At 42.0% G+C, this 283,680-nt stretch overlaps 3 protein-coding genes across 8 annotated transcripts; all 3 read left to right on the top strand.

The window, feature by feature from the left end:
* Positions 1-535: 535 nt before the first annotated feature.
* On the top strand, positions 536-28,881 carry TNFRSF11A (TNF receptor superfamily member 11a). Of its 3 annotated transcripts, none has more exons than XM_071453462.1 (10): positions 536-955; positions 13,331-13,412; positions 13,838-13,963; positions 14,497-14,640; positions 15,737-15,830; positions 16,177-16,271; positions 17,150-17,257; positions 19,095-19,144; positions 20,767-21,619; positions 25,694-28,881. In XM_071453462.1, exons 1-10 carry the CDS (start codon positions 896-898, stop codon positions 26,074-26,076), a joined length of 1,995 nt encoding a protein of 664 aa, XP_071309563.1. In that variant the 5' UTR covers positions 536-895; the 3' UTR covers positions 26,077-28,881. The 3 variants fall into 3 exon arrangements, with proteins under 3 accessions (XP_071309563.1, XP_071309564.1, XP_071309558.1); XM_071453457.1 differs by having other exon boundaries at positions 540-955; positions 19,092-19,144; XM_071453463.1 differs by lacking the exon at positions 17,150-17,257 and having other exon boundaries at positions 537-955; positions 19,092-19,144.
* Positions 28,882-63,665: 34,784 nt separating this feature from the next.
* On the top strand, positions 63,666-108,547 carry ZCCHC2 (zinc finger CCHC-type containing 2). 4 transcript variants are annotated; one of them, XM_071453429.1, is made up of 14 exons: positions 63,671-65,010; positions 78,590-78,701; positions 81,994-82,070; positions 84,285-84,356; positions 87,570-87,682; positions 89,591-89,685; positions 93,045-93,128; positions 95,008-95,065; positions 97,744-97,879; positions 99,362-99,426; positions 100,270-100,364; positions 103,222-103,350; positions 104,052-105,560; positions 106,544-108,547. In XM_071453429.1, exons 1-14 carry the CDS (start codon positions 64,081-64,083, stop codon positions 106,609-106,611), a joined length of 3,543 nt encoding a protein of 1,180 aa, XP_071309530.1. In that variant the 5' UTR covers positions 63,671-64,080; the 3' UTR covers positions 106,612-108,547. The 4 variants fall into 4 exon arrangements, with proteins under 4 accessions (XP_071309543.1, XP_071309535.1, XP_071309530.1 ...); XM_071453421.1 differs by having other exon boundaries at positions 97,741-97,879; XM_071453442.1 differs by lacking the exon at positions 93,045-93,128 and having other exon boundaries at positions 63,666-65,010.
* Positions 108,548-146,225: 37,678 nt separating this feature from the next.
* On the top strand, positions 146,226-283,135 carry PHLPP1 (PH domain and leucine rich repeat protein phosphatase 1). The gene is made up of 17 exons (XM_071453407.1): positions 146,226-147,886; positions 219,340-219,536; positions 221,574-221,699; positions 236,894-237,060; positions 247,026-247,172; positions 247,700-247,930; positions 249,884-250,086; positions 251,709-251,769; positions 253,663-253,758; positions 257,574-257,729; positions 266,113-266,313; positions 267,327-267,489; positions 271,791-271,921; positions 275,531-275,635; positions 276,921-277,115; positions 278,925-279,153; positions 281,062-283,135. Exons 1-17 carry the CDS (start codon positions 146,536-146,538, stop codon positions 282,181-282,183), a joined length of 4,881 nt encoding a protein of 1,626 aa, XP_071309508.1. The 5' UTR covers positions 146,226-146,535; the 3' UTR covers positions 282,184-283,135.
* Positions 283,136-283,680: the final 545 nt, after the last annotated feature.

The raw sequence follows: 283,680 nt of genomic DNA, 5'->3' as shown, positions 1-283,680 counted from the left end.
GCTGCCGCAGGCAGGGCGGTGCAGGCCCTTTCGGGGGTCAGGAGGCCACCGAGCAGCGTTCCGAGTCAGGTCGCAGGGACTGGCCCCGTGCAGGGCCTGGAGTGGTTTGGGAGAGCTCCCAAAGCACATCTTCCGCTTTTCTTCCCCTCTTGGCAGCAATCCCGTCCGCCAGCTCCCGACATCAGCTAAAGTTCGTGGAGGGGGAAGGGAGGGGGACCTCGAGCTGTGCCAGAAGGCCGAGGCTGGCACCCACATGTTGCACGGGCACCGAGAAGGAACAGGGCACGGGAAGGGACGGGACAGGGGCTCTCCTCAGGCCTGGGGGCAGACCCAGGGCGCATGGGGGGCGAGGTGGGAGGCAGGCTGAAGCCCAAGATGTCTTCTGACAGTGACGGGTGATACCCGGGGGCGTGAGGAGAAGGCAGCAATTCCCGGGGAGATGACAGCGGGGAAAGGGGCTGGGGGCTGGAACGGGAGGACTCAGAGGCGGGGGCAGGTGGACGCACGGCCCTGCCAAGAAGGACTGACCGGGAATGCAATCCCCACCGGCCGGAGGAGGGACGTGGGCATGGTGACTAAATTTCTTGTAAAAAGGGGTGGAGAAAGGAAAGGGAGGGACAAGAAGCGAGGGGAAAAAAAAAAAAAAAAAAAAAAAAGGCCCTGCATGTCAAGGCTGAGGAAATGCTGTGGGAACTACAGCCAGGCACTTTTTTTTTTTTTTCTTCTCTCTTCTCCCCTCGTGTAGCTGAGAGGAAGGAAAGGAAGAAAGAGAAGTAGTCAGCTCAAATGCGCCTCGCTGCGCTGCCGGGGCGCGGGGGCTTGGCTGGAAGGATCTAGTTTCCCTTCGGTGGCAGGAAAAGGAGCCACGGGAGGAGGCAGAGACGCGCACCCAGACATGCCCGTCCCGTCAGGCTGCTGGCTCCTTCTCCTGTGCCTCGCTGCCGCTGGCAAGCAGGTAAGGCTGGGAGCCGGCGGAGGGGGAGGTGGGTGTCGCATCCCGCCCTCGGGGTTGGTTTGCTTGTCCCGCTGCTCGGGGCGATCGGCGATGTCGGAGCCCGCGGCATCCCGCAGAACAGTTTCGCCTGCCTTGCCCCCCGCTCTGCTGGTTTGGGTTTTGGTTTTGTTTTTATCCCAGCAACTCATAAGTTTCTCTCGCTTCTGTAAAATCAAAGTAGTCCAAACCCAAAGTTGCAAAGGGAAGCCAGGGGAAAACAGCCTGCTTCTGCCCAGGGCAGGGTGTGAGAAACCAGAAAATATTTGCAGTGAGGTTGTTGAGGGATATAATTTGCATGTAGAGTAAAAATAAGGCAGACTCCACCCTACCGAACAGATTTATTCGAGCGAGCGTGGGCACACTTGTCCCTCAGGCATGGGACGCGGGGTTTTGGCAGCCCAGGTTCAGCTTTCCAGCTTCCCCAGCGGGATGAGTCCCCTCAGGCTCTGGCCATCCCTCCATCCCAATGCTGGCAGCCCCCGCGCGGCCCCGGGACGTGGGACGGCCCTGTGACCCCCGGTCCGCGAGTGGGCGGCCGCCTGACTCGCCCGGGGGTTGCTGTGTGCTCATGGCAGAGCCGGGAACCAAGCCCGGAGCCGGGTCAGCTGCCCCAAAGGGCAGCCCTTTCCTCCGACGGGGGAAGATCTGAGCGAGCTTTGGCCCTGCGGTTGTTTGCAAACACAGCGTGCTCCGGTCGCAGCTCTGTGCGGTGCCAGGTGGCTGCCGGTCAGCGTGGTTCACTTGGGATCGCGGCTGGTCTTCCCCTGCTGTCGGAAAGACCATTTTCTACAGCCAGCTCCTCTCAGCCTTTTCAGTGGCGTACATGGCGTTTCCTCCAGCAGTTTACATCGGCAGAAGCTTGTTTTGCTCTTTCTAATTATACAGCTTAAAAATTATCCTTCTCCCTTGTGGTTGTTTAGACCCTTCTAGACGGGCAGGATTTACAAATACCATGCTACCCTTTATTTAGACTTTATTTCCTCCATTAATCCATGTTTGGCAGCCTCGCTACCATTTGTATTTATTTCATCAGAACTTCTGGTATTTTTCTGTGTGTCATTATTCTTGATAAGTTATGTAACTTAGAGTGCTTCCCTCAACATGGGGATGTAACCAGGCCATGGCTGGGTTCCCTGAAAGCAAGGTGCAGCTTCAAGAAAAAAGAGATAAAAACCCAAACCAAAACAGAAAACCCTCTGTTGTCTACAGCTTACAATTTCATGTCTGACCGCACCGTCCTGAGAGCCATTCCTTTGGATTCCTGGTCCTAAATATGTTGCTTAAAACCACACAGGCCTTTTTTTCCCCTCTAAAACATACGTTTCATTTTGTCCACCCTCACTCTCAGGCTTCTCTCAAATCACTGCTTTCCAGGTGTCCTCCATATGTATGTGAATTAGCCTGCAAATTTCAAAAGTGACTTTTACATCGCAGCTTTCAGAGGGTTTTCCCCGTCCCTCAGTATCCTCTGTGTCTCTCTTTTTTCCTGCCCTGGTGCTCAGGACTCATCGGTGCAGCAGGAAGAGCAGACCTCAATGCTCTTCGTGCATTTCAGGTCACTAACCATTACATGACCTTCAGGTCACTAACCATTACATGCCTGCTTCCTTCTGGAGCCATTTGGGTTTAGTGCAGTTTTTCCCTTTGGAATATCCTCATTGCCTGGAACTGGCTCAGCTTTTGACCGAACCTTGGAAATTCAGATTTCCATGGTATAGGTCCCGGCATGTTTCAGGTACCGTGATGTAGGAGCCAGAGCTCCTCATCATTTCTCACCTCTTGATTCATAGCCTTTCACAGGACACAGAACAAGGAACTTGTATTTATTTTGGGCTGATGTGTAAAGTCTTTCCACTGCCTCCAACACGTGCTTAATTCTGAGTCTGTGTTTGTACAGGGTGCAACTTTGCATTGCCATTGCTTTGGACAAGTAGCAGCACAAAACTGTAGGAAGCTCTGGGAAAGCTGCAGCGTAAAGATAAGGATAAAACATAATTTGTCAAAGAGCCCATTAATTTAATAATTCTGCCTTCAAGAGTGAGCAGAATCTACAAGAATGTGAAAGGCAAGCTTAGAGAGGTGCTGCTCTGGAAGAGCCTTTCAGTTTCTCCTTTGACTGATTTGAGCAATGGTTTCTTAGAAGAGAGTTGCTTTCTGATGGAACAAATGTGAGAATACGAGTGGGAGGGTTGAGGTTTTTCTAGTGCATTTGTGTTAATTTAGACCAGTTAATAGGGTGGAATAGTGCTCAAATAGTTATATTTGCAATGTATTTCCTGCAAAGAATGAGAAGCATTCAGAAATATAAGTTATTGCATACTCACTCCTAATTCTGCTGAGATTAGACATGATCATTGTCATCATTTTCACCAAAGAGGAAATGGGAACAGAGAATTCGTGACTTGCTCTAGGTCACACACCAAGCATGGAGCAGAGCTTCTGGGAACAGAGCTCAGCCCTACTTATCTTGTGCTTCAGCCACAGATGATCTTTCCAAGTGATTTGTTTTGGGCACTTGTCAGAGGTATTTTGCTCTCTGTGGCATGATCTGCTCAGCTTCTTTGCACAGAGTAGTCACATCCCTTTCCTTGATTAACACCAGCAAAGAGTATCAGTGCTGCTATCAGATGGGAGTCAAAGTCTCTGAGAATGTGCATTTGCAAATGTGCAGTAAATCAGTTGCACCACAGATTCATCTCCCCTTGTGTGGCACGGAATGTGTCCTTCCACTACTCTGTAACATCTACTTCATAGATAGCATTTGCTCATTGCAAGCATTTGGAATTCTTCGCAGTGTAGAAAAATTTTGGCCAAAATATAGATTTTTCTCTAACTTCCTAAAATGCACAGTCTGTATGATGAGAGAGGGGAAAAAAGAGCATAGCAGTGACTGTACTGTGTTACCATGGGCTCTCCTGGTCCATTATTCCTGCTCTGATCAGGGCCAAAGAAATCATTCAGTAGAGCAAAACTTCTACAATATCTAAACTCCTGGATATGTTCTACCATTAACAGCATGGGCTTCAAAGCTACTGTAATTCAATTAATGCATTTGTAAAAATTCCCTTGCAGCAATGGTTCCCATGAGGAACACTGGCAAGCCTTCCATTGTTTTGCAGTTTCCCCCAGAACATGTGAAAAATCTTACAGCACCTCATATCAACGGAATATAATGTATGTAAAACTACATCAAACCACAATTTAAGAGATCTGTCCCACTTCTCTTTTCATGTTAAGCATCATCTGCCTGATGTAATTTCTTCTTTCCCACCAACAGGACCAAAACAAACCTTTGCCACATTTCACAAATTGGTAGAATTCAAAGCTTATCAGACATCTCAAGGGTACTGACCGATGTCATCTAGGTCACAGGGCTTTCTTCATACTGTGCCAGAAGGAGGAAAAACCCGAAAGAAACAGGTCAAGCAGAGAGATTAACTGCATCCCTAAGGATCTTTTTTTGTTTCTACTGCCCATTACTGTCTATAACTCTCAAGCTCAGAAAAGTGGGATGTAACTTGACAGCTGGGCAAGAACCATTTTACAGATGGTAAAAGGGATGAGTGTGTAACTACTACACAGTAAATCATGGAAACCTCAAAGTGATGCCCTCCAGCATCACTTAACACTATTTAACACATCCTTGACACTATTTAGAGGAATCATACTTGAGTCACTTTGCTAAGCTTATCCATCTGTCCTTGGAGTTCAAGTGGTGAGAGGCTCTCCTGTAGTAGGTACATGCACAGATGCAAGGAAAAGGAAAAGGCAATGCTTGCTTCAAGGCAATGCCTCCTGCTTCTCCCTGCCCACTTCCTCTCTGTATGACCTGGTCTGCAGGAAGTCTTTGTGGTGACCAGAGCCAGGAGGGTTCCTGCCAGCACATGCTGTTACCACAGAATTCACATCTCCCTCCATCTGTGCCCCGTGCTGCAAGGGGCTGCTCTGCAGCCAAGGCTGTGGGACACTTGGAGGAGATGGTTGCTTTGGAAGCTGGTTGAGCTTACACAGGAGGGAAGAGGGAAATAGAGATAACTGGTTCATCATGTCGTCAGCTGCAGCTCTGCTCCTTGCATAGACTGTCCCCTTCCTTTCCATAGGAAACTGGAAACTCAGCTTGCTGGAAACTTGCTGGAAACTCAGCTTGCGAGGCAGCACTGGCTTCTGCAGTCACACACCCCTGTTTTTAAGGATGCCTTGGCTGGCGTTGCTTGCATGGAGAAGCAGCTGCTCTGAGAATGGCTCATTATTGCTGATGGAGAACGCAAAGGCAAATATTTGTGTGTTATAAATGCAAGATAAAAATTAAGTGATGTTTAACCAGGTTGCACTCTGGACTTGAGTAGGCCTTGGTCTGTGCGACACAATAGCCTGCCTGCAAGAACTTGCCCCTTTTTATGACTTACTCTTTGAAAATGGTCCAAAGTTCATGTAGTAGAAGAAAAACTCCACAATCAGCAATGGCTGGAAGTCACAGTGTGGCTGCAGGTGGGAATCCAGCTGTGCTGGCACTCAGGGCAGCCTGCTGTTTTGCCTGCCCTGTGGGAGCAGGACTTGGTGTGATGCTTTGGCACTAGGGAAGGCAGGTTTTCTCATTTGTCCCTGTCTGTGTGTCACTGCACTGTGCTATCATATTTGTGATGGGGTGCCTTCTGGAGGGCTCAGCACTGCACAGCAGGAGCAATGCTGACATCACCCTGGCACTCCAGGACATCCTGGTTTGTGTCTCATACCTGTATAGCCGCCTCAGCTGCTTTGTGCAGGGCTTCTGATGGTTGCCTCTTTTGTTTGCCTTCTCAGGGTGTGAGCTCTCTGGGCATGGCTTTCTTTGGTGTTTGTGCAGTGCCCAGGATGTCATGGCTGCAAACGAAGCCAGAGTCATTAATCACCTTGGGATAGCACCCCATCTGTTTCTCACCAAAGTCACACGGAGGTCTGCCCACGCAGGCCCAGGAAGGGAGTGGATACATTGCCCTGGCTGAATGCCACGGTGTAGGCTGCAGCATCCAGCCTTCACCCTTGTTCTCTGGATCTTCTTCTGCCCAGGACCCCTGCAGCATCCCCACAGCAGAGGCACATTCCCCACACCACTTGGCCAGATGTGTTTGTGCTGACTCCCTGCAGCATTCCCAAAGGAGTGGCTGGAGGAGGGGCTCTGGCAGGGAATGGCAGCATAGTGGGCAGGCAGAGAGAGCCTGAGAGAGAGCTGAGACCCAGGGTTGCTTCTCGGCCTCTGCAGAACCCTCTGGCTGCCTCCCTTCTTAAAATCTAGATAAAAGAGACCAGAAAAGGCTGTGTTTTGGTAAAAGAGCCAAGCTGTCCGGTTTAATCCACCCTGCAAAAGCCAATTAGCCAAGGAGGGGGGGAAAAAATGAGGTCATTCACCCTCACCACTTTGTGGCTACTCCAAAAGAAAAAGAAGTATATAGGGTCTGTTCAAGAATGGCAAAGAACAACATTTGTGACTGCAGATGGACACAGAATATATTTAGTCAGTGGTCAAAGGGGAGGGAAAAGAAAAGAATCTTGTATGGAAATAAAAATACTGTGAAGTTTTGTTAGGCAACCCATTAATCTGGAATGCAGAAATACAGATAGGGAAAAATGCGCAGCTAGGTTCATATGAAGTCCTAAAATTGCTTATGTAGCACACAAGAAAATCTATTTTGAGTGCATTATTTTGCCACAGCAAAGAGTTTTGCCTTAGGAGCAACATATGCTCCAGTAACTTTGCATTGTTTGGTAGCAAGGATGAGATGGTTCCTTGAATCTGATCTCACAGGAAGAAAAGCTCTCCCCTGCAATACCACATGTTGTAAAACAGCCTGCTTATGGAAAGCAGCCAGGGCCTCTTCCAATCAGGGAGGAATATTTCCATAGACATTACTGGCCGCAGCCACCGGCAGAGCTGGTTCCTTGTGACTGACACCTAAAGAGTGAATTAATCAATCCTCAGCCCAGTCCTGAGCTCTTTAATAAAGGCAGCAATTCCTTCACAACAGAGAAGGTGCAGATACAGTTATGCAGTCCCCCCTCTAACTCGCACGGAAGCAGAATAGTCTGTGGGTGTTACATGCATCCCCCCAGACAGCCATCATCCCCAGCAAGGGCTGCAGCCCCACCCCTGCCCTTCATGTTCCTGCCTGCAGAGTACTCAGCAGTTGTTCCATGGACAATGCTAAAATCCAGGAGAAGGAAGCCAGAACAGAGCATCAGGTGGTGAAAGCTCTCTTCTACTACAGGCTTTCTCATTCTGCCCAGCAGCTCAGCTAGGATTTTGGGATTTTGCCGCACATAGTAATAATACCATGTTATGTTCCACTCTGAGGGTGTGCTGGAAGGAAAGGGTACATAAATATACAGATTTTTAAGCACAGAAAGTCCACATTGGACACCTAATCTGGCATCCAGCCCAAGAAATCTGTCATGGTCATTTCTTCATTAAAATTCATCTTCAGCTGATGAAGCATAGAAAAATGATCTGCTGAACAAAAATGCAAGAGGAGCGTGCTCCCCCTAAATCATTGTAGCTTAACTGTTTTGGGTTTTCTAAATTTTTTTTAAATTAAGCATGAATGGGTGTAGGGTGTAGAGTTACTCATGATGAGTCATTGAGACAGTACCTGGAGTGGGAAGGCTACTAAACTTTCCTTTGGAGCACTGCTCTTGCACCTGTTCAATCTAGAAGAGATTTGCCTCTGCAGGCCTTACCACAAGCACACCTAGGTATTAGCTTTGATAATGCCATTATTCTGCAGCCTTTATTTCTGCTTGTTATGGACTGTTGGTTTTGCTGTCAAGCCTTTTTGTTAAATATTTTTGTTTGGTTAGTGTTGGGGTTCTCAGTCTCTGATTCACCTTCAGAGTATTCTACCTAGTAGCTGTTAGTCTTTGAATTGCTGCCGCTGTGGGTGCACGCAGGTTAAAGCATGAGGTTTTGCAGCAAAGTGCAGGCAATGTGCAGGCACTGCTGACTGCCCAGGCAGTGAAAATGTAAGTGTGCCCCTCTGGCTGCGGTGTGGAGATGACTTTGTCTCTGAATGACAAATGTTGTGCACATGATGGCAATTCCGTGGAAGCAGGCTGGCTGATTCACAGCTTCAGTCAGTCCCTGTTTCAGCCCTGCTGTCTCTCACCCCCATTGTCTCCCCTCTGATCTATCTGATATACCTGAGGTTCCTGTCTGCCTGCCCCCACCCCGCCGTGAGAGCCGTCAGTGTGGCACTTCTCCTTTGCGTAGCTGCTGGCCAGAAATAGCTCTGGTGGGTTTGAGATTGAGGAATGCTCCTTCCCACTGGTGGAGCAGCACCAGTTGCTCAGGTGTTTGCTTTTGGCTGCACGCTGGAACAGAGGGACAAGGGGAATAGGCAGGACAGAACTTCTGCCACCATTTGCCTAAGTCCTGGCCGCACGTTACGGTTTTCTCTTCACCTCTTTATTATTGATTTTATCCCTTACGCTCTTTCTGGCCTCTTGAGGCATTCAGGCTGTAGCAGGGTTTTAAGGACCTATTTTTAAAAGTGAAATAATATTTAGTTTAGCTGTTGCCATTTCCCGGCTCTATTTTACCGGTGGTGGTAGTTCTGTGATGTGGTTTACTGGTCACTGGAAAGTTGACATCACCAAAAGCATTTCATTCACAATCTAAGATTTTTGTGATGAATTACAGGCCTGCAAGCAAATAACTGGAATTGCAAAGCTGTGACTTGGGTACTGCTTTGATTTAATTTTTATCAACAATGAAGGCTGTCCATGAAGGAACTGTTGCATGCAACGTGATTATGATTAAGTTTTTAACACAGGACTCCTCTTTCCCCTTGTACACCCACAGCTGTAAAATTTTCCAGAGTTGTTACTATTATGTGCCTCAACAGAGTGCCTGGGAGCACCAGCCACAGCAGCACCCATTGAGAACCAGATTCTGTTTTCACTCTTAGATAATTTTTTAGGCAAGCCTCTGAAACTGACAATGGGCTGAAGAAATCTGGGTTCTGGTTAACTGTACTGCTGACCCAAAACAAGTAGGAGGCTGGAAGGCTGTGGGCACAGCTGGTACCTCTGAGGGGAGAGGCAGTGGCTCATATTTGAAGAAGCAGCAGCAGATGACTGCAGAGGCCCTCTTAACTGTGCTTGCACGGGCTACTTCAGTTCAGGAAAATGCTCAGATCTCACTCCTGTTGACAAAGGCTAATAAGCCCCAAATCCACAGATTTTTTTCAGTTTTGTAGCAGGCAAGTCTAAGGACCTCAAAAGCAAGTGGCTTAAATAAACCTGGGCTCCAAAGTATAAAGAAGAAGTGGTGTGGTCCTGGCAAGGCAGGACAGACCAAAGTTGTCTTTCCCATAGGTACTTTGATACTGTAATAATAAATGGAGAAAAAAATGTGCTTTGCTCAGTGAAATGATGACAGATGACTTGAATACTCTCCAGAAACAACTACACTGGTCAAGAAGGTGTCATCTTAAAAGACAGTTATCCCTTGACGTGTCTCTTTACATCTCAATTTTTGCAAAACTGAGATTATTGCAAATGAGCAATCCTCATTGAGGCCTCAGGTTCCTGTTCAAAAGTGTCACGGGAAAAAGATTGTGGAAACCCCCGACCTTGTTCTTCCAGATTTTTTCTTTTCAAGGAAAGAGGCCCATGCAACTCTATCTTTTCTGAAATGTGAAGAGCAAGAAGAATAGTTTTAGCATCCATGACACACAGCTTCTGCTGCCCTCTGATTGCTCAAGGGCACAAAGAATAAATATTTCGTTAAGCCTGAGGACAGGAGTCTGAATGCTGCTGGTTCTCCCCTTCAGAAGCACCTGTGTGTGTGTTTTTTTAAGGTGTGAGTAACACAGTGTTGCTTTGTAGTGCTGTCGTTGATGTTCTCCAACCCTAAAAGCACAAGCACACTCTCGCTTAGTATCCTTTTCAACAAATAAGCAAGAAAAAACTCAAAGCTGAAAAGTCTCCCTGCAGCTCAACACCAAAACACAGTCTTTTGCAAACCTTGATGTAAGCATGCCTGTTTTTCCACAGAAGTCTATTGTGGTAATCATGTGCTTAAAGGTAAGCATGTGTTGGTGTGCTTTACCAAACTGGATCTACCAAGCCTGGAGGAGGTTTGTCTTTTTCTCCCTGGCTTCTTCCCCTGTCAGGTACACTTGTTCTGAAGTAATATTGATCAAATGGGAAAGCTTCCTGGTTTTTTAGGAGCTGGTGCAAATCTGGGTGCTTTGCACACTTTCAAAATGACAAATTAAACTTATACAGGATACCTAGAGCTCTCTGAAGCACTTATTTACACAGGGTGGTGGGATTCAATAGCAGCTTCATCAATAGCGAGACCATTAAAGGAATGAGCAGGCTGGGTGTAATCTCATTTAAGCACTTCAGAGGAAGTTGGCACTTTCTCTCTCTAGATAAGAGCTTGGTGGTGTCCAAATCACTCTGACCCACAGGCCAGCATCCGAGGAGAGGAAGGATGTTCCAGGGGTAACGGAGCAGACTTGGGCCTTGGGAGACTTGGTTTGGTTTCCTGTCACCTCTGTAAAGCCAGATGGCCTCCTGGTACAAGTTCCTCATCTGCAAATGAATTGCACTTCCCTGTCTCAGAAGGACACATTGGCAGGAATGTGCTGGTGATGGTGAAGCATCAGGTCATCACTTGCTGCACAAGTACTTCTCATCCTCCAAAGGAAGTTAATGTACAGTTTGAGACAGACACTGCGTGGCAGTGAGAGACCCTCTGCCTGGCAGAGGGATTAACATGGGATAGCTTCATGTCTAACAGAGCTGTGTTAGCAAAAAGTTTGGATCCCATCATAAGAAAATTCCAGGTTGCTTTGATTTCCCTTCCTGTCCACTCTTGCCCCAGCTTTCATGCTTGGCAGGTCCAACCAGTACGTACCAGGGTAGAATCCCTCACCTTCACCTGGGGGTTAGCCCCATGAGAGCCTTGTCTTTGCACCATTGGGCATAAATCAAAAGAGGGAGTATTGCAGCTTTATGAATGCCTTGGCTTGTGTGAAAAGGGGAAGGACACAGACACAGAAGAGGCTGCTTATTGACACAGAGCACAGGTTAATGCAGCTGTGACTTATTCCATAACAGTAGCCCTCACTGTGTTGTAAAACCTGGTGGTATAAAATGATGCCCAACGGGTGGCTGAGCAATTACCCTGCTCCCTTCACCTTGGTTCCAGGGCCCTGCTGCTTTTCCTCAGGCTGAGTTGTGATTCTCAGAAATTACTCCAGACCCTTTAGCTGAATGCTCCTTAGCAGATTTGCATATTCTTCCGCAAAAAGGATGACTTTGCCCTTGTTTGACACTTCAGTAAATTTTTTAGTCTTTTTGTCTAAAGAGGAACTATTAAACAGGGGCAAACGAGGAAGAAGAGGATATTCTGTAACAAAAAGCGAGTGACTGAGACTGCTTTTGGTCTCACCACGATTGTTACCTTTGTGGATGGCTGGGTAGAGAAACAATTGCTCAAGACACTCTTTGTGCTTGGTTCCACATCATCACCTCAGCCCTTTGCTGGCCATCTCGGTGTTTTAGCCTGAAGTGTGTTACAGAAAACGAGCTCTTTCAAGTATAGGGGTCACTGAGCTGTGTCGCTGTTCAGCTGCCAGGCTGGCCCAACTTTCCTTTTCCTAGATTGCCTCTTCCCTCACCAGTGCTGCCTGTTATCCTGTGCCCCTCCTTGGAGGTGCTGTGTAAACAGGGAATGCAGTGTTTGTTCCAAAAAGGCATTATCTAATCGCAGGAAAGGTACTGCTAATGAGTGCAAAGAGACAGACAAGGAAACAATGAGACAACACAAGACTAGACTCTTAATTTGACCCGGGCTTGTTGTAATGATAAAAAAAAAGGCTGTAAGTTGTTTATACCCTGCAAAAATACAAGAACTCAAGACCTCTGACTTGTGCTACTTTTTCTGTTCCAGACACAGCTAGTGCAGTTTTGATAAACACAAGTCATGCACCAACCCATGGCTCAAACTGCAAGCCAGAGGGTAGTGTTCTAAAAAAAAATTCAGTCTTTTTTGGTCATCTTAAATATACAAGACCTTTCCCAGCATTAGAAGAGGGCAAGGTGCTTAGGGAAAACTATATTTTAAGGGGTTGCTATTGCTTAAACTAGAAAAGGAGAGAGGAGAAGATGTGAAGACTTGGAGGAAACAAGGGGAGAATGCTAAGTAGAGGAATGGGAAGCAGCACCAGCAGGCATAGGGTTGTCATGTGCTATTAGATGGCAAAAGCTCCCTTTAACCAGCAGAAGAAGCTTTATTGCAGCTTTGTCCAAGTTAATGCAGTTTTCAGGGCCGTATCCAAGAGTGAAGAATTCCTTGCTATGGGCTTGATTTTGAATCACCTTATCTAATTTCAAGATCAACGACTGTGAGGTGTTGGGTTTGCCTTGAGGACTCTGAGATGCCAAAGCAGGGTCAGTGAAGGGCTGGGCACAATGCTCAGCTGGCCAGGATCCCCAGCACAAGCCATGCCATCAAGCCTGGGCTCTGGGTGGGACCACTGTGTCCACAGGCTGCTGAGAGCTGGCAGGGAATGCAAAGGCCCATGAGGGCCAGAGGCAACTCTGCTGCCCACTTTGCAGATGCCCTGTCATGTACCCATTTTAGGTGGGAGAGGGGGTGCTTTGTGTAGATTTGTGTTGGTTTTGGTTTGGGTTTTTTGAGACACAAAAAGCTGTTGGATAATTGCATCACCTTTCTGGATGGCTGCCTCAGTTCCATGAGACCACCTCGGCAGGACACAGTGGGAGCCATAAAAAGCTGCAAAATTTAAGCCCAGTATTTTATGAGACTAGCCAAGAGCATTTTGTATCCCAATGGGAAGCTGGGAACTTCTTCTTTTTCAGGAATATAAATCATTCACTTTGCTTGTTTGCTTAATGCTCTGCATTAAAACTGGCAGTTTCCCAGGTCTTGATCTGAGGTAATTTCTGTGGAAGAGACTACAGAGGTATCTCTATGCCTTTTTTTGCCTTTACAATTGTTTTAAAGTCGTAGATTTTAAATAAAGGAGTACTGTAAGAAGAGGTTATGTAGCAGGCCAAAAGTTCATGACAAATTGCAAGATGGATTATTTATTTGTCACCTGGCTCTATTAAAAGTCCCTGTGTGTACATCATCAAGTACATACTCTTAGCATGTCTACAAAGCACCTTTGAAATCACAAGTGTTGGGTAAGTTTTATTACCTGGCTGTCCACAAGAGATAGAGACAGAACATCTTCGTTCTCTCTGCCAGCGCTGGGACTGGGTAGGTCTGGAGCTCTCCAAGTGTATTGGTTCTCATCATGTCCTCTCTTTCCTTCCCTGCTCCAGCTGTCACTACAAATCACTCCGCCGTGTGAGAGCGAGCAACACTATGAGTACTTGGGACGGTGCTGCAGGAAGTGTGAGCCAGGTATGTGAGCACTGCCAGGCTGTGAGGCTGAGAGGCTCCTTAGCAGCTGCTCTGAGGATGAGGCAGCCAGCTCTCCTGGCTGCTGGTGGATTGGCACGTGCCCTGCAGGTGCCTGGTCTCAAGTGCCTTCCTAGGGCAGGAGTGGTCCTGCTGGCCTCAGCAAAGGCCACAGCAGCTGTTTTGTTGGGATAGCACTTAACCATTGCGGGAGACAGACAGGAGCTCGATTCTTGTGATCCCAGGCTGCCCACTTCACAGATGTTTCAGTGCCACACTGGATGGGGACCAGATTGACAAACTAAAAAGGTGCAGGAAGAAATGATTGTCCACAACAGTGTTAGCACCCAGTCTCTTATTTTTCTAACCTCCTTAGACAGCTGCTCTACAGCTTCCAGGTGACCTACTTGTTCTTTTCTCAATCACAGGGAAGTATTTGTCTGCTAGATGCACTGCTACTTCTGATAGCGTGTGCCAGCCGTGTGGCCCAAACGAGTATATGGATGTCTGGAATGAAGAAGATAAATGCTTCCTACATAAAATATGTGATCAAGGTGAGCTGTTCATACTGCAGAACCCTTTAATCCAAATTAGTGAAGCACGGAGATGGGAAAGTGGATCTAGGGAAGTTGCTGTGTTCAGGTGGCCAGCACCAAAGGCTGAGCTTGCAGAAGAGCCTGGCAGAGAGGGAGGTCCCCAGACAGCAGAGCACCATGACTGCAGTCTCAGTGCTGCTGATAGTGATTATCTTCACCGGGGCCATTCACCCCTGTGAGCTGATTTTAGAAGTTGTCCTTTTGCCCAGCACACTCTGCATTCACTTCCCCTAATGTGTTTGTCTCACCCTTGCAAATGCTGTGTTTATTTTCTACAAAAGCCACAAGGAAATGTATTGTTTAGAAGTGCAGTGGGTGAGGAGCCCCGCGCTGATCAAGGGTCTCCCCTGCTTCCGGAAAGACACCATTTCCTCTAACATGAATGGTTTTCCATCTGCCATTCAAGCAAAGCAAGTAGGTAGAACGGGAGGTTCAGAAACTTGAAGCTTGTTATCAGAGAGATTTTTACTCTCATCTGCTTTCTCTTTTAGGGAAGGCCTTGAGAGAAGTGAACCCAGGGAACAGCACGTTCCAGCGGCAGTGTGCTTGTACGATGGGCTACCACTGGAACGAGGGCTGCGACTGCTGCCAGAGAAATACCATGTGTGCTCCCGGACTCGGAGTCAAGCCTCCTGGTAAGATACAGAAAGGGGATGTACAAAGTGAAATGTCCAGCTCAGGCCTGATGGATGAGGCCAGCATCGTGTGGGTTGTGACATTAGAGAGGGTCCTTTAGACTCTCAGATGACAACAGAAGATGCATGTCTGAGTTGTCATTACTACTGCATGTAATCCCCCTGGACTATTCACATTTTGAAGGCTCCTGCTTCCGTAGTTTAAATAGTGTCTTGGATCAAGTGACTTCTGCAAGATATCACATGGACATGGCAGTAATTGCAAGGTGTCCAGTACATTTCTGATGTTTGCTGAGGTGTCTGACCGTGAGTCACTAGGTCATGCGTTGCTCCTGTATTCAGAGAAGCACTCTTTTGGGGGTTGTTCCTGAGGTCAGATTTGCAATCTGGTTTTGTGCAATGACTTTGCTTTGCCACTTTTTAATGTTACAAACAAGTTGAAACTGATTAGCACTTTTCAGGTAGCTCATGTATTCTGTTTTGCATGGCTAGTAGTGCAAAGGTTTATTACAGACATTTAATTTAAATCTAAAACCAGATGCAGATGTTTTGTGGGTGGAAAACAGAGAGTTAAGTTCAGAGTGAACACTAGGAACAGCTGCACCAGGCATAAGGAACCCCAGAAAAGCAGCAAATAATAGAGAAATGGAGGAAGAAATGCTTCATGTGTCTGGAGGAGAGTTGCTGTTTTTTCTCCAGCCTAACAAATCCTGATACAGCATTTTGTTTACTGTGGCTTCATAGAAGTGACAATACCAGTCAGTGTCACTGTCTGTGGCACAGCATCATCATGAGGGAATAAATAGAAGGGGAAGGATGTAACAGCTGTGTATTATTTTTCAATAAATAACACAAATGGCTCCTGATCATTTCTCATTTTGATCACGTAGAGAAATGCTCAGGTGAGACTTTCTGGGGCTTACATGAGGCTGTGATTGCTGCCCTAATACAACCTAAGACCCCACTCTTTATGAAAGCTTTTAGGGGAATTGAGGGAGGAGAGTGGAGCGGGAGGATGGGAAGCATAGTCACCTTCCTCTCACTTGGAAGGAGCCCACAGAAACTCATCTATGACATTTTTCCTTCCTACACACAGTGCAACAAGACAGGGACACAATGTGCATACCATGTCCCAGAGGCTACTTTTCAAAGGTCTCTTCATCCACTGACGAGTGTAAATCCTGGACCAAGTAAGTCCTTGGGTATTGTAAATGGAGCACACCAGCCAGAAAGCAGGGAGAAGCTTGGGCAAAAGCATTTCTCAGTGGGGTGGTCCAGACTGCCTGTAGAGCACATGGAGCATCAGCATTGGCTGTGCAGTGATGAAGGCGTTGTCAGGCTGAAGCTTGAATTCTCCTTAGAGGAGAACAAGAGAGAGCAGTGACAACAGGACTGCTGAGCCAAAAATAAAGTATCTGAGATTCTTAGGGGTGGAGAAATGTCATGTTTTACAACAGAAAGTACTGCTCTGCATAAGTGTAGGAGGCACAAAAAGCTTCCTTGGGAGAACCTAGCCTCTTTGTCTTTCTTTTTTAGTTGTACAGCTCTAGGAATGGAAGAAATTGTGCCTGGGACTGACAAGTCTGATGCAGTTTGTAAACAACGGAAGATGCCTGAGCCATCAGAAGATGGTTTGTGTCCTCATAGGGGTTGTTGATTGGAAAGTAGCAGGGAGGAGGAGGGAAGTGATTATTAGAGGTTTGGGCTGACTTAAATCCATTCTCATTGTGGGTGACTCTAGGGAAAGCAGCTGTAGACCAAGACAGTGTTCTTGGATGGAAAATCTCATCTTTAAAAATTGTTTCAGGCTTGGTGAATCTAGGCCCTGTGTCCACTATTAAGCTGAGTTTGACACCTCCCACTTAAACTGCGTGGCAGCATTGCTGTTAGAGCCATGTTATACCCATGACTCCATCACATTTACAGCTTGTTCATTTTTATGTGCTTTCCATACACACATTACATGTATAAAGACTAGCAGCTCCTCTCCTTGCTTATTTTATAGCAATGGATACAGTCTCAGCCTGATCCCTCTCAGGTATCCCTTCTTGCCCACTGTCCATTTCCTTCTTCAGTGTGGATATGGTGCCAAGGAGGTTGCTTGCCTGACACGCAGTGATCCATCATAACTTGAGATAAAGGACAAATTTCTCCACCTGTATCTCCATGAAATGTGTGTCCTCTGTCCCCTGAGTGAGATCAAGCTTACCCCAGTGGCCTGCTGGCAGCTTGCAAGGGAACATTGAGAGAAGCCTGACCAGACAACATTGCTCTGTAACACCAAGATTCTGGTTTTTATGGAAATGTCTTGGTACCAGGTACCATCAGTGTGGCTGCTTGTCACAGAACTGCATGAGTGCTAGAGTTACTGTTCTTATTATAGAAACTAAAGATCAAATAGAAAGGAAAAACAACCCTCTCCTGTAGAAGAGCAGGTAAAATGAGCAAGGATTGTCTCTCTGCTGAGTGCAGGCTGTGTTGATGGCGCTATCTCTTTTACACCCTGCAGGAACAAACAGGATCTTGTACGTGTTGATTGTCGTCTTGTTTTTTGTGACACTAATTGGCATTGTCGTCTTCATCGTATACTACAAGAAGAAGGGGAAAAAGCTGACAGGTACATCATAACTAATGGTATTCATGGGTGTGACAACTGTGGCTCTCTGTGTGCTCTGATTTCATGGGTAACCAACAGATTAAGAAGCTCAGGAATTACACTGGAAGTTCTGTGCCATCCCTATGTCTGTCCATATACATATGCTTTATCTAGCACAAAGCCAGGCCAAAAATTCCTTTCCTCTAGGCAGGCAGTAATTTACAGTGCACTACACTTGACCCTGAGGAGTGACCATCCTCAGGGCAGACATGAGTGTGGTTGGAAGGAGGAGGGCTGGTTCTGGGGGCTTTCATAGCAGCCTGGCTGCTCTGCAGCACCTGGAACAGCTAACCCCTTGGCTGAAGGGAAGCAGAGACAGACAGAAGTCCTGTCTTCTTCACCTTACTTTCCCTCCCACCCAAAATCCTGCATCTGGACAGGTTAAAATATGGACTTCAAGACTGATGTGTATTTGAGAACATGATGGAGATGATGTTTTTAGCTGAAGACTGAAGTTCTGATGAGGTATTGAAGAAATACTAGAAGGTAATAATATGAATAGTTAAAGTAGAAAAATAGAAAAATTCTAGCCAAAGGCATACTGGATAATAGTGGGATACTGAGTTTATTATTTATAGAATATAAATACCTTCATATTCCTCCATTCTATGTTAAGCCCTGGGTGTCTTTAGTGAAGGACATACAGAGGTATTGTTCTGTTGGTTCTTAATTTTTTTCCCCTAAACATGGAAAACTTTTTCCATCATTTCCTTTTCCAAGTGCTAGCAATTTATGAAAAGTTTTGGGAGCAGTGGAAAGGAAGACAGAACTCACTTCTTGTAAAGTATATTTCAGCCCATGTTTTAGAAATAGACTGCCTCTGCCACACTAAACATGGGTTGTGCTAAATCTGGAATTTCTGGCATGGGCTGGAGGAAATGGTGACTCTCTTGCAAACCAAATACTTGCGATGCAGAGCAGGTTAGGGGGGGAATGCAATTTCTTTGGCTTTTTTATTGCCCTGCTGCTCTGCAGTGACAGAGCAGCATTTGCCCCTCATTGCCTTTGCATGGGGAATCCTGCTCACCCGGCCTTGGAGAATTGCAGGCTCAGGAAGAAGCCCTTCCTGCTTGTTGTGGGTACTGGTGGTAAATCAACATCAGAGCAACAGAGTCATTGCTGGGAACTGGCTGCACAGCTCATCTCTCTTCAGCCATGCAAAACCATCGTAAACTTCAAATGTACATGGGGCTTGAGCCCTTCAAAATCTCCTGAATTTATAAACAGGAACCAAGAATTGCTCATTGCTTCAGTTGTTGCTCTAAAGCATGTTGGACTTAAAGGTTTTCTTTGGGAGATACTCCAAAGAAATTGGAATTAATTTCCCCATTAAGCATACCCTGATTAAGTAGAGTATGCTATATTTGAGGCTGCCATCCTGTGGTTTCAGTGGTTTACCCTCTTCTCTCCAGGCTTCTCACTCCTGTCTGGGAAGAGCCTTTGGGCCATCCATGTGACTTCTCTTGAAATAGAGCATTTCTGCTGTGAGCAGGTCGCTGTTGGGCCAGTCATAGCTTGGTGTGACATATGACCAGGAAAGAAACCCCATTTGATGTGGAACACAGTTTAACCATGGTCTATTTTGGGAGTTTGGAAACATTTGTTCCACAGAAATATATCCCTGTTCCAGTTACAATGAATCCTCAGCTAGACCGATGCTGGGACACTTGAGCAGGCAGTAAAAACAGGCTTGCTGGTTTTATTTAATATGATATTGTGGGTTGTGGGTGTTTAGGTCTGTGGTTAACTTAAGTGCCTGCTATATGTTACAGCTACTCTTTTGTTTTCCCTACAGCAGATCTACAGAACTGGGCTAATGAAGTGTGCAGCCAAATAAAAGGAACAAAGGTAAAGTCAAAGATAGTAGCATTTTCTCTTTGTTTTTTGTTTTCCTCCTGGCATTCCTGACACCCCTTCTGAAGCAGACTCCATGGTGATCTTTGGCTAGAAAACCAATTTTGAGTTCCTCAAAAATTGCTCATGACTTTGGCTTTTTCAGTCTGGTTTTCTGTAAATGTGAGGCATGTGAAATCACCATTCACAAATAGCTTCTGAACCTGCTCTCTGGTTTTAGCCAGTTTTAACAGAGATAAAGGTCTTGTGATTATTTAATATTTATGGTGAGAAGGTTAATCATGAACCCACTGGTCGCTGAACACCTGAGACTGCCTGGGAGAGAGCCTTTCTAAATCCTAAGTGCAGGAAAAACTTCAGCTGAGTTTGCCCCTTGTTACATACCAGAGTACTCACAGGGAAGAAACTTGGATTTGGGTCATGCCAAAAATGCCAGGCATGCAAGAGATTAAACACAGAGCCATCAGCTAAAGAAACTGTTTGACTTCTTAATTCTAGGGAGGAAGAAATCCTACTTGTGCATTCCAATATGAAAAAAATAAGAGCTTTTGCTCTGGAAGAACACCAGCTCCATGCTTGAAACAGATGGTAGCACTGCTTCAAGTTCATGTGCACAGCCTGCTTAACACTGTGGATGTGGACTGAGGTGTCCCAGATGTCCCTCCACCACTTCTAGGAGCTGTGATGAGTTTAGCTGTTGAAAGACTCCAATTTCATAGCTTAAAAGAAAAACCAAACATAGAAAAAAACCCACCTTTCTAAGCAGGCAGTTCCTCTTTTGTCTAATAAGTCTTCATGAAACCTCCTGTCTTGGCAGCTGCTCAGGTCCTCTGGGACAGAGGAGTGAATCAACAGCAATTAGTGGCTGGCAGCACTTACACTCTTTTCTATCCTGGAAGATCTGAACAGATGCTAGAAATTAAAGGTATCAGTTCCCAAACACCCTTAAAGCACAACTTGTACAAACTGAAGAAAACCCCTGAAGTATTTCCCACCCTTTTTTTTTGGAGCTGCTACCAAAAATGTAGCTTTACTTTGTCAGTTATTGTGACAACAGGATGTTATGGGCCTTTGCATTTTCTTGTCCTAACCTTTCAGGTTTATACAACCTTGCTTGCCTTTTCTTCTAGCTTGTCTCAGAACTTCTGAATCAACCCAGGTTCTTTCTTCAGTCATTGCTGACATTAAAAATTCAGCCTCCAGTAAGGCCTTCACAGACCAATAGCCCTTCAGACACATGGAAGTGTTTCCAAAACCTAATAAGCAGTGGGTCTTACTAATTGTCCCTAAGGAACAGCAGAATCCAGCAACTCTTCTAGGTTTACTAACTTTTCTAGAGTGGCCTTGAAGAAAAAGCTAGGAATAGTTGTCTCACGAGATGGAATGTTATTGCTCCCCAGGCCACCAGATTCCATTCTCAGCACCTGCTGAGCCCAGCATCACCAGTCATGGTTTCACAGCAGAGTAGAATTGCACATCAAGACTCAAATATAGCAGCACTGCTCAACCTCAGCAGCTACACACAGAGGAAGGATCTGCCTTTTCCTTCTTTGTCTAAAAAATAATTCCATATCGATCTATTTGTTAAAGACATTTTTACTTTTAATTTCTTTCAGGAACTCCCCAGAGATGCACTTGTTACTGTGAACATCACAAATGCTCCTGTCCCCCAGACTGCTGAAGGCACATGTCTCCTGGTCCCCTCGGGCTCTCCTGTCCCTGGAAAATCATGCTGCACCTCTGGTCACACTCCTTGCAGGAATGGGGGCCCCAGCACAGAGCCTTGTGAGGCAGGAGAGTTTTCCGTAGTGACCGAGACTGATGATTACCAATTCCCACCAGTTCCCACGGAAGACGAGTACATGGATAAGGACCTCAATAACACTGATTATTTATCTTTACTAAGTCAGACTGCAAGTAAAACTGTGTCATCATTTTCAGAACCAATGGAGGCAGGGGAGAATGACAGCTTGAACCAGTACTTTTCAGGTATTGGGAGCACAGAGGACGTATCAGTCTCTCCAGGCTTTTACCCTCCCTCCAACACAGATGGCACACACATTGCCACAGACCAGCTTCTACAGAAATCTTGCCAACATGCCCACAGTTGCCCGAAGGAAACAGGCAACAAAGACACAGATCATTTTGCAACAAACTGTGACTCAGAGAAGATCTGTGTGAGGTGTGGCATTTTGTACAGAGAATCTCCCCAAAAGTGTTACAAACCCTGTTGTGCTGCGGCTGACAGCATCTCCACCTCCCCAGAAACTGGTTCCTGTGCCCAGTGCACCTGCGGTTTGAATTTTTTCTCTGCTGGTCAGAGCACTCTAGCAAACAATCTTGGTATGGAAGATGCACCTTCAGATAGTACCAATGTGAAGTACCAGAACACAAACAGAAGCACTTCAGGGACACAGAGCAGCACTTCAGGGATAAACAGCAGCACTTCAGACCTCCCTCCAGCATCTGGTAAGCCCATTAGGCTTCACCCATACACAGCTGTATAGGATTGTCCTCTTTGCTAGCTCAGTAGTATTCAGAGGATCTGATTTAGGAGAAGAAAATTATTCTTTTTCACTAAATTGCCCTGAAGGTAGTACGAAAAAAATTCTGAAACTGTAAGGCTGTTTGGTTTGTATTGAATTCTGCAAGAAGAATGAGCCCTGCAGGGGACCATTGTCCCACCCTGATCTAACCAGCAATGCAGACAGAACCCACCTTCTGGCTGTCACTGCAGAGGCCAGGCAGTTCTGTTAGCAGAACACAATGTAGGGATCTATCGGTTGAGCTAAGGAAGGATGCATAGTGCTCAGGCAGATGCTTTTCATTCACCAGTGTGCACACATATTTTTGCCATTAGATTTAAGTCCAGTTACATTTATACAGTGATCAGTGAAACTCCAGCTGGAGTTGTAAGCTGGTGGCTGTGACTGGGTCTAAGAGATTATCTACAATTTTCTGCTTATGGCTCTTTCTCTTTGTTTTTATTTGCTGGGATATAAGAGTTCACATAAAATGGTTTCATACAGACACTGTTTCTCCATATACATATGCTTTGTTTCCTAAACAACTCTGAAACACTGATTACTTTACTAATTGTCTGCCAATTTATTAATTGAGTTAATATAGTAAAATTGTCAAATGAAAGGGAAGAAAAGCACTGAAGCAAAACCAGCAGAAGGGAAGTTACACGTCTTCTCTGAATGCAACCTTCCTTCCCCGGACGTTTTTTCAGCACAAAAGTCTGCAATCTGCCTGTCATATGTTATTAGTCATTTTAGATTATAATCTCATAAAGTTGGATGGTCTATTTTTATTTATATCAGTGCACTGCCAAGCATAATGAGACCTTAGTGTTGAGTGGGACATCCAAGTATTACTGTAATACCCACAGCAGTTGTAAGCTGTTGGCCTTCCTTAAAACCATGTCGTGCCTTAAAATTTCTTTCAGAGACATTCTTGTCAGTCTGCCAAAGCCCCAAAACAACACACTTGAAGGCCCTTCCTCTCTCAACATGCATTCCATATGGGAATCTGAAAGTGTGTAGCATTCATCTTCTGAAGAGCAGAGACTTTCTGGGCTTCAGTTTCCTGAAATCTTGACGCAGTTTCACTCTCTGGTCTATACAAAATGCAGCAGGAGTAAAGAGAACACAGATTATCTTTTTTGTTATTGTTGGATTCTTGAGGTGCAACTGAAAGACAAGTTATATTTGGTACTTTTCTTTCTAAATATGATGCAAAGAGAAAGAGAAAATATTAAGGAACAATAGGGCAAATGGGAGAGCTTGGATATAAGCGCTGTGCTAGCAAGTGCCATCTTAGATCTGCAGCACAACTCTTTACATGGGATTTTAATTGTGTCTGTGCCTTTGGATATGTACATGCTATAGTGCCATCTGGTGAAACCTGAGCACAGATACCGGGTTCCTAATTTGCCAGCTTTTTGCATGATTACAGGAAGATACTGACAGAGCTGTGGGCAGTATCAGAGCGTGGGTTAGTTATCTGTGGGTAACCTGGCTTGTTGGCAGAGTAATTTTTCTGCCCACAGAATGGCCATGCTCTCCTGGCAGGGCCTGGTTGCATGAGGACCGAGACAGGGCTTAGCCACAGGTTCCGCACTGAAGCAGCCCAGGCATGCCAGGGCTGCACGTGTGGGTGATCAGCATCTGTCATTTTGCTAGGCATTGTGAAATGCCCAGATGGAATAAGTGTGCATGTAAAATAAGTTTCTGTAAAGCTTTTCAAAGCAACTGGAGCCACCAGGCTTTGCACACAGTTATGCTAAAACAGAATGGTACAAAAAAGGGTGGGTGAAAAATGGGAAGAAAAAGACCATGGTAAATTCCATGAAGTTTTGGTCTTAGTTCACTAACACTCAAAGTGACAACAGAACTGGTAAACTCTGTGCCTCCTTTGAAACAATCCTAGAGGACCAAAGTGGACCTCTGGACAGGTGCCCCTTCCAAGGCTCACCACAGGAGATGGAGGTAAGCCTTCAAGCAGTCCTTCAAAGCTGCTCACAAGTTCTTCTCACAAGCCCGGAGGCAGTCAGAACATGAAGGATCAGTTCAGGCCCACCTCAAATCTTGTGCAGGGCTACAGCGTAACATGAGTGCAGGAAAACTTAGCTGACTCATAATTGGGACTGGTTTTGCAAAGCCTTTCACTTCCAGATCCCAAACCAGCCTGGTTTGGCAGTGACAAACAGTTCTCACCATCTAGAGGCCATTAAATGTCTCAGAGAAAATTATTTGCCTGCCTTGTTCCAGTTCTTAGTGGACAATTACCACAGAAATTAATCTGTCTTTGTTATTAATATCAAATAGTCTGAAGAGATCAAAAGGCTGAAACATTGCAGAGAACAATGCCTTCATTCTGAATGTGTCCTTTATAATTTTCAGGTTGGAAGCACTTCTCTTGCACAGTGTAGGAAGCTCTTGTGTCCATTTTCTGTGTTTTCAGGCCTTAAATATCCTTTTGTTTCAGCATGTTTGCCAGCCACATTCAGCTAAACATTAAAAATGTGTTTATCTGCCTTTTTTTTTCCCTTCCCACTGTCACATATATTTCTAAATTTTTGATCTCGTGCTGAGCACTGGTAACTTTATTCACAGCACCTTTTGCAAGTGACAGGGAATCTGTTTAAAGACAAACAGTTATTTTTGTACTGCCATTATGCCCAAGACTTTTATTCATGGCAAACAGCCACACTGAATCAAACACAGGGAAAACACAATTTTTCCCAGCAGGGAAAAACTCCTGCAGAGAAAACCCTTATGGACATCTCATGTTAATCAACAGCACGTGGGGAGAAAGCAAAGAGCTAGCCATGCAGTGGTTTAGGTGAAATAAATAAGATTGCTTAGGGGGAGCCTATTGGAGAGACACTTGAGTGCTGCCCAGACTCAACTCTGAGCAGGCACAGATCCTGACTCCACACAGCTGGAGACCAGTGCCCAGTGCTGGTGTACAAACAGCACCTGTGGCCACTGGAAAAACAGCATTTCTCTGGGCTGGGCTGTGTTTATCTGCAAGGAAAATGGGAATGTCTCGGGTGCAAGTAATGATGAAGTGAAGCACAGCAGGAAAAACATTTCTTAGAAAGGGTGTTGACAGGCTAGGAAATTTTTGTTGGTTTCTTCAGTTTATTTCATTTTCAAACTTCAGCAAGCTTGTTAGTTTGATGTTGGAAGTTTGTTCTCAGTTACTTTCTTTCTGTTCTGAGGAAAGTTTATTAATTCCCAGAACCTGGTCCTGCTGTCACTTAGGTCAGCAGCCCAGTCCTTGAATAGCAGAAAGATTGCATTTGTACTGAAAAATCTCTAACCTCAGGCAGACTGACTGAAACCATAAGTTAAGTTGCTATAATATAGAGTCTGTCTCTTCAATGGCATCAGTCTATATCCAGCTAAATCCATGCAGAGGCTAGATGGGTGCCAGAGTGTACATACCTGGAGGATCTGGACTATATAACATAATTGTATAAGCTCTGTGGTTTTTGGACACTATGTGACTGTGTGATCTGATGTTAAGTCTTTCAGTATTTATTCAGTAAGCCTGCTACCTAACCCAAATGGTAGGATTGATTGGGGGTTTATTGCCTCTTTGGTTAACAGTGTGATTTCTGGGACTTTAGGAAAAAAATAAATCTCATAATCAGAAATAATTAGCATTTCCTCACAAATGCAGGCAGAGGCAGATTGGACACAGCTTTGTGCATCACACAGCACAGGGGACACGAGATCATCACCTTCTCTCTGGCTTCCCAGATCACAGCTCAGAGGGAAAATGTTTCCAACCCTTCCAGACATGCTCCTTGCGTATGACAGACTTTGTCCTGAGGAGATGAAAATGGAAATAATGAAAAGGTCCAGTGGAAGGCATTGATTATAGGAGCATCCTCATGTCACGGGGGAAAAAATAATGGAACAAGAACAAAGCCACCACAGCAGATTAAGTTCACTACACTAAGCATCCACCTTGTGAGGGGAAGATATTAATCATGTGTGTCTTCTTTTCTCTCCTGTCCTTCCTCAGGAAATGTGACTGGAAACAGTAACTCCACCTTTATTTCAAGTGGACAAGTAATGAATTTCAAGGGCGACATCATTGTTGTCTACCTTAGCCAGAACTCTCAGGAGGGGGTGGCAGCCTCCTCGGGGCTGAGCGAGGAGAACGTGGGCAGCCCCGTGCAGGAGGAGAACCTCAGCCGCTGCGAGACCTTCGCCGGCAATGCCCAGCACTACAAGGAGAAGTGTGCGGAGCTGCAGGGCGCCTGCCCGGCCCCGGGGAGCGGGGGGCCACGGTGGCCTGGTGGAGCCCTGGCCCAGGAGTGGGGCCCCTCCTGCGGCGGACAAGCCTCCCAGCCTGTGCAGGAGGAGGGGAAGCTGGGACACTTCTCGGAGAAGGTGTTGAACTGAGGGGACACGGTGTCCTTGCTGCGGGCCAGGGCGCCGGCACACAGCCCCCGACGGGGTGTGGGGCTGCTGCCGTGCTGCCAAAATCCTGGGTGTCACAACACACTGGGAGACTGTTGCTGCCCCTGGTGTCTCCTGGGAAATTTTACAGCTGGAAGGACCCTCATGGCACACATGTTGGTGGTGGTGGTGGTGCTCTGGGTGGAGGCCGATGAGGATGGGCATGCGCGTGAAGCCAGGCACGCTGCCCCTGCTGCAGAAGCAGCAGCAGGGCTTTCTCCTCTCCCCTACAGGGAGATGGGCTTCCTGCCTGCCCCCTGTTCCCTGCCACCTCTCCCTGGCAAGTGGCAGAAGGGAGCTGAGATCCATCGACCTGGGGACTCTGTGAGGAGGAGAACACTGCTGGCCAGGTGGGCAGGATGCTCCTGGAGAGGGGACAGTGTGGCCAAGGACCGGACTCATGGGGCCCCTGAGCTGTGCCTCAGGGTTTCTTTTTTGCAAGTAAGCTGTACCCATTTTGCTGGGTCTTGGAGGTGGAAGGAAGCCATGGTGCTGCTGCAGCCTTTGCCTCCCTGTGGTGATGTGGCAGGTGGCATCATCCCTTTCCATCTTTCCCCAAGGAAGCAGACACTCCAGTCCCAAATCAGCACCAGAGCCAAAGTCCTGGGCTGCCCCTTATTGACTTGTGGGTATAAATAGGTGTGTGTAGTGCTGCCACAAGAGGATGATAACATGCAAAATACAGCTGATAAGCCTTAAAAGCATATCAGATTAATCTCGAGCAAAGAGCATTTATAGTGACCCTGATTCACCTCTGCCTTGTTGCACCTCTCCAGAGGAGTTCAAACCTCTGGAGATGAGAGTGATGTGTGCCTGGTACATGGCTGCAGGAATAACACCACTATAATTTAAGACAAAGAGCTGCTAGCAGAAAGAGATAAAGGAAAAAGGGTCTGTGACAACCAGCTGTGGATGTTTCCAGGAGTTACAAAGATGGAGAATTCGGTCAGGGTCAAACACCTGTTCTTTTACCTGCCCAAACAATTTTGTCATTCCCTTTGCTATTTTCATTAATAGGCAAAGATTTACTTAGGTAGCATGAAGCTATTTCCAGAACTTGGCCTGTGTGAGCTGAAGTCAGAGTGTAGCCTCTGTCGAACTGACAGCTGATGAGCAATGGGACCAAAGGTTTGGCATTTAAGAATAATAGTAGTTGTATTTAGAAGAGAATCTTGGCTACTCAGCTGGCTTTGGTTCATGTCCAGTATCCTGCAGCCTTCTCCAGCAGCCACTGTGGAGAGAAAGATGAAGGGAGTAGAGTCTCAAGGAACTCCCAAAAGAAAAAGAAACATTTTTAATGATTTCCTGACAAGGGAAAATTTTCTGACATTCTCCTGCAGGTGTAAGTGCTGCAGGCATCTATCTGCAGCTGGGGCCCTCAGGAGGGCAAGTGCTCTGTTTCCTGCCAGACAGCAAAGGGGTCTCTTACCTAGTGTATCTTTGGCTTCCCTGTTGGAAAAGGTCTCTGCGTGGGAGGGCTTCTTCCCAGGAAGGTTTTAAAGTTGAGGGGTTCACTGCATAGCTGCTGTTTGCAGTAGTACTGCTCTGTGGGGAAAGAGTACCTACAAAGCTGATGAGGTGATCACTGCGTCACAAAGAGCTTCTCATGCATAAAACAAAAGGATGGCCTTAGCCACCTTCACCTCTCAGGAGAATACTTCTGCATTGTTTATATATCTGGGATGTAAAGTTCAGTACAAATGTGCAAGACTCTCTCTTGAGTGACTGGCAAAAAGGGCAAATGAGCAGCCAGTCTCACTTCCACCTCTCTGTGGCCTTCAAAAAACTAGATCACCCTAGCCTAGACTCAGACAGGCAGGTAGAGTGTCCCATTCAGTGATGGCCAAAGCTACCTCTGCCTCTCTGAAGGTGCGTGACTGAGGCTCTCTTGTCTGTGGGATTCTTTTGTCTTTCCTGCTGGATCTTTTACAACCTCTTTCTAGTGTCTTCTGGAATAGTTCTGTATCCCCTTGGCACCGGTACAATAGGGACAAGGAAGCAGAACCACCATCACCTTCAGGAAAGGTGGTATAAATATTTTCCTGCTTCATCTTAATTTTTTCAGTTGCTTTTTTCTGGAAAGCATTCTGCAAGACATCAGTCCTGCTGGAAAACATGCAACCAGCCCCATTTACAGGGCAGGCAGGACTGAATTCTTGCCCTCATCTCTGGGTAAATTACCCAGGTCTGTCTTTTTCTGCAGCTTCTTTCTTCCCTTGGTTTGTAAATGCCACCAGAGAGCAGGCTCAAAATCCTGTTTTGAAGGGAGGTAATGAGAATTTATTGTGTGTCCTCAATGAGGACACATTTTTCACTTGCAGAATTTCAGGTTCCTACTGAGCAAGGACTGAAACTAGGATCATCAGCAAGCATGAAGAAATGAGTCCCATATGGGAAACATGATGCACCAACAGACCCAGTTCTTTTTCTTCCTCCAGAGTCTATTCCAAAGTGAAAAAACAGTATCACAGCCATTAGCATGCTGCATGTTCCCTGGGTCTCTGCCTGACTCCTTAGACAAGGATCCCAAAGGGACTTCTTTATCCTCATGATTTCATTTGTCATCAGCTTGGAGCTGGGAGTGGTTTTTAGCATCTGTTTGTACAACAGGGACCTGTGCATTGGGCACTAATTTGGAGGCTTCTGGCTGCTATTGTAATACACATAATTAATGATAATAAAAATCTGAAATATCTATTTGAGAAAAGGTGAAGGTTTTATTTGAATAAAGAGGGAAAATGAAATACATTATTATATGCCTCTGCCTGTTTAAAGAAAAAGAAAAAAGAGCAAAATGTGAGCATAATCACGTTCCTAGTTAGGCTTTTGTAACATTTTCTGTATGTTGACAAGAAGTGCTTACCTTCCACAGTGCATTCTGCAATGCATATTCTGCACCTGCACTGAGCCTGATAGGAGCTCTCATAGACCTGGTGTGATAATGCTTTACTGCTGAGAACTAGGCACTGATTCCAACTCATTCCTGAAGTTTCCTCCTGCTCAGCATGCATTTTTACAAGTCTTTTAGTTTGAGGCATCGCATGAATTATCCTTGGTGAATATACTAGGTGTTCTAGAAAGTCAGCCACTTTCAAACCTAGCAGGACAGGAGTAATTCTGCATATAGCCATGGGAAAATAAGGACACTGGAGCAGCCCTTCTTATTCCCATGGAACACAATATGGAATCGAAGATCAATGTAGACAGTAATGGCTGTTAATCTATGTACTTTGCTACATGTTCACACAGAGACTGGAAGTTACTCTGCAAGGCTTACAGCATACCTGGGAGTAGCACCACTACAATGCCATTTCTACTTGTCCATTCAGGTTTCCTCCTTTTTATCATTGACGGTATCTGAGCAATTACACCCCTGTGTCTGTCATAAAACAGAACCCCGCTGAAAGATGTCTTTGTGCTGATCAGGTATTTAATAGTGCTCTCATTTTATCAGATACCTACATGCACATTAGGCAGCAGTGCTCCTGTAAAAATAATCTACCGTGACTGAAGAATTCACTTCTGCAGCACCTGGGCAGACCCCAGCATATATCCCTGTTTCCCATTGTTTTCTCTTTGATCGTGTGGTTGCTTGGTTTTTCCTTCTGCCAGGCATCCAATTTGGTTGTGGCCTCCAAGATGATTGTGTTGTCTCTGCATCGAGTGTTGCTCCAGTCTTGCCTTCAGGCCCTCCAGCTGACTGTCACATCTGTTGTGTTGTAAAATGTGAGCATTTGTAAGCATGAACTTTGTGAAAAAATGCTTTATTACAATTCTCTTTGGCTTTTGAACAAGGCAATGACCGCATAACATTAAGGAACCCTGTTGCGGTAGGTGAGGATGCCAGAGTGTCCAGTCGATGTTTTAACACTGCTTTTTTATTTCTTCTTCTTCTTCTGGCTAGTTGGTTTATGGTTTCTTTGTTTTGGCTGAGGATTACCACAGCTCTTCTGGTTAATTTCTCAGCCTGCCTTACCACTTGGCCGATCCCTGGCATTGCACCAGTTTTTACATGCATCAAAGTTGGCAGGTCTGTTCCATCATGTTTCTATTGGTGGTCTCACATTTCTGTACAATATATGCAGATGGCCATACATGAAATTGCTCCTATTAAGCTTCACAGGAAACTGTTGGAAAGGTTTCCAAGGAGAGCAAAGGAGCTCAGGAGTGTCTGAGACCAGCTGTACAAATGGGACATACACAAGTCAATGGGACTTGGCAGAATGCATCCAAAGCTGCTGGGAGGGCTTGACAGCATCATTGCAGAGGCACACTGCAACATCTTTGACAGGTCGTGGAGTCTGGGGGAAGTCACAGCTGACTGGAAAAGGGCAAATATTACACCCATCTACAAAAGCAGAAAAAAAAAGAGATTTGGGAAATTACAGATGAGTCACCCTCACTTGAGTACCTTGAAAAATTATGGAGTGTGCTCTCCTAGAAGCTATTTCTGGGCATGAAGAAGAAGAAGGCAACTGGGAGAAGCCAACACATACCTTAGCTAACTCAGCCTTTTCCCACTGTCAGCAGTTTGTTACTTGCTTCCTCATTGATTCCATAGAGACTTGGAAGCATGACCTTCCTCATGAAGATCTAGGCAAAGAAGGCATAAAGAAAACCTTCAGTTCTCCCTCTGGCATTTGTAATTAACTGGCCAACCTCACTCAACAGTGGACCTACTTGTTCCTTGTCCTGCTTGCTAACACACAATACAGCGTGTATTTTCTTGCTATTCTTGACATCTTTTGCCAGCTCAGGCTAGGGCTGGGCTTTAACCTTTCCCTCTGCGTCTCTGCATGCCTGAGTGATATTTCTATATTCTGCTTTGGAAGCCTGTTCCTTTTTTTCATCACTTTCATGTTCCTTGTTTTTGCATCTGAGCTCTTTCAGTATCTCACTGTTTAACCAGGCTGGGTTCTTGCTGTGCCTGCTTAGGTGGATGGGCTGCTCTTGTGCATGGAGAATATTGTCTGAGTGTCTCCCAATGCTCCTGAACACCTTTGGCTTCCAAGGCAGACTTCAGAGATAGCTCCTGACAGCTCCCTGAGCAAGATGAACTCTGCTCTTATGAAGGTCTGGGGTTTTACTCTGCTACTCACCTTCTTCACATTCCTTAGGATAATCTCACCAGTGCAGCCAAGGCTGCCACTGCCAGTCTTCAATTGTTTGAAGAAGATTTTATCTGTTTCCACATCAGGTCTTCCATAGCAAACACCTACCACAAGCACTTCCTTGATGGTGACTCCTCTGATTTTGACCCAAAGACACCCAGCTGATCTGTCCTCTTGCCCACGTCGTCAGATCACTCTTTTATGTAGAGTATAATCCCTCCTCCTCTTCCACCTTTTCTATTTTCCATCAAAAGCTTGGAAACTGTTGCTTTTTTTTTTTCTAATAGAGCTGTTTCCTTAGCTGATGAGAAAAACCTCTCACCAAGTTCCCCACTGTTGTGCTTTTGTCTGGTTATAGGTCAATAAACTTCATCTCATGCCTGGGAATGGGCCTTCAAATCTCCCACCTGTAAGAAGGGGAGGATGAGAGGCAGGAGCTGGAGCTGGTGTGAGGAGCAGAGACTGAAAGATCCCTCTCCCCACTGCCCTGTAGAGATGTGGGGAGAAGAACTTGCTGCTGCTGGAAATGGCAGCGTGGCCAGCAGCATCCTGGAGGCTTTGTCATTCCTGGTGTCCAGTACCAGGTGTTATCCCATGAGACCTCAGTCTCCTCTGTCCTGCAGGAGAAGAAGCAGCTGGCAACTCATGCAGAGTTTCCATTGGATGAAATCAGGCCTATGTGTGTCTCTCTCAAATAAAATCAGTGAATACAAAATGAACTGAAATTTGCCATAAGCAGCACATGAGGACAAACCATTTCAAATGCAGAAACCACTGCATCAATAGGCTGTTCCTATTGATCATCTCTGGATTATAATGGAAGGCTATTTATACAACGTCTCAATTATTTGAAGCACCTCAAATGAGTATCTGGAAGGTGGTTTTTAGCATGCAGGCCTGCCACTATGGTTCTCAATTACATATCCTTAGGAAGCAGCTTACTTTCTTTATTCTCTCTGGTTTTGTTCAGCTCTAACATTCATTTATCTCCTTTTTAGTGTTGTAGGCAACACTCAAGCACAAAAGTTCTTGCTCCCTGTGGGAAATACAAAACAGTTTCCCCAGGGGACATTTGCCTTTTGCATCATTTCAGTTCCTTGTTGGGTTTTTTGCAAGCTTAGCTGGTCATAAATGAACTAGACAACAGATGGTAGAGCTCATGCTATAACACAGAAAATTTTAATTTAACAGAGGTTTCCACTTAAAAATGCAGCTGCCCACTGGTGCACGGCCAAATTTTCTTTTGAGAACACACTTTGAATGTATTGGAGAATGAGATGGATGCAATGATTGTCTCAGCAGGCTGCTCATAAGTATTTCTTGCAACCCCTATTCTTTTCATCCACACCCCATAGATCCAACCTGTCTGCTGGATGAGCCACACTTCAGGGATACATTAGAAACCTGTCCAGTTCATTGTCTTATACTTACACAAAACAGTCCTTGCCAGGATTTTGTCCCCTTTGTCTGAAGAGATGCTCCAAGTATGACAGAGGCATAAATAATAAATCCACTTAAATGCTTGGGTTTTCTCAGTCAGGCTGGCCTACTGTATTTAAATACTGATACCCTTTGGATCTGTTCTCTTCAAAGTCATGTTCTTTGACAGGTCCCATTCAGGTCCACCACACTACACTTCTGTCTGCTCTGTAGGAAGTGCTACAGCTGCTGGTGGTTTGTTGATGTAAAATAATAGAAATCAGTTTAGTATTTGTTCTTACTTGTGTGGAAAAACACATTCAAGAATTCTGTCCCATTAGTAATTTTTAAAAGTCTTATAAGATTTGTTTCCTTTTGGATTTTCATGTTTTGGTTACTTTGACAGTAACAACTCTTCCCTGCCAGCATTTTTCCCTTGCAGGATAATTGTGTGGCTGAGGATGGCTGAGGGGCATGATTGTTCTAAATTAAACATGGACTCTATTTCTAAGTTAAATATCTCATATGGTTCCTTTATTGGCTGAATGGACACAAAAAGCTTTGCTCTGCTTTACTGTGACCAGAATATGCCTGCTGCAGGGATTGCAGAGCTGTTGACATGATTCCCTTGGAGTTCATGCAGATACATTAAACAAACCCAACCACAGCCACACCTTCTTTAGCTTGCCTGTGAATAACATCAGCTGACTGTGTTTCAAAGAGCAAAGATATGCCTGTGTTTGGGTGTTTTATGTTTTGGGGTTTTTTTCCCCCCTTCCCTCTAGTTTTCTTTCCCTATCCTAAGCTTATCATTCCTTTTTCGGTGTAAATACAAAGGTCGTGGTTTCAGTACGGTGGATGACTCATCCTCATGTTTGAGCAATGTGATCAAAATGGAAACTTAAAATTCCCGGTGTGGTGTGTGTCCTACGCCACCAGCCTGCACGAAGAATGCCTTTGTGCATGCTGGCTCTCCTGCAGGGAGCCCCTGTCATGTGTGCGATAACCTGAGCGCCAGATCGGAGCAAATGCTTTTAACCTGACAGCGCTGCATGTGGAAAAATAGGGCAGATCGCTTTTTGCACATGACACCTTTAGCAGCCGTAGGCTTCTGTGTCCGTGTGTGTGTTTATATGTCTGTGTGTGTGTATCTGTGCGTCTGTGTGTGTATCTGTGAGTGTCTCTGTGTGTTCTGTGTGTGTTCCGTGTCTGTCTGTCTGTGTGTCAGCCTGCGCCCAGCGCTGTGTGCCAGGCCGGGCCGGGCCGGGCCGGGCTCACCCGGGCGGTCCCTCGGGAGCCGTGCCAGCCCCGTCCCGCCGTGTCCCGCGGGGCCGCGCGGTGGCGCCGCAGGGCAGCCGTGCCCTCAGGAGGCGGCGGCGGCGGCCGGAGCGGGGCCGAGGGGGAGGCGCGGCTCGCAGCCAGCCCCTCTCTCCAGAGGCTGCTGTTTCCCCCGGCACGGCTTCTCCCAGCAGCCAGGAAGGAGGAGTTGTTTGCTGTCCGACCAGCGAAGCGAGGCGCAGCCAGCGGAGCCCGGCCGACAACCCTGGGCTCCTGGCCGGCCATCCCTGCCCTCGGTGCCCTCAGCAGCCCTCGCCTGGCCTGGCCTGGCCTCACCCCCTGTATGCCTGCGGGCTGTATGAAACTGCAGAGCCACAAGAATACCATATAACCTACCCTTAAAGTCATAGAACCAAAGAACAGCCTGGGTTGGAAGGGCCCTTAGAGGTCATTTGGTGTCAGCGCCCCCACCCCCGCCATGGACAGGAACCCCCCTGCCTTCCACTAGACCAGAGTGCTCAGGGGCCTGTACAACCTGGCCTGACACTTCCAGAGATAGGGCATCCACAGTTTATCTAAGACCTGTTCCAGTGTCTCACCACCCTCACAGGGAAGAATTCTTTCCTAATTCTACTCTCTGTTTAAATCTGTTCTCCCTTGTCCCGGCACAACGTGATCTTGTAAAAGTACCTCTCCATCTTTCTTGTAAGCTCCCTTAGATACTGGAAGGCCACAACCCCGAAGCCTTCTTTACTCCAGGCCAAATAACCCCAACTCTCTCAGCCTTTCCTCATAGGAAAGGTTCTCCAGCCCTCTGATCATCTTGATGGCCTTCTCTAGACCCACTCCAACATGTCAGTGTCCTTCCTCCTTTTGGAGACCTGAGAGATGGATGCCCCACTCCAGGAGGGGTCTCACCAGGGTGGAGTAGAGGGACAGAATCACCTCCCTTGACCTGCTGGCCACACTGCTTTGGAAGGTGGAAACACGGCAACATCCTGTGGCAACATAGTCCTATGTGCCACTTCCTCTATAGCTAAATAATTCTTCCTGCTGTCTAAATTAGATTACTGCTGCCATGGTTCAAGACTGTATTCTTGTTTTCAGGCCATTATATAGAAAGAAAATATACTATTCCTGTATATCCAAATACATATTTTAGCCTGTGTCACCCATTGACCAATCTTTAAGTGAAATGTATAAATGTTGTGCCCAAAGCCCATGGAACTGCGGTCACGGAGCTTTACAAAGGTCTATAAATAGGGTGACCGGGGTTCTTCAAGGAAATGTAAATATGGACTCAAAATGGAAAATGTATCTAAATCCCTGAAGCTGCTTTGAAATCCTTAGCCAACGAGGATAAACAGCCACAACAAATAATATAACTGAAATCTGAATGGGAGGAATAATAACTTATGAACAGATGCTGATGGTCTTAAAATGAGATCTTAGCAGCTGACAAAGTCAGTGGGACCTTGGGCTCCATGCACACAATGCACATAATTATGTATTTTACCAAATGCATAAACTCAGGAGCTCAGCAAACTGGGCTGCAGCCAGCACTGTGTGCTACTCACTAACATGCTTTACAAGAACAGACATTCAATTAGTAGAAAACATAATCTAAAGAGGAAATTATTGGTTTTATTGGTCCTGTGCCAGCTAGAAATTAAACCTTTGAAGTCAAAGACTGTTCTGTACTAGAATTAAAGCTTTCTTATCTGACTCTTGTTGTACTGGGACAAGAGTTGCCTCCATTTGAAATAATTTCCTAGAAGTCTTCTCATTTCTGAGCTGCCTTTGAGGGTAGAAATTCTGAAAGAAAAAAAAGTCCCTTTCTTAGTAGAGAAGAAGATCCCTTAAAATTTGCTCTATTGAAAACTACTATATAGAAGTATTTTTTTTCCTGCTGAGTCTAACCCAGGCCTACTTTCCTGAAATAAGAACTGCATTCTGCTTAATAAACTCAGCACAAAGAAAATTATTCCTTTTGTAATGACTATAACCTCTGCACTTTTGAGTTTGAATGATGACACTTTGGGTTTTAAAGATGAAATACATCTGTGTGGTTTTTAACCCATTGCCATTTCTGTAAAACATGATGTATGGCTGAAATCTGGCTTACATGTGAAGAGCATATATATATATATATATATATATATATACTAAAAAGAAAAATATTAATATAAGACTGTAAATTTATGAACAAGGAATACATATTGCAGCCAAAAAAAAAAAAAGAAAAAAAGCATGGAAATGTAACACAGCTACTCCAAAAGGTTACATTTTTAAAGCAAATATTGGTAGCCTATAATTTTTCATTGCACTAATAGCAATCACATACTGTTAAAAAATAGTAGAATATTTGTGAACAGATTCAGATTTTATCAAAAACAATACAAAGAGATTTGGGTTTGCTTTTAACAAAGCAGAGGCATTGCATGGTAGGTTAAAGAGTGAATGTTGTATTGCAATGCTGATAAGTAATATTAATAGCATATAGGAAATACATGGTATACAACTCTAAAGAAAAAGCATAATTCTGAAAGAACTTTTTTTCTCTGTTTTCCCCAAAGTTAAATACATACAGATTTAAAGACAAAAGTGCCAGAAAGATTTTCTGGCTGAACATCTTTTCCTACTATCTGACTCACCTGAGGTGAAGCATTTGGTGTCTCACAGGAGGCTGGTGAGCCTCAGAATCTTAGTGGCCATGGAAGAGTCTGCTTGGTTTGTTTGTGTTCAAACCAGTCTCAGTAATCCACTCCTATAAAATGCAGGTCCCATCACACAAAGCCCAGGCTGCTCTTCTGCCTGCGTAGACTAAAGCAGGGATTAATGTCTGGAATATCAGGGAATGACCAAAGGTGGGTAGAGTTCAAACAACTCTGTATGGCACTATAAAGAGCCTAATCTTGGGGTTATAGCCTTACTTCACCCTGCTCCTTGAGAGGGCTTAAGCCCTCATCCCATTAGGATGAGTAGGCCTTGTTCACTCCATTTTGAGTAGACTTAGGTCTTCTTCTGCCTGTGCTCATTCTAGTTTTCAAGTCAGCTGTGAAAATCTTGGCTTTTTTTCTCAAAAGTTTTTGCCATAGGCTCCAGTGGCTACAAATTAAGTAATTGTGATTCTGCTACAGAGAAAAGAATCAATGCTACAGAATCAAAGAATCTCAGTTTTCAGACTAGCAGTGAGAAAGATGTGTGTCTGCAAAGAGCAAGACTTGAAGGGTCTCTTTTCTCTCCTGAAAGGGATGTCTGGTTAGAGCAGCTTATATCCTCTAAGCTGTCACAGCAAGATGTTATGTGCAACACAGGACTCCTGGACTCTGCAAGCAGCCCAAATATGACTTTCCCATTGGAATCATTAGGGGTCCTGCACCTAGAAGCACTGCTTGTGTAACTGGCCCACACGTAAGTAATGGCACATGTGGAGAGAAATGCTCTCGGAAAGGCCTCACAAAATTGAAGCCTGTATTTTGCTTTCTGAGTAGAAGTCATAAAGTTTCCTCACCTGACATTTTTGCTCCTCCCCCAAGCACCTGCTTTGCTAGCAGCCCTTCTACTCCTCCTGCCCACAGCAGAAAACCTGCCCTTGCCAGTCCTCTGCAGCTGCCTCAGTGGCTGTAACATTAGCAGGCAATTTGGTGACAGTGAGGCAATGACCTCCAACAGTTTCACAGGGAATAAAGCTTTAAAGATGGGTTTGACTTACCAAAAATGAACTTCTTCACAGGTAAAAAGCTATTTGACTTTTGAGTAATTTCTGTCTGACTTTAGATTGCTTCTCTGTTTTCTATTTAACACACACTGATGCTCACTGTTTAACATACACATACCCCTTTTTAGCACACAGTGATGCACCAGTATTCTGGTGGATTGTGTCCCCCAAAACAATTACTTGCTCCTCTATGCCGAGCTGTGGTGCTGTGACCCCATTCCTCTACTTGTCCTCCCATTTCCAACACCCCCCAGCTAACAGTGACTGAACAGCAGACTACAGAGGTGAGCTTGCAATGCCGCTGTTGAAAGGTCCTGGAACTATGTTGCCTGCTGGGTGGAAAAAGTTTGCAATTTTTCTAAAGTTTCAGAAAAGGTCACTGTGTTTTCTGAAGGTCTTGCTGCTTAGTCCCATTTGCATCTACATGGAAAGAGATAAATTCTCTATCAGTTAATTTGGGTGAACTCCTAGGGCTCTGGTTACCCACACAACTTGTAATCCTGCTTGAATCTGATTATGTTTTTGACATTCACGCTTCCTCCGTAGATTAAGGTTTTGTAGCTCTGACCTATATTTGCTGAGCTAGCAGCTGCAGCTCTGTTTCATCACAGACTTGTTACTGCCTCTCTGTTGTTGGCTTACAGTCCCATAATGAAGTGGAGTGGAGCGTGTGCCCCAACTCCCAGCTGCCAGACCTCACACATCTTGCTACGTGGCCACTTTCATTCAGGTTTCTTTCAGGCTAAGGTTTCAGCCACTGATGAGTCGTGACAAGAGAGCCCACACATGGTCCTTCCAGTGTCTGCCTGCAGGTACAAAATAGCAAAGAGTATCCAGGCAGTAACCTCCTAGACTGCTTTCACAGCAATTTCCACTGCATTTTAAAATGTATGGACTGTGTAAAAGTGTTTCTTTCTTGATACTGTGAACTTCTCATCTTCTAATTTGCTGAATATCCCATTTTTTTTATTACAGAGAAAGGAAAGGAGAGGCTCTTGGTATCTCCAAATCATTTCTCTTTCCCCATGCTTGGTCTCAGGCCCCCTCCTAGTTTTCTGCTTCCCTGAGGACACAGTCTCACTCCTTCAGATTGCTCTTTAATGGGAAAGGTATCTTACTTCCTATTCTTTATGAACACTTGTGATACTTTTTCTGAAATATTTTAATCAGTAAATGCACAATATTATACCACAGTCTGCCCAGTGCTCAGTCATTTGAGACAGTCTTAAAACTTTTTTTATTTTTTTTTATACTTGCAGCCTATTCTTTAAGCCTTCTCATATATTGTCAACATTTCTGATTGCATGGTAAGTAATGACTTCCACTGAGCTGTGCATTGCCACCTGGGTCACTTTATGAAATTGAGGTAGTTAGTTTAGAGCCCTTACAGTGCTTGAAAATCCTCTCGCTACTCCTCCGGCGTGTATTACTTTACATTTACCGAGACTGAATCTCATTTCTGTTCATCTATCCAGTTCTCATCTCTGAAGATAGATAGCAAAGAATTCCAAGAGGGCAATCTGCTGGGAAAAATACAAACTTACGTTAGTTACCAACTAGACTGTTTAATGAGGAAAACATCCTAAGGGAAGCAAAACTCTCTGCAGACTTCCCTGGAGCAGCCTGCTGAGGTGAAAAGGTGGAGACTTTCTGGTTTAGACACTCAGATTTCATATGTAAACAATACTAGAAGGCAGCGCCCTTTGTGGTCTGGAATATAGTGTTGCCAGGATTAGTGAATGATGCTTTTCATTTGCAGAACCAGGGCTGGTTGGCTATTGTAACACCCTGATCTTGCAGATATTTTTAATGAAATGCATCAGATGAAACAGTGGTGCTGGTTTCTTTCTGTAAATGTCTGTAGTTTTGAGTCAAATATAAAATGAAGGCTTTGTCCTAGGTATGTAGGGAAAATTTCTGTGCAGGAATAATCCTGGTGAAGGATATTCAGACAGCACATGGATCCAGCTTTTCAGACAATCCTTTATTCAGGATTTATTAACACAGCTTTTCCTGCAAGCCAGGAAAAAAAAAAAAAGTCAGACAGATATTTCGGGCACAAACATGTCTTTCTGGCAGTCTCAGATGGTTCACTTTCAAATCTGGGAACACCCACTCCTCCCTACTGTCTGGAGCAAGGAGGTCACTGGGGTGTTTCAGTGCACTTTAATGATTTTCTGCAGGAGAGACAGCCCAGCCTCAAAGCTTCTCACCTTCCAACAGATTGACTAATTATTCTGAAAAGCACTAAAATGATCAGTTAATGAAAACTGTGCATCATTTTATGATCTGTTTTGTGCACTACAGTACATTACATCAGCCGGGCATGGTGTCAGTTGTGCCATTAAAGTGTTGATATTAGGACGTGTGTTCAGGCTCACAGGGATTCTGGTCACTACAGCTTTTCACCTCATATATCCTCCTTTAGTAGAAATCCATGGAGGACAACTAGTACTTCCCAACACCTTCCTTGTTTTTGAGGGGGAGATATTTGGGGAGGGTATGGTGGTGGGGATGGGATGACTTAAAGTGAAGATAGCTCCAATACAAATACTGGGCAACCCCCTTGAGCATCCCTAGTGTTTTGGCCAGTAATCCTGCTGCAAGGAGATCTAAAGAGAATGCATCCAGATGCTTAAGCACCTTAGTGCCAGGGTGTTGTCCTGCTGTGGCCACTTTTGCCTTTCATTGCCCCACGGTGCTGTTGTACCTTCTGCACCTGCCTCTGCTTTACAGAAAAGCTATTTTAGAGCCTGCCAAATTCAGTAATGTTGATCTATTTCTTATGCCTCTCCCTGTAATAACTAGTTGCCGTAGTTACCTCATGTATCTAAGGCAACCAGATGTTACAGACAGAGGCACTGAAATAGCATCAACAAGTACAAAAATTAAATGGTTCAACTATTTTGCCTGAGTTAAGCCACTCAGGGCCCTTTCCTTTTGGCTCTGGAATTTGCCACTTCATCTGATCAAACCTGCTGGCCTGTTCCCACCTTCCTACTGCAGCTGTTTGGAGCTGTAGACATCCCAGTGTCTGGCATGGAAGGGAGTGATTCCCCACTCCCCTTCCCCCAGGACTGATGGCCATTGGACTGTTTGCCTTTTCTATCAAGGACATGTTTCTGGGCTTACAACATATTGAAAATGTGGCAGTGGGGGAGCAAGGGGTATTTACAGTTAGTGCAGACCTGGAAGCAATGACCTGATTTTATTCAGTTTGGGAAAAAACTACTCACAGAATGCGGAGGATTTATCTCACTATTGGTTGGGGATTTTTTTATTAAGAATTTGCAAGACTGTCAAGTGGTTTCTATTTTCTAAGTACTGCCCCAGGGAGAACCAGTAGCTTCTAAGACATCAACAGTGGTGCTGTGTTCACACCAAGTTGGTCAAACTCAAAATACTAAATGTCTGATCCCTGTTCCCACCTTACTAAGGAGCTCTCTGAGCTAGCAAAGAGAAAAGTAAATTGTTTCTTATGTAAAATTATTTTCCTTAATAAAGGTGCAGCTGTTCCAAGTTGCCCAGAGAGTTGGATGTCTAGAATGAGTCTTCCTTCAGGTGGAGTACAACACATGGGGAATTGGAAATACAGCATTGAAAATGCAAGCACAAGGTGCTGCAAGAAATAAAAACGGCAGTGCATGCACATGTTGAAAATCCCTGTTCTAGGTTAACTGCTCTGGGTGAGTAATATTTACAAGCTGTGAGCCAGTCCCAACAGTTGATTTCCCTATGGCTGTGCACAAGTTACAGAACTTTTAAAGTTTTGTGAGCAGGAATGGTTATGTCTCCCCTCCATGCCCTTCCAAAAAGGCCATGAGGTAGATGGAGAGGGACCTGCATGTGAGGCCAGGTAGGAGAGGAAGGAGCATGCACTTTGCCACGTGATGCAAGCAAAGGAAGTGTATCACCAGACTGCAGTCAAAGGTAAGGTGTTCCCAGAAACACTTTTGGAGCATGTGGTCCCCTAAAGAATTTTTTGCCAGCTGCAATGCTGTATGGATGGCTTTGCTTGTGTTCCCAAGCTGCATGCACAGGCAGGGCTGCTGCTTAGCTGGTGACTGCCATGCTTGGAGGAGGAGGATGGCCACACAGGTACCCCAGAAAAGAGAGAGACAGACTCCCTTGGAGAGTGCGAGATGGGGGAAGGCTGGGTGAGGTTCGTCAGTCCTGAGCTTGTACAGATTTTTGTGTATCTTAACTAGTTTTGTTTAAACATGAAAAAAACAAATCCAAACTGGAATAGTTTTGAGGTCTTTGAAAAATAAATTGCAATGGAAAAGGAAGGGTTAAGCAGGGATGCCAACCAGGGATGTATTACAGGGAAAAGTAAAATTAATTCAGTAAGGTGCTGCCTTTATTCTATCATAGGGTTTCATCTTACAGCTGTTGTCTTTTCACTCCCTCATTTTTTCAAAAGCTCAGATTTCCATGTGAGAGCCCAGGGAGGGCACCTCAGCAATTAATTTCACATGGTAAAAGCACCTTCCTCTCAAGGTTGTAAAAGCAGAAATTAGACATAACACCCTTCTAAGACATCTTTCTCAGGCCAGAAGGAAGCAGGTGTTTAGTGTTACATTAATTTTAAACCCATAATTAGTGTAACTTGAGTCCTGGACCTCATCCAATTTAATTCATGGTATTCCTGCAAACGAGACTCCCCTGCTGATTTTATGTGAATGCAGCAGGCCAGGTCTTCAGCTACCCAAGCCTTTCCTTAGGATGTTTGGGGTGCAGGAAATGAGGTGCCAGGGAGGTGCCATATGGGTTTCTATATGGCCTCTGCAGCAGAGGTGTGGTTGACACGGGCTGTGCTCCGGCTGCTCACTGGCCATGAAAAGGATGTTGGTGGCCCAGAGGTGATGGTATAAGAGAGCTGCCTTTGGCTTCTCTCACTGCTCAATGATATAAGATCGTCAGAAGCTCTTTAATGAGGGTTTTGCTGCATACCTTCTTTGTTCTCAATCCAGTGGATCCCCTTTGGAGTGCTTACGTTTGATGGAGGCTCTTTCATTTCCCACTCTATCTTGTGCAGCTGTGCTGGTGCGGTTGTTCCTGCTGGAATGGGAGCTATAGCTGTTGGCAGGGAGGAGGCATTGCAAGCACCTTTTATTTTATCTAGTTTGGAGAAATAAAACACCAGGATTAGCACTGAATAAAGCAAGTTGGACTGCTTTAACAAATGGCATAAGGGATTGCTTTTGTTTGCCCTCTCGGAAGCAAATTGATATCACTGGAAAGTACTTCATGTTGGAAGATACAAAGCACACTGGCTCAGTCTGGGGTGAGGTAGGGAAGAGGATGCAACCAGGCCGTACCTTGACTAGCTGTTGATAACCACAGAGCTTTGAAGTAACTGATATTACTTATGTGTGTGTTTCCTCTGTGGAAAGCTGAGAGGAATTCCAAGGGGTACTCTGTAGGAGCGGTACCCGCCCAGGCACTGGCTGTGGCACTGTGGCTCAGGCACTGTGGCACAAGATCACAGCCTAGTTGTGAAGCCAGTCAGTGTGGGTCAAACCTGCCTCTGGCTTTGCTAGGCTGAGGCTAAATATGAGCTACCCGATTTAACTCTTGCTTTGTACAGCTGCTGCTTGGCAGAAAATATCTGGGACAGGAGCAGAACTAGGGGAGAATGAGAGGACATGTGAGGGGGAAAGAATTTGTGTGTTTCAGGCAGGATTTTAATTTATCTGAGCACTCAATTGACCAGAAAGAGACAGAAATGCCATTGTGCCAAAACCGCTTGGGAGCTCGCCCTCCTTCCGGGAGAAAGCCGTAAGGTCAAAGCGAGGGGAAATGGAGGCCTGGAGGAGAGCTTCGAAGGGAGACCGAGGTGCTGGAATCTGCCGGGTCATCTGCAGCCAGACACAGCATAGAAAATGGGAAGTGCCATGACTTACTGGGGTTTTACTGAGCTTGGTAGGATATCTGTTAGCCCTGTGTGAGCAATTAGTGCTGATTAGCAGTTCCCTCTGCTGGCTGAGCTAAGGAAGTTATCCCTTCGGCTCTGCAGGAGTGCTTCTGCTGCTGCAAGGATGCGTTAGGTTGAGCTGTGTGGTATCTCCACTCGTGAATTAACGACATAAGGCGGGACTACAGGGCAACTATGCAGCAAATAAAACCGTGGTCACTCTACTGCCACTGAAGTCTTCTCTGGTAATAAAAAGAGCAGAGCAGCCACATACTCTTTTTCTAGGAGTGATTTTGACAAGCATTTCCCTCAGAGCCATTGCTGATGTTACTTTGCATTCGTTTGGCCGCTGCATTATTTTGTGGAGTTTTTTGCTCTGTGTGTGTGATGTATGCTGTGTGTTACGGAGCTTTAAGCAAGGACATAAGTCTACTCATTATTTTTTATTAAAATAGTGGTTTTGATACTCCATTTTTGAATCAGACCAAAATATTCTTGTTTTTCTTCAAGGAACAATAAAGCAGAGCACTAATTTGACTTCTACATCTCTTAAAAAAAACGGAGATGTGGTGACTTACCACATCATTAACAAGTTGTGATCTAACTGATACAGACCTCTGAAGGTTTATGTCACCCTGAAATAAGAAATGAAGTCAGGTTCTCAGCATCTAAGCCATCTTCCCTTCTGCCCAAATGAATCTTTTTGATGTGGTTCCTCAGGGCAGGAGAGCTCATGGCAAAGCCAGTGTCTGCTCACAGACTTAAACAACATCAGCTGCAGTCACAGCTCAGTGATCCTATGAAAACAATTGTACAGACAGATGTACTTTTGTTACCTTTCATGTATTTAATATTATTTTTTTTTCCTTTTATTTCTTTTTTGCCCAAACATGGCCTGTGAATGAGAGGCCTCTGCTTCTCTTTACATTTTTGTCATTATTTGCCAGGTGCTTTTATACACATCTGCCACTTCTGCTCTGTGTGGAGGGGGGTTAATGTTAACTCAGCTCTCACAAAATGCTTTACAAATGAACATAAAGAAGGCTATGAAACTGTTAAGTAGCTGTTTTCACTTCCAGGGTACCTGGCCCAAGCCCAGTGTCTTAGACAGTGGAAGGCTTTCCACGAGGAAATTCCTGTGGGTTTCTGTGAAGAACCCACCTCCCCTTGCCACCAGCCCCCACCACCTAGTCAGGACCCAGGCCGGAGGCAAAACCACTGCCTTGTTGCCTCTGCCAGAGAAATCCTGCTTCACCCCTGCCCCAGCTGAAAGCTGAAATATGTGCTTCCCGTGCCGTGGCTCGAGCTCCTCGGGAAAACTTCAGCTACATCCAAATTAATAACTGAACGCAAGCATCCCAGCCTAAGACCAGGCTTACTGTGGGAACGACTGGATGCTGGCAGCAAGATTGGCTGCCGCGGGAGGTGAGCACGGCCAAACTAAACAACTGCCGTCTGGTCCCATGTCCTCCTCCTCCTCCTCCTCCTCCTCCTCCTTGTGAGCCGCAGCCGTTCCACTTCTCACCATGAGGCCGGGATTGGGGAATCCTGGTCATTGGCCCCGCTAGCCAAGAGGTGAGGGAGGCCTTTCCACACCTGACTGCGCCAGGACTTTGGGATCTAATGTGCCCCAGAGACACGGGATATTCAATGCACCTGGCTGCGTCTACTATAAACCACTTTCACCTTCTTACTCGAGCTGTGGGAATTTGCATACAAAAAGCCCCATTAGGCCCCATCAAAGGATATTTAGGTTGCTGGTGTTAAATTACCAGAAGCAGGCAGTTTAGTTCTGAGTAGAAAGTGTTTCCCACTTAAAAGTTAAATGGTGTCATAAGAAGGTTTCCTTCACCTGTTAATAACAGTTGTACTGCTTTGCTTGCTGGGTCTTCACCACAATGTTAAAATTGAATTTCTCTAATGACAGGAGATTAAGTTTCAGGAAAAGTAAAATTTCATGCTTTTTTTTCAGTGTTAAATATTTTTACATAAGGTGTTGAACATTATTTATAGATGTATTATTTCACCATTACCAAGTGAAATAAATTTGGGTTTTGCTACAAATAATATTAACCAACCAGACAATAATGGCAACAAAGCTTCAAACAGAATCACTCCTCTACAAGCCCTTATCCCCTTTGTAGTTCAAGATACTGGCTCCAATGAGGTAAAGACTAGGTCACAGTAAGTTATTTTCAACTAACTCCTGATTCACCAAAGCTCAATCCAGGTTCAAGTCACCCCTTGTTTTATAAGTTGGGCTGTCTGAACCATGAATGTGTAACCCTCTCGGTTTAAATGGGCTAGGAGGCTTCACTGCAGGTGAGAAAAGCACCCAAATGGAGCAGGCACAGGTACAAATATGTTCTTGACATGCATTTCCTCTGGTGTGTACCTGTGCTTTTCGTGCCTTAGTCACAAGGGAAATTCAGAAGTCCTTGTGTGAAAACTCGTAAGTACTGGTATGCAAATAGAGAAGTGTGACTAAGTAGTCTCACTGCTCCCACTCTTTCACATGAGAAGTGCAGTATTGACAGTGCAAATGTGGCATGCTCTGTGTGCCCTATCAAGGCATTTCAACCCCTGACTGTGTGTTTGGGTATATGGATGCATCAAATCTAAGATAAGAGAAGCACTTTTCCTTAATTAAACAACGTTTAAATTGGTTGCTCCTTGGCATTTCCTACTGAATTAGTTCTCGTGCTGTAAAAATGATTTTTCAGCTCCTCAGGTTGAATGAGAACTCCCTCTGAGATGCTTTCTGTCAGAAAAAAATACACAAATGTACACAGGGAGGCTCAAGAGGAAATAGGCTGGGAAAAGCATCCTAGGAAAAGGGAGTCAGCAGCAGCAAACCAGAGGTGGCCTAGGAGCCCCCAAAGTCCAGCTGAAAACCACTATGGGGTTTCTGGTACACTGGTAAGGTCCTCTCAGGTGTGTTCAGTGTGGTTCTGTCCCATGCTGGGGACATGTAAATTTGAGCACGTGAGGATGACCATGCCAACAGGGTGATGGAGGAAGGTTTTGAAACAGGAAGGTCTGGAAACAGGAGACAAAGGAGAGACCAGGCAGGTGGGGAGATGCTTGGCCAAGAAAGATGAGAGAAGGGATTCATAATAAGGTTCGGTAAGAAACGTGTTGGATTTCAGACAACGACACATGCTGTAAATAAACCCGTGTGTTTTAGAGAAAAAAGGAATGAAAATTCATTTTGAAGACCCTAAAAAAGAATAAATCTTTTGTAGCAAAGCTGTATTTAATTTGGTTATAATCCACTGAATTGAGATATATTTCAACTTGACTGAAGACTCCCAAGCATGGCTCATAGGAAACCAGATCACTTCTGGCAGAGGGAAGAAAAACTGTTAGAACTAAGTTCTCTCAGCTGGCATGTTTATCGCCAGAGATCAATGAAAACCAGAGCATAAATAAAAGCAGATTTTGAAAGTGAACTGATAGACATTCAGGCACCAAAAAGCATTTCTTTTTCTGTGTGTCTTATTTTTCTTCACTGGAGGAAATCAGATTGAAACATATTTTAGAGACAAGCATGTATCTTATTTGCACATTTGCAAGACCCATAAACAAGTGGCCCAGTGTCATGTAGGTCTCAGATTTGCTGCCCTTTCAGACCTATTAGTTTGTGGAGACTTGGATGTGGTATGGCTTTCAAGGTGGGACACAGTGTTCTGCTTTAACAGGAAGCACGTGGCCCAGCTTTAACCACATAGCAGGACTTAGATGGAAATAAAATTACCAAGCAGCATGCTCATGATTTTATAAAAGCTTAACTGTATTTCCCCAGGGTGCCTTGGTATTTCTAAGGGAAAGAGAGAGTAAACAGTATGTTTGTATTTGATAACAGAGATACAGGGGCGAGAGCGTCCCACATAGGCATAGCTATATTGCTCCCAGGATCTTATGCAATGTAGAAGCATCTGTGATTAGTGTCCTTGCACACATCTTCTTGTGTGCCTTTCTTTGCTTTAGAATCAAATGTACTGGAGGAGTTGAGCTTCTATTCAGTGTCTGCCCCACCTGACCTCTCTCTGTGCTCTTTGCCCTCTATTAAACAACACAGCATTTTGTTTCCATGCCCTGCAATATTACTGCCATATGTTGTCTGTCTTCCATGTCTCCAACTGCTCCCACTTGGCCTTCCTCCCTGAATTTGATTCTGGGCTCCTTTTTCCCTTCTTTCTGCCTTTTTCTGTGCCCATGCTCTGAGGAACACCATCCCTGTCTCTGCCAAAATGGACAACCCCTTGAGGTGATCTTCCTATGATCCTGCACTGTCTCCACTTTCTGAACAGCTAAGGAAATTAACAACGCCAGGTTTTCTCTGACACCACTTTTCCTGCTTTAAGGGAGTTTACTGAAGACGTGCACAAGGCTTTTATAAACTGGTTTCACCAGCTACCTTAAAGAACCCTGCTTTTTTGTGGTGCTGATAAAAGAAAAGAAAAGGACTAAGCCACCAGGGTGCTCAGACCAGGACATTGTACACAGATCAGTATGATTTCATTGGTTCCATATATTTGCCCATTTATTGTCCACTCCATCTGGCCTTATATCTGTGCTGTGAACTCTCCATCCTTTTGTTCTGGATTTGTGCTGAGTACAACGGGATCCACACCCTTAATTAAGATCCCAAAGGCTTTCTATTACAAAGTATTTAAGAAGAGGAAGAGTAGTTGAAATTTATCTGTTACCAACAGTTGTTATGGCTGGAGTGAGACTTTAATATAGAATTCAAACAGGGAAGTCTTTTATTTACAGACTATTCCTGTGCTTTTTGTATATAAATATGTGCTTTACAGTGAATTGTTTATAATCTAAGTAGCTTTGAATCCATATTTCCTTTAGAGAAGCAACAAATCAAGAAAAAAATATGACCAATACAGAAAGGTGGAAAGGTGTTTTTGTTATATACTGTATTTGAACTAAAGCCTGTATGATAGCTGCTATGCAGTACTGAAACATTCTGGCTGCAAGACAGAGAGGTCAGCATGCCTGTCCATCTATTGATCTTACTTTATTTTTTTCTTTCTTTCTGGAGAACCACTAAAGTCCTTAGATATTAGTAGAAAGGTGTAATGCAGGAGAAAAATGAGGTTGGATAAAACAAAGGCTTGATTCAGTGAAGTGTCATGAGAGAAGTTATATTTTTTCTGGTTAAAAGAAAGAATCTTATCAAGACTGTCTCTTTGATTTGCCCATACTATTTGAAGCAGATTCCTGGTATTTAATGAGCTGCAAACACAATGACAGCTATAATTTGGCTAATTGAAAGTGACAGGCAAGGATTCTTCCTCAACGGCAGGAAAAACCCTACTCATTTCTCTTAATAGTTGGTTGGCCAGTCTGGATCTTCTCATCAGCACAATCTGGTGAAATACCCACAAGCTGGGTCAGTGCCTGGGCCTTTTTCTGAGAGCACATCCTGGCCTTGTGACAAATTGTCATGCAGAGGCCTGCAAGGCAGCGATGCCCTGACTGACACTGCAACCCAGAGCTGTCTGGTGGAATTCCCTAAGGAGCAAGTGGTGTTAGATGCCTTGGGAGGCAACGAGTCCCCACTAGTTTGTCAATTCTGTACATCTGCACTGCTGAGTTTTTGTTACTCTCATTACTTAGGGCAGCAGGATTAGAAATGGCCCATGTGTGTATCTATTCCAGTCACACCATTATGTGCTTCCTTTATGCTTTTGTTGGGCAGTTTATTGTCACAGCTAGTAGAAAATCATCTCATCAGTTTAATCCCACCACCTCTTCCTAGCCTACCTTGTTTCACTGCTTCCCCTCCATACACATATTCATTAAAAATATTTTATGTTCCCATTATCTACTCACTCTAATTTAAAACTAAGATTAAAATATGGTCAAAGCAGCTTTCTTTTCTTGCTTCTTCTTTCAAGCCATTGTCAGCGAAGGAGGGTTCTCATTTTGCTGAGCTAAATCAGAGTTGGGAGTTACTGGTCTGAGTTGTGCTCAAGCCTCTGCAGCTTAAACCAGGTACTTAACATCTCTCAGCACCTCAGCCTTCTACCTGCAATGTGAAATGGCAAAAAAGCCCACCTGTTCTGAGCTTTACCATATTGCTCTTGGGAACTTGCAGAAGGATCTTATGATGGAAGTTTTGCAGGGACATGAAATACTTTTTTTCTGGATGGTGCTAACGGATTAGCACTGCATTTTTTGTAACCACTTATGTTTACACTAGTCAGTAAACAGTGTAACAATCAGCAAAGGGGAGTGGTGGGAGCCATTTTGTGTTCACACTGCATGCTTGAAATGTGAGTGAAAACTACTGATTGGGACCCTACCACCTTGTGATAGCATCCCACCCCTCAGTCCTGTGTAATTTTTCACCTTTCATCTCTGTGGGATATATCCATTACTTGTACCCAATTGTTCAGTTAATTTATGCTTTACTCTGATGCCTATCCATGTCACCATGTCCTACCAGCCCCCCATGTAAGTGAGCATTCCTCTCAGTCCCACTGCAGCACTACTGTGTCAAAGCAGCCCCTTCCCTGTCTGCTGGCAGATGCAAATGGTCAGTCAATATGTAATAAGTGGAACTGTGCTAGTCCAAAGGAATTGGATGGCCCTAGGAATTCATAAGCATTCATAACTTATCCAATTCAAGTAAATCTGTGTCTTACAACTCTCACAGAGCAGGGTAACTTACCTGTAATTAGCACATCCATTCTTAAGTGAATGTCTCTGAAAAGGGAGCCCAAATAAAATGCACTCTGCATGTAACCTGGCTGCCATCAATCAAGTATTGATTTTCAAGAAAACCCACACCTACACACCATGCTATTATAAAGCTGTGTAGTTACAAATTCAGGAGGTCATCCCACAGTGTCAGTGAGACCTTACCAAATTTGTGGTTTGATACCAATCAAATTATCTTCAAAGAATTAGCATAGGAAGTTCTCCCCTCTCCCCAGCAAAAGTGAGGAATAAATAAGCTCCCCCCTTCCTTCACTTGAGACTGGGAAGATAAGCTTATTTCCTCTCTCTCAACAGCTTTAGAGACTAAAGAACCCCATCAAGTTAAATAGAAAGAAGAGCAGCAGAAAGCACCACTACAGAGAATAACTCAGGGGTTTCTTATATTACTCCACCCAGCAGTGCATAAAGAAAACCTGCCTGAAACAGTAGAAATTACCTAACCAAAAAAGTGTATCGATTGCCTTTCCTTCAGCCTTCAGGTAATATTTAACATACAAACAAACACACACACCCTGCCTTGCCCCCTCTTCTCCTTCCTGGAATAAGAAGCCCTGCCAGGTCCCTTCAGTCTCCCCAAACTGTGTGAAGAATGGCCATGAGCTGTCATGCTGAGCAGTCACACTCCTCCCAGATCTGTGCATGCACCAGACATCACAGATCTGGCAGTGCTCTGCCCCATCAGACAGGAATGATACAGTGTCATGCAATGCCACCTGCTCCTGCTCCTCCCAGCACTCCAGGAGAACCCTTGATGGGGGAAAACTCAAAGTGCCTTGGGCTCTGCTCCTGAGGCCACTGCTCATCTCTTCTGCTGGAATCCTGGATTGGCACCAGGGCTGTGCATTTCAGCTCAGCATCACCACCACACATGGCCAGGTGCCCAAAGTGCTGACCAAAACTAGACATGCAAATTATTAAAACCACCACTGCTGCCACCAGAGTGCTGTACAAAAATTCTTGTTTTCAATATGACAACTGACTGAAGTACCACCTCCCTTCAAAATAAAGAGGATATTGAAAATACAGATTGAACAGTTCAAGGCATGTGTAATAGGGGATGAGGCCTCTGCCAAATCAATTGTGAGTTTAAGTAAGCTCAGACTTGATAACTAATTAATATTATGTCTGGGATGTCTGTTTCGTGGTCTCTGCCAAATATCAAGTTTTGACCTTGAAGAGACTCCCAGTGTAGAGCAAGCAACAGCTCTAAAGCAACTACCACTGAACCAAGCCAGCAGATTTCATTCTAGGCTTAGGAAACATCTTGGGTGTATTTTCATAACAGCTTAAGCTGGTCTAACTCAGAGCTGGAACAAGCACAGGTCCAACCAGGCACTTGCTTTGCCCTGACACAATGTTTGTCTCATGATGAGAACAATTGAAAGAGCGAACCAGAAAAGCAACAGACACAAAACTGAAATTACCAAGTTGGAAAAAAAAAATCCTGTAACTTTTTCCTCACTCAACTGCCTGAACTAATTTGCAGCAGAGAGAGAAAAATGCCAGCAGCAGACACTTGTGTCCAGCAGCCTTACAGAGCTGAGGTACATGAACAGGTCAGACACAGGAGCAGAGCTCAGGCTTCTCTCCTGAGCACTGGAAATCACTGGCACCTTTTTTTGTCCTATGCTTTCTTCTTGACCTTCCTTTCCTTCACAGCCTTTCCACTTTGTCTCCCTCAGTGTGGCTAGCACCTGGCTGTTTTGCATTTTTCTTTTTCCAGCTGTTCTCTGTAACTGCCTCCTGTAAGTGATGCGACCTGCTTTCCTGTCAGCTACTTTTCCCTTTGGTGAGGTCTGGAATTTGGAAGTTGGAAAGACTTTTCTGTGTGCTAAAGACAGCATGAGCCTAAAAGGCAGCATTTCCCACCAAAAAGATACGTGCCCATTATACCTGTACAATAAACAGTATCTGGAATTGGCTTGTTTCATGGACTTTGGAGGGGGACAGGGGTTCTGACACACAGAATGATGATACAAAGATTGGTGCAGGGTCTATTTATTTCAACTGTTCTTATTTGATTAGCTGTTCCTTGATGACACCTATGCTGGTCATCTTTGTAGGATTCTTGGCACAGAAAGCTACATCCATAAAAGCAAACAGTGCCCAATACATATTCTGTGGGTGTATATGCAAGCTCTGCTTGAGATTATACTCCCCATGTTCCAAGTCTTACTTATACAACAGCAATTCTGCACCCTTATAGGCACATAAATGGGCTCTTAAGAAGACACAAGTATAATTTGTAGCCAGCCTCAAGACATGAATTCCCTCCCATCATTTGGAAATGTGTTATCAAGCTGCATTAGGTTTAAAAACAATTTTTATGCAGCAGAACAAAATTGTGTTGAGGCTTCTACTGCAAGATCAAAAAAATTTCCAAAGTTTGTTTCTGTTTGTGCCCTGGTCAGCAGTAAGAAGGTAATGCTGTAGTTTTCAGAAACCATCAAGAGTTTCATCACAACCAATGCATCCCTACAAATCATTTCGGCTTTGACAAGACAACATTTTTCAATGCAAATTCATTTTGTTGGATGTTCTTGTTGGTTCCAATCATCTCACTTCCACTTTACCATCCTTTTTAAATGGCTACAGCGCAGTAAAATGGATCTTCACATTGAGTGTCAACAGGCTTGGGCAATAGGTGTTAGGAATAATTCCTCACAAATTGTCCTGCTTCTGCTGTGTCCCTAATGAGACAGTTTGAAAGAGGATTTATTGCAAATAATATAGTTTATGAAAAACAATACTTTTCAAGTCTGACACCATTCACTAATTCACACAATGAAATGCAGGATAATTTTCAAAAGCTTTGCTTTTTTCTTCCTTTCTTCCTTTTTTTTTTTTTTTTTTTTTTTTGGTTTGGATTTTTGTTTGTTTGTTTGTTTTGGTTTGGTTTGGTGGTGGATTTTTTGTTGTTTGGTTTGTTTGTTTGGGTTTTTTTTTTTGTTAACGTCAAAGGTTCTGACTGTTCTGATGATATTTAAAAGGGCAGATACTGCTTAGGGATAGATCTGTCTACTTGGGTGCCTAAATTTGTTGTATCACATTATCTCATTGGCAAAGTTCCTGATCTGCAGGAGTTTAAATCTGCAACTAACTGCACACTGTGGACCAATTCTGCCAACCTTCTCAGGCTAAAGCTTTGAGGTGGCCACAGGAGAGACAAGGCTGTGGGAAGCAAGCAATTAGATGTTGCCTTCTGGGTCTTACAGCCAACAAGTTAACCACTGCTATTCTGGTGATGTTGCATGGCAGGGTAAGCATGTGTTCCTCAGATATGCTATCAAGGTTTTTCAACCTGCAGGTCTTTTTATTGCAAGGCAATGTTTTTGGCCAGGAGAAAACAAGAGGACTGACAGTGCTAAAACATGTACTGGGTATACTCACCCTGGCAGTGGCGATGGTGCGTGGTGGTGGGTCAGAGTTTGGCTAACCAGAGACAATGAGGTGAGATTCATTTCTCACTTCTGTCATAATGCCCTCCTGCTTTCCTGCCTGAGGAGAGCTGCCCAAGCATTAGGTCCATTTCACAGTCAGGACACAGGAAGATGAGACAAGGGAGGGTTGGTGCCACAGCCCGAGGCAGGCTGTGCAACTCACTCTGTGCTTCCCTGAGAGCACGCAGGCTCCTCTGAGGCTTCACCTCCCACTGCCCCACCAGGCCTTTGCATTTTAGTTTAACTCTCAAACATTTTACAGGACTTCCAAGTAACTGTTCCTACTCCTCAGCACAATTCCAGTTCACATGCTCTTCTTTAATCTCTGTTCATCATTAAAGATCCCTTCCTCCAGAAACTTCCTAATTTCCTCATTCTTGTCCTCTCCAATTGCTCCCTCCAGCCATCACTTCTGAAGACAGAATTGCTGAAGAGATTGCATCCACTGGGACTGAATTCCTAAATGATGAGGCTTAACCATGTTTGTTTCAATTTCTATACCTTTAAAAAGGAACGCACCAATTTCCCACTGGTCTCCCAGGAGAAGGTTAAGATCAAGTAAACAATGTTTGAAAAGCTTTTTGCAGATGGCAAAAGGAGTCCAAGCATTTCCAGAGATCTAGTGAGAGGAAACATCTTGTTAAGCTGTGCGTCTCAAATCTCAAATAACATTTTTTTTTTCTCTTATGGTTACAAGCTTATTTAAAGGCAAAAATAATGTCCAGGTTCTTTGGCACTTGCTGTTTGAAATTCATGTCTCTGTAATATTCTTTCGGCTTCTCTCTTGTGCTCATTACAATGCTCTCTAAATGCTTAAAAAACATGAGCTCCTAGGACAGTAGAATTTTTAAATTACTCAGAATGTGATGTTCAGAGGAATTGAGGGATCTGGGAACTCCTTTGAATTTATTAGATGCCAGATTTAAATGACACATCCAAGCTAGATTTTCACATTTTGAAGATTATTTTTTAACATATTTAAACAGAGCATTCAGGAATGAGGAAGGGCAATCCCCAGAGACTCTTTAAAACAGGAAATGTAGAAAAGGAAAGAATTGGGCAGAATTATGTTGCAAATGGCTTCTGACACTGATTAGTAATTAAAATGGTAGAAAATTAAACTCTTGAAATTATTTAAAATGCATGCACAAAGCATCCTTTCCCAAGGAGCTGGAGTGCCTTTTTAAGGATCCTGCAAAAGGCTGCAATGCTAATTCATTTGATTTAACTGATTTTGCCACTTTTCTCTGGGAGGTGATAAAGCAGGTTTGTCAAGACAGATAAGGGTGCTGTATTGTGGACTGTGTGCTCACAACGTTTTCCAATTTGAGCTTTCTATCATCAGGGCTTTCTCATCTTCAGGCAAACTCAAAGCATTACAGATTGCAATTCTTTCAGTGTCTCAGAGTGCATCAGGCACATTAAAGATAGAGAAAGCAACGTGTCCCGAAGAGAGGATTTCTTAATTACTATTTTATTATGTACCTTATTATTTCCTAGAGGCTTTGCTCAATGCTTTGGCCACTGCACAAATACAGAGGAAGTCTCTGTCATGGCCAGGTGAGTTTATCACCAAAATTGAATGCAGAAGTACAGCACAGAAGAAAAGGAAGTTCTTGAATGGGGACTATAGGCAAACACAGGAGTCCACATTGTGCTGGAGGCAGTCTCATGTCTACGTGTGATGTCTTCCCTTGCATTGGGCAATACTGGGGCTTCTGCAGGAAAGACACTGAGCAACCTCATTTGGTCAGTGTTGCAAGAGCAGAAGGGATGGCAGGAACAGGAGGCACCAAGAGATTTGGCACAAGTCACAGCAAGAAAGCATCATTTGGGCCAAGAACAGATTTATTAAGGGAATGGATTTCAAAACCCATCAAAAGACTTTTGAAGCTCACTGATATCCAATGGCAAATATTTCAGAAAGAAGAGCAGTTGTGCATAAAATGGCCCAGAGAGAAGAAAACATGGGATAAATGCAGAAAAATCTTGAAATTGCTCAATTGAGAAGAAGATGCTAAGAAGTTTTTTGACTGAAAAGTTTTTAAATTTAATAATTAAAAACAAGCCTATTGTCAATGATTCTTCAAGTAGGCTTTTTCTTCTTCAGAGCTTGCAATACTTCACAGTTGTCTGGGAAAGTAAGGGTATTTCTCTTTTAAACTCTGATTGCTCTTTCAATACATGCTAGAGAAAGCTAGGCATGACTAAACTATGATTTGAAGAGTTTGTAGATTATTGTGGATCATAATTATATCCTGTTTAAAACATCCCTTGAGGTAGGGATGGAATAGGGTAATTTGTGACCCTTCTCTTGTCTTCAATTACCAATGACAGCCTGAACAAAAAAAAAAAAAGAGGAGAAGGCTTTGGGTTTCAGCCACATGAAATACCTCTCTGCTAAAAAAATCACAAGCATCACCCACTTTTACATTCAAGTTCAAGGTAAGCATGTGCTGGAGTGCCCTTACTGAACCAGAGTGGGAACGAGGTGAGCACCCACTCACCTCATGGGTACAGGAGATACCCTGTATTCTTCACTTAGAAATCACTCTTCTTCCTTATGGAGAAGAAACACAGCTGCTCCTGAGCCTAAGCACCACTGCCAAAACAGCCAAACCACCCAGCTAGGGGAGGGCCTTGTGGTGGCAGTCTGTGATGCCCCAGGGGTGAGGCTGAAGCCTGGCTGAGCTGAGGGCACTGCACTGGTAACTGCAGGCACCCAAGCTGCTCTTCAGTGCCCAGACATGCTTTAGATATTTTCTGTACTGCAGTCCCCTACTTCAACTTTACTTGGGATTTGAGATGTTGACACTAAATAGCAAACCTGATGCCTTGGACCATTAAAAACCACCAAAGTGGGGCTATTAATTTCAGTAGCAACCAGACCTTATGTAGGTTCCTTTTTTTCTTCTGTAGGAGGTATCCACTCAGCTATTCATTGAATTATTTATTTTTTCCAGAGTAAATTTTATGATTTTTTTTTTTCAGATTGTAAGACATCCTGCTTATATGCTATAGTCCTAATAAATACAGATCAGACTTAAAGAGCTTCCATAAATGTCATTATTTTGAGGCAACCTACTCTTTCTTCAGAAGTGGAAAGCCAGAAACACCTCCAGAATGAAACACCCACACATGGAGAGATTTCCAATTCCTTCTTTTATTCCTAAGATGTTGCCAAATGGAGAACTCCTGCTTTACAAGCAGGGATTTGCAGCTGAACTGAATACTGGACATCCCCAAACAGCAAACAGGAAAACTCTCAAGGACAATTGAACTATGGGCACCTCAAAATAAATATGTGTATTGTGGGAGAGAGCATGAGGAAAGTGAAGGTTGCTTCTTTGTTTTTTCTTACTTTCACAACCTACTGTATCATAACTGAATGTCAGTGTGTAACACCTCCTCTGGTGAGCACTCCTGCACCATTTTCAGGTTAATGCATGCAGTGGGTGCATTAACAAACAAACACCAACAGTATACCGAGTTGTGCTGAGGCTTGAAGACTTTTTAAACAGTGATGATGTGTGTCCTGAGGAAAAAAAAGTGGTGTGGAGCTGAAAACAAACAAGAAGCAGCAGACAACCACTTCACACCTCCAGTAGCACTGGGCTGTGCAGCTGGGGTGGTCATTTTTCCACCAGACCCAGTCTCATCCATAGGCTCATGATAGCAATTCCCATCCCAGAGGAAGATCTCTCCTTTTGCCCTTCAGCTGAGCTTCCTGGCAAAGACTTACAGGATCCCAGCTTTGTCTATTTGTCTCTTGCAGCTACAATTCCTCTTCTGAGGGCTTCAGTGGGGCAGAAGCCATTCTTGGCATAAGGGGGTTCCCTGTCTGCAGGTGAGATGCTAAGCAAGGTTTGAGCTACGTAGAGCACACACTCTGAGCACTGTCGGCGATGGCTTTGCTCAGTGGCGGCGAGAGCTGTGTGTCTAATTTGGGCAGCAGCAGATGGATCATTTAAGACAGAAAGAGACTGGCACTACCAGCAGAGCAAAGGGATAACGTGTTCCTTCTGCAGCACAAATCGCACAAGTGACTCATGACTTTTCCACAGCTCACGCTGGCATCCCTTGGTCTCTGTGACTGTAATTGCACATTTTAAAGGTCAGGACATAGTGCTTTCTCCCTGGTACCTTGGAATCCATACAGGTGAGGGTTTTGCTCTGAAGAACCTCCAGTGTACATGGTGGTTTCCATATGGTTTGATCAGCAGGTTGCTCTTCTCCTTCTGGCCCAAGTGTAGAGATTATGAAATAATCTAGCCAATAAACCTCTCAGTTTGATTCCCGGGTGCTCGTTGCATACATAATTATCACATACATGACTAATATCAGGCAGGCCTGGTGCCTGAGCCACACCCACATTCCTTCTGCCAGCCCTCATTTCAGAACAGATTTCAATTAACTTTCATCAGATGTTTAAGGTGGCCTAAGTCTTTTCTTCTTTGTGTAGGTGTTTATATTTCAGTGCTTTATACTTAAGGATGTACTTCACTGCTAACTAGAACAGAGACTGATTTGGGCATGCGCTTAAATGGTCTTTGGACTCCTGGTCTTATTTAGGTGGTATTTCCTCTGACAGCAAAGGCCTGGCATTAACTGAGTTTTGTGTGTGCAGGCTGCTCATGTTCATGAGTTAGTGTGCTATAGCTTGTGAAAGCACACACTGATGGTTCATCTGTACCAACCTGGAATCACAGGCATTTCACCACTGTCCTTGCTGAAACATTAGGAAGCCTGGAAGCCTGAAGCTGAATGGTGTTGAAAAAGCCCATCGCTTTCTTGCCCGAAATGGAATTGTCATCTAGATTGGGTAGTAGCTTTCTGTGCAAATTTCAGTTCTGGGTACAAGGTACCATCCTGGTACTGCACAATTTATACCAGCCTTAACTCAGGCAGACTCAAATCAGTGCAGGCTGGGCTCAGTGATGGTAAAATCCCACGGAGAATTACAGTCAGTGCAAGGAAACCACTGGCCAGAAAGAAGACCCAAAATATATGAAAATACCAGTGCTTCTGCACATTTAACTTTACTCAAATTCTCTTGATAACTTTACAAGGAAAAAACAAACCAGTACAGACGGCCATGTGTTTCACAGGCTGGAACACTGCACTGAAGTTGAAATAGACCCCCCTATTTTAGCAGCTTGGTAATGCTTCCATCTTTCATAGGTTTCTGAGCTGGATCCAGCTGAAAAGAGCAATAACTCACCTTTGACAGTTATGTAAAAGATAGACTGCGGTCTCAGTTCAGCTTCCCTTGAACGGGGAGCTGAAGCTTGCAAGCATGTTTCATAACAGTACCTTTATTTGCAAGCTTGCCAAACAGGCCTGGGATAGGTGACCTTTGCAAATGAATAACCAACAACTTTGACTTTAGAAATAGTCTTTCATAATGAAGCTGATCCTGGGAAAACACCCTCTGCCTACACTGAACTTTTTTAAAAGTAACTTTAAATCCAAAATTATGTTTAAATAATTTAAAATGTGCTTAAAATTGTATGTTTATTCTTACACTGAATGCTAACATAATTAGGACTATGGGTCATCTTCTTCATTTAACTATTCATATTGAATATAAAGTCCTAAATGTCTTTAACATGCAATTTTCACTGCAGACATGCATATTAAAAAAAGCACTCTTTTAAACCTATCTTCAGTTTTCAAACAAAAGCTTGCTCAACTCCTGCTGAAAAAGTTTGAAAGAATAAACCAGCTTGAATATTCAAAATCCACCACAGCAATAAGAATTAAAAATCAAGTAATAACAACCTATCAATTTGACAGGTTTTATTCTTAGTGAATTTCGAGTTGTCACATTCTCAAGGGTTTTTCTTCCAGATCCCAGGGCTAAAAGGTAACTACCTCCTATTTAACGAAAGGTAAGTTACACAAAAAATCCCAGCTGTCATGAGATAAAGGACAAATCATGAGTCAGCAAAATCATTCCAGAGCTTTAGCAAGGAACTTATCTTTTCTTCCAGGTTGTTTTCTTTTGTGTGACATTTGTCTGACATTGCCTGAAATGATTTTCTTACACCTTGGGAGTTTGGCTGGGAGACCTGACAATATTACTGACAGACAGTGGATTAAACACATCTGCAAACTTGGTATAAAGAAGTAATAGATCATCCTACAGTCTGGGAAAGGAAAAGAAAGGGAATTAAGGGGGGGGGAAAGGGAAGAAAGGAAATAAAGGAGGAAAGGAGGATAGGAAGATTTGTTTCCTTATTTATCTATCTTCTACCCCCTAGTATGGGCATCCGTGCAAAGATCCTCACTGGGGATTTGTTACAGCCTTTGTTAAAAGTGAAAATACTAAGTAGCAGAGACAGTACCTGGGGAACAGTATCAACATGAAAAGAATATCCTATATATATGAAATATATATATATATATATACTACTCGACATGAAATATATATCTACATGTCCGACAATGTCCCTATCTGATTTTTAAATGGGCCACAGATCTACTTCATTCCTGTTCTTACAAAACAATTTTAGCAGATCCTTAGTAGCAGTAAAGGAACAAACACACAGAGACTGTGAAACTGATTTTATATTTTGCTGAAAAAGAAGTCAATATTTTTTTAAAAAAGGATTAAAAACAAAAATGCAGAAAGAAATGTATGTTGATAGAGCTGAAGGTTGCTTTCTTGGTTCCTCCCTTGGCTGCAGCACTCAGTCCAGTCTCCCAGTGTTTTAGTTTTAATTTTTCTTAATGGTTTTTCCTCCATCTAAAAGTATTGCTGGGGCAGTTTTACGCCTGCTCAACTAAATCCTAAAATGTCAATGACCTCTTTGGAAAAATTTAGTGAGGAAGGAGGTGTCACTCAAAAGACACATTGTGGCTTCCTCTACTCAGTGTGGTGGCACACAAAGTACAGGAGGCAGCCTCTCCAGGGTTTGTGTGTCTCCTGGTGCTCTGCACAGCTCATGCATCCCAGCAGTGGTGGTCACAGCCAGGTGGAAGGGCTGAGCCAGCAGGCTCACGGAAGGACCTGTCTGTAAGGACATTTCTAGACTGGCAATGAAGCCTCTGTGCACTCAGGAAGCTCCGAGACTCTGGTAAACAGAGGTTATGATGTACAGATGAAAAGAGAGCAGGTGGGGAAGATTCAGAAAAGTCACTGTTCCTTTTGCTGCAAATCCAGTAGTGGCAACCACGGCTCACTTGAACACGGCTTCTTGCCCTTTGTCCTGGGGTGTCAGACCATATCCCTGCTGTACTCTAAAGAAAATCATTTCCCAGAGAAGTGGCTGCTCCTGAACCAGCAGCACTGTCCTGCTGTTTCTCTGCCTGCTCTGTGTTTCATCAGAGTTCATCTGGCTTTCAGCTCCGACAGATTACACACATATTTTTCCCTCTAAGGCTCTGTGCAGTTGCTCACCCTAAGTCAGCATGACTGTGGGCCCAAGTCATTAAAGACCTATGCAAGCTATTCATTTTTTTAAAGAAAACCAGGTTAGAAAACCTCCAGGGCACTTTCACTTGGCAAGATAATTTTATAGTAGCTTTTCCCATTGTACTAGCTTGTCAGTGTTTGAGCACTTCCCCTCCGTGTTCCCATTCCATTCAAAGTCTGGAGTTTCACTTTCATTTCTCTTGGGCACTTAAGTTTCAGTTCTCTTTCAGCACTGCCCTCTCCCTTGCTGACACCTCCCTCAGCTACTGAATTACTTGTAAACCCACTTGGAACATCTTTGTCTTCTTTTTGCTTTCTCATAACATTCCTTATCCTTTTTTTTTCTTCTTTTCTGACTTTGCATCTTTCTCATCTGTTTTCCTCAAGTATCATAGTATAAGCCATTAAGAAGGGAAAATTAAGAAGAGCTGAGTTAATTAGTTCTTAAGCTTATTTGTGAAAGTAAGAATCAGCTTGGGAACTGTCACAAATAGGGATGGGCTTCAAGCATTTTCTGGATGAGGAGAGTGTACATTTAACCACTACCCTCGTGATTTACCTTACCTTTGTGGATTTTTGAATGGACCAGCACACCCTCTCTTTCTGTCCTCCCCTTCCACTCATTCCCACAAAAATAAATTCCTTTTTCACTCTCCATGGTGTGATCTGTTTGGAACTATGTCACGTTTTATTTGAATCACAGATTGTTAAAGTAGAAAATGCTATTTCTAACATTTGGATCATTGCAATTCTGATCTTGTAAATTCTATTCAGAAAAAATATCTATTCAAATTACTAAGCAGAAACCTCAAGCCTTATTTCTGTGCTTCCACAATTCCAGCTTGGCATATCCCCCAAGACAGTCCCAGTAATTTTTCTTTGGAAAAAAAAAAAAAAGACAAGAATTGCTGTAATTCTAGAATTACTGTTTCACAATGACGACATAAGAAAATATTCTACTGTGGCATTATAATAGCTGCTTTGATGAATGACTGCAGGGATCTGGAGTGGTTCACAGGTCCAGCCCAGCCATACCCAGCAAACAGAATCAGATAAAAGAGGATAAAACAAGTTTATGAGACTTCACAACACTTTTCTTCACCTCCCTAGTCCTGGGACCAGCAAAGAACTGTTGGCAGTCTGCGATGGAAGGGTAAGGTCCGACCCACTTCCCACTCTCCTCTCCGTTCCTGAAGATTCGGTGAGGACAGTGCCAGTGCTCCTGTGATGCCAGTGAATGAGGAGAGCTGCTCTGAGTCAGGGTCAAGTCCATTTGTGTCACCAGAAGAGGACTGAGCAGCCACCAGGAACTTACAAACCCAACATGAGCTACCTTCAAATTAGTCATTTAATGTTTAAAAATAGAATACATATGTATGCAGTACATACATAAAAATGCAAGAAATTATATAGTCTGTAAGTCAAGACCACTCTGTGGCAAATCTGAGTGATGCAAACAAGACTGTTATAATCTGCATGACACTTTCTTAGTTGTTGGATAAAGCTCTTCATCATAGCACCATTGGCTTCTGGACAAACAGGTAAGGGGCAGTCAGCTCTGGCAGTTCATACTCTGTAAGCAGCTCAGAGATGCTGCTCTGCATAATTGTAATTAAAATTAATTTTATTCTTCACTGTGCTGTTAAGCAAGTCACAGGCTTGGTTCTCTTTTTAAATACACTTCTTTTATGTAACTGTGGGGGAATCAAAGTGAGGAGCATTGCAACTTTCTGACTACTCAGAGCACGGCTTAATCTTGTAATTGTAAGCTTTTCATCATGGATCTACAACAGCTGGGGGAATGAGAGCATAGCAAGCCTGCTATTTCCTAACAGAGTATCCCTAAGCCATTTCACTATATTTTTCTGCAAATTTTCCTTTATTTCTCTATTGTAAAACCAACCCTGGATAGAAAGACACGATACTAGAGCAATCGTAGTTTTAAAAAAGGAGACATCTTACAACAGCAGAAGTTTCAACGGCATTAGAATTTGGAAAATAGGAAATAAATTTAGAAAGGCCTGTAGCAGCCATGTTTCCACACTCAGCATTGTTCCAGCACCGGCACGGCACAGCTCTGGGCCCGCTCCCGCCGGCTTTGGGCAAACCCACGTGGCTCCGCACACCGGAGCCACCAGCGAGCGCACGGCCTCATCTCGGGGAAATCTTTCATTCGGGAGACAGGGAGGCTCGCTCCCAGGCGAACTATTGACCCGTCCCCATCGGCGTGTCCAACGGGACTCACCGGGCAAACCCGGGGTCCCCGCCCGTTCCCAAAGCGGGCGCCGGTCCCTGCGCCGCGCGCGGGGCGGGGCCGTGGCGGCCGCGCGTGCCCGGGGCGCGCCGCGGGCGCAGCCCCGCGCGCAACGCGCCGCCCCGCCTCGCGCCCCCCGGCCCCCGGCCGCGGGCGGGCGCGCGCGCTGACGCGGGCGGCGCCCATAGGCGGAGAGGCGCGCGCGCGCTCCGCCCGCCACCTCCCCCCTTCCCCTGCCCCCAGCCCCGCCGCTCCCCCACCGGGAGCTCGGGCCTCAGCCGGTCCCGCCGCCCCGGCCCAGAGCCGCGAGCGCTCCACCGCCGGCGCCTACCGGCTCTGCGCGGGAGCCGGGCACAGGCGGGGACAGGGGGAACCGCCGAGGGAGCGCGCCGGGGGGAGGCGGAGACGGGGAACCGCCGCCGCGAGCGAGTCGAGCCCCGCCCCGCCCGCCCACTCCCCACTCCCCGCCCGCCGGGACCGTTTCGGCCGCCTTTCCCCCCGCTCCGCGTGCGCGCGCGCCGCTCCCGCGCCAGCCGGGCCGCATGAGCGGCATGAGCGGCTCCGCCTGAGCGCCGCGCGCGCCGCCACCTCACCGCTGCCGCCGGGTCCCGGCGGGCGTCGCGTCCCCCCCGCGCCGCCGCCGAGGATGCTGAAGATGAAGCTGCCCCTGAAGCAGACGAGCCACAAGGCAGCGGCGGCGGAAGATGCGACGGCGGCGGGGTTGAAGGAGCCCGGCGGTGCCCTGGACTGTCACATCCCGCTGCAGCAGCAGGTGCCCCGGGCCCGCGGGGGCGCCTCCGTGGCGGCGGGGAGGGGATGTGGGCTGGAGAGGCCGAGCCGGCTGCACGGCCTGGGGCCGGGGCCTGGGCCCGGCCCGCCGCCCCCCCCCGCCTCACTGGGCGCTCCGGGCGGCGGCGGTCCCGGCTCGGCGGCCGCTCGCACCGACAAGGAGACGGTGTACGAGTGGTTCGGGCTGGTGCTGGGCTCGGCGCAGCGCCTGGAGTTCATGGTGGGGCTGCTGGACCTGTGCAACCCGCTGGAGCTGCGATTCCTGGGCTCTTGCCTGGAGGACCTGGCCCGCAAGGACTACCACTGCCTCCGCGACTCGGAGGCCAAGGCCAACGGGCTCAGCGACCCCGGGCAGCTCGGAGACTTCCGCGACCCCGCCGTGCGCTCCAAGCTCATCGTCTACCTGGCCCTGCTGGGCTCCGAGAACCGCGAGGCCGCCGGCCGCCTGCACCGCCTCCTGCCCCAGGTGGACTCCATCCTGCAGAGCTGCCCGGCGGCTCGGCGGGCCCCGGCCGAGGAGGATGAAGAGGAGGAGGAGGAGGAGGGGGACGTGGTGGTGGTGATGGACGGAGCCGCCGAGAACGGGCAGGCCGGGCTCCCCGCCGCCCAGGGCCTGGGCTGCGGCGCGCAGGAGGAGCTGCTCCTGCTCTTCACCATGGCCTCTCTGCACCCGGCCTTCTCCTTCCACCAGCGGGTCACCCTGCGGGAGCACCTGGAGCGGCTGCGGAGGGCCCTGTGCGGGGACCAGGAGGAGGAGGAGGAGGGCTTCGGCCGCCACCCAGCCCAGGTAACGGCGCGTCCTGCGCCCATCCTGCTGCGCCATCTCAGCGGGTGGTTTCGTCCTTCTTCCATCGCTCCCCCCTGTTATTGTAGGAGCGGCTGCTTGCGTTCCCCGAATCCCCCCCATTGGGATGTGGTCCCTTCCGTCCTCCCCCTACCACGGCAGTGTCAGCCCCGGCCGCCCCCACAACCTCCTGCGGAGTGTCTACTACAAATTTCTTGGCGGGGGGAAGGGCTGATTTTCCTAGCCTGCCATGCTTTCTGGAACGCTGTTGTTTTTTTCTGGAACTCTGCCGTGCTGGAGTACAGGGTGCATAGTACTGAACTGGCTGTCTTGTACGCTGTAGGTCACTGTACGAAGCAGGAGTACAAGCAACAGCAACTAGCAGCTTGATGAGATTTGTAAAAATAGAAATAATAATAATAATGCTAGATAGAGACCAGATTGCCTAAGAGCGCATTCTTTAGGGGCTTCAAACCAATAGAACAAGTTGAAATTTTTTTTTGTATGGAGTCTGCTCCCTTGCCCCTTCACAGAATGAGACACAGGCTTGAACTTGGCAAGAATCAGGGCAGCAGTCGGGTCACCAGCTCTAGGGCTGGTTCTCTGAAACACCAGGTTCAGTGAGATGGCTGACAGCATTAGGAAAGGGGTGGTAATGATTTCACTAAAGAAACATTGTCACAACTGGAGCTTCTGTCCAGAGAAAAACTGATTTTTTTGGGTGGCTGTCAGGAAACAGCAAAGCTCATCCTGAAAGCAGATGTTCCACTTGTTGCTAGGATGTGGCTGTCACCAGGGATGAGGACTTGAAGTGAGTGACAACGGAAGCATTCTCCTGTGCAGTAGCTCTGTTTAAGCAGAGGTTTTCCTGCAGTGCCATTCACTGCTGCCCTCTTGATGAGCATTGGCTTTAAAAATTGCCCCATATTTATGCAGCCAAGCTGTCCTCATGGAGCTCTGCAGATTTAGGTCTATAGATGGCCTCTCCTGCAAAAGGGGAAGGAAGGGCTGGAAGATGGGTGTTTATAGTGCTGTTCTACTGAACCCATCAGGTTTTCATGAGTTAGTTGACAGAAAAGGGTACAGAGCAGTAAGGGTTGGGGTTTTGGGATTTTATTTCTAAGTTTGCTTGCAGTGCAGTCCATTTCAGCCACTTGTAAAAAACTTCTGCATTGCCTGCCGTGTGAAAGGAATGGCTCCTTCTGTTTGCTAAAGATGGGGTATGCTCTTGAGGAGTACCCAGAGGAGACAGAGATCAATTTCTAAGCCTTCTGATATTATATTTATTAACTGAATGCTTATATCATTTAAAGGCCAAAACGCATTTGGCAGGTCATAAACTAATGGGCAGATTTTACAGAACTGAAATCACAATGAATTTGGAGCATCAGTCCAAAAAGTGTTTATTTTGGCTCATTGGTCTGCATCAAGTCTAGTTCTATCCCAGAATTAATCCTGAAAGTCCATCTTTCCGGGGAAGAGATTGAATTGCAGGAAGTGGTAAGACTGGACACTGTCCCTTCTGGGTTTAAAGTGCTAGGAACCGGAAACATACTTCCTGCCTGGAACTGGCACAGCAATTGTAGCTGCTCAGTGTGTCCCACCAACTGCAGTTGGGAGGGAGAGCAGGCTCCCGTGAGCTACTGGAATTGAAGTCAGTTTTGTGCAGTGTTCTGGCTTCAGCATAAAAGCAGCTGTCCAAGTTGTGGTGGTTTTGTTTACTCGGGGAACACTGAGAGACCCAAGTCAGCTTGGCTGAACATGTACATCACATACTCCGTACTCGACATAGCAGTGAAATGGCAGTGCTTCCATAGGCTTTCCTTCTCCTTCCCTCTCTTTAATGGCTAATTTTAAATACAGCACAGCCTTTCTGGGAAATAATGGCTGACAGAGAACCCACTGAGGGATCAGTGGGTTTCTGCTGAGTATTTTCAGTCAGCGTCCCACGGGGACGGTGGGACCCTCGCAGATAAAAGGCTGGAGGAGATGGAGCCAGTAGCAGAGTTAAAGGCTTCTCTGGCAAAATGCTGCCGTAGCATTACACTGAACTTGATTTAAAGTCCTGTCGGGTGTCCACAGGCCTTTTCTCCTCCTTTAACCTCTGAAATTTGAGTGCCTTCAGGGCTCTGCGTTTGTGAACTGGAACGGTTCATAAAGACCTCTCTGAAATTTTATTCAGCTGGGCTCGTGTCAGAAGGGCTGGGCTTCATCTCCGGGAATAACCCGCGCCGTGCCGGGCAGCCCAAGCAGCTCCACTCGGGAGCCCTCGCGGTGGTCCCGCGGCCGGACGGGAAGCGCTCTGGCAGGCGGTGCCTGGGAGGAGGACGGGACGGCTCCATTTGAGGGGCACAGCCGGGCACGGCGAGGGTAGAAGGACCGGCGGGAGGGGGAGCGGGGTGGACACGGCGCCCCAGAGCACCGAGCACCGTCATGGCCCGGGAAAAGGGGGTGACCCCTCTCTTTGTTTGCGGGGAGGACGGGTGGGTCAGAGATCGCCGGCGCCCCGTGAGGGCACAGCCCCGCTGCCCCTCCGTGACGGCGGGGGCGGAGGGCCGCCCGGCAGCGCCCTGCGCAGACAGGGACGCGGGGCCTGATGGGGGCCGCCGCTTCCCGCCCCGTCCAACATGGCCGCGCTGGCTCCCGGTCACGTGCCCCTGGGGCGGCGCCCGGCCCGGCCCGGCGGGAAGGGGCGGTGCCGCCGTTGCATAACGGGGGGGCTCGGCCCGGGCCCGCCCCGCTCCCCGGGCGGCGGGCGGGATGCGTGTGTGCCGGGACTGCGGCGGGCCCGGCTGTCGGGAGGAGAAAGCGCAGCAGCGGTTCTGTGCACAGAGGCTGCCAGCTCTGCTCTGGTCTTGCCGTGCTTAGCGCTCCCGGGCGTTCTCAGCTCCCGGCTTCTGACCCGTCAGAAGGCGGTCACTGAGCTGTTGTGCATCGGGTGGGCCGTGAAATACCAATGCATTCCTATGGCTGGCAGCAGCCAGGCATAGGAAAGCAGCCTGCAAACTGGAGGAGTTCAGAGCTGGAGTAGAATCAGGCCGTTTGTCAGTTCTGAATTCTTTAGGGCAAAGGATTGTGCTATTGCATGTGGCGGATCTAACTAAATGGCTCGGTTTGAGGTTTTGAGGAGCTGTAACACCTGGCTTCAGTGAACACCAAGGCTTGAGAGGTTCACCTGCAAAGAATTTGTGGGTGATTTACTAGAACATAAAGCAATTTGCTTTTGCCCATTGTTGGGGTTCTGTTTTCTGGTTAGGGTCTGTGTTGTCTGATAAAATTGAGCTCACTATAAAGTTGCTTCATGACAAAGGATTAATAAAACTGTTTCTGTTTTTAGTGTCTTATTTCAATGATTTTGAAAAATGTAACTTTTTTAGTGATATATTTTAACAAATTCAGCTCAAAACACGAAGTTGAAAGTTGGGAGGTAGGACTGTTGCAGTGGGAGGGGCAGAGCTAGGATTACCTTACAGTTGATAAATTTGGTTTCTTTATGAAGTGTTTTCAATTAAGGTTAGGGAGTTTTTATGCATAAAGTAGAAACACTTGATACTATTTTCAAATTCTTAATTTAAGGTGTAGTTTATAAGAACATCTTTTGGAAAAAAGTCATTGGTGTGTTAAACTGCAGAATATCAACTTTGAATCTGAAGTTGAAGTATAAGAATAAATCAGCAGTATTGGCTGCTGAATAAAAGAAGCGTTAAAGTGCAAAGATCCTGTTGATACCTCTGTATATTGGTTTAAGTAACAGAACACATAGCTTAACTCTTGCGTTGATTATTTTTGTTTAATAAGTGCACCGTTATCAAAGCAGTTTGACTTTATTGTTTATCTTTCTCCATCCCATCGGATGTCTGGGATCAAAATGCTGAAATATCAAAGAAGCTCTGTATATCCACGAACATAATAAATGTGGCTTTCATTAGGCACTGGAATATTTAATCAGGCATACTTGACAGAAATAGAACCAAGGTTCTGTTGAAATAAGCAATCTCCTGGAGATAATAGTTGTTGAATAGTAATATAATTAGTTGGCTGCAGGATTCTTCACAGAAAAAATTCTTTACTTACAAACAAAGGGGAAGTTTCTATTTACAGGGTACTTTTCTTAGTGCTACTTCTATTTATAGGATATTTTGTGTGCAAATTAGAAGAGTGCTTTTATAATTGATCTTCAGTCACTTGCAGCAGAATAAGGTAATAGAATTTAATTTTAGAATCTAAGAGCTCTGTCTGCAATGCACTGTTTTTAGTGTCATAGAGTTGAGTATAAGGAAAAGTGTCTCTTCAGAGCCTGGTTTAAATAAGAGACATAAAGATTAAAAATGTCATTTCACTCTTGGCAAAGATCTTTTAAATAGTGGTGCACTCCAGGGAAATACAAATGTTTTAGAAGTTCTACATACTGAGATGAAAAGTATTCCAGCTGCCTCAAAGAACCTAACAGCCTTGTCTCTGAACAGGAATTTCTCTGTCTCCAAACAGGAGTTAAGAATTTCCAGAAACATTACTGGAAGTCTTCTGGAAAGGAAGTCATAGCTAGATAAAAAACAATGCCTAAAATGAATGAGTTCTATCTAGATGTGCATGCTGATGTTCCAGGAAATTGCAGAGTAAAAGCTTTCACTGCTTTGAGCTGTTTTAGCTGTTTAATTCTAAATATGAGGTGTTAGTACAAGTTTGTAGCCGTTCCCAGACCCATTATACCGAGTTAATCAGCCTTTTTGTTGTCCCTGACAATTTGTTGTCCAGCAGAGTAAATGAATACTGAGGGTGTTGAAAATAGACCCCTGACTTCCTGATGCTTGTACTTCGATTGCTGTAGTTGAGCTGTGGTACAGTTTTCAGGGTTGCCCAATGCTGACTTATTTATAGGTAGCAGGATCTCACTGGGCTTGGAGTGCAGAGGACTCTGAGCTTTTTCTAAAGAGCTGCAGAAAACGGTGCAGACAGCAGCAGTAAGATGGTTGTGTCTGTGAACCCTCTGAAGTGTGTAGGATTCTGCCTGCCTAAATCTGTCACCTTGTTAGTTTGTCATTATCAGTCTCTAGCCATAGCTGTCCTAAGCAGCACTAAGAAAGCACTACAGCTGATTCTTCATTACTGTAATTAAAACAAAATACCTTCAAGAGTTGGTGAATTTCTGTAGTATCCTCCAAGTCTAAGGGTTTATACTTCTGGAGACCAAAACTGTAAGAGATCTGGCTAGAAACTGCATTCCTTTGTGAGTTTATTGCCTTTCCTCAACCTCTTTCCTCAACCTCCTCAATCTTGTCTTTTTGGGAGAAGAAAGTAAAAATATTTTGAACAGCTAAAGAAAATTTAGTGTCTTGTGAAGTGTCTTAGGAGCAAGATAACCACAAGACAGAGATTTTCTGTTATTTGAAAATGCTGTACATAAAAGAATACTTTCAAACTATGCTGGAGTTCAAGGATTGGACGAAATGATATATTGCCCATTGATGGTAATTAAATGTAGTAATGAAGGCATCGTCCCTTCTCAGTACTGACTGTACTTCAGTGAACTACTCTTCAGGGGCAAATGTTTTTTAAATCTTCCCATCACTCTAGACTGTTATGAGAATAATTTTTTGTATTAGTCTGAACTGCTACATTCAAGTAATTTTATTTTTATTCACTCAGCTTACAATAGCACAAGTATGATGTTGCAGAGTTGTTAAAAGAGCAACCACCTGGGGATAGAGTAATGCTTGAACTGATACTTGGCTGGCTCTAGCTTCAACTTCCCTACTGTGTCATGGACTAGCTAGGTTGGACTGAAACTGGTTTAGGTCCTGTTAGAAGCTCAGGTGGAGGTGAGACTTAGAAGACACTTGTGTTTCTAGCAAACATGAGGTGCAGTATTCCCCCAGCACTGTAAATCATAGGTGTAGCTGCCATGTCTAGTACTTCAAATGTAATTGCCACAGGCTGAATTTGTTCATGTGATGTAAGAGGGTTGGTTGCCCTTTGTCTCAAAATTGTTAGGATTTAGTAGTGCTATAAGTTAGTTATTGTGTGATTGCTGAAGCTGTCATGTGGTGTCATTTTTTTCTCAGAATCAGCTGATGTTTTGTCAGGTGTTTGTCTCCACTGTAGCGTTTTGTTGCTGCCTCTTACAGGCAGACTCTTAACATAGTTTAGCGAAACAAATATGCTTCAAAGTACTTTTAGGCACCTGTGCATACTCTCTATGCAGTCCAGCTTACTAGATATCAGTTAAAAGGGCAGTTGCACATAATCCATTTGAACTGTATGTTCAGCTATTCAGGCTTTTACTGCATATTATGGGATTTTATGAGTGGTCACAGTACCATGAAGGGACTGAGATTGGCTGTGTCGTCTGGAGGTCATCTTGCTTAAGCAGGGCTACCTACAGCTCATTCCCTAGGACCATGTCCAGATGGCTTTTGAGTGTTTTCAAGGATGTAGACTACACAGCTTGTCTGGGCAACCTGTGCTCAGTCACCCTGACAATGAAAAAGTGTTTCCAGATGTCCAGAGGGAACCTCCTATGTTTCAGCTTCTGCCTGTTGCTTCTGTCACTGGTCACTGCTAAAAAGAGCCTGGCTCCATCCTCGTTGCACCCTCCCTTCTGATGTGTGCATACACACACACATTTTTATAAATATAGATCTTTTTCTGCAAAGCTACTTTACAGTCTCTTAGGTCCCCAAATGTGTGGTGCCTGTAGTTCTTCCTGCCCAGGTGTAGGATTTTGCACTTTTCTCCAGCTGAGGTTCTGTGTGGAATAAGCATTATTGTTCTGGAGCATTATTGATTCTATTTAAAAGTTGACATGTAAACATCTAAGTTGTATGTTGGTTTGGCCAAAAGAGAGATAATTTGGTGGGTTTTTGTGGTCCTAGATCTTGAGGCTCATTCTGCTTTAGTCTTGTAGAACAGAACAGCATCTCTCCATCTTAGAACAATTGGATGGTGGCTTTGCATAGTTCAAAGTTTGCAGATTGGGGCATGGCTTAGCAGCAATGTCTGTTGGGCATTTGTCTGCAGTCTTGGTCTTGCATTTGCCTAGCAGCTTGTCTGAGACAGTACTGGATATTTTTGATTAGGGGACAATCTGTTGTATCAATGTGTAAGCATTAAATAGGTTTTGAACATTGATGCTCTATATGTTTGCATTTGTGAGTATTAAATGCATATGCTGGATTTCCATTTTAAAATGGCAAGAATGTTCTATCCCTGTATCCAAGCCACACCCCACAGTGGTGGGGTGCAGGTACAGTTGCTCAGAGTGTTGAGTAAGGCTGCATCTCTGCTGCTGTAGTCATCAGGAGAGGGTTCAGCAGCACACAAATACACAGGTAGTTTCACCTGGTTGTTGCTTCTGGAGAGGAAATGTTGAACCTTTATGCTACCACAGCTATGTAGCGATACAGCTGTGAGGCAATGAGAGCCTGCAAGTTTTGTTATAAACAAATCATGGCTTTGGTCTTGTAATTGGCACCACATCTGTTAATGATTATTCTGACATCACTCAATTTTGTTGAAGGTGCAGATGCTGTAGTTGATGGCTCACAATCATGAGTTAGACCTTGATTTTTTCCAAAATGCCTTCTTTCATCTGGCTTTGTTTGTCAGTTCCCACTTGTAGATGAATGAACAAGCTGTGCCAGTTTACATCTGCACAGCTTGCAAGGCTGAGTAGTGCTGTCCCTCATAGCACATTTACTGTAGTTCTTGCAGAAAAATAATATTTCATATTTGGGCATGTAGAACTAATCAAGCTGTCCAGCTGCTGGAAGTGTGTTTCCCTTGTTAGTGCTCATCAGAGCTGATGAATGAATAGTTCTTTTATGAAAGTGCAGTGCAAGCATCAGAAGACTTACGTGCATCAATCGCTTGCTCGTGATGATTAGTAAGCTATCCAGTAACAGATTTCACTGCATATTGCCAAAGCAATGCCAGCATCACATTGTTTGATCAGTCATCTGCATTGATAGAAGGCAGAGTTTGGACATCTATCATGTGTAGGTGAGCTGAGATCTCAGCTCACATGGCATCAGACAGAGCAACATCCTTCTCAGCAGGATGGCTCACCACTTTAGGTATTTGGTGCTTGTGTTACAGACCAGCACCCCTGGACCTTGGGGCGTAAACACTTCTGGACTGCTCTTCAGGAGGCTGATTGGTAGAGTAGCATGAAATAAGCCTCAGAGGGAAGAGGGGCCCCAGAAGATTGATTGGTATTACAGAATCACTTCTTCTGAGCTCATTAGTGATGCATCTCAATGACGAGGAAGTCAGGCAGAAATACTAGGAGGCCTGTGTGGATAAGTAAGTTGCTTCTTGACAAACTCAAACATGAAAAGGAAGGCTATGAAGGGTGGAAGGCAGTGACAGATACCCTGGGAGAAATACAGACAAACTGTTTTAGCAGCCAGGTTAGGAAAGCTAAAGCCATGACAGAACTAAATCTAGCCAGGGATGTCAATGGCAACAACAAAATCTTCTGTAGATACATGGGTGGTAAGGGAAAGACTCAACGTAAACGGCATATTTGGTCACTTGGAATATGGAGAAGGCCGAGGTACTCAATAAATTTTTTGCCTCAGTCTTCACCAAGTGCTTCAGCCCACACCATTGAAGTCATGGCAGCAAAGGCAGGATCTGGGAGAATGAGGAACCACCAGCTGTAGGAGAACATGTTGAAAACCATCTGAGGAATGTAAGGGTGCTCAAAACAATGGGACCTGATGAGATGCATCCATGGGTCCTGGAGGAATTGACAGCTGAAGTATCTCAGCCTCTATCCATCATATTTCAGAAGTCATGGGAGTCTATTGAAGTTTCCACTGACTGGAAAAGGGGAAACATAAGCCCCATTTTAAAAAAGGGAGATAAGGAAGACCTAGGGAACTAGAAATTGGTCAGTTTCCATTGGCAAATGGAAAGTAAGGAGGCATTTGATGGCAAAGATGGCTTTGCTGAGAACAGATAAATGCCTGACAAATTTGGTGGCCTTCTACATCGGGGTTGTAGTGTTGATAGGAGGAGTGACTGGCATTATCTCCCTAGACTTGTGCAAAGCATTTGGCACTGTCCCACATGATGGCCTTGTCTCTAAACTGGAGAGACATGGATTTGACAGATGGACCAGTTGGTGGATAAGGAAATTGGCTGGATGGTCACACTCAAGGAGTTATTTTCAAGGGCTCACTGGTCCAAGCAGAGACCTGTGACAGCTGGAGTTCCTTGGGGTTGGTCCAGGCACTGGTGCTGTTCAACGCCTTTGTCAGTGACACGGACAGTGGGATCAAGGGTACCCTCGGTGAGTTTGCCAATGACAGCAAGCAGTGTTTTGCAGTTGTCACACTGGAGGGAAGGATGCACAGGGACCTTGACAGGCCTGGGAGAAGAATCTCTGTGAACCTCATGAAGTTCAGCTAGGCCAAGTACAAGGTTCTGCTGGTGGCTTGGTGTGGAGGCCCTGGGGGGGCTTCTCCTAAGTTACACCCCATTGGCTCCTTCCCCTGTGCCTATGCCTGAACATAGGTGCTCCTAAGGCTCTCCCTCCATTTTCCCTGATTGGGCCTCACCTTGATACTGCCTGGAGACCAAGGTCAGCCAGGAGGCCCCTGGGGGAGAGAGCGAGACCTTGGGTAGGAGTGTGTGTCAGAGAGGAGAACATCTCGCCCTGTGGCTGAATTAAACATCTATGGATAGTATGCAAAAGCCTTTTTCCCTCTTTGCCCTGGACTTTACTAGCAGCAATTCAAACTGCAACAGCTTGGGACAATCCTAAGTACAAATACAGGCTTGGCAGAGAATGGATTGAGAGCAGCTCTGAGGAGAACTTGAGAGTGTGGTTTGATGAGAAGCTGAATGTGACCTGGCAATGTGTGCTTGCAGGCTAGAAATCCAACCACATTCTAGATATTAGGAAGAAATTCTTCACTGTGAGAGAGGTGAAGCACTGGAAGAGGTTGCCTGGAGAAACTTTGAATGCCTCATCCCAGGAGGTGTTCAAGGCCCGGTTGGATGGGGCTCTGAGCAGCTGTTGCTAGTGGAAGGTGTCCCTGCCCATGGGAGAGGGATTGGAACTAGGTGATCTTTAAGGTCACTTCCAACCCAAAACATTCTATGATGATATGATAGAGTCCTGGGAAGTGTCTCAAGTGATAAGGTTTTTTTTAACATAGTACTTGCTTTCAACCATATGAGGATAGATCTGTTTAATACAAAACTCTGGTGTAGATTGTAAGAGGAGATAATTTTTAGGGTACTCTCTTAGCTTGTTTCACTTTCAAGGAGAAATGTAGTTAATCCTTCAGCCCATCACTGAGATCTGTGTGATTATCAAATTAATTATCTGGCAGCTGGTTTGGGGCCACCCACATTTCCCGCTTCACTATATTTTAATCATTAGCAGCAGCACTGTGAGTTGCAGTCAAGTCTTACAGTGACAGAGGCTTATGTGAGAGTTAACCTTACACTTGTGTGTGTTGTGTGAACATGGGATATGTTGTATTCATTGACAGGAAAGGATGAGCACACATGCTGGTTCTGTACAGCATGCCCTTCCTCAGCAGTGTATCAGGCTTTAAAGGGCTTGTGTTCCTGGTGTGACTGGCGCCACATAGCAACACATGATGCCACTCTTAATATTCTTTGGCCCTTCAGACTTTGCAGTCACTTGCCCTAGAGTTGTCGGCTCTGACAGTGGCACCTGTGTTTCAGTTACTTGTGAGTTTGACGTAGAACTGTCACAGCAGGTAACACCAAAAATGAAGAGTAGTTATGCAGCTTAAGACAGGATCTGGAGCTTTGCAGGCTGTAAGATAAAGCTGTGACTGCTCTGGATTTCCCACTGTCTACCTCCTGTGTTGTAAAAGCCAGCAGTCACAGAATAAATATTACTGGTTAACTTTGGACATGAAGAATTCTGCAAGTGAATAAATTATGAATTTATTACAGTTATTTTATAATAATCGATATATATTATTTAAATATGTAATTATTTAAATAAGGTTTGAAACCTTAATGTAATATTTTGCAGTTTAGAGGGGGCCTTCAACTGCGGTTGTAGTTTCCCTGTTACAGACTGCTGCCATGGATAGAAAAATAACCATTCTAGAATAATTCACTGCAAAAGTATTTGAATGCTGTTACAGAGATGATATATGTGCTTGGTAAGAAGCAATTTTCTAGTATTAGAAGGTGTAGCAGCAGTATTTAATGCTTCTTTGACATGAGCTGAACAGAATACTTTTTTGAAGTAAATCGTATTTCTATACATCTCCTAAAAACTGCTCACAGTTTATTTGACTTTTAAACTAGCAATTATTTTTTAGAATAGTCTGTGATTTGTTTTCCATTAATCAAAACAAATATCCTGGCTTTGAATGCAAGAGAACGTCTGACCTCAAATTTGATTGTTTTTACATCAGGAGTTAACACTTAACCAAACCAAAGTACTTCCACTTTTTCTGCCCACAGTTATGAAATGTCTGCTGAAACAGTATCAGTGGGTTTTTTGAAGTGTTCTGGAAGTAGTTCTCTCCAGAGCATGCTTGTGTGGTGGCTTGTTTGAGGGGTTATTTTAGTAAACTAAACTTGAAAATGTGCTAAAGCTGTTAAAAATTGCAGTCTCATTGACATACAGCTGTTTGCCTTTCTTACCCTATATCTGACATTGAGCTCATAATTTATTAGATGTTTGCTGCGATTATTTACTGAGTGACTGGGGACTGGTGTGAGTTTTATCTTGAAGAAACAAAGCAGGCTTTATATTTTAAATCTGATGGCTTTGAAACCTGAAATTACCAATGCTCAGCTCAGAGCACAAACCATACACTGGTTTGATGAAACAGCTGAAACAGCTTTGGACTGCTGTGCACTTGCTAACTATGCTGGTATTGGTATCACTGACCAAAGTTAGGTTATCAGCATGCCCAGGGCAGCCTTGATGCCTGGACACTGCCTGGGTCTGCATGTGTTGGATATGCTGTTAGGAGTTGCCACAGCTCGTACCCGCGCTGTAGATGAAGTAAAGCTGGTTTTGTAAGATGAAGCCAGCTTTAGCTGGTATATCTGTCATATCTGAAGGAGTTTGTTGAAGAATTGGCAGGGAATTCATATGTCTTTTGCCACCTTTGTGCTTTCTCATTCTGGTCTTTCTGTTGTGATAGTCTTGGGGTCCTCTTCAACAAATACAGCAACTAATCTTGGTTGATGATTTGTCTCATCACATTGCACAAATGTGATAATAACCCAACCAACCACATATATTCTGGCGCTTATTATGCTTCCTGCATTTAAAAATAAAGAATGTTTTCTGGAGATTTATATTTCTTCTCTACCCATCTTTTGTGAAGGTCTTTGAGTGTTCTTCATCCTGTATGAATAAATTTAATTTTCATGCAGACCAGTTCCTAAATGTTCGTGGTGCATTCAGTTTTCCCGAACTTGCTATTTCATCAGCTCATGTTATACTACTTGTTACCGATAGACAAAGGTTTTTTACTTAAAAAAGATTAATCCAAACACTTGCTAGTAACTTCCTGTATTTCCTAGTTCTTTCTGCATGTACCTTTTGATGGCAATGTGTTGTTTCCTTGAACATGGAATTAAATAGCTGCATTTAATGTCACTGGATGTTTCAAAATATTTCTGAGTTTTAACTTGGTTGTAGGTCAGTTTGTTTGCTTGCTTTTGTTTTAGCAAGACCAGGTCATTAAAGAATGTGTAAATTGATACAATAATGTTTCATCCTAATTTGGAAAAAATTATATAGGCTCTTGTTATCTTAGGGAAACCACTTGTAGTCCATGCTATTCTAGTACTTTTTTCTTATTTATCATTGTTAGCCTAGATTATTCTTTATTCTCTTACTTAGCTGTCTATGTTATCTATCTCCTAGGATTTCTTGTTGTGTCCCTTCTTGTGCACTGTATTAATATGTGTTGGTATATAATTTTGAAGTCTGCATGTAAATGTAGGGGGAGATGAACTTTCAGTCTGTCCTTTTCTCTATCCAAGTGAGGGTGTTGGTGGCGACTGCTTGTGTTCTGAACTTGAGCTTTAGTAAGAGATGCATGGATTTAGTTGATTAGAGATGCATGGACTGCATGTCCTCATAGACTGTCCAAGCAGTTACTCGTGATTCCCTACACAGAAGAGGTGGTAGGCTGAAGGTACACGGCATGAATATAATTGAGGAGAATATATTTAGAATGTAGTGAGTGAGTAACATGACTTGACATGTTAGTAGTTGAAAGAGTTCATGCTAATTGTAAATTATCACTGAAGTTCTGAGCTAATGGTCTTGAATTGTCCAGTTTGAGATACCCCGTTCCTTACCCTATTCTGTTTTTAAAATAAGGTCAGTGAAACATTGGAGGTTATAGATGACATTTGATAAACCATAAATAAAGTAAGAACTGAAATGGTTAATGAGCACCTTTTTGCCACTGTCAAGAGCTTCATGTTTTTGTCGTGTGGAATAACAGATAAAGGGTTTGTGGGTTTTTCTGTAATACCTGCTGAGTAAGAGGGCAAGCTTAGGTAGCAGTCCTTCTACTAAGATGTGTCTTTTTTTTTCTCTTTCTTGATTTAGAACGACTTTTCCCATGGTGACTGCATGTCAAGTAATGAGACCAGTTTGCTAGAACGAACCACAGCACCTCATGATGGACTCCCAATGGCTTCCCACAGACCTCAGAGAGAAGGTATGTTGTCTGGGCTTCCTTTTGAGGAAGGCTCTTAAAGGTTTCTTTGAACATGAAACTCTGCTTGGAGTTGTAGACATCTTGTATCTTTCTTGCTGTTACAAGAAGCTGCAGTGATTGGTAAGTAAAATAGTTTCTCTGCCACCTACTTGGTCTTTTCTTTGTTATAACAAGTTGTCATTTGTGTTAACTGCTAACTGCTAGTGAATGCCTGCATGAAAATTAGCTGCAAATGGGCTTCCCACTGAAAAAAGGGGCAGGATTTGGGGGAGAACAAGAACATATAATGCAATTGTATTAAGAGCATTTGAATTTTTTAAGGAAAGCTAAACACAAAAATATTGGGAAGCAGTCCATAGATTTTGCTGCTTGATTCAGTTGTATTTGATGACATTAAAAAAATTAGCAAAGAAAACCCACATATTAGCAGGTGTTATAGAAATGGCAGTTTGGAGAAGTGAAAGGCTTAATAGAAGTCACTGTTTTGGCTCTGTTTGAGAGAATAAGAACAAGGCTTCTGAGCATAAACAAAACTCTGATATGCCATTGCCAGCACAATATTTTCTCTTTGAAGAAATGAGCATTATTGAAAACAGATTTATTCTCACCCTTTATTCTTCAAGAGGATTAGCAAGTTACTTGCCTACTCAAAATTAGTCAACAGATAGTGTGCAGATAGGAAGGAGCTAACAATATGGAAAAACGATTGCTGTTCATTTTGTCCTCATAAATGTCCTTTTGTCTCTAATGTGGAGATTTAACTGCACTTTGAAGGCAGGCAATTTGAGAGATTTGATTCCTGGAAAAAAAAATACAAGAGGAAGATAATGGCAGATTACAGACAACAAACCTGTTTCAAATCCTTTTATGGAGTTCAAAGTGTTCGTATTCATGAATTAGAAACCTAAAAGGGGGAATCTCTTTAGTAACACTCAAATTGAGTAACAGAAGCACAAAAAATTTGAATAATTTAATCTAGCAAAGAGCTTAAATATTTTTCCGCATTTGTATTATCATAGTGAGAAACCGCAGTGAAGGATCAGAGTACCTTTGTGATATTTGCTACACAGTTATGTGGTAGAGATTCCCTGCTGCAGAAATCTCCTTACTGGTTAGAAATACCACCGATAGTAAAACTCAGGTTTTATTCTCAGCTGTGATGACTATGAATTTTTAAAGCTTGACTTAGAATGGAAGCAGTGTCATGTATACATGCTTTACTTAATCATCCTGGATGCATGTTCTGTGTCCAGAATAGAGGTAGAGATGTGACATGCCTCATTGGCTTGTGTATTCAAACTTTTCTTCCAGCCATTTAGAATATTTAAAATGTCATTATGGAGACAGAATTACAAAGGAGTCTGTTGAAACTGTAGAACTAAAGCTGTGCAGCAACAACAGTGTAATTACCTCTTGTATCATGCATTATGATGAAGCGTGCAGCAGAAAGAAGTTAAGGAAGTTGAAGGTACTGCATTGTGTAATAAATTTTTTTATACCTGAGGACAAATTTTTAGCATTGAGAATACTCAATAGTTTAAAATAAGCACAGTCTCATTAGGGAAAAAAGCTTGTCTGTGAATGCTAATGGTCTTAGTTTCCTAATTGTGTATGCTAAATATATGCATGTAGTGGAATGCAATTTACACCACTATTCTCAGTTCCAGTCATGGGAATCAACTTCTTAATTAACTTATGAATATGAATTCCAGTATCAATTTGAATGTTAGCCATTAAGAAATTTTACTGCAACAAAACTTTTGTTGTGCCGTAGTCCTCCTTCTAACAGCACTTGAATCTATACCAGACAGGTAAAAATTAAGGTCACTAAATATTCATCTTTTCACAAAATATTGTTATTGTCTGGCATCTTTAGCTCATCTCAGATTTCTTTCCATTGTAATAATAAATCTTCATTAACTGGTAAAAATGAACTGCTTGTCTGTCTTCCTAACTCCCAGCTAGAGGATTATAACCATTGTATACCAGCACATTCAGTATTTGTCTCTCTACTAAGAAAATTGGAAGCTGTAGCACTATCACTAGACTTATTTGCTGGCTTGTTGTTCCTTTATGGAAATTGCCAATGCTTAATTCTCTTAAAAATGGCATGTTTGATGGGGATGAGACTTGATTTGTAACTATAACAAAATTAATTTTAAAATGTTTACATTATATCAGATGATAATTAGCTAATTTCCGTTAATAAATTTTGCAACATACAATTGCAGGAGGTTTAATTCTTTTTTTTTTAGGAAAAGACACTGTTGTTATGAGTAGTTCCCAATATATCCCATGTAAACATGCATTTAAAAATTGAAAGGAAAACATTAACTGTTAACACCACCCACCTCCCTCCAAAAAAAAGTAGCTTCTAAAGCATTGAAAGGAAGCATTGATGAGGTCGAGCTGCTTTTAAATAATTTTTTTCTTTACATGTAAAGATGTGTTCAAGCTTGCACTAGAATAAAATTCTCTTGCATTCTTAGGCCAGCATAGCAGCAAAACTGGAAAGCCCATCTCGGCTACATAAGCGTTGTTATATGGAGTATTACCTGAGCAATGCTGTGTGCCCTCAAGAAAGTCTCCAGGCCCTGAAAGCCATATGGTGCTGCAGTTTGCCAGGTCACAGCCAGAACTCGCCTATTGTTGTGTACAGTAGGCTCTGGGGAAGGAATGTGAAATTAGCAAGTACTTATAGTACCTTTGTTCCCTCTCGGTTCAATTCAATGACACTCTTTACAGTACAACTGTCAAAGCTTTCTGCTTCTTCTTTGTTTTCTGTTTGCTGACACTCATTTCTGTCTCCTTCAGTCCTTCCCTAACTAATTCTTTTTGCCTAAGTACCCTCAGAAATGTGGGTATTTGGCCTTAGCTTGTCCTCATTTACTATTTTGATGTTTCTGATGCCTAGGTGTAGAAGGTACTGGCTGTTTTTTTATCAACACTTGTTATTTCTTGGAGTAAAGATACAATTTGACTTCCTTTTATTGTTTTTCACTTATAGTGGTTATATTGTTGTAGTTATGTGACATTTGGTGTAAATAAGCTCTTGGGTAATGCATAGATTTTCATGATGTGTGCCAAAGAGATTATCATTAGGCCAGAGAAATACTTAGAGCAAGGTTCTGCCTGCTCCCGGCAGCTTGTCGCAACACAACAGCTCCTAAGGAAGAGTTGCACTGTGTGCATCAGGATTTAGCCTACAGGCATGCTCAGAGAGTCTGGGAAAGTAAGGAATGGTTTGCAAACTGTCAGTTTTGGAGTGCACAATAAGGTGTTTTTCTTTCAGCTGTACACATTGAGAAGATAACCCTGAAAGACGTATCAAGAAAAAGGGCTGACAAACATTTGGAGTACACATTCAAAGTAAGCAAATAATCTCCAGGATGTTAAAATTATTGTCTATGTACTGCAGATACATACAGCTTGTTTCAAAAACCTTCACAGGAGGCAATTTTGAGATTCTTTGGATTATCTTGTGATTCTTTTGAATTCTGTGTACAAATCAGGTGTCATACGTAACTGTTGGCAAAAAGTGTGACGGCATAAGGTGGGAACGTATAAAACATCAGCCATAGCTGGGTGTGTGACATCAGTTCAGGAAACTTGGCTTTTTCTAACTCATAAGAATTCTAAAGCTAGAAGTTTTAGAATGCTCAAGTGGCACAGGAGCGCAGTTGTGTCTGCAGCTGTAGATTGCTTGGAGTCATATGGTCATCTTGGGTCTTGTTTCTTGCTGTTTATCATATGAGGGTGGAGCCTGTGCTTTTTGAGAAAACTTTTTTGAGATTGGTGCCTTTGTTTTGGACTTTGTTTCTTAAGGCAAAACCAAACAAGCTGGAAAACGGCCAAAAACTGGACAGCCTGTCTGGTGTAGTCTTCATCTATGGTAGTAGCTAAGGGCAGCATGTATTAAATGATAGTGGCTGGTGGTGGTGATGTTCTAGTTGAATCAAGGTAGTAATTTTCTTAGCAAGGGCTGACTAACACTATGAGTCATTGTGCCAATAGATGTGAATCTGGTATTATACCAGATTTGAAGTTAAAGTTAAATGGTCCCCTTTTTCACCCAAAAAAGAATGGTTCACATCAAACATTCTAGCTGATATTTGACATGGGGGATGTCTTTGAAGAAGCAAACTTAAAAAAAGCCATTTTGAGCTGAAAGTTGATGTGTTGATTGCAGAATTTGATATTGTATTCTGTGATGTTGTATTCTCTAAATGGTCTGTGATGTTGTATTCTCTAAATGGATGCACTCTTCTTTTGTTGAGGACAGTAATGTGTGGAAGGTAGCCTTCAAAGTCTTAAGGATTAACCTGGCCAAATATTTCAACCACATCATAGATTTTTTTTCCAAATAGTCTGTGAAGTTAGTATGAAGTAAACTACAGTAGGAGATGGAGAAAGTGTGTACAGAATGTCTATAGGGATTATAAAAATTTAAAATAAAAAAACTATTTTAAAGATTCAGCATGTAGACAGATTTGACAGTGGTTTTGAATTTCTTTGTTAAAGGGGGAATGTGGAGATATTCTGGCGATTATTTCAATAATCTTGAAACTCCACCTCAGTTCTTTTAGGAAAGAGTTTCCTTTCCTCATCTGTGCAGGTATATTCTGTGCTCTTCACTGTAGATAATTTTGTACTTGCCCAGACACTGCTTTTTTTTAAGGTTGGAACAGCAATTGTAGTCATGGCTTCCCAGCTGAGGACACTGAGGGTAGTTGGCATTTCTGGGGACTAAGTTGAAGGCAGTTGGTGGGTGACATTACTCTATCAACTCCTGAGAGTAAATGAATGTTTATAATTGTTGTGTCCACTCCTGTTGCCCTGAATCTTCCCATGTAACTAATTGGAATCTTTGGCTCAGAAGTGGGCTTAAAGCCAGGCAGCACTCATCTAACCAAGCTTACTTATTTTTTACTCAAAACATGCATGTGAAGGTGCTGTTTTACTACTTGCATGTCGTGTCAGAACAGTAAGTTACTGAAATTTTATACAGGCATATGCCAGAATGTCATCTGATTCTTGAGTGCCTTCTTCAGTAACTTGCAGTACTTTTTATGACTTGTAGCCTAAAATAACTTCTATATGATTGTGTAAGATTTGAGTCTGAGGCAGATAAAATTATTTTATAGGTAATATAAACAGATTTTTTGTTTTGTTTTGACTCCTGGTAATGACAGTGAGAGCTCAATGCAATATATCTGACCTACAGTCATTTTCTCTGGTACCTATTTTTTGTGGTTAATTATTTCTGTTTGATACAAGTCCCATAATCACAGAGCCTTCTGCCTGGCTTCTTTGTGAGTCAGTAATCTTCAGGGACTTCATTGTATTTCCTTGAGTTTGCCCATGCTCCCTTTAGCCACAAATTACATGAAGGTGATCCTAAAATACACACTCAAAATTAGTATGTCTTTGAAAAAGTACAGCCTTATCCCTGTTTTCCCTGGTGTTTGCTTAATTGCGAATGTTAACTCTGAGACTGCCAAATTTATGGAATTGTTCTGACAAGCTAATTGCTATGAAATTTGGAAAAAGTCACTTTCCTCATTCTTTTTTCCTTCATTCTAGGTAACCTGGTCTGATTTTTCTGTAACATGTGTAACAAAAACACATCAGGAGCTTCAGGAATTCCTGCTAAAAGTATGTATTCAAATATGAAAGTAGTGTTTATACATCAGGTTTATAACTTCAGAAGTATTCTAGGAGAGCTGTGATTTCTGAGGTGTAATTATAGAAACAAAAGCATGCCAGCAGATTTTTGTACTTCACAATTGTATTAACCATTTAATTATATATATTGGAATTAAGGATCTTGACAGAAGAAGCAGCCCTGGAGAATGTTTGGGGAGTTTCCCGGAGGTGATTGTTTGTCTCATCTGAAATGGCACTTAAAGTTTTTAATTGAACTACCATAAAACTACCAGATGAGGTTTTAATATTCCCCACAGACCTCATATATAGGTACAACCACTGGTTGTTTGCTTGTGTTCCTGCTGGAAGGACCTTAAAGAGTATCATTTGTTATGTTTAATTAGTGGGACACAGCCATAAGCATAATAGTTTTTAATTTAGCTGTTGTATTCTTCAGTAGAACAAAGGCTGGCCTATTCATCATCACAAGAATTTCAACTTGAGGAAAATCTAGCAACTATATGTGTGTGTGTGTATGCATGTTTAAAAAAACCAAGTTCTCTCAGTTGTTTTCCCCTCTGCTCTGATCAGAGAATACATTTCTGTGCATAGACCATGTGCAGACCCCATCCGTGTGATGACCTCGAACTGTGTGTTCATTGTCAGTGTCTAATATTTCGCATTCCACCTATTCTGGGAAATTATTCTATATTTAATCTCTTCCCTACTCAGGGCAGTAATGAGAGATCTGTTTTGGACATGTTTTGATGTTATCTGGGGTTCTTAACTGCAGTGTTAATTGCAAGTGGAAAGCCAGTCACTGTACAAAGGTCATTGTCTTGTTCACTGTTTAAATTATCAACATTGTTTTCCGGTATTCTAGAAACTAAGCAGTGATTATTAATCTAGTTGAATATCTGGTTCTAAGAGTTCCCCGAGCTTGGTTTTGGGGGATTTAAATTCTGGATGGCATGTCTGGTTGCACGTGGGTTATCCCACAGCTTAGGGTACGTGCATCTGCACCTGAAGAGAACCCTAAAAACAGTGTTTCATACAGGGTCCTGTGCAGCTCTTGGATGAACATTCACATGCATGCCCCCATTCTCCCACATGTGTAACATCAGTGTCTGAAATGGACCTCCTAGAACCTACTTCCCTCCTGGAGGAGCCAGGAAAACAGACATGGTCCAGAGTGTTGAAGAGTTGTGCTGTTTGGCTGATATAGGGTGTTTGATGTGCTGGCTTGTGTGTTCCAGCAGTGTCTAGGACATGGCAGGACAAGAAGAAGACAACCAGAAGTTGCTATGAGCTTCCTGAGGTCTTCTGTGGAAAATATGCTAAGCTAAAAAGTATATTTGGTTTGATAGCTGTAGGTATAGAAGTAAGAGAGAATTGTTAAGTAAAGCAGGACAGAACTTAATTGCTTTAAAAAGCATAAAGCGCAAGCATCCACTTCATATGCCCTTGTATTTTGGCTTTTTGTTGTTCTTGTTCCAATCTACATGGCATTGTTAAATAGTATGCTCAGGTTCCTAGGGACAGAAAAGAATGGTCAAAATACTTGATGGAAAATTCCAATGCTGCATATGATAGAAATAAGATAATGGTAAAAATTGTTTCAGAATAGAGGCATTGTTGGGAAAACTAAGGTAGTAAATGGCACAACTTGGATGCTTAAATTAAAGGCTGGCTTCTCTTAGGTGATAAGCGTAAAAAATTTTTGCAAGTAGGAAATTACCCACATATGTGGAAGGACTAATAAGCTTGTAAGTCAAGGCTGTCCCATTACCTTAAGCACCTAATCTTGGGTTGGTATAACTGAATCTTTAACTACAGAAGGAATTGCATTCCTTTTAATGGAAGTTTTAAAGACAAGAAGGTAACTGTTTCCAGAGACAAATCTACATACAAAATACTAGGATAGGAGATTTGATCATTCCTACACTTCTGCAGTAACTTCCTGGTACCTTTTGGCTAGCACTGACCAATTCTTCAGTCAGAGTTCCTCAGTAATGCATATTAAAGCCAAAGGGTCCATTAAGAACAGCTGCTTTCAGCCCTTTGTGGTTTTAGATCTAAGACATTTCAGGTGTTGTAGTACTGTACTAACATAATACTAACAGCACTTGTCTGTCTGGATTCCAGGAGTTCCTCTTATGTAAGTTACCAAGCAATTATCTGTATCAAACACAGCATCCCTTGGTTTGTACCACTTGATTCAGTGAAAGAATTACTGAGTGCTGGGCTGTTATTCCAGTAGCTGGATGCAGTATCCAGCTGGCACTCTGGGTCAGGTGTATTCCAGATATGCAAGATGAAGATGCTACTTTAGTGTAAATTGCTGAGTGCTGTTGATCATAACTGGTGGCAGATGTTAACCACATTAGCAATAGCTTTGAACTTCAGTTAAAAAAAAGCCTTTTTCGGTGGCAGTTTACTCTTAATTGCACCATATTAAAATATTTTTTTAAAACGTAGATTAACAAATTTGATCAGCTTTGATGTACTTAAGTACAATATTTGAAAGTTCTAAAGGTGAAAAAACTTTGTTCTGGGGAATAGTCTTCATTTAAAATAGACGTGCTCTTAAGTAGCAAGCGTTTTGCCTTCTCAACTAGAACATCAGAAGACCTCACTTTGTAGTATTGGCATTGGAAAGTTATAATGAATTTTGATAAGGTATTTCAGTGTTTATAGCAACTGGGGAGGGACTCGCTATTGATTAATCTCAGTGTTGCCTGCTGAAGTCTAGTGTATTAAATACTGAAATGGTTTCCTTTCTACTCCCATTTATTTAAAATAGTTTAGTCTAGCTAAGTGATGATAGTGAGTACAGTGCATTCAGTCACACCTGGTTTTTTTTTTTTTGTGTCGTTTTCAGAACTAATTTCTATATGTGAAAGATTTAAGGAAATAAATTATAAAAAAGGCTATAAACTATCCTGAAAAGACCATAGTATTTGGTAGATTTCCAAATATAATTCTTTCAAATAGAGCTTTAAACAGTTTTATGCCTGAATTTTCTGTGAGTATTTACAGCAAAGTGTTTCTCTTGCCAAACTAGATGATGTTGGTTTGTTGTACCTTTGGTTTGTAAAATACATCACTCAAACTGAAACAATTGAGTTTCTTGTTGATACCAAAAGGTATAAAGACTCATAGTGAAAAAATATAGTCTTTAAAATGTCAACTACTCATTTTTCATGTTGACCTTTTTCTCAGCTCCCAAAGGAACTGTCTTCTGAAGCATTTGACAAGGCTATTTTAAGAGCACTAAATCAGGGTTTTCAGAAGAGGGAAGAACGAAGGCATGCTGATCTTGAGCCCATAATCAGGTAAATGTTTTAGCAAATAGCCTGAAGTGCATCACCAGAAAAGTGATTGAAGTCAAGCTAGAAGACTTCTATGGACAGTGGAAATTCTGCTACCTAAACCAAATTTGCAAAGAAACTGGGAAGGCAGTGATGAAATAGATACTCTTGACTCTTAGATTTTCTTTAAATTAAGACTTTTAGTAAACTTCATAGAATTACTTCTTTGGAAGTAATTGCACAATAATGAAAATATTTGTCCTAAGCAGCATTATATATAGTAATGACTGGCATTTGTGGAAGGATACTACCTCCTTTACACAAGGGTATATTTAGAAATACTAGAAACAGTAACTCAGAGCACATATGTTCTACTTTTTATTACAGGATAGAGTGAGAGACAGAATGGAGATTAAAAGGTATAAACTGCAATAGTGAAGTTTGTATATAAAATTAAAAGTAGCTCATGTATTTGTAAGAAAATGGCCCATATCTCATGACCTGCTATTTATTGATGAGAAAGCTTGGTGGTCAAATTCTATAACTCAGAACAGTAATATGAATTCAGGTTTGCCTACTTAGTTTTGGTTTTTTTTCCTGGTTTGGTACAGATACCTTGTTATGTTTATCCTTTTCAGTCAGGATTGTTCAACCTTGTTGAAAGCAAATTGTTCATCATGTTAGGCAGTGTCTCTTGAGTTGGGGTAATTGAGGAATCAGGTACTGCTTTTCAAACTCCTACTCATAATGTTCTGTTGGTTCTAGCATTTTGTCCTAATATTTTAGTTAAAGAAGTTTGCAGCCACTCTGACCCTTAACTACCCCCTTGCCAATTTTTTAATAAATCTTGGTCTGTAATATTTGTCTGTCTTTATTGACTTGATTGTCAAGCCAAAAATTAATCTCTGTGAACAGTTTTGGCTAATAAACATAGTGATTTTAAATCAATAAACCTGTTAAACAGAGGTTGAAGGGAATGTATTGTAATACAGAAAGGTTGTGAAGCCTCACTGCACAGTAATTGCAAACCCAAGATACTCACTTGGAAGATAACCTTTGAACATATACAACTGTGATAGAGTAAGCAAATGTAATTACAATTTGTAGGTTGTGTTGTGACTATACAGGAATGCTACATGAATAATCTCAAGAGAATAGCATTACTGTATTCAAATTTCTTTTTCTTTCAGTATCAGTTTTAACATAAATATATACTTATTTGGGGGTTTCAATATGTGCCATTTGCCAAAAATTGCTCTCCCCTGCCCCTCCTCCAAAGAAATAGAGCTGGGTAGTGCCTCTTGGCAAGTAATATCTGAAACCTTTGTGTGTGGGCAATGAAAACCATTAATTGTTGTCCTATTTTCTTATTTGAAACTAATAAAATTTGTCATTGACATCTTGGTAACTGACTCAGACCAGTACAGAGCAGTGTTGAGCATCCCACCCTTTGCTCTTGGAGATAATTGCAAAATTCAAATACTGACCTTATAGGTGAACTCAACTTTGTATTTACCCTTCAAATGTATTTAAGAAAGAGATGAATTATTTTGGGAAAATAAATGTGTTCTCAGTTAAAAAAAAAAAAAGTAAAATATAGAGTCCAGTGCTTTTGGACTCAATCCAAACTCCTCTTTAATAAAATGTTACAAGTGGCTAAAATGTTGGAATTAGGATGACTCAAAAGCACCTATCTTTTTAAATTCAAAAAAAATCATCATACCAATTGCTTATATTGACTGTACTCCAAGCTTACACTAGCATTTAACAGCAAAGCTCAAAAGTAGCTTTTAGCATTGTTGAATGTGCAATTTGAAGGGTTTGGACTTCTTAAGAACTGCCTATTTTGCTTTTAAATGGTACTGTAGTACATTTTCGTGTTCTTCCTATGATTCTGTTACTTAGTTTAACAAACTCTCACTTAAATTTCAGGCAGCTATTTTCAAATACATCACAAGCTTTTCTGCAGAATCAGAGAGTATACAACTTCTTCCAATCAATTTCATCAGAATCTTTGCACACTCACAGTAAGAAATATCCTAATACTGTTTTATATAATGAAAAGTCTATAAAAAGCTAATCTTGCTGCTGTGCCTAAGTACAGTTTTACAATTTTTTGTTTGTGTGTTATATTCCACTGGTTGTATTTGAACTCCTGGTAAATGAATAGTTTCTCGAGCAGATACTCATACTTCTGACAGTGGGAACATGCTATGTAGCATCAGCTTGTGTTCTTTTTGTTCTTTCTTTCATTCTTTCTTTCATTCTTCTCTGTACCATCATGCTCTTCAAATAGGCTGTTATGAATTGAATATGTTTGAGTATGAGTATGTTTGACATTTCTTCATTTCACAAAATTTAAAATTTAGAGCAAAAAGTTTGAACTGACTCGAAAAATCACATCTGCTTTTTGTTTGTTTTCTTTTGTAGATAAGCATCTCTCTTGATATTTAAACTGAGATTTGTTTTGAGTACATAAATGATGGGATGTCCCTAATTTCAGAACATACAGAATTGTGTACCATCATTTATATTGCAGAGATTTCTTTGGTGGCCCTCTTAACCTACTTGTGTATTACAGTTTGTGTAACCAAAACTTGGCTTCCCTGTATGAATGCCTTAGGATGATGTGATCTTTATTTCCATTTAATCTTTCCTTATTTCAGTGCATGTTACACACCATGACAGTTGAGGCAGCGACTGGGAGGCCACTGCCTCAGAAATTGCGAAAGATCTTAGTAGGGAATTGAATAGATTGGAGGTTCCAAACAGACAGCTCATATTTGTTTGGGAAAAAATAGAGGAATGACAGCTGACTTCAGTTTGAGATGATGTGTATGATCTGTGAGGGATGTATTCTTTCCATGATGAGATAGAAGCACTTTGGTTACAATAGGAGCTGTAGGTCACTTTGTAACACTTTTTAGTAGCACTTAGTACATTCTTACATGACAGTTTTGTGAAAATGTTAAACTAATAACAATCAGGGTAATTGTGGAACTGGCTGGAATTTACTGCTGTAAGAATTGACACCTTTGTTGTACTGGAAGGCTGCATGGGGGAGGAAGGAGTTTCCAAAGTCCAGAAAGATTCATGTTAATGATGGGCACACTGGACAGGGTGTGCATATTTTAGACTGTAGACTACATCTGGTTGGGAAGTGCTTGCAGATGCATTGCTATACATGGTAGTAGTTTGAAATGGTTTCAAAAAAGAACCAGTGCCAAGTTCCATCAAGACAGAGTTGACTGGGCAGAAATTATCTGCAAGGTGGGTAAATCAGAAAGAGAATAGACAAATGTCAGTTCTGTTGAAGTCTTATAAATTACAAAGTGATCTTAAATGTGAGATAATTTTTATAGTAATAAATAATTTAGCACATGAAAGTTAATGAGGATTTGTCAGATGTAGCATGTATGACAGACAGGATGAGGAACTTAATTGTTTAGCGGAGTAGAGGAAAGACTCAAATGGAAAATTATTTAAGTTATCAAATACCAATCCTAATGTAAAGAGGATGATCTGTTCTCTCTGATGGATCAGACAGAAAGCACTAGGCTTAACTTCTTATGAGGAAGATTAGGACCAGGGGCAGGCAAGAACCTTGTAATTGCCAGACAAGTCCAGAGTAGTGAGGCAGGTCTGAGGTCAAGGCAGAAAAGCAAGTCAGTAGGTCAGGGTTAAGAACAGGATCAGCAAGATTCATGTCCAGGCACAGGTGTGCTGGCAGTGCACCCTAGGCAAGGGCCTGAGCTCAAATGCAGCTCCTGAGCCAAAGGATGGAGGCTCTGGCTGAGGCATCTTCCAGTTCTTTTCCCAGCAGTCACACCCCAGATTGCAAAACTGCAGTGTACCAGATTGGATCTTCACTGTGGGCAGGTGAAGCCCTTGGGAGAGCAGGGAAGAGTTGCAAAGCCCATTGGCATGATTCAGGCCCTGACATTGAGTTAGATATTAAGAAAACATTTGATGAGGAGAATTACTGTATTAGCAGTAATTAGCATAGGTGTTTTTCTTTTGGGAAGGGGGACTAGATGACTTGTCCATGGTAGTTCACAGTCATATTTCCTGTGGTGCAGGCTAATAGAAACTGTACTAAGACAAAAGTACTTACCCCACCTGTTGCCAGAATTGCCTCAGTTAAGTGACCCTTGAGGGTTTTTTTTTTTTTTATTGTTGGTTTCTGTGTTTATCTAGGTTTCCTGCTTGGGATTCCTGTAATCCTGCACCTTGTTAGTGCAAGTTAGTCGTAGTTGCACGTTTTGCATGTACTGACAGTGTTGGAAAAGGAAGCATATATTTAAGAAAAAATCTTATCTAGTTCTCGAATAGAACATGCAGAATTAATTGACAGACAAAGCATTTGTGGCTTAAATTGGTCTTCAGTTGCTATACAGAGTCAGCAATAAAAATACCTTTTCACAAAAATAGGAAGTTATTTAACAAAACCTATGTGGAAGTAAATTCTCTGTGTGTGAAAGGTCTTCATACCTTAAATAATAGTGGGGCTCTCACACTGAATATTCAGTAAGCTTAATTATGCTGCTATGGTTCCATTAAGGAAGAAATTGATTAGCTCCCTCCTGATTCATAAATTCAGTTGTTGGGACAATTTTTCAGGTTGGAGTAGACTTTTGATTCCAACACGATCTCTGGGGATGTAGTATCTTCAATGCAGATGATGTTCAGAAAGATCTTCTTATTAATACTTCAAGCTCCTAAGCAGCAGCTTTCAGATGTTTTTACCTGCATTAACTTGGAACTTTTTGAGGGGAAGAGTAGACTCTTAGAGTTAGATTACGAAAGAAATTAATCCTTTCTTAGAGCATGGAAGTGGTGTTTTTGCAACAAAACTGTTAATATTATTCTTACTTATTTTATTTTTCATCCTGTCTGGCATAAAAAGACAAAAATGATGTGTGAAGACTGTGCTAAGGGCACTTGAAGACTTCATCCCAAATTAGGTCGCTTTTGGCAGATGAATGATTTGACAGTGGAGGAGTGTAATTTGTTGCAGAAGAATGCTAGTAACTATCATTGCTCTCCTCCCATTTCCTGTTGTAACACAAAATGATTATAAAGAAAAATCTGAAGTGCAGCATAGTAGGAATATCTCTAATAATTATCACAATCACAGCCTTTTGAAATTGTACCATAGCATTACAATTATTTTCAACACTATTTTCTTCAAAATAAAAGTATCTCTTAAGAGCCTTTACTCTTGGAGATGGCCTGCTTTGACAAAGGCAATATTTAAATTGCTGCCACATGCCAACCAGTAAGTTCAGTCTTCCATTTCCCTAGCTTCCAGTTTAGTGCAAACATTCAGGAACTGTCCAGTTGTTCAAGATCTATAAAGTTACTACATGAACTTTATTCTCTGCAGGTAACTTACAACCCTCTTTGAAGACGGTTAAGACAGCAGAACACTTCAAGGAGGACAGTTCAGAAGCTTCAAGTCAGGAGGAAGGTAGTTGTGTACTCAAAGGTGGTTCATGGAGATATTTTACCACACTCAGTTCTGGAAATCATACACTTGACTGATTTCTCCATTGGTATAAAGTGTTACAAAAATTGAATTAAATCTGCTATGCAAATGAAGAATTTTTGTGTACTTTCAGCAGTTTCCTTAAGAAGTTGTTCTATAACTCAAGAAGTGGCAGCATTCATAGACTGCTTAAAGGCAGAAGTTCACAGCTGTGTTGAACAACCAGGAATATATACCTCACAATTTACATGAGCCAAGATTATTTATAGACTTTCATGTTTTTATCTATTTGTTCTTCAATTACCAGGGTTCAGAGTTAAGTACAGTATTTCAAGGGTATTTCAAGAGTATTTCAAGACTGTTTTACATTAAATATGCCAAATTTGTCTAGCTTCTAATTTTACACAGAAAGGAAGCTCAAGTTTTCCTCTTCTTGTTCTTAACCTATGCTGCTTTGATACTCTGGACGGTTAGTAAGGTTGGGACTGTAGTGAATACTGATTACAGTCTGAAAGCTTGTGTTTTTCAAATGCCTCAAAAACAGTTCACACATGGAAGCAGCAGCCTGGTGACTGGTCCATAATTTCATTCTGAAAGGAACAGCAAGCCAGTTTTGCATTGTTTTTAGAAGGAAACAAGTATAAGCTCCTGGTCGGTGGAAAGAATAGGAAAGGGAACTGATTGGTGAACACAGACCACTGAACACACTCTGGCTTTCAAGTAATGACAGCACTCTTATCCTCTTTCACATTAATAATTCATTAGAAGTTTGCTGTTGAATTTCTGTGGATTCAGTAATCTACATATGCAGTTTGAACAGCTTTTTCTTGTGTTGATAATCATTGCCATATTCTTAAGAGTGCAGAGCACACCAAATTTACAATCTATTACCCAAATAGTCTTTTATATACTGCTCTTAAAATACATAAATCTCTTCATCTTCTGAAACTACAAATGCATTTCAGAACACCTTTTGTGCCATTTTAGTGGTTACCAGAAGTTTAAAAAATAATTTTTTTTTTTCTCAAATTTTTAAACTAGAATTTGAACTTAGGTGTAGCATTGACAGGAGTTCAGACAAAATCCTAAGTACCAAGAATACTAAGATCATCAATAGTTGGAATTAAGGAAAGTTGCTTTTGTTAAAATGTAACAGTTGCCTTAAAAAAAGGGTAGACTATATCTCTGAAGTTCGCAGTTTTTCTTTGTAGACTCTTAAAATGGTTTGGGTTGGGTTGGAAATCTTTAAGTTCCAAACCATCTGCCACAGGCAGGTAATCTTCCACCATACTGGATTACTTGGAGCCCCACCCAGCTGAGCCTTGAGGCTGTATCTCTTTTTGCCAGGTGTAATTTGCAAAGCTTTACTTGCCTAGTGAATTTTCAGGTTCAGAATGCAGTACTTTAGTGTAGGACTTGTCTTTGTTTGCTAGTCAGAATGTGTGACATAGTTTTGAGATTAATTTCAGTATTCAGAAGAAATAACAAAATGTTGTATTTTTTTCTGACTCATTCCTTTCTTCTCTTTCTGATCTTTCATACTGGGTGATACTCAGTCATGCATTCAGTGCTTAGAATTAAATATAGAGGTGAGCAAACATTGGCATTGTCATAGTTCCTCTCTTTCTGTTTCATTCTTCCATGAAATGGAAGGTAAAGAGTCTTGTTTATATAATCTATGCAAATTGATTTGTCTTCTATGCAACACCTGCTAGTTTCAGCACTGTAAATTAAGCCTGACCTGTTTAATGGAGATGTCTTCTGCTATGTGCCTGGTAGTGATGGAAAGATGAATTTGCTAGATTGATTTAAAAGATTAAATGGAATTTCTGTTGAAATTATGCTTTGTTTTTTTTTTCAGATGTAATGCAGCACACAGCAGTTCACAAGAAACATAATGGAAAAAGTCCTGTTGCCAAGTAAGTACTAGGGTGTAATGTGACCATGTTACATGTCTGAACTTCCATTTGTTGGTGCTTTGAGAGTATGTGTCCTTCTAGATTAAGCTTCTTTGTGGAGTTTTTGTTTGTTTGTGGTGGGCTGTTCTGGTCTTATTTTTATAATTTAGGAGGTTGTTATTAACTTTTGAACTATTAGAAAAATAGTTCAGAAGACCCTATTTCTAAATCTGTAGGTCTAGGTCATTTGGATAGCTCTTCTTTCCCAAATTTTGTGGATCTTCACAATTTGAATTGATGTTTTGATTTGTGTTTATAAGATATGCCATAATTTGTATGGCGTGTATCTTTCCTATGTGTACATACCCCCCTGCTTGTACTGAAAATTTCCAGTGCTATTGATTTGAAGGCTAGGAAACCTCAAAGAGGAGCTTACAGGAGAAGGCAGTCCATTCTTGCCCTTGCTTACTGGCAGATGCACGCACACCTCTCTGGTTTGTGTCCATTGGAAGTGGAAGCAGTTCCTAACCATATTAAAGTAGTTTATATATGCCTTCAGATTCCTGAAGTACCTAATGTGAATTCACTCGTTAATGTATTTTGATTAAAGACTTCAGGTATGTTTGGACATAGTTGTGCATAATTCAACTAAATCAAGGGAAAGGAATGGATACAGATTTTATTGTGATTTACAATTTTGTTCAGTGTTGATTTGCCTGTAAAAGGTATTTATCTTGTAGTGAAAGTTTACCTGGAATTCCAATAATTGGATATAAACATAGCGCAGAACAGTGTTGGTTAAGGTCCAGAGATCTTTACCAGACAAAATTCTTGTGAACTCACCACAAGACAACTTAGTGCTTTTTGTCTGTTTTGGTTTTAAACTGTCCTACTTTCAGCTTATATTTCCTCAAGAAGAAAGTGTAAATTTGACAAAATCTGTGATTATAACGGTGGATATACAGTCTACTACAAATCTATCAGATCAGGATCCAAATTTACTAGCTTATGGTTATTAATAAAGAAATTGTCTTTTTTTTTTAGTCATTGTATAATGAATTACACTAAGGCTGACTGTAGTTTAGGATCTGTCTTTCAGGTAGGAAGAGAGGGACAGACATTTCCACAAAGTTCTGAGAAAGAAGCTTCTTTAGCTAACTATTATTTTCTGTTTATCTAAGAGGGGGAAATATATTTACTCCTTGACTGCTAGCGGTCTGTTAGTCCTTTCCTGTTTGGTTTATGTGTCTGTCTCCTTAAAATCTATGCCTTTTATTTATGGGTTTGTAAAGAAATGGCACTGAATGGAACTTTTCTGTTATAAATATGCATAAAGCTGTTTAGAGTCACAAGCAGTTCATCTCAAATAGCATTGGTACATTGTGCATCTGTTTACCTCTTGTTTTCATTCAGTATTGCAGCCTTACTCTTGAAAAGTTGAAAAATTTACTGGTAGCAATGAGATCACACATAGAAAACAAAAACTTTAGTAACGTTACAGTTCCCATGAAATTACTGCAAATTTGGCAGTGAAATAATTTACCTCCACTTGGCAGAAGTTTCTAAAGTGACCTTACTTCTGTCTTTGCAATTCGGGGTTTATGTCTGTCTTTTGGGACCTTGGGTTCTTGCCATTTTCTTAAATTTTTTAAAATATTCTGTTGTGTATCTTTTAAGTAGTTTGAGCCCTTACTCACAGAGATATTTGGTAGGTAGCTACTGGAACTTGAGCATGTCTTGTGCTTTCCAGTGAGCTGAATTTCTGCCATCATGGAACTGAGTAACATTTCATATTGCAGTAACTTTTGTGAAGCAGCTTGCCAGCAGCCCTGAATTCAAAGGCACTTTCAATTATCAGCATAAGTATTTAGATAAGAATTTAAAAATGTTAACTCCTTTTTTTTCTTTTTTTCTTTTGCATCCAACCTGCAGTAAGGCATAATTTTGTATGAGATATGAAAAGGTTGTAGGTCCTTGTGCCTTACTGACTCTGTCAGGACCCTGACTATTTTCCAGCAGCTTTAGTTGACCAGTGGTCTCAGACCTAGTTCAATATTTCTTCTGACCGGCTGCTGTAGAGCAGAGCTTCAGTGGAAATCACTATAAAGTCCAAAGTAAATGCCAAGTGTAACTCCCCTCTCCCAGCACTGCTCAAAACTAGCTTTCCTGGAGGTAAAAATGCAAAGCAAGATGACCATTTCGAAATTGAAACAAACACAGCTGCAGTATGATCTGTAGTAACTGTGTGCTCCATTCTTTAAATATCTCGTGAATTCTGAAACAGGGTTTAAAAAGTAATTCCAGCTTTGTCATTAATGATAAGGAAGAAAGAAGATGAATTCAGACTACATTTCTGTCTGGAAAATTGCCACATGTCTGGTATGAAAATAGCAAAGTTTTTGTGTTATAGAAATATCCAAGGAAACTCTGCCCTCAGTTATTGTTTTCTACAAATTCTGTTGTTCTGAATTTTACATCAAATTATAGTAGACAAATGAAAAAAGAGCTCCAGGTATGATCAGATCATAACCTTAAAGCACAAGAACTGCTGTAATTTACATCTTTTAAACCTCTTGAAAATTCCTAGGGTTTTCTGAAAGCAAAATTTCCAACATGATGCAATGTATGTTGGTAAGACAAGCCTGCAAGTTTGTTCACATCAGCATAACTTTTGGGGCTTTTTTTTTTCTTTTCAGCAGCACTAGCAGTGCAAAATGTTCTTCACTGGATAGCCTTAACATTCAGCACTCGGAGCAGAATGGGGTAATGGACTGGAGGAGGAAAAGCTGTATTGTCCAGCAGCACCCAGAGCACTGTACTAACCTACTTGACCAGGTGTGTTGCTGTTTATTCTTTAAAACCATATTCCGAGAAACTTGAGAAGATTGTCCACTACACACGATGAGATTTAGCCTTAAAAGATGACAAGTGCTCCTAATATTGTACAAAATAAGTGTTGAAGTTGCTACTGACTTACCTTGATTAGAAAACCCTTCATAATTCCTTACCACACTCTCAGAAAGATTAATGTTTTGTTTATGAATTGGTAAATAAAATTCCCCAGGAGAATGTAAATAATCAGAAAAGTCTAATGTTAATTTCTGATCAGGCACTTTGCTATTACTGTAGCATTGTCATCAGAGAAGATTCCAGAACGCCTGGGCAATTTCTGTTATTGCAAGGAATAAACTAGAAACTGTATTAGTAGCTAAACTGTATTAATGCTACAGTAGGTACAATAGGTTAAACATATTCTTTCTGTCTTACCTGCATTATTTAAGTAATAATTTTGAAGAAAGTTAATAGATAGATGCATATACACTTTTTCTGGGATTTGTGTCTCTTCAATGCTCAATCTCATTATGACTATAGGTAAGCAGAATAATTATTTATAAATAAAATTATCTACTACTGAATTTGGGGGAAGGAAGCTTGCTTACTGCTTATATATGAAAAACACTGAATGTTAGAATTGTTTGATATTGCTCTCATTTATGTTTGGAATTTGGCTATTGGTTGTTATGTGTGGAACAGCAAGCCAACAAAATTAGTTTCCTTTTTTCATAAAGCAGGGTAGTGAATTGAGGTTGGCTTCTAAACAAATGGTAGGCTGCATCAAAGCTTGAAATACTGCAAATTTGAAGGAAGAAAAAGGTTAATTTACTAAAGCAAAGGAAAAGCTATTTAAAGGAAGTCCAAATACAGGGATCTGGACAGAGATTATTTCAGAATTCTCATAAATTTTACTTTCTTGCCAAATATGAGTTGTTAATAACAGTTATTGATAGCATACTTTAAAAATTGTGTAGGTCCTATGTTGTTTCTTATACGCTTGTATGCTGTATTCTAGAGTTCAGTTTAGCAGCTTAAACCTCCAGTTTAAGGCTAGGTACCTGCTTGTCACTATGTAGAAATAATTTATCACATGTAATTCCCTCCCCCAACTATCAAATAATTCAATTTATATCAACAAATTTTATAGCTCCTTAAGCTTGGCAATCGGCCTTTTTAGCAGGTATGTGATGAAACACATTTGTTTTTATCCTCTGGAGGAAGAACAGCATGCAAACAATAATTTGATTGATATCTCTGGCATACTTGCAAGTAGTAATTTGCTGGATGTTTTGCTGATTGTCGTGTAAACACAAGACATGATACATTATTTCATAGGCTCAGATGCACTGAACAAGTGGTTCTTTGAGTGATTATAGCACCCGTGAACCCACTACTCTTGGACTTGTGGACCTGTCAGTCTAGAAGAGGTGTTGTCTTGGCTTTCATAATTGTTTGACTGGTGTCTTTCTATTTTCTGTCTAGCACACAGTGGAAAAACGAAGTCTGTCTACAGTAAGCAAGAAGAAAGGAAAGCCACAGCTGGAAAAGTAGGTTTCTAATGTAACTGGTAATCCAGAAATGAAGTGTAATGCATTCACTCTGATTAACAGCGTCTGCAGTCAATTAGGTGCTTTCATTTGCTGTGCTGGCACAAGAGCTGGCATGGTGTGAGGCAAGGCTACATAAAAATCCTTATTTTATATTCTGTAAAGAAGTAACTTGAAAAATAGAATTTTAAGTGGATGCATTAATTTCTCAAAATAGCGCTTGGCATTTAATAAAAAGATGAAGGAGTGGAAGTATATTCTTAACCATATTGCCTTTTCCCCTTTATATTTATTTGAAACTCAAAAGATGTAAAGCTGTCCAGAATATACTGAAAATCAAATGAGGGTTGACAGCAACCTTTAACATTATGAAGTGGGTGGTAACTGGCTGAAATGTCTTAATGAACATAATTTGCACATCAGAGGGCTTCAGAACTTGCTGCAGGCTACGCAGCTCTTCACTGTGAGAAGTGAAAGCACTTCCACCCTTACCTACTACTCTGCCTACTTCCAAGTTTCCAGATGCTATTATGCTAGACTGGTGTAGGGCTGCATTACACACATCAGCTTTCAAAAATGACTTTACTGTTTGCTGCACCTATTCCTTTTTGGTATCTTTTCTTATATAGATCTTCATTCATAGTGTTGCTGCTTGTAGCTTAATTCCTGGTATATTGCACCAGCAGCCTCCATTTAATTGTTTATTATTTGTTGTTATATCTATTAAATACGCATTTCTGGCCTGGAGTCACTGCCTTTGTTTCCAGTGTCATTCCATGTTCATTCATGGTTGGTTATTTGTACTCATGCATTTGCAAAAAAGCCATGAAATTATTTACACAGGGAGAAAGCAAAGAAAACTGACTGCAGGTTGACTAACAGGAGCAATGGAGTTCGAGTTGCAGCATCGCAGCACATCCGTACTGGGACAGCAAAAGGTAAGGTGCTTTTTCCAAAGCTGTTAGTAAGAAACAGAACTTGCAGCTGATTTATTCGAGGCCTTCTGTAAAGGGGAAAGCACAAGTCTGAAAAATGTTCTGGTGCAAGTTGGTATACTGGCAGCCTAATTTGTGCTCTGACTTGCTGTACAGAACGCACTAGACTCAGTCTTCTGTATCCAGTTGCTTGGAGTGTGTCTCTTCGTGCATAGGTGGCAAAATACTTGTCAAGTCTGCATAAGTCAGCTGATGGGCTGGAGTAATTGCAGAAGCAGCTACTGTTGGGCTACTTCCATATGAAATTCAGCAGTCTGAGTGTGTGGACATGGAGCATCTTGCCATTAGTGTGCTCTTTGTAGCCTACTAGTTTGTTCATCTGTTGTGCAATGGCCCACAAGAAACCTGTCTAAAACCTGTGGTGTGAACCATTGATGAACTGTAGTGTTTGTATCAGGTGACCACTGAGCTACCACACAGAACTGTGTATGCTGCCCTAGCGGGGTCATCAGTTTAGGGTAATCCTAAATGGAGTGTCTAAGCCAAGACGTGTGTACATCAGTCAGTTGTAAGAAAAACTTATATTTGTGTTCCTTTAGTAAATGACTCTTCAAGCTTTATTACAAATTTCTGTAGTCAATGTGCTACCCATTGACTTTGCCATCTTGATGTTTTCTAAATTCCTGCTATCAGTTGTGACCGTGCCTGTCTTACATGTAGTTCTTGTGACGGAAGGTTGACAAAGAGTTTGCCTTTTTTTACACCACCTAATTGGCCTAAGTGTTGAAAGGACTCCTAAAAATGCCTTGTCTTTCTGTTGCTTCCATTTGTGATACAATCTTGATTAAGCTTTCATTCTTTCTTCTCACTGCTTCTCACCTTGGAGAGTTCCAGCTCGATACAGTTTGGAATTATTACTGTGTTTTATGGGCAGGTGTTTTTACCTTCTACAAACAGCATTTGAGTAAAACTTTTAAGAACTCACTGTTCACAAACTTAGCAAAACTAGAACCATTTTGGAAAGCTATAGTTAAGGGCCGTTAAGCAGAAAACATACTCTACAGCAGAGCTCTCTGCTGCATGCATTCTGATAGATTACTGGTTTTGTTGTCAGGCAAAACGCACTGAGTTTTATGAACTGACAATGACTTTAGGAGGTGATGCAATGGTGTGTAAGGGGAGACCTTATTACTGTCTACAGCCACATCAAAGGAGGCTGTAGTCAGGTGGGGGTCGGTCTCTTCTCCCAGGCAAACAGCAACAGGACAAGAGGACACAGACCTAAGCTGTGCCAGGGTAGTTTAGGCTAGACATCAGAAAAAAATTAATCACAGAAAGAATGACAGGGCATTGGAATGGGCTGCCCAGGGAAGTGGTGGAGTCACCATCCCTGGATGTGTTTTGAAAAAGACTGGATATGTGGCATTTGGTATCATGGTTTAGGTGGTGTTAGGCATAGGTTACACTTGATGATCTCAGAAGTCTTTTCCAACCTAGCTGATTTTCTGATTCTGCAAAATTAGTAGGGAATGCTTTTCCATAGGAGTTCTGTTTGCTCACTACCCACCACTCTACAGATGTGAAACTGCCTCTTGTGAAATGGTCGGCTGGTTCAAAAAGAAGCTGTAACCTACAGAGGGTGGAAGCCATTAAATCCTGCTCAAAGATGAGCTTTCAACCCACGTATAAACATCAAACCGTCTTTTGAGATACTTACTGGAGAAATAGTCTATGGGGAAAAATAACAATCTGAATCTCTGCCTAGGTTTATATATCCAGGCTTGGTTTGAAATGCCCTATTTTGAGTCTGTAATTCTTAACTGCATCATGTTTTCTTTCATTTTTTCCTCCCTATTTTGAGCTTGTCTAAAGCATTAGTTAGTTACAATGGTAACTTTTAAGACTGGGTACTTTGTGATTAGTACTTGACACTCTGGCTCTTAGTGATCCCAGGTTCACACTGAGGTTCCAGTTTATATTAGATGTTCAAAGTACTTCTTAAAATAATTTAATCAATTATGGGTTTAATACAGGAAATTATTTCAAGAATTGAAGCATTAAGGCAACTTTTTGGTGAGCCATCCCAACCTGTTAAACTTCCAGTAGCAATAAAAAATGGGGGAAAATTATTTTATTTATAAATTAGTATAATAATTAGTGGTCTAATTTTTGTCCTGAGGTTTTGCTGACCAAGGTTTTGTGGGCTGAGGTTTCCAGCTTGTGTCTGTCATAGATTCTGAGAGAGGGTGCATTTGTCATTTTTCTTCCCCTCTGAGGCTGTACTTGAAAGCCAAACCATAGTAGCTACCCACCCTGAAAGGTGGTTTCCAGCAAAAGTGTCCCATGATCCATTCAGAATTTAGAAAACAGTTAACCACTTTTTCAGTTCACCTCTTTTTCTTTAAACAGGATTTGTTGGTTAAAGCCTGTTCTAGAAGAGTGAGTTGTGAAGTGGTGCGTTGTTTTGCCGTGTCCTGCTGAGTTAGCTTCCTGCCTGTGGTGGTGCTCTTGAGGACACTGCAGCTCTGCCAGTGGAAATGCTGGATCGCTACTGTTCAGGGGAAATCAGTGTTGTCCCACAGTCCAGCATAAACATCACAGGAATCATTCAGGATCATCATTCTTTTCACTGCTTTGCATAAATACCAATTTTCAGTATCACCTTCTTTAACACCAAGGATTCACTCATCACAAATTTAGGGAAGAGACCAGTCCTGAGTGCCGGGAACAGAAGTGATAGGAATACAGGGGACAGATGCAATTAAGTAGAAACAGGCAAAAATCTCAACTAGTGTGAAATGTGAGAAAACCAAAATAACCTCACTTCCATACACTAAGATCTGACAACTTTTATTTGTAGATCTGAATTTGGATGCTGGATCTGGTCATGATACGTGTGGAGAAACATCTTCTGAAAGTTACAGCTCTCCTTCTAGTCCACGACATGATGGGCGTGAAAGCTTTGATAGTGAAGAAGAAAAAGACAGAGGTTGTATTTATGGAGAGTGTGCATGAATGCCTTTATTCCTAGACTAATCTCTTTATTGCATTTATTTTAGTTCATTTTTCAGTTTGATTAGGTACTTTGTTTTCTGAACTAGCCACAGAATACATTTTTCTTTGTGGATTTCATGACTGGGCATTTTGAGGCCTTCTAGCACTGTTTTAATACGACTGAGTTCTAGGTTACTAAACATATGTGATAATTTTTTGGCCTCAGTGATATAGCTCTCTTGAGAAATAATGTGGAAAACGGTACAATAATGTGGAAAACTTTGGCCTGAAAGGGGCTGAGTTTATATGAAATTATGGGTGGCATGTCCGGGAGCTCCATCTTTTTGTACTGACAATTTGCTACTCCTTCCAAATTTAAATAATCTCTGTTAACATCTCTCTAGACAGATGCAAATTCCTAATTCACTCTGTGTCCTACTCTTTACATTTGCAGATGTGCACAAGTCAAAGACACAGTAGCTAGTTGGGCAGGGAGATAAAGACAAGTCATGAAGATGGACCTAGCTTAATTTGGATGAATGAAAAGAATCTCGAAGTTGTCACAGTGTGGGAAGACATAACTATCATTCATGTCATCAAACTCAATAGGTTTTATATGGGTAAATGGGTCCAGGGCATGATTCTCTGTTGCTTGAGGTTCATTCTTGTGACTGATAAATGCTTTTGTCCCCACAGATACAGACAGCAATTCTGAGGACTCTGGGAATCAAAATACAACCAGGTTTACAGGCTACAGTGCTGTCAGTTCATCAAATACAAACAAATCATCTGCTCAGATCTCTTCAGTGAATAATGAAAATGGGAGCCTTTCAGAAGATCCTTTGAATGCAAAGTTTCAGCATATTTCCTTCATGCCTGCCTTACACTGTGTGATGCACAGCGCTGCCCAAAAGCCTGAAGCAGTTGTCCCACCACCCATATCTGCAGATGGTAAAACCATGGGAATGCTGGTTACCACGCCTGTCGCTGTCTCGCCGGTGAGAGAGGCTGCGAATTCCCCTCCTGCAGGAATGGTCCCGGTGACCTCTGGTGAACCTGAGAAACGCCTTGAGCTCATGGCTTCCCCTTTGCCAGTCCCATCCTCTTTCCTTCCACATTCTGTCCAGCCTGGTAGCCCTGCTTTGCATTTGGCAATACATAGGTTGAAAATCCCCTCTCCACAGGGATCATCAGAAAGTTGCACAGTTAACGGACCACAGCAGCCGACAGGAAACTTAAGTATTGGATCACCAAATACTGCCTTTATCCCAGTCCACAATCCAGGTAGTTTCCCAGGATCCCCAGTTCCTACTACAGATCCCATCACAAAACCTGCATCCCAGGTGGTAGGACTGAATCAAATGGTGCCTCACATTGAGGGAAACCCAGGAGCAATCCCTCAGCCTACCAATCTCAAGGTAGTTCTTCCAGCAGCTGGTCTCTCCACAGCAGCACCGCCACCTCCACCAGCTTCGTACGCTTTGCCAGGCAGCCCTCACGCTACCAGCGTGTTGCCCAACCAGAATACAAACGTGCTGAGCACTGGAGCAACTTCCTCACCTCCTCAGTCCGCTGGCCTCGGTGTTGGTCAGGTCCAGTCCACTGTTCCTCCTGCAATCCCGACACACACGCCAGGCCCTGCCCCCAGCCCAAGCCCCGCTCTAACACACAGCACTGCACAGAGTGACAGCACATCCTACATAAACGCTGTTGGGAATAATAACACTAACGGGACAATGTTACCTCCGCAGCAGTTGGGATCTGGCCCTTGTGGTTCTTGTGGACGTAGGTGTAGCTGTGGGACCAATGGCAGCCTTCAGATTAATAGCTATTTTTATCATAACCCACTTCATGGACAAGTCTACAGAGTTCCATCTTTCTTCACTCTGCCATCACTTTGCAATGGCAGCTACCTCAATCAAGCACATCAAAGCAATGGAACACAACTTCCGTTCTTCCTGCCTCAGTCTCCGTATGCAAACGGGCTTATGCATGACCCAGTGATGGGAAGCCAAGCCAACTATGGTATGCAGCAGATGGCAGGATTTGGGAGGTTCTATCCTGTATATCCAGCACCTAACGTAGTTGCCAACACAAATGGGTCGGGACCCAAGAAGAATGGGAACGTTTCATGTTACAATTGTGGTGTAAGTGGACACTATGCGCAGGACTGTAAGCAGTCATCCATGGAGGCCAGTCAACAAGGTAATCATGATAACTCCCAGAGGACTTGCTTTTGAGTTTGGTAGTTTCTCTTTACCTTTCTGAATGTGCTGTTTCTGGTCTTGCAGAAAGGTGTGCGTGCGTGTGTATGTTTCGTGTAAATGGTTGTGCACTAGTGACCTGCTCTAAAACTGCAAAGTATCCTATCTCTGCCTGAAAATCTTGTAGAACAGTGCGAGGGAACGGGGCTCACAGTGTGAAGTTAAAAATGGGTTCAGAGCTGGAAAGTAAAATGATACCAGTCCTAAATTGTCATTGTTTTTTCACTGTTTTGGTTTTGGCATTATGTTGAGACTTGCATGTTGTTTCAATTTTCCCATTCCCATTCAGTGGAGTGCTTTTTGAGAGAATTCATTGGCAAAAAAAATCAGTTGTTGTTTATAATATGACCTTGGATTCCTTAAACTTCTAAGAATTGAAAGAAAAACCAGTAGACTGGCCATTTGATATTTAGCATTTTCTAGTGCTTACCTTTGCACAATCAGCCATCCTTCTATGCCCCATCATGCAATACATTTAACTTTTCAGACAAGTTGCAGCAAAAAGGCAGAAACTGATTGGAGCTAAATATAAAGGAATAGCTCCCATTTCTCTCTCCGTCCAGAAGAATGGGGAAAACGCAGGGTTTGCATCGAGCACAATCTATTTTTGATTCTTGCCCTTGTTCCCATTCTGACTTCAGTAGTTTGATTGGACCGGAACAGGAAAGATGAACCTTGAGGGGACCATCTTTTCATTTTTCCAGTAGAGCTCAAGTCCTATATCTACACTCTATATCTTTTTTTTAAACTTACAGTTCTAGCAAGAGGATGAAAGAAAATAGGATTAGGTCTGAGGACCTACTTTAAAAGGACTGGAGGATGATAGTGCCTTTTGAAGAGCATGTCCATTTTGATACCTTGTAGTGGTTTTGTAATCCATTTTAATTGTGAGCAGTGACTTAGTAGTTCTCTTTCCTGTTTTAGGCACTTACAGACTGAGATACGCACCTCCCCCTCCCCCTTCCAATGATACCTTGGATTCTGCAGACTGAAACAAGTAAACATTGCCTACTTAAAGTGAAGCTTGGGAAATTGGGGGAAGGTGTGTGTGGGAGGGGGAGGTTGGTCTTGTGTTTTGGGACATTCCCGGTTTTATATTCTTTTGGAGTTTTTCATTGCTTTTGCACCTCTGTTCCGTACAAAAGAAGAAGGCTGAGTCCCTGGTCTCCTCCTGGTTCTACAAGAGGCTTGCGTAATGCATGTAATTCACACACACAGCCAAACAATCAGACAGAGCATTCGATCCATGCTTTTGCACTGAAGACTTGAGACATGTGCAATGTTTACTGCAGTTTTAAAAATATTCCTCTGACCTCTGACATCACTGGTGGAGCAGTCACATGGTGAAAGAAGAAACTTGGTCATGTTCCCCACCACAATCTTCTTCCCTCCCTCCCTGTTCTCCTTATGCTGCTGTTTTCTTTACTTTCCTTGGTTGTCCACATGGATTCATTGGACTTGCATGAGTGTTTAGCAGTTCATACAGACCCTGCCCATACTCTAAATTTAATGCTCATGAATTGAGAGGAGATGTTCAAACATCCTATTAGCAGAGTCCAAAGGAAAACATGACAGTGTATGTGTACTATACCTGATAATAATACAGATACGCAGCTCTCAAGGGGCCCAAACAAATGAAAATACATAGAGCAGGAAGGGGCTGAAACTGTGTGGACTGGAACAGATTTAGAACAATGAACGAGCTTAAATTGACAGATTTTTCTTCCCTTGTAGCTTTTTAGCCTGTATGTTCAGCAACAAAGGTGAAAAAATGGTATGAATGTTGTACTCAGTGTGTTTGCATTTGTAATGAAAGTTGACAGCATTTTTTCCTTTTTTAAAGCTATTCTACATCGTGTCAACACAGAATGAACATTACTTGATTGAATATTTTTTTCCTAAACTATTACAGTGTTGCATTGTACTTAGAATGTAAATGTTTTATTTCAAACTGAACAAAAGCTATGGTTTTCTACAAAATAGTCAGGTATTAGTATTAGAACCTGTCTACCAAATAGGAAAGTCACTATTTTATAACAATTTACCACTATGCGTAATTACGGTATAATGTGAAAGACTGAAATGAGTGTTAAGATGGTATTAAACATGTCAGTATCATGAGTAAGTAAGTTTAATGCTGCTGTATTTTTTATTTTATTTTTAAAAGCCAATATATGTACTAAATTGCTTCCAGGTAATATTTGATTTCCTAAAGTGCACTGAGGTTATCTGGAAGACGAGTGTGTTTTTTGACTGCTGCATTCAACACCGATGAACAACTACCACTGTATATCCATAAGGTTTGGCATTCCTCACAGTTCATGGCAGAAATGTTTTTTTCTTAAAATCAGACCCAGTGTCCGGTAGAGGGATGAAATAAAAATCAGTCTTTGGTTCAGCTGTCTAATAAATTGCTAAACAAACAAAAAACTTGAAGAAAAAAAAAAGCTTGATTACTACATTTCTTCATAGATAGCATTTATATTTATAGCACCAGTGTACATTTTGAAACTTTTTTCTTGGGGGGGGGGGGGGGGAAGGGGAGGGAGGTAGATGAAAGCTTTAATTTAAAAAAAAAAAGTTTAAGTAGTAAATGAAAATTATTTTGATTAAAATTTTTATTTGATCTGGGTATTTTTGGACCACTTGAAATGACTGAACTGCGTTTGAGTTGAAGTGAGGGTGTTAAACCACCAATGGACTTGTATTGTGAATTACCTGCCAGTTGTACTTTATGGAACTTATTTTATGATTTAAAATACTGTACTGTAAATAGGAGGTATGTTACCTTCTCTTTATTTGTATGTTTACCATATACTTTGATATTTGAAATGTACTGGAAAGGTCACTTATATTTCTAGAAGAGATTGGATTTTATGCAACCTTTTTCCTTGAATTAACAGCAATAAAAAAAAAAGAAAAAAAGTACCTTTGTGCATGTACTGTCCTTTATCACTGAGAATGATGAATCACTGCTGCTGGGTGTAGGGATGGGATGATGGAGGTTTTGGCAAGCTACCATTTTGGGTGGAATTTGTCACTTTTGAGACAAAGCCAAGAGTATTTGACTTAAACCGAGGTCAGTCTTGTGTCTGAAGTCAAGATATTATATCTTGATTTAAGCTTCTTTAAGATATAGGAGATCTCCTGGTTAGAAACAAGGTTGCCCTTGTGTGATAGGCCCAGGACTTGGACCTCATCCCTTTCAGATCAGGTAAGCCTATCCTAACCTGATGGCTCCTGGATTTGGGCTAAAATCCAGGTTAAATGTGCTTTTTTTTTTTTGTTTGTTTTACTGCATGCAAATAATGTGTGTCCTAGTCCTATAGTGAAAAAAAAAGTGAGACCTTCAGTGAAAAGTGAGATCTGTAGTGAAAAGAAAGTGAGATCTTCTATTTCTAAAATAAATGGAAGGGCGCCAGGAGTTGCCGGGAGTAGGAAAGAAGCTTAGAAAAATTTGCCTGATCAGGGCAGTGGAAGGGTCTGCTAGGAATGCGGTGTCTGGATGTGCTTGGGTTGTGCTTAGGAAGAGAAGAGTACTGAGGACTCTGATCTCACTCTGCTGTAAGGAGAACTTCTAATTCCTACTACTTGGCTGCAGTTTATCCATGGAGCCAAGTGCCACAGACTACCTTGGATTTTTATCCTAGATTTTTTTATCCCCTTGGATTTTTTTATCCCAGAACAACCTACTTCTGGAGAAACCAGTGCAGGTGATGAGGAAACTGAAAGTTGCCCATGACCCCAACCTTTCTGGCAATTCCTATAATCATGGTGGGGTATTGAGCCCAGGAGTCACACAGACACCATCACACAGTTTCCATTACTGCAAGTGGCCCGTGTCCCTTCCTGGACTCCAGGGAGTGCAAATACCTGTCCAAGGAGTTCGTAAATGGTGATACTACTCTGAAAATGCCATCTGCTACTTTCAGTGCCATCTTGAGTTGCTGGTACACCTCTTTGTCTCCATACTGCAAGCAGCCTTGCCTTTGACAGATCCTGGCTGGACTCAAATCAGAAGTGTGAAAATACATTCCCTGTGGCACAGCAAACAGCAGAAACACCTCATACTTGTGGTGCTTGATTTGCTGGAGAGCTGCCAGCACTTGTACCTGGCTGTCCTCTCTTCTCTGGCTGCACCACTGCTGTCTGTGCAATCAGGTTTCACTCCAGCTGCAGCTCCAGAGATTCTCCCTCCCGCGGAGTAGCTTGGAAGCTGCTGAATGCCTGAAAGATAAATGAGAAAATCCCACTAGTTTGTTGGCTTGAGCAGCTATCCAGGCTGTCCAGGAGTCACTCCTGAGTACTGTGCTGCTCCTGGTTTGCAGTGCTCCTCTGGATTGGGACCATTTGGTTCCTAAAGCTGGAAGAAAAAATGAATAATGAGGGAGGCCTGGGGAGGATGGGAAGGAGGGAGCACAAGGGAGTGTGATGATGCCACTTGCTGTGGCTGAACAGATGGCCTCATTTTCCCAGCTGAGTGACCTTTGGATGGCAGGGATGGCCTAGTGCCTGGGTCTTGGCTTAGCTGATACTACTGGAGAGGTGAAGGAACAGAGCATCTCTGTGTTCTGCCAAGGCAGAGGGGGAAGTAAAAAGGTGGGGAAAGGTACATTGAGAACTGCAGAACTTGGCTGGTGCCAAGCTACTTCAGTTTTAGAGAGATGGAAGTACTATTGTATTTGTTTCAGCTTTGCTCATGGTATGAGCCTCTGGAGGTGTGCTGGCCTGGGCCTCCTGAGGCTGCTCTCCTGAAATAACTTTGCCTAAATTCTGCACACAGGAAAAACAGAGTTTCCTGCTCAGGGGTGGTGACTGCAGCTGCTGGAATCAGGCACAATATATACAATGGCCACATGGACTGCCCTTGCGCTTGGGGGAAAGAAGAGGGGTCCTAAAGGTGCAGTCAAGTGTTTGTACTACAGCTCAAGTGCTGTCTCAGTTTTGTGGAACCAATCTATAGCCCTGTGCTCCTCGCATAAGGGAGGAAGGAAAAGCACATCTCAGAGCATTATGCTGGAGGAGCACTTTGCCTCTCTGCCCATGGCTGCATTCCTCGACCATTGATCCGAGTACAGAAGCAGGGTTCTCAATTTGGACCAGCTTTTGAGCTGACAGCAGCAGACAGAGCCAAATTAAACTGTACATTTGGTAGATTAGAGATCAGAATGTATGATCCAGCTGAAAGGCCACCTATGCCTACAGCCTCTCACCAGCACTGATCAGTAGCAGATATTTCAGAATAAAGTACTTCTAATACAAAGAAGAGAAAGACTAGTTGTGATTATTGCAAACGTTGCCTGGCAAAATAACGTGTGTCAGGTTCATCCTCACAATAGGTGGCAGCATAACTCCACCAGTGGAATATATGGGAACTTCTGAGGTACCACTTAAGATCACAGAAATCACAGAATTTTCTGCATTGGAAGGCCCTCACAAGGATCGAGTCCAGCTCTTCAGTAATCAAACCCATAACCTTGGTATTATTGGCACCATGTTTTAGCAACTGAGGTAATCTCAGATGCTTCAGTTTAACTTGGTTTCAGCATCTTCATGCCATCTAAGTAAGCTTTGACTTGCGATCCTGTAATGCTTGTTTGTGCTGAGTTTTCTCATGTTTATATATTTTCTCACATGATGAGCATACTATTGTTACCTCTCAAAAAAATAAGAATGGTAACTGTGTGGCCAGCAGGTTGAGGGAGGTGATTTTCCCCCTCTACTCCTCTATGGTGAGATCCCAGCTGGAGTACTGTCCAGCTCTGGGGCAGCTTCCTAACTTAAAAAGGATGTGGACCTTGAGTCTAGAGAAGGTTCATGAAAGATGATTAGAGGGCTGGAGCACCTCTCCTATGAGGAAAAGCTGGAAAAGCTGAGAGTATTCAGCCTGGAGAAAAGAAGGCTCTGGGGAGACATTATTGTGGCCTCTGATACTTCAAGGATGCCTAACCAGGAAGGTGGTTTTAAACTAAAAGGAGGATGGTTTAGAATAGATACTAGGAAGAAATTCTTTACTCTCTGGGTGGTAAAACACTGGCATGGGATGCCCAGAGAGGAGGTAGGTGCCCCATCCCAGGAAACAGTCCGAGTAAGGTTGGGTAGGACTCTGAGCAATCTGATCTAGTGGAAGGTGTCCCTACTCATTGCAGAGAAGTTGGAATAGATGGCCTTGAAAGGTCCCTGCCAACCCAAACCAGAGCTAGAATGGCCCAGGTGTTATAAGGAATATTGAAGACCCAGAGAATTGCAGCTGGATGTGGAAGCTGTGTCTTAAGAACTATTCAGGATTTAAATGATTCTAGAATCTTGCATTCATACAATAAAAATTGCTTTCTGAGCACTCTGAAGAGGTTTTTTTTTTTTTTTTTGTTTTGTTTTGTTTTGTTTTGTTTGTTTGTTGGTTTGGTTTTTGTTTTTCTTGTTTTGTTTTTGGGTTGGGTTTTTTTGTTTTTTTGGTTGGTTGGTTGGTTGGTTGGTTGGTTTGGGTTTTTTGGGTTTTTTTGGGGGTTTTTTTGGTTTTTGTTGTTGTTGTTGTTGTTGTTGTTTGTTTTTTGGGTTTTTTTCTGGGAGTAATTCCTGAGGCAGTCTGGTTATCTTTGAGGGTAATGTCTTACCTCTCTCTACTTAGCCTGAAGGTCCACAGATCAGACATTATCTGGAATATCTCATGCTCAGGAACATTTTGCCCTTGAGACAGAACATAATAAAACTATTATTTTTAATATTGATATGTGTTCCCTGACTGGTGTACAGGGTCACTGTTACGTGAATGAGCCAATAGCACAAGGTACAAAGGCAGAGGCTGAAAAAAGTGCTGAACTTGGAAAGCTGTATCTTAACTACTTGTGCATTTATCTTAGAACTTTCCTCTGATCTAAAATGTCCATTTTTACTAACTTTTAAAGTATGCTTTTTTCCTGAGGCAGAGGATGTTGAAGATGAATACAAAGATAAGAATTAACTCCTACCAATGCTCATTGGTGTGCCTATGGAAAGATGGGGATTGTTGCATTAAAAACTTACTTGCCACTTAGCTTTTGTGTTAAAATACTGCTTAGGAACTTCTTTTTAAAAATTACGGGACACATAATAAAATATAATTTATATAATCAAACATTACATTAAAATAGTCTTTTACATCATTTGTAGTTTGATGCCATTTCAACATCTCAGATTTTTTCTTGTTTTTACCAAAAATAAGATTTGAAACTGATGGCATGTCTAGGCTGAGTAAATATAATGTTATAAAAATAATTGTGTTGCTATCAGAATGCTCCTTTCCTTTCTTTAAAATGTTTTTTACAGGATATGCACATGCCTCAGCAAAAGAGCAGACAGCTTAGCAGTCTCAAGATTTCTGGATGAAAGCATCATGGGACTTATTTTAATTGCTCCTTTAAGACCAGATTGGCTCTGAGGTACATCTTGCCAAGGCCTCCTGGGTATTTCAAACCAGGCATGTAAATCCTGGCCTCTGACAGTGTACAAAATAAAGATCACAGATGAAAAGAGCAGTAACATGAGGAGAGGAGAGCAGGGGAAAGCAACAGCAGCACCAAGAAAATAGGAACAGGCATTGGGGAGAGACATTTTCCACACATCACTTGATTTCTTACCACAGCTCAGATCAATTTCATAGCACAGAACTTCAAAGAGCAACTGCATCAATTTGGTACAAAACCAGCTGAATTCTGCATGTCACCACAGTGCAGTTGGCCAGATGAGACACATGACAGAGGAGATGAGCCCTTCCAGCAGTCTGCACAGGGCTTGAGCTATGTGGGCATGGGACAGACTAGAACAATACATTCAAAACCTTATGATGTGTTCATAATTGCTTTGGCTACACAGAGCTAGCTAGCTAAGACACTCAGAAGAGTGTTGTCTCCCTTTGATTTTTTTTTTTCCATTTCTCATTTATGTTTGCTGGGGTTTTTTTCATCTCACTTTTGCTCTGGTTAGCCTTTCTAAGACTCTTACCCATTTGTGCTAAAGCCATGCATATGATGAAGGTGACAGGGACTGTAATGTTAGGGTTCATGGCTTAAACATTGTTATGAAGGACATGGATGGCCGTTTGAAATGCTTTAATCTGTGATAGGGAATCTCCCAAATAATAGTACAACTTGCTAATTCAAAATAAAAATAACCAGTGCAAGAGAGTAGCTATCAGAGTCTGAGCCTGTGCCAGTGCCTGCCGTTGCAAATGCAGCTAAATGGGAGCTGGGACTTTGCACTGCACACTGAAAACACATTTTTCTTCCTTGCTGAGGAAGGATATCTCATTTCTAGCATGTTCTTAGTTGGAGGAGGCAAAGAACAGGATGTTAATTCAGAGTTAGACAGGAAAGCAAATGTGCTTGGATACTCTACAGCTAAAGCTTGATTCCCAAAGGCTGTCATGCCTCCAGCACCACTGGGGAGAGCAGCTGCCCTGAGGTGACAAAGCTGTCACTTTGTCCAAGCCAGAGATGTCTAGCCAAGCTGCTGGAGACTACAGCAGCATTTTCCTAAGTTTAGTTCTTGACTGTGGAATATGATAATGCTTTTATTGCCATCTATTGCTAGCAGGTACCTAATGCTGGTACCAGTGTGGGACAGCTGGTGGGAGGTGCTGTGCTTCACTGCAGGAGCAGGGCACTCATGCCCTGACCAGCACTCTGCCCTTGGGCTGAGCGTGCAGGGACTGCTGCCCAAAACCTGGCAGGGAGCTTGAAGGAAGAGAATGCTGATGTGCCGTTTCTGTAGCTTTGTCAGGCATCTGTGTGAGTGGTGTTTTCATTTGCACCAACAGCCCCATCAGCAAAGACAAGAGGAGCAGGAGGTGTTGAGTTCACTTCAGCAGCGACCGCCCTGTGGCTTGCAGGATACATCTCAACCTCCATTTAGCTGGTGATCTGCCCTCACTTTCGGGCTCTTTCCAGAGCACCTGGGACGCCCTCGGGCAGGAGGATGCCACCTCCTGGCCAGTGGCAGGTGACATGCACTTCAGAGCAGGTTTTGACTTGCACATGAGTGGGGGTGAGCATCCTGCTGGCAGAGGGGTGGATGCTGTGATCAGAAGCCACCGGGGGACCACGACTGCTTGCTGGTGGTCCGTGCTACAGAAGCTTCATTTACAAACTTCATTTGTTTCTGGTTTTGGATCTATGTTAAAAGTACCTAGCCAGTGGACTTCTTGCAAACAAGTAGAGCCTGGGCTGGGATGCAGTAGGGTCAAGCCAGCCTAACATTTCAAATGGTGTGTATAGGCAGAGTGTGGGCTCCTAGAAAGTTTAACAATTTATTTGGGCCCTTACTTTCTTAATTGCCAAAAAATGCCTTCTTGATTAATGCCCTAAAGTTTCGTCTTTCAATGCACATCTTTAACCAGTTTTAGACAACTTCCATATTCAAAAGACTTTAGTGCTTCAGGCTTTCTCACTCAGAAGGAAGGCGATGGGAGCCCTCTTCCTCCCCACTGGGTGTTGTCACTCACCCTGTATTTTTCAGCCTTTTTTTTGTTTGGAAATGTATCTAGTTTCCTTCTGAACACTTTAAAGCTCCTTACTTCAATGACAGACATGTGTAACACATTCCATATGCTCTCTTCCCTTTGGTCCACGAGCTCTTCCCGTCTGTCTCTGATGGAGGGACATGCCAGGCTCCTCCTGTTGCCACTTAAAAGCTGGGAAGCTCCCTTGGTTCTTTAATAAAATTAAACAAAATTAATTTTGCTTTAAACGTTCGCGCCGCACACAGCCTCGCTTTGCTCAGCTTAGGTGTCTGCATATTGTGCCGTACTGCTCCATCCATGCCAGGATATTATTTTTACAGCTGGCCGTGCCTTTGATAGAGGGAAACGTGAGAGTTGAAAGGCGGCAGAGGGAGGGAGAGAAGGAGGGAGAAGGAGGGAGGGAGGGATGGCGGGGAGCCACCGCAGCTGCCTGTGCTGTCCCCGAGCGGGAGCTGCGCTGCACAGGCCGCTGTGCAAGCAGAGCTCCAGCGGGGTGGCTGCTCGGCAAAGCAGAGGGGAAAACAAGTCAGAGCTGATGCAGGATGCACAGCTGGGCCCTGGGGGCACCGATGGGCCTTAATGGCCCTGCCCAGCCTCCCCCGGGCCCAGCAGCCCCAGTTCAGCTCAGCCAGGGGTGCTGGGGCTGCCCGTGTGCCTCAGCCCAGCTCGGTGCTGGCCAGGCCATCCCAGGTGGCTCTCAGGGCCATGGTTTGGGTGCTTCCCTCTCCTGCTGCTCCTGCCGAGACCCCAGGGTGGTCCTTGGGCCTGCCCCGTTGCTGCTCTTGGCCTGGGGCTGTTCATGGACCTGTGTCCATCTGGGGGACTGTGGGAAGGCTGGGGGCCCTCTCCCTCACGGGGCAGCCTCACTGTCCTGCATCTCCCTGGAAAGCATCTCCTCATCTTGGGTGAGGTCCCTTCTGAGAGTTGCTGTGCCAAAAACCCTCCCAGGTAAGTCATGGTTTCCTTCTTACTGGTTCTGTCTTGGCTGTGGACTGAAAAACAGAGGGTGGCAAATAAAGATGGAGGTCACCCAGATTGCAGAGGGCAGAACACAGATGGGGAGAGGGAAGAAAAGATGGGAAGACTCGGACTAAAATATAGCTAATAGAGTCACTCAGTATTGTTTATTTAAGGCTGGTTCAGGTTCAAATCCAGTCCTGGGTACTCTGGAACTGATTTTGGCCACACAACAAATGGAGAGCCAAAGGAACCTGGTGCTGGTTGAGCCGGCTGGGGCCCTCCAGCAAAGCACACAGAGCTCTGCAGCCACACTCCCACACGGGTGTTTGTGCAGCAGAGAGGAAGCCATCGAACTGTGTGGTGATGGATTTCATTGCTCACCTGAGACCTATTAAAATAAGGTGTTACATCGTATGCCTGAGGCAGCAGGGACAGCTGAAAGAGGGCAGATTTGGCACCAGACTGCAGTTGCCTTATCAAAGAAAGCAAACTAGATTTCTCTAATTTACAGATACTGTAGTCTCAGCTGAAACCTCACTTGCCTGTGCTCGTTTGCACTCAGTGTCTAAAATGTCACTTTTCCCTCCTTGAGAAAAGGAGCAGCAATAATCCTGTGGAGCTGCCTCACAAATGTGAATGCAAATGCACTGAGTGGTGGTTTGTTTATTTCCAGAGACGTTCTAATCCTACAGGCTCCTTGTTGCCAGTCTAGGGCTTTGCCTGCCCTTTTGTTTTATCTGTGGAGAGCAGAGTGGCTCTGGCTGGGCTCTCACCAGTGGGGTGTGCAATAGCACCTGTGAGGAACAACCTGGGCTCAGCTGGGCACACTTATCCAAATGAAAAAAAGGTCATTTTCTGCTTCATCTCCACTTCCGTTGTGCTGCCTCTGCTGGGTCTCATCTAAGTTTTGGCCACAAGCCATACTGTGCTACCACTTCCCATGTTCTTGCTTCACTTCTCTCACAGTGAGGCAATGGGATCGGCCACAAAATCCCTGCTTCCAGGCCTGCTGCTGGGTGAGTTGGACAATACTTTCTCTTCCCTGCTTATGCCATTTTCCTGGTTTTTTCCCTCCATTTCATCTCCCTGTGAGTCTCATATGCTGCTGTTTGTCTGCCTTGGTGTGTCCACAATGACCTTGCTCCATCCTTCTGTTTTGGGTTTCACTGGCTGTAAGTTATTTCACTTTTAATTAGTTTATGTATTTTTGTTCTGTATTGTTTATTGTAGCATCGTGTTCTGTTTGGATAATGTCATGTTTTGGCTCAAAGGGCTTTAAAAGCTCAGAAAATGTACTTGGAGACAAACTCTCTCTCCAGATTCATTTTTTTCTGAGCATGCAGCAAATTGCCCTTGTCCTCACACCCGTGGGGAGCATCAGCTGCAGTGGGGAGCCAGGGCCTGCCTGTGTCCAGGACATGGGGCACTGAGCAGGAACATTGCTGTGGTTTCTGTCCCTTGTGGAATTGAAGTAGAAACTCGGGCATAGGCAACGTGGTCACTTCAGTGGTCACTGGAGCTAAGTAGGTGGCAGGAGGGTGGCTGAGCTCTAGACTGGAGTGGCACATGGTGGAAGTGCACCTGTGTGTTCTGGGTCCTTCTGCTGCCCAAGGGCCAAAGCAGGGCTAAACTTGGCTGCCCAGGAGAAGCATGAGGCTTGGACATGAGCACTGGTGGAAATCTTATCCAGCACAACAGGTGAACCTCAGTGGCTCAGCAGTGCTTCCTTTGCCTGGAAACTGCCTTCTTGTCCTCTCTGAGGTGCCTGGGGCATCTTCTTGGGCCAAAGGACCTCTGAAGCCACCACCAGCATTAGGGGTTGATGATGTCCTTCCCTGACAGGCTTTTCTCTTTTTTCCATTTTAAACAAAATTACAACATGTGGTTTGAAGGTAAGCCAAGAGTGCTTCTCCTTCCCTCTAAAATTTTACATCTTCATGCTGAAGTGACAGCTGAAAAAGGAACAGCAGCAAAAAGCTTCCAGATAAATGTACACAGACAAATCACAAGCCAAGCAACTTTCACTCCTTCCCCGTCTCTGCCTTCAAGGTTTTTGTTTGTGTTTCTTGATGGTTCTTGTTCCCCTCCGACTCAGAATATTCTGTGCTTCTGTATCTCCAGCAGCTCCCAGTGAATGCTGGTGAGATGGGAATATTTCTTCTTCTCCTGCCCCAACCCAGCCAGGGCTGCCAGGTCTTAGAGGTCTCACAGACTGTGCTCCAGCTGGTGGCCTGTCATTCCCACTGCTGATAGAAATGTCCTCTTTAAGCAGGCAAAGCAAGAACTATGGGACATGCCCCTTTGGTATTTATCATTGCAATTCTTTGATAAGTTGCTGTCTCCTCCTGTCCTACTTAATACTGTTTTTTGGTGTAGACAGGAGGCTGGATTAAAGTAGTCCAGGTATAGACATTTAGCATCATTTGAGGAATCTTGGTACACCCCAACAGGCCTTCAGCTGTCTCTCCAGGCATGTGGATGTCTCCTGTATGCCTTGAAGCTTTATTTTCTCTCTCTGCATCGCTGCCACAAGTGGCTATGGCTGGCTCTGGTGGCAGTGAGAGAACATGGGGTGAAGGAGGCCCTTGCTGCACACCCTTTACCAAGGTGCAAAATGATCAACTCTCCACTGATTGCCAATTTTATCTATTTTTATCAAATTTTCCCTCAGTTGTACTACCTGCAAATGGTATTGCATCCAAATGGAGGCACACCTGCTGGAGTCTGAAAGCCAAGCTTAACTTCACTGCTTCTGATGGGGCTCCTCTCTGCCTCTGGTGCTGTGCACTCCCCTTCTCTTTCTAGTGCTTTTTCCTTTGCTCTAAACATGTTCCTGGAGAAAGGGTGAATGCAGCCATGTGCATCATTCCCTGTCCTGCTCAGAGGGAAAGCTGTCCTGTTCTCCCAGTATCCAGCTGTCTGTGGCATGGGGGCTTTTTTCTTTCTCTCTCTGAGTTTACAGACCATGACTCAAGGAGGTAGCTACACTATGTAGACAGGTCTCAGGATTCAGGTTATCTGAGCACTGAAGAGTTCTCTCTATAATTAGCTCCATGGGACACAGAGATGCTTTTGTCCCCCATGGCACTGATTGTAAACAGCAGTGTGAAGCTGGAATGAATCCTCTCATCTCCAACTGGCATTTGCTATGGGAGAAATGTGTCCAGCTGGTGTCAGGAGCCCAGGGTTACATCCCTGCTCCTGAATCCTGATGGCTGTGGGATGGGGCTCACAACAAAGCTTGGCTGCACACAGCTGATCCCTCTGCCCCAAGGTGGGTGAGAGAGACTCGTGGGGGACGCCACACTGGGCCACAGTGGTCATGAAATGGTTGACTGTTTCTCAGTGCAATGAGAAAACAGGAGAACAGAGTTGCTACCCTGGACTTGAGGAGAGCTAACTTTAAGCTACCTGGGAGCTATTTAGCAGGGAACTCTGGGAATCTGCTTCTGAGGGCCTTGGAGTTCACAAGTGCAGGTCAATTTTTAAGAATTACTTTTCAGATGCACAGGATCAGGGAATTCCACTGTACCTCACCCCTGCAGAGAGTGGTGGGTCTAAGTGGGAGGGCCACCTGTGCTGAAACTTGCAGGTATTTTCCACTGTGAGCTGTTCTTGCTCATCTTGGTGAGGTTTCTGCTCAGAAATCTGTGTAACAGATCAGCTGCCCTTGTCCCTTAAGCTTAGTCTCCTCTTGCCCTCTCTGAAACTTGGATAAATAAAAGCTCCTTTAAGGGTCAAAATAAAAAATGAGAAAATAGCTGTTTTGTAAGCAAAACTGATGGCTCTCTCTTACCATAAACTGGTGGTGGCTTCTGCAAAGGCTTCCAAAGTCTTTTCCTAAGAGATGTTGGGTTGTGCCTATAGGACTTAGGGACAGCTTTGCCTTGTGCCTTGTCTGAGGTGCAGCCTTGGCTGTGCAGGCTCAGCTGGCCAGAAACAGAGAGCAGAGTTAGCCCTGACTTCCTGGATGGGAAATGAGTACAACAGCAATTGGCTTTATTCCCTACTGCCTCCAGCCTGCCTTGCAGAGGGGTTTTAATGCTCCTACTCATGGCAATTGCTGCTGCAAACCCTGGATTGGTGATTTTGTGAGTGGGAGCCTCAGCATTCATTTGCTGCCCACTCAGGGTCTCTTTGCCAGTGTAACCCCCCCACTGCCAGTGCTGCTTCCTTGGCTGTGTGTGGTCCTTTTGCCGAGTCCTGACATTTTTTATTTTTGGTTTACATCAGAATGGAGCTGCAGAATAATTGCTCTTTCACTCTGCTCTTAAATAGGCCACGCTGCTCATCTGCATAAATGTTCTCCTCATGCATGCTGCCATTCTGCCTTGCAGGCTTCTTGGAACGGAAAAAAAAAACCCCAAACCAACTTATTTTTCAAAAAGATGCCTTTTCTTCCTCATGAATTGCCCCTGCTCTGTATGATAGCCAGCAATTGGCCCCAAAGGATGAATAATAAGCTGTTTTGCCAAGGTGCAATTCAGCCATAAGGCATCCCATATATCCTAGGCTGCCCTGCGAGACCTTTCAAGCAGGGGATTGAAGCTGGGGCAAGGCCACCTTGGCAGATCCACCCCACTCAAGCACTCGACCTTAAAGCCAAAGCCAGGTTTTAGCCACTGGTGTGCAAATCCCAGGAAGAGGGATGGACGAGCCGCAGATGCAAGTCAGTCTTCTCCAGGATGAAAGCTTTTGCTGTCAAGCTGTTCAAAGGGAAATATCCTGAGGCTGAAAACTGCTGGTGAGCACTGGCTCCTGCTCCAGAGGCTGGCCACGTGCCTCGGCTTGCCTCAGACCTGCAGGGATGGATGGATGGATGGATGGATGGATGGATGGATGGATGAGGCAGAGAGTCCTGGGGGAAGGGTACAGAGGAGCAAGCCAGGCTTTGCAAAGCTGGCTGCAGAGCCCCTGCCCTGCTCACCCTGGCCAGAGGCAAACGTTCCTGCCTCAAATGCGACAGGACTTGGCCAAGGAATGCACAAAGCTCTGGCTCTGCCATCAAGCACAGCACCGAAGGGTTTGCTCCTCTTGCTGAAGAACTTGCCGGCAGAGTTCATGCAGCTGATCATGTCTGATAGCATTTCTGCGATCCGATTGCTTATCAGAATAAAAGCCAGCTCAGCCTTCAGTGCCGGTCAGCTCTCACTGCGATGTTTTCCCAGCGCACCGAGGCCGCCCTGAAGGGAAGGAGCAGAGGAAAAGCACCACGCACCCAGCCGGGCTGGAGCCCATGTCACTCTCGCAGAGCCAAGGTGGAGCTTGCTACAAAAGGAAAAGCAAAAAAAAGGAGGTGTAAGTCAGACCATGTAGGGAAATGAAGCACGTGGAAGAGAGGATGCATGTGGGAGCATCTCCCGCGCCCGGAGGGGGAGCAAAGCGGGATGCGAGGAGCTGCTGGCTCCCCTGGCGTGACTCCACGGATCTGCAGGAAAATAGGAGCGGCACCAGAGCGGAGCGGGCCGAGATCGCTGCCGCAGGCTGTGCTCGGCTTTGCAGGCTCGCAGGTAAGGGCAAGCACAGGTTTTGCTTTTTAAAACGGCGAAGAGGAACGTAGGGGCTTAAAGACATCATGAGGCTCCTGTGCACGGCTTGCAACCTCTTCCATCGCCCACAGCTCGCTGTGGGCTTCTGTTTCAGACTGCCTTAGCTCTGCTAGAGTGGTAATTAGGCTGAATTTTGTCCTACTTCTCTCAATAAAAGATTGTTCTGGAGTCTCCCTGCTCTGGCAATTTAGAAACCAGCCAGGAAGAAGGGAGCAGCCACGTGGGGTCAGCTGGAGGACCTTTCTGAGTGTCATTTGCCCAGCATTAGTTATTAGGGTATTTTAGCTGGAAAAGCAAGACCTCTTAAATTTAGAAAACCTAGATTATAAACAAACCAAACAAATCTTCACCCTCTCTGGAGTAAAAGACGAAGCATTTGGGAGGCCACATCTAAGTGTGCTGTGTCCAGTTGCAGGGTCCTTGGTACCAGAGCAGGTCCAACAGAAGGATGTGGCATACAAGGAGAGGACAAGGGCCTGGGTTTGTCCAGCCTGAAGAAGAGAAGGCTGAAAGGAGACCTCAGTGCTGTCTGACACTACCTTGCAGGAAATACAGAGCCAGACTCACCTTGGAAGTGCACAGTGAAAGGATGAGAGGTACCAAACAGAAGTTACATACAAGGAAATCCCAATTAAGCATTAGCAAAAAAATTTCACAGGGTTGGTGGTCAAACTGTCTCCTGCAGGGATGTGCAAAACTCTCCCAACAAAGGCTTACTTTGACTTTAAAGCTGGCTGTGCTTTGGGTGGGGATTGGGCCAGACAGTCTCTTCTAACCTTATTTATTGTGTGATTCTATGTATTGTTTATAGGTATACCTGATTCTTTTATTTCATTTGTATGTGTACCTGTAGCCCAGGCAACTGTAAGTGTAATCACCCTTGTAATAAGACCTCATTTTCACTTCTTTGTGGTACTAGCAGATACCACCCATTTATGCTGAAATTGCCAATGAAGCCCTTTGTGCAGCATCTTGTCTTTCAGTATGTTCATCTCTTTCCCTTTGCTGTTCCAGTTTCCACACTGCATTTCAAAGAATGAGATTTCTGACAAAGCCATGACCAAGAGCCAGGGGATGGCTTGGGAGCCAGGCAGCACCTCCAGAAGATGTGGCTATCAGAGCTGATGCTCCAGCTGTGTGGATGATCAAGGTTCACACTTGAGCTCAGCTCCTGGGTCTCCTTTCTGTGGTGGTCCTTTTTCCCAGACAGTGACACAGCCAGCCCCATGTGGGTGTCTCTGAGCACAGCTGGGGTTGGTGGGAGCCCTGCTCTCACATCTCCAAAACACGGCCCCAGCCCCCAGGGGGTTAATGCCCAGAGGGTGCCTGTGGCTCTGTGCCCACACCCTGGGGACAGAGTCTGATCTCTTGGTGTCAAGGTCAACCAGGCAATTACAAACCAAGGTGGGGCAGCAGGTCCAAAAGGAAGTAGGTCCTTCCCCTCTGCCACCCACAGAAGGCCAACTGCTCTGGATTCATCGCTCTCTCAGGCCAACAGCACCATGCTTGGTTAAAATGGCTGTGACCTCCACACCACCCTCTGTGATGCTTTAACTATATCAGGTGAAAAACATATCTCAAATGAAGCTGCTGGGGCTCTGGGCCATGCGCAAGCCCTTCAGCATTACTGTCCATATTGCCCTTTTTGCAGCCTGTCCTTTAATGCAGAAAGTGGCACATAAAATGGACAGTCATACTCGGAGAACCAACACTCTCACTTGTGAACCCTATGTGAACCCAGGAAAAAATCAATAAGGGGTTTAAAAAGACCAGCAAAACAGCATTTAATCTCCTCTGTGTCAGCAGATCTGCAGAGCAGGTTTAGGGTTGTTTTGCATCTGGGACTGAAAAAAAAATGCCATGTAGGATTGCCTGCAGGTGATTAGGTTTTGTTTTAAAACTTTAAACAAACATGAAAATCTTAGCATAAGCTTCTCAAAGATTAAGCACTCATGAACTTGGGAAGAAAGAGCACAAGGCTGGGATTCAGGAGATTTAGGATTGCTGTCTTCTCTGCCACTGTGCAACTTGGAGTGTGACTGTGTCCTGCTTCACTCAAGCCAGATCTTCCACTGAAATCAGAAGGCATAAGTTAGCCTGGGTGCTGACAACTTTAACACTGTCAGGAGACATTTTTTGGTGTTTCTCTCCTCTCCTGTGAGGCATTGCAGGAGCTCTGGGATGAGGACTGGTCCCTACATGTTTGTAAAATTATGAGCTCTGATCTTTATTGCTCTCCTTTGAGGGTCCATATAGGGAGTTGTGTTGCCACATGCTGGTGGTGTCCACACTTGGTTTGTGTCTGGAGATACTGATCACAGCTTGAGGTCTGTGGCTGTAAAGAGAGACAGCAATGTCAGTGACCCAGGGTGGGCTCTGGTGATGTGCAGCCAAGGGCTCCAACAAAGCTGAAATGCCTTGTCAGGCTCTGGGACTGGTGCCAGTCCTGAGCTGCTGGGAGCCTCTGGCAGCAGGGTACACACAGCCATGCATGGCTCTTCATCCTTGTGTGCACATCCACAGCACATGCAGGAGAAGGTACACATATTAGGTGTTTCCTCATTTTTTTATTTTTTCCCCCCAAAAAAGAAAAAGTGTTGAGCTTGCTGAGAATAAAACCCCCTCATTTTATCAGACTGCACATTCCTACTCCTAGGGAAGGCTGCAGCAGAGCTGGCACTCGCTCTGTCGCACAGCCCCGGGCAGCACCAATGACCCTGTCCTCGTGGACAGTGGCACCTGACTCGCTTCCTTCTCTGGGTGGAGCAAAACCTCTTGCATGGCGACACCCCTGCTGCCCCCGGGTACAAAGGTTGGCCAGTGCTCACGTGTGGCCAGCAGGAGCAGGATTTCCCCTCCTCTTTTCATGTGACATAAATGGGAATGACCCAGGGTTTATGAATCCCAGATGGAAAATGTCAGGAGTGGAAAGCAGAGCTGGTCCAGAAGCCATGTTTCCATTTGCAAGACTCATTTTGAGCAGGGCATGTGTGGCCATTTTGAATTTGAGGCAAGGGCTGGTAGGTTTTCCTGTGAGTAAAACAGCATCCACCTGTGCAGTTCAAACCAAAATCATTGTCACGAAGCTGCTTCAGCTTCTGACCTCAGTTCCCTCCCAGTCTGTGGGAAAAAGAGGATTGTTCCCTGTTTGCCCAAACAAGCAGGCGGTGTTTGGTGTGTGCCTGCACACAGTGGGGCAGGAAGAGGGATGTGCGGTGTACAAACGCACCCGGGCTCGCAACACGGCTTTGATTGCACAGCTGTATCATAGATGGGGTGATACCAACCATGTTGTGTAACAACAGAACGTTTTTCCAGACTTACACAACAGCTGGATGCCGTACTGTAGATCAAGAAACTGTAACTAATTTATTCCAGGTAACAAAGCACACCCTAAACAGTGGAAGCTTGGTACATTACACAGACAACACCCTCCGCCCCGCAACTGTCCCCGTATGGATGACAACATTTTAATTTGTTTTGGATCAAGATTAATGGGCTTGGCAAAAGTGAGGGAACTAGCTTTCCATAGCAACCCCATTTGTGAGCACAGGGAGAAAGTCAAACTGGAAGCAAAATCCAAGTACATTGGATGATGGTGACAACTCCAAAAAGGACACTTCTACATGTGGTCACAGTAAAACCTAAATTTCCCACTTTGAAAAGCCAGGGAAAGCAATCCTTATCAAACCTGGCTTCCTCAAGATATACCAGATGTATCCAGTGCCACTCATGCTGCCACAGGAGCACCTCCTAGGGGGAAAAGAAAACAAAACAGGAAGATATGTTAATCTGGTTTATAGAGAGAGAGATGATCTGAAAGAGCCCTGGTGAGCTCTGTCCTAGATTTTTTTTCCAGTTGCTTCTGGAAAAATCCTGCAGTTGCAGCAACTTGGGTAGTTCTGGAAGACAGATGAAGTTGCCATCTTCTGCCATGTGCCCATAGACTCTTCTAGAGGACAACCACCTCCAGGCAGAGACACCTAAGTTCAGCTAAGAGCCTCACAAGACCAGACTTGGAGGGCTGAAGACTTTTCTCTGCATAAAACACATTGCAGGGCTTTTGGCAAATGTGCTGTGGCTGACACAGTCAGTGTCAGTGCCTCTCCCTTTGCTGCAGAAACCCCCTGCCACAGACACAGATCTGGTAATGGCTCCAGTGAAAACAGAAATGGATTTCTCCTCTACATGGGAAGCCAAAAAGAGCCTGGTACTGGAGTCAGGTTGGGAAAAATGACCAAGAAAGAGGCCACACTCATGACTGAAGCATTCAGCCACTAAATGCCCTGCTAAGGAGCTGATGTCATGAGGATGGGAAATCCATCATATCCTGCTGTGATATGATGTTTACTGTCTCTGGAGCTGTAGCATGAAACTTGTGCAGATGCTATGAATTGAAAGTGTTTGTCGGGACTTGCACATCACTGTAGTGAAAACCAAAGTCAGGAGTTCTCCTCCACCACAAGAGTGGGTTCACACAAAGTCGTGAGATTTCATCTCTTGCTTTCAGTGTCTGCATTTTATATCAGCTCCATGTGATTAAATGAAGAATACAGCATGATAGCACAGCCTGTGCTTCTCATAAAATCTCTTGGCAAGAAAGAATTTTTCTCAAGATACACAGTGAAAACAGCAAGGCTTTTTCTGTAACCACAAAATAATTGTTCTAGATCTACTACTGAACCAAGCAGAACCTCTTCTCTTTATATCCGGTATTTCTTGGCAAACAGTGATCACTGCAATGAAAAATGTTTGAAAGGCAAAATCTTGTGATGGAGTTTATCCAAGATATTTTTGTGTTCATTGGGCGCATTGCTGACAACTGCTCTGTTCTTCATGACAAGTTCAGAGAATAGTAAACTACTAGGAAAAATGTTTCCATTCCAAAAAAGAGCATTTATACCCCTCAGTCAGAACCTGGCTATGCTTACTAAAGCTGGTGAAAAGAAATAGTTGTCTGTATATTTTGTAAAAGCTTTGAATCCTTTTTACTTACCCGCAGTTTTTAAACTCTTCTTTCGATAAAATAAGTGCAAAGCCCCTTTCCAAATTCTGAGATCTGGGTTGGTTGTTTTCCAGAAGAAGCACCAAATGCCAGCAGAGGACATTACCAGGATTCATGGCATCCCAGTCAAAATCTGCATCCTGCATCAGGCAAGCCAAATTCCCATTAGCACCTGAGGTTGAGCCAGCAATACAATTCCTGTTCTCCTTTCTGTCCCTTTTCTTTTTTTGAGCTGATTCACCACCTTTGTCACCCCCGCACACGGGGTCAGCCTAAGGATGTAGCCAAAGGAAAGCAGTAACCTCTGAGCTGGTACCCAGGCTTAGGATCATCTGCTGGAAGCAGGAGGCATTGTTCCTGCTACAAAAGAAGTTCTACAATTGCATGTGTTACAACTGGGATGGAAGAAGTTAGAGAACCATCCTCATGTTATAATTCCTTGGCTTCCTTATTAGCTCCTTTTTAAACCCTAAATGACCTAAATGGAAAGAACAGTGCCTGTGCTTTGCTCACCGACAATTAGGAAGGAAACAAGTTTGAACTGTGTGTGTTCTGTCTGTGGCAAAGGGAAGACTCGTGCTCCCCAATCTGCCCCCAAAATTACTCCTAATAGGACTAAATGGTGTTTTGCAACCGGGCTCTGGGCAAGCAATGAGCTGCCTTCGGGAGGCTCTGCTGCATGCTGCCACCAAAACGCCAGAGTGCTTTCGCATGTATCATGCTATTGTTATTATAATGGCAATTAACGAGCTGTAAACAAATTATATGTCTCGATACAGCCCTTTAAATAAGCTGGGTGCATACCTAGTGGTAGGTAAAAGGTAAAACAACAGCACTAGACAAGTCGTTTCTGGAGCCATTACAAGTAATTTGCAAGTGCAGGCATCTCAGTTTTGCAATCTCACTCATCTTCATTTCCTTGGAACCCTGCATCTTGCCAGCGACAGCAGGCTCTGGCTTCTCTTTTGGAAAGATTTGCCTTTACTCAGCTTTCTTGCTCTGGCTGTGCTTGTGCAAGCATCGACAAATGTTTAACTCCATTGATATTTCTAGCCTGGAGTAAAAGAGGAAAGCAAGTCTTCTATGGACAGGGATTAATATTTTCTCCTAAATTTGCCCTTTTAATTATTATGTGAAGAAATTAGGGTTATATTTGCCTAAGGGCGCTACTTTTGTTACATGCTTTGCAAGTGCCTCAAGTTGCTGCTCTAAGCTTCATTAGGCAATTTTGGCAAATCGTGGCACGTTCCTGAGCCCTGGCTGCTTATCCCACAGCCTCTTGTTTCTGTGAGCTGCCTAGCAGGGAGCTGCGGTATGGAGGGACCCTGAGGAACAAAAGCGAAAGCAAAGGGATGCACTCAGCAGGTGCCTGCCAAGCAGGACCCCTGGAGTCTGGGCTGTGGCAGCCAAAAAGGTGTGTGGGTTCCTGGCAGGCAGCTGGGTGAGGGGGGATAGGGGCACGCAGACAAACTGCAGGAGCTGTCAGGAGCCCCAGCCTTGCTGTAAAGAGAGAGAAATCCACGTGCCAGCAAAGAGTTGTTGAGTAAAGCAGCACACCTGCACCAGGATGCTGGGGGAAAAGAGCCTGGCAGTGGGAAAGCACACTGGGGGATTTAAGGGATGAGGCAAGGCAGTTTGTCCCCGTCTGTCTTTGAGTTTAGGGGTTCTGCACAAGCACAGGCCCCTGCATTTTAACACAGCCCAGCACAAGGAGCCACCTGGCCCCACAGGCCATGGGCACTGTGTGGACCCAGAGGCACAGCAAACCCCTGGCACGCTGGGGATGCCATGACAAAGCCTCATGTGGCACAGTGGCTTCATCTCCCTGGGAATCTTAAAGCCCTTTTGAATTGATAAACCATTCCCATGACATTACAGGACAATATCTTTAATCCTTAGTGTTTTGGGGGAAAAAAAAATCCTCAGCACAAGACAAGCCAAACCTTCCAGTGCTGTGTCTTAGAGAAATTATGTGAGCTCAGCTGATCTTACCAGTGGGAAATGCTGGCTTCTCCCAGAGCAGTGTTTGCTATAAGAAGGAAAAAACTTGGATGAAAAAAGGGTTGAATAAGAAAAAGGGAAACACAGAGAGCATTTACAATAAGGGCTTAGGAATGTTTACCTACGAGAGCAGCTCATGTCACGGCCAGGGTGAGCAGGGGCCAGATGCTGGGTTTCTGCTCGTGCGTGGCTGCAGGTGCCTTGGAATGGGAGCAAAACCCTCTTCCAAGGCAGGCTTTGCCATTTGGGGAAAGAGGGGCACACACGCCGTGCAAAATGTAGGTCAGGGCCATGGGCAAGTGCTGTGGTGCTCTGCAGGGACCCGTGTGATGGACTAAGCAAGTTGTACAAAGAGAAAACATATCAAGATCCCGTACAGCTGGCCTCAGCTTGTATCACTCACTAAATATTTGATGAATGCTAACTGCCTAACCTACTTTACTCCTCTCGCCTACTGCAGCGTTGACGGTCTCCTCCATTTTTTCTCTATTATTGATGCATTTTTGAGGAAGACCCCGTCTCATGACAAAACAATGATCTTAGATGTGAGATAAAAAAGGAAACACAAAAAGGGAAGGTACAACAGACAACCCCAGGAAGACGAAAGCAATACACAGGCAAAGGAAAATATAAATTGAGAGGCAGGGCACTATCATCATTTTACAGTGGAATGGAAACCAGCAAAGTCTGGTGATGAAAGTGTGTGGAGAATCACATTAATCTTCTATCCCTCCCTAAAAAAAAGTAAAAAGTAAAATTGATTTCACTCTGGGAATTGCACAGGCACAAATCTTACTGATATAACTATATGGAAGAATTGCCAAGGAACTTCATTCTATATGAAATTGCTCATTGCGTAAGTTTAAAGTTCCATGTAATTCATGCTATATCTAGTTTTGCCATCATAAATATTCATGAAGGAGAGGGAAAAGTGGGTGCAGGCAGGACTCCAGGTGGCAGAAAGGTTTTTACGTGACAGGCACCTCAGTAAGGTCATTCAGTGCATGATTCTCCTCCTCCTGCTGAGAGCAGAGATTGCTGAGCCAAGGTGCTCTCTGGCCTTATCAAAATCAGGGAAAACAGATGAGGAGCAATAAAAATAAAACACAGTTATATTGGATGAAGTCCCACAACAGCCCTTGCTCCAGTATTTCGGAAGCCAGGGTTCAGTTTAATCAAGCATAGCTTTCCTGAGCAGAGCTGCTCATAGGACTTCTGGGGATGCGCAGTGGCAGCTCTGTCAACAAAGAGCCATTTTTCTTCATTATTAACAAAACATGGTTGGCTTGTGCTTTTTGGTCAGCCAAAGTAGAGGAAGAAATAGTAGGTAGAGTGGTAGAGAGCAGCCACTGGCCTTTTACAAAGATTGTCAAATACCTGCACCCTGGTATTTCTGTTACCCTCTCCTTGTCTCTCCCTGGGCTGCCTTGGGGATGTTTCCCTGCTCCCCAGTTCAAAACAGCACAACAGCTCTGGCATTAATGGTATGGCTGAGCACTGAGTTTCTGCAGGGCTGATTTATGCTGCAGGAAAGTGTTTTTCACTCTGAACCAACTCTCCTTTCAATGGCACTGTGAGAAACTGGCCTCATCAGTCCCACAAACTGGGGTGGGACATGGTGTGCCAGGGATGGCTACGTCCATGTGGATCTGTGAATGCACAGATCTCTTGTGCTGCCTCCATGAGCAAAGCCTGGACCATGCTGTTTCCATGAAATGTGCTGATTTACTGTTTTATTTTACTTACGGTGACATGTACCAGGGCATGACTCACTTATTTACTCTCTAAAACCTTTTATTCTTTAATTGTCGCATCTTCCATTCTCAGCACAGGAGGGAAATGCCCAGGAAGAGGACACCTGGCAAGCCAAGCACGTACAAAGCATTGCCCCAACATGCAGGGGCAAGTGAAGGCCAAGGTGTAAGCCGAGAGGGGATTACCAAGGGACACCGGGAACCACATTCTAATGTGAATCACATCAGGAATCCCATTCTATGATTCTATAGTCTCTAATTCCTGAAACTGGAATGCTTCCATCATGCTCCTTTCTGTAGTAGAGGTGTTTGGTTCCTTTAGTTTCTACTTTTCTTCCCCAAAGCACCAGTTGCATGTGGGTAGGTAACACAAACACCAGCAGCACCACTGGGAAAGATGGGTGGCTCTAACAAGGAAGGAGTTCATGTAGAAGTTAATTATTTGCAAATTGGCAGCAATACTTTGACCTCAGATACTTGAAGACCTGGCTAATGGCACCTCTGGACCATGAGTAGTTAGTTGTCTGTATGATGGAGGATGAGTCAAACTGTGACTTTGTACAGAGATGGACAAATAAAAAAATGCTCTCCCTTAAAATTGAGAGCAAAGGAGAAAACTGGCCAACTTCATGTCAATGACCTGGAAATACTGGAGCAAGTAATCAAATGTGGGCTAATTCACACTTGGTGATAAAAGGAATGAGCACTAAATGAACTAAAGCAAATTTATTTCCTTTTATGGCAGCCATCAGTCTTACAGAAAGGAGACGCCATGTCACGTATCGTGTTTTCCAAGTGCTTTTGACTGTGCCTCTGATGCCATTCTCATCATAAGTAAGCTCAAAAGAGAAATTTACAAGAGTCTGACACAAAGCTTGTCAAATTGTAGCAAGAGGGTGAGTGACAGCAGGCGCAGTGGCTGTACCAGGAACAGCAGGGCACGCTGGTGCTGGGACTGGCATTTTCACTGGTGTCGCTGAGGGGACACTGTGCTGGTGTGGGGGGAAACACAGGATGCAATTCAGAATGGGGACAAGCTCATATGAGATGGTGCTATCAGGCAGGACAAATCCAATCAGGCAATAGCTCAGATTGCTGGGCAAGAACCTGGCTTGTGAGCTAAAGTCTGGGAGCACCGTGTTTCTGAGACAAACACCACACTGGGATGGACCAACGAGGGTATGGCTCACAAGGTGCAGGCACAAGCCCTTTTCCTCTACCCTGCTGCAAGTCAGGCTGGTTTTGGGCTATGGCTCTCCCAGAACAAGGGCACCCCAGCTGGACACAGGGGCAGCCATGTGGCTGGCAGGAGGCCCGGAGAACAACACCTATGAGGAAAGTCCAAAGGCAATGCCCTTGTTCTGCCTGAGGAAGGAAAGAAGGGCATTTCAACACGTGGGGCTACAAAGAGGAAGGCAATTATTCTGCTCTGCCTGTGGGGCAGCAAGGCGGTTTCGGGTTAGTCACTGGGAAATAATTAGAGCTGGTAAGGGCAGCGGGGCAGAGGACAGACAGCAGCCAGGCAGGGAGGTGATGGAGCCTCTGTCACTGCATATCTAAAAGACAACCCATTGGAACATCATGGGTGCAGTTTATATATTATTGTTGACAGTATACTATAAGTAATATTTCTGTATGGTATCTATAATACTCTACTCAGTAAGAGACAGTAAATATCCCACTGGGATCCCTTCCAGCCTTCATTCTTCACTGAGCACAGCTCAGACTGAAATTCTACATGTTCCACATCACTTGTAGGAGAAAATCACCCATGCAGAGCTCAGCATGAATGCCAAGTAGGAAATGTCCCTCACCACAGTGCACTACTCTATGTTCTTCAGGCCACAGGACACATCCAACTTTGGGGTGTCTGCCAGAGGCTCCAGAGAGTGAAGATCTGCAGAGAGTTAACAGCACCAGGGCAAAATCTGAACCACCACAAAGTACTAAAGCAGCACAGGCCAGGGACCGTGAAGAAAGATTTGCCTACAGATCAGGGAAGTAGCAAAACCAGTGTCCTTTTGAGTTGGGGGCTCTTAGAGCAAGCTTTGCACATACTTTCAACTGCACCCACCTTTCTGAACAAGCCAACACAGAGTTTAAGCCCTTAGCTAAGCTGGAGCTTTAAGAGAAACAAAATAATTTGTGACATGCTCTAGGATGTCTGTGTCTTCTCCTGGCCCTGTGCCTGAGGCTGACCAAATCTGAAACTTGATGTGCAGGGCAGCACCAGATGTTCCAGTTTGCTCCAAAGGGACTGATGGCAAGAAGAAATACATTGAAGATCTTTTTAGTTGTGGGTGCATAGCTGGCCTGTGCAGAGCTGACTTGTATGTCTCTGTGAACAGCAACCCACACTCCAGGAATTACTCTTTCAGCCTTAACATTCTCACCAACTATTGGAAGGCATTTTGATAATTACGTCAAGCATAAGGAAAACATCTCTATAGTTACTCAGTAACTAAGATACTTTGTCAACACAGAACTGACAGGGTTCTTATTGTCTAGTTACTTGAAAAAATGGAATTATTTACTACAGAGGCATTCAATATATTGTATTTGCTAATGCTGCATTTCAGTGCTATGGTCATGGAAATCAAGATGATTTAATAGCCTAGAGCTTGTCATGTTTGCATCATGGAGGAGCTTCTTCAGAAAAAAAAATAATGTTTGCAGGGAATACTTTATATACATAAAGTATATTTTATTTGATGACAAATTAAATTGAAACTCAATCAGAAGATACCAATACTGTTACTTCCTATCATCTCCCAATTAATTTTCAAATACATGCCTCACTGTGCAGGAACTTGCATTACTACGGACATTTGAAGGCCCTTGATTTTATTCAAGTCAGGTTAAGAAAAGAAAATTCTGGTAAATATGGCAGAAGGAAAAGTAAAGGATATTCACAAACGCTGCCTTCTGCCTGTGGGTCAGTGAAGTTGCCTCCTCCCAAGCATCAAGAAAATGAAAGCTCTGCTGTGAGAAAACAGCTGTTTAGGAAGATCCTTTTAAACATAGATGCCGGCATGCTGCTGGGAGCTTGGCTCTTTTTAATGTTTTGCTACTGCCTTTTGATTTATTATGTGTTCTGCTCTCCCCTGGCCCCCTGCCCACCATTTCAAAATGAATGAAAGAGATTAGCTGTGACAACAGCATGGGGAATGTGTGCACGAAAGAGGTGAGCCTAGAAGAATGAAACAAACCACAGTATTCGATATTCTGCAGTTGACTTTAATTAGGGTAATTAATTGTTGCTCTTTCATGAGTGGAATGAAGTGCACAAAGCCAAAGCTGAGTGGCTGCTGGAGCTGCAGGGAGGCAGCAGAAGCCACCAGCTCTGCTGCCAGCTGTCCCTTCGGGAAGCAGCACTGTGCTCCCTCGCTGCCCTCGCACACCTTGCCACAAGCACACCCTTGTCGCAAGCACACCCTCCCGGGGTCATCCTACTGGCCCGGGCCTGGCCTGCAGCTCCATGGGCTCACCCACACCTCCTTCCACCCCAGGGATTCATTCCCCAGGTGCCGGTGCTGCCTCGGTGCCAGCAGCAGCTTGGCCTTTTGGAGGGGCCTCCGTGAAAACTCCCTTTAATTGTCAGCGAGCATGAAGCATTATGCAAACAAATTTCACTGGAAACCAGGAAAAGAGGAAACCATAGGAAAAGAAATTACAAGATCCCCTGCTGCTCAGAAGCAACTCCCTTGCTTTCTAAAGTAGGCTGCATAAATATTGATCTAGCCGGGATATGCCCTACATTCATTTGCACAGACATTATAAATGTGCTTGAGAATGAGAAATCAATCTTGTTTTCCTGACTGGTAACCATGTACAGCCAAAAATGTGTACTGATAATGCAAATCACAGTTCTCAGGCTCACCACTTAAACAGGGAGTCAGAAAAGGTGTTCTTGGGAAGCACAGGAGGAAAATATCTTCTTCCCTATTTGCTCATTTTCAGGTATTTCCATTAATCCCTTTACAGACCACCTAAAACACATGCCCCCTCCAATTCTAACCATACTCTGTCATCTAACTAGTTTTCTGTATTTTGCCTGCTGAATTTGTTTAGGTTGCTGTTTCATAACCTCCTCCAAGCAAGGTGAGGTACAACCTTAGGCATCCCCATAACTTTATGTCTCCCTCTGTCATCAACCTTCTGTCTGGCTGAGCACTGCAACACCACAGCTGGGAAAATCATATCATTAGGTTGCAAAAACAGTAGAGTTCCTGCACTAGAGAGCCACAGGGTGGCTTCTGAAGCACTGGGTGATTAATAATTAATATGTAATTGTTGGATAATCTGTTCATACAGTCCGACTGTAGGAAATATATGAGTATTTCTTCTGGAGAATGCTGCTACTAAAATATTACGAAATTTTAACAAGCCCCTTCTTGTTACAACACTACTTAATAACAGAAATAGTGTAGAACTGGCATATCTTGCTATACATTGTAGTGAAAGATTCTGCCTTTTTACCAAGCAAAGTGTATGTGTTCATAAAGTAGAAGATGTGGCAAATGTTAGGTGACAGAGATAAGGAATTGCATGTCTAGCTGGATTTTTAAAAGAAAATTATTCAACTGTTTTTAATATGTGATCTGCCTTCTTTGAGCTACCATTTGGCTGACTCCTCTGCTAGTTTTATTGGCTTGACTTATTATTTTCAGTTATTTTAATCTCAATTTATGTGTTCTAAAAAACATCACCTTTACAGAAAGCATTAGAAATGGTTTTATTGCTTCAAAGACAAAAAACTTAAAATTAAAAATGTAGAGTCCCTTTTCATAAACATAACTCCAGAACAACATGATGCAGTAAATGAATGGCATAATGGAATGGAATAAGCTTTAGATGGTGAAAATGGTATCTTTAATGACCTGGCAAAGGCAGGAAGAAAAGATGAGTCAAGTGATCCCTATTTCTTCTAATTACTCGCTGTGCTGACAGAGCTCATCGCCATTGGCCTCAAAATGAAATAATTGTCATGTGCATTTCAAAGCTGTGATTCAGGAGCTGCGGGAGGTGTCTTTCTGTTTCACAACATTGTTATATATGGAGATACTCAACTATACTCTGAGGTTGCTGAACTTAGAATATTCCTGCATTACACAAGTAGGGTTTTTTTGAATGCTGACTGAAATATGCAGAACTTGATAACCTATCAATTTACTCTCAGTGACTAATGATCCTGCATTAAAATGCTGGGTATTCTTATAATGGGCAGATGCTCCTCTTTATAAAACGTGTTTTGTTCAGCAGTACATTCAATGCGGTTTGTAGCTACAGTGCAGAAGCAATCCAAAATGATAAATTTGCTTACTGAAGGTAGCTGTCAGGCTATACTAAGTGGGGGAGCACCAGCTTTCAGAAAGCAGTGTCTTCCAACAAAACAATTTCTGCCAAAGATACGGAGCTTAGAGAATAATGCAATGTTACAGCTGAAGTACCAGGATAATTGAGCCTATAACATCTGCTCTAAATGTAGTGACACCAAAAATAAGCCCTTCTCTCTGTGTTGTTGTTCCTTGTTAAAGCAGAGTGCAAATATGCAACATGACCCCAGCACATCAGGGAATTTGGGAACAGAAGCAGCTTGCTATCACAATTACCCTTCCCCTGCCAAAGAAGGAACTTTCTCAGCAAAAATATAACAAAGATATTGCTTGGTTTGGTTCCCAATAACCTTTACAAGAAAGAAAAAGGGATCATACTTAATTAGTCCCTTTAATAAGGGATGTTCTGGTGACTATTTTAAAACTGGAAGAAAGCATTAGGGTTAAGGTTGATTTTTGCCTTGATTTTTAGTCATAGAAGCACAGAATGGTTTGGGTTGGAAGGGACCTTAAAGATCATCTATTTTCAATCACCCTGCAATGAGCAGGGATACCTTCCACTAGCTTGCTCAATTAGAAATTGCTAAGTTTCTCATAAGATACTGTATTGAATAATTCCTGAAATAAAAAGGGGGAAGGGAGGCAGTGAAAAAAATATGGGTGTGTTGTAAGGACTAACTCTCCTAAGACTTTCTCTTTGTTCCAAATTACTATTGAGTTAGATTAACCAGAACCCTTAATTTGTGTATTCCACTGTGTTGTGATTTCCCCTGGTTTGAAGCAGTGGGAAACCAATCCCAGCCCCTGTCCAGCAAATCCACACACAAATACATGCTGCTGGTTTCCCTTCCACAGTATAAACACAAAGGAATATTCACTTAAATTGAAAAAGTACACATTTAAAACTGATAAAAATGAAATAAATTTTTTGCACAGTGTGCAGTTACTCAGCCAAATCCTTTCCTACCTAGTATCATCACAACCAAAATCTTAGCAGGACTCAAAAGAGGACTGCTAATACATGCATAAAAATAAACAAGAGCTTTGGAAGGGGTTTATACTCATGCTTCTGGAGTAAAGCCAGCATCCAATCACTGCAGTTTTGGGAATAGGTTTCTAAGACTGGTTATCCCCCACCATCTACCACAACTGTCCTTTCATCTTTCCTTGAAGTGTGGGGTAACAGCCCCTTTGCAGCAGAATGCTATCTAGAAGGACCAGTAGTCTAATCCACTTATGCTGCTGAAAAGATGTAGGTAGGAAATCCTGCAAGTGATTTACAAATCATTTCAATATCTTGGCTCTTGCCAAAAAGCAGCCCTTGTTTAGGTATTTGACAATCTGTCGTTACACTCGTTCAACAGCGACCACATTGACAACTGATTCCTGGCTGAGTGACTCAGCCTGCTAATTCCAGCCTGCCAGAACTTCTCTGAGGTTTTGTGCACTGCCAGGCCCTGGGTGATGTGATCTCACTTTGACGTTGGCCCTGCTCCTGGCAGGATGACGTGAGCAGGCCCAGAGGTCATCCACCATAACACACATTACTGACCAACACTTCTTCTCTGTAGTGAGACGTATTCATTGGACATCTCATACAGAGGCTTTCCAAATTTCTTGGCTTTCTTCAGTCAGTGCATCCCTTCCAGGATGGTAGTGGAGCAGCCTGCTTTTTTGCCTGCCTGACCTCTGTCACTCCATGGTGACTCCAGAGCAGTGTCACCACTCGTCTGACAGCTGGTCTGCACCACTGATGACAGAAGGAGAGTCACTAGAGCCTTTCTAGTAGCTGCTTTCTGCATGTTCCTACACAGCTTTCCTGAGAGATCTTTAGCGGGGTTGCTGGTCTCGGAGAGCTCCGTGGTCCATCTGAACTGGAAGAGCATTCATTCTCAGAGTAAGTGAAGAGGAGCAGAAGTGCCTGGTGGCAAATTCTCCCTCCTGGCAGCAGAACTCTGACTAAAGCACCTGAGAACAAAACATCACACACTGGGAATCAGCAGATACTTTTTGCAAGCAATGCCACCAAGTGGGGGAATGATGTGATAAATGGGTTTCCAGAAGTCACCTAAAAATCCACTGCAAGTTCCTTGTATGCTGGGATCTGAAATGAAGAAAACATAAAAGGGCAGCCAAGAATGGTAGGACACCAAATACTTGGCTATCACCCAGAAAGGCCTGCAGCCCAGCTGTGCTAAGCCGAGGCGGATGTGAGCCCTGGCCAGCAGCCTGGCTGCAATCATGTGGAGAAGAACTCCCTGGCTGGCTCTTGTGTGCTGGACTGTAGACCAGCCTCATGGAAAACCCCACCACCTGGGCTTCTTTCAAAAGCCTTACTGCTCACAGTCACAGGTACCAAGGGAGCTCTATCCCTTTGTCTCTTCAACTCTGCAGGAAAACTCTTCATTGTGTGAGCCACCATTTTTTTTTTTTTTTTTTGGTCAGAAAGTGGATGCTGGAAAGCTTTTGTTCCTGGCAGTATGGCTTTCCAGATCCACTACTGGTGCAGGACAGATCTGTTTGGCGAGGCAAAGAAGTGTGTCAGGTTGCTGGAGGGTGAAGTTTGTGCTATTACTATGAAAGCAGGTTATCAGTACCTGTTGGCAGAAACAATGTTCCTAAAAATCCGGCTGACTTTCAAACACAGCATTTCCCAACTGCGTGGGGGCCACCAATGGGTTTTCACAACGGCTTCACTGCCTGTCTTATGAAGAGGCTGATGAAAATTCAACTCCAAGGCATGTCTTGATCTGCAGGGTGCTTAGGTCACAGGCACTGAATACCTTGGAAAACATGCTACCAGTGACAGTGCCTGGGCATGTATCCTTTTGGGAAAACCAAGAGCTCGTTCTACTCTAGCAATGAGAATTCAATCAGTTTGGAGAACCTGGTTTTTACACCTGCTCTGACCAGAACAGGTGGAGTCTCACAGAGCATTCAGATCTGTTCTTGGCACTTAGAATGCAACAAAGGACACCTTTAGAAAGCCAAAAGCAGGATGATGCTGCCTCTGAAAGAGTTTGGGTGCCAATTACATACATATGACTGTAGTTTAGTGTATCCTGACCAACATCTGCAAAGCTAACAATGCACGCTTTCACCTCAGTCAAACCTGGATCCTAAAATATTAGCTGTTCTCCCTTTCCTATGGTTTCCCTCCCTGACTGTGCCAGGCCAGCTTCTGCACAGACCGACAGCACGGAGCAGGGCACCGCAGTGACCCCCACTGTGGGATACTGCACAGGGAGCCACATGATCTGTCGGTGAAATGACAGACTCATTTTCCTGGAAGTTTAGTTTAGCCTCGCCCATGAATACCGAGCCCATTCCCATCGTTCCAGTGTATTGCAAAGAGCTCTCTTAATCTCACACAACAGCGTGTCACAGCCCTGTGACTGCGCAGTCATCGCTGGGGCGGCTGAGCCCGGGCACAAGGGAGGGCGGAGCTCTGAAGCCAGGGCACCTTTGGTAGCCACATCCATGTGCTGCTGGCAGGGCACATGAAAGCCATTCTGCACACAAGTTCATGGCTGTTCAATGGGCATTTTGTCATGAGAATAGCTAAGGAAGGAAAAAAACCCCTACTCTCCCACATTTATATTATTTTCATCAAAGCTCAGATATGTTCCCTACAGCTTTCCTGAAAGCCCCTCTGAGAGGGTGCCTGGGGAGCCACAGAAGTGACAGTGAGCTATTTTAGTATTAACTTCTAAGTTGATCCTGCCAATATTTTAATTGTATAAGGCTTTATTTTGTAAATTTCCTTGGAGGATTTCTGTGTTTACTCTTAACAAGAGACACCTTTGGTGTTGAAGAAATAAATTCAAAAAGGCTGCTTCAAAGGACATAATGTGCATCTATGTTTATACTTCGAGTAAAGTACTGTAGATGCAGCTGTTGATAGCACTCTGTACTAGGATAAATCATGACTAACACATATTTTGAGCGTTTAGCTTCCCCTGGGCTAGTCTCACTTCAGTGCTTATGACATTCACAAATAAATAACTTGCATTTATGTAATAGATTCTTACTGTATTAAAGGGATACCTGAGATTCTTCAGGCACAATTTGTTTTAATGCAGAATATTCCCATTATCCTGCTGGCAGTGCTGCTCCCATCATCCTGGCACACCGGAGTGGCAGCACACCACGCAGAAGAGGCAAAGACAAGTGAGTAGGGGCATGACCTTTCCAAGCCAACTTTGTTGCCAAACCTGCTGTATGGCGGAAACATATCCCCAGTCTCACATGAAAGGCCTTTATGCACAGCCTTTAAACAACAGACAGTAACCTTCCTGCAAGATATTTACAAGGGAATTAATGGGAGATGACTAACCTCGTGAAGAGCTGATACCAAAAATGTTGGAATCTCTTGGGTCACTTCAAATGCGCCAGTCATGCTATTTAGGGCATTATGTAAAATCATCACATTCAAGTCACTGTGTTGGCTGCAGCTTAATGAATCCCCATTAATCCATCTCTATCAGTAGTGATGAATACTGTACCTTGAGGAGTTGCGGAGCTCTGAAACAAAAAGGGCTTAAGACGCCATATGAGGAAGAAAGATAAAAAGAAATAATTACAAGGAAGGATTTATAAAGTTCTGGAAGAGAATCTTTTAGAGCATTAATATCTAACAGGCAGCAAAGCTCCTTTTCTTTAAAAAAGCAACAAACAAAACAAATAGCTTAAAATGGAAGAGTTGAAGACACAGTAAGAGGATTAGTGTATGGTGTTGCTGAGTCTACTGGCAATTACAAAGTCTGGCTTTGCAAATAGTATCAACACAAATTAAATGCAAAATTTGTAAAATAGTGGTTTAATTTTAACATAGTATTTAACATAACACTAGAATGTATAACATAGACCTGTAATCAATCCAGGTATAACAAAGCTGAAGTTCTTTTTCCTCATGTTTGTCCCTCTGCATGTGGCTTTCAGCTGTACAGTTAACTCATGATCAGCTGCTCATTGCCTTGAACTGCAGCAGAGGTGCTGCTGTTTCCTTTCTTTCTTCATGTGACGGAAGCAAGAGGTTTGTGCTGCAGAAGAGATTCCAAAATTTGCTAAGGAGGCTGCACCTCCCGACTGTTTAACTGCAATGCTAACAGAGCCCAGCCTGTGCATGTCACGACGGGAAACATTTGTGTAATCAAAGGATCTCCACACCACACTGCTGCTGCGGGCTTAGGAAAACCCTGCCTTGCTGAAAGCAATACAGGTTACCTCTACAAGAAATGAAATTCAAGCAGCCAAGTACTGCACGTGAGAATCACCGTCACTTGAACAACATCACAGCTGGATTCTGCACCCGCCTCCAACCCCTCTGCCCAGAGGGAGATGGGACAGACTCCAGCTTACCAAGAAGGAAGTTTCAAAGCCTGGCACCTCACTGTCAGAACATGGGGACCTGATTTGTCCTATCACCTTTAGAGGAGTCTAATGTACAGCCAAGAAGGTCCTTGCCTCTTTTCTCCTCTCTCCGTATTATGAAAATATTTACACTTGCTCTCATTTGTGACGTGCTTTGAAGTGCACTGCTGAAGAACATGTAGTAGTGTTGATATTACTTGTATGGAAGTGGTTTTGGAATCAGAAACACAGATCAAACCTTGCTGAAAACTATTTAGGGAGCTGTAGGTACAAATAACTTCCTGGGTCATAAGAATCCAGTGTTACTGAATGTTTAAACAAAAGTGCAACTGTAAGATCACTTACAGCCTCCAAATTATATTTCAGGCATTGAGTAATGGAAACTCCCTGTTCAAGAATAGTTCTTAATTATATCCTCAATATAAGAACACTTTTAAAAGTAAACATTTCCCTGAATTAGCACCATCTTAAATACCTTACTACCCTGAAGGCCCTACATGCCAAGATGAGCACAACTGCATGGAACATACACACACTACTATGCTCAAGTTCACAGCTGGAGCAGCAATCAGCATAAAATTTCAGTTCTTTGTTATCTGTATATCCAATTGGTTCCTATTGCTGTGGCAATTGCAAATATGAATGAGGAGCACAGGTGCATACCTAGCATTTTGAAAAATGACATTAATCCCTACTGATAAAATATTATTTTGAGAACAGTTTCCATATGACAACATTCAATTTCTCTTTAGAAAGAAGGTTATTCTTACTACATTGTTTAATTTGAAATGGTCCCTTTGCTGATCCATCTCCTGGTCTCTGAATTACACATACAGTGGCAAATGTCTTTTGTTTCAGCATTTTGTCATTGAAATAAGTCTCTTGCTTTGTCATCTGTAGAAAAATTCTCCCTTACTACAAAAACAGACTACTAAAGAAGAGAGCTGAGTAAGATCCCTAACACTCTGCAGGGTTGAAGGACAGTAAATTCTTTTTTCCTAAGCTCCCTCTCCACCTTCACATGTTAACTGGAATCACTAAAGTGATTCATACCTTTTTGAAACACAGATGAACATTTAGCAGCATCACTGAAGATGACTTATAGCAGAGAAAGTATAAATATAATCTTTCCCACACTAGCATTTCTCAGCACTCAGCTTTTGATCCAGAACTGACTTGTCAGTCAATTTTTCTGTAGTCAAGGACTGGGGATTAAGCAATTTCTATTTAATGATGACATATTATTTTGCAATGATATCTTTGAAAACAAAACTGAAACTTGGTATTCACTGTGTATTTGATATAACTAAAACAAATCCCTTTGAGTATAGTTCATGGTAAAACTGAGCCTACAAAAGCTGTTTACTATCCCACTGCAGCAGACATTTCTGAAAAATTAGACAGAACAAATAAGCCATCATTGAATTGTCTATTCACTATAATTATTAACTATAGCTAAACCAAGATGTTACAGAAATGAAGGGGTATAATGCTAACAAAGAAGAGAAAGGAACAGAACCAGCAGCAATATGAATCAAAGCTGGACCTGGTCCTTTCTTCTACATTCATAATGAAAGAGTAAGGAAAACCACAGACATCAGCTGATGTCCATAATCTGTCCCTTCCCTTGCAGAAACATCTAATAACAGCACAGTGTATCCCTGAGGGTTTTAAAGGAATCTGTGAGAACGGGGGGAGGCAGATTTCAGAAGAGGCTGAGCAGGAATTTACACAGTCCAAGCACCACTGCAGTTAGTCAGCTCCAGGGCTGTGTGTGCAGCCTGATGTCTCCTGCTGTAGCAGCAGCAGAAACATAGGGAAGATCACAACAGTTCCAGCCTCTGTGAGAATTTCAGATAAAGTCTGGTAACTCTGGACACAAAACTGTCCTCAAAAGTCTTCCTGTGGCTTCAAGACCTTCTGGCATTTTCCTGCACTTATGTGTGAGAGTGTATAATTTGTTCATTCAGTATAAAAAGTTTTGGTTTGGAGTAATTTATAGTAATCTCAGATAAATTACTTCTTATTCCCTCATTTTTTGTTGCCAACTCCTGTAATCAGAAAACTCCTCCTCAAGATCGCCTGAGTCTGGTCAGAAAACTGCAGATTGCAAACCACCCTGTTTCATTTTACCTGTCTCCCAAACAGCTGCCATCAATCCAACTTTAGAAAAGGGAATGTGTATTTCACCCTTCCACTTCCTCCTGCCAAACATCAATTTCACAAACTCCATTCCCATGTCTGACAACACCAGTTAATCCCTATCAAAATTCACAATTTCAGGAGAGTTTAAGAGTATATATGAGATACCAGGAAATGGAAAATAGCAGAGCTTTCTCATAAGCTGGAGAATTCAATTTAAATACACATATACTTAGAGATTTCAAGCACACTTCCCCGCACAATGCAAAAATAATCAGGCTGGGTACTGCTAGCATTTGGAGGTGCTAGGCCACTACAGAAACTGTCTCCTTCATATTCAGCAAAGTATGAAAATCAACCCCATGCTCTCTTTTCTTCTCACAGCTCAGCTCAGGGCTCATAGGATGCCAGGAGCCTCACTGCAGCCTTCTGCTCCTGAACAAATGTCATGGGGCAGAGATAAATCCAACAACTTCCCCACTCCCTCTGGACTTTAGTACAGCTACTTTGTGCTTTAATTGCACAAAGCCATTCATGAGTAGGGCTGCTGGCAGCGGTGAGTTAGCCTGGCAGGAGGGAGAGCAGGGTCAGTTCAGTCCCCGGCCACTTCTCCGAGCTGTATCACAGACGGCGGCTGCCCCGTGCAGACTCGTGGGGAAAATCCAGAGCTGTGGCTATGCCAGTCCACCCCATGGAGGATCTGGCCCAAGGCTGTCCAAATGACCTTAACTGCGTGTTCCTACACTGTGGGATTTTTTATCTCCTCAGAGGACACAACAAGACTGTGTTTAAGTCTACCCAAGAGAGAAAACAAAGCCTGCCAGGGAATACTGTTGCTGCTCCTAAGCACCTTGGGGTACTGGCTCTGGAGCAAAAAAAAAAACCCCACAGCTATTTGAGTCAAAGGGCAATGCAATGCTGGCATGTGAGCAAGTGCACATAGACTACCCAAGTGTAAAATTCAGGCTGCAAACTGGGAGGAATGTCCCAACACGGAGGACAGGGTGGCCCTGGGACAGTCTTTCAGTTAGGGCAGAGGACAAATCAGCTGAGCTCAGTTCAAACTGATGCTCAGCTTGTTTATCTGCTGTGTTAGGGGGACCTCACTAATATGTAGGATGTGGCATCTCCAGCCACAAGGGAGAAAACTGGAAGCCCCAGGAGATGTCTCTTTGGTTCTGTGTTCTGGACTTTTCCTATGTGGATGAACATTCAGATATTTGAACAGTTGAGAAAGGTAGATCTTATCTCTTGTCACTCCCACTAAAGAAGAGAAGGGCTGGAAACTGTTTGCTAGAAACATTTCAAGTATCATCATTAACAATAATGTCCCTAGAGCTTGCTGTCTCCTTCTGAGTGTGTGTGTCTTGTGTGTGTGTGCTTTTGCATGTAGAACATTTCTCTCACGCATTTAAATCAGGGGGACCTGCTGTAACCTCTGTGAAGTAGGTGGCACGAGGGTGGTGCAAAGCAGTGGAAATAAATCAGAATATATCAAACAGCCAAAACCAGAGCTCATCTACTCAGTTCTGACTTCTGCTGAGTGTTGCCACTGCCAGAGGAGGTTTTGGGCACCAGTTTAAGTCTTTAATGGCCAAGTGCTGCCATCATCTTCTGTCAGTTTGTGCTCTTGAATTCCAAAGAAGCTCCTGCTGGTGATTGCAGCTCTAGATACAGCTCTGCATGAACTTCACAATCAGAACAGTTAATTTTTAGATTGTTCTGTTCAGAAAGTGGGTGGTTTTCACACACAGTAAACATCAGCTTTGTTGTTAAAAAAACATTAAAAAGGCAGCTACATGATTCCATTGTAAGTTCTTTACTGTGCCCTGTTTCGTCTGCTTCTCTGTGGTATGAACACATTAATGTGGAAGTGTAGAGAAATGTTTTATTAGGAGAGGTAAACCTTAATTTTCTTATGGTTCTGGTTTATTTCGGGGTTCATATATTACACATGCACGCTAAAAAGACCGACCAGCTAAAAATAATGTTTCGCTAAGAGTTTATCTCAGGATGCTTAGTGATGATTTATCTCCCCTGATATTGACATAACTGGTCAATTGCCCAGAACTCCGAACTTATTGCAGCCTATTGTGTTTTTCATGAGTATCTGGCAAGATGCTTCGCTGTGATTTTACAAAACGTATTAAAAAGGAGAGATCTCAGGCAGTTACAGCCCCATCCAGCCGGCATTACTCAGCTAAAACATCTCCACGAGCGTAAGAGATTTCTCTGAATTCCATAGTATGGTGTCCCTGCAGTATAAAAACTCACATGTTTACACTGCTAATTGAATGTGTCTGATTTTCCTTTTCAGCGATTTGTTTTAAATCATGGGACATGTTTTTTTTTTTTTTTTTTTTTAATGTTTCTATCTAATGGCTACTTCTCAGCGACCTTCTACAAGTAGGCATCTTAGGTAAGTTTAGTCCCTGAAATACAATGACAGACTAATGGCACTGAAACCTTCTCTGTGCCTACTCTCAAAGCAGCTCTTCTTACGGTATGTGCGTGCATATAAACGTATATGTTTCCACCCACATTTCCATGTCTCTCTCCATCTTGGATCTGGAAAAATCATCTCCCTTTTCAGAGGGGAAGACTGCCTGGGTTCAGTGCTCCGGCTCTGCGCCGAGGCAGCCAACGGGGAGAACACGTCGGGCTGGGCAGAACGGGACGAACGCGCTCACTGGACCTGCCAGAGCCGCCGACCAGACCCAAGGAACACAAACACGGAGCGCGGGACAAAGTCCTGGAATAATTTTAAGACGGATTCAGCCCCGCGCCGTGAAGGAGCGCCGACACCGACGGTGAGCTGCAACCTCCCGCCAGCGCTCCCGCCCGGAGCCTGCGCGGCCCCGAGAAGCCGCGGGACTGCCGGGACTTGCGGCCATCGCGGGACTACAGCTCCCAGCGGCCCCGGCCGGTGCGCGGGGGCCGCTGGGAGTCACGCTGTGTTTATCGGCGAGGCTCCGCCCCGCCGCGCGAGCGGTGGCGTCACCCTCGCGAGCCTCCCTCGCTCCCCGTGGGCTGGTTAATATTCATGAGCCGCGCGCGCGCGGGAGCGGCGGACGGCGGCGGGATCGCTCGCTCCTCGCCCGCCTGCCTCCCTCCCTAATGGCGCTGGCGACAGCCGGGCAGCGGGACTGAGCCAGGCACCGGCGGAATGCTTCCCGCGGCTGCTACGTAATCGCCCCCCACCCCCGGGACGCGGCGCCGCGTTCCGCTCGCCCCCCCCCGCGCCGCGCCGAGCGGCGCTCCCAGCAGGGCGGCGGCGGCGGCATCCCCGGCCCCGCGGCGATGGAGCCCGCGCAGCAGCGAGCGGCAGAAGCCCCGGCGGCGGGAAGCGGGCGGGGAGAGCCGGAGAGCGGCTCCCCGGGCAGGAGGAGTCAGGCGGAGAGCGGCACGGAGCCGTCGGGCGGCGGCGGGCAGCTGGACGGCAAAGCAGCCGGCGGCCAGCGGCGGAGGCGAGGGGGAGCCGGCGGCTTCGCTCCTCCCGCGGCACTGGCGGCCAGCGGGACTCCGGCGGCCCCCGGCGGGGCCGGCAGCGCTAACTCCCTGCTCCTGCGGCGGGGGAGGTTGAAGAGGAACCTCTCCGCCGCCTCCCCCTCTGCCGGAGGCGCCCCGGCCCCCTCGCTGGGCACCCGCAGCTTGGACAGGAAGGCGCTGCTGCTGCTGAAGCCGCCCCGGCAGCTACAGCCCCTGCAGCCCCCGGAGCGGGACTGGGTGCGGCGGGACCTGCAGCGGGGCTGCGTCCACGTCTACGAGCGGCACATGAACTGCTACCTGCGCCCGGTGCTCTGCACCCTGGAGACCACGGCGGCCGAGGTAGCCGCCCGGCTGCAGCAGCTCGGCCACCGGGGCGGCAGCAGCGTGGTGCGAGTGCTGGGCAAGGCGGGCGCGCCGCCGCCGCAACCCCCGCCCGAGCCGCCGGCGGGCCCCGCCGAGGCGCCGCCCGAGCCCGCGGCCGAGGGGCTGCGGCCGCAGCTGGACGAGAAGCCCCGGAGCCGGCGGGGGATGCGGAGCGGGCTGTCCGGAGGAGGCTGCGGGGAAGCGGCGCGGCCCGACCGCCTGCCGCTGTGCAGCGGCGCCGAGGAGAGCGACTTGGCCGGCGGCCGGCCGAGCCCGGCGCCCTCCGACTTGAGCCCCGGGGCGCCGCCGGCCGAACTGTACCTTGCCGGGCCGCCGCTTTCCTGCCCCTCCCTGCTGGGGGAGCTGGGGCCGGCCGGCTCCGACACCGAGAGCTTCAGCCCCAGCGCCGAGAGCGTCTCCGACCGGCTGGACCCCTACAGCAGCGGCGGCGGCGGTGGCTCGTCCTCTTCGGACGAGCTGGAGGTGGAGCCGGCGCCCCCCGACGGGGTGGAAGAAGCAGGTGCGGGGCCGGGCCAGGGCCCCCCCTGCCCGGGGGAGCTGCCCCCGGGGCGGGCAGTGGGGGTGCCGGCGGGCGCGGCCGGCGGGCGGGAGCAGCCAGCGGGGCCGCCCGCCCTGTATGTACAGCTGCACGGGGAGACCAGCCGGCGGCTGGAGGCCCACGAGAAGCCGCTGCAGATCCAGAACGACTACCTCTCCCAGCTGGGCTTCCGGGACCTGTGGCGGGTGCAGGAGGAGGGCATGGACTCGGAGACCGGCTGCCTCATCCGCTTCTACGCCGGTGAGTGGGGCTGGGGGGCGATCGTGGGGAAGGGCAGGGAGCCGCGCCCACCGCCCCGGCTGTTGGCGCGGCGGGCGCCGGGGTGAGCGGAGGGCGAGCGGGCGGCTGGGCGCTGCTCCTCTGCCGGGCCGTCCCCTGTCACGGGGAAGGTGGCCCGGGGCCGTCCCCTGTCACGGGGAGGGCGGCCCGCGGGTGTCTCCGCGCCGCGCCTGGGAGGGGCCGTGCCGGGAGGTCCCCGGCGGCGGCGGGAAGCGCTCCCCGAGCCGGCTGGCGGGAGAAGCCGCGGTGTCAGCGGCGCTCAGGCTGCTCCATCCAGCCCTGTGCCCGGGGCTACCTCCCCTTCTTTCAGCGCCTCGGCAATGGAGGTCGCGCTTGTGTTGTTTTCCCGTTCCCAGCAGCGGTGCTGAGCGTTCGAGGTTAAATCAGCCTTAATCTACTACTGCTTTCCCTAGTGACGGGGAATTGCATCGGTGCCGCTGCCGGGCACGGGAGGTCGAAGGTTCGTTCCACATGTTTGCGGGATGCCGGCAGCTGGCTCACGGTTTAGTGGAGCTGTGTGCTCGCTCCGGGGAGCACCGAGCCCGCCCCATGGCGGAGCCGAGGGCACGGCCGGCTCGCTCCCAAAGGGGGAATGCCCGCAGTTCTTGCTCCTGAAATAGGTTACCACAGTACGGTGGCTGCCTGAGCTGAGAGCGGTGCATGCCTGCAAACAAGATCCTGGGATTGGCTTTCTGCGTTGTTGGCATCAGTTTTTCCCGTTAGAGTGGTGGGAGTTCACTGAGAGACTGAGGGCAGCAAGCGAGAGAAGTAGGGAAGCACAGGTCATGGTCTTTGGAAGCGGAGTGGTCAAAACCTTTATAATGAAAAGGGAGAAGCTTTGTAATGCAGCTTTGCTGTTACAACATACAGTACAGAATTTGGAGAGTGTTGGGTGGAAAAGTTAGCTCCCACGTTGTAATTATGCAACCTTCTGCAGTTTTAGGGAGGTTTAAAAATACCTTGTGTGTCAGTTGAGTTGGTTTGTGTAAAAGACTTACTGTGATCTCGGAACTTCTTGGGTTTTAACTATCCTGTACAACTCTTCAAAAAGAAGACATTGTTTAATGTCCAAGTATGCATTCAGACACCTTGTCAGTTTTCCCGTGAAACAGGTAAATGTGATATCCCAAGATGAGGTCATGCTAGCAAAGTAGCACATGCCATCCATCCCCTTGCTGGGTTGGTTGAGCAGAATGGTCCTTCAATGAACCGTGAGAATTCAGTGCTTTAACTTTGAAAAATAGAGAGCTTCTTTTCTCGAGTGAATTCCACTGAATGTCAAACGGAGTCGGTAATGGTGGGGTGGGAAGGAGAACAGTACGCTGGATAAGTGCCCTTTTTTATTCAGAAGAGAATGTGGGAGTGGTGGAAAGTGGTCAATTCAGCTTTTCTTCAGATTTTTCTGATTGTACAATGACCGTGGGATAACGAGTGCAAAAGTAGCATTTGTTAAAGGAATTGACAGAAATAGGTTAGATGCATTGGGGTTAGAAAGTAGCTTAAAATACTTTTTTTTTCAGATCATGATTGTGGTCTTTTGTGTTTCTTTGCCTGCTCTTGAGGATGGAAGTCAGCAGGTGATACTGGGAGGGATGTTGCTTCCTTTATTTCCACTCCCACCCCACCATTAAATGGGGATGCACATACGTGTTTTAAATTGGGACAGCTGTGTGCCTCCTTTTCTAACAGGATGTGTTCTAAAGAAAACACAATCAGGAAACACAGCAAAGTCTTACACACAGTTAAGCCTGTTTGCATGTAGTTTTAATGCATTAAATGATTAATTATACATGCTAAATGAGGATGTTCCAGCTTTGTTTTATTTCAGTGTCTCAACTTGACTGCTAATGTAGCTCGTACATTTTAGACTTCCTTGTACAAAACTACTGGATAGAAGGATATTTCTGTGAGCATACATAGGATTAAATTAATGCAAATTTCTTACGCAAGTTCATATGCTAACAAGTATGCCTCTGTACTTCAAAAGTGCAGCGTTTTTTGAAATCCTTATCTCTTTGAGGAGATCTGTGATCAACATCTAAAACACCTGTGATCAGGTGCTTGTAACAGAAAGGTTGCAGCATTTAAGGTACCAGGCCAGCCAAAAAACAGCTAAAAAAATATTACTGACACATAATTATACTGATTTTATGTAACTGTCTTGGCAAGTTATAGCTGCTTCCTTATTTTATACAAACAAGATGAAAGGGAGGGAAGGAGAGACACTTAAAAAGAATACACACCAAATTAACGCTGGAAAAGGGAGTGATTTTTTTGGCCCCAAAGTTAAGTGTTTTGCTTAGGAGAAATACCTTTTTAATAAATGATCCTCCAGGATCATACCCTAAGGAAAGTTCTAAAACAGTGATTTCCTGTTTGCCTAGGACTTCGTTGATTTAAGTGGCCTGGCTTGTCCCAGTGGATAGAGAACCACTAGCATCTCTATCCCTGTAATTTCCTGCAAGCTATCTCAGTAGGATTTGGTGATACTTGTCTTTTACTGATGTGAAATGATCTAAACCTAGGTTGGATTTATTGCATTGCTTCTAAAAGGAATTCTTTCACCTAATCCCCCTGGAGTAGGGAGAGAAGAAGAGAGCAAAGTGATGACTTTGGTTTTTTTATTTTATTTCTGAGGCGAGACAGTTTTAAGACTGGAAGATGATTGTACTGAAACTTACCATTACAAATTCCACACAAGACAATACAGCAAATAGTTGTAGTGATTGCTGTAGGCTGGTAATTTCTCCTGTTGTGGAATCTGGAAAACACAGATTAAAAAATTATTGCTAGGGGAACTGCAGAGAATTAGATTTTTCTGCTATGACAAAACAGTTTTCTTAATAAATAGCAGTCCACAAATATTCTGTAAATGAAATATCTGGTCTTTTAAAAACCCTCAAAACCAAAATGGGACACTAAGAACGTAAAAGTGCTTCCTGTACATTGCCTTGGTTTGTTTCAGAATGTAGTTAGTGCATGTTTATTCTGGTGTCTCCTCTCATTTTCTTCCTTAAGAGTGTGAATGTGCTTGATTTCATCGGTGTCTTGACTCCTAAGCATTAAATGGATAATACCTCTGCTAAAACAAAATCCCTTACAGCTTTAAGGGGCTGATCCTACTTGTAACATCAATTTGAGCAAAACTGAGTACTAGGGATTGGTCAGGCATGTCAGTTTTTCTCTCTGTTGAAATCTACCTTAACAAAAGATAATGTCCTCAAAGTTTGAAATACTTAATCTCTATTTAAAAGGCCATGGTTAAATAGCTCTCTGCTGAGATACTGTGTGACGGAATTATGGAACTGTGTAAGAATCCATAGTGCAATTACAGTTGTGATATTGTCTCTGGGAGACCGATTAGGTCAGACTTCCTAAACTATTCCTAAAACCTCAAGAGTGGCTGTGATCCAGAAGGCTTCTTGCAAACAAGTTCTAATATTCCTTATTGCTTTGTAAAAATAATTGTTGTTGCAGTAGCCTTGACGTTCCAGTAATTTGCATGTGGAATGAAAACCAGACTAATACAACAGTCTCATTAAAAGCTGCAAAACTGCTTATTTGTTTTAGATCAAAAATAAGCATGGAATTATATGCAGTGCTGTGTTCTGGAGCTTCTGCATGGCAAGAAGCGTGAGTAATATGATCCTGGTCTTGGAGACTGGTTCAGTACAATGGGTGTTTGAGGCTTTTTTGTTTCAGTGCTGAAAGGTAATGTTTCTGATTCTGGCACTTGGCCACCATTAAATTCTCTGCCCCCTGATGTGACATAGGGCTTCTGCACCTGCCGGTGTCATCAAATATATCAATTTTTCAGTAGGTGATTGCCTATAGGCAGAATACTAAGAAATGCCAGATGTAATTAAGGGTGTTAATTTTGCATCTGGCTGTCAGATGTTATTTGAGAAGAGATCCTTTTGGCTCACGTGGCCTTTTAGAAAGCTGTGAAGAAAAATGAATCTAGCTTGGTCTTGAAGTATAAGTGATGCTGTTCTGTCCAGTGAAGAAAAAGGGGGAAGATCTTGTGTCAGGATCGGTTGCAGTGCTCTGAGCAATTGCATTTGCTTGCCTTCTTTAAAAAATGTACACCTTGTAGTTGGGGTCATACTGAGACTTCCAGTTAGATGGATGGAAACACGGTTTTAGATGCTTAGTTTAGAAGGTGCCAGACGCCTGGCAGTGCAGAGCTTTGTGGAATGTGTTGAATTGCTGACTGCTGTTTATGCTACTTGGTGAATAACTCAGTTCAGCTATTTAATACGTTGATAAACTTGATTTAAGGTGACTAAGTGCCGTTATGGGGGGGAAGCATGCCAGAGACACTCTTTTTATTATTGAGTGTGGGAGAGCAGTTGTGCCCTAAAGAGTTGCTTTTGGAGCACTTGACATAGTTCTGACATCTCGTATCTTTAACGTGAAAGGAATTAATTCGCATTAATGTGAATGGATGTCTTTTTGCAGGTGTGATTGGACAGGAGAGGTCTCCGTGAACTTGTCTGAAACTGAAAGGAAAAACAACCTCTGCCTAGGACTGCTATGATCCTAATTTTTTTTTTCTTCCTAACGTGACTCAGATGAACATTCTTTACCTTGTAATCATTTATGTGTTGGCATGTCCTGCAGAGAGAAGTAATACCTAAAATTTTCCTCTTTGGGAAACTCACTTTTCAGCTACATAGCAGTTTATATCTGGGCTTGGTCCATGTTGGTCCCAAGATAATGACATTTCTAGTCCTGTTCTGTAGGAGAGTTTAAAATGGTTGCATTGCCTTTGGCTGGCTCCGCCTGTGCATAGCCGTTTGCTTATCTTCTGTTGGAATGGGGTCTTTCTGAGGTAGGCAGCTTTCAGGGGGCTCTGGGCTCCTACAAAGGAGGAGCCATGCAGATAATGCTGGAATGCTGGTGCAGCCACAGCTGAGCTTTGGTATGTGACAGCTGTTAAGTACAATGGTCTTTGCAACTTTTAAATTCTGTTGTACTCCTGGCTGGCATCCATAACTTAAGTACGTGTTAAGTACCGACACGGGAGATTTTAGTGTGATGTACATAGCAGTTACTATGTATACTGAATATGTAGTACCTAATTTGGTACATCCAGGAGCTGAATTTCTTCACTGCTGCAGCACAGAACATGGCATTCTTTCTCCTTTCTTTTCTCTTAATGTATTTTGATACTGTCACTGTATTGTCACAATTTTTACCAGTTATTCCTCCCCCCCCTTTTTTTAATGGTATGAACATCCTCTTGATGATGGAATAGCTGATATACCTAAGAGCCCTTCTCTAATTAAAGCATCCATCTGTTCTATTAGTACACTGACAGATTGCTATGCATCTAAAGCACTACATGGTTCTTGGGAAGGTACTACTTAATAGTACGAAAAAAAGGATTAATTCGATCCAGTGTTAGCAACTGGTGTGTGCTTCTTAACTATCAAAACCTACTTTGATAGTTAAAAAAATCTCTTTATAAAACAATATAAAGAGATATTTATTTGTTATTTAAGTGGTCCTGTAGAAGACAGGCATGTATAAGATAACCTGCCTGAGCAGGTCAATTTGAAAAATATATGCATACAGAATTCCACAGAACTTTAGAGATGGAAATCCTGGAGACTGCTGCTTCTTATACTCAGCTTTCTAATTTGGAGGGAGCCTGTGCCTCACATACTTACAGCTTCATTTTCCTCTGTGTTTAAGGGGTAATCATTTTGAATAACTATTTAAGCTATTAGTTTGTTAATTTAGGGGGGGAAAAGAAATAGAAACCAAAGACTGACCGACTGTGCAAAGGAAGGATAGTTTGACTTAGTCTGCAGTGTTTCATTATTTCACTGCTTGTGGAATGAGGTGCACTGGCATTTTAGTTCAGATCAAAGTGCTCGTGTACTTGTTTTCAGCTTCCCTTGAGTCAGTTTCATTGCTGTATTTTAGAGCTTTTGCTCAAATGAGGATTTGCACTCTGAGAAGCCGCTTGTCTGGAGTAGCTCTGTAATAACTGTATTTTTAACCCAGAAAACTGAATGCTGTAGCTACCTTTGAGGGTATGTTGGTAAAATATTTTGTGTGTGTATTCAAATGGAATAGATTTTGATGCTTCAAGTCAGTTGCAGTTTGTGTGGGGAAACTTAACCCAAGTAAAAACGGTAGGGTGTGGTGTACCAAAACATCTTCAGGTTTGTAAACTTCACTGTCTTGGCGATACGTTTCCAGCTTAGTTTTTACTTCTCCGAGATGTTTAAGAGAAATGCAACCGACCTTCATAAACACCTAAAATGTTTTAAACTCACTGAGAAATGAATGTGTTTTAACTTTTTCTATATTTGTCTTTAAGACAGGAATTCTGAAACACTGAGATATTCACAGAATATTTAAAAAACATCGCAGGAGTTTTAAAAAAAACAAACAATGATATCTTTTTTATGAAAATCATCAGAGAGTTTGGAAACCTGTTAAAATTACAACTGCATGGTAGTGTTGGAATAGTGTATAGATTTGAGGTAGTTAAGGTCTATAAAGTTTGGCAGAAAATTTTTGTGCTTCATTCCAAAATGCCAACTCTTATTCTTTCCGTAACTTTTGTCCTTAAATAGCTTTTCTGAACAGTTGAATTAGCTGTAGCATTGCCTTTTTTGTGAGAATAATCTATACATTTTTCACTAGAAAATAACCTGTATTCATTGTAGATATTTTTTTCAATTAGTCTGGCATTTATCCACCATGGTATCCTAACATAGATACCACCTTCTAAAAATAACTCGTGGCAGATTTGAATTGAACATTTTCCCACTGATTGCTGTTACATACTGACGTCACCTTAGGTATCTGAGAATTTTAAACTTAAGTATTGTTATTTATGATATATTTTATTTAACTCTTTGTCTACTTTTTATCATATGTGTGCTGCATGGTAAACTGTGAATGTAAAGGAAAAGCATTACTTGCTGCTTGGAATATTGCAGCTGTTGTACCATCATGGAGGGATGTATGTGGGTTTTGCTCAAGTTCCATTCAGGATTTCAGATTGGCAAAATGAATGGTAGAACTGGTTTTCTGTGGTGTTTGTGCTGTCACAGCCACTGTGGTGTTTGGTTTTTTTTTTAAAGAAGGCACTGTCAGTAATCACCCTTTGGGGTCTTGTCTGTTATCCAGCATGGATATGGTCACCAGGGCCCTCTGTAGTCCCTGCCACTGTCACATAAAATCATTTAGTTACGTAAGGGGATAGTCCAAGTTCTTTATGGCAGTTGTCCCAACCAGGATTCCTTTTGCTTCCCTGGTTAGCTAGTCCTGACCTTGGGGTCTGATGGTTGGGACTTTCTGCTCCCATGGATGGGGTAAGATGTGGAAGAATGGGAATGGTACATAATCTCTTGGGGGTTTTGTACCCCCCTTCCTGCTCCATCCCCCCATTATTTAGGGGGCAAAAATTGTTCTTTGGAGGACATTGCATTTAAAAATCACAACTTTAAAATCAGGAAGAAAGACCTCCTGGAGTGAAGTCATTTTATTTCACAACATAGCATACTCTTCTTTGAAGCTTTTTCTGTCGATAGGGAAGTAAAATTTCTTCCAGCTGGCTTTGACTTATTTGGAGGGATGCTGAAAATACTCATTGCTCAACTAACTGTGTGTTCCTCGATTTGACAGCTAAGAATAACTATTTACATATTGATGCAAAATACTGAGTTTCAGGGAATTTTTGTCTCCAGCTTTATCTAGTTTAGTTTTTGGTAGAAGGAAAATTAAAATTGTGCAAGTGGGCAAGATTTTTAGAGTTTAAGTCGAGGTGTTTTTGTGGGCCAGAGGTAAATTTGTTCCTCTGCAGGGTATTAATTGTTCTTGGTCTTGTTCAGTGGCAACTGGAATCTTCAGCTTTACTAGGCTCTGGATTGTAGTCATAATTCTCAAAAGCCCATAATAGCTACTTGAACCGGTTCTTCTCATCTTCAAGCACTCCAAATGCTGTGCCAACTTATTTAAATAAAGACAAAACAATGGGTCTTGGTCCAGGGGGTAATGAGGAGCTGGAATGCCTTTGAAGTTCAGGACCCTGGGCTGTAGGTGTAATTTACATAAACCTCATTATGTAATCTGAATGCAATTTCTCTTCCTGTTTGTTTGATTTATGAAGCTTTGTGTCCGAAGAGAAAGAGATAGTAAGACCTGTAATTAAGATAAGTGGCAGGCCACTCCTTTTCTGAATGTGTGCTCTGGGGAGGAGAAAATGTAGATGCAGCATTAAGGGTAGAACAGAACCTGTGATTCAGGCACCTTCAGTTGATTAGTATAATTCTGACTCTTTTCCTTTGAAAAAGCTACATGCTTCTTTAAACAATAACTATGCCTAGTTCAAACTGTTATTGGCTCTAATATAAATGGTACAGAAAAGTTTGGAAGTCCTTACCAGCAGCAATTTTGCTTTTATATACACCATGGAGGAGCTCTATCTAAGCAGCTCTCCTGAGTTTTAGAGCTGCCTTGAAAGTTTTAAGTATCTAAGTGGACAGTGAGTTTTCTGATCAGAATTGTGCGCAGTGACATTTTGTTGCTCTCATTCAAGCACTTGCTTTGTCTCACTGCCCGATCCTCTCTAACCTTTTTATTACAGCAGATAGTAAGTAGGAGCACTGCATTTGTGCTTAGAGTCCTACAAGCAGCAAAGCTAACTATGTGTGCAACCTACTTGCTTATTAGATGATTGATCAGCTGAACCAGTGACTCCTTATCATGAGTTCCTTATGATTATCGACTCAAATTCATACAATTGTGGAGGTTGTAAAAGACCTCCAAGGTCATTGAATCCAACCTTTGATTGAACACCTCCATGCCAACTAAACACTAAGTGCCATGTCCTGTTGTTTATTGGATGCTTCCAGGGATGGTGACTTCACCACCTTCCTGGATGGGCTATTCCAATGCCTGACCATCCTTTCAGTGAATAAATTCTTCCTGATTCCAACTTGAGTCTCACCTGGTGTAGCTTGAGGCCATTTTCTCTTGTCCTGTCACTTGTTGCCTGGAAAAAGAGACCACCATCCACCTGGCTACACCCTCCTTTCAGGCAGTTTTAGAGGGTGATAAGGTCCCCACTGAACTTTCTTTTCTTCCAGGCTAAACAGCCCCAGCTCCCACAGGTACTTCTCACTGGACTTGTGCTGCAGACCTTTCACCAGCTCCAGTGTCCTTCTCTGGACGTGCTCCAGCCCCTCAATGTCCTTCTTGCTGTGAGGGGCCCAGAACTGGACACAGGATTCACAGTGCAGCTTCAGCAGTGCTGGGTACAGGGGACAATCCCTGCCCTGCTCCTGCTGTCCACACAAGTGCTGATACAGGCCAAGATGCACTTGGCCTTTCTGGCCACCTGGGCATACGCTGGCTCATGTTCAGCTGCTGTCAAACAGCACCTGCAGGTCCTTTTCCACCTGGCAGCTTTCCAGCCTGTACCCACAGCCTGTAGCTCTGCATGTTGTGACTGAAGTGCAGGACTAGTAAGTGATGGAGGAAAGTATTTTAGCTTGTTGTGTGTTACTTAGTGGGACAGACAGACCTCTAGGGGGCATCAGTGAGCAATCATTTTATTTGTGAAACTTTTTAGGTTGGCTCAGGCATAATTACTGTGTGTCAGTGTTGACTTTCTGCATCTACGTCTGTTTGCTTTCATGCTATGAAGCTTGTCTGATGAAATAAAGATGTTAATGACAAAGTGTTAAGAATGAAGTGGTGGAACATCTGGAAGATGGCTAGCATGTCTAATGAACTGAAGTTAACAATCTAGGAGCTCTTGGTTTCTTCTGGTACCAGTATTTCGTGGTCACAAACAATAAAGCATGATCGTTTGCAGGTTGCAAACAGGATGTGTCTCAAAGAGAAGTTAATCATATATGTGTGGGAGATGCAATTTAACATTTCAGAAATACAAACAGGAGTTTGTTGAAAGCTTTGCAGTATGTATGTAATTATACAAAATTGTTCCTGAGTTGAGGACTTCTAAATGGTAGATGCATGGTTGTCTGGATTAAAAATGGATTATTTAGAAGTAGACCTGAGTTTATGTCCTTTCAGAGCAAGCAGTTAACATTTTTGTCTTGGGTGTCCTAGCTAATAAAAGAAAATACCGACTAAAAAAATTTGAAGTCTCCAAGCTCTAGGAAGTTGGTGGAATGTGTTTTATCTTTTTTTATTTTTTTAAATTTTTTTCCTTCCTTTTTGTTTGTTTGTTCTGTTTTTGTTTTATGGGTGAAGTAGGTGGGTTTGTTTGATGGCATGAAAAACACGTTTCTTCTCTGTATAAATTAAAGTACCTATAGTCTGTACATTCCCTGTGAATAAACAGAAGGTTAATGTGGTACATTTCAGACTATCAAATACAGAAAGTGTTTCCATTTCATGACTTCAAGAACAATGGTATCATCTGTATAAGCATATTCATCCCTACTAAGATTAGACTGTAACACTGAGAACTGCTTGGTGTGTGTGTGTCTTTAATCTCCTTAATCAAATGACAATGTTAATTCCTGCTAATACAAGAAGAGTACATTAAATTATTTTACTTTATGGTTATGTATTCAATGTGTCTCTTTTAAGAAAAATGCTTCAGAATGCTTCTTTTCTGAATCTTTGTGATAAAAGATCCTAGTTTATTTTGAAACTTGCAGCTTCTTGTAATTGAAATCTAAAATGAAATAATATTGATCAGTATCACTAGATACTGTAGTACAGAGATTAAGACAGCTTGTAGCCTGCAGTAGACTAGGCCATACTCTTCTGTGAGTGTCTGAGTAGATGTTTCTCTGCTGGAACCCGAGGTATATTTCATGTTTAATTTGCAGCACGGGGTGGATATGATCCTTTGTGCAGTGCTCCACTGGAATGTGAGCAGTTTCAGCACCTCTTGCTGCTTCAGTTCTATGTTAATAGGAGATAGATTCTGAGTTCCTGGCAAATAACTGATACTACTTTCTTACACTGTGGAAATGGGGAATGCAGATTTGTCACCTTAGTTGTGAACAGCACTGTCTTGAGAGTGTCAGCAGATTGCAAAGCAGAGATCAACTGTAGATCCTTTCAGCCCAGAACAGGCAGCTAGATGCTTCTCCCTGCTTTGCCTTATTTTTATTTTTTCTGTCTTTTTTCCTACTTGTCTTTTTTTGTAGTGCTTTTATTTTTCTTCTTTTTCTGTTTTTCCTTTTTGTTTTTTTCCTTCCCGCCTTCTTTTCCTCTTTCCTTCCCCCCCCCCCCCACCCCCCTCCCACTTTCCTTTTCCTACTGGAGGTTTTTGGACATTCTTGGCTGCATTTACCAACTCAGCCTTTTTGTACATTTTTAGTCTTCTTATTGAAGATTTTGAAGGGTTTCTTTTCAATATGCATGTATCAGCAGGCCTCTTTGTGTATTCCTCATTCTCCTGTGCTTGTATCTGTAAGGCTGTGTATCCAACAGTTCCACTGCATTACTTGTGGAGAAGAGCATTTGTTCTGGCATAGCTAACACAGAGCTGCAAAAATAAGTAAGTAAAATTCTCTCCAGAAAGTGACAGCACATGGCTGTAACAAATTGCTGTCTATATATGTCAACAGTGTAGGATCAGGCAATAGTGTAGTCAAAAGAGATAAAAAGAAAGAGCCTTAAAGCAGTTTAAGGTGACTATACCTTTATATTACAGGAATATAAATTTGAAAAGATTTTAGGGGTTTTTTTTTGTTTTAATAAAATCTCCTCTGTCACGTATCCTGTTCTTCATCCAGCAGAGGATCTCTAGCAAATGTAGAGTTTTAAAAGGGAAGGTTTGTGGCCTGGGTTGTCTGTTATAAGAATTTGTAAACTGATTATGACATAAAGGAAAAAAAGGCTGATTTTGCATAGTAAGAACTCTGGCTGATGGTAGAAGAGTTCATGCTCTTATAGCCTTTGAACCTAGAATTGGATGTACTGATTCTTTAGTATTAGACTGACTTGTAAACAGTGGTATTACATGCAGCACATCCTTAAAGCTTCTGCTTTTTAGGAATGCATACAGCAGACATGGAGGAGAATCAGCATTTGGCACTGCTCTCACGTTTGCTGTCACCAGCTAAGCTAGACATGATCAACTGGACAAGTTGAATAAAACGTGCAGTTAACCATCATTGTCCTTTCTGAATTGTGAACAAAGGTGCTGCTAGGGAGTATTGTACAGGGAAAGTCTAGTCTCCTCTTGTAGCCCTGAAAAAGGTAGGATTCCTGGTAAGCAGGTCCTTGGACCTCAGTGTTCAGACTTCTGTCCAGAAGAGGATTGCATGCTAACCATATGAATTTCAATGGAGCAAGTGCCAGATTCTACATCTGGAATGTTGGAGCTCTAGATGGCACACAACCTGGGAAATGAGGGGCTGGAGAGAAGCCTCACAGAAAGAGATCTGGGGATCCTGGTCAATGGCAAGTAGAATATGAGTCTGCAGTGTGCCTTTACAGCCATAAGGGCTTGGCAGCATCCTGAGGTGCATCAGGCACAGCACCACCAGCCAGCTGAGAGAGGGGATTGTCCTGCTCTGCTCTGCACTGGTGCAGCCTCGCCTTGAACACTGTGTGCAGTTTTGGGCACCACAGTATAAGAAAGATTTCAAGCCATTGAAAAGAGTTCAAAGGAGGGCTGCAGAGATGGTGAAGACCTAGAGTGGGAAGCCTTTTGAGGAGCAGCTGAGGTCAACTTGGTTTGTTCAGCCTGGAGAAGAGGAGACTGAGGGGGAAATCTCATTGTAGCCTACAGCTTCCCACTAAGGAGAAGCTGAGGGGCAGGCACTGATCTCCTCTCATCTGTGACCAGTGACAGGACCCAAGGGAATGGAATGAAGCTGTGTCAGGGGAGGTTTAGGCTGGATGTTAGGAAACCACCAGAATGTGGTTGGACATTGGAAAAGGCTCTCCAGGGAAGTGGTCGTGGCACCAGGCCTGCAAGAGTTCAGGAAGTGTTTGGACAACGTTTTCAGATACATGGCGTGATTCTTGTGGCTGTTGTGTGCTGGGTCAGGAGCTGGACTTCAATGACCTTGTGGGTCCCTTACAACTCAGAATATTCTATGATTCTATATGTCCTTGTTCCTGGTGAAACAAGAACAACTGTAATTTTAGTAGAGGTGAACTGTTCCTGCATCTATGTGTTCTTTATTTTGTGAGTTTCTTAACCATGTTGCAGTTGAAGCTGGGGAATTGCCTTTCCAGGTGTGGTACTGTTAGTTCAAGTTTGTTCCATTACTGTGTGTGTAGGTAATCCTTAATTAGAGATGGTATTTAACATGCCCTTCAGTAGGTTCTTTGGCAATTGTACCTTGGCACTATGGATTTCTGGTTGCACTGGCCTTTTTCTTCACATTTTTCACATTCAGGTTTTACTTTAGCTCATATCCACTAATTTTCATATACAGCATCTTCTCAGTTGAAAATCCTTTGGACTGGTCTCTGCAGACATGATTTTTGCTTTGCAGCAAAAGACATGGTTGTCTGAAGATGGTTGGAGACTAATGTCTAACTTTCCTTCCTAATGTAGATGCTGTCCATACCAAAACAAATGCTGTGGCCTAAAGTCTTTTATGCCCACTTTTTATTTTTATAAACCCACCAACCTTTTTGTAGCAGACATGTCTGAATATAATGATGTCTTCATCCATAGCCAGGAAATACTGCAATACCCTTACTTTCCTAATGAAATATTAGACAAACCTTGTCTTATCATTCATGCATAAACATCCTGTTCTGTCTTTTTGGATTTTCTTGTGCATTTGCTTTTCCACACTGGAGTTACAGTTGTCCTTTGGCAGCTGATGCTGAGGAGAATACAGCCCTGTGGGACTGTGCAGGCAGGCACACCTGGCAGTTTTGCTCTGGATGAGAATATTTGCTTCCCTTCTTGGTAGTGAAAAGCGTGATGGTAGCTAGTTGCAGGTCTCATTAGCTCATGCCAGCATGGCCATTACCCTGAGCATTTCACTGTGGTTGATGAGATGTAGGGCTGTCACCTTTCTGGCAAGGCACAAGGGTGAGGTGCTGCTGTCTCACGTGTGCCAGCCTGGGTCCCCAGATTGCAAGCATGGCTAGCTGAAGTGTAAAAATGAGTGCACAGTGCTCTGGGTCATTTTGATCTTTCCCTGTGTGTGCTATTCTTGCCCTATCCATTTTCTTGTGTGTATGTGAGGCTGTTGAGAGATTTGATGAGCAACAGAGTCCTCAGTTAGAGGAAGCTGCTCTGACTTGGTTTCCTAATGACCTGCAAGGCAGATTGCTGAGTGCATTTGTTCCTTGGTAGTTATAAAGGGGGGGAAGGTCGCACATGATGGGGGAAAAAAGAGTTTTTGCATCTCTCTGGTTGTTGGTAGTTGTTACTCTTATTAATGTGTGTGCTTTGGTTTTTACTGAAGGCACTTGAAGTGAAAAGAGGGTTTGAATGCTGATATATGAGTTCATCCAGTTAACAGAGATAAATACAGCTGTAGACTGCTTGCAAGTGTCATGAGTCTCGTGGTGAGGGAAGAGCAAAGGTAAAAATGTGGGAGAGAAGCTCGGCTTGTCTCAGGCTAGCTGATGAGGACTCTTGCCTGCAGGTAGAGCAGTGCTGTGCCACCATCGGCAGCTCTGCTGGATCTGGCAGCAGAGTGCTGGTGACATCACCCTGAGGAGAGGGAGAAGGTTAGGCAGAGTCACTGGGGCTGCTTGTTCTGCGCAGGCACTCGGGGAAAGGGTTTCTTTCGTATGCTGTCTAATAGATTCAGCCTTTTATTTTATAATATAATTAAATAACCAAGCCTTTGTGAGGCTCCTGAATTCCTTTAATTTAGCGGCAGCACAGAAGCTGAATTCAGAGTATTCATGGGCCTGTACTATCTCCCTGACTACTTGCCAGGTCTATTCATGCTGTTCTGAGTGCAGGAAGTTCTCACATTCATTCAGGGTTGGGGGTTGGGGGTGGAAGGCGTTGTGTGGTTGGCTTTTTTTTTTTTTGTAAGCAAGGGAAATGGTTATAAGGAAAATTCTTCAGCAATTCCCTGGGACCAATTTACCAACTGTTAATCTGTGAGTAAATAATGGGAACAGTTTATACACTTGGCAGCTCTTGAGAAAGAGCAAAGAATCATGAGAAGTTCACAGTCCACAGCCCCAAGATAGCTGAATCCTTTGGTATGTTCGGATTTGTCTGAACAGGGATAGATTAGCACTTTTTTTGCTATCACATGTAATCTTAGATATTCTGAAGGGCTGAGTTTGATGAGGAAAACTTTATGCTGGCATGTGGTGGCTGGCTGCTTACATTTAACTTGCTCAAGTTAAATAGTCCTTTTTCTATTTGAGTTTTAAGGCTCTAGCCAATATGTTTGTTGTCCATAGACTGTTACTAATGGTCTCTCAAGGAGGGGATGAGGAAGTGAACTTGCTGCCTGGTGAGAAGAAAGCTGGTACAGTGGCTTTCCTTTGGGTCAGGGAAGGGGAGAGAGAGAGGGGACAAGAAGGTGAAAGAAAACTCAGAAAGCAATTACTAAATCAAAACTAGTAATCAAAGCTACAAATTGCTCTGCAAACTTAAGCATTCATTTCACTTCTCAGGAGCTGTGTCACATCTCTGATCTGTGGTCTCTAATCTTTATAGCTAGATACCACAGTGATAGACATTACTGACATGTGCAAAGGGCATTGGAAAAGGGAAAGTGGCATATTGGTGTGGGTTTTCTGCTGTTATGGCTGAGGCATTGAGGAAAGCACACAGCTATCTAGGATGAGTATAGCAGGATTTGGGCAAGTTGCCATTTTCACCAAAACAAACAGATTTGGGGTGGTACAGACCCTTCTGGTATTTGCTTGTTAACAAGTCTTTGGATTGTCTGTTGGAAAATGGAGAGAGAAGTGCTTGATGGAACAGTGGATATACATGATTTGGTACCTGAATAGCAAGAAAGTCCATAGATAAAAAGCTTTTTATGTAGACAGGGTGGGCTACATCTAGCATATTTCATCTGGAAACTGAATTGGAGGTGGGAACCCAAAGTTTGTGTGTCTGGCTCATAGCATGTGGTGAAGTATGTGTTTTTATGCTGGTGTATAAAGCCTGCAAGCCACTGTACCCTTAAAAATAATGTTTTAAACTTGGATTACCTTAAAGCTAAGTAATCACCTTTATAAGGTTCCACCTTTATTGGGATCCTGGCGTGTGTAGGACTTAAGCATTGCCCTGCTGTGAGACTTAATTTGAAACTCTGATGCTTTTGTAGGACAGCTTCCTCCTGAAAACTGCATTGTGTTTTTGAGTTTCATTCTGTTCCTTTCTAGTTTCTATATGGGAAAGGATTGAGCTTATTACTCCATCAATGAGTATTTTGGCTGTTTTTGTTCTTTTCCTTTTCCATGCTCTAGCTTGCAAGTTTTAGAGATCAGTCTGACTTACTTTTCACGAGATAACAAGTCTTGTGAATGAAGTAGCTTTCCCAAGGTGTCATTGGTTCTGGATTGTGGTCTGTTGAGAATCCATTTACATATGGATTATGGCACCTGTTACCACACGTGCAGCTGAGAAAGTAGTGCCAAGTGTCTGGATTGTTCTAGCAAAAACAAGGAAGCAAGAAGTGAAAAATTGTTCCTAATAAATAGCCTCTTCATACTGCTTTTTGCTCTCCAACTTTCAAACAAGGAGTTTTGAATTCTGTTTTCTATCATAAATACTGGTGCTGAATATCCATGGCAGCTTTCCTTTTAGAACAGCTTACCATTTTAAGCTCTGAAAGTACTGTGGCAGCTTTACTTTTTACAGATTTATATTAAAAACCTTCTGCTTGCCTGTATGTATTAAATTACACATTATGTGTAAGGTTTTAATCTCTTCAAAGTTAGAAGGTCACTACTTAAACTTACTTTGTGAACCCAATTTCATAACAAGACTAAAAAGTGCATGCAAGTACAGATTTGCTTCAAGGTTGGTTTTCTGGTATTTTTTCAACACCTTATGAAAGTCTTCAGCAAAATGAAGTTAAATAGCTTCAGCTATTCCACACATTCTTGAGTACTGGAGGAGGGGAGTGTGTCAGTGGAGGGGAGATTTACAAGTAAAACTCCTGTTGCCAGGCAGCCATAGAAGTGCGTTGGCATCACTTGGAAATGAGTGCAAATTATGGGTTACTGTTGAAGCAGAGTGGACAATGGAGATAAAAAGAGTGTTAAGAGAAACTTGACTGTTTTGAAATTAGCTTGTTTCACCTTCCAGAATAGGGGACATTAAAGTTAAGGTAACTACCTTTGAAAGTCTGAAAGTACTGTGAGTAAGAGGAGAGCTGGGCTACACAGAAAGTGTAATTCCTATCCTTTTTTAATTATTATAGCATGTTCTGGTGAGCTGATGATTGCTGCTACAAAAAGGGGTGTTGGAATGTGTGCTTATGCTATTGCTCCTCCTAGCTGTTAGCGTTGTCAGTAGATGAATGCTCAAGAGCTGCCTGTTCTGTTGTAATGCCAAGTCTTTTTGTTTAGCTTCTGGCTTATATAAGCAAATCGAGCACTTGCCACAAGATGCTTTGTGCAAGACAGTATCACCTGAAAGTACCAGTCTCCATAGGATTGTCTTGTTCCCTCTGCCTTTATAATCTGGTATTGGGGAGCTATCACACAGGTAAACTAAGAGTCAAAGGCTTATTACAGTGTGGATGAGTTTTACATATGAAAACCATCTTGGTTTTTATTGAAAGCCACTTCTCGTGTGTCTCATTTCCCCACCATCAGTGGTGTAGGATTTACTCTGTTGAAACATATGTCTTGTGTGTGTGTGTGTTTAGCAGAATGTTGTAAGATAGTAATTAATACTGTAGCCATCATGTGAATGGAAAATATTTCTGCAAACATGTCTATATATCTAGATACTTAAGAGGATAAGATTAGGCTTTGGAATTTCCCTCTGGTCCTGTTCAACTTAGCCAGCTCTTAGACATTTTATTATGGTGATAATAGTTATCTGTCATTGTTTCACTTTTAATGTCAGCATTGTACTGTCTTTTGCAAGAGCATAACATGCAAACTAGTAGCAAAGCTGGGGCAAATCAGGACAGTCAGATGGAGGTTGTTATGTTCTGTCACCTGGCAAGCTTCTGTCCTTTTTTTCAGTTTCCTTGTGAGTTTTAAAACTGTTGTAGTCACTGTGTAGCACCTTTCTTGAAAATATTTTAATATTTCTACTTTAAACCCTTGAAGTTGGAAAGTACAGGTATATATAGTCATTCACAGGTCTTCAGTGTTTGCATTTTATGATGACTGTGAAAGACACTGATTTACCTGAGACTCAAAATTCCTCTGGGATTCTTATGTCCGTACAAGATAAAACTGTATAATCTTAGTGATGCAACACTACCATGTTCTTCTTTTGGCTCACATATTTTTGTGATTAAAAAAAACCTGAAGGCAACTCTAATGGATACACTATGTTGTCAGCTTTTATTATTTTTAAAATTATGTTTAACTTTTTCTTAAGTTTTTCTTAAGTATTTCTTAAGTATTTTGAGATGAAAAATTGTTTAGGTGGGCTTTGGGCAAGATGATAAACTTTGTTGCACCTGGTCCTTTCCCCTCCATATTCCTGATAATGGTGAGAAACATTTTAGCATACACATTTCTTCCATAGTTTTGATCTTAAAACTACAGGGAGAAATGCTGAACTACTTTTTTCCTCTTCCCTTTCATTTCTGTAGCACACCTAGAAACCCCTGGATTTTTGTCCTTCTATTGGGAATTCTCTCTTGGAAGCTGGATGCTTGCAAGGTGGAGATCTTTCTTCTGTGGTATGACTCTAACATTATGGAAAGTCACAAGAGCAGCAGCCTTTTGGTTTCTGCAGTGTGCAGGTGGGCACTTTCTTCCCAGGAAACCTTCAAACAAATTGGCTGGCCATGATGCTGGGCTGTCATACCATTATCTAAAGTAATCAAGCAATCTTCCATTTTAAGTCACTGGACAATCCCAGAGCTGCGTGCGGTTGTGAGTACCAAAACAGATGTTTCATGTGGCTCTGATGTTGGAACATACAATAGCTTGCATTAGCAAATTGCTGGGCTAAATAATCCAAAAGTTCAGTAGCCACAAATCCCTTGTTTTCCTGTTAATTTATAATCCAGTTGCAAGAAATCATTGGAGCGCTTTTCCAGAAACCTAATTTGCAGCTCTTCCTTTTTTTTCCACTTCCTCATGAAAAAAAAAAAAAAAAATCAGAACTTGAAGATTCTAAATGTAAATTCTAGAAGAAAAAATGGAGGGGCTGGGAGGGGTTTGAAAGGCAGAAGTTATTTTTGGTCTTTATTAAAATGTAAAGAAAACAAGTTGTCTTTTAACATCTTTAGCTTTTAAACTTTATTTCTACCTGGCTTCATAACAGGGTAGGTAAACACTACCAATCAAGTGTGTTGCTCTAATTTTTGTACACTTTAAACCTTAATCAGACCTTATAGTGTTGCTTTCAACCTCAGATGCAGTTATCTAGATGACTGAGATTAAATATTTGTGATTTTTGGAATTTTACCTCAGCTTTTTTTTGGCTGTGTATACTTTCTACTGCAGAAAAAAATGTGGTCATGGGCAAGGGCGTTGTTGTTGTGGTTTTAGGGACAGGTGATTTTAGGGCATGCAGAGAGCAAATACAGAATTTCCCAAGGGGGGAGGTAGTACAGAGTGCTCTGCCAACTCCATTGCCCTATTGCCTGTTAAAAAATTCTAATTACTCATTAGTGTGGATAATGGATATTCCTTTTTTTTTAATAAAGCAGATTTGTTTGCAGCAAGGGAAGGGTTCTCGATTGGTGGTTTATAATGTGCTGTCCTGAACCACTGCTCTTGGAGGCTCTGGGGAGTCAGTCACTGCTTGCACAGCTTCAGGCAGCTCTGACCCTTGAGTGCCAAAGGGCTGGTCTGGGCTGAATGAAAATGAAATCTGTTTCCTTTCAAGGGATTGCTGTACTGAAGAGAGCGCTCTATTACATTTCTTCTAGAAACCTTCCTGAAGCAGCCACTGTTGGAAATTCTGGGTTTAGGTGGGGCTTTGTGCTCAACTTTTCTGAACCTGTATTAAAAGAACACCCTGTCTGTTCTTACTGGGCTGCTGGGCATGGTTAAGTGAAATGTATGTTGTCTGTGCCTTGAAAGGGTAGTTACTGTTTGCTGTGTCTTCCAGCCCATAGAAATGAGTGGGAATGGGATAAAACTTTTGAAAGGCAGAATCTTGCTTTGGCTGAGTGAGTGGGTGTATTTAGCCATGCTGGCTTGGTTTTTTACTGTGGTGTGTGTAACACTTTTGTGCCCTGTTAGCATAGTCTCTTTTACTCCTCCCTGTGGAGTAATATGCAGTACTTTTTTCCAAGATTGGCTAATCTTTATAATGGATTAATTTTATTTTGATGAGGGTTTTATTGTTTCTTTTTTTTGGCGAGTTTTTTGTTTGTTAGTTTTTTGGGTTTTTGTTTATTAGTTTTTAATTTCCTACGTTCAGTTGCAGTGACAAGGCCTTGCTTTCACATCACCCAGAAGTGATGCCTTTTGAACTTGGTGCAGTTTGCATGGGCCTAATGCTGCTCACCAGGACGTGCCACTTTCAGGGTTGCCTTCCATAGGCAAGTTCTTCCATCCTAATGTCTGTAAGACACTGACTCTGAAAAACATGGTTTTGGGGGTCAGATCTGTAGCTTTCAGGAGGCAGTGCTTCTTGCCATCTCTTTTTTGCCTTATTGGCACTTGGGGGCTACAGAAAATTCTTAAGATAAATGAATGTGTCAGTACCATTTACTTGTGTCTCTGGGCATCTTTTGTACATCTGAACAAGGAGTAGTGCTGTCTAGCTGTGCACTCTTGTGTATGGGCATTTTGTTTTTAAAATGGTTTGGTATAATGGCCACTGCAAAATCAGAAGGTACTGATGTGACATTGTTTTATAACATCTTAAAAACCTGTTTTTGAAGTATCTAAAATAAGGAGTTTTCCTGTATCTCTAAACATTTGTTGAATTCTCACAGACTTCTAACTTAAGCCTTCTTAAAAATAAATGTGCAAATATTTACATGATACCTTTTTCAGTGAGTGTCCTCCCAGGACTCTTGCTGCATACCATCCAATCCACCTATTACAGGATAAAATTAGTAATATGTTGAACCTCTGCTATTATTCTATATTAAGTATGATAATAATGTAATTTTAGCACTAATAAATCAAAGACTTGAAAGTCTAGTCTCTTTCACCTTTGTTTATTTTAATGTCTGGATGCAGGAAAAAAGACAAGTTGTGTGGAGTTCACTGACCAACTTCTGTTGGGATACAAAGGTACAAAGCTAGAACACAAAATCCACAGTGTCTTGGTATTTGAAGTCTGAGACCTTTCTGTCAATTAGGCTTTTTTGTATAGGGATCATAAAATGTGAATAAAAACTGCACATATAAAACTTCTTGTTCAAAACAAAGGGAACTGCATCAGTATGATAGGTAAAAGAAACTTGTCTTATTTTTAAGAAACTTACAAGGGGAAAGTTGATCTTCTCTTTCATTTTCCCTACCTGGTGCTGGACTGTCAGCTTGCAGAGATTTGCTAATTGTGTAATTGGTATTTTGAATTATGCTTAATTCTGCAGAAAGCTTTCTTACTACAGAGTACTATATGATGTGTTATAGCTAAAGAAAACATTTTCAAAACTTACAAATGACTAGTAAAAATGGTTCACCAGTGATGTGGAAGAATTTGAGATCAAGAAGATTGCACTTTTGAACACAAAAATTGAAGGTTAAGCCTGGATGCCCTAACTTGCATAACTTTTAAAGACTTAAGCTCCAGGCATAAACAAAACAATCCGTCCAAAGTAGCACTTGGTGCAGATTAGAGAATCGCTCAAGGGTAACTTGCACAGTAGTGGGAGTATCATGTTGACATGTCACTGGCATCCCCTAGATCCAGAGGTCAGTAGGAAGTATTCAAAAGTCATATAAATTAGTGGCATGACACCATGAAAATGGTACCATGAACATTTTCATAGTACAATATTAGGATTAAAACTGAGCTTTTTGCACCAGTACTTGCTTTTTCCCCCCACTCAGTTCCTCCACTGTGCAGGTGGCCAAAATGTTTGGAGGGAAATCCTTTTGCTTTGTGAAGTGTTTGTTTTTTTTCTGGGAGACCCTTTGAGAGAAAAGGTTCTTGTGGCCTGCCTTGCTAACAAAGCAAGTAGACCACCAGATAGAAAACTGCAGTGGGAAGGAGTCTCTTAGATCTTTTGGAGTTCCATATTTCTTCTAGGCATCTGGGTGGTATTTGTGGCATGGGGACTTTTTGGGCAGGGATTAAAAGAGCATTATTTTGGGCAGTATTGCCTTGCTGAGGTTTGTCTAAAATTAATCAGCTTGTGTAAGCTGTCCGGTTACTGAGTAAGCTGTGCAGTTGCTAACTAGTGTTGCTGTATGAAATAGATATGTAACCCCTTTTGCAGCAATTCTGTTGACATGCGTGTAAAATGCTCACAGAGAGTTGACTTCCCGAGTAGAACATGTTGGCTGTAAAATATGTATTTAAAAACACAAATTATAAAAGGGTGGTAGTTGTACTAATCAGACGTGCTTACTAATATTTAAGACAAATACATGATGAGAGATTCAAGGAGGTCTTTTCTCTGTCTGCATGATAGTGGTACTTACACAAGCAGTGCTGGTATGTTCTGTGCTTATGTTTTCTCTCAGAATCATGGCTAGAGAACAGCCTACTTGGCTAACAGGGTAGCTTGGGCAGCTGTTTTTTAATAGGAGGATTGTGTGTGTTCAGACACTGTTTTGGAAGAAGCTGGGTTTGTTTTGTTTGTTTGAATTTCTAGAACAATGCTTTATTGCCTTCCTTGAAATTCACCTTCAGACTATAGCCAAAACAAATTGGTGGCTGTTGCCTGTCTTACGCTAAGATTCTAATGCTAAGAGAGAAACATATTTAAGCATAAAGATGAGGAGGGGGACGGGGAAAGAAAAAGGAATGTATGTGTTACCTTGTTCCTTTTTCCTCACTGATCTCCTTGACGAGCTCTCTTTCTAGAAGGAAGTGCTCTCCTAAGGCTATAATAAGGTGTTCATGTATAATGGGAAAAGAAACATGTGTTGTACTGATCCCCTCAAAAGAACAGCATTTACTGGAGTTCCATGTTCTTCTTGAATGTAGGTGCCTATCATAGACAAGGACTGCTACAAGTAATTGAGAACGGAATTTACGAAGCTGGAGTTGAGGTGACTTTAGATCTGGCAAAATGGAGTTTGGGGAGGATTTAATCTACACCTAAATGCTTAGGATTGAATACAATCCAAAACTCAGTGCTTTCATCCTATCTAATACAAGGTTGTTTCAGCCATCTCTGAACTAAGAACTGCAATGTAAGGAAAATAAATGTGATTTGACTCTGTAAATGAGCATTTTTTAGGGGTAGGTCTATCTCAAAGTTTCTCAGCTACTTCTTGTAATGAGATTTTCAGAATTTGCCTTGGAGACAAATGAGCTGTGTAGGGAGAAAAGGAGACATTAGTTTGTGCATATTATACCCTTTCATAGATGCTTAGCATCGTCTTTCAGTGCTGCACCACTTCTTAGCAGTTAAGATCTTTCCTATTTAAAACTGTGGTTTTGAAGTTTTTCCTCCTAGAGAAGAAATGAATGTGACGTTTTTCTGCTGTCAGTGGGATGAGTTCTACCCCATTAAATATAGCTTCAGAGGTGTCTGCCAGGGTGTTCCTCCTACAGCCTTCTTGAATAAGCCAGAGTCTGCTTTCATGTGTTTGAGTATCTACCCTGCTGCTCTGCTTCCTCACTCCCATCAGGCTCTTAAGCTCCAGTGTCTCATGGTCACCAGAAGCACAGTTGCTTTTGACTGCTGTAAGCCCAGTCAGCTGCTCTTTAGTCAGTAAGAGATTGAGCTGCAAAGGATAGGAAAATGTGTATTAAAACTTCCCTGAAGTGAGTGAACCTGGAAAGTCAGATTTTATATTTGAGTTCTTTTGAGGGTATTTCTGATATCCCTGCTTGAAGAAACAGCTCTAAAAGCATTTAAATATCAGATTTGTTTCCAGATTTGCTCTCTTTAACTTATAGCTACTGTCACAGATTTACACCTGCACTTAATAGTTTACTTCTGCTGTTTCAGTTTGACATAATTATAGGAAGTAATTGGTGACTAGTTTTGTGTTTTACTTACTCTTTCCCTTGTCCCCCAGTGGAGTATTGGTTTCTTGTACAGTGTCTAAGGCCATTGAAGTGTACCAGAACAGTGCTAGGAGGAAAAACTGAAAATACTTCCTGAAATGTAGTAATGGAGAGGGAAAATGTGTAGCACCCTGCCACTGTATCTATCTTAGAATGGTTAAAATAATGTGTGTATATATTTGTATTTATGGAGGAGCAAAAATACAGGTGTAAAACTGCAATGTTAAAATCAGGTAACTTTGGTTCCTTACTAATGCTTAGGTCTCTGACCTTTTTGAGTCACCCGGGAACACATAATTCTTCTGTTGTTGCAGAGACAGCTTTTTATGATAAGTAAGTTATGTAGATAATAGGGAGCTTGGAATACTTTGGATGTTAGACTTCAGGGAGGGTACCTAGAGTCCTCTTCTATAGGAAAAGAGGGAGAAGGTTCAGTTTCATAAATACTGCTGTAGGTATTAATAAGACTTAATGTGTTTCAGGATTTTGCTTTAATTCATGGTTTGTCTAGTTTGGTTTATCCTTTTTATATAGGTATCTTCTGTCTATGGAGGGTAATGGCAGGTATCTCACAATAAACCCTATGGAGGGTAATGGCAAGTATCTCACAATAAACCTGTCTTTAATGAGGCTCTTGAATTTTTGTTCAAAGGTCCAATAAAGTGAAATACATTTTACTGTCTTTTTTTTTCCTGCTGGACTCACTTGGAGCTTAAAATGTTATCCTTTGTTACCCATGTGACAGAGCAGGTGCCTCTTTGAGGCTATTGGCTCAGGAGGAGACTCAAACTCTTCCAACTGGGTTCCAAATTTCTGTTACATTCGTGAAACATTGTTTTAAGTGGGACGAAACTAATTGGTGGGTGAGTGATGACTTTGGCCGGCTGAAGGGATGAGTCCACTCCTGAGGCTGTGTGAAAAACTCAGGAGTTGGAAAGAAGTAAATTGTTCTAATCAAAGGTTGCAGAGGAGGTGGAGGCGCTGCACAGCAGAAGCCAATGGGTATGGTACTTGGGTTTTTGAAGATAGACCTCTCACAGATGAGCTGTGTTTGTATGGAAGTTGGCTGAATATAGTGCAGGAAGAATTGGAGGCAGAATTAGACCAGACTGTTGAGGCTTTTCCAAGAATAGAGAGCAAGTGGAGTACCATTTGTATGTGGGGAGCTGGGGGAAAATGGGATACTGGATTAAAGAGATCTAGCTCAGAGGTGTTGTTAGAGTTCGAAGAACTTGTCAGTGGTGGGTCTTTTACCCAGATTTATGTATGTAAAGGCTATCTAATAATAAACAGCAAGCTTATAACTTAGATTGTGAAAGCTGCATATTAGTGAGAAAAATATATTTCCAGGTTTCTAATGTTTATGTTGCTGAATTGGAAATTAGGTCTCTTGTGAATTGGAAGTTAAGATTCATTAGCAACTCTGCGTGGAAATATATTTTCTTGTCCAAATTAGTACATTTGTGTGCAAAATTGCTTTCAAGCTGTTTTATTTAAAGCTTTCTATGTCAGTGGATTAATTTCTTGGTATTTTTAGAATATGATATTTTGCCTTGAAAAGATATTAACTATTTCATATTGAAGAACAAGTATCCCAGGGAGATTTGAACTAACTTTGTGGAACATTGGCAAACCTTGTAAAACAATTCTGCTGCTTTTGCAGCAATAATTTGAACTGCAAGGCTTATTCTCCTGCTCATGGCTGTTGTAGGTCCTCTCTTATTCTGCAGCTGTTTCATTGAAGTGAGGGAGTTGAGAGGTGTGCTGTGAGTCATTCCTGTTAAAGTCCACTTGATCTGTAGCAGCATCTCCTGTAGAGTTATTTTTCTTCATTTTTACTGATTAAAAATATAAACAGGAGATTGAGTTTAATAGCAGAATCTTCAATTGTATGATCTAGAATAAAGTAAGTTTGCATTCCTGCAAAAAGCACTACATATTATATGACTTCTCTACAGGACCCTGTCCAGGTAGTTTTTAATTTTAATATGATTAGTAGGGAATTGCCTTTTATTTTCATTTTCAATTATGTAAATAATATCATTGTCAGAAATGGAGGCTAAATCCATGTGGTTTGGAATTTGCTTCCAAGTAGTTACTCTTTGTTTTATCTTACAAATGTTATGCATATTCTTTAAAACAGTTTACACAACTTTTATTAAGGGTTTCTTTAATCTTTCTAAGGATATGTTTAAGATTTATCTTACCTTGGATAGCACGAGTAAGCACAATGTCTTCAGTAAGCTGTGGTAAATAGATAAAGCAGTTGTGTTCATTATTTTGCAGAACTGGGCATTCACTGTGATAGAAATGACACTGGCTTTATTTGATAGTTTTGATAGTAATGATATTTAATCTACAGGTGAAATCAGTCTTTATTTATGAAAAAGCTCAAAGCTTACCAAACACTTGAATATGCATAGGTTGAAGTACTTGTGTGCCTGCTTTTTCTAGCTAGAAAGTTGTCCAAAAATATGCCTGTTTGTGGTATGTGAGGCTTAATTCATATCTGTGGGATGGTTCCAGAAAACACTCTAAGTCACTGACTTCCGTGACTAAACAAAAATAGATTTTAATTGTGATGTATAACTGAGTGCAGAAATCTGTCTTCAGTTTGACTTTTTTATTTTCTGAGTAAGGCAACCTGTGTATCCTATTTGAACAAGTACAGAAGACTGGCACCTTATCAGTGCCCTATTGCAGTGGTTTTGTTCAATTTTTATCTGTAGTCCAAAGTCATGAGCCAATATTACAGCCAACATAGAGGATTAACCTCTAAAATACTATAAATCCATTGACCTTACAGAATTAATACTTTTCTTCATACACGTGATTAAAGTCTTCCTTTTCAATGTGACTCTAATGTCTAAGATGATGATTGTTCCCTGCTAAATTCCTTAATGCCTTAACAAAGGCTTAAATGGCAGTTTTATCTGATTCTGCCCTTAACATAAATTACTCCATCAGGAACTTAAGTGTAAACATAAAAATAGGGAGTCCTGGCTGCCAGGCCCTGCTGGATTAAAACCTGAGTGCATTTCATGGGTTTGTAAGCTGAGAAGTTTTCAGGAAGAGCAGAAATTGAATAGAAGTGGTGTTAATTATTTAAAAGAGAAGAATAAACAGTATTTTGAAGGTGCCATTGCGCAAAGTTTTAAGCTCTTGAGAGAATACTTAAGCTTTTCTGTTTAGTGTTGAACATAATTGATTCACCTTCTCATTGCACAGAACATAACTCAATTATGGTAGGAACAAACATTGTCTCCAGAGGTGCAAGCTTGAGTGAATATGTGAGATCCTGGCCTCCATCCAGCAAATGATGCCATTACTTCTCTTTCTTCCGGTGCTTAAAATCTTATAGCAGAGTCTCTCTGTGGGAATTAATGCAAGCAGAGCAGAGGGTTGTCTCTTCAGTTTTAGATACCTTGATAAGGCATTGCGGTCAGTTTAAAAAGCAAGATGGAAACTTGTTTTTATTTGTGCTCTTTCAGGATGCTTGCTTACTTCTGTTGGGTAAGCAGAGACTTAAGGGTATTTATTTTGTGTGTGGTGACTTTTTTGTATTTGGTTTCTGTTTTGTTTTTCTATTTGAACTCTGTTTGGGACCTTTTTTCTATGCTATTCCTGATCTAAATGTATTTGACATATTTACCAGAATGGGTTTGTTGCAAGAGTCCAGTAACAAATGTGGTATTCTCTCTTTGCTTAGCACTTCAGCTGCAGGTCTATGAGGGTTTTGAGTGTTTTGTTGATGTTAATTCCCAGTAGGAACCAAGTTTGAGATTCTTGACTTGAGAACACAAGTCAAGTGTTGAGGCTTGTTTCAGAAAGACTTGTGAATCTTTTAAGCAGAACAGTTACTGTCCTTTTCCATAGTACCTCTATTGTGGCTCTTAGTCCATTTTATCTGCTGAAACCAGCAGGGTGGCAGAAGCATAACATAAACAAAGGCTGCAACAGACATTTTGGGTTTTCTTTAATTAAAAACACAAAGCAGAGATCATGGTATAACTTAGGTCAGAAGGCATCTCTGGGTCTTAGCTGGTGTCACTTCCAACTCAGAGCAGGTCAGGTCTGGTTAGATTAGGTTATTCAAGGTTTTACTTGGTGAAGTTTGGAATTATTTCCATGGAAATGGGACAGCTGGCATTTGAGTTTCATACCACTGATTTCAAGCCTTGAACCTGGGGGTATTGTCTACTTAGTTAATATCACTAGCTGAGGATGCTACGGAAGACCAAGCAAGAGGTGTTGCAAAAATGGCAATGAGAAATATCCACTGCTTTTCCTTTGCCTGTATATGTGCCTACTTGTGTCCCTTGAATACAGTTAGGTTGGCTGAGTGCAGTCTAAGCTCATCCCAGTCACATCCTTGTTGTTCAGGTGCCCAGAAATGGCTTCCTGCAGGACCAGCTCTGTTGTGACTTTGGTTGTGCTGACAGCCCCCAGATCTTGTTTCTTTACTGAGGGATGTGCTGTTTGCCACCCAAAGAGGATGGTGGGGCTAATGACCTCCAGACCTTTGCTCCAACCACTGTGTCTGTGATCTTAGTCCAGTGCGATTGCCAGTGAACCTGGGACTGGCTACTGCGGTTTATGCTGCTGGCACCTGCAACTTCCTAAAATCTGCACTTTCTAGCCTTCAGATCTGAGCTTTATTTCACATGTGTGGTTCCTTACTCAGACTCTTTTTTGGCTCGGTTTTTTCTCTGAGAAATGACTTCAGAGCAGCAGCAGTCTTGTCTTGAGCATTTCATTTCAATGGTGTTTTGGTTCACTGAGGAGATAAACCTTGTATGGATTTAGTAGGGAGCCATAGTTCTCTTGTAAAACTTCGGGATTTGAATTATTGTTAAGTTTTTGAACTTAACTACTTCTGTACTTAATTACTGAATTAAGTACAGAAGTAGTTTGTTTTGGACCTGCAATAATAGATAGGGAGTGCACTTGATTAAAGATCTTATGTATCTATATACTGCTGCAAGTGCTAGCTTCTATTAGAAATACAAAATGGAAATTTTACCTGTTTATAGGAAGTTTTAGTAAGAGCTGTAGCTTCAGGTCATTTGACTCTAAGTGTATTTCTTCATAGGAAGAGCCAAAATACAGACAATTGTCTCCTGAAGCTATGAGTGTTCTCTGGCAGGAAGTTGCTAAGCAAGAGAATTCTTAGATCTTGGAATTTTTGGTGGATGGAAGAGTTTGGCTGGGGAAGTCTGACTTCTACATAAAATATGATTTTAGTATTAAAGTGAAATAATTATCTGTTATTGGTGCAATTGTTATGATTATCTGTTGAAAAGTATAAGCACTGGAAATGGAAATAGAATTCCATTTCCAGTGCTCCTTCTGTGCCTGAGCTGAAGCTTTTGAGATGGAGAAATTAGCCTTGATTAAGGGGGTGCTGTGATTATTCAGGATTTGTAAGCTTGCTTAAACTTGTGTTTGTGTTTCTGGCAGTTTGGAAAAATTGGTTTGCCTCCGTGAATGTACTTCTGGCTTCAGGGGTCAAACTTGCGAAACTGAGCATGAGTAACTTGAACAGTGCTTGTTTAGTCTATTTGTGCTGCTAGGGTTGAGATTGTAATTACATGTTCAATCCAGTGTGCCCTTCTGGAAAGGTATGTGTTGCTGTTCTGCACGAGCCCAAACAAGTATTTGTATTCAGCTATCTGCATTCCTTCAGCCAATGTGCAGTCTTTAAAAATTAGAGACTTAAATATACTTACCACAGTAAATTAAGTAGCACAGTTAGTCTCCTCATTTGTATATTTAGGAATAATGTCTATAAATGTTTTAGGCATGTTTCTGTAATAGAGGAAAGCGTGAAGTATGTACTGATGTTATTTGACTTTGTTATTTGAATTTCTTACTATCTCTCAGTGGGAGGTTACTCAGGGATGTGGTAGAGTAGTTTCTGAAATCCTGTTATTTCTGTTGTCTTCTGAAGATGGGACAGAAATCTTCCAAGCATGGGATAGATGCTGCTTTTTTCTATTTCCCATGCAGTATATGAGTGTTGCTGTCCTGATCTCCTCTGCAGAAGCTAAGGGCATGCAAGTAAGGAGGGAGCTGGAAGCTCACACCAGTCTAACTTTGGTTTTTTCAGTGTTGTTCTTAATGTAAACAAGGTAGCTCTTAAGATGCTACATGTTGTTTAAGAAGATGGAGTTTGATTTTTCTAAAATCTGCCTGGTAGTGTGCGATAACAGTTTTCTCAATCTGAGTCCATACGTGGGTAAATTTGGTAGTGGTTGTAAAATAAAGTGGACATTGAGGCACAATTTGTTTGAGTGTTTTAAAACTTCTGATTTATGAAAGTCTAAATCAGCACTGTTATAGGATGTGTGGGGAGGAAAGGAATTTGAAGATGGAGCTTCAGTGTGGAGAAACTTGTGAAACCCCTCCGAGCAGAAAAAATGTAAATGTAGGCATAGGCACCTTAATTATGTTGGTTATGGACTTTGTGAGTTCAGAACATTGTTTCTGATGTTAAACACATGGGTGCTCTTCCTCTTCACAAAGCCTGTGCCTCTGCTGTATAAGATGCAACTTTCCTTACTGTAGCAGTAGACTACAATGATTTAAATATTTTTTCTGCTGTGTATTCGCTGACCAGCTACACCTAATGCTTCTTAGATGAAGCTTGGATAAAAATGTGTTAAATTAATAGATTACTGGGTGGTTACATTGTGAGTTGTGAGCTAAGCCTTAGTCCTAGTCCTTGCTTGGATTTTCACCTGTAATTTCTTATGGTTAGTACTTTCAAGTTCTGTCTTGAGCATTTTTGAGCTGTCTGTTCTGTGTGTGATAGGCTTAGATAAATCCTAAATTGTAGTGCTGATGGTAACAAACAGCTATTGTACTCTCCAGAATGAATGTCTGCTGTGTTCTGTAATTACTCCGGGGTAAAAGAGGACACTTGAGTTCTTAAAGTAAGCTATTTTCTGCTGCTTTCCTGGGTAGTAGTCATCTAGGCTGTAGAGAGTGTTTGTGCTGTCACTTCATGCAGAAGAGTATGATACTGGTTTATTCCAGTCTGCTCTTCCCCCTTTGTCTAGCAGAGTCCTTCAAGTAATGGGGGAGCTCATGCAAGTTTGTTTTATTGCTGGTTTTGAGAAGGTCTGTGAGGTGAAAAATGGTGCGCAGCACTGCCAATAAGAAAGCTGTATTTTAACTCCTTCTGTGACTGGGACTGACTGAATATGTGTTTCTGTCTGAATGATTCTGTCCCTGTGTCACTGATGTGTGGTTTCATGTGGGAAAGTTCTATATTGGGACAGTCGAGCATCCAGACTTTGGGCTCCCAATCATCAGTGGATATTGCTAGTCACTTTTTTGCTCAGTAACTGGGCAACATTGTGATGGATCTGTCTTCCCAGACACAGTTGGGATGTTCAATCCATATATTCCTTTACTACCTTAAATCTTGGCCGTTCATTTGTGTTGTACTTGGAGCTGCAAGAGAGCATGTGGTATGGGGAAAGGGGAGAACAGTTCTTGATGGCATTGGCAACAGCAATGTAATAGGTAGGCTTTTGGGTTTCTCTGCTTTGCTTCTGTGGCTTTCTTCCTGAGTTGTTACTCTGTGCAAGAACTAATGAGCATGCATATGGTATGATGGATGCCTTACACAGACCAAAATGAATATTTCATCACACCTCCCAAAAGATAATGTGTAGTCTGCTAAGCAGCTTTTTTTACTGCAAGCAGCTCAGCTTCCTGAAAATATCACAGCTTCCAAGTATTTGTCTCTTTGAAGAAGAGAGGGCTTGGGCTTCAGACTGAAGTGGAGAAAGTGCTGTAATCTAGTTCTTGCTCACCAACCTGGGTGGTCAAAGGTAAGTTGTAGATCTGATTTTATAATGATGCTTAGTTACTGGGGTTATCTAACTGTACTTTTTAGGTTTTTGATGGTAGTTATTTGCAGGCTTTGGCAACCTAGCAGCTAGCTTAGAGGTAAAAGATGTCTTGTGATAGAGTGCTGAATGGGATTTTTTTTTTGTTAGTTTGCTTGGTTGTTAGGAGGTGTGGGGTTCTTTTGGTTTTGTTTGTTTCTTTTTCTCCTCATCCTGGAATGTTCCTGGAAATAACATCTTTCTCGTCAGACTGCTTTGTGACTGAGAGTGCACTCCCTGGCTGTGGTCTCTAATCGCAGCAGCGCTGAAGTGCTGATTAGTTATCCTGAGAAGTTACTGACCATGTGGCCGGAATTCCGGCTCCTTAAGAAATGGATGCAATTTCAGCAAAGGATTGAAAGAACTTTTGGTGTTCACTAGTGTATTTTCTTCTGCCTTCCTTCTCCAAGAGGGGATATATGAGATTTGACAGGAGCAGTAGCTGATTTTTCATACATGGGTCCCTGCTTTTTCCAGACATCCAAGTGCAGGGAAGCATCGTTGCTCTCATGATGGTGCTGACAGGAGCAGGCACTGTAGAGTGTTCTCCATGTTGCTGAGAACTGTGAAAGAGCTGTGATGGAGGTGTTGTCCTGGACAAGGTCTATTCCCTTTCCATGGGCTGGCACTGTAGAGTTGTTAGAAGTCCCTCCTGAGAGGAGGCTTGGGTATTATATTAGGGCAGTTCTGATGCCTCCTGTAGAGACTATGCTACACAGTTTTTTGTGATCGGTGTTAGAGGCAGCTGAGGTATATATGAGCTGCAGTTGCTGTCTCTAAAGATGCTTCTGCTTTTTTTTTAGGTAGTCAAAGGCTGACCCTCTCTTTTAAGGTGTATGATTCATACCTACTTTTTTTCTGTTTTGATGATTTTGTCCTGTAAGTTAAAAAAAGAAATGGAGAAGGTTTTGTAATAAAACACAGACCATGATATCTGGATTTACGTCCTCTGCATCAAATAGCTAAGATGGCCAAGAAGGAAGGTGGGGTCTTTGAAGCAATTAAAGGACTAAAATTTTTCCATTTTATGGCTTGCACAGTAAAGTCAAAACTGGTAGTGATCCTGCATTTGTTTGGTTTGTCAGGCAGCTTTCCTCTTTAAGAGATAGCAATGCAGTTACTGCTAAGATGGCCAAACTGTATGGGCTTATATTTTCCATACAGAATATCTGCTTTATTCTGGATTATTTTCATAAAATCTCAAGAAAAAATATTTAAACTACTTTCAGGAAAGATTAAAGCTATTAAATTGTCTTCCTGTGAAAGACGTAGGGCTGTGTGTTTTTGGTGAGGGGAGGGGTGGTAACAGGTTTAGCACTTTGGTATTCTGGTGAAATAAAAGTTTGTGAGACAAACTTTTCACTCTTTTAGTGAAAATCTAAACTTCTGTATCACTTTGCAGGCAACTGAAAATCTTACTGTATATGTAATTGGTGGAAATGTAGTTTGGAAACTGTATTCTTGGAAGATAGCAGCTGTGTCAAACATTGAGCTCCTGGACCCCTGAGCTGCAATGTGGATTTAGACTGCATATAGGATACAAAAATGCTATTTTTACATAACATGCCAGTGAAAACAAGGATATCCTTTTCCTTTACCTTTTTTTTTTTTTTTTTTTTTTTTTTTTTTTTAGATTTTCAAAGACAATATCTAGAGTTTCAAGTCTTGAGCTGCTGGCAGAAGGGAATGAGAAACCATCTTGGTATTTCCCCTAAATTTGAGGCTTTTTAGATATCCATTTTATTCCTGTGATGGTGTTCCATTGGCAGGTTGTAGATCTTCATTTCTCAAAAGTGCATGTGTTATCCCTGTATTTCCATCTTTACTTGAGCATTCAGCAAACGATTTGAGGTGTAGCCAGCTTCCTTGCATGATATGTCTCCAGTGCTCTATTTTGCCCATATTGGAATCTCATTAACTTTCATGCAGGTTTAGGAAATGACTTACGCTTCATGAAGGCTTCAGGTGCCACTGATAAACTCTTTCTCATGCTCCAGCTGTTGGACTTTGCGTATACTAAGGGATATTTCATCCTAAAACAAGAGGAGGAGTTGCTGCATGATTTCTGTCTGAATACTTAATCCAGTCTTACAAAATGAGTGAGCTTGATGTGTGTTTATTGTGGAAGAGGGTGCCTTGGTGTTTATTATTAAAGACAGGAATTTAAGTCTAGTTTTCTTTGCTGCAAAAAAAGAAAGTCACTTGCCGGCTTCAGATGAATGATTTTTTCGAACAAGACTTTTTTCTAAGCTAGGCTGTTTCAGGCTATTCTTGGGTTTTTTATTGCTTCTGGTGTTTCAAATTGAGACCTTTCATTTGTAGCTGAAGAATCTGTTGTAGGGATTTTCAGACTGTGAAAGGGTTTGAGATTTGGAAGAAGAGGAATTGTCTCGCTGTCTCAAATCTTCCAGGCAAATTGAAAAATTCAGGCAGGGAGCAGTTGATTCCAGCTCTCTATAAGACAAAGGGGCCTGATAAACATACAGTGTAGGGTTTTTTGTGTTATGTATAGTGTAGTACTCAGCAGAACTTCCAGAAGTAATTTTCTTTGCACACAAACCTGGGAAAGCACTAATGTCTTAACCAGAGTGAGAGTGGATTACACTTCAGAATGTAACTGCATTTGCTCTGACACACAAAATGAATAGATTGTATGGTTTTGGCCTTGTTAAATAATTGTGTGGTTTCTCTCCAAATATAACTGCTTAAATTAAAAAACAGAATAGGATTGCTTTGAGAAATTTAGTAATGAAATCATGAAAGAGAGAAAGAATGCAGGGAAAAATCACTCCTTTCAGCTTCTTTGCAGCTCTTCAGTGAGAAAGAATGGTATTCTGTGTCCCTGGGAAATCTTACTAGTGTGTGCTCTTGCTAAGTTAGCAGTCAAAGAAAAATGGGGAATTCTTGTAATTGGTACCTTTTGTATTTAGGCTTACAAAGACTGGTGACAGGTTTTTAAATTAAATGGCAAACCCACGTCTGAATGTTCTTAAAGAACTTGTTAGTACCACGAGGTGCTGGAATACTGGTTTCTCTGGTAAAGAAGTTGTTTTGCCAACAATGACGTCTTGACTGCTATGCAGAGTCCTTAAGATTTTGTTTTATGAGGAGGGTGAGAGAAACTTGGATAGATCTCAGCAAAATCTTTAGCAGGGAGTGGAGAAAATCTGAGAGAATTCCTCCTAATTTGCTCCCCATTGTTAGATTTAAGATCAGTTTTCCTTCCATACCAAATAGTTGCTTCAGCTTTTGTTATGACCCAATATGAAGAGCAGATCTTGCTGAACTTGCCTACATAGCTAAGCCAATATTGGTCAAATTCTTAAGCTGCTTCTTATTTCATTTTCTGTTACTTACTGGGAGATCGGTGTGATACTGAGAAGGACGAAACTTGAGCTGACCAGGATTGGAAAGTTGAAAGAATAACTTTTTTCAGGCCTGAAAACGTTGGGACTTAAAAAGATATGTACTTGATATTCCTTTTTCACTTTGGAATTATATTTCACTTACAGACTATGAAAATATGTTAGAACTTGCTTGTTGTTCTAGTCAAACTATGCTTTTGTCCAAAAAAGTACATTAATGTGTTTTAATTTCTGAAACTTTGAACTACTTTGGTAAGGCAGAGGAGCATTGTAAAATTAGAAGATTATGGTTGCTAGTCCTCTTTCAGTTGTACATGGAATTTTTCAGACATGTCTATAGATGGTTTCTTCTCATTCAAGCCATAGAGTTCAAACATAAGCTTTGTGCAGGTGAGATTCTCTCTTCTTATTTCACAGGGTTTTGTTTTTCCTATGTGCCTCTTCATTATGTGTTCAGCCCAGCTGCCTTTTGCTGAAACTAATTGTTACATGTTTCCAAAGAATAGCTCAAAGCAGATGACAAGAGATGAGAGAGACCTTTTCTTGCTTTGAATTATTCAGTAGTGGGCCTCTAGTTGACATTTCTAATATTAAGCTTTCACAGAGGCTTCTGTCCCCTGGTAATCTGTCTGGGTTGCTTGATTAGTAGACAGTGGTTTTTTTCATGGAAGTAATGAAATAATTTAGTAGGAAACCCTGTACCTCCTTCTGTAAAAGGCTTCAGTCTGAATATCACCTACTTGCTCTGAAAGGTAAGATAGCACATAGATTATTGTCAAACCGGCCACTACGTGGCAGGTGCACTGTGAATGGTCACCAGCCTTTTAAGGGGACAGGATGAAATAATATTGGTATTTATTAGGTGCTATATGAATATAGTACCTAATATTCATATAGGTACCAATAATACCAATAATATTGGTGTTTATCAGGTACTATATGAATTTAATACCTAATATTCATTTATTCATGAATATATTAGGTACTATATGAATACAGTATGCAATACTATTGGTATTTACTAACCAGAGAGAGTCTTCATTGACCCACACCCCTCCTAGGGCAGTTTTCATCTGGGATCCTGGAGCAGCAATGCTTCAATGACTTGTACAGAAATCCCTCTTAGTGAGCAGCAGGCTGATTACCATTACCCACCTGGCTTCCTCTTCAGGGCTTGGTTGGCTTTTTCGCAAATAGGAGGAGATGTGATTCTCTGTGTGTGTGTTTGCACTTTTGAGTTGAGAGGTGTATCATTATGGGAAGTGCTGAGGGGAAGAAAAAAGCTCTATAATGCCATTAGCCCTCTGGGAAACGGTTGCTGGTATGTCCATTGTGTCTTGTAAAACAGCTTTTACTGGAGGAAAAGCTTAATAAAGACACATCAGTATTGGAGCACTGCAGCTGACTGTGTGTGTCTAACTTGCTTATTAATACATACAGCTTGACTTTATCTGCTGTAAAAAATAAACTATGTTAGAGAAATAGCAGGAGTCTCAAGTCAAACTTTGTTCTGTAAGATGATCAGTGTTCTTTAGTGCAAGGGTGCTGTACTGGTAGCAGATGGGGGAAACAAAGGTCGACAGTCATAGCTGGAAGACAAGGATAACTTCTGGTGTTTCTCTCCTAGCAGCTGGGACTCTAGAAAGCAGGAACCCTGCAATGAAGGGTATGGAATGGAACAGACAGAAAAGATGAAAGGGAAAATATGCCTAAGCATACAAATTGCTGAGAGTTGCCACCTTTTTTTTCCTCTGTTTTTTTTCTTTTCCTCTACTCGCACTAAATGTTCACAATTTCCATAGCATGGGAACAACACAGGCTGTGAAAGCAACTGTTACTATTTCAAGGCAGTATTTATTGAAACTGTTTTAATTTAGCTTGTTATTTGTCTCACCTAAGTTGCACTATTTTACTTGATCAGTAAAACAGATAAAGGCTTTCTTCTCCTGTTCTGGAGACAATGAAAGTAAGTGTAACTTATTTTCAATTCTGTCATCCTCGAGGGAAGTAGTCTGGTGTGCAGTCTTTAAACACGGTGTGTGATACCCCTCTAAATGCTCCTTCAGTAGCTGCTAGCAGAACAGTTTGATGCAGATGAGGAAATTCTACCATGGAGACTGCAGTTTAAAACAGACCAGCCCAAGTCTGCTGCTGAAGGAACTCTTGCTATTTCTGTCAGCAGAGAGTTTGCACTGTCAGGGTATCTTATAAAGCCTGAGCCACATCAAAGCTTTAAATCACTTGGTAAAAGCTCTAGTGCTACATCAGTACTGCAGAGCCTTGTCAACTCAGTCATATGCAAAACAATTGCCATCTTAATGTGTGTTGGAGTGTCGTCTTCATAGACTTGAAAGCAATTTTTCCATAACAGCATATTTTACATTTTTAAAAAGAAAATTTCATATTAAATGTGTACTGTTGCCCAGAACTAGGCTTTGCTACTTTGTTTTCCAGTTTCCTGTTTCTCCCCTGCAAATGAATTATAGAGGTGCAAGAACTGCAGAAACAGACTTGCATGTAAATTGTCACCAGAAAGAAACCGTGGCTGTCATCGAGTCCCGAAATGCCCAAGTTTCATCCAATTATGACATAAGTTGTACTAAAAATACCACTGTTGTAGTCACACTTGGAAAACCGAAAGGGAAGGAGTTTTTTTTTTTTTGAGACATGTGCATTGTGATTGTCCACCTTTTGCAGGCTAGCATAAAGGACTTTCTGTGCACATATCAGGCTTGTAATGACAAGGAAATAGTTTGTCGAGTTTATGCTTTATTTGTGATAGAGGTGCAGTGACTGCAGGCAAGAGACTGTCTTAGTAGTGAGCCTCATAGAAACAGAGTGGTTTATATCCTTATTTTTTATCAAGGCACTTACTAAGTTACTTAAACAGCAGGTTCTTAGCAGTTATTTGTTTCTTGGTTTCTAGATCTTTCTTTTTAATTGTACTTTGACAAATCAAGATACCATTTCTTAAGACAGCGGGAGTAGTAAAACGTCTCTGTCTGAAGGAAGGAGCTGAGCAATGAGAGATGATGAGATCCTGCTTCTACCACTGACTCACTGTGGCCTGAGGCAAGGCTGTCTCCCTTAACTGTCTGCAGAATGATGATGATACTTGTCTTGTGGTGGTAATTGGGAGCATGTGAGACAGTGAATGTGATACTGGAGAAATGAAGTGTTCCCTACATCTAAGGAGTAAGTGAGGCAGAGGCTGCTAACTAGAAGATAAAATAATTTTGTCTCCTTTCCAGAGAAGGGACCCTGTGTTCTAAGGTTTGGGCTTTACCCAGGTAAACTCCCTTTTACAGTGTGAATGTTCTTTTGCAGAGTGAAAGATTCTTCCAGCCTTTATTTTCTGATCTCTCCCTTATGTACTCATGTTAAGTTTTAGCTGATAATTTCAAAAACTTTGAAGGCCTAACTGATGTAACGTCAACATCTTAACTACTACTCCGTGCAGCATGGATATTTTTAATATGACAGTCATATTTGCAAGTCCTCCAGTAACTTCTGTTGATACTTAGCAGAGCTTGTGAGCAAGTTTGAGCTCATGAACTCTCATTGAATACAGTAAGATGGTTGTATAACAGGAGATGACAGCTATAATGTGTGTGAAAGGAAGGAACCATATGCCACTTGTGAGGCCTGGTGAGAAGAACTTTACTAATTTCTTCATGTCCTCTTGACATCTGGGAAGTAGGAAACTCTTTCATTGTTGTTGCTCTTAGTATTGACAGAGTTGATCTAGAATATCTTTGAGTGGGTGCGCTTTGACAATTTTCCTTATAATGCTCTGACTGGAAATGAAAATTAATGTTTTCAAAGCCTTTTTTCAGGGAAGCAAGTAACTGATGACAGACAGTTGTCCACACCAGCTTCATAATATATTCCTAACATGAGTTAAACTTCCAGATCCTAAAAAATAAAAAAAATCAGTTTATTTTTGCTGAGGTCTCTTCCTTAGCAAATTGAGACAGTTGTATAGTTGGATAAAAATCTTCTTTTCTGAGAAGAGTGCATTTGGAGTGTAACTGAGGTTAGAGGGTATAAAAACAGTAATTACAAAGTAGAAGCACCATGTCTGACAATTAATTTGTTAGTTGTGTTATACATGAGGATTCAAGGCATGTTCTTCAGAGGAATGTGGAGGCATTCAGAGGAATGATGGTCCTTGAAAAAAGTAAGCTGTCTGGGACAAGCATGTGGTTTTGTGTGTGCCTTTTTTATTTATATATCTATTTTTTTTGGTGGGTGTATGTTTGCTGCTCGTATTTAGATATCACCTGGCGTGGTGGATTCCTGTGCTATGCTGTGCTATGATGAGGATTTCTAGGTACTACAAAGTGAAGTAAATACTCAGAAACAGTTAAAGCAGATGGCTTAGATGAGAGCTGTTGAGAACAAAGGAGACATCAACAACGTGGTGAAATATCTTTAATCATACCTTGCTGGCGTGTAGCTTTTTCCCTTTTTTTTTTTTTTTACTAGAGATCAGAAGGGTTCTGAGCTGGTCTGCAATGACACACTTGAGTTCTCTGGGATTCTGCATGTAGAAAGTCCATCCTTTCTAAACTCTCTTGACCTTCCTTTCAGAGTCACAGCAATTTTCAGGAAAGGTCTTTCTCTTCATGTGAAGAAAATCAATGAAGTTTATTCCCTGTGGCAAAGAGTGTTGTTTGGTGGTTTCACAAAATGCAAGGCAAAGGTGTGAGACTCCCCTTGAGCTGTTTTGTGTTTATTTTATGTTCCTGGCATTCTTGCATGCTCTTAACTTGCAAAGTACTTCATATAAGAAGGGGAGACTGAACATAAGTTCCACAATGGTAAGGGAAGGCAATATATTAATTTTGAATTAATGTTACGTGGAATGTTCTGCGATTGCTAAAGGCACCATCAGCACTAACTGTGCATTGTCTGGGTTACCTGGCTCTGTTGCTGTGTTTTCCTCTGCTAAAGCTGGTTTGTTCGTTTTCTAATTTAGATTAAAAAAAAAAAAGTCTTTGTGGGACCCTGCTCCCTTAAGATGTCCTTAATTTGAAAAAAAAAAAAAGGCACTGTTTTGCTTATATCTGGAAGGGACAGGATTTGTTCTTGCAGAAGTCCAGTGTGGTATGAGAGCAGAGGGGGAGGGAGTACTGCTATGTTTTGCTTCCTGGAGCAAGAAACAGAAAGGGCACTGTATGCTGCTTAGATAATAACATTGATAAGAAGGTTAAGTCTTTTAAATTCTAACAACATATTTGTGTGTGTTATCTTGTCCAAAAAGATTTTAATCATATTTTTTTTTTTTTTAAGAAAAAGGAAAAAATGGGAAACATTAAGAATGGGTATCAGGTTTTTCTTTAGGTCAAGTATTAATTTTAAATCTGAGTTTAGGGGAAAAAAAATCTTCACAAGTGCAAAATCAAAATCAACTATGAAGGTAGGACAGATACCAGAAATTTCCAAATTTCAGAATGGCTCCAAGTGATGTCTGTCTACTTTTTCCACTAATGGTATAGATTCCTGAAAGAAAATGTTTATTAGCAGAGCACATCTGGTTTCTTGTACTGAAGTCTTTAAAAGAACTGGAAGCTTTGGTGTTGAGCCATTACACAGCTGGAAGGATGCACTTCTCCAGAAGTGAGTCTTTTTAGCATCTGTGGTTATCATTTTAACAACTTCAACTGTTGCTTTGGTTGATAATGGCTTAGGTTGAGATTTTTTTTTTTTTTTTTTTTGAGACCCCAGCCTTTGGAGAGTGCAGAGTGCCTGGACTTGGCCCAGATTTGGTGTAACAAAACTACATATATTTTCAGCTCCCTGCTGATCAGCGAGGTTCTCTACCATGAGCCTGAAAGAATAAATGATCAATTGCATGGTGAAAGGAACTTCCTATGAGCTAGTCCAGTTTCTTGCTTAAGTTTTACAAGTCCTTTACGTGAAGTTTTGTTTGGAAAGACTTTCTGCTTTAGAAAAGTTTCTAGCACCCAATCAAAAATGCAGTGTGTGTGTAAAATGTACTCTGTGTCCTGCAGGATTCTTGGGGGGGCTTTTAAGCTATTTTACTGTTAAGAAAGCACTTATTTTGCTTTGTCTTGTAGTCTAACATGTTTAATTTCAGCTTTCTTCATTGTCTGTTGTTACGTACTTCTAAGTCTGGAATTCTTGAATTTTTCATCTAGGAGAGAGGAGACTTGAATACTGAATTGCCCCTTTTCCTTTTGATCGACTAAATAGATCATGGTTCATAAATTTCACTTAAAGATTGATCTTCAATCTTTTTATTTATTTTTTCCCTTTTATCAGATCTCATTTTACTTTAAACTGTGGATTTCAGAGGTGGCTTTTTATTTTACTAGGAGTTGTACCAGTACTACAATATTATTAATCCTATTTACTATTGTCTATTTATATTCTCAAGGATGAAGTCAGCCCTTTTGACCTAGTAGTAGGGAGGTTTTCTGACTCAGGTGGGAAAACAGACTAGACTCATATGTTTAAAATTGCTATACAAGGATGTGAAATCTGACCTGTTGTCAAGGCCACCATGTGTGTTGGGTTAGTACATGCTGAATGTATTTTCGTTGCTGTTGTGGGGATTTTTATTTGTTTGTTTTCCCCAGCTGCATAGAAGTAAAAGGAGGTCTTTCTAAATTAAATGGCTTCAAAATATTTCACATACTGGCTGATGGCTAGCCATTCCCACTTAGCCAAAAAGATCTGAATTTCATCTAGGCCTGCTAATAGTTTTCTGGAAGCCAGGGTCTATTACTTTTGCAGAATTATGTTTTTTAGCTACTTGTAAACTCATCCTGTGGGAAACAATTGTTTCCCCCTCCCCTCCATTCATAGCTGCCACCAGATTAGATATTCCATTGGTACCACAAGACTTTCTTTGGCTGAACTCTCTTTAAGAGGAGTCTTTATAGGATCACTTGCCTTGCACCTCTTTGTGGATTTACAGTGATGTTCCACTAAAAACACCACCCACAAAACTGACAGTCACCAGTCAAGGTAGTGGCAGTAGTTGCTGGGAAGGAAATCTCTCACCAGTTAATGAGATGCAGTTACAGCTGTCCTTGGTGCTCTGGCCTCTGAGGGCTGTCAGAGGTGTCAGCTGGTTTGGTACCTGAACCTGCATGATCATTCATGGCTTCTTCACACATTGGCTGGTGTGTGCTTTCATCCTCTGCAGCTCCCCTCGTGGACTGTGCACTGATGACCAGGCCCTCCGTTATTTGCTGCTCCCTCTGACTTCTGTTATGCTTGCCACTGAAAGCATCCCTGCTGGCTCTCAGGAGACTTGGCTCACCTTGAGCCTTCTGCATCTTTTATGGCCTGCTGACCAGTTCATTTCATAGTATTTCACTGCACAGTATGAAGAAGCTATCAAAAGCTTGCCAGAAGTCTTTAGCAGAATTGCCATTTTCAACTGCTTGCAAAAGATCTGTGTTTCTGGAGGGATGAGTTTACATCTGTTTTGGTTGAAAACAAGTTGATTTGGTATGAATGGACTTATTTTACCATCTCATAAAACTATGTTGAAATACTGTTTTTCAGCTTAGAAGGCCTTAAATATCTAGTTCACTTCAGAAAAAGGCATGGCTTTCCTTCTGTGCTGATTTTTTTATTTTCTTTTTTTTTCATTTTTTCTAATTCAGTAGCATTGATAGAACAAATAGGTTTAGGATGAGAGAGAGGTGGAGAAATCTTCAGAGCAAACTTTTTTTTTTTTGGAGTCGAGGTGGTGGTTTGGTTTTTTTTCCCTTATGTGTTTTGTTTGGTTGGTTTTCTTAAGCTTTGAAGTGTAAGCTGACTTTTTCAATAACCAGAGTTAGGAATTTAGCTTTGCCTAACTGTTAAAAACAATAAAATTGGTACATAGGCAAGCTGACATTTAATAACATATTGTGCAGGAGCGCTTGTGAATAATTGGATTGGGTTCCTGCTATGCTAGGCATTGTACAAAATACTAATTCCTGCCCTTGAGATCTGTGTACAGGCAGGACAAAACCAAAGCAGTACAAGCAAGTGTAAACAAGCAGAGTGACAAGCAGAGTGGGGCAGGTGTGTTTGTTAGGCAGCTGTGTTGCTTTCTGGTCTCATTAAGTGTGGATGAACGTAATGGAAGGAAGTGAAGGCGAGTTGCAGGGGAGAGGAGGGAAAGGTGGGAGTAGTGTTGCAGTCAGCTATGGAGAAGCTGGATTTAGAAGTAGTGGGGGAGAAATCACGTCTGGCATTAAGAACCAAGCCTGTTGCCTCTCAGTCTATTAGAGGGAGGGCTGGAGGAGGAAGAGGAGTGGGGATGAGGCTGGCTCACAAGGCCAGCAGCATCCTTGCCGTCTGAAATGACTGCACTGTGAGATACATTCCTTCTGTCCTTTGGACTGTGAGAGCTGCTTCCCCAGCTTTGTTTACTCTTCAGTGTGAACTGTGGCAATAAAAATATTTACAGTAATTAGAAAAACTAATCCTTTATGAGAAGCAGAGGCAGTGATTATACCAATTACAAGTTGTCCTTATGCACTTCCTGGTGTGATGAAAAGCAATTGTTTATCTGTGTGGTTCTCCCTCACCCTTTTTTCATTCCCTTGTCCTTTGGTATTTGAAAAACAAATATTTTCGCCCCTGCCTCTTTTACAAATGGCTGCTTAGTAACAAGGATGTTTCTGAAGATCTTGCTTTAACTGAGAGAAGTTGATAAATATGCAGTGTGGAAGGCTGTGAAGTTGAATTTTCCATCACTCCTGGCTTGACATCTTGCTCCCACGTTGCTAGCAATGAACCTGGAAGTACCAGTGCTCTGTGGGACTTGGAGATTCCCCTGAGGTCTCTCCTCTTTTAAGGGGCCTAAAGCTCTGAATCACATTTGTCCCTCTTGTGGTGCCTGTGAATCATTATAGCTTTCCTAATGATGGAACACTGGTCTCCTGTGGTCTGCTATAATAAGATGAGTCACTGAAATGTTGTTTAATTGCTGTTGAAATGTCTTAAGGTAATTTTCTTATTTAAGTTATTTATTCTAAAAGAGATGCTCATATTTATTATCTGTTACTTACAATATATCTAGTTCTGCAGCATCCCTTCCTGTAGATGCAGATGGTGTGAATTTCAAAGGACAGATTTCCCTGCTGTTCGAGGGCAAAGGTGATTATCTTGTCTCCAGAGAGGAGCTTTCTTCAAAGGTCCTGGGTTAATTTTAGTGTAGGTAATAACAGTGAGGTAATGAAATGTTTTCATCTCTGAAATGGCTTAGTAAATACCTGGTCCATGCTCTATTGCTTCAGAGAGGAATACCTTTTCTTGTTTACTGTAGTGGATGGAGCAGGCTGCTATGTAACCTCACAGTCCTGTGATTCCTCTATCTTGAATACTGTTTTTGTTGTATTGTCTCTACTTGATCAGAGGTGGAAGAAGGCTCTTTCAAACACTCTGTAGTTGTCAAAATAATGTCATAGGTAGCAGCTTAGCACTGAGAAGAAGGGGTCTTAGCTATCACAGCTGTGAATCTCAGAACCATGGTAGTTTTGGGATTTTCTTTTATTTTCCATGTTCATACTTTAGGCTGGGAGGACAGGAGACACAAACAGTGAACAAATACATCATCACATGGGAGGATTTTGTGAATGGATAGTGGCTTTGGAGAAAGTACCAAATTGGGTTCACCTCCCTCTTGCAGCAGAGAAGTGAAGCTGTGGCTCTGCTGAAGCAGGATTGCTGCAGGGTAGAAAGGGTGTTGAAGTAAATGCTGTAGGACTCCAGTGCATGGAGGATACCTGAGCCTCCAGCAGGGAAAACACTGCTAAGCCTGGTAACAGTGGTTTTGCTTTTCTTCACTCTTTTCTGTAGACAAGTCTGTACCCCTTGGAAGAAACTACCAGGAGTATAACTGGCCCAAGACTAACTGCAACTGTAAAGCAATCTCTGGTGTGTTGTGCTGTTGGCACTAAGCTAAATATTAAAAAGGGAGCTTAACCAAGAATGGGATATTCCACCAGGGAGCTGTGGCTGTTCCATCTGACTCTTCACATTAACTCTAGAGCTCAGATATGAAGTTTGAGAGCAAGCAGCCTGGGGGCTCAAACAATAAATAGCAAATTGAGAAGTGATATTTAAAGAATTTTGCAAGTGTAGGGGGATGAGGGATTAATGTGCTTAAGGCATGCTAGTATGGATGAAAGTCTAGTTTTTCTGTGGATAGTAGTTTTAATGTGTTGTCATTATTATTGTTGCTTTTGTTTTGTTTTAAAACTTTGTGACACCTTGTCACTTGATTTTGAGACATTTTAAAGTTTTTATCTGAATTCAGTGAATTTTCTCCATAATCCCAGCCATTTGTTAAAGTAGTTATTTAAGTGAAACAGTAAACCCTCACGATGAGTTTGAGGATACCTTGTCATAGTTCATAGGTTTTGTAGCCTTTGTGGAACATAAGGAGAACTTGTTCCAGATGCTGGAACAAGAATTTGCAAGAAACAGTAACAGAAAAGGCAACAAATATGATGAATTGGAATAATGCTTGCATTCACTTATTTGTATGTAACTTTGGAAACTTACCTTGTATTGCTTAATAGGTTCTATAAACTGATTGATTTAGAAGTAGGTGATAAATGTTGTCATGGAAATTATGTGATAAATGTTGTCATGGAAATTAGGTACTAATGAAGTCTTGACGAATTCCTCTCTTGATATTCTCACCTTACTTGTGAGTATGTGAAACTGTGTTCACCATTCTTGTCACTCAGTTTATAGAATCTTTTAAGAGATGTAAGGTAAGTTTCCAAAGTTTTTGGCATTTGGAAGGTTTATGCAAATAAGTGAATGCAAGCATTATTCCAATTCATCAGTTTGCTGCCTTTTTTGTTACTATTTCTTGCAAATACTACAGCTGCTCTGATGAGAATAAGAAAACTATTCTGGGGTTACAGGAAAAAGAAGAAATTTAATATTTCTTTCTGCTCTTTTTCCCTTGTGAGAGGATTGCACAATGTCACAGACACCTAGCATAATAAATATCCAGAATGTGAAAACTGAAAACACTAGAAAACTTGTCATTGTTCCTTTTTCTTCTCTTGCACCTGGGGCCAAAACCAATGTTAGTTAGCTAAAAAGAATTGCAGACTGTTTAGCTTGCAAGATATCTATTGTTTTGGGGGATGCTACACAGTAAAACCCAACCGCTGCTTTTTTTCCTTGTTTCTGAAATGCTTAAAACTCTTTGCAAGTTATTTAAAACAAAAGCCAACCTGGAGCAAATTTATGAAAAACAAATGGATGAGGGAGAGCAGAGGTGCTGCTGCTGACCTTACAGGTGGAATGGAATGTGTCTGTTTACAGCAGCACAAAAATAACCCCACCAGGACATGTTGCCTGGGCAGGAATAGCCATGTGAGACTCTTGCCTTAGTTTAGATCATTCTTAGGTGAACTATAGCAACTCACTCTGTTAGTCTATGCATTTATTAATCCAGTAAACACTGAAGTTGAAATATCTATATTTACTTGAAAGAGTCAAATGGTGTCAGACTTCTGTGAGAAGTGTCAGACTATCTGATGGAGATGCTAGACTGTAGCACTCAGTTTCCATGACCTTGCTTTTCAGTGACATTCCTGGCTGTTGCTGTTTTTCCTGCTGGTTAGTTAATACAATAGCCCACTTTTCTGGCATAGCATTTCCAAGGCATTAAACCTATGGGCAGGGAGCCTGTAGAGCATTCAAAAAGCAGGACATGAGCCCCTTTTAGCACATTCATGTAATGTAACTTTCTGTATTGCTGTACATTTCATCACAGTGGCCTCTCAGCTCGGCAGCCTTTCTACTTTAGAGAAAGGTTTGACACATATTTAAATCAGCATGTTCTGCTTCGATGTATCAGCTGGGAGGCTTGTTTGAAAAGAATAATACAGAGACTTTTGTTGCCAAGGAATAAGAGACCTGCACTGACATCAAGGTCTGCAATGTGCTAGCTTTAGTGCTGCGACATTTGGTGATGCCTTGTTTCACAGGCAAGCAACTTGTTCAACAAGTTTTCCCAAATAAATACAACTTAAAAGATAATGAGGACTTGTGGTCAATTTCTTCCTTTTTGAAACCCTATCTGAAGGAGGTTTTTTGCTGCTCTTTTATAATCTAAACTGGTTTTGTTGAAGTGCTTGGGGGTTTCCCTAGCTGTAGTTTGGAGACCAGTATGCACTTTGTACATGCCCTAAGTGTTTTTTTGGCATGGGAAAGGTTCAGATTTAGCCCACATGGTCTGGGTATGTTACATTCAACTGGTTGTTACTCTTTACCTTTTCTGAGTTTGTTCACAGATCTTAAAGATTACTTCAGCTGTTGGTCTCTGATTTGGATGTTGACATGCAAATGAACACGTGACTAATCACATGTAGCTGTAGAACTTCTTGCCTGAGTGTTTTCCTGCTACATGTCCAGGTAGTGGCAAGTTCTCTTTGTCTTTTATGTTTCCACTGAAAACCACACATTGCCATCACTTCTGAAGACTGATTGAAGTGGTGTAATTTTTTATAGTGGGAGGGATGGAATGAAATTTTGTGTAGTGTTTATGGTTAGTTTGGGAGTTTAGATCAAAAGTATTTGGTTCATGAGCTTGCTGCCTGACCTATTGTTATCTCTCTGAATTTTAACATGTGAGGGAAGTCACTTGCACTTAGCAGGTGTGGAAGTTAAAAGGTGAGAAGATGGGCGAGGTATTGGATTCTGAGAGGATTCAATGAGCAACAGTAGCTTAAAAAAACTAAAAGAAGATAGCTGTTTAGTAGCAGGGTAATTTCATGGTCTGACAAACAGTGTGTTCCCACAAACAAGTGCACTGTCATGGCTGTGGGTGGTAAGGGAAAGAAACACTGGAAATTAACTGCATAAGTGGGGGTAGGAGGGATGAGAATACCTTTGGAATGGTCCTGCTGCTGAACTGGTGACATGGTGTTGAGAAACCATGGTCTGAGGAAGAGCCTTAAGGGAATGTGCACTTTTGTATTCTGAGTGCAGAGGCAGTATGTGAGGTGGCTGTATATGGAGTCAATTGACAGATATTTTTAATATTATTGTGGTGGGGGACAGTGTTTGTTCTGTTTCAGTATTGCTAAAGTTAGATTGTTGAGGAACAGTGTGCAGCTGGTGGCTGGCTGGGCATTTAATGGAGATTTCAGTCAGCAAAGGGAAGCAACTCAGGGAGCAATCCTTTGGGTTGTGAGAGAGGGAGGGGGAAATTGTTGCAGAAGTGAGCTGGGGAGATAGCAGCCTTGTGGTGAAACAATTTGAACTGCCTGTATGGAAGAGAAAGAGCCAGAAATAAGTCACCTCTCTGCAGAGCCCACATGACTCTGCTTGCCTGTACAGAAAGACAAGTGGCTGCAGCAATTTGCAAAACTCATATTGACACTGTTGATGCTGCACTACTGAGACCTGGCTTACGTGCTTTGCTGTTGAAGTACTATTAAAAGATAGTATTCAGTGCTTCATCATTGCTGACAAAGCAGCCCCATAGCAGCAGCAGAGTGACCTAGACTGCCTAATGCAGCAGCAGCAGCATAAACATACTCTGTTTCCTCCTACAATGTGAAAAGTGTGTTGCTCTGAGTAACTAGCATGCTTGCTGTTCTCTCTCCTCTGGCTGATGTTGAATGCACCAGATGCTTATCTGTACTAGAAGTTTTAAGAGTGGCTTCCCTGTATATTGCTTTAATGTGAAACTACAAAAGTATTAGTTCGTGGCTTCAAAAGTTGTCTTCAAAAGTGTTATGAGCATGTCAGTTGTAAAGTAACTTCTCCCCTTACTTTAAAAGATGAATTAGATTGACTGTACTGTAAAAAAAAAAATCAGGCTGCTATGTGGACAAGTCATTATCAGACAAGGGGCTTTTAATCCTTCCTCCCCCACAGTGAAAGTGACTTTCAGTTCAAGGAAGATGAAATTGTGATTTATGCTGCAAGCTCTTGTATGGATGTGGAGAAACGCTGAAACAATCCTAAGCATACATGATCTATTGCGATATTTATTAGAAAAAGTGAGACTTGGGAAAGTTGACAGCCCTTAGAAATTAAATGGGCAAACTCAGTGAACAGAGTACAAAAAGCAGTAAATTTGTATTTTTTTGAGAGGCTGAAAATGTTTAGTTGCTGTAAGTGTCAAAGGATGGATAACTGTTAAACACTAGCTGTTGATTAGATTTTTTTTTAATTGGTAAGTGGAGTAATAAAAGTCTAATTTTTATTTAACAAATTGTTTAATTTTTAAATTTAATTTTTAAAGGTTATTTAGCATTTTAATTTATTACACCAAATAATTTATCCTATAGTCAGTTTTACTGTATTTTCTGTAAGCTTTCAGTTTAATTGACAAGACAGAATAAAGGTTTTCCTTTAAAGAATGTAGCATTGCAGTTGTCTTTATACTGTTGAGAAACTACTGATGAAAAATATCAAAATTTTTTTTGATTTTTTTTGGTTGATTTTTTTTTTTCTTCCTCCTATGTGACAAGGCTAACCCTTGTTAAATCTTGTGGTGCCTTGACAGTTGTTCACAAAGCATACCTAACTTTCTCACCTTATGACTGGTACTGTTGTTTCTGCTCTTTGCCTCCATGTCATGCCACTGATGCTGGGTATGTTAATGTGGCTTCTGTAGGGTTACTCCTGTCTGCGTTCCTCACCAATAGCTGTGGAAGTTGAGTGAAGAAAGACATCTATAATCTGTCACATGGCAGATCTTTGGTAGGAAGGCTGAGAGAGGAGGAGTGCAGACTTGTGTTTTAATCCCCACTTTAGTTTTAGACAGCTAGTGAATTGCAGCTGAGAAGCACTTGTGGCTTTTTTCCCCTCCCTGCTAAGTTGGTCCTGTTGTCCTGTACCCCTTGTATGGTGTGGGTGTGAGTTTTTATGTCCTTTTGTTACTTTAGTAACAAAGCCTGAGAAATCAAAGAGATTAAGCATCCTCCAGCTGTCCTCAGATTGCGGAGTTTCACTGCTGGATTTAAGCTGTAAAAAGGGAACCAAGAGTTACAGGACTTCAGTGGATTTCATGTAGTTTAAAAACAGGACCTAAGTCTTTTCAGTCTGTAGGAATAATCTTTTTGTCATGAAGATCAATATTGAAGTTAAGCTGAAGTTGGTGTGAAATACCCAAGTTTCTGAGGAAGGATCTCAAAGGAAAGGTAAATGGACAGGAGTAACTCAAACCAACAAAATTTTAGTTGCATTTGCTTCAGAGTAGCCTATTTCTCATTCAGCTGAGACATAAATAGGGATTGTATGTATTTGAATTTGTGTAGTCTCTGGCTGCAATAGGTGTTAACTCAAGTGAGATATTTGAAGAGCAATATTGTCATTTCTGCTCAGCTGAGAGTTCTGCTTCCTCTGCTGCAGAGAGGATCAGCTATTTCTGTGTGGGCAGTGTTTGCTGATGCCACATCTGAGGTGGCTCTGAAAATACTGAACATCAGCAGCCTTCAGCTTTTGGGTTTTTTTATCCTTTTAAGGTGGTGAAGTTGATCTACCACTTTGAAGTTGCCAATGTAGTTTTAGGAATCTTGTTTTAAGTTATGGCTGTGACTCATTACTCTTTTTCTGGTTTAAGAATGCACAGGGATTTGGGAAGAAAATGATGGTTTATGTATGTTACAGAAGAATGTTGTCTCCAGGAAACCATAGACAAAGATTTTTATTTGGAACACTTAGAACTTGCAGGTGGTTACTTTTTCTTGTGCCTTACCGAGTAAGTTTAGTTTTATGTTGGAACAAAAATAGCTTTATCTAGTTCTTAATAAAATAGTGTGCTCTAAACTTTAAGACTCTGCTCTTGCATAATCCATAAACTTGTGGATGAGATGGGCCATCTCCCCTTTTCATCAAAAATAGAGCATTACACATAGGCTGTTTTTTGCTTAGGAAATGTGATTTATTTCTATTTTGTATACAGCTGCTTTGAAGTTTTGTTGCAAGCATACTTCATCCTAAACTTTAAGGTGGCTTAGCTCAGGAAAAGAAACTTTATCTGAGCTGGATTTTTAGCAGCAGAAGTTTGTCAGCATCAAGGCCCTTCAGAAGATGGGCTTATCTGTCTCTAAGTGACAGATTTGCTTTCTGTTCCTGAAAACCGCATGTGCTGTGGAATCTCATCTCTGTTTGAAGTAAAGATATCTTTCATCTGAGCATGGAGCTGTTTTGTTTAATGCTTCTGTTTGCCACTGGCATTTCTAGAGCAAGTAGAAAAGTACATGTGCAAGTAAGACTTAGGAGCTGTTTTCTGGTTGAGAAATGAACATGGACAAACTCACTTTAAGCTTTCTAGCTTTGTGCGATTCTGTCTTTTCCTGCAGGCTTTGGAAGAGATGAAGATAAATCAGTCTCAAAGAGATCTTTATATTGGAGCAGGTGACTTCTCCTGCACTTGAAGACTAGAGTAACACATTAGCACACCATGTAGAGCAGAGGGGTCTTCCATGTATGTGCTTTCCTGATAGCTGACACCAGGTGGGTGTCACCACTTGTTATCTCTGAGTGCCACTTCTCATCGTGGTGTGCATCCCCCACTGTGCATGCTGGAGGCGTGCTGGCTCCTTTGCTCCTGAGAAAGAGCTTTGTGCCCTCCTGGTGATCTCTGCAGGAGGATGGCAAAATTTGTGCTCTACATCAGATGGGGAAGAAGCAAAAACCACTTCTTGCAAATCAGAAGCAATATTCTTAGATTAAATCTGCCTGGAGCATCTTAAAACCCTGACAGCCCTCTGGTGCTTTACACAGAGGTGACTGACCTTGAAAATTCATGTTAGTGGTGGGAAGATGGAAAAAAAGGAGCCAGTGGGAGACCATAGTGAGGAAGGGTCTATAACACTATTAGTTTTGGTGTAATACTACTTTTTTCCCCCCTTGCTATCATGTGACTTGGCATAGCATTAGTATTTCAGGTGCTGGGATGTATACTGTGGCATGTGGAAAATAGTTTCATATGGCTGTAAGAACAGAACATACCAAAAAGACTGATCCAGAAATAGCCAATCTGGTCAGAGAATTGGTATTCAAGATGCCTGTCTGGTGTATGTCTATCCCTTTCAGAAATGATTTTTTAAAAGGTGGGGAATGTTCTGGGGTTTTGTTTGGTTTTGGGGTTGGAGTGGGGGTTTTTGAGTTTATTTGTTCTTGCTGTGTACAGCAATCTGGCTGAAGTTGCTGGATTAATTGGGGTTTGTATACAGGAGTACTTAAACTGGGGAATCTTACACTTTAATGGAAGGATGGAAAATTTATGCAAGTTGTGAAATTAAATAGTACTCACCCCTGTAGTACTGAATCACTGTCTAGCAAAATCTGATGCTACCTCTTCTCTCCCCAGATTCTTAAGCCTAATGAAAAGAAAAAGTACCAAATACAGAGTCTCATTTCTGGTTTTAATATCACAGGTAGGGAATTCCTGAAACTGCATGGCTTGCCTTTTATGGATTTGGTCCTTTTTAGAAAAGAAATTCAGGGATGTGAAATGGAGTCACAGAATTTTAGGTAGAATCCTTTTTCCAGTTTTTTTGAGGACCAGTGACTTTCACATTTAGGTGCCTCTAACCCTCTTGCATATACAGATGATGGTGGGAACAGCACTTGTTGCTTTAAGGGAGGGGCACCTCTAGTAGAGCATTGTTTTCTTCAAAAATGCTGTTTACCATTATCTGTTTACTAGCCTTGTCTCTTGACATTTCCTTTCTTCAATAGAAACTGAAGTGCAAAGAATTACTTTCTTGAACACTGGAGAAGAGTGGAACTAACTCCTCCACTGCCATCAAGGATTCTTTGAGGAAAGTATGTCTCAGTATAGACTCTTGTCTGTTTCTACATCTACCAAAAAGGCATCATGGTCTTGATAGAGGAACTTGGTTGGGATAATTCCTGTGCAGCCGATGCAGTAGACTTGAGAGTTTGAGTTAAGCAGTACATATTCCTGCTTGTGTGGTAACTTGTGTAGATCTGTCAACCCCATCTTTGAACTTAAATATGCACAAATTTATATGTGAGAAAGTAACAAATCTTGTTTAAGAGGGCCTATAGGCAGGTAAGTAGGCTTGGGACAGGTTTGGGGCTCTGGTAGTCTTTAAGAATCTCATGGTGGAAGAGACTGAGTTGAGCTGGTGTGTGGGGCATGCAGAGCAGCAGGGGCAGACATCGAAGCTCTGCTGCTGTCACATGGCTTGTGCCAGTATCAAGAATCAAAAGTTCCAGTAACCTTGGAAATACAGTTTGATTCATAAATGGGCAAGGGGAGGGTAATGATGTGATTAAGTTTGTCAGTCTTGTCTGGCCCAGAGCCATGAATTTTCTTGACCAGTTGAAGGAACATATTTTTCTCTTTACAGTATCAGGTAGTGAAAGAACGACTAAGTTTTCCATCTACTTATTGTGAAAGATACATCTTCCCCCCACTACTGCTCCTCGCCAAGTAGTGAGCTATGGGAACCAGGTTTAGGGTACCAGATATGATACTATCACCCTATAAACAATAATGCAAATTCTTTTCCCAGTAATTTCTGTCTGGCCTACGTATTGCACCTTGCTGACTGCACACCCATAACCTGTGTGGTTTCTCACAGCAAACAAATCCAAAGGCTAACTTGCTTGAATGTTTTCTGTGGAAAACTTTCCATCTTAAATAGGTAATTTGAAAATGACTCTCGAGAGCTCTGAGGATGTACCCACCAGTTCAGAGAAGCTGCTTGCTTTCTTCAAATCCAAACAAAGAGCAGACAGTGTATATTTGAAAGCCTTTTTGTCGTGATTCAGATCACTTGTCCTAGTTTCCAAAGCCAACTTGATAATGTAAGCTAGAGACTTACAATGGAGTATGTCAGTATTTATTCTACCTCTGCTCCACTTCATAACATCCTAGTCCCATTATTTCATCTCTGCTCTCCTCCCATTGTTAAATAGCTTGATTCTGTCAAGTTGAATAAATATCTAAATTCTGTCCATTGGAAAATGGCTCAGTTTCATCAGCAGATATAAATGTGCACAAGGTCTCGAAAATGGAGCAGCACATTGTTGCTGCCTTTGTCTATCTGTGGGCTACCCCTCTGCACAAACCCACTACAACTGAGATGAAGTGATGAGAGCTGCAGCTCCTGTTCTCCATGGGCTGTACCTTTTGTGCTCTAAGTGAGCAGGCAGTTGTGAGAGCCCAGCACCCGTGGGCTATGCTTTGGCTACCCATGTGCTCATACATCGTGGGTGATGGTAAAATAATGTGTTTTAACTGCTGATTGCCGCAGACATGCTGAAGTAGCATGCTGCATTTTGTAAATATGATTTAGAGCTAATGAAGCAGATCAGCATTTTACATAATGCCATTGCTTCAGCACTAATATGACTAATCTGTTTGGACAAGTAACGATGAACTTCTGAATGGCTTATTGCAGGATGCTTGAGTAACTCGGTTAGAAACAACAACCTTTGTACTGGCATGATAATCTTTTTATAAGAACAAGTGGCTCGGTTCTCTTCAGAAGTGTACTATTTTTGTTTCAGAGCAGTGGGATGACAAGTCTTGGGGTAATGCATTAATAAAAAGACAGAGAAAAAAAATCAGCCGAACTGCATTATAATAGCAGACTGCAAAATGTTATTTGGATCATTATGTGTGCATGGAGAGGAGAGTGGGACTAGGGATGCATAGTGATGTAGGATGTCTGTTGAGGAGTAGCAAGAACTGCTAGTGGCTGCCCATAGAAGGTTTTCACCTTTTGCTTGAATATAGTTTAAGTATTTTGTAATTTATTCCTCAAGTAAGGAATTTATAACAAAAAAAAACCCCTAAGTTTCAATGTGCTTGGATTTTTTACAGAATCTAGACAAATCTGCATTACTTCCAGGTCGAGGGATCTGGTTGCAGAGTATTTTTGTGTTTGGTAGATTCATGGGGTTTTTTTACCTTTCTGACTCTGTACTTGTGTGTTATGTGCTGTATTTGAGGAACAGTACCAGAAGATTAAATCTCTAATGATGAAGACTGAATGTACTTTTTTCTACAGATGAGTGTAAATGCTGTTGGCTTGCCCTCTTTAAAATGTTACTTCTGGTCTGCTGCCCTGCAGTGCTGGCTAACTCTCAAGGAGAGGAGACAGCAACTCAACTTATATAAGTATGTGAGTTGGTTGTAGCTATGTAATTTTAATAAATTGAAGTTGTCTTTTGTGAATTAGTGGTATGGTGGCTTTATGCTTCTCCTGTAAAAGCTGGGTAGGATTTTTAAGCCTCTCAACAAGACAATATACCACAGACCGATGTTCTGGTGAGGTGAAAAGTGTGCAGCAGCCTTGGAACTTGCAGCATTCCCCGTTTTCCAGCCTGGTATGTTCTTTGTTTTTGTCAAAGGTATATCTGCAGGAAGAAGCTATCTATGCCATGCTGGATAAGTCTTGTGCTTGATAGTGTCTTTTATCTTTCAGTAATATACCTCAGAGAAATGTGTCCTAAATGTGTTCTGTTCCTCTTTTGTTTTCACTCAATAATAAATTTAGCATTGCCTTGGAGCATTGCTGTCCTTTAACTTAAGGAGAAATTTAGAAGAATAGACCAAATAATGGCCTTATTCAACCAGAATCTTTTTATTTGGGTAGATAAAGCTGAAGGTGACTTGATAAAGAGTCCTGTGCTTTGAGAGGACAGATTTCTTGAATGCACTTTTTTGATTGTTGCCATTTTTCCAGCCAGATCCCTCTCTAAAACTGCTGCTGTCATGTTTTTACCTTTCAGCAGGTTTCCTTTACAGAAGGGTTATGAGCCTGTCTGATGCATCTCTGGGGAGATTATATTTAGTCACAGGGAAACTCTCTGTTACAACTATTTCCAAGAAATATAAATGTAGTCCTGAGCTATTGTACCGAGGTTATCATTGTGACAGTACCTAGTTAGGACTGTGAGGTTTGCAAGTAGATTTTGAAGTCTAACTTCAAGTATTGAATTGTATTTACTTTGTTCCAAAACAAATTTCTTCCCCCCTAATGAGTGTTGGATGAACACAGCTGCTCTGCTTGCAACTTGCATAGAATGATTTAGAAGCAATTTTGTGCTTGTGCTTTCTTTTCTTTTCCTCTTTTTTTCCCCTCCCCAAAATGGTAAACAATGCATAAAATTTACAAGTCGAGAAAAGTAAGGGATGGAAGTTTGGGTTTCAATCCCATATGCTGAGGCCTAGTATAGTGCTCTCAGATCTCCACATTCTCCACAAGCAAACTTTACTGAGGGAACATCAGAATTTTCTTTCCATGCATTGGTTTCTATGTGGTGAAAACTCAATACCATGTGTGGATTCAGAATGTCTTTTTTGCATTAGCTTTAAATGTCTTAGAAGGGATCATCTTCATGTTCATTATGAATTAACTGCTTCTAGTACAAAAAAAACCCAAAAAACCAATCAAACAAAAAATCCAGTATAGTAGTACAGTCTTCTTCAGAGATGATCTATACCGTCAGTATAAAATGTCGAAGTTTCATAGATTTGACTATTTCAAGTTAATCTGTTAAGACCAATATCTCTTTCAGATTGGACTTTGAAGAAAAAAGTTTCTCAGTTAAAAAGCTAGGTTGTTAAAAAGTTGTTTCCTGTAGTGATTAGGTTCTGGTGAATTGATGAGTTTATTTTCCAAAGATACTCAAAGGATTTTGAAACTACATGAAGTCTTCAGCCTGTACTTCATGATTCAGTAAGACAAGACCTCTGTGATGGCTGCTAAATCATTGCATCCTTGGAGCTGAAATCTCCAAGTCTCCAAGTTCAAATTCAAGCAGAGCCTATTTTCTGGAGAAGAGTGGCCAGTTTTGTTACTGTAGCAAGTTCTGGTTGGCTTGTTGTGTATATTACTGAATGTTAGAATATTCCTTAGTGCTGTCCTACAAATTTGAGGGCCTTTTCCCTACAGTTTATTAGGACAAGCTTTCCATAGTTTATTTCAAATGTAGAAATTTGTCAGGCCTCAATGCCTAATACGGCACTCTTGGTTCCAGGTTGAGCATTGGTCTAGTAATGTGCTTTGTATAATTTTTACCATGAATTTAAGGTAGCCTCAGGGAAGTGATCTCTGCATGTTAAGTAACTGTGGTCTTGGTTTATGGGATAAGCCTTCCTAACAGGACTTTGGGCTGTTGGTGTCATTGCTGGGGAGGAGCACATGAACCACTGCTGAAGCCAGCTTGTGGAGACAGTGGTGAATTCTGCCCTGGAAGTAGCAAAACCTGAGGCAAAGGATTAGCAAAAGTATTTCAAGGAGATGGAAAGAAAGTGGATTATAGGGTAAAACAACTGGCCAAGAATTGCTGAAATGCCAAGTTGTATAAATGTTTGAGTACAGTTACTATGCTTGCTCAAAGCCTCTCTGCTTGTGAGCAGTCCAAACAACTGTATGCTTTTGTAGGAAAAAGACAATTAAAGTAAACGTGAATCAAAAGTGTTTTTAAACTCACCTAGTGAGTTCTCACATTATATTAACAATTCTAATAGCAAATAGTTCAGTAGAGCTGTGAGAGAAAGTATGTCTAAACAGCTTTTCATACTATGAGTTAGTATGCAAAATGCAAATTGGATGAAGTAAACTACACAGTTCCTTTCCCTTAATTACATTCTGGGTCACTGGCTTATTTGCTTCAAAAACCAGCAGGAGGCCACTACAAAAACTCAGATTAGAGTAGAATGTTGAGCAAGACAAACTGGGGCAATAAGGGGAAATGTTTTTCTGCTTTGGAGGGGCAATTCTCCCTCTCCTTCCTACTTCCCATTACAACTTTGCAGATGTTCCCATGGTGTAAGACTGTTCTCAAGCCTTCTTCTCCTCATCTAGGTTTGATAGCAAAACCAAAATAGATATGCCAGTGTTCCTTGAAGCTGAAAGCAAATCCTGATGACTGGTTGCCTTTTTCTTACATTGCCAAGCAGTTGATTCCTCAGGTTTTGGGGAGGTGCTTCTGCTGGTGGTGGTGTTCCAGCCAGGGAAAGCCTTCTTTCAAGCAGGGTTGGATATTGGGAAAAGTTTCTTCCCCTGAGGACTGGGCACTGGAACAGGCGCCCCAGGGAGGTGGTGAGAGCACCAAGCCTGGCAGAGTTCAAGAATTGTTTGGACAATGCTCTCAGGCACATGGTGTGAGTCTGGGGATGGTCCTGTGCAGGGCCAGGAGCTGCACTCAAGGATCATGATGGGTCCCTTCCAACTCAGCATATTCTGTGATGTGATTATTTTTCATTAAAAATGCTACATTGAATAATTTTATGGTGTTTCAGTTTAGTCTCATTGTCCTTATGTAGTTGTATGTGATCTGTCTAGCTATCTAGAAATCATCTACTAGTTAAAATGCCTAGAAATTAGATTATCTCATTAAATCTGTTAATGTTGCAATACTGTATATGAAACTTCCATTTAAAAAAACCTCAAAATGTGAGTTCTACAGATCTGAAGTATAATAGAATAAGGTTCTTTTGGAGGTTGGCAATACTTGGCATTTTGTACCCAACATGCTTCCCATGTGCAAAGTAAACAGTTTGTAATTTAAATTAATTATTGTTTTGCTCCTAATAATAAATTTCACTGAATAAATTCTTGTTGCTGTGATACTGTAAATTAAAGTGCTGCAACTATAATATATCCCTGACTTCTTCCTTTTCTTTCTTGCTGAGGTGGAGATGAAGATATATGGAACATAAATAGAAAGTGTCAAAAAAAAAAAAAAAGTCCTCAGGAGTCTCAGTTCTCCCTCAAAGGAGGGTGAGTGGGCAGAGGAATCAAAATGATAGTATTTTGGGAAGGATTCTTTTCAAAATCTGTCCAAATGCTTTACAGATTTAATCCTGCAAATGTTTGTGAATGAGAGGTTCACAGACCTTTCCTGTGGTTTCTGACAGCAAAGCTTCATGTGTGTTTTAGAGAGGAGAGTTTTATTGCTGTTCCTTTTTGTGGATGTGTGGCTGTCTCCACTCACACACTTAGATCCCTGGACAGGGGAAGCAAATGAGGTGGTTTTGATCTTGTTCCTCCTCTCTGTTCAAGAGAGATAGCACAGGAGAGGATTTCTGCCATTAGGGTATGTGATCATAAAGGCCTGGCCATTTGCATTCCTCTGCATGGAGGTGACCTGTGAAATGGCTTTCAGAAAGACAAATGTAATGTGATCCCTTCCTCTGGAAGGAGCCAGGCACTAAAGACAATTGGTCAGCGGGTGTGGGTGGGTCACAATGGGAGAGCCTGCTTAAATGACATCTTATTTTAGGTTTTACCCCTGATTACAGGGTGGAGTGTTCAATACAGTTTTAATAAGATTAGGATGTGCTGAACTTTGAAAGATGTGCTTTGGAGAGGAATGGTTTTGGTTTTGTTGGGGTCATTTTGTTTTCAGATGCTAGCATTGGGCAAGGATGGAGGGTAGAACAGTTTCATTTGCTCATCTTTTTTCAAAGTAAACAGTTTAACTACTGTGTCTCTGTGTAGCCACAATATTTTTTCCAATGGTAGAGAAAGCATTCATTTGTAGGGCAGAAAAATGAAATACCATTATGGTCTGACCACAATCAATATACTTAAATGGACTTACTTGTGCTATGTATTATACTGAATACTGTTCAGCTGGACTGCTCTTGTGGTATTGAGAGGTCTTGGATTCAAATGCCAGTAAAGCTGATGCTTGACTTTGAGGATGGCATCCTCCCATATGTAGGTGGACTTTTCAGACTCCTCTGGGAATTTTCACTGAAAGGAGAAAACTTGGATGAATAGCCCCAGCTTCAAGTTGATCCTACTAGTGTTGTACAAAGGACTCATGGTGGGTATTTATGGATCCTTTTCTAAAATTATCAGGAACCAGAGTTAAAGTGGTGCTCTGATGAATTTAAATTCCTGAGGTTGTTTTTAGCACGCTCACTTTCCTGTCAAAGCTGAAATTTATTTATATCAAAACTTGTTTTGATTTCTCCTAGATAACTTCCTGAGGCCTCAGGAGCTCCAAATCAGACTATGTACTTGGGAAACTGGACCTTTGTCCAGGCTTTTTCCTGCTTTTGCTGTGGGTGTGGGAATTTTCAACATTTTTCTTACAGGGATGTATAGCATCAAAGAAGAAACTTTTAGAGTGTAGTCAGGCTTATGAGCTAGTACTTGTGATTATCCTTTCACAGACCCATGGAGTGCTTTGGACAGAAAACTGGGTTTGGCGATGACTCAGATGTGTGATAGTTCGTTTAATTTAAAAAGGGAATGGAAAAAGCCAATGTCTTCTGGTTTTTTCCTCTCCTTTGTAATAAAACCGTATGATGTGCACTCCTAGACAATTCCCATATGCTATCCAGTTACTCCTAGTCTCTGAGGTAGCAAAGAGAAGAAACTGTGTCAAACCTGATATCTGTGGGCATGTGATAAATCTTCTCTGCCTGTTTCCAGGGGTAGAAAAGCATTGAGAAAATGTTCTCTTTCATGTTTCTTCATGATGCATATCTCTCCCCACTGTTCCCTTCTTCACACTTTATAAAATCAGCTTTCCTTCTGTCTTGTGTTGTTTTTTCCCCCCTGAGGAATGCGGTCTGAGGCACAGAATTTTGCTGCTGACACACATTTAATGTATATCAGTATAATCCAACCTTTGTCATGTAAATTTGACAAAAGAAAACACTTGAATGATTGAAGTCAAGTTAGTGTGAATCAAAGGGTCTGTGTTCTTTAGCAAGGAAACAAGGTGGATGGCTATAAGCAGGCAGAAATCCAGGTAGTGAAGCTTTCCAAGGGTATCTGCAAATCCCGTCTCTCCTTTGTCATCATCCAGGCTTCTGTGTGGTTCTTTGAAGCTGCTTTTGCTGATAAGAGAGAAGTGGAAAAGAAGGGCTGTTAAGGTGATGTTAGGAACGGTCTCTACAGTGTTGTAGGAGAGGGAGAAAGAGGCAACCGAGAGTGTCCTTGTGGCTTGTTGCAGCTCTCACTTTCTGCTGAGTATGTGCTCCGTGCCTACTTACTGAAGTCACAACCAAACCCATTATTGCTCTGACTAGCTCCTTAAAACAAAAGGTTTGTATGAGCATCCTACATAAAATCACATGCACATAGAAATATTGATGACTAGTACATGGGAAAAGCAGCCAAGGTACAGACATAACATGTATGGACTGAGCTTACCTAGCAAGTTGTGAACAAAATAGCTGATATGATCGAGTAAGATTGGATTATAAGGTCAGCCAGAATTCCTTCTAGCAATAGCTTGAAATCTTATGTTAATGAAGCTGAATTTTAAATGACAGATAAGTCTCTGACTAATTGCTTGTGCTGTTTCTTCTGGCTTTTGTATTTCTCTGTCTTTGTGCAATTTAAAGCAGTCACTCAGTCTTTACATACTAATTCCTCTCTTTTTATTTATCAGGTATTGTGGCTTTTGATTGTAGATGTTGCCAATTCCAAATCCAGAATTCTGGCCTTTTCTTTGCAGGGCTAAATTTTGGAGGGACTTGACTGAACAAGTTATATATTTTTCAGTATAGTTTCATATCACAGTTATTTGTGATTTTTTAAACTAGACATAGTTGAGATGTGCTAGTAATAGATGTGCCTTGCAATATTCTACAGAATTATTTTGATGTAAGCTATTTATCAGTTGGGTCCTATGATAAATCTTGAGTTTAGATTTTGATCTGTGAAACAATGCCGGTACAGTGGTAGGAAGTGTCATACTTAAAATGTTTTACCTTAACAAGGATTTAGATTAGTACATGCTTTTAGATATGTAAGATGCCTGACTCGTTTCTTCTGATGAAAGAACAAGGAGAAAAATCACTGTACTTGGAACTTGAATATGTTTAAATATACACAAAGTAGCTTAATCATCTTGCAGTTGATGGAATTTTAGTCTAGAATACTTTGAAAGATAACTTTTGTGTTAAGTAAAAAGTTAATGCAAAACAATTCTTGACCTAGCATGCACATGTGTTCCTCTGTAGCTTTTTAAAAAAATGTTTGACTACCCACATCTTCCCTCCTTGGGGCAAGGCAGGTATGTTCCAAGGGCTTGTGGGGGTTTGCTAAGCTTTTGCTGATAAGGAGCATGGATTCCTACATTTCTGTTGTAGTACTAAGGCATACTGATGAACTTCTGCCAGGGGCTGTCATTCTTCCTTCTCAGAGGAGTGTGCGTTCAAGTGGTTATTTTGAGCTTACATTGCCATGCCTCATGTTGAGCATCTAACACTGATAAAACCTGAAAGCTGCTGCTAACTTCAGTGTAATTTTGCTCTTCAATTCCATCAAGACTCAAGCTTTGCCTAAAACAGTTGGTTAGCTCAGAGCTTTTGCCAATACAGCAATTGCTTTAGACAGGATAAGTATCCTTTGGGATGCCAGGGATTTTACTGTGCTTGTGGCTTTATTGTGCTTTGGGAGTATAACAAGTAGAATTCAATTTTTGCATGACTTCACCAGAAAAAAAGTGCATTTTCAGCATTTTGTTCAGCTGTGCGTTATAGGGGCTGAATTGAGAAGAAAGGGGAAAGGTCAGTTGAGCATTCATTGGGTCCCATCCTACAGAAGCTGTACATGCTGTCACGAAAGTCATGGCAAGTAATGGTGACTTTGTAAGTATTTTTATTTGGCCCCATCTATTACATTTTCACCTCTTTAATATTAGTGCATAGAACTGTATGACTTGAAAGTGGAGTTTTTTGAGGCCATCTTAATAAGGGATAACTTGAAATATATTGCTGAAGTTTTCTTTTAAAGAAATACATGTAAGGAATTTGACCAGAATTTAGCACAAGTCTTCCCAGTGTAAGACTAACTCTGTTTTAAATTTACTTTGACCAAAAATACTTGATAGATTATGTCACTGAAGAACTTAGTCAGTAGCTTCCTTAAATGAATCCTAAGTTCAAGATGGGAAAGTTGTTTTAGATAAGACTTCCTGGAAGCCTCTAGACCAATATTGCAGCATTTTGCAACTTTGTTAAAGCACAGGAGGAAGATGACATTTTTTCTTGATGGTACATTTTCAGGATATCTCAGTTATTTCTCCTTGGAGAGGTGACATATGGTTCTTTCCCAAAAGAGTTGGTATTGAGTTTTGCTAGGTGACTCTCTCCCTTTTATAAGCTCTCTTCAAAATGAGATATTTGAACAAAACAACAGAATTCAGCCTGCATCTCCATTGTATTTTTAATACACAAGTTAAACCTTTTAAAACAAAAGCAACCAAGTGTGCCTTTATTTTGCTAAAGTAAACAATCCTGCCTGCATGGATTTCCTGCAGACAGGTGAAGTGAATGGGGATGCAGAAGTCTGAGAGTGAATGTGAAGGACCCATGTTTCAGCTGCAGGAGTAGTCTGTAGGGATAGATGGGGTGAAGAGTTTAAGAACCAGGTGGCTTTTCAGTTTGTTGGTGGTCACTCTGTGTTTATAGATGTTTGCTTGTACAAACTGAACTTCAAAATCTGTCAAAATAACATTGAAGCAGCTAGATCTTGAGTTCACTTGCTACAGTCAGAGCAATTGCATTCCAAGGCTTTGTGTTTGCTGTCTCTACATAGTAATCCAGATGAATTTCCACTGTGGTTGGGTGCTTTTAATTGCAAATAGCATCCTGTCCACTGCTACATATCCTGCTTTAGCTTGTTGCCTTTATTAGGTTGTCCTAGTGTAGGAGTTGTGCTGGTTAGCAATGACTCTTCAATGAATTCTGCTGAGTCACTGTTGTGTTTGCCTTCAGAAGCTTTTGCTTATATTTGCTTATATACTTTGATACTTAGGTTTTGACATAAGAGGTATTACAGCCATCATCCATGGATCTACATGGCACTTGATAGAAAAGCTTTTCAGAGAAGTAATTTTTGTTGCATTTTGCCTGTGATATCCTTTGAAGTGTTGATACCATCGTTTTAGGGCTCCTGTGTCAAGATGGTGAGTCTTGTTGAGAACAAGATAAAGGGAATGATCAAGTGAACTAAACTCTGTCTCAGTGGGGAAAGAGGGATATTTTCTGAATTATTAAATACATACAAACCTTTCCTCCAGTGAGGATTTACTTTGAAGTATAAGGCAGGAATATGGCTATAAAACTATTAACTATGTTTTATTGTATCATATCATGTAATGGTAATCCTTGTTTTTAAGGGTGATCTTCCTGTAAAGTAGGAGGAACATGTTTTACAAAGACTAAAGACATGTTTTACAAAGACTTCTACTCTGCCAGTTTTGTCTCATATTGAATGTTTCCTTAAAGAAAAGGATGAGTTTAACACAGTTCAGTAAAATTCATCACTTGGAGTCTACTTTTCTGTCTCAGGTGAAAAGATAGTAGAGCCTTCAAGTAGTAGAGCTTGAACTGCTAATTCCTAAAGGATACTTAACTACTTCAGTTTCCCCCAGCACCCATACAATACAGAGTGCAGCAAAATGAGGAGTATAATGAGTAAACTATGGAACTATGCTGATAGTTACATGCCCTTAAGAACAGTATAATGGTGACCAAGTTCCTCCTTGACCAAGCAGTATAGAATCAGTCTGCAGCCTTGTGTTAAATCTTGCAGCAATCTTTAAGAGTCTAAGTAGCTTTGAGGGAAAAATTCAGTTCCTAATTTTGGAATGATTTGACAGGTGAAACTTTGATAGATATTCTTGGTCTGTTACCTTTGCAAAAGCAGCCTGCTAGTAGAGACTGTGAGGTGAATCTTTGGTCTAGTTAAATATAAAACCTGCTAATTCTGTGCCTTTTTTTCTAAATTATGACAGTGGGGACAAGAAAGAATACTTCTAATAAGCATGTGTCTGTATGTAGGTTTTCTTTGTAAGTTTCAAATAAAAAAAAGAGAGCAGTACAATAGTTTAAAGTTTTACTTTTTTTTTTGCTTCCTTTGCCACCCTCTTTTTCTTTTTTAAATCTCACTTGCTGCTTTATTTTTATCTCATTGCACTGGGGCTTGCCTGAAGTCATCAGTGCTGTCCTTAGTTTGACGAGAATGAAAGGGGAAGCAGCCTTACATGACTGAAAAGCTTCAGAAACATTGCAGACAGTAGTTTCATCTGTATTTAATGAAAGGACTTGAGCAAAAGTAGAAATCTGCAGAATGATCTGGCAGTAAGGTTTCAGCAACAGCAATTGCAGCATAGTTTCCCAAAAGGTGGGCAAAGACACTCAAGGGCTTTCTGTGTGTTTTGAGCTAATTGAGGCCTCTCTGCACTTGTATTTAGGCAGGACCAGCGCTGAGCTTTGATTTGCAGGTTTGCAGGCAGGGTGGGATGAGCTGTTCTGGTTTCAGTTCAGTGAGGTGGTGGGGATGGTGCTCCAGGTGTGAACTCAGGGGCTGCCACCCACCCTGCTGGCTCCCCCTAGGGAGTAGCCCAGCTTTCCCAACTGGATTTAGATCAAAATCTTCAAAACTGAATGGTGGTTTTTGGGTGTTCTTTTGCTCCAATGCGTACAAGAATTGATATTCACAGAATATTTGTGTGTGTAATATCTTGTTTCTGAAATGACTTGCTGAAAGCCGTGGGTGGGTTTGATTATATATCCTCTCCAGCAGCAGCCACTGTGTCACAGCTCTGGCCCCTACGTGCCATTCCTCTGCTCTCCATGCTGAACTACTCACCATGAGCTGTCCCTAAGGCCTCTCAGTGAAAAGGAGAAGCAAGAAATGAAAGCAGCCTGTTTTGTCTGAAAGGGCTTGGGGACACCTTGCGAGGAGCAGCTGATGTGGTAGGGCTGATGCAATGCTGGCCTCGGGTTGGGGGCCCAAAACTGTGCAGAGGAGGATGATGATCTCTGTAGCTGCCCAGCTGTAGCAGGAAAAGTACATCCCTAAATTAGGCACTCAGAGTTATTTAAGTCACTTCTGAGAAGTCTCAAACTTCGACACTATTCCTACTGAATAATAACTTAAGCCTCTCTTTACCACTGGCAAATACCCGAGATGGCTTGGGGGGCGGGCAGTCTCTCCAGCTGGCTGGGCTGCCTGCACCATGCAGGTCATGAGGAATTTTTAGTTTTCATTCCATCAAACCAATATTAGTAATAAAAATAAGACCTGCTGCACAGAAGTGAACGTGTTTCTTATGTCAACACTTTCCCCTGCTCTTATTTTGGTAATGTCTTAAGTTGCTCTTTAGAGACAGACTTTATTGGCTGTACTTTTCAGACAGCGGGGAATACGAAGTACTTGCAACTTAATCAGCCGTATTGCTGAAGAGAGATTTTTTTTTTCTCCCCAAGTACTTTTATGTCCCATAATGAGCTGGTATTTTATAACTTCTGATGGTAATGTATTCCATATGCCTTTCATCGCTGGGATAAAGAGCTTTACTCCAGAATCCAAAGCAAGTGGCTGTGGGTATTTATTTAATAAAGTTTGAAGTCTCTGCACCAAGCAGGATGTCAGTGTGTTGTGTACCCAGAGCTTCCTCAGGCTGCTTATGGTGAGATCTTAGTTCTTTAACATCATGGAAAGATTACTCCTGTCCCATTCTGCTTCCTATGAAGCAGGGTAGGTTCTGTGATTCTAAAGACAGTCCTGTTTCAGTCAAATTCCTTGCTTTTCTTTATCCTTGTGAATACCGCTAGTTTCCCTCCAGGACCTGGGAGGAGTTAAAACTGAGAGGAATTCAGCCATGAATATCAAGATAGCCAAATGAGTGGTCTGCTCATAATTCCTTGAGGCATCTCTTCTAATGCCTTGCACAGAACAAAGATCCTGTTGTGGGAGTGCTTAGGAGTTGCTGTAGTCTTGGAGACTTGACAGGAATGAAAAATAATCTTTTTATGGTTTCTTGCTAAAATACTCAAACTGCTTTGGTTGGGCTTAGCATTTGAAAAACATTTTCTGGTATATAACTCTTCTGGATGTTCTGGCTTATTTGCCTTCACTCTGATCAGTGCAACAATAATTATAATACAAAGTTTTTGGCAGGATTCAAATTTATGTTTCAAGTCACAAAGGATCATCATTGCCATTTTATCTGCATGACTGTTGGCTTTGGTATATTATCACAGGCCCTTGTGAAAACTCATTTGCTTCCTTCAGGGTTAGTTAAAACTGAAGAATCATCTCAATATGTGAATCTCATGTAGCCTTCTAAGTCTTGAATTGGAGGTCTGTGAGGCAAATTGAGAGACTTAATTTCAGAACTGCTGATGCTTTTACTGAAAACAGTGCTTCCACTGGCACTGTTAGAGGCAGGGTACCTCAAAACCAACAGATTTTTGGTGGTGATGCTGTAGTTGTGCCGTAATTTGTGGTGTTTGATTCATGGCCTGAAGGCATTCTGCTGTAGCCCAAATTGCTCCCCATCTTTCTATACTCTTGGAAGAAAAAATGTCACTTGCCTTCTGATTTGGTTGTTTTCCAGGTCATAGAAAAGGCAGGTGCAGTTCTGAGCCTTTCCCTTGTCCTCCACTCCCCAGCCTGTCAGGGATGAGCCCTCGTGCAGGAGACTCTGCCACCTGCTGCTTTCCTCCCTGAAGTGAGGAATCTAAGCCAGCCTTAGATTGCTTCACATTCTTTCCAAACCCCGTCCCACTTCTGCTGTGGCAGAGCACACTGTCATTTAAACTTTTCCTGCTTTTATATTCTCTTGGCAGCTAATACCTGAGCTCTTTAAAGCTTAGTCTGTCCAAGCTTATTTTTTAGTAGGCAAGGCTGCTACTTTTCAAACAGCTTTTGCTCACAGTTACCTGCAAAAAATACTTGGGCGGATTTATGAATCTAGGAATTTAGTTTAACAACTAGTTGGTATGTCCTTGATTAACCTCTGTTTAAAATCAAAATAAGCCAGTAGCTTTTAACTCTTTTTTTCCCCACTTGCATGATAATAGTATCACAGTGTTTTATCAAATATCAATGATGACAGTCCTTAAGCAGGAAGAAAACTGAATATGTGAGCAGATTGCGTCTCAGGCAACAACATGTGATCCAATATTAAACATGAGCTTTTCAAGTTACAGAATCAGGGAAGAGCCCAGGTTGGAAGGAACCTTGAAAGATCATCTGGTGCAACCAGATGGTTGGTTATGTAGTGAAGTAGACAAGAAATGGAAGAGAGAAATCATTGGCTTTAATGAAATTGGTCCCGTGTTTATTTCTGTATGTTCTCATCAAGAACCTTCTGGCTTTCACTTAGCAAAGGACAGTACTTGCTGGGAAAAAGGCACCTTAAATCCTTTGAAGGGTTCCTTGGAGTTTAAAGGATTGGGTTTTTTTTTTCCCTTGTATTTGTAGGAGTAACTGAAGGTTCTTATTCCAGTAATTTTCTAGTCAAATATGAAGTTTGAGAGAAAATACAGTTCATATCTAGCAGGAATACTTCTAGTGATGGCTCTCTTCCAGTTTTTTTAATAAACCTTTACTAATGGTACTAATCTTGTGACTTACAAATGCTGAGAATTTATGTGAAATTTTAGGAACTATTTTTCAGAGAATTCTGAGTAGTTTTGCAGTAATAGCTGTGCCTAACATCATGTACTTAGTCCAAGAGGGTCTGGTCCTAGAAAGCAGATATCTCAGGCATCTGAATTTATTTTCCCCTGTAACTTTTTCCAAGACTAGCTTTCCAGTACTCCTTGTGAAGTGTGAGTACCAAGTGTGGTAGTCTTTTTACCACTGGACTAGGCAGGATAATGCTACTACTTGATTGCCCCAGAATGCTGTTGTGTTTCCTACCAAGCATCTTGGCTGCAGCACTGTAGCCAGAGCTCATACTCTCCTAAAACATTTCTGAGGTTTGGTGTTTTCCAGGACACAGGTCTGCCCAGATTAAGTGCAAATTATGCCTTTTGTTCCTGAATGTTTGTGAAAGTTGCATTTGGTTCTGTTGAAATGCTAAATGAGCTTGTCTTCCCAAGAGACTGAATTTATGTCTTGCAGTCTTAAGGGGTTTCTATCAGCAGCATGTTCTGCTTCTCCTGGGAAGTTAGAGAGCACATAGTCAGAGAACAGATCTGGGAATCAGGTCATAAAAGAAAATTTTAGAGGTGCAGCTGCACCTGACAGCTATTCCTTATACAGTTGTGCTATTAGTATTTATCAAGCACTTTTTACTCCATTACAGAGATGCGGTTGTTTGTGTTAGTTCTTTAATCAGTGCTCTGCGGCATTTTGCACAAGCTAGATAAATTCTCAGTTACTTTAAGAACTAAATGTTTCATATTCCAAATGTAGTGTTTGGTTCAGCTTTTGTGTTTGTTAAGGCTGAGTTGCTCTAATTTACTCACTTGTATTCTCTATCAGTTGTCTTGTGGCTTTGCACAGAATGGGTGTCTCATTTCCCTGTGTTAGGCAAAGAGTTAATCCACAGTTTCTGTGGCTGGATATGAATTTGCTTGGCAGTGTAACTACTGCTTTCTTGGAGCACCTATTTTTGAATTTGATGCTGATACCTTGTGGGCATTAAAGTTTCCGTGTTTCAGCTTCAAGCAACAGTGATGTTCCTGCAGATCCAAACTGGCAGACATTGGTAGCCTAAATGCTGGTGTTTATTAGAGCAGAGCAAGGCTTGAGGGTAACTGTGCCAAGTGTTTGCTCATTAAATTGGCAGGAAGATTCAAAAAGGCTGCTTTTAAAGATAAGGACAAGAATTGGCATGGGCTGGCAGGGGTGAGAGAATGGCAGTGGATAGGGCATGTGGTAGGTGTCTTCTATCTTTCTGTAGACAGTTTGAAGGCAAGAGCAGACTCATTGAGACAAATGAGCTGTCATGCAAGCAGGAATAATAGCAAGTTGAAGTAATAGTGTGTAGCACTTGTCACTGCTGGAGATCAGTAGGCACAGCTCTGAAATATTAGTGTTAGAATCAACTCTTTGCTTTTCTGGAGTCCTAATGAGTTATTAATTCCTTGTATTTAGGAATTTTGGTAAATATTAGTGTGGGGAAATTAGTGATTTATCTTTTATCATGATAGGGAAGCTACTTGAAATTAACATACCCTTTGGTTTGTTTATCCAGGGGAGCTCCCTCCCAAAGTTCATTGACACTGGTGTTCTTACGTAAATTTGAACTGGTTTAACCTGAACATGATTAGCTCTTGTCTCTGTTTGCCAAATACTTACATGTATTTGGATTACTCAAATCTGGGCTGGACTGTTTAGGGTTTGATAGGGTAACTTGGTGTAGATAAATCAGATTAGAATGAGTAAATTGTGCCTCCCGTTTACATCCTGAAAGAACAGAGTGAGAGATGCTTGTCTTTGTGTTGCCATCGCTCACGATGTGTTCTGTAGAGTAGAATCTTATTAATAGATTAGATTAGTAGAATCTGAGACATTTAAAGTCATTTAACAGATTTGGTCTAATTGGTAGTTATGCTAATAATATGAATTACTAAAAATAATGAATTCATTGTAATATGCACAAAATAACCTCACTCTTTACGAATCTTTACTCAGACTAAAGCAGGGTCTTTGAGGGATTTCATCTACATTGCCCCTGCTAATGTAATGGCTGAGTGTGCTGTCTCTGCTGTGGGGTTTGGACTGAGCAGTGTGGGCTGGAAGAGGTAGGGCCTGTGTTCTTTGAGAAGCTTTTGAAGCTGTTTGAACCATGACCTGAAGGATAGCCAGGAGAGACATGGAAATGCAAAGATATGGGTCAGCATGCACTACATCTCCCCCTTCTGCAGTTACCACACGCCTTGTGAACTCAACAGGAACCAATTCCTTATTGTTGCGGATGAACATTTGATTTCCAAGTTCCAGAGAGAAGGCGGAAACCATTAATTGGTGCTTCTATGGTTATTGCAGATTATTTAATGTGATCTGCTCCTTGTCATACCAACCTGTCATATCCTTCTACCTATGGAAAAAGACTGTACTGAAGCTAATATTAAATTACCTGCTTGCATGGTTTTGAAGCTGTACATCATTTGCCATGCTGCAGTTTGTAGCTTGAAAATTTCCTGATCAAGTCTCAGGGTGACTTGAGTGAAAGAGGCAAAGATTTTCTGTGATTAAGTGGATGCTTTTGTTTCTATTTCAGGAAAGCCCCACAGCACTGGCAGCTCCGAACGGATTCAGCTCTCAGGAATGTACAATGTTCGAAAAGGGAAAATACATTTGCCAGTCAACAGATGGACAAGACGCCAAGCTATCCTTTGTGGAACATGCCTAATTGTCTCATCAGTAAAAGAGAGCCAGACTGGAAAGATGCATGTCCTCCCTTTAATTGGTGGAAAAGTAAGATACTTTATTTCATTTATTTGCTTGGTTAACCCGTGTCTCTTTAGGAAGAGAAGATTGCACTCAATTAGGATGATTCTGACTATCCAAAAGCTTGTTTCTATAAATGGGATTTTCAAAGTATATAAATGACTTTTGATTATGGTCGGACGTATTTAATGATTTAGAATATTTGAATTAAAACTACAAAGAAAAGCAATGGATGCACAATTAGTGTCTTTTTCTGGTGTGTAGTGTTAAGTGGTTTATGTATGCAGTAGCATACAGCCAAAGGATACATGCAGGTCTGTTGTGTGTGCTCTCTGCCATTCCTCCTCACTGAGGTTTTATCCATGCTGGGTTATTCTTAAGTTCTGAAAATTAATAAATAAGGGCATGGGCTTATTCTGAACATAGTGGGAGGAGTTTTTGAGTATTCAGCATTGTATGAGTAGTGGTTTTTTGTAAGCTAACAGCAACAAACATTTTTCCTTGTGAAAAGCAAAAACCAGACTTTTTTCTGATAGATTTCATCTAAAACCCAGGAGTTCCAGACTGAACACAAGGAAATATTTTTTTCCCACTGGGATGGTGACTGAGCACTGCCTTGGGTTACCCAGATGGGTGATGGCATATCCATCACCCCTGGAGATACTTAAAAACCATCTGGACATGGTCCTGGGCAACTGGCTTTAAGTGGACCTGCTTGAGCAGGGTGTTGAAGCAGATGACCTCTGGAGGTCCCTTCCAACCTTAACTCTTCTGTGAAACTGTAGTGAAGACAGTAAGATTACAACATCACTGTTTTAAACTAAGCAGTGTTTCAGAAAACTATTATTGGCTTGTTTAACTGAGGTAATGGGAAGAGAATCATAATCTTGAGGATGAATTTACAGCTTAAGTAATCCTCCTTTACCTTACATACTGGTAAGTTGAATTCTAAAGAGTTATTTGGAGATAAACAAGCCTCACAGTATTATATATGGCAGACTGGAGTTGATTCATTAATATTCTATACTAGTGGTGTGAAAAGCAGAGCTGCCTTCTATGAGCTGTTTTTCCTGCCTCTTTTATGATTCTTCACGTGATTCTCCAACTCTTCCTGGGAGATACTGAAGTAGAAACATTGTCTTCTTTTGGCAACAGTGTGTGAACTCTGGAGAGTGAATTGTATTCTTGGCTGTAGATTGCTGGAAAGGACAGGATTAAGGTTCTCATCAGCCTTCTCTTTGAGATAAATATTCTTTTCATCTCAATATATTTCTTTTAATTTTAAAAGGGAAAAGATTCTGTACCATTTAAATTGCTTTATGTGGAATTTCTAAGCAGCTTTTGCACAGAAATGCCTTATGTGATATAAAACATGCAGACTGTTAAGCACAAAGTTGACAACAAATTTTAAAAGAAAAGGATAACTAAGCTCAGAAAAATGTACTGAGGGCTTCTGCTGACAAAGCTTGGGAGGAGGGTGCTTGGCACAGAACTAAGTGTTTTTTAAATTATTGCTCAAAAAATATTCTTCCTCATCCCCATAAATACTCTGCACTTCCTGGTTTGCAAAGGCTTTCCAAAATGCTGTACTGAGACATTGAGACCATAAGTTGTGTGGGACTTCTCGTGTATGGTAGCAGAATGATGTACTCTGGGTGTTTTTTAACAAGTTGAGAAATGCCAAAGAATTTAATTGGGCTGTAAGAGAAGCATTTTGTTAAGCCTGTTTTTAATAGCCGGGGAGTAAAAATTGTATTTTTTTAGGTTGCATAAAAACAGCCTTAAATGCGTTTCACTGGCAAACCTTTTTTGGTGTTCAGTTTCTATTAAAATGTTTATGTTCTTGATGGTTTTCTCTGTTAGCTCTGTCCTTCTTCTTTTCTCATTCCTGCTTGTGTAGATTTCATGGATATTTGACACCCAAGATCCAGCTTGGTTGTTTGAGATGGTTAGTCTGGCTCTACTTGATGATCTGCTCTTGGGCACACTTGAACTTTGCCTTGGGGAGTTCTGCAAAGAGAGTTTTGATTCTTGTTGACTCACAGTTTTGTGTCTCTGCCGTAGGTGGAAGAAGTGAAAAAGCACCAGCACTGTTTAGCATTTAGCTCCTCTGGACCTCAAAGCCAGACCTACTACATTTGTTTCGATAACTTCACTGAATATCTGCGATGGCTGCGACAAGCATCGAAGGTGAGAATGCTGCTAACTCTGCTGTGAATGGGATGTCTGGAGAGTTTCCCCCAGTTCAGTCTTCTCCATGCAGCAATACTGTTCCTTTTTGATCGTCAAGAACTGCTGTTGCTGCTGTTTGTGTTTTTTTGAAATACCCTGATTGAGAGCTCGTGGTAATAGGCACGAGCACAGGCAATAGGGAGGTGAATTTTTTCTGCATTTACACCAACACTTCTTTCTACTGAGGTTGTGTACGCAAAGTGCTGTACTGAACTTCTTCCATTTTCTTATCAGCTGGATGGATCTACTGAGATCATTATAACAACAAGGATGACAAATATAACTGTCATCATTTCAGTTAAAAAGCATTTTTTCAGTGTTATTAAAACCTATAAGTAATGTCAGGGTTTTTAAAGTTCATTCCTTACATAGAACCTAAATATGAAATTGCTAGAATAAAGGAATTTTTTCCTGCTTTGAAGTGTTGCTGAACCTCTCTCTAGTTTAATAACTGATTTTTGCGTTATTTGTAATAAGCAAATAATTTTCTGTCAGTGAAAAAAGGTTGCTAACTAAAACCTTTGTAAAGTAAATTTTATACTGCGCTAAGAACACAATTAATTATAGGAATTTAGGGCCTGCATTTTTTTTGTTTAACTCTTCAGTTCCACTTTCTGTTGTTGAAAGGTATTTTTGCAGTTGTCTGTTTTATCTTTTAATCCCTGCCACTTTTTTGCTAAAGCTTTATATATCTTAAACCATTATATTTTTCATACTTACTACAACTGAAGTTTTTTTACTATGCTGTCAGCATGCTCTATTTGGTTTTGTAGTTAGCCCTAAACTGCTCATTAGTTCTGTACTTGATAGGACTCTCCATGCTCTTTACTATGTAAAAGCAACTTAGTTTTATGTAGCAGTACTTGGAGACACTTATGTAGCGCTAGGTCTGTTTTGTCTTTAGATTGCAATAATGTATTATCCAGCTGATAGCCAGTGATACAGCCTAGGTTGTGAGCTTTTTAAAAGGTTTGATTGGATGTCAAACTTTCTTCAAACAGTAACTAACAGTGCACCTTCTAGCACATGCATCATTTAAAATGTCTTTTAGGGTTTTTGTCTCCTAGTAAGTTTTAAAATTCTTTCTAAAGAAGCTGTTCTGGCATATCTGCTTAGGTCTGTTAAGCCTCAAGGTAAAAATCCCCAAGGCGTGTTTTATGAGATGGTGAGGCACGGTCCGTCAGGTTTTTGAGTCCTTGCTGCTTTGGGGCTGTCTCTAGGACAGTGGTGTCCTTTCATCTCCAGAGGGTTTGACATCAGATAAATGAAAGGCAATTCTAATGAGTGAGGAAAACAGTGGAAGACAATGAACTTCAGAGCTAGAGATAAATGGCCAGAAAGCCCCTCTGAATTACTGACAGCATAAGCTTGTTCTGTGCCATGCTGTGCTTCTCTCTTTCTCTCTGGTTCACCCAAATGACTAACAGCATCGGGATGATAGCCAGCATGAGAACATATCCTCATGCACTCATGATAACCTCCCATTCTTATGTAAGTGTAGAAAGAAAATACATAGTTTCAAGTGTCTTTTCAGACTGTCAGTAAAGAAACTCTCTATGCTATTCTTTTAGTTGGTAAAACATGCTTCGAGGAAAAATAAAGGCATTTTAACCCCAACTCCCCAACCCCCAAACCTGAATATTGGCATTCTGCATTCATGGATTTTCAAACAATATTTTGCCACTTCAAGTTGTTTTTTTGATGTTTGGGGCTCCGGTCCTGAGACAGAAAAACAGAGACAATCATGATTGTATGCAAGGCAGTCGTGTGGGAAGTGCTGCACAGTAACATTGTTTCTGAAGAACAGAAACAGAGAAACTAGTAATGCTGCAAAAGTAACTCAGATTTCCTCCAGCTGGTGCTGTTTGTGTCAAAGAGCTTAACTGTAAGGTGCACCACCCTTGATTTACATGTATAAAGAAATGACAAAAGTTGAATCTTCAGCTCTGTAGTTCAGGAAAACTAACATTCATTTGCTATTGCTGGGAAAAAACCCCAACATTTATATGAGGTATTCTACCTCAGGTGTTTGGGAACTAATCTAGTTCAAAGCTGCTGCAGCAATCATGCTAACTAAGAAAATACTGTGTAAAGCACTGTGTTTCTAAGAGCAAGCAAATTTAGGAAGGGCGCTATTATGGCTCTAAAACTTAGCTTCTAGTTGCTTGCTATGGGCTAGGTCATATGGTGCTTACAGATTCTTCCCTAATACTGGTGTTGTATATAGTACTTGCACTTCTGTGAGTTGTTATGAATAATATTTAAGACTGTATTTTAAACATAGATGTTGTTTAATGACATTTGTTCTGAAAGTGACATTTGTGTTAACTTCTATTCAGTGGTAGTTCTTCAGAGTAGTTCCTCTCCTTTGTGCTCCTGCTATGTGCTGCTGAAAACTGAGGCTTCTGATTCTTACTTAGTGTAATGAAAGCTTTAATTATAAATTTTAATGCAGAAGGAAATCCCTGGTAAAATACTTCATTAAAATGGCTCAATTCAGTTTTAACTATGAAAAAGCAATTCATATCTATCTTCTGTATACTTCAGAAGAGTTAGAAGATGATGTTATTTTAACTTTTAAATAACAAACTCAATCTTGAAAGGAAGCTTGCAAAGAATGCTTGCTCTGCAGCCTTTCTCCCCACAGAATATTGGCAATGTTGACTTTTTAGTGGTGGTTCAGAATGAGACAAATCCTAATGCATCACTCCTGCAATAAATATGTGTATGCTAGAAAAGATTTGAATTTGGGTTTGTGGAGACTGGAGTTTAATTGAATTAAAAATAAGCATTGCTCCTGTATAATCAGATTCATTCTAACAGTGGAATCTATCACAGCCAAGACCGCTCTCATGCTCTACCTCTGTAAATTTTTGGAAGGTGAATAGGTATTGGGATTGGTTTTCCTATATGTATGTGTCCTGAGGTGAACAGAACTTATGTTTTCAGGACAGAGTAGAATTATTGCACAAATACTGACCTAAATATTGAACTTGGTGACATACTTATTCCAAATAGGCCACTTTTAGATACGCTGATTTAGCCTCAAACAGAATATTTTTAAAAGCTGGAGATCTGTCTTGTTCGTGAATATTGATAGTTCTATACCACAGTGCACTTCTTTCCTTTTACTTTCCAAAAACTGGAGGGCTTATTATGGAAGCTTAAAAGGAAAACAACAGCAACAGATTTGATCCTTTGTGATCTAATGCATTCGTTCTCTTGCCAAATGTTGAAAAATAGGCTTATGCAACTGGGAAGGGGGAGCAGAGGAGAAAGAAAGGAACATCTTCACAACTTTAAAGAACTTTGTCTGCATAAAGTTGTCCATGATAGTTATGGAACTGGCACAATTACTTGCACAGCAGATCTGCCGCTGTTTGCTACTTGAATGTCAAATGCAGAAGGACAGGGCAAAGAACTTGTGTTTAATAGGGAGGAGGATGTGGTGAGGGGGTTCCTCGTTTGCACCTTCCAAAAGCTAAAAAGCTACACCTTTACTGTGGAAGAGGGAGAGGTGTTACACATACGGTGTTAGGGAGTGGTGGAGCTTGCTGTTGTGAGGCTTTTATTTGGGATGTGGTCTGCTGTTGGATGCTTCTATCAGCTAAACCTAGCAATTTTTCATCGTGTGAAATTTCTGTTGTGAGTGTTGCCTATGACACAGTTCATGACATGGGTGGTTTGGGTGGAGTATAAAAGGATTAGCAGTCCTCTATGTTCCAAGGCATGCAGTTAAAATGGGATGTCAAGGTCTGCCTAGGAAATTCAGTATAGCAGAGCTTATTCTAGGTACATTACAGAATTTTATCTTCTTGTAAATAGTGTGCCCCACTGGGCATGCTGGGATGAGTTATGATATCCCACAGAACCTCTGTCTCCCCTCCTGGCTGCAGGAGGGCAGGAAGTATGTCAACAGCTTCATGTGACAATTATTTCCTGCTTTAGTGCTTGGTTCAGTGGGGCAGGTAGAGGAAGAGAGGAGATGAGGGACAAGGGCTGTGAACAGGGCATGTCTGTGTAGGTAGGGAGAGATGTGCAGGCACAGAACCTTGTGTGTCTGCACACTATTGACCAGAATTGACAGCTGTGGCTGGGCATAAGTTGTCATGTGGGGCTTAGATGCTTGCACACAAAAGAGGCCTGCTGTTGAAAATACAAGGAATGTCCAAAAATAGGATTTTAAACCTACAAAATTTAAGAGTTTTCTCTTGTCTGCTTTTATATTTTCTTTTCCCTGTTACAGTTATCTCTGTGTTAATGTCTGTTGTGGAAGTATGTGGTGTTCCAAACAACTGTAGCCTGTGAAAAAGGAGAGATGATGTCAGTGTACATTATGTTTAAAACACAGTAAAAATAGCAAGAATAGCAAATTCAGCTGAGAAGGGCATGCTGCTATGTTGGCCTTATTCCTTTCATGTCAGTGCAGAATGCTGTCTTCATACATTTACTTGCACTGTGAAGCTAACAGAAAATAAGAACAGATTAGAATTTAGCTTATGCTATAGAAGTAAGTAATGCAGGAGCCTCTACAGCTGTAGTCTCCATCTTTCCTCAACTTGTGTAGAGATCTACCTGAAGCAGCAGTGCAAAATTACTAGTTTTGCTTTTTGCTTTTCTTTTTCTCTAAAGTTAGCTAGTTCTGACCATCTGCCTCAGTCTTCCAATTATTTTTTCAGTACAAATGTGACAGTTGTGTACAGAGACTGTTGTAAAAAGGGGAGTATGAGCCCTGTAAAGCTGATCTGTAGCTCTAGTGATATGATATTTACTTCTGATGAGGAGAAAAGGTTTGAGTTCTGAACACATACTTGGTGCTACAGACCACATTTATATATATATATAAATTCTACAGAACTTAGAAAATAATTCCTGACCTTGACTGCAGTTCTGCAAAAATATTTCCAAAATAGGAGACCAAGATGATTAGCTTGTGGATGTATTTTACAGAAACTGTGCTAAGGAAATGCAGTAAGCAACAATTGAGCATTACTGCTAAAGATGTACCTGCTTTTCAGCTGTGCTTCATCCACCTTTGAGACAGGGATAGATCATCAACTGTGGGACTGCTTTTTCCTTCAGCACAGAAGATTCTGCTCATTAATTAAAGTGATGGGAAATAAAGTATATCCACTTGTGCATATAGCTTCACCTTTATTTCAGATACTTTCAGATGTTAGTGTTTGTCTTTCTCCTGTCAGCCATGGTCAACCAGGAAAAGTTGTGTGAGAAACTTCCATACCAGCTTCATTGTGGAACACAGACTTTGCAGAGCTCTTTAATACTAAGTGCAGCTTCCAGTCTGTAAAGAGGGCTTGAAGCCACGAATCTCATTGTTAAGTTAGCCCTACATTGTATTTGCCTTGGCTTGCCCTCTAGGTGATTGACCTATTTCATATGTATTTCTGGATACTGTACTGAGCTGTCTTCACAGAGTTCATCACTGCGGTGATTTTTATTACCAAGCTTCAATTGTTTCTCGAGGCATTAGGGACAGGCTTTTCTAATGCTTACTGGTCAAAATGGGCTCAGAATACCTTTTTGCAGAGCTTTGATCACAGAACAGCCCCAACAGTGAGTGTAGGAAAAAATCATATGCAAGGATAAAGTAGTTTATTTTAAAATATTTGGGATGTTAATTCTTACAGTGCTGACAACTTTTATGTCTCTGGATGCACTGTCTCCAAGTGTCTGTTAAACCCCCTAAGCAATGGATAACCTTCTGGAGAAATACTCTGGAGAATTTTATTTTCCATGCAATTTGAATTTCTAGATTAGCATTTTTGCTTTTACCTTTTGCTCTTGGTTATCACCTGTGGTCATTCCACAGGGAATTGTGTACAACAGACTACTTGTGTTGCTGTTAGGAGTTTCTGACATTTCCTTTTAGCTTTATAGTCTTAGTCTGTGTGTTTGAATGTACCATTGTGATTTGGGGCTGCCTGGTTTTGTGTGTGTTGAGAGCAGGTTGGAGGTCAGGAAACTGCTGGTTTGTCACTGTGAAGGTGACCATGAAGTAGTTGGTTTGTTTCTTATGCCAGTTGAGCTTGGAGACTGAAAAATTAGTCTTTATTCTAATATGACCTAAAAATTAGTTTAGTATACTGCCAGCATCTTTTGAGAATCTTTTGAGAATAGTCTTTAAGCAAAGCTCGTTTTCTTTGTGAATAACAGTTTGTGTTTCTTCACACTTGAGACCAAGCAGCACCATTAGCCTCTTGGAAAAGTTGATTCAACATCTAGTCAAGGAGAGAGAACCCAGGAAGATTTTCTCATTTTTTTAGTGTCTTTTTTTGAGCTGATCCTTACTTACAGGAAATATGATGACTCTAAGTTTAGTACAAGGAAACCATTTTTTCCCCGAATACCATAAAATGACAATATTGCGATAATGCTGTCACTAAAAATAGATCCCTAAAAATAAACCCACAGCTTCCTTTTGGTGGTGATTACAAATACTCAAACATAAACAAACCTCTGGTTTCCATGCGGAACTTGACTTCCTTTTCTTTGTGTGTGTGAAATCCTCAGTATTTGGGACCTTTGCTCTGAAGTCATATCTGGTCATTCTTGTTGTTGATGGCTTCTTATCATCTCAAGTGTGAAAGCAGAAGATTGGGCAAAGCAAACTTGAAGCCAGTTTTCTTGCTCTTTTGATGATAACACTTGAAAGTTTTCCTCCTCCTCTTTCCCTGAAAACCCTATTCTTTTGTGCCTTTTGTTATTAGAGGTTAGTTGACATTTTGGAAATTAACTTCTGGGTGTATTTCAGTGTAGTCAGTCTATGTTAATGGTTCAGGAGGGAAGCCTGATATTTTGTCTCAGCTGGTTAATTTTGCATGTCTAAACAGTTCAGCTGATTTTAAAGTGTAATGGTGACTTGAAGCTCTTCATTTGTGTTTTAGAGAAATTAAAGTTTTGCTGTTGTGGTTCTTTTTTCTTTTGCTGGAATTTAGAGAGTCTGTGGTTCTTGTTTTGGGCTTGCTGCCTTCAGTTAATAATGTTTGTTGAAGTATTGCAGCCAAGAGTGAGAACAGAAAACCAGGTATTGCCCACGCATCTGGAATAGCATTCCAGTGCTGTCTTTTGAAGTCTCTAAATCAGGTTCTGGTATTGTTGAAGCTGAATTTGTGCAGTTCTTGCATAACTACAGGAAAGCATCACCTGGAAGCTCAGTGAGGAGTTGTACATGTTATCTTTTAAGGTGTGTTCAATCCAGAAGGATCCCAAAGTGATTTCAGTAATCTCTGGAAGTGAAAGAGTAGAAACAAGTGGGAGGATTAATGTAATGTTGATCTTAATGAAGCTCAGGGGAACCAAGTGTCCGCAGTGAGCACATACCATAGGACAGGAGGGGATTGCAGGGACTGACATACTGCACAGAATTTTGGTGTATGTAAGGTGTGATAATGGAGCTGATCTTGAAACTGAATGGCTGTAACACTGAAAGCCTTTCCAAGCAAAGTCTAGCAGCAAGGAAGAAAGGAGAGGAATTATTAGGAAAACCTAACTTTAGGGACATTTACTCTCCTTAGGCCTCTTATGTTAGTCAGTGGAGAAGGATTAAAGTCTCCAAGGAGAAGAGAGAATGAGTGCTGGAGACCAGTTTTTGGCCACAGGCCAGTAGAGCTATATCCATGATTATTTGTATTGCAAACCACTTGGATCAGAAGGCCTTTCTGTGTTAGAGTGGAATAATGGCCTGAAAAGAGTTCATCTCGTTGTTGAATTAATGCATATGATACAGCTGTGTCAAAGAACCTAGATCAGCAGTTGAGGACCTAGCATAATCTCTTGCTTAACACAAACAAGAAAACCCTACCACCCTCTCCATGTGGGGCTGGGGAGACTCAGACAAGTGAACTTCCAGTGTAAGTCTTACTGGCAAGAGTCTGAAATCTATAATGTATCATAGAATGGTTTGAGTTGGAAGAGACCTTCAAGATTATCTAGTTCCAAAATTCCCACTATGGGCAGGGACACCTTCCAGCAGACCAGGTTGCTCAAAGCCCCATACGATCTGACTTTGAACACTTCCAGGGACGGGGCATCTGCAGCATCTCTGAGCAACCTTGGATTATCTTTGTAGCCTTCCTCTAGACATGCTTTGAAAAGTTCATGTCTTTATTGTGTTAGAGACCTTAGACCTCGTTGCAGCACTCCAGGTGGAGTCTCACAAGGGCAGAGTAGAAGGGGAGAATTATCTCCTTTGTCTTCTTGGCCACGTCTCTTTTCATGCAGCCCAGCCTGTAGTTGGCCTTCCTGGCTATGAGTGCCTGTTGTTGGCTCATGTCTGGTTTTTCATCAACCAGAACCCCAAGCTGCTCTCAGTGATGACTTCTACCAGTCTGTACTTACATCTGGGGTCGTCTCCTGACCCTGGTGCAGCTCCTGGGACTTGGACTTCCTAAACTTCATGAGCTCTTGCAGGCCCACTTTTCAAGTTTGTCCAGGTCCCTCTGGATGGCTTCTCTTCCTTCTCTTGTGTTATCTGTAAGCTTGCTGAGGGTGCACTTGATCTCACTATGTCATTGATAAAGACATTGAAGAGCAGCAGTTGCAAGACCTGTGATCCTGAGGGCCACTACCCTCCACCTGACAGAGAGCCATGAACCACAGCTTTGGCTGCATCCATCCACCAATTCCTTATCTGCTAAATAGTCCACCCTTCAACTCCATGTCTTCATGGTTTGGAGATAAGGATGTTGTGTGGGACTGTGCTGAAGGCCTTAGAGTGGTCCAGATGGATGACACTGGTTGATCTTCCCTTGCTGACTGCTGCAGTCACTCTGTCATAAAAAGGCCACCAGATTGGCCAGGCATGATTTGCACCTTAGTGTCTTGTATGTGCTTTAGCATTGCCTCCATGAGGATCTGCTGCATGATTTTCCCATGCTGAAATGAAAAAATGCTGAAAGAAAGTCCTTGCTGGAGGGCTGTTCATTGCAAAGTCTGCGCGCTTGGCAGTACAGCAGCTTGTCTTTGTAAATAAATAAATCTAACAGAAATAGTAAGAAGAGAAAGGGGTTTTTCTTAATTTTCATTAGACTGTCACCTCTTTGACAGTATTTAAAAATGAATTCTTTTCAGTCAAGTGTTCTAAGGATGTTAATATTCCTTGCTCCACCAAATGGAGATTCACATGTCTGAATTATAGGTAGCTTAATGCAACAGCTAATTACTGTCACTTAACTCTAAGTTACACCTTAAGCCTTGTCCTTGGCGGGATCTTAGTGTGAGCATCCCAGTGTGACTACCACCAAGGTACAGAGCTGATACCATTCCCTGGGTAATATCGATATCAGTACATTATCTCTAAAAGAAGACTACTTTTCCTCCAGGAGGAACAAAAGTACTCATATTCTAGTAATGACTTTATATATATACTACCCAGCATTTCCAAATGACAGGTGATGAATGTCACCTTTTTTGTAAAATTTTTGCTCTCACGATCTTTATGCTAAACTTGGGACACTGGCTTTCACATCTTTGATTTTTTTTTTCTGGTCTCCTGTCATGAAAAGTAGAGGGAGCCCAACTTCTGGTTAATCCCCTTCACATTTCCCCCTCCCCACACATTTGCTAATGCTGTTTTCAGTTGTTAGAGGTTTGCACAAGGGCCAAAAGTAGAAGTGACCAGTCTGTTTATAAAACTTTGTACAGAGATAAGGAGAGCAGAGAAGTGACAAGTTTAAATTATTTTTGTTCCCCCGAGTCTTGCTGGCATGAGGTGTTTGTACTGGAGGCTTTTGGCTGCTTCACCTGCACAGGAGAGATGGGACAAGAATGCCCTGTGAATGCTGCCACACTGGCATGCACTTTTGCTCTGCTCTTAATAGGGAATTACTGCTCTGACCTGTGGCAGTGCCTGTTGGGTTTGTCGATCTGAGTGACAGCTTTCAAAAAAACCCTTTGCAGGGTTTTATATTTTCTGTGCAAGGCCCTTAGCTTGAGTTGGCATGTATCTAATTTAACATTCGAAAGAAAACAAAAAGGAGATGCCAGAAAAGTCAGTACCCTTTTACCCTTGGGCTGCACCCATTTTAACAGTTGTTGTTTAAAAATGAAAATACATGCCTTTAAAGCAAAAGCAAATGTTTTTTTCCCTCCTCCCCTTCATTAAGTTTTCTGGCATTAGGTTGTTTAACAGGCTAAGGAGTTCCTCAGCTCTTGGCTGTGGCTGAGGGCACCAATGTGCTTCCTGGCTGTGGGCTTCAGCTCCATGGAGGGAGCCTCTCTGCTGAGCAGGGCTTTGGTGTTTGAATAGAAAGCAGGATTAGGATTTGAAGCAAGGTTAGTTCTCAGGTGAGGAGAACCTGTTTGCTCAAAGTTAGTTTAGGTATTTCAAGACAATGTATCACTGTTTAGTTAAGGCTTATGCTGGCCTCGGTGGGATGTGATGATTATCAAAGTGTTTAAAAACAAATCCTAAAGGAGAAAAATTAAACTGCCTTTGTATTGCATGTCTACAGCAGGTATAATTTAACACTGTCAACTCAGTTCAAACAGACTGGGAATTTGGCTGCCTCTACAGTGTGGGCTGTTTTGCTATTTTGTCTTCTGTTGAAGTCCTAAGCAGTAATTTCTTATCTGAATAGAACTATAGGTAATGGGATGAGGGTAAACAGGAAAAAGACATAATTACATTGGTTTAAATTCATGCCACAGGTCACACCAAAAGATGTTCTTGTGTAAACAAGACTTGTGTTTGTCCATACAGCTGGGTTCAGCTGTGCCCATTGCTGACATCCATTGTCAGCAACAGATCATTTTTGTAGTATATCCAAGGCTTTAAAACAAAGACCATAATCAGTCTTGTTGCATAGCTCAGTGACAGAGGTGTCATTATACTGATGGACAAAGCAAAGTGGTTTTTCAACCCTGTGTAGCAAAAAGCAACAAGAATATAGGTTGATGCAAGTGTTTTTCTGTATTTTTGTTGCCAACAGATTTACAGTGAACTCATACTGTATTTTCACATGTCTTGGAATACTGTTTCCTTTTTAAAAATAATAAGTAAAGAAAAAAATAAAATCAGAACACTTTGGCAAATTTCTTCTGTTTGAAGTGTTGCCTGGAATTTAGGCATCAGAGGTACTGCTGGCTTTTTGGAATAGTTGGTTTTATTTGTAGGTGTATTGTGGCGTAAGTAACACGTGTAAAAGTGAGTTTTCATATTAGGGAGACTCCTGTTTCTTTGGCATGTGTGGAACTCTCAGGTGGGGAGGAGCAGAAGAAATACTGCCCAAGGGAGGGAGAGCACTCTGCAACAGCATTATTTGTGGTGGTATTTCTAGAATAAATCTGCATTTTGTTGCTGCTGGGAAAATGGAAAGCACAGTTACAGGTTTCTGGTGTTTGCAGTGGGTAGACCCATGGCTTTTTGTAGTACATGTGCTACGTTGTGTATCACTTCTTCAAAACTACAGTTAGTTTGCTGTATTCATCTGAAGACTGAAAAAAGATAGAACAGTGTAGGCCTAGGATGCATAACTGAGGTTGCAGCAGGAACTGGAAAAAAAAAATCTTCCCTTGGACTTTGTGGTTTGATGTACAAAGTTCAGTGTGGCCTTATCCCATTACTACTCTTCTGGTATTACAGTGGGGGACATTGCAACACAATGACAGACTGTAAAGTATTTAAAAATCATATCCAAGGATTGGAGAAAGCAGCATATTTCATATTGTTTATTTATATTTTTTGATGATTAAATATCCCAACTGAAAAACAGACTTCAAAGAAGTGTGGGGTCTTGCTTTGTGTTTGAGCTGCATGGGTGTCAAATGTTGCATGTCTTGCAGAGACAAGCCTTGACTCTACAGCTCCTTGCTGTAGCTCCTGTCATTGAGAGCTGGTGATGTACCATCTTCTGAGAAGGTCATTGCCCCAGCCATTTCTTCAGTGCTATTGGGGCTGGAAATGCAGCAGTGGTTTCGTGTGACACAAGTGTGAGGGGTCTATGCAGTTTGGGATATGATGAGAAGACATTTGAGAGGGATTGGTTTGGGCCATGGCAGCTTCTGCGTGTGGAGTTTTGAATTGTGCTGCTTATGGTTTGATTTTTATATATGTACATATAGCATATCCAACAGCTATACTTAAGAGTTTTCCACAAGAAACACCAAACAAACCATAGTAGGCACTTAATGCAGGTTCCCTGTGTATCCAGAAAGCCTTTCCCTCTAGCAGTGCTACCACAACAACTCTCTTCACAATTTTTGTAGGAGCGTGGATGTGTTGAACACAACCCAGATAACTTGTTGGGATATTTATTTACAGTGGAAATTTTTTGGTTTGTTTTCTTCCAGTGGAAGCATGACTTTCTGCAGATAATGTCCTTTTCTCCAGATGCATTTTATTCTTTGAGTGTGAAGGATATCCTACTCAGCATTTTCCCACCTTTTATCAGCTTATCTCTGCAGTGATTCTCCATAGTGAGTCAGGGAAACAAAGTGCTTTATTAAAGAACTGCATCATCTTTTAGGGGAAAAAAAGTCTTTGCTTTTAATAAACAATAGCAAACTCAAGCATGTGCAGTCTTGCTATTTTCAAGTCAATTGTAGACAATTGCAAGATTGATTGATTTCAGAATTACGTGATTTCAGAATTTTGATATTCAGCTTCAAAATAACTGGTGAAAATTTCTGGTCAAAGAAAGAAAGTATTACAATTATGTTCTCCTTTGTTACTCTTCTTTTTTTTTTTCACCTTGTTGTTCTATTCTGTAGGAATTTGTTATAGAACAGTATTGAGCAATGGAAAGAGAAGTTTTATCCCTGCCTGTGAGAATAACTATGTGTGTTTATATGAGCCTTCCTTGTAATAATTTGGGAGTTAATCCTTAGAGTACTGTTTGGTAACAAAAAGACTGATAAAATTACAGTTGATTTCAGAACTTAGACCTTTTAAAATAATGGTTTTAACTTTTACAGTTATCTCTCTGGTAGAAGCATCATTCAATATTTGTCAATTGCATGAAAATATTAATTAAATGCTTTGTACAATAAAGTGCTCCCTTTAAAAAAAAGTCAAACAAAAAATAACCAGCACATACAACCTGTAAAAACAAAATTACTTTTAACTAGATTTATTTCTCAGGATTTGACAGTTTTAAGAAAGGATCTGCATCCTTTTTTTGGGCAACAGTAGAATTTGTATATTTGATTTTGTTTGGCTGCATTATCATGATTCCCACTCAGAGTTACCATTTCTGGTTCTTGAGATATTTTTGGAGTAATGAGCCTTACTAAGTGCTGTTGGGTTGCTTATTGCTGTTCATATCACATTCCAAACAAGTAGTTGGAGCAACAGTGTATACAAGTGTTACACCTGAAATCAAACATTCCTCCTTTTTAATTTAACGGGTGTCAGCAGTGTGATCAGAACTGTACAGCAGTGGGCATGAACAGACTGAATACCCAGCATTCAGAGATGACTGCTCAGTATAGCCTATGAATAATTCTTGTCTCATACTACAAGGGGAAGAAAAATACTAGCTACAGTAACAAAAGGACTGAACTAATTGAGTAACAAAATTTCACACATTTTAATGGATGTGGGAGGACTGGATTATTAATGGTTGCGTTGGAGAAAAACACTGCAGTGTCTGTTCCCCTTGAAGCTTATGGCTCTGTTATGTGTGTTTATAACAGCAACTGCTTATCCTAAGGCCTGTGCACCTTGCATTGGAGAGGAAAAAATAATACTGTGGCCTTCCTTTCAGTCGCAAGCTACCTCCTCAACACGTGGTGCCTTTAGTTTCAAAGTGTCTTGTAGCAGGGGCTCTATCTCAGCCCAGAAGGTTGAGTGGTGTGGCCTTCATCAGAGTTGAGAAGCTCTTATGTCACTGGGCATTGATGTGGAGTTGTTGGGTCTTTTTCTCTTTTTGCCCCTTAGATGTGGTATTTGTACCTCCAGAATCCCAGCATAAAAGGCCAGTGAAACAATAGCTGCTTTTGGTGTGAGCAGCTGACAGAACACCATAACTATTTGAGCACTGTTGGTGTGGTCCCAGAAATCTAAAATGGTGGTGAAGTTGTTTGCTTCTCTTCCTTTGGTCGAGCCATGCCTGCTCCAAAAATGCCTCTCCTTCTTCTAGCATTTGGCTCCTCTTCCTTGCCCACTGTCCCCACTGCCTTGCATTACTGTGTGGTGGTGCTTTGCCATGTAGCATGTCTGTGACACTACTTTGTGAAAGAACATTTTCAGTAGTGTAGGACAGAAAATATAAGCATTCTACATTAGAGCCTTGTGTTTGTTTGTTTTTGATTTTGCTGGTGATATTTTATTTATTTTTAGTGAAGTTTAGTAAATAAGTAAAACAGGAAGATGTAGTTCACCGAGGTGTATCCTAGAGATATGGAAAGGGGCAGTATTGCCATCACTTGAAGAAGTTTGCTATAGGTCTCTGTGGAATGACACTAGCTATATATATATATGTGTATATATATATATATATATATATAGTGCTAGGTGATATGATTTTTTTTAGCCTCTGCAGATTGTGTTTGTTTTACCTTTCTCTTTCTAGAAAACAGTGTTAAGCCTCCAAATCTCGGTTTTGTTTTTGTCATATTTTTTTATCACTTTTGAACAGTCTTCTAATTCATTGAGAAGAAATGAGTGCTTGGTGCTTTGCTGCTGGGTTATTTTTTCTCTTCAGTAAGGTGTAAATGGGATAACTCTTCTTCTGTCATTTAATACCCATCTTCATCTTGGACATATGAAACAAAGACAGTGGTGATGACTGCTATCTCCTCACTTCTGCTTACTTGGAGGAGGCAGTGCTACCCAAAGGACTAAACTAAAGCTCATGTAATTTTTTTTTCTGGTTGTGATGTATTGCATAACTTCATAAAAGAAAATAGATTCATTTCACATATTAATTTGACAAACCTTTGTTCTTTTCTTCCTGCTAGTCCTCTGTGGACATGATTTAAGCACTGAAGCCAAGAAAGAGATCATGGCATAACTTGCAGCAATTATGTAAACTGTGTTAGATCAGCTATATATGCCAACACTGGCTTCTGCTGTGCTTAAAAAACAGTTTATCATGTGCTTAAAAAACAGTTTATCATGTGTAGGGGTGAAGGAAATGTTATTTTTTTCTTAATTACTGTATTAATATATTCGTGTTGTATTTGACTTCCAGGTTGCATCACAACGCATCAGCTCAGTGGATCTTTCATGCTGCAGCCTGGAGCACCTGCCTGCCAACCTGTTTTATAGCCAAGACCTCACTCATCTCAATTTAAAGCAGAACTTCCTGAGGCTAAACCCCAGCCCATCCACAAGTAGAGCGCTTAGTGAATTACAAAGGTAAAGTAGTATGGTTCTACCACTCTTCCTCTGTCCTTGGAGCCATGATCTGCAGGAACTTTCCTAAAAATTACTACCTCCTCTTGTGGAACATTGGCCTGACTGTAATGCTTCAGAAATTGGTTAACTTTGTGTATTAGAAACAGACTGGCTTTCATAAGAAACTTCATGTTTTTCTTGTAAATAGAAGGACATTTTCAGCTCAAAATGCAATTTTCATAATGTGTTTTTATGTACCTACTGAGGCCAGACTGTAGTTCTTCAGCCTTTGACTCGTGTGAGTATGAGTTGGTGAGCTGCCCATCAAAGGCAGCCATTCTACGTAGGAGCAGTATTGCATGTGACCAAGGGAAGAAGTTTTCTGTTAGCCCCCCCCCAAGCAAAGGAAGCGCTGATTTCATAAATTCAGTCTGGTTCCTGTCTTCCTTCTACTCTGCTCAATCCTATTTTTCTTTCTTAGTATCTGTGACCTTCCAGTTCTTTCCACTGCAGCTCATCCAAGAGTGTAACAAATGGGTAGACAGCAGCATGATTGGTGCTCTGAATGATTTAATGTATGTGTTCTGTGGAATCAGCAGCCTTTCTGTGTTCGCAAAGATGAATGTTCCCATACTGAATATAAAGTTGTGATTTTAATTTCAGTGGTAAGTGAATTGCAAAGTACCTCAGGATTGTATTTGTGGATTGTCCTGTTCAAACAAAATGTTTTAAACCACATTTCTAAATCCCTTCCTCTTTGAAAAACAACTGAAAAGTACAAGATGGATTATGTGGGCTGTTGTATTTTTATATCATTCCAAATTCATTTTGGAAAACCAAAAAATCTGGCATAATGAAAGATGAATGAACCCAGCAAGTCTGCTTCACAAACAAAGCAGGCAGCTATTCCAAGACCTTATGAGCACAGTCTGGAGAGAAATTCTGACTGGACTGTGAATGTCAGCATAGGTGTCCAGATAGCAAGTGGGATTTTAGCATAAGCTAGTGATGAACATGGACAAATAACCAGTGTCTCTTATTTTAATGGCTTCTTATATTTTTTTCCTTTTTAAGTATCAGAAAGTGTAAAGGAGATACTTGATTATGCTTTGTCTATGTACCTACAGCGAATTTCTGTTTGCAATAGGTTTGGATTTGTCTGTGTACCTGCAACTAATTCTGTTTGGGGTTAGAAAGCATTGATAATTAATGTGATAGGCAATGTTCATTCTCTGTTTAATTTTTTCTTGGTATTGCAGTTGTAGGAACAGCTGATAAGTCTTGCTGATAGTTAAAAACCATTAAATTTTTTCTTACTAACATGAGGCTGAACATAAAAGAGTGAAAGAGTTCAGATGACAATATATACTCCTGTTTTCTGAGATTCTGAGATGAGGAGAATCTGGAGAAGTGGCATCTACCTGAGGTGGTATAAAACTGATTGTCTCTCATTCTTATGTGAGCTGGCCCTATTCTGTAGGCAAGTAATATTCTGCTGTGCTTCCATTGCTTTGAGCTTGGCAAAAAGACACAAGGCAGATCTAGGAACTTCTGGAGAAAAAAAAAATTAGGTTACACAGCACTGTTTTGGTGTATCTGAGTTGGTGCATCAGAAACTCCTGCCCTTGATGTTTCCCTTTGGCTGCTTGATGTCCTCCAGTCTTACCTTTACCCAGGACAGGTGGGATCACCCAGACAGTGAGTAGCTGGAGGAAGCTGTTGCCACTGTTTCCATTGCTGTGCCAGTGGGAAGGGCTCTGTGAAGTAGCGGTAGTTCCCACTGAGGGTTTGGAAAAGTGATGCTCCACTGGTTGCCTTCTGCCTCCATACTGCAGCAAAAGCATGAGCCTGACCCTGGAGTGTGTTCCCAAGCCATTCTCCTTCCTGCCCTAAGAAACACAGAACTGACTTCTCCTTGGGTGGGAAAACTTGAGTTGTACTTATGTTCCCCAAAAGCTTTGAGCCAGCTTGACTGCTAGTAAGTCTGCTTTTCTCTAGTGAGTAAACACACAAATATCTAGAAAGAGGAGAGCACCACACATTTTGAAATCATTAGTGAAACCCAGTATCAAAACATATGTAAAGTGAAGCTCGTTGTTCCTGTGAACACACATCTGATTGATCTATTTTTTCTTTTTAAACCAATTCCATAAAACCATTTTCAGATTTATAGGGGTTGCACAAGGTAAAACTTCACTGAATAAACCAAAAGTCTTTTTTTGTTCACTGTGTTCTTTCAAATCACAGGAAAGCAAGTTCAAAATCTCTGCTGTTCTGATTTGGTACTGTTGGCTTTGCTACAAAATTCTCAATTGCTAAATTGGAGCCGCACATGAGGCACAGCACCACTGAATCAAGCCTACAAGTATTTAAGGCTCCAAAATAGCCATGTGCTTGGATGTTTTGAACAAAACACATTGGCATTTACATACCAACCCTTCCCAGTACAATTTTAAAGTAAAACCTGGTTAGCAAGACAGTCTAAGAAAATCAGTCTTGCTATAAGCAGTTCCTGGTGCTGCAGTTCCTCTTAATAAATCACTTTAATAAAGCACTTAAATTACTTAAACCTCTTAATAAAGCACTTAAATTACCACTTTGGGTGGTAATTTAATGAATGCTGGATTTCAGAACAAGTGTTCTGAAATTGTCAAAGACACAATAAAATACCAACTTTTCACCACCCACTGAATTGACTTGCAAGCAGCTGGGTCATAGTAATGATGTGCTGACTAGTGCACTGTCATGGCAGGTACAGTCAGGAATGTATTAGGAAAAAAGGAATTCCTATTTTTGTCTACGCAGTTGCTTCTTTCAGTTGTTAAAATAATATAATTTGTTGCATTTATGAATAAAATGTTTAGTCCTGATTAGTACATGGCATCTGAAGGTGTAAAGTGATGTAGATGTACGTTTTCCCAGTAGCTGCACTTCTACTTGCTTTACTGTCCACTCAACCCCCTTTTGTTGCTGTAGATGCTCTGCATCTGTGAACTTCCATAAGTGAACATTCTAAATATTGAAAGGTGAATACAGCAATCTCTATTGTTTTTCCTACTTATCAGGGAATACATATTTCATGCTATATGTACAAGTAAGCCATCTGAAAATTCATCTGTACTGAAAAAAGTAGCAAATGATGCTACTTGTTCTCCCTCACAGAATCTTTTCTAAAACTACAGGAAAGGATGTTTCTCTTTTGGAGAAGAGGAGATTCCCTGGTTGAAATGCTAAGAAGAGTACAGGCTTGCTAATTTTGCAGAGTACTGTTGCTCTGAGATGAGGCACAAGAATAGACCATAGTCTTTATTTACTGTTGCTCTGCTTCACTGGACTGAGAACACTTCATCTTTATAAGTAATTGTTTCAGTTGGTATTGTTGGAAAAAGTGGTTGGTATCAAGAATATTATTTTCTTGCTAATTTTGAAAAGTAAGTTATCAGTATATGGATTTTTAAGATAAGACTGTTGCAGATTTAAAAGAAAAATAAGAAAAAGAAAAGGGAGATGTAGTAAGACACTACAAGTTGTTTTAAAAATAAATAACACACAAAAGTTGTTTTAAAAATAAATAAAATTATGCTTGCCAGTTTTATCTAAAGAATGAATTATTATTCTGATTGTGGTTGTTAATTGTTAACAGTGATTATATAGATTTTTATCTTAAGATGAGTTGGTATAGTTTTTCTCCCAGACCCCTTATAGAAATGCACTGCCTTCTGTGGCATCTCAGGTGAAACTCTTTTTGGGGCTAGTGGCAGAAATTTGAAGATGCATCTCTAGGTTATGAGAAGGCTAGAGCACTCTGAATTGCTGATGCAAGTGTTTCTGAAATCCCTTGCAACTTCCAGTTTTTATCTGAAAACCCAGGATTTCAGGCGACCTCAAACTAAACCATCCTTACAAATTCATTGTGCAATAAGAAGGTAAATAAAAATGTAATCTTTGTTCAAAGAACACTTGGAAGCAAGGGGGAGCCAGTATTGCCAACCTAACTGGTATGAACCCAGTAGGCAAGGTGGCTGGAAGTCAGTGTGAGATGCAGCTTGATCTTAGCTTGTACCTAGAGGAGCAGGGAGGAAGGTCTCCAGCCTGCCACTTGGTTGGCCTCCAAGTGCCTTGAGGTACTCCTTGTGATTATTGCTATCAGTGTATGAAACTGAGGTTACTGGAGAAAGGTGGATGGTTTAATGAATGTCAATTATACATCTACCCCCTTGTCAGGCCCCACAGGGGCACTGCCAGTAGATGCACTGGAAAAGATTTGAGCTGTCTCCTTTTTTCTCCCCCTTTTATTTTGGGGGATATATGTTTGGGTTTTGAGGTGTTTTTTTTATCTTTTCCTTTTATTTTCTTGTTGTTGTTTATGGGGTTTTGGGGGTTTTTTGTGGTTTTTTTTGGGGGGGGAGGGGTGGGTTGTTGTTTTTTGGGTTTGGTTGGTTTTTTTTTTTTTTTTTTTTTTTTTTTTTTTTTTTTTTTTGGGAGGGGTTAGTGGTTTTGGTTTTGGGTGGGATTTTTTTGGATTTTTTTTTGATATTCAAATGAATCCTAGTATGCAGATCCTGCTAACTTTGCTTGTTCCATGGTGTGTGAAGATGTGGGGAGCTTCTTCTCACAACTCTGTTGGTCTTGGACAGGAGCAAACCTTACTTTTATATAGTTTCTTCTTTTTCACTTAAAGTCAAACACTAAAGTGCAGCTGTCTAAGCAGCAGGGTAAGAGGAAAGGTTGGCAGTATTGACAACCGGAGGTCTACTAGTACAAACCCCATCCAGTGCTTGCTGTATTTTAATGCTACATTTATTTTCTCACCTCTATAGCTTTGGAATTTTTTTTTTTTTAATATTTGTTATAGTAAAAAATGACACTTGTAGTTTGTTGTTTATGTAACTTCACTGCTTTTGTTTTATCCAAGTTGTAAAGACATTGAACAAAGAGTTTGCTTTTGTTAGTGCATTCTTCCAAACCTTCATGACTGTGTTCTCCTTAAATCCTGTGTATCTTTGTGGTCTCAAGAAAGTGCCCTTGTGAACACCCAGCAAAAATCAGTGACATTTAATTAAAGAAAAATTAAATCATAAAGTTAAGTCTCTGGAAATAACTAAGTGGGGACAATTGCAAAATTGGTTTAATGCCTGAAACACATGGAATTTTTTTTTAATTTTATTTTTTATATTGGAACAGTGAACTTAATGGTGATATGAGAAAAATAAATGGCAGTAAAAGATACATGCTTTTAAAATAGTGTAGTCTAAAAGTAGAAATTGCATTTGGATTAATTAGATTCACTTATTGAACTGTAAGGCTAAGTACAGCAGTCTCTCTTCCAAGTAATGTTTCAACAAGTGAACATATCTATGGAATTCAATTATTGTGTATCAGTCTCCAATTTATTTGTCTAGGTTTTTTGGATATGGCTTCCAAAGTAAGGGGTTTCTTTTCATGTAGTTAAATGGGTTTCAGCTTGGAAGTCCACCCCTTTTGTATTTCCATTATAAATTTCCAGTAGAGAGGAAGTGAATATATTTTCACTACTTTTTCCTAAGAATTTTGTCCTTCTTCTGAGGTCAGTCTTTCTCCCCGTATGAAGCAGTATGTGGCAGGTATGTGCAGAAACTGAGAACTGCACTGTGTAGTAGTGTAGGTTCAAGTTATTTCCACTAACAAAACCATACACTTGATTTACTTGTCTTTATGGTACTCTTACCAACCATGTAATGTAATACAGGCTTTTTTGTTGTTAAGCTTGGAGGTAGTCTGAATTTGACTTAACTATACCAACTCATCTTAACATCATTTGAATTATATTACTAATTTAGGACTTCTGCAATGACACCTTTCTGGAAAGGGAATGCTATGACAGTATTTCTGGCACTAGGCTGGCAACTCCCTTAGGCAGTAAGGCCATGGAGGGTAATCCAACACAACTGCAGAAAGAGAGTCATTTGTACCGTTTATTTCCAAGGAGGAAATTGCCATGGCAGAATTTTTGGGAAATTCTCTTTGTGGTTAAGTAAGTGGCCACAGTAGCAGGTGTTTAAGAAGGTGGCGAGTTTTAGTTTGGTTCTAAAACTTGTCACAGCACTGCAAGGCAAGCACCATTGTTCTGCTCAGAAATGGTGCTGAGAATGACGGACACTTATGTTGATGCTTGACAATAATATTGAGTTGTAACCACAGCACAGTCATGAGAGCCCAGGTTCTGGAGATAGGTTTGGGAAAGTGATTGCTTTCCTTAGATTGAGTTCTTTATCAAGCCATGCCTTCCCTTGCAGGTGTAACAAAATACTGCTTTTTAATTGTTTTTGGTAAGAGTAGGGCAAGACCAGTATTGTCAGATGACCCTGTTATGGCTGAATTTCAATGATGGTGTATGACCACCAGTTGGAATACACTATTCCCCTTGCTTCAAACATAGTGGAACACAAATGCTGTACTGTGTAATGAAAATTCCTCTGCTGTTCACACCACCAGGTAGAGCTAAATTTGAAATTAGCATGTCAGTTCATTGCTCTGCTGTGATACGAACTTCTCTTGTTAGTCCCTCTACTTATTTTTCATATGTCAAACTAAAGTCCTTCCTTAAGTGGCAGCTTCAGGATTAAATAAGTGGGCAGTTTTTGACTCAATTAGGGCAATTAGTGTTCAGTCATATTGCATGTTTAAATCCAAGGGTTTTGTCAACATTTTGCTCTAGCTTAAAGTAGGGCTATTTTTGCTCAGCAAAGTGAGTGTTTATGTATTGGCCATTACAATAGAAAGCTTAGTAAGCTAACTGAGCATAGTGTATTGAGAGATGCTGTTCTTCATTCAGGTTGACTTTTACTAAGAGATAACGAAGTCTGGAACCATGGAAGAAGGACAAAAAGCATATGTATGGATGTGATGTGAGGTTATTACACTGTTGTGCCTCAAATGAGCAATTTTGTGCCTTTTTTTCTTTCTAGCAATGCCATGTGGGCAGCATTGATGTGTGTGCCTGCTTCTGATAAGAGTAAAGATTTGGGTGTGAGAAAACAGCGAAGATGTTGCTCTATAAAATCTGTTGGAAGCCTGATAGTTTGCAAACTCAGCTGCAACAGAAATCTTGAGTCTTTAAAATACTTCCCTCCTACCTTATTTATATTGATGTGATATACAAGTGATACTGGTGTGACTGACTGTAAATCTGCCTAGATATAAGAAGCACTATAAACAATGCAGCATTTTAAATGTGCAGCGTGGCAGTGCTCCATAACACAAGTGATGTTTGTGATGTGCATAGTGTGAAGTGAGTAGCCAAAGATGAGAGGTAGACTTAGATCTTAATTTTGAGCAAATGCCTGCTAGTTTGGCTGAGTAATGTTCTGCACTTGACAATGCTCCATGGGAAGAAATATTACTTTTTTTTTCTAAATGAACATGCTTGCAATGGGGCAACAAAATACCTCTTTCCGGCCAGATGTCTTAAATTAGTGTCCTAACTGTAACTAAGACTATGGTATCCATCTTTCAGTGTTTCTGTAAATGTGACTCAACAATAAACTTTCATTTGTGTATTTTTTGATATAAATTTTGTGTATTTTGTATGAGTGTATCCAGTACTGGATGTACTATTCATTCTCATGGATGCACTACATAGACCTGTTAACCAGTTCAGTTTGTGTCCTGAGTAGTTAGATTATTCACCAAAGACCTTTAATAAGCACACAGTACAGCATAGATTAGAGTAGTAGAGATGTAATCCAGATATGCTGGGTAGAGGGAGCTTTTTTCCTCTCCTCCTTTTTGACCTACGGCAGTTATGCACAAAAATGTATGCAGAAAGCCTTGAAGCTGAACATGACACCAGAGTTATTGTATTTCTTAGCTTCCTTTACCACCTGCTGCCCCAGTCCTCTTTGCTCTCTTAGTTTGATCTTCTGTAATTTTATCTCAAGATTGTGTTTGGGATCTTCTAGTGGATTCTTTAGTGGACAAAAGCCCTGAGACTTATCCTTTTGAGACTACAGAGTGGCACAGGTAAAGTCTGTAGCCTTGCTGTTGTTGTTAAATTAGTTAATTCTTTTTTCATGGTTGGCTTGAAAATTGGAAAAGTTACATTTTGATGTTTCTCCAGCAGCTGAGTTATTTTGACTTAATCTTCACGTATTTACTTTTTTTGTACTTGCCTAAATGGGAGAAAATATTCTAAAGGCTCAGAGTCCAGTGCTTGGAGCACTCTTGTTTGTATTTGCAGCTAACTTTGAGGATGATGTGGGACAGCTGTTCCACCACAGAAACCCCCCAAATTTCAAGGCAGCATACCTGTGCCCTAAATCTACAGTTATCTTCAAGATAAATGCAGGATTGTGTGTCTCAGTTCTAGGCTCAAGATTTTTAAGTCCTTTCTCTCAAAATAGAGGAGTATGAAGGTATAGTGTTTAAAATGCGCATATTTATTTTTCTGGCTAGCAGCTCTTACTAACTTACCTTTGCCTCCTTTTTAATTTACAGTTCTTCCTTTAGAGATAGACTAGTCATCGTTTCTGCACAGTAGCATTTTTTCCCCTGCAGCATTAACTTGATTGCAAGATTTCCTTTAGTCTCCATCTAACTTTGTTCCAAACTTCTTCTGCCTCCAGCATGTCACAGGGTATTCAAAATTTGTGATAACTCTGGCAATGTTTTTTCTATGTTTTTCTCCTGCCATCATTGCACCAAAATACCACTAGAGAGTACAGCATTCCCTTGTTTGCTGCAAGCCTGTGTAAATGCTGTATGTGCTTACAGCCTGCTTTTGGGGCTCAGCAGCCCTCACTGAAGTACCATACCAAGGCACTGCTTACATTTTCAGCTGAATTTTAGTCAGTGACATGAGTTTGATTTAGGCAATGCTGTGTGTGCTAGTTGATTGCAATAGCTGCTAGGGATTTTTCAGTCTTATTATTAAAACTCTTTAACCTTTTAATGCTTGATGCATTTGCTCTCCATGTTTCCTGGTTGGAGGAGAACAGAGTTCTCTGAGGTAGGAATGGGCTGATTCAGAGGCTATGGATACACTGGCACATGCTGCTGGAGATTACTTTTATGTGGAATACTCATGGGTGCAGTTTTGCTTCCATTGCAAAGTTATATAAAAGTCTGCTCACACAAATAAAACTTGATCCTTAATGAAGGGAAAATTAAGTCCAGATAAAATGTCCTGGTATAAGCTGTGCCAGAAAAGAAACTTCCTCCCATCTATTGGAATCTGACACAGATCTTTTCATTCATCCTTTTACTTGGCTTTAGGCACACCTCCCAGTGGTTGTCAGGCAACCATAATAATCTTGCTGAACATGCAGGCTGGCTAATTGGATTGTCCCCTTCTTGGGTTTTTCCTTTAAATGGTTTTGGTCATTTTTAGTAAGGCAAACTCATGCAAGTTGCTTTCTTTCTGGCTGATGTCATAAACCAAGGGGCTTTAAGAGTTCTGTGACATGTCAAGGGCAAAATTTTGCCTCTGTCAGTACAGAAGCCGTGCTAAATTCTGTTTTAATTCAGAACGTTTCCCACTTGTATTCCAAACAGTCTATTCTAATGAGAATTTTTGTTTGGAAGGCAAACATAAATGGCCCTGAGCACACAGGTCAGTAGCACCACAAAAAATTAGTGTTCAAATAATCTGAGATTTTCCTGCACCTTTGGTAGTAAAACTACCACAAGGGTAGTTTTAGTACAGGATGTCACAGAAGTGAAATATATAAGGATGGCAAGGGATTTTTTCTTCGTTACACTCATTGGAAAATGCATTTAATGTGTTGTTCAGGAGGGTCTGTTCCTCTTTGTCAGGTTAACATGAGTGACTCTTACAAGTGGTGTTGAATTGGAGTGTCTGGTCATTTCCCTGGTTGCTCTGAGCATATAAACTAAAAATGCACGTGATTTGTATGTACATAATTAAACTTGCCTTATATTAATCATTGTGAGGCAACTTAGTGTCGATTACTGATTTGTTTCCTTTATTTTTTCTTATCTCTTTTTAGATTCACCAAATTGAAGAGCCTTAACCTTTCAAATAATAATTTAGGAGACTTCCCACTGGCAGTCTGCAGTATCCCAACCCTGACTGAACTCAACGTGTCCTGCAATGCCCTCAGAAGCATTCCAGCAGCTGTAGGAGAAATGCACAAGCAAGTACTTTCTTAGAACTTTCACATGCACAGCCTGACAACAACAAAGGCAGCAAGCAGTTTCATGACTCTGCATACTCGTGCTATGAGAAACAGTTTAAACTTACAGGATTCTGTCAGAGCAAACTGGCTTGTAGATCCATATGGAAGCAATTGTGGGTGGAGGGAAAGCACGCTTTGTGCCTCAGAGCTCTTCCAGTCTCCAGCATTTGACACAAGGGTCACCTTCACAGTGAACAAAATCTTTTAACCCTTCTTGCTTATGTTCTTTAGCTGTCATACAAGTTGTAGTTCTGGAGATAGAACTGTCTAACAGCCTACACTTCTTAGTTGCCAAAGCTTTTAATTATTTGGTGAATATCTTCTGTAGCAGATGTTACAGCATTATTCATTAGCATGTTTCTTTCTGCTGCCCTTTTGTATATGGTATGTCACTGTAAATGCAGCAGATTTGTGTGTTTATAGGAAGGAAATGGGATTTAACACGTCACTCATTTTCTTCACTCTCCCTTCCCCTCTTCTAATAGCTTGCAGACATTTTTGCTGGATGGCAACTTTCTCCAGTCCCTTCCCGATGAATTGGAACATATTCATCAACTCAGCTATGTGAGTTTGTCCTTCAATGAGTTCACTGACATTCCTGGAGTGCTGGAGAAGCTGACTGCCATGGATAAGCTCTGTATGTCAGGAAACTGCATGGATACCCTGAACCTACAGGTGTTAAAAAGGATGCCTCATATTAAGCATGTGGATCTAAGGTAGGTATTCAGAAAAGGGGAAGAATTAGTGAGCCTAAATTATTTGTGTTGAAGTGGCTTCTCCTTGGCTGTCAGAATTGCCTCTGGGTATAAATCTCTTGTGTTTGTCCAGTGAACCATGTTTCTGGTGGTGTTATGTAACTCCCAGCACTTGCCGTGACTTAGCACTCTTCTTGGAGGAAGTTGGAGCATTTAGGGGGATCAATATGAAATGAGTTTTAGGGGAAATGAATGTTTGCACCAAAGGATCAAACAAAACAGAGCTTGGGACAGTTGCTGCAGTGTTAATGCAATAGACATGACAGTCTCTGGCCCAAAAAGCTTCTATCTGAAGTGTTACAGATTTGTGAGGTGAAGAAAAGGGCATTGAAGGTGAAAGAGCAAAACCAGATATTTTAATATCTCTTGGTGTGTTAAAAGGCCTTGTCCACCATGAGTAATGGTATTTTATTGATATCCTCAGAGGAGTCCAAAGAGATCTTATTACAAATGGCTCTGGTATGAGGTGGTTCTCTATTGTTATGGTCTTTTGGGAAGACAAATTCTGCAATCAGCTGGTCAAGGCTCAATTCAGAGCCTGGACCATGAGGTTCATATAACTGTAACCATGTAGTTAAACTAATGTAAGATAAAACTTATTTTACTGTACTGCCATGTAGCTGTCAAGACTTTGCAGTCTAGGAAGGGCCAGCATAAGTTTAGCTAAAATAGGTAGGTGAATTCTGAAGTGCTTCTGGTAGGATTAAAATATGTCTGTGTTTGTACATATGTTAAAAGCAAATAAATTTGCCTCAGAGAAGGGATTTTGTGGCTGACCTGGCCATGAGTTCCAGTGGTGCAGTTCCAGCCCTCTGATTGTCTGATGCATCCTTTCTGTACCTAGCAGTGAACAGTGGTTCTCTGTGGCACTAACTGAAATAGTAAATATTTTACTTGCTGTACAATGAGGTGCTTTGCTTCAGTGAAATCACAAAGAGGCCCTACTTGCAAATTGAAAATATAAAAGGTAAGGTGGTGTTGGAGGGGACATATTAATTACCCTTATTCTTTTAACTGCAAGATATACCTACTGTTACACAGAGGTCAATGCTTGGAAAGCAGGAGCAACAGGAGAACTACAAGTATTTGTCATCTGCTGTAGAGAGGACTCAGCTGGCTTAGTGTGCCAGCAGAAGTTACTGTACTGATTTTAGTGTTCTGCTCAGAGCTGAGAATTTGATACTGATCTCTTTGGAGTGCTCTGCTGTCTTAAACTTTATGGGGCTATAGATAATCTCATTCAGTTATAACTTCTGGGGAAGTTGCTGAGTACTAACAGTATCAATGCACTGCAGTGAAGATGTGTAAAACCTGTCCTCTTTATTTGTCAGACCAAGTTGTCTTGGATTTTTGCTTTGTTTTCTTTCAACACCCATTTTCAGGTCTCTGAATTTGCTTGCTGTGAAGCATGGAGAGGCAAGAAGCAAATACATGGGAATTCATAAATCTCAATTTGGCCTTTCAGTAAGGCAAGGGTCTCCAATACATGCTGGTTACTTGTATGTGCTGGATTTTTCCAGCAGATGATAGGCCAGCAAGAACTGTAGAAGCTGTGTTCTTTTCCAAACTATTGGGCACAAATAACAGCCAGATCATCTTTTATTTTTATAGGCACAGTAACAGTAATGCTTAGCTTCTTGCAGAGCTTTTCATCAGTACTTTTCAAAGTAGTTTAGAAAGGAGCTTGGTGTCATCATTCCTTTGTCATGATGGATAAAGCTACAGAGCATAGCTATCCTGCTTTTCAAAGGATTAAAACCGTAACATAACAAAGGGGAAAATATTAAAAATCAACCTTGACCTGAAAGCGTGCTAGTTTAATCCAGTGCAGCTGATTGATTGTAGTGTGAGCAATGGTTTGTCAGCAGGAGCCTGCCTTATAACTACAACTCATCTCCTTTTTTTGTCTGCAAGATTGAATTCAATTAGGAGATTGGAGGCTGATGAAGTAGATTTTCTGCATCATGTGACCCAACTGGATCTGCGAGACAACAAACTTGGGGAGCTGGACGCGACAGTTTTTAACAACGTGGAAGTGTTGCACTGTGAGCGGAATCAGCTGGTGACCCTCAAAATCAGCGGCTATTTCCTCAAAGCTCTGTATGCTTCCTGCAATGGTGAGTGGCAGCTGTGGTATTGTCATTGTACCTGGTTCTCTGTGAGATGCTTGTGGAGTGTAGTGCACATAATCAGGAGGTTCTTGACACAGTCCTAGATAAAAGGGTTTCACATGTGCTGTGTAATGCTACTGGCAGTTCTGAGCTTTGGAAGTGACTTCCTAAGAAAACCACGATTTGGAGGTCTAAGAACTGTGAAAATCGTAGAAATTCTTCTCTATGTCAGTAGGGAGGGTTCTTGAATTTGTCACTTGTTTTCGTTGCATTGATGCGTTGCTCTACTAAAATCAATAGGAATTTACTGCTTTTCTCTGCACTGAGAAAGTTTGAACACGTGACCATTTAGGAGACAACCCAAAACTATAAGTTTTTGCTCCTCCCTCTAGCTGCTTAGCCTGTCCAGAAAGCTCTGAAATTCAAAATGGTAACTTCATTGCTTGTATTTGATAATAAAAATAATGCAGCCTTCTGCATATGCAGTTGTACAACTGCTGTGTTTCATGAACAGGATCTGTTTGATCTGTCTCTGCAAACTGCTATTACTTAAAATACTCAGTTTGCACCATGATTTTTATCATTTAGAGTAGTTCAGTGTGGAATAAAGAAAATGCAAAGTAGGAGAACTGTGCATTTGATGAGCAGTCTGAACTGCCTTTAAAAGGCTGTCATCTTAGCAATATCTAAGCCTGTGCCTTCATTAAGTATTCATGCCAAGATCTTTGTAGCTGAGAAAAGTTAACATAATCTGAGCATGTGCTGTTCAGTGTGGGCTCAGAATCCAAGTCAACCCATGTCTTGTAACCAACTTGGGTTACATGGGTTGACATGGGTTGACTTGGTCTTACTGTTCCTCCTGGCTTGTCCTCTCATTACCCTCGGCCACCTTGTTTTCATGTCATTTTCCAAAGAAACTGCTTGTTAGAGTTGCACTTGAATTGATTTTTCTGTAGGCTCAAATGTCTGTTTGAGTTTTGGGGTTTTTTAAACTTAACACTAAGCACTAGCTACCTGAAACCTTAGGATGTGAACTATATTTTGATTGCTTCAATAATAACATTACTAGCTGTAGTTGTTTTATAGAAGATCTGCCTGCAACTGGGAACTCCACAGGCATGCCAAGGCTTATGTAATGTGTTGACAAATACTCTGGATCTTGCCATGACCTAAAGGACTCTGGTATTCTGTAACTTGCTGTTCCAGAGTGGGGAGGTTCCCTTCCCATGCTTATATCTCTAGTGACGAGTGAGAAAAAAGTAGAGCAGTTTTGTGACTGACTCTTCTGGGCAGAGGGCGGCGGAGGTGAAGTTACAGCTCTTGTGACAAAAATGGGAAAAATGAGAATTTGCCATGAAACTTTTAAAATCCTCTACTTTCTCATCCCTGATCAGTTATGCAGTGCCAGTCAGAGCAAGTACAATGTAACACAGCAAATGTACTAAAACATAATAAAGAAACAGAACTCACAAGGGGTTCACAAAGGTCCATATCTTCAGAATTTTTTTTGGTTATTGATGTGGTCTGAAATCTTTGTGTGTTAACTCTTAAAATAGTTCTTATGGAACAGTCATTTAAGTGCAAATCTTTACCACCACTTTTCTTGTTATATATATTTTTTCCCCTAGAACTTGTTCACCTTGATGTGTATCCAGTTCCTAATTGCCTGGCTTATATGGATATTTCTAGGTAAGAATATGTTTTTTCTTGGACCTGTGAAATATAAATCAAAGAGATTTATGGAACAATGACATTCACTGTCATCTTGCTGAGTGGGAATGGGGGTAGGAATTGGACCTTGGGATAAGAAAAGACAAATTTTCAGAGTTAGAGGATGCTTTTTTCCTGCAGTTCAGAAGGTCAGTTCTTTCCTGTTTCCTTTTTATAGATTTTCTCTTTTTTTTTTTTTTTTTTTTAATTATTGCCCAAATCAAAATTTGTATTTCTTTATAGTTAAAGAGTTTCCATGATTTAAAGATCTCCTGTCTTATGGAGTTAGAACATGATGATTCAAGAGCACACCAATCTGACACTTGTTGAGAAGTTACTTTCTGGATATGTCTGCAGCGTAAGCCCAGCGTAGGTGATGGTTTGATAGTTTACTCATCAGTTTGGCAGCTCCTGCAGCTCCTCGTAGTTCTCTGCAGCCCTGGCTGCTGCAGGGATGTCTGCAGTTGCCATTTGAATGCATACATAAATTTCACCTTAATGAGGGAGGCGGGATAAGGGAAGAAATGGAAAAAGGGGGTGTTTTAGTTTGTTTTACAGTTCCAGGAATGAATCAGGAAAACATTTATACACGTCCCTAATGGCTGTCTTATTTAAGAAATTACTCATTGCATTTAAAGTGATAATCTCATTCATTAAAAAAACCTGGGTAAAGTGCTCACGCTGTTGAGAGTGATCATAACAATTAGTGAGCTACCTGGGCTGGTGGCCATCAACTTGGAAGTTTCATCAGAGCTGAGTTACTCACATTGTCCTAAATGTAACACACTGGTGTGACTAAATAAGGGATTTGTTGAAAAGCGATCTTTGAAAAGCTGTGTCCTCCATTTATTTGTTAATGAAATTGGTGCAGAATGCATGATTTTGATCACAAAACCCTTTCTGTGATTCATTGCAGTGACGGCATTGTAACTAAATGTGTAGGGTGTCCTTAGTTTTTTGGCTCTCTTGGAATTTGGGAAATCCATTTGAGATCAGAAAGGAAGCTATCTGAGAAGAGGGGTTGGGTTGCCATTGCATATTTTGATTGAGTACTATTGCAGGAATAAACTAAAGAATATGAGTTCCTGATTGATTTATATTCATGCTTCATAAGCATCCTATTCCTGAACTTCAGGTCTGGAGTGCCTGGCTATTACTTGATGTCCAGTTTGCATCTGTGTATTCTGACTGAAGTAGTCATTATGTGAATGCATTTGCACACAATCTCCTCCATGTATCTTGTGCTGCTAATTTTTGTCTTTAAGGCAGGATGCAGGAGTGCCTCACAGTACCTATATGCGTGTTTTCATGCAGTATTTGGAAAACCTTGCCTCCAAGACATTAGTTTCCAGAAGGGTTAGTTTCTGTGAAGATAAATGCAAGAAAAGCAAAACAGTCGGCTTGAAAGATACACACAAAAAAAATTTGCTCTATTCAGTGAGATAGCAAAAGAATGGTTGAGTGGATTTCAGTGTACTTGAGAAATTGAAGAGATATTTCAACTATGTAAGGTGTGAGTATCTTCTGAGGAGCATCTCAGACATTTTCTTCTCCATGGAGAGATTTCAGCTTTGGTACTGTGATACTCTTAATACTCCCCTGGTAATTTGGAAGCTTTTTTTTTTCCATTTTCTTAGTGACTTCACATGTAGGGAGATAACACTGCTGTTAGCTTTCTTGCTCCCTCACTCAGAACCTGATTGCACTGGTAATGCCCTTGCAGAGGGATGGATGATAGAATCTCACGGGCAATATGCTATGTAGCAGATTTGTTTCCTGCAGGTATCTGTATCTTTCTTGGGGCTGTGTTCTTAATAGCCTTTACATCTCAATTATAATTTAGTTACACCTCTTTGTGTTCTTTATTCATAGAAATCACCTGGAAAACCTGCCTGAGTGGGTGTGTGACAGCAGGAAACTGGAAGTGTTGGATGTTGGCCACAATCGAATACGTGAGCTGCCTGCCCGGTAAGTCTTGCAGACCAGTTCCACAATGGGGAACAGGATAAACAATTCAAAAATAATTGCTGACTCAGTGTTTAGCTTGTTCCAGTGACTGTCAGGGCTGTTTTATCTTTTGTTTGATTTTATTTTTACCTTGTGGGGTGTCGTCATGCCTCGAGCTTCTACCTAGCCTTTCTTCTTTTACTTTCATGCAGAGAAAGTAATGCCTTTGAACTTTGAAGCTGTTCATGTGGCTGTTCAGGCAGGAAAGCACTTCATTTTTAGTACTGAATATTAAATATTTACAGCCATAACTTTACATGACAGTTTAGAAATTCAGCACTTGCAGTTTAGTTTCAGTGATGCTTGGAGACTCCAGTTCACAGCCCTGTTTGAGTGAAAAAGGGTTTAAAGAAGGGAAAGCCTCATCAAGTAAGTTAATTTCTGCAAGAAGAACAATTGCCTTCACTACCAAGATGATCTCTTTTCCAGAAGTGTAAACTTAAAATTGATAAATATAAATTATAAAAAAGAAGTCAAGAGGAAGCAAAATAGGAGTTGAGTTTAAATAATAAATGGGTCTTGCTATTATTTGTTCTAGAGAGAGCTGTCTGTTCCAGGTGAATTATACTGCTTAGGTGGTGATGTTGGGCATTTTTAAATTCCTGCCTTCCCTGGAAGTGAGCTGTCATTTTAGTTGTTCTGTACACTTTGAAAGAGATGTTGTGGAAGATGATGATGTATCATGAGCTACTAAATCACAGAATAAGCTGAGTTGGAAGGGACCCACAAGGATCGATCATCAAGTACAAATATCTTCCTTAAGGAGCTGTACAGCACAGAAAAGCATCAGAAACCAAGAATGATAGGTTTTTCTGGGTCAGGTGGGTGTGTAAGATGGTGTAAACTTGTCCATTTTAGTGTCAGAAATGGGAAAAGAGTAGATTTCAAAAATATGAGCAGAAGAGAATGTGAGGAGAGTTACCAAGCAAACTAGCAGGCTGATGTGCAGCCTGTTAACCCCTCTGTTTTTTCATGCACACACACAAAAAAAATGAAGCTGTGCCTCCTCAGAAGGTGGGGGTGCAAAAGTTCATTTTTCTTTCATTTGCACTCCATAACAGCCAGGACTTTCAAGGCATACCGGATATCTCTGGGAGATTAATGATTAGCTGAAATTAGGTACAGTCAACATCCCACTTGTCTCTCCTGCCATCTTATCATTAACCCCAGGAAATAGCTTATCTTTGAAAGTTCTTTGTAGTATATGTCTAGATAGCTTAGCTCCTAATAAGTCAGCTCAGTTTTAGGGTCCTGTTCCATTTAAAAGGCAGGCTTTGCATATCTTAAACTTTAGGGGAAATTTGGGTCTGGACTCAAATGCAAATGGCTCAACATGCTTAAGTATTAAGTAAATGCAAGTAAAAACTGAATGAGTGTGTTCAGGTGCTCTGCTCTGTACTTCTACATAGAATAGCATTCTGGAAACCTGTGAAGTGAATCAGCAGGGCTCTCCTAGGAGGCTGCTTGTGACACTTAAACACAAATGTTCAAGCCTTGAGTTACCAACATATTCCTGGTGGGGTGAATATTGCATCTGATCTAAAGAAACTACACTTGATGCTGTGTGTTTGCCTCTTGAAACAGAAAAATAGTCCTTGAAGACAAAGAGTTGAAGCAGTTGAGATAGAGGTTTCTGTACTAGCATTTTTCTCAATTAAGGGAAGAGGGAAAATGTCCTCAGGACTGTAATGCAACTGTTTTAGCTTTAAAAGTACTGAAAAATACCAAAAAGGGTACTTGGTCTTAGCTATGCAGGACAAATTCATAAAAATCATACTGCCAAAGAGAAAGGAAATGCTTCAATTAGGGGTTGCCAAAATGATATTGTTGCCATCAGTGAATAGATGTTTGTATGTGTTTTTGTTCCTTTGTGTCTGTTTTTCTTTTTAAAGATCTATCTGTAGTCAACATTGTGTTCTCTTGAAGAGTTGTTTAGTAAAGGAATTGGTAGAATGCTTACACCAAACCATGTTTTCTGAGAAGATGCTGATGATGAATGATGTGCTTGTCATTAGAATTTATTGATTTCACAAAAAATTCAAGTGGGAATTGGACAAGTGGGAAAGCTGCCTGTATGGAAGAGCAGTCCCAGCATCCTGATTCCCCACCCAGCTCGAGAACTAGGCATCCCAGGCTCATCAGGAGCTTGTTTAGTTAAATGCTCTTCAACCTCTTTTCAGCCACCCCAGGTCCTTCAGTGCTTGTCTGACTTAAAAAATAAGAGAAAGCAAATTAAAAAAAAACAAACAAACAAACAACCAAAATCCCCCAAAGATTTACTAAGTTCTTCTGAATTATGGAAAGAGAAAATCTCTGAGGTTTTGGCACAATTTCAGCTCTTTTAAAAATTTTTAAATGGTGCTGCCCCCAACCATCCAAAAAAAAACTCCAAGGGAAATTTTTTTTTTTTTTTGCTGTCAGCCAGTTCTGTTTTCTACCCTGATATTTGGTGTTGACAGTATTAACCAGTCTCAAAAAATAGAATACAAAGGCAAATCCATAATGGAGAGGTTTTCAAGTAAAAATAGAGCAAACCAAAAATAGTTAAATAAGGAAGACATAATAGATAGGATTATCACTTTGGTAAGTCTTTTCACCCTGTGTTGAGCCTTCTGGAATGATAGGGCTGGCTGTTGACTTGTATCCATGGCCATAACTCAGACAATCCAGCCAAGTGAGATAACTGTTAACACTGGCATGCAGATACTGAGAGTGACGGTATCTGTCAAGGGGAAAATACTCAACGTGCTTGATTGATGATTTTGGCACAATAATCCCATGACCTGATGCATTGTAGAGAAGAGGGTGGGAGGCTTGTTATGTGTATTTGGGTCATTGTGACAGAGGGAAGATTTTTACTTTAATGCTGAATAATTCGAGAGTATTTGATTGAAGCAGGTCAGCATGTTGCATGGGCTCACCAGATTAAAGAGTACAGTAGCAGGCATGTAAGACAGATGTAAGACATGTGGCAGATGAGGAATAATCTTTTTTTCTTAATTTACTAAAAGTGGTTTCTGTTCAAAATTGAGAGTTGCTCTATTTTTGGTTTCTTTAGGTGCATGCCCTCATTCCTTTGCTTATCCTGTGAATTTAAGCTATGCTGTTTGATCAGAACAGCTATTTTTCTCTTTATGTTGCCCTCTTCTCCCTTCCCCTTCTCTCTAGCCCCACAAAAAATGGAGCAAGGGGGTGGGACTCCAGGTCATCTATTGGTTGTAAAAACTCAAGAAAGTAAAGCCGATTAGATAAATTTCATTTGCTGTAGAACTGGAAAGGAGGCTTTATGTAAGTCTGGTATTAACAGAAGGAAAAATTGTGGGGGTGGGGACTTGCATTGGATTATGAGTCAGCACATGATGAGTAGGGCACTATAAAGCTTGTGGGGTGACTGATGATTTCACCCCTACTTCTGAAGTGCTTGCATTAGCTAGGGGATCCCACCTGTGCAGATTTCTGCAGCCTTTGTTAGCAATTACCTCCTTCACTGTCGTGCTTCTAAATTCATGTTTTATACAGTGTCATAAAATAACCCTTTGTCACTACTTTCACTCCTGAATCATCCGTGAACCTCCTTCCCTGTCTCTGAAAACCTTTTGAAGAAGTTGGTGTAGAGTGGGAAGACATTCTTGGATCTGTGCGTAATTAATATCATGTCTGCTAATCAGTTGGCTGAATCACTTTCTTGTAATGAGCCATGATACCATATTTAAGTTATCAAAGGAACTCTTTAGCTTAAATTTTTCTCATTTTTGGTGTTTTTCATTTCTCTTAAGGTTGTTTTACAACAGTAGCCTGCGGAAGCTGCTGGCGGGACACAACATGTTAGCGAGGCTCCCGGATCGGCTCGAGCGAACGCAGGTGGAGGTCCTGGACGTGCAGCACAACCAGCTCCTGGAACTGCCATCCAACCTGCTTTTGAAAGCAGACAGGTAAAATTATAAAGAAATGTGTTCCTTTTGACTTGTATGTGTTGAGCCTTGCTTGGCCTGTTACTTCCTGGTTCAGAGGGTAATCTGAGGTTCCTCTAATTTGAAAGTTGCCAAGCCTTGTGTGGTAAGAACAGATGTCTGCCCAACTCAACAGAGCACATTCTTTTTATTCTGGTTTTGTTTCCTTATATGGTTGCTTCTTTTTTCCCACCAAGCTCCTGCTCAACACCTACTTCTTGAAATCTAGCTGTAGAGTTAAGCACATGCTATTTTCTACTACATATACTGAAATGGTTTAGTGGCAGTTTCTTTAAATACATATTTCTTAGGCTTGTTTGATGAAGTGTGAAAGCTTTTTTTTCCCCCCTTCAGTCAGAGGCTGGAACTTATTTATACCTGTCAAACAAAACAAAATCTATGCATAAGGCTGTCAGAATAATTCAGTTATTCCCCTATCCCTACTTTTTGATTTTTTTTTCTGTGCTTTTTAATTGTTTGTCACTAATTTAACTGGTGTCACCACTTGATCTGCTTTCTGGATTCATATTTTTATGGTGCTATTTCTTTAGTATCAGAGTCTTCAAGGTTTTGGGGGTTTTTTCTGAATATGAACATATCCTTCAAGTGACTGTGATTGGATTATAGGAGGTTGGTAGCATCATCTGGGGATGGTGGATGGGCTGGCCCCACTTGGTGTCAGCATTCCTTGCACTTCTTCACTTCCACATATAGTCATGGGATTTCTGAGTGCTCAATGCATGCATAATTTAACAGACAGTGAGATTGTGTGCTGTGGGGGGGGGGTTTATTTATGGTTCTAGCTGTGACAAAAGGAATGCAAAGCTCCTGGCTTTCTTGAGAGATGCAGAAGCAAAAGAGGTGGTGATCTCACTGGCAGAGCTCCTTTCCCAATTAAGAGTATTGCAAAACCCCTTCTTTTATGCTGTTGTTAGTTCTGTTATGAGCATCTGCTTAAATTTCCTGGAATTGACTTGGAGAATTAGGTTGATGGTTGAGATGCTTTTTAAATAAACTCTTTAACTGTTGAATATGTAAACTTGGAAACAAAATAAACCTTTAAGCAATTTTCAGAGAGCTCCTGGTATTTTGAAAACCATGAGAGAAATAATTTTGCAAAATTTGTATTAAAAACAGGTTGTAGGTCTGGGATGTAGTGTACCACAGTTTTGGCAGAGAGAGAACCTGATTTTTTGGTACTGCAGCTCATCTGTAGGCAGGGTAGGGTTTTTTTGTTTGGTTTTTTTGTTTTTTGGTTGTTCGTTTTTGTTTTTGGTTGGTTTGTTTGTTTTTTTGATGCTGAAATGAGAAACCACAAAGCTAAAACCAGGACTGGGGATAGATTCCCAGAAGTTTACTAGGAATATGCTGATTAGGGGTAGAATTAAAGAATACTTTGAATAACTGTTAAGTGGCTGATTCAGGCCTGGGGAACTTTTTTCCCCTCTGCAGCATTTGAGCAGTATAGGGCTGGTGTTTTCAAAATCTTCTACAGGTCTTAACAAAGTCATGCACCATCACAGGAGATAAACAGGGCTTTACCCAGTCTGACATCTCATCACCAATGCAGCCTCCCTTGCCTGTGATGATAGTAGAGGTAGAGACTCAACCCAGGTTGGCTTGGGTAGTGTTATCCCTGTTGATCCTTACCCTTTAACTTGATTTAAGATGGTATGGCTTGTCCATGCTGGTTCTCCTATGAGTGCTGCAAAAGTGAGAACTCCGAAGGAAAACAGCAGTACAGGTTAATATTAGTGTACAAAGTCGCTAATATATTTTGGGTTTGGGATTTCCTACATAAAACTTCTTTCCTTTTGTTTTCAAATGGTTGCATCTATCAGCAGCTAAGTGTCAACAGAAATGTGTCTGGAAAGGCATTCCATGTTACCTTTTTGCTTTTAAAAAGGTAAAATGCTTCTCTTCTCCAAGCATTCCCTGGGAAGCACAATCTGTACTGCCAGACGTGCCAAGAGAACTGGTTTTCCTGAGTGGTGAGCCATGGTCTCTACCCAGTGTGTAATATTGGACAAATCACTTTACCTTACAGTACCTTTATCTCTGCATAAGCTGACTTGCCTTTTACAGCCTTGAAAAGATTTGGGCTTGTTTTGGTTTGGTTTTTTTGAAAGGTACTCGGGTCTGTGCAACTGACAGATGATATCTTGTCTGGATATGAAGTCTCATGCTGTGAATTATAAATGCTTTCTCTTTCTCAATCCTGAATATTTGACAAAGTGGGTGTGAAGTGCCTTGGGCAAACTTCAGCACAAGCACTGGTGGGCTTTGACATCTAGAAGAACATCTGAGAAAGCAGAGGAAATGGGTGCACTGGTGCACAAAGAGAGAATATCACTTTCACCAAGAAAACCCCATCCAAACCTCAAATACTGAAAAACCTCAGTTCTCTTCACAGAGGAATCTATAAACATTGATTTTCTGCCTTAATCCTTCAAAAAAAAATTTAAAAAGTGTAATTTTTTGCTGAAGAGTATAATTAGGGATATTTTGTTGGTCTGCTTTTTAATTAATTTTCTATATTAAACTGTTAGTCAAGGAGAAATTGAGGACTAGCCTATGACACATCTCTCTGACCAAGATAGAACTTGGTTCTGTTTATTGCACTGAAAGTATGCACATCTTGATCATGTTAGCAAGGATTTCTCTTGTGGGATGGGGATTTTCTTGGCAAGATCAGTGCTACAGAGGCAGCCAGATAATCTCTTCATTTCTCATTACCATATGCTGGAAAAACAGAAAATTCATGCAAGTGCTGCAGCTGATGGGGAAAACTCCCAAACTGAATCCTGAACCTTTTTTTGTGCACCTGCATTCCTGAAGCCTTTCACTTCTATGCTCTGCTGTATCTGTTGTGATGCCTTTTCCACTGTCTGATTTTTGTACAGGCATTTACCGCCTTTCTTGAGCAGCTTGCAGGCAAACTACCATTTAATGGCATGGACACTGTTGCACCAAGTGCTCTCCAGATGAGACAAATGAGTCTTCAAGAGATTTAGCTGGGCACAGTAGAAAAACAGTGGTCAGGGCAGGGTTAAAAATGGGGAAGCACAGTGGTAAGATGGGCAAGGGTTTGTCTCTTGCCTAAGCTCCTTTCCAGTTAGAATGAATGCTTTCAGTGGCAACCCTTAAAACAGCCATCAGACTTCTTAAAGCGTTTGTGTGGTGAAGATTTGTAGCTGTGATGTGCACAGCTTAAACCTTGGGCTTTGTTTTGCAGTGTCTGGTAGTGGCCAGCTGTGGTGGCTAAGCCAATGTCAGCTATTCAGAGCTTGTCTAGACTCTGTCTGCAGGATTTTTGTTTTCAGCTTTGTTCAGCTGTTCCTACCTCATTAGATTTGCTGTTTGTTTTGAATTTATGTTATTTGTTTTGGTGGGTTTGGCTTTTGCTGGAGTTCTGGAAGGTGACCCAGTTAAATTTTCTCTCATTTGATATTTGCCATTTCCACCCACTGTGGCTGCTTCTTTGTGATGCAGGGATTCAGTCCTATCCTGAATGCAGGGGAAGTGTGAAGGAGGAAACCAAGTCAAATGAATGCCAAGTGCTGTTTGAGTGTTTGATGCACATGCTTGTGTTGCAGAAATGCTTGGCCATGTTTGTCTCTTTGATGCTGGGTTAAGGATTGCAAGCAGGTACTTTAGAAACTGGGGAAATCCCGGTTTATAAAATAGCTAAAGATAGGTTAGAAAGTAAGATCTGATGAGGGAGAAGCAGTGAAGTGGTTTTTCTGGCAGTCCGTCAGCAGGAAGGGGATTCACTTGAGTGTTTCCGTCTTTTAATTTATTTTATTTATTTTTTAAAGAAGAAATACTCTCCTCTGCACAGGCTGGCAGAATAGCTTTGATTTTTTTCCCCCCTCTCTTTTCCCCCTAGACATGCTTAGCTTACAGGATTCTTCCTCACACACCTGCTACCACATTCATAAATTATTTTAGTCTTAGGCAATCAGAAATTGAGGGCATGTCTCTGCAGATGTCACTGAAGAAGAAATTTTGTATTTTGATTGCTCTGTACTGATGGAGATCTAGGGGCATAGGCCAAACTGGAGATCTTGATTTCTCTGCAAATTCTCTTTGCAACTGCAGTGTTCTTTCCAACTCTTATCAGTACTTTCAAGCTAAACACTGTGGTTTTGATTTGTTGCTGCTTCACCAAAGAATGCAGTTGTCTGTGTTCCTCTTTTTAGTGTCAAACATTCCTAGGCTTTTTGGAGAATTTACATTTTTTCAGTGATGGCTGTGTCTTGCCCAGCAAGGCAAGTTTGTCAAACTGCCTCAGAAAATGGTGGGGGATTCAGAGGTGCTGTGTTCTCCCAATTGTCTCTATTCAGCTTTTGTGTGTGCTAGAGGTAGGCATTGGTAGGCAAAGTTCAAACCTTTTGCAGCTTTATATAGAATATATTCTTCCTCTGCTTTTAGAAGTTCAAATTTAGATAGAATCTTCTGGGTATGAATAGGGAATGGATATGACTGCATATTAGGTGTTTTTAGTTGAATTAAATCCATGCCCTTGTTTCTAGCCTATTCTTTTGGGACAGTCCTTTTTCTTATTTTTGTCTTTTGGAGAAGTCCAGCAAGGGACTTAATACCCCAAAAAACCAAAGGTGACTTATTCCAGCCAGAGATCACTGTTTAAGTTATTATTCCAGATGAGAATATTCACCTTGTCAAAGCTGAAGAATTCAGACATTTCCCTGCCAGCACCTTCATTTCTTTCTTCATCTGCTGTGCTCTTTTAGTACTTGTTAATTCATGCTTTCCTGGCTGTATTGTGCTCTGGTATGTGCACAGGCTGCTGAATCCAGGTCTTCATAGTGATGCTGTAGTTTTTTCATGAGCTTGTGGTATAGTGTGTGGGTGGAATTGGAAAGGGGAAACAATTAATTTTGGACTGAGCTTTAATACTTGACATTCTGCTTCCATCTGATAAGCAGAATGAGTGGGAAATCTTCAAGGAACATGAATCAGTTCAAGTCCATGCACAAGAGGGATGGGAACAGTTGTGCCCAAGTAAATCTCCACTCCTCTGGAGGGCATTTATAAGATGGGCCTTCTAAGGTAGCAGCTGGCACATTGCACAAGGATGAAGAAATAGGGAAGTGGAAATAACCTGGAGGAGGACTTCTGTGTTAAACCAGTGTGAGGGAAAACCTGAGGGGCAACTACAGTTGTAGGTTTTGCTGGGGTTTTTTGGTTGTTGGGTTTTTGTTCTAGGGTTTCTTTGGGTTGGTTTTTTTGGTTTTCTTTTTTGTTTGTTTTTGGGTTTTTGTTGTTTGGGGGGGGGGTGTTTGCTTGGGGGTTTTTTTGTTGTTGTTTTTAACATAAGATTATAGTACAGAATTGATAAATATTTGGTACTAGTAATCTGATGGTTCATTCTGTTCTCTACCCAAAGAATAGTGTCCCTATTTTATTTTATTTCATTTTTATTTTTAAATCTAGACAATATCTTGAAAGAATTATTATGTCAGAATGTTTTTTGCCATTTTAATGTAACAACTGGTCTAAAAACATGTAAGCAAGCAACACACTCATTTCCAAAAGCTGATTTAATTCTAATTATGTCATCTGGAGACAGAGATGAGTGTGTGACTATTCTGACCCTGGCTGTCAGTTGTTTATGGTCAGACACTCTGCTACCAGAGGGTTCCTGTTCTAAGCTGTTGGCAAAACTCTTAGTAGTTACCTAACCTTTGTTCACAACAAGGCAGTAGGCTGTAGGTTAGGATGATGGGGATTTATTTCCAGTGTCATTGTATCACTCCCTGGAAGATTTAGCAGAAGATCAGGGTGGGGGGAATGGTATGTGTGTGCAGAGCATCAACTTTCCTCTCTCCCTTCCCCATTAGAAAATACATGCATCAAAACTTATTTCTGACAGGAACACACAGATTCCACTCACTTTTATTACCAGTGAGGGAGCAAATTGGAACATCTTGTTACATTTCACCAATATTGAAAGTTTATTGAAAACAGAAGAATGGTTAATTTTTTCTTTTGAATCTAAAATGGCTGCAGTATAGTACACTGTATTAATTTCAGCTGTATCAGAGTAATGTACCTTTTCTTAATTGAAGCTTTTAGTTGTCCTTTGGGCTAGCAGTTCTTGATCAGACTTCACAGCCATGGGCTATGATGTGGGCTATGATGCTCTCTAAATCACCTCTTTGGCTGCTGGTACCTGTGAAACACTGCAGGTTATTCTCATGCAGCTCGCAAGAACAAAACTACGATACAGGTCATGCTCTTCTGAAGAAGAACCATTCTCAGGGTGTGTTTTGCTGTCACCTCTTATCCCCATCTTTCTGTGACAACTCACTTTTTCCAGCACCCTTAAACCTAATTGTTTCTTAAGCCTTTCCAGCTTGAGCTGAAGATGACCATTTTGTACTATGAATAGTACAAAAAATACTGTGACTTTAATGTTAATCAAAGTGCCTTTATCTTGTGGAGAGGGAAGACTACCATGCACATTTGATTGAAGTTGCCAAAGTAGTAACTGTCTGTACTTTAGTAATAGCTGTACTTGCTGCTGTTTAATTAAGCACAGGATCTGTTGATGCGGTAGGCTTCGGTTTAATGATCCAGCCTTGAATGAGCTTAGAATATTTTTAGTTTGTAGCTAAAGGGTGAAATTGAGCATCTTTTTAGAATAAATAAATAAATTAAAAATCCCTTTCAGCTTCTTACTTTCTTCTCTGTACTAATCCTTCCTCTCCTCCCTTCCTCCTCTGGATTTTTAGCACTCTTGTGAATAATGAATGAGCTTGAGGATTAAACTGTTTCTCTGAAGTGGGCTCCTCTGTCTGTGTAAAACAGCTAACCTGGTTTCAGTTCTGTGCAGTGCTGAGAGGCTTTTGCTTCTGATTGAAATTGTGGGGTTTTTTTAATCCTTTGGCATTCCATGTGACTCCTGTAGCATGCCTGACCCTTATTTATTGCTGAGCAAGTCTGAACCAGCTGCTACTCCTGCAAATCCACTTCATTCATTAATAGACCTTAAAGGTCAGTGTGGACTCCTGTGTGCATGGGAGCAGCCATCAATATTTTATCACTTTCTCTTAAGATTGAGGACAGCAGCGCACCTACCTTTTGTGTCCTAATCAGTGGGCTTTACAGGCTTGGGACAGCACATTTATGTGTCTTTTTTCTTGAATGCAGCCTTGCTCTCTGCAGCTGCCTCTTCCCATTTCTTTGGTAGGAGCAGGACAGCCTGGTCTGAACGCAGTCACTGCAGACTGGCAAGCCCACACTTCCTTCTGCATTGCTCCAAGGCAGTCCTTTCTGAAAACAGAAGGAAGGAAGAGAGGTCCTATATCTGTTGAAAAGGCACACTCATGCCAGAATTGGTTACTAAAGGATAAATAGTCTTATTTTTCCATTTGTTTGGAATTGCTGGTGAGAGTTGTAGCCATCAAGATACCTACGGTGCTGCTGTGATGGTCACCACACTCCCCTAACAAATCCTCTGCCCAAAGAATTTCGCTGGCAGGAATGGGCAGTGCCTATGCCTCAGCAGGTCTTATTCCCATCCTGGAGAAGGCCTTTGGGGGAGAAAGAATAGCTCAATTTCTGTGCTCCTTTAGTTGTTGTCCCTTGTGGTGGGACTACAAAAACATGGGCTTCTGCTGTGTTGGGGCACAGGGGAAGGGCACTCAGAAAAGCTATGCAGAGATAAAGCTCTCTTGCTGCTCACATCAGCAAGCAAGGATGTAACTTTTAAAGTTTAATTTGCTACTAGCACAGTTTCTCTTTAAAATTAAAAGCATAAATTACTGTTTGGTCTCAGGTTTTGGTTTTTGTTGTGATTGTTGCATCTTTATTCATTCAAATATTCAAAGAGTACTTTTCATATTTTGCAATTGTTTTCAGGCCTGAATGTTTGAACAAAATACTGCCTGCACCTTAGACCAATACTGAAAAATTGACTGGCTTTTTTACCATTGACTTGTTTAGTCACTTGAAAGGCAATTCTCATGGTTCGTTGATGATGAATACAGAACTCATTTTTACATATAATGAGTATGGAAATTATGTGGTTTGTTATTGCTCTTACCTGTAGCTACAGCTGTAGTAACATTGGAGATACAGAGCTCTTGATAACATGAGAGAGGCACTTTGATGTACTCCGTTTGCTGATGTTTTGTTCTTACAAATGTGGTTATTAAAAACATGATCAGAAGTTTTGCTCATGTAATGCTAGACTTTTGGTCCGTTGTGAACTTGTTGCTTTTGACCTTTACCTTATGACTATCTTAAGCTAACTCTTAAAAAGAGATTTTTATTTATATTTCTAGACAAAACCTGCAGGATGTTTGACTGAACTCCCTTATGTAACTTCTCTTTGCAGCCTGAGATTTCTTAATGCCTCTGCCAACAAACTGGAAATGCTTCCTCCAGCCACCCTTTCTGAAGAAACCCATAGCATCTTGCAGGAGTTGTATTTGACCAATAACAACCTCACAGATAAATGTGTACCCTTGTTAACAGGCCACCCACACCTGAAAATCTTGCACATGGCTTACAATCGCCTACAGAGCTTCCCTGCAAGGTAAGGAACTTGTTTCACTGTCTCTGGCCCACGGGTGGGTGGGCATCATGAAGTGTTTTCACAGTGAGAACCGAATTGCGCAGGAATGTGGTGGCAGAGGCTGCATTTTGGGTGCAGTGGTACCACAGTGGGTGGATTCCCCCCCTTATGCCCTCCTGCACATTGGTACCCTCTTTGCAGTGCAGACAAGTGAGTGATGCTTGTTACTTGGTGAGTTTTTGTGGCACTTGAAACTCTTCTCAGCTGGGCTAATTCAGCATGGTCACTCTATGCTTTTGGAAGCCAAGCAAGGAGGTCCTTTGTTCTCCCTGGCTTGGTAACTTTGCTTACACCTGGTGAGCTTCTCCTCACAAGAGAGTTGTGAGCACAGCTATCTGGAAATGTCCTCTGGAAGTGGACTAAACTCCTCTAAGGAAAAATCCTCTCAACTCCAGAAGGAGATTCTGCCTTGGCAGCAATTTCTGTGCTTTCAGTTCACTCTGTTTTAATCAGAAATCTTTCAAGTGTAAGATGTACTGTAAAACTGATGGGGTACAACCTTGAAGAAGAGATGCCAATAAATAATGGAAGAGACATTTCTGTCCTTGTGTGATATTCTGAGCAGCTGGGCTTCAGCAGCAAGGAGAAGGAGATGCATTTAGGGGGAAGGGCTGAGTGGGGTGCTAGAAGCAGGAGGGGAAAATGTGAGGTAGAGAGATGTAGTGAGAAACTGGAGTTGATAGAAAGGGGGAGAAAGGAGGAAAGAGTGAAAGTGAGCTGGTGAGTAGGGGGGATGTAAGCAAAATAAGTAATTTGAAAGGTAGCGTTAACAAACACTGACAGAAGAAGTACGCATTTTGTTCCACAACTGTGTTAGCATCTGACATGAGGAGAGATGACAGGCACTGCTGTGAACAAGAATCAAAGTCTGTGATTTTGTTCTCTTAAAGTAACAAAACCATTGGTCTTATCACCACTTCAAAATAAAATATGCATCTATTAGAAGGAAAATTCTCAAATTCTTGTTTTTATAGCAAAATGGCCAAGCTGGAAGAGTTGGAGGAAATCGATATTAGTGGGAACAAACTGAAAGCCATTCCAACAACCATCATGAACTGCAGACGTATGCATACTGTAATTGCTCACTCCAACTGCATTGAAGTCTTCCCAGAAGTCATGCAGCTTTCTGAAATAAAGGTATGGAATGAATGTGCTTTGGAAGAAGCAAACGTAACGCAATTTTACCAGTTCTTTTCTGCCCTCGCGTCTCTCATTGCTATGGGATAGTATATTCTCAGAGAGTATGGGGATCTGACAGCTACTTTCTCCTCTAAAATTATATGCAAATTATGTGCCCCTGTGCAGCCTCAGAGTGGAATGAAGAGGAGCCTCAAAATCTGATTTTATGCTTACCTTGTTTGCACTGTATTTTTTCTGGCAGATAAGTGTTAATTGTCTTCCTGTGACAGTCTGTTTTCATACGACTTAAACATTTGGCAAGAGCTGTGTGTAATTAACTCTTGCTGCCTTGGCAATTGGTTGATTCTGTAGGAATGGACTTTGTTTAGAGCACGTCTGAAAAACTGCGGAAGCTACAGGATAGACCTCAGGGACAGAGATAGATTCAAGAAGCGCAAGATTTGAGTATTTAGGCAATCAACTTTCATTTTCCTAATTGCAGTCATATTTTGCACAACAGGAAGATTAGCTAATCTGTCTCCTGTCTGTGTTTCCAGAAGTAATTCTGTACTTTTTCCGATGTTTCTTTTTGAGGGGGGCGTTCTTCGCTTGACCACACTATGAACGCTATTCCTTACCTTCTGTGAACTGAGTTCCTCTGCTTCTTGCCTGGCTCTAGTGCAGAATAATTTGCACTGTGTGCCCTTTCTGCTGGACAGAGCTGGGAGACTGTTGTCTCACAGCATACAAATCTTGTGATACAGCAAAAAAATCTGTTCTTCTCTGAGGCTGAGAACTGATTACCTATTCAGGGACTCAAAACAACTTAAGTGTCCTTCTGGCACTTTGTGAAGTCAAAAGGCTAAGTTCCCAGCCTGCTGTGTGTGCCTCAGTGTCTGGGGTCATGGAAAGCAGCAGGAGCAATAATTCTGTTGGACAAGTGAGTATATGTAAAGATGAGCTTTGTGGTTTCAGCCAGGAAATCTCAAACAAACTCAGAGGTTTGAATACTCCTCCCTCTTTGGAACAATGGTCAGAGGAAGCAGAGGGCCATTTAGAATCAATCAGAAGTAAAGCCTTTTTTCTCAGAGGAAGAATTGGGGTGGGGGAGTGAGGCTCTGCATGGTAAACATTTCTTTAAAAATGTGAGGGTGGTGTTAACAAAAAAAAAAAGATAACGTAAACATACTGATAGGGAACAGTCACCTTTTTCCTTTTGTTTGTGCATCTTGGGGAAAACAGAATGCTTTACAGAGGTGTCATATTTAAAGTGCTGCTTGGCCACATTGAGCAGCAGAATGCTCTTGGAAGAGCTGGCAGTTTCTTCCTGCTGGTTCCCTATGGTTTAGTTCTCTTCAGCAAAAGAAAGAGACATGGACGTCACTAAGTGGTTTGGGAATGCAGGGATAACGTGTGGCTTAATCTAAGAGGGCAAAGTGTTCTTTGCCTCCACCTCTGTGGAAGGAAAATGCCTGGTCAGTAGTCAAGCCTAGTTTTGACTTACGTGAGATGAGTTCATAGCAGATGGGAATGTGCCTTGTTAGACATAGGGGTTCTGGCCTTCGGGTGATTTCTCTAGGTCAGGGTTGGTGTTTATCAGTCTGGAGATTAAGCATGTGCTGCCTGCCTGTATCCATTTCTTGCCTGTACTCGAGCTCCTTCTTAGATATGGGGTGGCATTCAAAATATGCTGAAGTGCAGAATTTATTTCTTTAACCGTGGATTTGGTCACTTGGTGAAATAAGCTTGTTTGTAGCAAAGCACCAAGTCATCTAGTCTAATGTCACCTCTGTGATTATATCATATTTGATGATTAATTTTAACTGAAGTGACATTCACTCTAAACTCCTGGGGAAACTCTGTTACCTGAGGTAATGGCTTTTTTGCTTCTGTATTTAATTAGCCTGAGAGGCTGACGTATTATGTTTTTGGTGTCAGTGTCACTGGAACAGTTAGTAACAGCAGTTACTATGCTGTCTGAAATGATTTTAGAAGGAAGACTAGGGTAAATGATGATGCTTTTACAATTGCAATAACTCCAGGACTTCCAGACACAAGGTCATTTTAAACATATTATTGTCTCTAAGCCTTTTTTCACGCTACGGTCAGGGCTACAGAAGTTGTGTGTTGTCCTCTCTTTTAAAGACCCCAGTGGAGACCTTGGACATTATATTTTTAGTATTTTTAGGGTTTTTATTGTCTTTTATGACAGGTATTTATACTGTCAGAGTTAGGTTTGCCCTGTGCACCATGAAATGTCTTCTGTGAACGGCTGAGCAGCTGGAAGCACTCACACCTGAGTCAGTGCCCCAGCAGACTCGTTCCTGCAGCTGTTGTGTGACTTCCTTGCTTTACAAACAAACAAACAAACAAAAAAAAAAGAAAAAAAGACAAATAGGATAACATTGGTATGAGCACCTTCAGCAACAAGTGGAAATAACCCAAGTCCCTTCCAGCCTTGAACACAACAGTTATAAATCTGTGAAAGCAGCAGCCTAAGCAGAGGCTCCTTGTTAAACCCTGTCTTCCAGCTGGCCCATCCTGTGCAAAATCCTGTGTGCAGTTGCAGTTGTTCTTCTGGTGCTGCATGGGCGGGGCAAAACCAGCTCGCATTAAAATAACACAGGAGGAAATTGGGATAAGTTAGGAAATAAACTTTCCTGCTTGCCTGTGGAGTAGAACAAAGACTGAATTTAACACACCAAGTCCCTCTTAGAATATTCTTCAACAAGTACAAGCAACTCCTAAGAAACTCCAACCTGATAAACCATCTTCACTAGTGCCTAGGAGCCAAGGGATGTGCTGTAGAGTGTCGCTGTCTTGGGGCACACTGGGCATTTAAGAAGAACAATGAAATTCCTGGTGCTTGTACTTTTCATTCCAGCATGCTCTTCCATCAAATATGTAATGGCATGGAGGTGTTGAACACAGCAAGGCCTGCAGGCAGCTTCCTTAATCTGCAAAGTAATTACTGGCTCTCTGGAAGCAGCAAGCAGTTGTGCAGAGAGGAGAAACTGGCTGGAATAACTGCTGCTAAGCTGTCTGCTGTTTTGTTTGCGTGACTGATTCAAACTTTGATGTCCTTATCAGGCTTAGATAACGTCAGCAGTTTGTTCTTCATAGATAATAAAGCTTCCATAATAGACAATCTCAGGATTCAAGATTTGGGTCAAAAATTTTTATTTTCATTGCACTTTTTAAATAAAATGTTTGGAGACTGTTCTTTTCCAGGATTTAGTAGGTTATCTTGTGTCTGCTTGCAGATCAGGAGCCAATGTCTTTGAATATACCTACTAAAATGAAAGTGCCTCTCTTACGTTGATGGAAATTACAGAATGGTCAAAATGTGCAGCTTGAAAAAGTCTCCCTCTGCCCCTTTCAGCTCTTCTATTAAAGTTTCTGAAGTCTCTCACTTTTGCAACTTGAAAGTAGAAAATGGCCTTTCAGAAAGATGTAGATAGTTCTTCTGTCCTCTGTTAAATACCAATCTTCTCTGTCCTCTCAGAATTACTTTTTTTCCTTAGTTTTTGGGGCATACTACACTAGTCATCCTTCTAGTAGTTTGGAGATTTGATTTTGTTCTCGTATACCCTATTTTTTCCTGTGTATTAACTTTCATTTGAATATGCATCTTTAAGCAATGTTTGGAGACTTTATCATTATAGTGCACTTGTTCTAGTTGATTTGTGCTGAGCTGGTAGACAGCCTGCAAGTTTCTTTGCTGTTTTGTATTTTTGAAATATTTTTTTTTCACTCTTTTTATTGATTTCGTATTTAAATACAAATCCATCTAAGATGACACTAATTAAAACCATGTTTAAAACTGCTCCAATACTTTCCCCCTCTACTCCTCCCTTCTGCATACATTAATAACACTGCTTTTCTTAATATCCTTCAGTAAATACTGAATTCCTGGGAGCCTGATGCCAGTGGCTTAGAAGCCCCAGCTGTACTCACCTCCATTTCCTTTGTCTATTAAGAGACTGTTTTCATTAAAAACATTTTTTTTAAATCACTGAAAATCCACTGAGTATCTCTGTGAAGAGCAGACAAAACTTACTGGTTTTGTAACAAGATGACACCTGACTAGAGATGGAAATGGAAGGAACGTGTTTCTAGGTGTCCCAGACATCTGGCAAGATGGCTAAATGCCATGTAAGAATTTCTTTTGTAAGAACCACTTACTTAAATGAATGGTCTTAGGTCTTGATTGCAGCCCTTATTGTTCATGAAACATGCATTATCACATTTAGTCAAAATTTGTATGATCTTGATGACAGCTGAATTCTCTTGCTTTTTTGGCTGTTTTCCTTTTGCAGTGTGTGGACCTAAGCTGCAATGAACTGAGTGAAGTCACATTGCCTGAAAACCTGCCTCCAAAACTGCAGGAGCTGGACCTGACTGGAAATCCCAGATTAGCCCTGGATCACAAAACCCTAGAGCTTCTGAAGTAAGTTACCTTACAGAGTCGGGAAGGAGCAGGACAATTCTAGATGTGAAAAACACAATACACAGAAGTGGAATCTCTTTTAAGGGATATGATTCCCTGTTGCCAGTGGATCAGAAAGTAACAGATAGTGTGAATAGGTCTGAAATTGATGCTTCATTGAAGAGGATGACTTTACCCAATTTGGTGCAATTGCTTTCAGTTGTAACTCCTGGAGGGGTCTGCTAGTCTGATGTAAGCACCATTGGGCCAGTTGGATTGCATTTTTTTCTGACACTAAATTCAGCCAAAAGATGTATTTTATACCACTGATGTCTGCTGCTACACCACTGATGAGATATAGCTGCTTTTGTTGCATTCATCCTGCTTGGGTCTGTCTTTGCCATTGTGCTGCTTTTTACCTCTTCACATACTGTTTCTTCATATCTGTCTGCTTCTGTGCTAGAAATTATATGGTTTTTTATATTTAAACTGCTAAAGACTCACTCTGTTTGTAGAGAAACTGGTTCTTTTGCTTTGGGACCCTCAGTTTCCTTCCTGTCTACCTGTTTGTTTCCTGTGGGATTTAAGTGTCATCCATAACTGAAATTCCCTAAGTGTTTTGTCCCTTCTTCTGCAGTGTGGTGAGGAGCTGTTCCAGTAAACCAGATAATCTGTGGACAGTGGTGCTGCCTTGAACTGCACCAGCTCCAAGTTTCCTTCTAAATCTCTTTTATTCTTAAACCTCAAATGGTTCCAAGAAGGATTGATTTACTTTTTAGGGGTTGAGTAGTTACTTCGTGTTGTTTGCTTTTAAATGGTTAAGATCAGACACTGGAGCAGCAACTCTCATCTGTTGTGCAAACAAGGGAAATTTACACTAGTTTACTTTTAGCTTGAATCTGCTGATTTTCAAAATATAGGTGGAAATTTGAGTAATGATGATTTCTCAGAGATGAAAACAAGAGTCCATATTCTGCAGCAGACAGTGAAAAAAGGGGCATGCCTCTATTTTAAGAGTTGTTCTTTGCATACAGGAAATCTTCCTGAAGAAGCAGTGTGTAATATTGCTCTGGTTCATAGGGGAAAAGCTATACATGTTTTATAGAGTTAATGAATGGTGTCAAAACTTAGAAAACACCAGCTTTTCTTATGTATAACCCAGAAGACAAGATGGTCACACATTCTCTTGCCACTTAAGCATTCAAGCATCGTGCATGGTAGCATTCTTGTACAAATTTAAATTCAAAGCAGTTGAAGAGTAGTGTGGCCCAGTTAAATGCTGTATTTTCACTGGCATATGTGTGGTCTTTAATTCACAGGAAACTTTTCCCTCTTGCACATGCATTTTCCTTGCTATTTGTTTTGGCATTGGCAGTGCGGATGGATTTTTTGTTTGTTTGTTGTTGGGTTTTTTGGGTTTTGTTTTGTTTTTTTATTTTTTTGGGGGGAGTTTTTTGTTGTTGTTGTAGGATTTGTTGGGGTTTTTTTTTAGTTTTGGGGTTTTTTAAAAATTATTATTCTTAAAATCACAGGTCCATTATGTTCATTTGTGTTCATTAGACACAATCGGGTGTTTCAGGCCTCCTGAGGGGTTTCTCAGTGTCTGATATGCTACCCTTACTTTTATGGTATTCTGCTATAATTGACTGTGAGGGAGGAGGTGCTTCTTTCACTTGATTTTTGTGGCAGGCACAAAAATACTTGTGCACTTGGTACTTTTTTTATCCTCCTTCTGCATGTGAAAGGCAGCTCTCCATCTGTGCCCTGGCAGAATTCAAGCAGGTAGTAGGTTAATATGTATTCTCAGTGCTGGTAAGAAGAGTCCTGTCATGCATGCTTGCTTTTTTAGTATGTATGGAGATCTTAAAGGAAGCTTGCATACTTGGGAGGATGTTGCCAAGTGATTTATTGGATGTAAGAATTTTCATTAGCAATTAAAATGAAAATGAAGAAAAAAAAAGATCTGTTACTCTGATTTTTAAGAGCCAGCATCTAGTTCAATTGTAACAGTCATTTTAAATTAAGGGGAAAAGAAGCCAGGCTGTCCAGAAGCCTTGGCCTGTATTGCCTGCATAGGATGTTCTGCTGGGTATCATTCCCTTCAGGACACATGGTCTGTTTGTACTGATGCCCCTAAGGAGGCTGGAACCAGTGTGTTGAGGTAGCTTTTTTTTTTTTTTTTTTCACCACTGCTGGGAAGCCTTGAGACAAGTCTGGGTCCTTGACCTGCCCAGGAGCCAGTTAAAAAAGAAACAAAAAGAAACTTTTGTGACCCAGGTTCCTCTGCCCTGGAGATAAATGCCTTGTATGAGAAGTCTGCAATGCAAATGTGTTTGCTCATGAGTGTCCTGCTTTGGCAGTGCAACAGAATTAAAATCTCTGCTACTTTAGAAGAGATCCAGGTTTCCAGTTTGATTTGGGGTTAGTTAACCTTTTTAATAGTCATGGCAAGATGTTTGCCTCTTCTTTGTCACACAGAGGGCTGCAAAACCAAGAACTTAAAACACATGTGGTTCCAACATTATTTATGTAATTTGTTGGCTTTTAGTCTGCCCTCACTGATGTACATCCTGGTTATTAATGTAAAAAGAAATCAAACTGGATGTGACAGTACTTTAGGTTATTTGAGGAAGGCTTTGCAATGCAGAAGACTTTCCTGTGTGTTCAGGTCAGGTGGGGATTTAGAGGAAAAAAGAATGCTCAGAGTGAACAGTTAGACCTTTCTGCTTGTGTCCTTTTATGTCTCATTTGGTTCATGAAAGGTTTGGGTGCCTTTGAAGTGTCTGCAGCATGTGGGGAGCTCGCTTTTCCTGCCTTTGGAAGAGAGCAGTAGGGAGCAGGGGGTAGGTCATCTCTCCCAGCAATACAGGGCTGTGAAGAGAAGAGTATAAACAGAGAGGGCTGGGCCCTTTTAAAGTCTTTACTATGCTCCAGGAGATACTTGAAATTCAGGCTAAAGGCTATGTTGGTAGTAAATTGGAGGGTAGAGGATCAAGGGCCTGTGTGGAAAAATTGGACTGCACAAATGGGCAATGCATAAGGGCTATGCCTGCTGGTCAGGACCACAGGCTGGCTCTTGCAGGTTTGTGCAGGATCAGGATGGAGCTGATTTCTCTTTTGTGGGTGTTTTCATAAAAGGCTGTTACTACATATTGTTGTTTCTAAACAACTATTTTAAAGGGTTTTTTTCCGTTTAGGGGGTCCTGTGGGTCACACAGGAGATTTCATTTGAGTCCAATGAAAAGAGCAGAGAAACTTGTTAAAATGTGTGGAGATGCATAAGTTTAAAAAGTCACTTGGCTGTACTGGCTTTCATCAAACTAGTGGCAAATTAGCTCTGTATTCCTGCAGGGCCTGGTTTGAAGCAAATACTTAGGGGTGGAAGGCAGGGAAATACAGGCCAGCTAAACAGAGTAGTGCAGCTGACACCTCACTCACAGCAGCTCAGTTATTGTTGGTTGCATACAGGCACCTAAAGGTAACCACCTTGCATGTCCTGCTTTGTTTTCTACCATTAAATGTCTTAAAGAACTGAGAGAGTAAAAAGAGTGTCCTTTTCACATTTGAAGTTGGATCATCAAGTCAACAAGTCCATCCATTGCATCTCTCCCCTTTCCTTTCTCCTTGCAGCAATATCCGGTGCTTCAAGATCGACCAGCCATCGGCGGGCGACGCGTCGGGAGCGCCGGCGGTGTGGAGCCACGGCTACACGGAGGCATCCGGCGTCAAGAACAAGTACGGCCTGGCACGGTTCTGTTTGTGAGCGCCTCTGTGCCGAGACAGAGAGATCCTTTCCTCAGTGCAAGCTTTGGGGACGTTCTAGGGTTTGCAGAGGCCAAGCCACGTCCCTCCATTTGTGTACCGAGCTCTCCTGCCTGGCTCTCCCTTTGGGTCTTTGTTAGGGAAGTTGCTAAGATACAAGGGCAGCTGACACATTTGGTCTATGCAAGACTCTGCTACTTGCAAAAGATCTGAGTGTTTAAAAGCATTTTCCTCTTTGCAAAGCTTCTTTATCTTCAACCAAAGGATGTTTACCAAGCAAATCAGAGATACTAAAGAAGAGACAGAATGGCCAAAACTCTGAATATTCATAGTGTGTGGCGCTCCTGTGACTAAAGGCAGCACTTGACAAATAATGTACCAAGAGTCTGCTAGTCTCTGTTGCTGGCAATGTCATGAATCTTTCTTTGTTCCTCAAATACCTTTTTAGAAATCTTCTGCTACCTAGGTTTCCGTAGCAAGTGCCAGCAAGCCTTTCCTGACTCTTAACTGATTTGACACACAACTTGGTTATCAGCACGCTAGATCCCAAGGATGGCTTTTGGAGCAGCAAGTGCAGTTTAAATTGGTGATGCTTCAGAGATACTTTCCCTCCCATTTTTACAATAAAAAATTCATGTGCTGAAAAGGAGGAATGTGGTGGTGTTCACAGGGGTCCCAGGACCAGGGAAGAGATGAGAATGTTGACTCCATGTTTCAGAAGGCTTGATTTATTATTTTATGATATATATTATGTTAAAACTATACTAAAAGAATAGAAGAAAGGATTTCATCAGAAGGCTAGCTAAGAATAGAAAAGAATGATCAGAAAGGCTTGTGACTGACCAAGACAGTCTGAGACAGCTGGACTGTGATTGGCCATTAATTAGAAACAACACGTGAGACCAATCACAGATCCACCTCTTGCATTCCACAGCAGCAGATAATCATTGTTTACATTTTGTTCCTGAGGCCTCTCAGCTTCTCAGGAGAAAAAATCCTAAGGAAAGGATTTTTCACAAAACATGTCTGTGACAGAGGAAGAATCCTTAGGGCTTAGCTGGAACCTTCAGTGTCTCTCCATGTTTTAGCACTGTTGATGGGCCTGACTCGTCCCCCACAGCTCAGAAAGCAGTCCTGAAATACCTGTGACCAGAGGTGGTTAAAGCTCAGAGCAGGCTGCATCTCTCTGGTCAAAATAACTTGAGAAACTAGTAGTGGGATAGAACCCCTGATGTTTTCCTGCTTTGTTTTTCCCTAGGCTGTGTGTGGCAGCACTTTCAGCCAACAACTTCTGCGACAACCGGGAGGCGCTTTATGGTGTGTTTGATGGGGACCGCAATGTGGAAGTGCCCTACCTGCTGCAGTGCACAATGAGTGACATCCTGGCAGAAGAGCTGCAGAAAACAAAGAATGAGGAAGAATACATGATCAACACGTTCATCGTTATGCAGAGGTGAGTCTTGGATCTGAAGCTTGTTTTTACCTTGTCTGTGCTGACAGTGCAGTTTCTTTGCTTTCGGGTCAGGCACCTGCTCTTGCTTGGAAGAAATGTGAGAGGGGAGGAAAAAAGTATCTGGCTACAGTGTTTCCTTTTATTGCTTGTTTTGTGAATATTGCCTCAGTTCCTTTAAGGTGCAGGGAGAAAAATCCCAACACCTCTCCAATCAAACAAAAAAATCCCAACTCACCTGCAAAGTTACTAAAATGCTCATGACTAAGTGGTGGGTGGAGGTTTATTCCTTTTTGGTATCATCTCCTGAGTATTAAGGTTTACAATTGGCCATAACCAAGTCAGTGGTATCAATGTCTTGATCATCTTTTTAAACTTCCTTGCTACAGCTGCCTGCAAAGCCTGAACTCATCCTTTCTGCATACCAATTCAGGTTATTTAAGGTTATGCAAATATTTAAAACACATAGTCTGACTTCTTAGAAATCCCTTTGGCCTTTGAATATTATTTGAGCAGGACCTATCACAAGCTCCAGAGAGTTGTGTGAGTCACTGTGAGTGTAATAGTAGTTCTGTGTAGTGGTTTGGAAACCGTGTGCTGTTCTGGTCAGAAGAAGAAATTGTGCCTAGGGAGACACTGGGTGAAGGAGGAGTATGAAGGGAATTGAACAGAGGAGAGTGAAGAGGTCAGGGAAGCAAGAGGGAAAAGCAAATAAGCAGCTTAGAGACTGAGTAAATTGATCAAATTGAAAGTAGCATTGCTTCTCGTTGAATTTCTGCACCCTTGGAAAGGAACAATACTGAAGTTGTTGTATTGGAAAAGATAGGGAAACAGTAGGGTGGCATTGACTCTTACATACATAAGGGAGAAAACACTTCCTTCCCATAATTGCTTATAACAGTGCCTCAGACTGCTAACTGAGAAGGTGGTTGCCATATACTTAGAATATTCAAAAATAATAACAAATTTGAGTACTGGAAGTACTTATTAAGTGGTTTTATTTTTTGTTTGCTACTAATGCAATTTATGAGGAATGCAGCATTCCTACAAAAAGCTCTTTTTTTTTTTTCTTTTTTTTTCTTTTTTTTTTTTTGGTCTCCAATCAAAATTGGCTAACCATTTCTTTATTTCTTTGGAGAACCAGAAATAGTATTCATTTCATTTGCATTTTTGCATTTAGCCACTCACTGATGCTTACAGATGATATGCAGCACTCCTAGAGTTTAGAGTTTTCTATTTGTAAAACATAATGTAGAAAGCACATTGAGGCTTGGTTGCAAATTTAGTTGTCCATTCTCTCCTCAGGATTCTGATTTGTTATTTTTTTGGTCATAATTTGATAACTTTTAAGAGCATTATCCTGAAGATATCACAAAACAGTGAATCTCTGCCTTTTGCTTTTGCTCAAAAGTAGAGGGTTATTACAGACAGAATTATAATTTTTATAATAAGTTCCATAGCTTCAGAAGCCAAAGCTCTATCTGACCTTTAAACAAATATCTATTAGATGAAAAGGAAAAGACAACTGTGAAACTCTTAGAAGTGCAAAGATTTTTTTTCTAAAATTGAGCTTATTTGACTAGCATATGTGAAAATAACACCCTGCCTGAGAGTTGCATGTGGGATCCCTGCAGTGCTGCTGCTGTAGTGTCACAGTCTTCAGTGGAGACTTTTGTTTCTGTTTCTGTCCCAGTGATCAATAGAGCCAGTGCCCCGAATGCCTCTGGTTGTGGAACAGCGGCTGTTTCTCCACAGTGCTCCTAATACTTGTTTTCCAATTAAAGAACAATCACTGTTTTGTTTAAATTCCAGGAAACTTGGAACAGCTGGACAGAAACTTGGAGGCTCTGCTGTCCTTTGCCATATAAAACATGATCCCATGGACCCTGGTGGATGCTTCACGCTAACCTCAGCAAACGTGGGGAAGTGCCAAACCGTTCTCTGCCGCAATGGGAAACCTCTGCCTTTGTCCAGGTGTTACGTGATGAGCTGTGAAGAAGAGCTGAAGAGGATTAAGCAGCATAAGGCCATTATCACAGAGGTTAGAGGACAGCTGGGGAATGTTGCAACTTGCAGCTTCATTGGAGAGCATTTGCACAGCAGTGCATGAAATTACATGTTGATATCAGTAACCTCTAGGAGGTGATGTTCATGTGTGGGTTCTTCAGTTGCACTTCTGCTTTCAAGGTTATTCATACCATGCAATCAAGTTGCTTTTCCATTCCATTGTCATGCTGGACTTCCATTAGCTTTCAAGAGTGAGCAGCTGTTAGCATGTTGCATTGAAAGAGGAAAGCAAATACTCTCCTTCTAATGGGAGAGGAATTGCTGTGTTGGAACTGTCATGGAGAGCTTTTCCAATTAAAAAGGATGAGAGGGCAGAGCACTTGGAGCAATGCCGTCCTTCCCTTAGGAGACTTCTTGCTCCTGGCAGGCTGACTTTGCTGTCTGAGCTGTGTTCCCAGAACTGCCCTTTGACAGGCTGCTCTTGAAGAGAGCACTTGCCCAAGAGGAAAACTCACCCTGTACTCAGCTGAACCATGAGAGAGGAGAAAACTGTTTGTTCCTTTCTTAGAAGCTTGAAGCCACTGCTGTCAGTTTTGCTTTGCCTTTTGTGACACATGCAGAGGAATAGATAGATATTGAATCCTCCTAATGGTGGGGGAAAGGGCAGAAACCTCCCTGCTGTGTGCCTGAGAGCAGGGTGGGCATGTGTGTGTGGAGTAAGTCACGTGCCTGTTGATCTTGCCTGGGAAAGGTGAGGATTGGGATCTCAAACGTGACAAGTTGAAAGGGAGTTACTCCAACATAGTGTGCATCAGGGAGGCATGCTCATTCTGTGGCTCCATAGAGGAAAAGGGAAATTTCTGGGCTGAATCTTCAGATGACTCACTGATTTCATGTACACTGATGGCTTATCGCTGCTGTCAGCCTTCTAATGGGAAAGTTAACAAGCTGACATGAGGGCTTTTTTTTTACCTGAGTGATTTTAAAGAGGAAGCTTTTTTAGTCCTGGTTCACTTTTCTATGGTTATCTGCTTTATAATAACCCCTACAGTTATTAGCTGGACCCAAAGAGTGTAAATCCTCACCTTTGCTGTTCTTCTTGAATATGCAATTAGCAGGGTGCAGCTATCCGCAGCTGGCTGACAGATAGCCAGACTTGCTGTTTCAGACACTTGCTCTGCTTATTCTGGCAGCTTGGATTCTAACCAGGACAAGATTCTGGGATTTGGACGTGCATGGGATTCTTTTCTCAAATGCGTCCGTTTTTACTGATGTTATCCCTTCAGATACTACTCCTCCTCCCTTTGGAAATGTCATATCTAAGTGGAGATGTAGTAAGTAATTGGGGCGTGTAAAACATTTCACTACAACTCAGCTGACTGAGAAATGCAGACTTGCTCTCTGCTACATTTGACTTGCATGCTTAATTTAAAGGGTTTTTTAAAATGAACCTTCTAAAGTGATGAGCCAAGATGAAACCTACAATTGTTACAGCTGCAAGAGAAGAATTGTGACTGAATGAGCTGCCCCTGTATCAAGTGTGTGATGCTTTGCTCTGTCTAAAGCCAGATACCATGGGTGGAGGAGGGATAAGTCTGACTCACTGGTAAAAGACTTGTCCAGTTGGCTCTTGCAGCTGCAGGAGCAGAATAGATGGCTCTTTGTTGCAGCCTTTGGCTTTGTTGGTCTGTGTGTAGGTGGTGCTGATGACAAATCAGTCGGGTGTAGGAAGCGCAACGCAGCATTGCAAACCAGCCCTTGCTGTGCTCTCATCCCAGCTCTGTCACCTCCTTGCAAGTCACTTTGCTTGTCTGTCTCCTTGTCTGTGAATGGCATTGTTGGGGGTACTGCAAAAACAGCCATCAGTGGAATACAAGGAGAGGCAGGTACTGTATATCCTTGTCTTACCTTGTTGCCAATTTCCTGTCCTTTTTAATTTCAGGATGGCAAAGTGAATGGTGTGACAGATTCAACAAGAATCTTGGGGTACACCTTCCTTCACCCAAGTGTTGTGCCGCGTCCTCATGTCCAGTCCATCACCTTAACTCCTCAAGATGAGTTCTTCATTCTGGGGAGCAAGGGGCTGTGGGACAGCCTCTCCATGGATGAAGCGGTTGAGGCCGTCAGAAACGTGCCTGACGCGCTGGCGGCCGCCAAGAAGCTTTGCACTTTGGCCCAGAGTTACGGCTGCAACGACAGCATCAGCGCCGTGGTGGTTCAGCTCAACGTGACGGAGGACAGCTTCTGCTGCTGTGAGCTCAACGGGGTCCCGCCCCCCAGCCCAGGCATCTTCCCCCAGTCTGTCAACGTGGTCATCAAGGACAGGCCCGCAGATGCGCTCGGGATGCCGTCTTCGAGCAGCGGCATGGCCTCCGAAATCAGCAGCGAGATCTCCACCTCGGAAATGAGCAGCGAGGTGGGCTCCACAGCCTCGGACGAGCCTCCCCAGGTGGCCATGAACGAGAACAGCCCCGCGTACCCCGGGGAGCAGCGCTGCATGCTGCACCCCGTCTGCCTGTCCAACTCCTTCCAGCGGCAGCTCTCCAGCGCCACCTTCTCCAGCGCCTTCTCCGACAATGGCCTCGACAGCGACGATGAGGAGCCCATCGAGGGGGTGTTCACCAACGGCAGCCGTGTAGAGGTGGAGGTGGACATCCACTGCAGCCGAGCCAAGGAGAAGCAGCTGCTCCAAGTGCCAGTGGAAGCCAGTGACGAAGGGATCGTCATCAGTGCCAATGAAGATGAGCCCGGCCTTCCCAGGAAGGCTGAGTATTCTGCCACAGGCACAATTGGGCGGCGGCGGGGCAACGGCTCCGTGGCACCGCACGAGAGGAGCCATAACTTAATTGAAGTTGCAACGGATGCGCCGCTCAGAAAAACCGGGGGCTACTTTGCTGCTCCAGCACAACCTGATCCTGATGACCAGTTCATCATCCCTCCAGAGTTGGAGGAAGAAGTCAAGGAGATTATGAAGCAGCACCAGGAACAACAACAACAGCAGCAGCAGCAGCAGAAGCAGTATCCGATGGACCACCTGGCAGACTATTATGACACACCACTATGACCCACTCTATTTACTGCTCAGAAATAAACTAACAAATAAGGAGACTTGACTGTGAGACCCAGTGGGCTTGCATTACAGCAGGGGTTTTCCTTATCCTTTTCCTTTATATACTTCCTTTTCCTTATCCTGCCACTACAGATAACTGCAGCTTTTCAGTTTGTTAGGTTTAATATTCATTGACTTTCTTCTAGAGACGCTTGACTGGTAAAGTTTAAAATAGTTAACTCTCCCTTAACATATCAAGTGTAAAAACAGGAAAACAAAACAAAAAATAATAAAAAAATAAAAAGGTTTAATATATTGCTGAGAAACAGATGATGATGTAATATTTTTTAAAATGGCTTGTTTGTTTTGTTTGAAAAGCAGGGCAGTAGCCAGTGCTAAATGATTTAAGTAATATTGTAATACTGTATTTCTTTGAGAGAAAAGGCTTTTTTTGGTCTTGAAAATGATAGACATTTGTAGAATATGGAGACTAACTCCTAGGAGTTGCTTTACTCTTTCAGGTGACTTAAGTCACTGAGATTCACTAATTTTCTCTGAGAGAACAGTTGATTGGGAAATTCCTGTAAATAGCTCAGTGTTGTATAGTGATGCTTACATGTTTTGTAGCCTTGGCATTAAGGACACAACCTGAAAAACTGACCTTTTTTCTTAAGCAACTCTTTGGGCCATGGTCATTAAGCGTAATGGACTGTGTGGCTGTGTACAAGTTAGCTAGAGCCCAGGTGGTGTAGACTGTTCAAAGAAACCCACTTTTTCCTCCGATCTCTTTCTTTCCTTACTTTTACAGACACGTTTTGTTTGTGTTCCTTACTGCTGCCACAACCAGCATGATTGTATAGAGCTCATTTGCTGTAGAACATTTACATACCGAGAGTTATATTAAAGCTGAATGCACAAATGAACATGTCATAATTTTTGTTATAATAAATATGAAATTTACACCTGATGTCTGCTTTTATGTCTGACTAGCTGAGCAGCAGCTCTCAAAACAGCAGTTTGCTGTGGTTCCTCAGTGTGCTGCTCAGTTAAACCAAGAAGTGTTGAACTTTTTCAGCTCGATCACATTTTTACACTAACTGCAGAAGCTCACTTGTATTTTCAGAATTCAAAGGTTGTGCAAAGTGGCCTTTAAAAGATACAAACCAACTCCCTGAGGAATTGACCTCTTCCATTTTTTTCTTTCTTGGTACTAATGCAGCACTATTGATTTGCCCTTTGCCACAGTATTGACAGTGCCAGAAGACTGAAGAGGAGCGGTGTGCTCTGCTGGCTCTGTCCCACTGGGACTGAGTGACTGAAGATAGAAATGATGAAGGGATAACAAAAGGTAGAAGGAAAGCAATGGATACTGAGAGAAGAGAGAAAATATGAGGAGAAGGCAGAAAACTGAATTTAAAACTACCTATGTAAATTTGCTCCAATGTGCTGCATGAACATGAGTTCGATGGCAATCAGACTTGGGTAGCAAAGGGGCATCTTTTTGTGATTCCT

This window comes from Agelaius tricolor, unplaced genomic scaffold (assembly GCF_023055355.1).
Source record: "Agelaius tricolor isolate 1412-34295 unplaced genomic scaffold, bAgeTri1.0.p SCAF_2, whole genome shotgun sequence".
NCBI classification, from domain to species: domain Eukaryota; kingdom Metazoa; phylum Chordata; class Aves; order Passeriformes; family Icteridae; genus Agelaius; species Agelaius tricolor.
Note: the sequence above shows the minus strand (reverse complement) of the source record. Positions and strands in the feature narration are given on the sequence as shown.

Excerpts from the sequence above, each read along its gene's own strand:
- TNFRSF11A (XM_071453457.1), top strand. The coding sequence starts at position 896 with ATGCCCGTCCCGTCAGGCTGCTGGCTCCTTCTCCTGTGCCTCGCTGCC. Across the intron at positions 13,964-14,496 it reads ACATAAAATATGTGATCAAG|GGAAGGCCTTGAGAGAAGTG; the intron begins GTGAGCTGTTCA and ends TTTCTCTTTTAG. Across the intron at positions 17,258-19,091 it reads GAAGGGGAAAAAGCTGACAG|CAGATCTACAGAACTGGGCT; the intron begins GTACATCATAAC and ends TTTTCCCTACAG.
- ZCCHC2 (XM_071453421.1), top strand. The coding sequence starts at position 64,081 with ATGCTGAAGATGAAGCTGCCCCTGAAGCAGACGAGCCACAAGGCAGCG. Across the intron at positions 89,686-93,044 it reads AGAATCTTTGCACACTCACA|GTAACTTACAACCCTCTTTG; the intron begins GTAAGAAATATC and ends TATTCTCTGCAG. Across the intron at positions 93,129-95,007 it reads AGCTTCAAGTCAGGAGGAAG|ATGTAATGCAGCACACAGCA; the intron begins GTAGTTGTGTAC and ends TTTTTTTTTCAG.
- PHLPP1 (XM_071453407.1), top strand. The coding sequence starts at position 146,536 with ATGGAGCCCGCGCAGCAGCGAGCGGCAGAAGCCCCGGCGGCGGGAAGC. Across the intron at positions 247,173-247,699 it reads GCTGTAGGAGAAATGCACAA|CTTGCAGACATTTTTGCTGG; the intron begins GCAAGTACTTTC and ends CTCTTCTAATAG. Across the intron at positions 247,931-249,883 it reads ATTAAGCATGTGGATCTAAG|ATTGAATTCAATTAGGAGAT; the intron begins GTAGGTATTCAG and ends TTTGTCTGCAAG.